Source organism: Homo sapiens, chromosome 9, assembly GCF_000001405.40.
Source record: "Homo sapiens chromosome 9, GRCh38.p14 Primary Assembly".
Lineage (NCBI taxonomy): Eukaryota > Metazoa > Chordata > Mammalia > Primates > Hominidae > Homo > Homo sapiens.
In genome coordinates this window covers 110,872,029-111,160,386 of record NC_000009.12, presented here as the reverse complement: position 1 = coordinate 111,160,386, position 288,358 = coordinate 110,872,029, and the positions used below count along the sequence as shown (strand labels likewise).

The window sequence follows — 288,358 nt, the reverse complement described above, 5'->3', positions numbered from 1 at the left end:
CCTAGTTAGTTGACAACAAACGAGCAAGTAAATGTACAGGTGTCAAATGGTGGTAGTGCAGGAGGTGTGTGGGATAGAGTGTAAGTGGTTGAGATGAACTGAAGATGTTTATGAAAGCTGCTTCAGCAGAGTGGTTGGGAGGAAAGCCTGGTAGGAATGCATCCAAGAGAGGGTGGGAAGAGCAGAATTGGCGCCACCATGGATAGGCAAGCTTTTATAGAAGTTTTGTAGTAAAGAAAGGCAGAGATGTGTTATGGTATCTGGGGTAAATGAGGGTTTTGTTTGACCTTCTAGCATTTTTGTATGCTGGTATGAATGACTGAGCAGAGACAGGGAATTGAAGATGCAGGAGAGAGAGGGAACAATTGTTGAAGCAGTGTTGTTGTTGAGTTGGCAAGATGGATGAGATTGACTGCACAAGTGAAGGGTGTGGCCTCAGCTCAGAGGCTAACAGGTCATTCATAGCCCCAGACTGCTAAGAACAAGGCACACATACCAATATATCAGTAGATGTGGTAGCTGGTGTATGTCAATGCCTATTCTGATTGCTTCTGTTTTCTCAGTGAAAAAGGAAGCGGGATTATCATCTGAAAGAGAACACAGGGCGGATGCATGGGATATTTTTTCTTTATTTTTGTTTTTTAGGAGACAATGTCTTGCTCTGTTGGTCAGGCTGGAGAGCAGTGGCCCAATCATTGCACTGCAGCCTCGAACTCCTCAGCTCAAGTGATCCTCTTGCCCTCAGCCCCCCAAGTAGCTCGGACTACAGGTATGCACCACTATACTTGGCTAATTTTTAATTTTTTTTGTAGAGACAGGGTTTTGCTATGTTGCTCAGGCTGGTCTCAAACTCCTAGCCTCAAGTGATCCTTCCACTTCAGCCTCCCAAAGTGCTGGGATTATAGAGACGAGCTACTGTGCCAGGCCAACATAGGCTAGGTGAGGAGAGAAAAAAGGCACAAACTGGTCATCTTAGACATTGAGTGAATGAACTGAAAAAATACAGTTGAATTGCCAGGAGGCTCTAAGGGCCCATTTGAGATGCGTGATCATCAATGTAAAACTTGATCAGTTTCTTTTTATGGAACATACTTACCCTATTTTTCTGCCTTTTATGAAGGATTATCATATCGTCATTGCCTCTGGGAAGCACTGGATATTTCTGCCTCCATCCCCTCCTCCCATTCATGCTTCTCAGTTTCTTTCCCCTGTTCCTTCATTCCTGGGAAAGAAATTACTGGATTTCCCTTTTGACTTTCTGGAACATCTTACACACATCTTTATCATAACACTCTTAAATAAACTAATTATTTCTTTACATTTCTGCTTTTATACTTACCCTCATTGTGCATGAGTTTCTATTTCAGGTCCCTAGTATAATATCTTCATATTATAGATTTTTAGGTAAATGTTTACCGAATGAAAGAAGGAAGGAAAAATATAAGTTCTACCTGTTATTTCTGTATATACAGTTCTTATAGATGGCCTCTTTCTGGTATTCAAAGATTAAAAATCAAATCACCCTTCACTTTGTATCTCTAGAGACTGGCTAGCAGTGATTTTTCTTTGACTTTATTTTGGAGATTCCATTTATTTGTTATTTGTTATTTTTCTTCTGGTGTCTAAATGATGGAGAATATTTCTTGGCACCACTTTAATAAGACAAAGTTTAAAAAAGATTTATTTTCTAACACATGTTTCCCTTTCACATAAGGGCAAATTACATAAAACATTTCTAGGTCAATCAAGGCAACTGAGAAGTTTCTATTTTGACCACAGATGAGGCAGTTTGCTGTGGGGATGGCTGGAGGCACACAGAGGTTCCTGAAGCCAGTTGGGGCGGCTGTAATTGATTTCAGATGTGCCTGAATAATGCTGAAGATAAATGTCCCAGAGGTAGATTATTGGAGAGCATTTTAGCTGTTTCTAATAAAATTTTCTTTAAAATTCCAAGATTTTTTTTTCTACAGATGCATATAATAATTCTATCCTGATCTAATGGGCCTGAGTGGAAACTACATGTTTGTTTGTGATTTCCCATTTCCCCCTAATTATGAAGAGAATACATAGTCTTAGTAGAAAAATACAGATGACTATAAAGACCCAAACAAAAAGAGTCACTGGATATTTACATACATATATTTATCTAGTTGGAATCATACAGAATGTAATTTTGTATATTAATTTTTATGTGATATCTTGAACTTTTTCTCTCAAGATTACAAATTTTCAGGATATGATTTCAATAGTTTTATAATATTATATAGCTGTGTTTTTTTCAGTTTCCCATGTTGTCTTGAGGATTCATAGAGATGAGAGTCTTGGGGGCTACCAAAGGCTTTGGGGAAGCAGGAACTGGGAGTGCAGTAATTGAGTCAACTGGCTCCAGGATCCCCTTGGACTTTTCAGAGTCCACATTTGACTAATTTTTATACTGGGCTTCTGCGCAAAATTCTCCCTGAAGAAGAATTCCCAAACATGTTAAAATTTGAAATCATTATTGGTAAGTTATAATTTCACATTTGTTGCACATCTAGTGTTTCTATAGTTTAGTGTCATGGAGCACTTTGTACAAACATACACACATACGCACACACGCACACACACACTTATTTCTTCAGGATATATAAATAGATATAGAATTACTGGGTCAAGTAATATATACTGTTAAATTGTGCTAAATATTGTCTGGAGAGTGGTTATGCAACTTCAACTTCTAACAGCAGTGTATAAAAGGACCCATCTCATAACACACAAATCACCTTTTCTTGGTTGTCATTTTCTATTTTGAAAAGTAACATATCACTGCTATTTTAATAAGCAATTGTTTTATGGTGAGGCTAAATTTTATTTACATGTTTATTAGTAATATTTTCTTGCCTGAATTTACTTGCTCATATTTCTTTGCTAACATTTCTATTGGAGCATTAGTGTTTTCCAGTGGATTTTAAGATTTACAGTTGACCTTTGAACAACACAGATTTAAACTTCAAGGGTCTACTTATATGCAAATTTTTTTCAACAAATGTACAGATCAAAAATATAGCATTCACAGATGCAAAACCTGAGTATGGAGTGCTGACTTTTTATACATGCAGGTTCCACAGGCTGACTGTGGGACTTGAGTATGCATGGGCTTGGGTGTGGGGCAGTCCTGGAACCAATCCCCCCCGCATATACCAGGGATGACCATATAACTGTGCTTTGTATATTAAAGGTATTAACCTTTTGTCTTATTTATGGCTATTTTTCTAGTTTGTCACTTAAGTGTTAATGATTTTTTAGTATCATTTAACATATTTTAAGCAATCTGATTTGTCGATCATCTGCTTTATGACTCCTTCTATGGCTTTTACACTTAGAAAATCTCTTTCCATTCACCTATAATTTCTAGTTTCATTAAAAATATTAATAGCACTTTGGGAGGCCAAGGCGGGTGGATCACGAGGTCAGGAGATCGAGACCATCCTGGCTAACATGGTGAAACCCCGTCTCTACTAAAAATACAGAAAAATTAGCCAGGTGTGGTGGCGGGCACCTGTAGTCCCAGCTACTCGGGAGGCTGAGGCAGGAGGATGGCTTGAACCCGGGAGGGAGAGCTTGCAGTGAGTCGAGATCACACCACTGCACTCCAGCCTGGGCGACAGAGCAAAACTCCGTCTCAAAAAAAAAAAAAAATTAATATTAATTCATAAGAATGTATTAGGGACTAAGATGTGTTTTATTTGTAATTCGTAATAGCTAACTTTTATGTTATTTTTTGAATGATCCATACCAATTTCATTGAATTATTAATGTATGGGAATGTAATTAACTTTATATAGTGACCTTTTATCCAACTATCTTCCTAAACTGTATTGTTTTCTCTGATCATTTATTTGAAGAGTTTCTTGGAGTTTCTAGATGGAAAAAAACTATCAGAAAATAATTATTGTTTTGTTTCTTTCTCTACAACCTGCATGCCAGTTATCTTTTCTTCTTTCCTTACCCTTCTGGCTGGGGTCAGTACAGTGTTGAATTGAATTACTGATAGTGGGTATCTTTGTCACGTTCCTGTCTTCAAAGGGAATGATCTAACTTCTTGCCATTTGGGGTGATTGTTGTAAGTTTTCATTAGATTCTGCTTATCAGGTTAAGAAAGTTCATTTTAATTTTTATTTGCTAAGAGTTCTTTAAAATTGTGAATTATTTTTGAATAATAAAAAATAAATTTTCCCCATCCATTGAAATATTCATTTCTTTTCTTTTGCTAAAGTAGTCGGATTATACTAATTAGGTTTTCTGGTGTGAACCCATCTGAAATTGGACTCAATGCATTATTTATTTTATACGTTGCTGGTTCAATTTAATCATAATTGATGTAGGTACTTTTAAATTTATGTTTTAAAATAAATCTGGCTTATTTTTCTCACAGTACTTGAGTATGTTTTTGGAATCAATGTTATATAAGCATCATAAAACAAGTTGGAGGCTGGGCGCTGTGGCTCACACCCGTAATCCCAGCACTTTGGGAGGCTGAGGCAGAAGGACCACTTGAAGGCAAAAGTTTGAGGCTGCAGTGAGCTATGATAGCAACACTACACTCCAGGCTGGGTAACAGAGCAAGACCCTGTCCAAAAAAAAAAAAGCCATCTGGAAACTTCCAGCCACAGTTGCACTGCTGTAGTCAACACAATGTAAGGTAGAAATAAACTGTCTATTCTGAGCCCTACCAAAATTTTGGAATCATGAGAAGCAGTAAATGATTGTTTTGTATTAAATTCTAATGTGTCCTTGGGTCTGTTTCTGTCTCATCATTTAGTATGATTGTATCATCTGCCTTCTCTGTTTATATCTCATATGGTTCTTAATATTGTTTCATTATATTTTAGAATCTGTTAATGCAATTCTCCCTGCTTATTCTTGTTGTTCAAGATATTAGAGCAGGAGTCTCTGAGCCTACTCTGGCTCAAGAGATTACCTGATCAAAAAGAAAAAAAAAATTATCGCTATTACTGTCTGTTTTGCTTTCAGGTGAATTTCAGAATGGTTTTGTCAGTTTCCTAAACCCTTTGGAATTTTTATTAGAATTGCATTAAATGTGTAGATTATTTTGGGAAGAATATTTGCAAGATTTTCTTTACAACATGGATTGGTCTTTTCAATATCTTCAAATATTGTTACATTCCTCAATAATCTTTGTAGTCATTACATATTTCATGCAATCACGCATTTATTCATTCATTACTAATCCAGAGGGCACAATTCTTTTTTTCTTTCTTTTTGTGAGATCAAGTCTTGCTCTGTCGCCCAGGCTAGAGTGCAGTGGCACAATCTCAACTCACTGCAACCTCTGCCTCCCAGGTTCAAGCAATTCTCCTGCCTCTGACTCCTGAGTAGCTGGGACTACAGGCTTGCACCATCACGCCTGGCTAGTTTTTGTATTTTTAGTAGAGATGGGGTTTCATCATGTTGGCGAGGCTGGTCTTGAACTCCTGACGTGAAGTGATTCACTCACCTCAGCCTCCCAAAGTGCTGGGATTGCAGACGTGAGCCACCATGCCTGGCCACAACTCTTATTAAGCTCAAATTTGTAGCCTACTGCTATCTAGTGTACAGGATTTTATAGAATGTGCTTCATGTATTAATTCTGTCACCTGGTAGTAGTTAATCTCTACTTTTATTTCTCAACTTCATACATTTTTCTATGTTTTATTTTATTGTGATACCCGGAATGATACTGTGTACACTAATGGCTGAGCCTTTATACTCCCCTCTTCCTTGGTCATTGAATGGCCAATCTGAGGTTTCCCTGAGAAGGGTAAGACCTTGGGCAAAGCAACTCTAGGCAGCTGAGGCTGACCCTGAAGGAGGTGTCAGCTGGAGGCTCACCAATGACCACATTCCCCATAGCTGGGCAGCAAGTCCTTTCTTGAAAGGTGACCTGGGTCATGCATTGCTGTGTTCACCACAGCCTGGTTCTGAGAAACTTGGGAAAGTCACATCCCTGGCCCTGTCATGTGGGATGGATGAGGTGGTTCTCTGTAATATCTGCCCCTTCTCATTGTTCCAAACACTGCATTTTTCTCAACCACAGCTTTTCCTCTTTCCCCTGATGGGTGTTTATTTAAATTGCTTTAAAGTCACTGGAGTAGCTTGACTTAAAGCTTTGATGTAAAGTGTGCCTGCAAGACCCTCAGCATGTAGCTGTTCACACATAAGCCACAGCAAGACACAGCTGTGACAGGGGAAGAGGCCTCATTGCTGGCCCTGGAAGGAAATCCCAATTAAATTGCACTCATGGTTTTATATTTAATGAAAACCGCTTGGTGTGCTGCTGTCATTGTTTCATTTTTCTGTGGTGTTTTTGGTGGCTTGCAGTTTTGCATGCAGTTCCCAACCTCTGAGCTTTCTGTAGGTAAATAAACCTGAAATTGTATTAATGCATTGTTGGCTGCCATTTCCATTTGTCTACACCCAGAAGCCATCTCTGCTGTTTTCAATGAACTTTTTGTCCTTGAAGCAAATTAATCAAACTCAGCTGGTGTCATCATTTTAAACCCACAAGAAAAACAAAATTATTTTTCTCTTTTTACATTACCTGCTTCTCCAATCATCTCAATTAAGTTCTCCTTGGGACCATCTGTCTAGTGGAAGACAAATGGAGAAATGAATATGAGTAGCAGAACTGCAAACAGGTTTTTATGAAAAGAAATTATATAATTAAACAAAGTGATATGCTTTGAATTTTCAAAGAAATATAAAAACCTATTTACAATCAGATACTCTCAGCAACTAATTTAGAGCAGTAATCTGAGGTCAAAATGTTTTAAACACTCCCAGATCATGGCAACTGTTTATTTTAACAATGCTTACTTAGAGTTGGTGCTACCAAATTTGCTTTTAAAACTCAGTGTGTGATATATCCTTTCCTAGTATTCCATTGGAGTTTTAATGGTATAGAAAACTAGATAAGGACCCTAAAACCAGATAAAACTAAATTAATAAATATCATGCAAACTATGGATAATAGGAGAGCATGTTTCAGAAAATAGAACTAACTTCTACCAGATGCAATGACACAGAGGCTGGATTGAAACTAAAAGATTATAACCTATACAGACTTCCTTACTAATGCCATTGAGTACTGCAAGCTGGAAAATAAAGCAGAGAGATATTTTGATTTTCCACTATCTGGCCTTAACTCTGAAAAACAAAAGATTTACTGGCCAGAAAAAGGTCAGTTTCCCTCCTGACCTCATATATGTGAATTCTTTTGTAAGAGTGTCAAATATGCTTTCCTCCCTCTCAAACTTTTATTCCCCATCAGATACTCAGATTTCTTTCTCTCTTTCCTTTTTCCTTTCCTTTCCTTCTTCCTCCTCCTTCCTCCTCCTCCTCCTTCCTCCTCCTCCTTCCTCCTCCTCCTTCCTCCTCCTCCTCCTTCCTCCTCCTCCTGCTTCCTCCTCCTTCCTCCTCCTCCTCCTTCCTCCTCCTCCTCCCTCCTCCTCCACCTCCACCTCCTTCTTTCTCTTCCTACTTCCTCCTCCTCCTCCTTCCTCTTCCTCCTCCTCCCTCCTCCTCCGCCTCCTTCCTCCTCCTCTGCCTCCTTCTTCCTCCTCTACCTCCTCCTTTCTCCTCCTCCTCTTACTACTACAGTTGCATAGTGTTTGCTTCAGGTAAAGAAGTTACATGTCAGGAAAGAAAAAGAATATTGAGGGTACAGGGAAGGCTTCCATGGTAGTATATCTGAACAAAATAAATCTTTAGACTGCACCGAATTTTCTATTATAGTCTGAGGCCTGGAGTTACACTAAAAGTCTCTGTGCATTAGTCTTTCTGAGATAGAGATTTAATCAGGATGGAAATAAATGGAAGAAGAATGAAAATAAGCTACATATTCTGATTGTAGGCAAAAATAAAGTCTGAATGAACATCTTGTTTAAGCATGAGAAAACAGAATAACATGAGGTCCATGAAATATTCTTAAATGTGCATTTTAATACATTATAACACAAACATTTTTAATGTTATCATTTACTTTAAGTATATTTTAATTATTATATTACACAGAATGGACAGTTTTTTTAGTTATTCCCCTGTTGTCAGATATTTAAATTATTTTTCTCACTAACAGAAGATATAATAACCAATTATTATGAAAATTATAAATTTTTAATTTTTAATAAAAAATTCTATAATTTAAATTTTGTTAGAAAATAGTCATAGAGACTGGGCATGGTGGCTCCCAAAGTGTAATCCCAGCACTTTGGGAGGCCAAGGTAGGTGGATTGCTTGAGCCCAGGAGTTTGAGACCAGCCTGGGCAACATGGTAAAACCCTGTCTCTACAAAGAATACAAAAATTAGCTGGGCATGGTTGCATGCACTTGTGGTCCCAGCTACTCAGGAGGCTGAGGTGGGAGGGTCACTTGAGCCCAGGAGATTGAGGCTGCAGTGAGCTGAGATCGTGCCACTGCACTCTAACCTGGGTAATGGAGTGAGACCCTGTCTCTAGGTAAGTAAATAAGAAAATAGTCTTAACATGGAAATTATTGGTAAATAACTATGAGTTTTTAAGGAATCTTGCTACATACTATCAAGTTTCTTCCTAAAATACTATTGTACTTTTGGCCACCATCCCTTGTGGATGAAGAGTGCTCATTCTGATGGACAGTTGCCAGTAGAGGGCCTCTTGTGTTTGTTTTCCTTTAATAAAACAGCTGAAAATTTACATATTATCACTGTCATGATAATTTATCATAATTCGTTATAATTTATAAATTATGATAATTTGTATATATCTGTTTAATATACTGATGCATTATGTATGGATATAATATATCTATTATACATAATATATAGATATATCCATATATTATATCAATATATAATATAATTATACATATATATTATCGATGTAATATATAATGATATATATAATATATGACATATGATATATAATGATATATATGTGATATATATCATGGATATATATTTATAATTATATAAATTATGTAAATATTTAAATATAAATTTATATATTTGTAAAAATTTATGTTTATAGATTTTTATATAATTATAAATATATTATAAATATATGTAAATATTTAATATAATGCATAATATGATTATATAAAAATATGATATAATACATATTGACATATAGATATATATCACATATATCATATATCAATGTCATATATCATATATTGACATATATATCATATATACTGACTTATATATCAATATATATCATATATATAAAACCTTGAAAACCATAGCATCTTCAGTATTTTTGAAGGCCTATTTTTTATTATTTAAATATTTATGATCTAATATTAATAATGTATTTTTTTTTCTTTTATTTTGAGACAAGGTCTCACTCTGTTGCCCAGGCTGGAGTATAGTGGTGTGATCACAGCTCACTGGAGCCTTGACCTTCTGGACTCAAGTGAACCTCCCATTTCAGCCTCCTGAGTAGCTGGAACTACAGGCATGCATCACCACACCCAGCTAACTTTTGTATTTTTTGCAGAGATGGGGTTTTGCCATGTTGACCAGGCTGGTCTTGAACTCCTAGACTCAAAGGATCTTCTCATCTTGGCCTCCCAAAGTGCTGGGATTACAGGTGTGAGCTACTGTGACTGACTGTATGTAATAATATTTTAAGATAGGTACTACTTATTATTTTTCCCTATGTGTAAGTATTTTAAATGTTAAAAAAATTTTAGGATAAGAACTATATTTTGTTTTGCTAATAAGCAGAAAAACAGAGACTTAGAGAAGCAGAGCTAGGATTCGAATCAAGTATATATGACTCCAAAGCCCAGACTCCTATTCATTAGAGCACAGTACTTTAATAAGTTCACATCTGTGAGTCCTTTTCAGAGTCATTAAACTCTGTTTAGCTCTCAGCATTTTGTATATTTTGGCTTGTTTTCTTTTAAATACCATATGGCTTTTTAAGAATGGAGATATAATCTTACAACTAATCACTATCCTAAGAAAATTAATAAATTTTGCTGAGCTGATAGTAAGAGTAACTGATAGTAAAAGTGACAGTAATTGGAAACATTTGTAAGATATTTCACATTTCGCAAACTGTTTTTCACATGTCCACATTTGCAACATATTGTGAAACAAAAATATAGTTTACGAAACAACATGTATTGCTGATGCTAATAAGTTTTCCAAAATTCATACAATGGTGAGGTTATAGGTAATTTTTAATTTTTATAATTTTTCTTTATTTAAAAACTGTAGACTTACGTATCCTTTTAATAATAATTACATTTAATCTTTTATAAATTTTTACGGCATCCTAAAGAGATTGAAGGTAAACACCAGACTTAACATTTTTAAAAAGTTAAATATATTTTTATGTATAGAACTTCTGTGATTTTATCAGGAACACATTAGATGCCTGTAGTTGAATGGCCAAAATTTATGACATTCATTTCTCATAGCAATCTGAAGTAGATACGATAGTTATTTTTTTTTTTTTTACGAATGAAGAAACTACAATTTAGAGATGTTTGAATGATTTTTCCCAAACTCAGACAATTAATAATTTATGAAGCCAGAACTAGAAGAAACATTTTCTAAATATGAACAAGCAGCTGTAGACTCTTAACCCCATTATTATTCCATATTGAGGGCCAAACATAACCAAATAAAGCAGCTACGGTCCCCTGCAACCAGGAAAATGAGGAGAAAATGCCCTGGAGAAAATGAAGTCAGAACTTGGAAAATCAAGTGGTGATGGGATCCCCGTAGGTTGCTATCTGCTGATGGGTGTGCCCTTTCACAGTGGAGCCAGGGGTGTCAGGACACCCTGAAAATCCAGGGGTGTGGTACTCATGGAAAGAACAACTCTAGCTGGCCTCTGGCCTCCCATGCCGCAGGGCCAATTCTTGCTGGGTGTGCTCCAAATTACCCCAAAAGGTGACAGCAACAACTGTGCTAGTGTGTCAGCCTTGGAGCCAGGCTTTCTCCTGACTCACATAAACATGGCCCAAATGTGCAGCTCTAGAGCCAAGCCTCTGTTCCCTACTCAAAAATTCTGGATAAACTAGTTAGTTCTTTCAAATCCAGTTGCTTAAAATGACTTACCTTGCTTTACATATGTTCATTTCTCTCCTGCGTCTAGGTAACAGCTCTCCTATGAAGCAGTCATTCTAGAGCACTTGTTAAAAACTCCTGTTCTAGAGTGGCACTAGGGGGAGTCAGGCTGGTTCCTGAGCTTGCTCAGGTTCTGCTGTGATGTGTTGGACAACCAGATGGGCCTAGGTCTCATCTTCACTAATATCCAGAGAACTTTGCAATTGGAAAATAAATCCAAATACCCCAAGTGATGTAGGTTGAGATGTACCAGTGTGGGATCCGGGATGTGAACTAGGGAAGTATTAAATTCTAAGTCAGTGCTGGTAGTGGATATGGAGAGGTTAAGCTTCCTTGTGAAATACTAGATTCTGGGGATGAGAAGGGGAGCAGATAGAACCCAGGAAATTTTGGTTGAAATATTAAGATGGTCACAAGACAGAGTTGGAATTACAAAACAAGAGAGGCAGAAGGAAGTGAAAAACTGAGTGGTATTTAGCAAGTAAATGGTATTTAGTGTCTTGTTAAGTGTGCAGAAAAATGTGAGTATGCTTGTAGTGTTTGTTTGTTTAATTTTTTGCTTTGATTTTAGGCCGTTTAGCATCCATTCCAGTTTCTTTTGGTAATAGCATCTGAATTTCCATTTGGAAATGATCTTTCTCCATCGTATACAGTCTAATGGGCAAGGAAGGCCAGTTGGAAATTATCTGTCTGAAATTTAGATTATGAGCAGAATGATGAAAGTCTGTTAATTATTGGCGTTCTTTCATGACCGCATCACTCCCTGGGGCAATGCTACACTTCCTGCCACTACACTCTCTGGAGCAGTCTAGTTTCTGTATGTTCTGTGCCTCGTTTCCTTCAATCCTGTGAGTCCTGTGAGCTCCCCTACATCTTTCCCATAAATTCCCCATTTGCTTAAGTTAGAGTCAGTTTCTGATCACAACCAAAGAATCTTCACGAATACTCTCATACTCCAGATTAGGTAAAGTAATTGAAGGTGAACCTTGTGATGTTCACAGTGTTAGCAGTATACCGAAACAACATAGCCTGTTCTGTTTTTGAGAGAATGAAGCTGTAACGCCAAATATTTAAAACGGTCAGGAGTGGAGGAGGTCACTGGAGGCTAATATAGCAATGTAATATAGTTACTGCCTAATTTATTTAGAGTTCGGCCTGAGGATGTGAGTTGATTTCTTTTTCCCTCCAGCATTTTATTATCCAAAATTTTCAAACATATGACTAAGTTGAACAAATACTATGATGACCACCCCCTATGCCCATTATCTACATTGTATTATTAAAATTTTACTATGCTTGTGTTGTCACATATCTATCCATCTAACAGTCTTTCTATCCACCTAACAGTCTTACTAGCCATCCTCTTTTTGTTTATGCAATTCAAAGAAAATTGCAGACCTTAATATACTAACGTTACTATTTTGTATCATGAGTATCATCAAGAGTTAAATATTCGTTTATAATTTTTTTCTTTTGATGTAAAATGTACATACAAAGAAATGCACGAATCTTCATGTTAATTTCCTCAGTTTTAACAAATGCATCCATTGGTGTAGCCCAAACCCCTATTAAGATATAGAACATGGCTGAGTGCAATGGCTCATGCCTGTAATCCCAGCACTTTGGGAGGCTAAGGTGGGCGGGTCACAGGGTCAGGAGATCAAGACTATCCTGGCTAACATGGTGAAACCCCGCCTCTACTAAAAATACAAAAAATTAGCCGAGTGTGGTGGCCCGTGCCTGTAGTTCCAGCTACCTGGGAGGCTGAGGCAGGAGAATCGCTTGAACCCGGGAGGCGGAGGTTGCAGTGAGCCGAGATTGCACCACTGCACTCCAGCCTGGGCAACAGAGCAAGACTCTGCTTCTAAAGAGATAAATAAATAAATTAATTAAAATAAAATAAAATAAAAATAATAAATAAGATATAGAACATGACTTTTGCCCAGAAAGTTTCTTTTGCTCTTTCCTAGACAATGTTTCTTCCTCCCCCAAGGTTAACCACTGTGATTTTTTTCCAAGGGAGCTTACTTCCTGTAATGGGGAAACAAGTGAGCCGACACGACAGCTGCCTGGGCCTCTAGTCATGGGGGTGCTGAAGCATTATTGGGATTGTAACTGATGGACAAAATCTTAATTAGCACTACTGTCAGGGAGAGTTCTGTAGGTGGCTGGAGGGTGTTTGCTTAGATAAGCACTCTGGATGGATGGAATTGTCTTCTAGGAAGCGTGCTTGAGTCATAGTTGATGGGTCTCTGGTCCAGGGACAGTGCAGAAGAGGCTGAAAATTGTGACCCTGGTCCTCCCGGTACAGCAGCACTTAGCCTCGTTTTTAAGTAAAGGTCACACACAGACCTAATAATCTCTATTTGAAGGGACACAAATGATTAGCCTACCTTTAGTATCAAATTACTGGCCCATAAAGATCCCCAGATGTCTCTGGGCATGAAGTGAAATCAAAACGTGGCAATTTTGTTCATGTCACTTTAATTACTAACAGGGAGACAACACACCAGGTCTTAACTCATCCATTTGCTACAGAAGGCTTAACTGAGAAGACTGGAAATGGGGAGGAAGAAAGGGTGGAGTTATAAATTCACAGATGGTAGACTCTGGACATTGGAAAGGGATGGGCTGGAATCTGAGGAAGACAGAATATTCTCCCCTTTCTCTGTTCCTTTTTTCCCAGGGAAGGTCCAGGAGGGTCTGTGGTTATCATGAATTGGTGAAATTTCAGATTCTGATATTTTCTCTCGCTTTCTTTGCTACTATTTTCTGCCACAGGTCACAGGATGACCAGACCACTTCACATAATTCTATTTTAAGCTTGCCCTGTATGGACAGGCAGGCTCCTTAGTTTTTTCAAAGGGTGATCTTTACCTGGAAATAAAAATGTATGCAGTTGCTCAGTATTAGGGCACTGCCCTTTTTCTTCTGGAGGTTTATCATTCATGTATCCCACAAGACTATTCTCTTTTTGGTATTCCTCCTTAAAAACATTCACATGGCTGAATCAACATGATATGTAGGTCTCGGGATTCTGAGCTCTTTAGAAACACCTGTTGGGAGGGCTGAAAATGGGACTCTGTGGCTACCTGGCTGCCACATATCCCTAATTACCTTGAGGATTTTAGTTTATGGCCCAAAAAACCGTGGGTGCAAATAAGAGACTTCATCTATATTTTCACACATAATTTTTCTTATGAAAGTAAATTCACCCTACCAAAAAAAGTAGAAAAATTCATAACCTGTCACCGTAACAACTGTCATTAGCATTTTATGTTAGCTCTCCATATGTTTTATAAATTTGACATAAGCTTATTACCTCTGTATATTTTACATTGTTTTTACATCTATTCAATCAAGAATTTTCCCAGGTTGCATCTTTAAAATCATGATTTTTCTAAGAGTTCCGAAATATGTCGCTCAGCTAACATGTGATGGGATGTTTAACTGTTTCCTATTCCTGGGCATTTTAGGTTATCTGCATTTTCTGCTGGTATAAATTGCACTGTGATGGACACTTTTTTTTCACATAACATTTCCATGTGTTGGCACTTGTGTACAAGTATGAAAGGCAACTGCTGCTAGGAGCTATTACTGTTTGCTAAGGAAGATGTAAGCCCTACCCTCAACCTACATAAGAATAATAGTGAAGAGTGCATAGTAAAGAACAATTAATGAAGGCTAAGTAATAAATAGATAGTGAAGATAGTAGAATGTCCCACTGGTGCAGTGGTGGGCTCCTCTCCATTCTATCAGGAACCCTGAGCCATGGGAGTGTGTTTTGCAGAGAACATACTATTGTCCTCATGCTTTTTAATATTGTAAATTATTAAATACTTTTAATTGCTTAGAACATTATTGGCTATTTTGCACTCATGTTGCTGCCTGTTTTGCTCATCTCTTCAAGTTTTTATGTGATTCCAAAACTTTTATACTGTGTTAATGGTTTAAATAACATGTTTTTCCTTATCACTATTAATCAGTGTTATTCCTATTAATATATTTTTGTTTATTATTCCAAAGTTTTAAGGCATTTTTGTTAACCCATATTTACTTTTACTTTTTTCATGCTTTCCTCTATATTTTTTATTAATTTAAAATGTTCCCATTAAGTAGAATTAGAAGAGTTACACAAATATTTTGTGGCTCTCTGTATATATTACTATGTAGAAAGTTGCCACATTTGTTGTAGCTTCATCTATATTTAGCATTTTCAAAAAAGAAGTTATTAATATCATGCATTTAGAAATAGAGCTTTAAAACAGTAATCGTAGGCGGTGCAGCAGGAAGACACAAAAGCATCTGGAAAAGTAGATTCTGTCTCCTTGAGTGCCTGTGACAAGAATTTATTGGTTTGTAATCCAAAGGTTCCTGGCCTCTACAGTTGTCAGAAGTAGCACTTCCCTTTAACTCTAAATGAAAGGATCCATGCCCTCATTATGTCTGACCACAGTCCCAAGGTCTCTGAGACTCCCTGGAGAATATACCCATGTCACCAGGTCAGTCCTGGTTTTTACTGTGTGCTTCGGCCAGCAGCCCCACTCTGGCCTGCATCTCTGATCTTTGGATAACAATGTATTATTTCTTCACTGGCTTCCTTAGGCCATGATTACTCTCCCTATACAATTTCATTCCAAATATGCACATGGGCCTATCAATTAATACTCAGAGCTCAGCTAAGATCAGGCTATAACAATTAAACGAACTCTACTAACAATACAAGAGAACAAAAGGAGATTTGCCATATAAAAGAAAATCCTGGATACTAAATATGAACATTTCCAGAGTTCACAAGCCAAAACCGATTCCTCATTCCTAGGATCCTCCAGAGAATCTATCTTTTTACTCTCTGTTTGCAAGTTGCAGGAACTGGTTCACATCTCCTAATAGTGGGTCTTTGACCTTGCACCCTTCAAGGGAGTCCAGGCCCCTCTGTTCTTCCAGGACCCAGCCAAGGGAAAGATCCATTGTCCCCTCACTACCTTTTAGCCCAATATCCTAACTTGAAAACAAATAAACATCCTGCAACGTCTGTTTCTATAAAAATAAAAAAGAAAACAAACAAAAATATGTAGGTAACATCAATTATCTATAACAAAGCCTCCGTAAATTTGAAAGAGTAGACACTAAAATACATAAAAAGATTGATTTTTAAGAATATATTAAGCAAAACACTTATCCTAAGGAAATTCTAAAAAATATGAAATTTCTTGATTCAAAGTACTATATTGAGTCAAGTATTCAAAATTGAAATATAACTACTAAAAGTGAAAATGAGAATAATATGTGATCAAATAGGTATCATAAGTCACACATTGTGGTTGTGTAACCAGAAAACTCTAAAGAATAAATCAAAAAATTATCAGAATTAATAAAATAGTTAAGTAAAAGGCCTGAATTAAGGAAAACCTGTGCAGAATTAAGTGGTTTTTAATTATTTACCATTATAGATAATTAGGAGGCATAAGGAGGAAATGGGAGTTTATAAAAAGAAAATAATAATAATCTGGAAATCCAGTGAACAAAGTTATCAAATATACTAAATTATTTAAAAATTAACATAAAGGTGGAATCCTATTTATGCATTTATCCTTTAATTCCACAATTATCTTTGCCGTGTCTATGTTGCAGAGACATTTACCACTGAGTGTATATCAGTGAACAAGACAGATATAGTCCCTGCCTTTAAAACTCCCACCTACGTGAGGAGGCATGCATTTTTAAAATTGGCATTTTAAATAATTATATGACAAATTAAAACTGTGATCATTGCGATATATAATGTAGGGGGCTACCTACACATATGGAAAACATGAGGTGAGAGACAGTGGCACATTTGAGGAATTCAAAGGCAGCTATGGTGGCTCAGTGTCAAGAAGAAATGGGAAAAAATGAAGTGGAGGGGTAGAGAGAGGGAGGTCTTAAAAGATGTGGGGTCTTGTTGACTGTGTTAAAAATTTTGACCTTATTCTAAGAGTAATAGGAAGGCACAGAAAGTTTTTATGAGGGTTTGGAAAAATGTGAATGGCAGGAAACAATCTATACATCCAACAGAAGGGGGAAAACTGTAGAAATTATAGCCAGAGCTAGAATATTTGTCATTACTAAAAGTGTTTCCTCAGAATTGTTAATGATATGGACAAAATGAAGGTAACTAAGATCTAATATGGAGTGTGGCATCAACTGTGTTAATATATAATTTGTGTATAACATATTTTCTACGTGTGTATATATGTATATATTTTCTATGTATGTGTATATATATGTGTATATGTAAGTATATATACATATATACATACACAAACATGCATAGAAAAAGTTAACAGTGGTAATCTATGATTTGGGGCTTCCAGTGAATCTTATTTCTTTGATATTTTTCTGGGTTTTCCACATTTTCTATAATGAATGTGCATTAATTTGACAAGTCTAGGAGAACATGGTAATTTTATTTGTGATCTCTTCTGAATTGGTAGCTTATCAACCGATTTATTTCTGGGCTACAAAAGGTAAATGGCCGGGTACAGTGGCTCACACCTGTAATCCCAGCTCTTGGGGAAGCAGAGGTGAGAGGATCACTTGAGCCCAGGAATTTAAAGCCAGCCTGGGCAACATAGTGAGACCCTGCCTCTATTTACAAAAGAAAAAAATACAAAAAATAGCCACGTATGGTGATAAGCTCCTGTAGTCCAAGCTACTCTAGAGGCTGCGGTGAGAGGATCACCTGAATCAAGGAGGTCGAAGCTGCGGTGAGCCGTGATTGTGCCACTGCGCTCCAGCCTGGGTGACAGAGCAAGACGCTGTCTCAAAAAAAAAAAAAAAAAAAAAAAAAATTAAAGTTTCAGTTAAACTTTATTCATTTACTTTTTTGTTATTGTTGTTTAACTGAGTATGGATGAATCTAACACATTTGTGTACATGATTCCCACATCTGGTAATTTGGTAACTGTACCTTAAGAGGGAACAGGTATGTACAGAAAGGAACACAACAGTTCTGAGACTGCTATCATTAGAAAGACCTGCTCGCAAGGTAGGGCCTTGACTGGTGTCTGGAAACTTGAATTTTTGGAAGGTTCCCACCATTTGCAGAACTGGTAAGAGTGGCTTGCTGTGTCTAGACGGTTTATACAACCTACGTGGTGTATGCTGAACACATGCTTTTCTTCTGGAAGTCTGGAGTTTTGGAACATGCTAGGCAGAAGGTAACCACTGTGACCAGCCCCCAGTAAAAATCTTGGGTGCTGAGTTTAATGAGCCCCCTTCATAGATAACATTTCACACATATTGTCACTACTCGCTGCTGGAGGAACTAAGTACACCAGGTGTGACTCTAATGGGAGATAATTCTTGAAAGCTTGGGCATGATTTCCTCTGGGTTTAGCCTTGATTTTGCTTTGATATTTTTGCTATAATAAATTGTGCCATGAGTATAGGTTTATGCTGAGTCCTATGAGTCCTCCTAGCAAACCATTAAACCTTGGGGGTAGTCTTGGGGACACCCCCAACACAATAGCCACCTAAATTTTCATGTTGTTGGAGCTTTTATTCCAGAATTACATTTTAGTTGACTATTAATAAACATTTAAATGTGGCTGGGTGTGGTGGTTCACACCTATAATCCCAACATTTTGGAAGGGTGAGGCAAGAGGATTGCTTGTGTCCAGGAATTTGAGATCACCCTGGCAATAAAGCAAGGCTATATCTCTACTAAGTAATAATAACAATAAGTCATTTAAATATAAGAGTTTAAGGAAACATGCTGAATCCATCATTTCAGTAAAAGATGGTATTTATATAGTTTTTATTTTATATTTTAAATATTGATGGATTGAGACAGGGTCTTGCTGTCGCTCAAGCTGGAGTGCAGTGGCATGATCATGGCTCATTGTAGCCTTGACCTCCTGGGCTCAAGTGCTCCTCCTGCCTCAGCCTCCTGAGTAGCTGGGACTGCAGGTATGCACTGCCATGTCTGGCTGAATTCCTAATTTTTGTAGAGTCAGGGTCTTGCTATATTACTCAGGCTGGTCTCAAACTCCTGGCCTCAAGAAATCCTCCTGCTTTGGCCTCTCGAAGTGTTGGGATTACAGGTGTGAGCCATTGTGCCCAGCCATATTTGTATTTGCATATAATACAGAAGTAGTAGTTAAACCTGTGCTTATAAGTAGCTATATTACTCACTTGGCTGGGCATTGATGATTCACGATCATAGTCCTGTTGTGTTTGAAAATGAAAAATGTCTAAATAACTTCCAAATATTATGCAGTTCATCTAAAACCAAGTAATTCCCACTTTATACTTTACCATATTTTTCTATTTTGCTTCAAGTTATTAGAATTCAACATAGTATATAGCTTTAGCTTTTTGTGTGTTTTGTTGCTAAAACATGTTTATTGTCAAAAGTAAGCAACATATGAAAACATGCATTACCCCACTATACAGTAACAAACACTGCTAACATTTCTGCATACATCACAGCCATCCTGTCTCGTATCCTGTTCAGTTTTTTGTCTTTTATGCACATACATACAATATTTTTAACAGAATTGGAATGTGTGTATGTATTTCTGCTTTGTTTCACTTAACATTAAATTGTGAATATCTACATGTCAGAAAATATCCTTTTAGGGCAAAATCTCATTTGCCGCATAGAATTCTATCTTATGGATATTCTGTATAATTTACCAGTCTCATCTCATGATACATATAAGCAATTCCTCAATTGTTAGTATTTCAACAATTAACATACTTGATTCAGATTTTCCAAAAATTATATTTTAAAAGCATTCTAGAGGTATATAAAATTCAAAAAATATAAAGATATCAAAGATATAAAACTACAGAAGGTTGTATTCTAAAGAAAATGTTATTGAATATTTACATAATCCCAGAGAAAGAGTTTTTAGGCATGACTTCAAATAATGACAAATTATAAAAATTGTTAGATTTTTTGCAGAAGAAATAGAAACATACTTGCTATAGAAAAAGACAATATGTAAAAAGGTTAAAATACAAATGACAAACTGAGAACAGAGAAACAAAGAAATTGAGAAAAACATTTGTAATCCTTATAACACATGAAAACTATCAGCCATAGCTTACATATTTACCAGGAAAGAAATAAAAGCAATTGATAAATAGAAAAAAAGAATCAGTAGGGAATTTGCAATGGCCAAGAAAAATATAAGAATGTCTTCAATTTCATTCTAGAAGATAATAAAATGTAAATTAAGATAGCACAAATACATTTATCCTGTCAAACTGTCAGTAAAAAATTATAAGACCCAATATGAATATGAACGTCTACACCTTCAGCAAGGTTTGTGACATGACTTCTCTGTCACGCTTATGACCAATGCAAACAAACAGTCTTACGCAAATCTAAAAGTGGGTGTTAGTTTTAACTGCCGATTGTTGGACACTATTCTAGACTATCGAATTTGAATCTCTAGAGGTGAGTCTAGGGAATTTACAAGCTGCCCAGGAGACCCTTAAATGCATTGAGGTCTGCGCACCTTTGGGCTAGATGCCAGAAACGTGAAGGAAACTAACAATGTAGATGGTGATTTTCATATTATGCTGTAGTCTGTGTTCCCCAAGATATCCCAATAATCATTTTCATCAGTGACTTAAATGATGATCTAAAGATCGTCCCTTTCAAATTTTCAGATATCACAGAGCTGGCAGAGTTAATGAGTATCTTGGACAATTGCACCAAATGCAATGGATTGGGATCACTAAATCAAGACGTAATTTGATAGAAATAAAGGTAAGGCCACTTTATTCCAGATACCAACTGCAAAAGAGACAAGATAATAGAGAAAGTTTGGGCTTTAGCAGCACTAATGATTGAAAAAGTCACAGGGCTTTAGTTAGTATCAGTCAACTTTATGAATCAGCTACCCAGAAAGGCTAATATGATTTTAGGATGCACTACTATAAATGAAGTAACTAGAATGACAAGAAAATTGACCTTTATTTTATGCCAATCATTCCACATCAAATGTGCCTCAGGTTAGGTGCCAAACTCTAGGAGGCTATTCATAAATTAACCTATATTCGGAGAAACCAACAAGTCTGAAAAAGGGACTTGAAATCATGTATACGATGATACATTGAAACAAGAGATTTTCAGCCTGAAAGAGAGTAAAGTAGCATTGGAAAAGAAGAAGCATAGTTGGAGTATTTATTTCTTAATTTGCTTTTTCATGATTTATTGCTTTATAATTATAAAAGTCACATGGTTGTCCCTGGGTATCCGGGGTGGGGGGCGGATTGGTTCTAGGACCCTCATGAATATGAAAATCCATGGATACTCAAGTACCTGATAGAAAATGGTGTAGTATTTGCATAAAACCTTTGCACATCCTCTTGTATACGCCAAGTCATGTTTAGATTACTTATAATACTTAATATATTAGGAGATATACCTAATGTTAAATGATGAGTTAATGGGTGCAGCACACCAACATGGCACATGTATACATATGTAACAAACCTGCACGTTGTGCACATGTATCCTAAAACTTAAAGTATAATTTAAAAAAATAATATAAATGCTATGTAAATAGTTGCTAATATTATATTGTTTAGGGAATAATGACAAGGAAAATAGGCTTGAATATGGTCAGTTCAAATGCAACCATCTTTTTTCCCCCTAATATTTGTTTATCTGTGGCTGGTTGGAATCTATGGATGTGGAACTAATGGATGTAGAGGGCCAACTGTATACTTGAATTATTTTAAAAATTAAAAATTGAAAAAAACCTCACTGAATGTGATTTTAAACATGTTTCAAACATTTCAAAATACACATATAATATCCAGGAGAGCTAAGTCTATAACCTTACCACCCTAAATTTTATATTTTCCAGACTTTAAAACGATTCTTTCACATTTATTTTTCCAGTGAAATTTAGAATCATTTTGTTAAGCCAAAAAAAGTTCTATTAAGATTTTGATTAGATCTACATGGAATTTATGGGCTAATTTGGGGAAGGTTGACATCTTTTCAATACTGAATTTTTCTATCCCAAATAAGAGCCCTTATGTCCTTCCATAGAGTTCTTCAGAAATTTAAAAATTGAGATATAATTCAAATACCATTAAATTCACCCTTTTAAAGTGTAGGATTGGATGGATTTTAATAAGTCTGAAGAGTTGTATGGTCATCATCATTATCAAATTAGTACTTTAATTTCTACAAAGAAACCCCCACCCATTAGCAATCACTCCTCATTCCTGCTTTTCCAAGCCCCTGTCAAATACTAACTGACCTTCTGTCTATATGGATTTGCCTATTCTGGACATTTCATATAAAGGGAAGCACACAATATGTGGCCTTTTGTGTTTGGCTTCTCTCACTTAGCATTATGTTTTTAAACCATGTTAAAGCATGTTATCAGTGCTTCAGTCCTTTCTATTGTGGAATAATATTCCATTGTTTGGGCATATCACATTTTGTTTATCCATTCATCAGTTGATGGACTTTGGATAGTATCCACTTTTGGGCTATATGAAAATTCTGCATGAACATTGTGTACAGGTTTTTTTTTTTCTAACAAAAATGCCATTCAGAATGTGTACAAATTTTTATGTGAACCTATGTTTTCAGTTTTCTTGGTGTATATACCTAGGAGCAGAATTGCTGGATCATATGATTACTCTGTGTTTAGAGAAGAACTGCCAAACTATTTTCTAAAGTAGCTGCACCATTTTACAATCCTACCAGCAATGTACAAGGGTTCCAATTTTTCCACATCCTTATCAACACTTATTGTCTATTTTAAAAACTTTAGCTATTCTGTTGGGTACGAAGTGGTATCTCATTTGTGTTTCCTGATAGCTAATGATTTTCTTTTTCTGGAGTACGGTAGCATGATCTCGACTCACTGCAACTTCCACCTCCCACCTCCCAGGGTCAAGCAATTCTTGTTCATCGGCCACCTGAGTTGCTGGGACTACAGGCATGCACCATCACACCCAGCTAATTTTTTTTGTATTTTTAGTGGACACAGGGTTTCAGCATGTTGGCCAGGCTGGTCTTGAACACCTGACCTCAAGTGACCTGCCTGCCTTAGCCTCCCAAAGTGCTGGGATTACAGGCCTGAGCCCCATTGCACCTGGACAAGTGTTGAACATGTTTTCATGTGCTCATTGCACATGAAAGCACATTAATGTGTTTTCTCTGGAGAAATATCTGTTCAAATCCTTTGCCCATTTTCAGTTGAGTTACTTGTTGACTTTTAAGAATTCTCTATATATTCTGGATGCAAATCCTTTATCAGATAAATGATTTGCCAATATTTTCTCCCATTCTGTGGGTTGTCTTTTCACTTTCTTATAGTATTCTTTAAAGCACATGAGTTAATTGTGAAGAAGTCCAATTTATCTTTTTTTTCTTTTGTTATTTGAGCTTTTGGTGTCATATCTAAGAAACCACTGCTTAATCCAAGCTGTAAAGATTTATACTATGCTTTCTCCTAAGTTTTACAGTGTTAGCTCTTATATTTAGGTCATTATAGTTAATCATTTTGAGTTAATTTTTGACATGGTGTGAGGTAAGGGTCCCATTTCTTTCTTTTCATGTGAATATACAGTTGTCTCAGCACTATTTGTTGAAAAGCCTATTCTTTTATATCAAATTGTCTTGGTGTTTTTGCCAGAAATCAATTGACCATAAGTGTATGCATTTATTTCTAGATTCTCAATTATATTTCATTGATTTGTATGTCTATCTGTATGAAAGTATCATCCTGTCTTGATTACTGTAGTTTTATAGAAAGTGTTAAAATTGATGTGTGTGTCCTTTAACTTTGTACTTTGTTTGTTCATTTTTTTAGGGATGGGTTCTTGCTCTGTTACCCAGGCTGGAGCACAGTTGTGCAATCATAGCTCACTGCAACTTTGAACTCCTGCGGGGGCTCAAATGATCCTCCCACCTCAGCCGCCTGAGTAGCTGGGACTACAGGCATCTGTCATCATGCCCAACTTGTACTTCTTTTGTAAAATTGTTTCAGTTATTCTGGGTTCTTTAAATCACATGAATTTTATGATCAGCATGGTAATTTTGGGGGAAAAAGGCACCTGAGAGTTTGATAGGAATTACATTAAATGTATAGATTAATTTATGGAGAATTTCTCTCTTAAAAATATATATATATTTAATTTTTATTTTTAGTAGAGATGAGGTCTTGCTATGTTGCCCAGGCCTCTTAACAATATTAAGTCTTCCAATCCATGAATACAGAATGTCTTTCCATTTATTCTATTTACTTAGGTCTTTTACTTTTTCAATGATATACTATAGTTTTCAGTTGTTAAATTTTGAACTTTCTTTTTTTTCTTTTTTTTCAGACAGAGTTTCACTCTTGTTGCCCAGGCTGGAGTGCAATGGCATGATCTCGGCTCACTGCAACCACTGCCTCTGCCTCCCAAAGCCATTCTCCTGCCTCAGCCTCCCGAGTAGCTGGGATTACAGGCGCCAGCCACCACGTCCGGCTAATTTTTTGTGTTTTTAGTATAGAAGGTGTTTCACTATGTTGGCCAGGCTGGTCTCGAACTCCTGACCTCAGTCAGTTCACCTGCCTCGGCTTCCCAAAGTGCTGGGATTACAGGCGTGAGCTACCACAACCTGCCTGAACTTTCTTTGTTAAATTTATTCCTGGGCCAGGCGCGGTGGCTCACGCCTGTAATCCCAGCACTTTGGGAGGCTGAGGCAGGTGGATCACGGGGTCAGGAGATCGAGACCATCCTGGCTAACACGGTGAAACCCCGTCTCTACTAAAAATACAAAAAAATAGCAGGGCGTGGTGGTGGGCGCCTATAGTACCAGCTACTTGGGAGGCTGAGGCAGGAGAATGGCATGAACCCAGTAGGTGGAGCTTGCAGTGAGCCCAGATCGCGCCACTGCACTCCAGCCTGGGCGACACAGCGAGATTCCGTCTCAAAAAAAAAAAAAAAAAAAAAAAATTATTCCTGAGTATTGTATTTATTTTTTATACTATTATAAGTGGAGTTGTTTCGTGAAATAATTTCATTTACCTTCATTCTTTGTGTTACTGTCATAAATTCTACATATGATATAAACCCTACAACACATTGCCATGATTTTTGCTTTAAATTGTCAGTTGTCTTTTACGAAAATTAAGAACAAAAAATGCAGCTGGGCGCGGTGACTCACGCTTGTAATCCCAGCACTTTGGGAGGCCGAGGCGGGCGGATCACGAGGTCAGGAGATCGAGACCACGGTGAAACCCTATCTCTACTAAAAATATAAAAAATTAGCTGGGCGTGGTGGCGGGCGCCTGTAATATCACAGCTACTTGGAGAGGCTGAGGCAGGAGAATGGCATGAACCCGGGAGGCGGAGCTTGCAGAGAGCTGAGATCGCGCCACTGCACTCCAGCCTGGGTGACAGTCTCAAAAAAAAAAAAAAAAAAAAAAAAAAAATGCTAGCCTTTTACATTTACTCAAATATTTACCATTTCCAGTGCTTTTTATTCCTTTGTATCAACACAACTTTTCCTCTGATATATCATTTTCTTCAGCCTAAATAACTTCCTTTAGCATTTCTTATATTGCAAGTCGGCTGGATACAAATTCTCCTAGCTATTCTTTATCTGAAAATATCTGTATATCATTCTCATTTTTAGAGAATAGAGTCACTAGCTAAATAATTTTCAGGTAGTTTTTTTTTCTTTTAAAGAAAATGCTGAAATTTTTTTTATCATTTTAAAGATGACATTCCCTTGTCTCTTAATCTCCACTGTTTATGATAGATCAGCCATCTTTTGTATCCTTGTTTTCCTGTTTTTTGGGACAGAGTCTCTGTCGCCCAGGCTGGAGTGCAGTGGAACAATCTCAGCTCACTGCAGCCTCTGCCTCGCCGGTTCAAGTGATTCTCCTGCCTCAGCTTCCCAAGTAGCTGGGATTTCAGGCCACGTTACCACGCCCGGCTAATTTTTGTATTTTTCAGTAGAGACAAGATTTCACCATGTTGGCCAGGCTGATCTTGAACATCTGACCTCAAACGATCCACCCGCCTTGGCCTCCCAAAGTGCTGGGATACAGGCATGAGCTACCACGCCCGGCCTCCTATATTTAATGTCTTTTTTTCCTATAGCTCCTTTAAAAATTTCTCTTTACTTTGACTGCAATATACCTAGGCTTGATTTTGATTTTCTTTTAATTTATGCTATGTGAGTTCTCTAGGCTTTTTGAAGCTGTAGGTTTGGTTTATCACCGATTTTAGGAATTTTCAGCCGTTGTAGCAAACCAAAAAAAATTTTTTTGATGCTTCCTCCCCTTATTCTTAGGGTGTGGCTTTTACTTACAGTAATGGTCCTTATTCCCTAGGGCATTTCTGGAATCTCAATGTCCAGGATTCTCAACAGGGCCTCTCAACACTGTCTCGACTAGAAACCCAACATCTCTTAACCCTATGTGACTCTCTTATCTCCAGTCAGTTCAGTCTTGCATCAGCTATAGTTTGCTGGACCTGTGAAGATGCACCCTGTGTATATACAGCTCAGTCTTTAGCTAATAACCCACTGGATGCCTCCATGCAGACTTCTTGACCCCTCCTTCTTTGTGCAGCTACATCATCTCCCAAGCCATAATCCAGCTGCTTCAGCAGCTCCAATCTCTGACTCCTACCTCATTAGCTCAGTGAGGCTGCTATGTTCTGCTTGGGCTTCACTTTTCTACCCAGTCATCTGGAAATTGCCCCCAGGCAGCAATCCAGGGAAAATGTGAAGTTCATACTATGTATGTTCCCTCTCTTGAGGATTATGATCCTGCATTTCTTGTGGTCCAGTACCTGATAGCAATTGCCTTATATATTTTGTTAAGTTTTAGAGTTGTTTAGGGTGGTTACACTGTCATGGCAGAGATGAAACCTGACTTTTCTCGTTAAATGGTTGATTTAGAATATGCAAAATATGCAACCAGATATATCTAGCTTAAATGAGGCTAGCAAATTTAGATGTTCACAGGAATAATCCGGAGACATTAAAAACTAATAAGATGGTTTAGCTGTAACTCTTCTAACTGCTGAGTTATATGTATGTCCTTTGAAAACATGTTGGTCAAACAAAACTCGTGAGTATTATAGCTCAAAATCCCTGGTGGCAACCTCTGGCTTCGTAAACTTAGTCTCTCTAAGTCTCAGTTTTCTCATTTGTAAAATTAGAATAATTATACTTACAAGGTTATTGTGAGGTTTAAATAAATACTTAGCAGGGAATATTCATTCAATAAATAGCTAAGAGCTAGTTTCATCTACAGATCTTGGATTCTCCATCAGCTCAGTCAAGGAAGCTGATTCTACTAGCTACTAGGACCCATGACTACCTTCCTCAAAAAGATCACTGAGGGCTGGGCGTGGTGGTTCACACCTGTAACTCCAGCATTTTGGGAGGACGAGGCAGTGGATCACTTGAATTCAAAAGTTTGAGACCAGCCTGGCCAACAAGGTGAAACCCCATCTCTACTAAAAAGACAAAAATTAGCCAGGTGTGGTGGAGCATGCCTATGATTTCAGCTACTCGGGAAGCTGAGGCATGAGAATCACTTGAACCTGGGAGGCAGAGGTTGCAGTGAGCCGAGATTGCACCACTGCCTGGGTGACAGAGGGAGACTCTGTCTCAAAACAAACAAACAAACAAACAAACAAAGGGGGGCTTCTCGTTGCCTTTAAACCAGTCAAAGCATAGGTGAAGTCCCCATCACGCTTGCTGCTTCCTTACTCTTGAACTAGCCACTCTATAGTCCTTCACATGTCAAACTACCATTCCCTCTAGAATTACTGTTCTATAGCCAGTGACAACTATCCCTTTATTTTCAACTATTGCCTGCATGTTCTCTCTCTCTCTACTTTCTTGCCTTTAAATCTGGCTTTTCCTAAGAAAACTAGAAGCAGCTGTGGCTGTTTACTTTATTTATTTTTATTTTTTTCTTTTGTTTTTTGAATCAGAGTTTTGCTCTGTTGCTCAGGCTGGAGTGCAGCGGTGTGACCATGGCTCACTGTAGCCTCTGCCTCCTGGGCTTAAGTGATCCCCTCACCCCAGCCTCCCAAAATGCAGGGATTATAGGCGTGACCCACCCTGCCTAGCCCATATACTTTCACTAATCCTATTTGCCATAGGACCAGCAAGTAGAGCCAATATCCTTTTGTAGCTCACCATTTCCACTTCATTTCTCCACCATCTCATAAAAACCTTCTCCACTGAGGCTTATTCCATTAAACTTTATTCTGCCCTATTGCTTGCTATTTCATATCAACATTCCTAATTATTTCCCTAGGATTCATTCTAAAATCTTGGTACCTGTCTAATCTCCACCTCAATTCCTGTCTTCTTTCCACATTAGCTATGGGTGAAGATGACATTGATGACCCATTCTGTGCCATTAGCTCTGAGCTCCTTGATCTCCTAATCAGTCGTGGCCTCCTCCTCTCCACTTCTGCTGTGTACTCGCATGCTAATCACTAGCACTTCTAATCGATCCACTTATAAAATTACTAATTCATATATAGGTATCCGTAACCACAGGCTCCTTTCCTTACGGTAGCTTGTTCAACACTCCCATCAGAGTTTTTAGCAACCTCTTTATAACAGTAACCTAATAACTCTTTTAGCATCTCTTTTCTTCATTTCCTTCTTTGTCTCCAGATTAATGTCTAGAGCTCAGGATTTCAAAAACACTCCTTCCTGTAGTCAGAATTCTCTTTAACCTCTGTTTTGTTCATCACCTTGGTTTGGTCTGTCAAATCCCTGATTCCAAATGAATTCATTCATCTGTTCCTTCCCTATCTGTCCACACCAAGTGCTGCTGGCGGAAGCCACACAATAGGTCACAGGAGTTCAGCTATAAAATAGTCATTGACTCAGCCATTCTCCACAATGGCTATTTCAAACTTCCTACTTCCCTTCTTCCTACTATGAAGTTTTGGTCAACTGGAGTAATGCAATCTGAGCCCCACATTATGTGAGGTATAGATAGAGGCTCTGGTCTAAAGCCAGGGACAAATGCTTAACTTTTATTCATAAACTTGGGCAAATATGTGGAGATTCTCAGTTCATCCACGAATAACACCTTCCCAGTGTTCGCTTTTATAGAGTGAACCCAGTTCTGACTCAGTACAGCATTTGAGTCTCATGGTTTCAGCTTCCTTCAACACAGGGCACTAAAATCCTTGTCCCAAGGACTTGTGTCTCATCTGGGTCCTCTATGGGCTTCGTACCTTAGCTCCCACTAAACACATTCCTTCTATTTCTCATATCTTGAGATGTCTTACTCTGTCTCTTTCTCTCTCTCTCTCAAGTTCTATATTTTAAAATATTTTAATATAATTTTATATAACATTTATATTCATTTGAAATGAGAGGGAATTATTTTCACTGTGTGCATTTTTTTCCATCCCAACCTAGAAATCTAAACCTCTTGTTTGCAGCAGATATAATTTTAGTTGTAGCTGATGTAATTTTATATTTGTGTGATTATTTGATTAACGTAAATATCCTCTACTGGACTCAAAACTTCATTAAGGGCAGAGACCATGTCTACTTTTTGCCCACCATGTGTCTTCGGCACAGAGCATAATTCCCATGTTTTATAGGTATTCAATAGTTGATTAAGTGAACAAATTTTTATTTTAATTATTACATATGTAGCAATGGCTCTTAGTATCCTGGACTATTGCTATTCCTTGATCATTCCTCTTACCTCACCAATCCAAACTTCCTTCTCTTAAGACTCATGCTGTTTGGATCAGGTAATTCTCATCCTCTGCTTGTCATCTTCAGATTTTACTCCATACTGGTTACAGTTATAGGAATATCCTCTCATTATCTGAACCATCCTTGAGTCATTTAGGATGACTTTGGCTGCAGACAAAAGTTTAATTTGCCTTAAAAGATAAGGGAGGCCAGGGGCAGTGGATCATCACCTGTAATCCTTGCACTTTGGAAGGCTGAGGCAGGAGAATTGCTTAAGCCCAGGAGTTTGAGACCAGTCTGGGCAACATGGCAAAACCCTGTCTCTACAAAAAATACAAAAATTAGCCAGGCATGGTTGTGTGCACCTGTAGTCTCAGCTATTCAGGAGGTTTAGGGAGAGGATCACTTGAGCCCAAGAGGTTGAGGCTACAGTGGGCCATGATTGTACCACTGCACAATCTGCTTGGATGACACAGTGAGAGCCTGTCTCAAACAAACAAACAAAAAAACAAGGTTCATTGTGGCACTGTTCACAATGGCAAAGACTTGGAACCAACCCAAATGACCATCAATGATAGACTGGATAAAGAAAATGTGGCACATATACACCGTGGAATATTATTCAGCCATAAAAAAGGATGAGTTCATGTCCTTTGCAGGGACATGGATGAAGCTGGAAACCATCATTCTCAGCAAACTAACACCAGAACAGAAAACCAAACACAGCATGTTCTCACTCATAAGGGGGAGGTGATCAATGAGAACACATGGACACAGGGAGGGGAACATCACACACTGGGGCCTGTCAAGGGGTGGGATAGCATTAGGAAAAATACCTAAAATGTAGATGATGGGTTGATGGGTGCAGCAAACCACCATGGCATGTGTACACCTATGTAACAAACCTCCACATTCTGTACATGTACCCCAGAACTTAAAGTATAACTATAAAAAGGAGTTTATAACTCACATAATAAGAAATTCAGACATAAAGCAGCTTCAGGTATATCCATGAGGGTTCTGATTTTGTTTTTCTAGTACTCCCTTGGGCTCTGTCTTCCTCTCTGCAGTGGCTTTATCTTTCAATTGGTAGTAAGATAGCTGCAATAGTTTCAGGCAAAGCAACAAGACACTATATCATCCAAATGAAGAATTGGAGCTGATTTTTTCCAATGTTTCCTTTCTATAGTTAAGAAAACATTTCCCAGAAGCTCCTCGAAATTTCCCTCATAACACCAAGACTTACAGATTATTGGCCTAGTCCTAAATCAGCCCGTAGTAGTGAGACTGGGATTACCATGCTTAGCTTAGTGTAATCATTTGGGATGAGTTGAAAGTTGTGGGAGTCAACCATTTTAACTTCCTTAACTCTACATTTAAAATCTAATTTGGGGGGCCCATGTTCTCAGGACCTCCTAAGACTGTGTCATGGAATAAAAAAAATTTTAGTCTAATTTGAACAACACAATTACACAACACAAGAATAGCAGTTGTTATTCTTTCATCTTTTTCACTTCCTGACCTCTGTTCAATCTCGCTTTTGTCTTTGTTGAATCCTATAGCCTATCAATCCAGCTCAATTTTTCTAATAAATCAGAACTCAGCTGGTGGCACTATCTCCTCTTCCTAATCTAATATTCATTTTCACAGGACTCTTCAGCACATGCAATTCTTTTGCTACCATGGCACTTTAGCCACAACCACCAGGCCAGCCCAATCGATCTCAGATGAATGCAACAATGAGCTGTCTTCATTCTTTTTTTTGTGTGTGTGTGTTGCTAAGTCTTGCTAGAAAAATTGGTGTAGTTCTGCAGATTTGTGTTACTGTAAATTCATAGATGTTAAACTGAGTATAATTCATAGTGCCATGCAGCAATTCTTTACTGCTTTCTAGTCAACTGCTTTTACAGACACGATTCACTAGGCTTGTGTGACCTTGGCAAACCCTTTAAACTCTCTGAACCTCAGTTTCTTAATCTCTAAAATGAGAACAATAGTACTTACATTAAAAGATTGTTTTATGAATTAAAAAGGCAATTTATGTGGAGCAATTTTTCTACTCCCTGGCACATAGTACTCAATTAATGCTCGCCTTTATTTTAATTGCAAATCCTAAACTTTGTTCTTTTTCTTAAGCCTTTCCTTTAACTTGAGTCTGCTTTTCTTCGCCACTGCCTTCTACTCTGAACACTGTCTTGACTTCATGAAAAAGAGAGGCCAACATTTATGGATCCCCTAGTTTCCTTTCATCTCCAAATATACCATGAACTACATGCATTTTTGCACCCTAAATGACTAGCACAGGGTCTAGCCCATGAAAATATTCAGTGTTTATTCCACTGAATTTAAAATCTCCTTATTTTTAATGTCGATTCTACGATATTAGGGAATGATAAGGGGACAACAATCACAAAGTGATAGTTTGGAAATTAGGTTAAGTATTTGCTCATGGTGGTTAGTGAAAAATAAATTCTCTGGTATTTAAAATCTACCTGAAGGGAACTTGGGACTCAGGAAATGTCTAAAGGAAAAGATTCATTTAGCTCTGATAATTAGCAACATAAACAAAACACAGATGAATAAACTGGCTTTATTTGTAAATAACCATTTACGGTTCAAATAATTTCTGTGACAGAGACGTCCCTACTTAATATTGCAACATCTCTCAACTATAAACAGCAAAACCAAATGGCTACAGACAATGATCAGTGTGTTTTATGATAGCAATATAGAAGAAGAGCAAACATTCTCCCACTAACTAAACACAACCAACCAAGCAAAATCATTTTAACCTTTCTTGGGGCAGGATCAGAATGTAATAAATATGTTTCTTGGCATATATCCAAACTGAATTTATATGGCCAATTATTAAATTAAGTTTATTTTCTTGCACTAAGCTTAGATTTAGGAGAGAACATTAGAATGATGTTATTTTCTTGAGGATATTCATTCTAATAAATAAGTGTCTCTTTTTTCTTTTTCTTTTTTTTTTTGAGATGGAGTCTAACTCTGTCAGCCAGGCTGGAGTATAGTGGCAGGATCTTGGCTCACTGCAACCTCCATCTCTTGGGTTCAAGCGATTCTCCCACCTGCCACCTGCCTGCCACCATGCCCGGCTAATTTTTGCAGTTTTAATAGAGATGGGGGTTTCACCACGTTGGCCAGGCTGGTGTTAAATTCCTGACCTCAAGTGATCCACCCACCTTGTCCTCCCAAAGTGCTGGGATTATAGGCGTGAGCCACTGTGCCTGGCCTCCCCAAGAATATGCATTTTAATTTCAGTTCCACCAGTGGTAAATATATAGATTTTTTTAAGGTCACTGGTCTTTGTGGAGTTTTGAGAAGAAAAGAGGCCTCCATTAATTTCTGGTGTGTGAATACATTGGCAAAGCAAAATCAAACGGGTTGTGAGTCAAACACTCTACCATTTTAAAAATCTACAAGAAATTATCTACCTCCCATAGAGAATTTCATGTATATATTGCAGTTGGTGTATTCCTAGAACTGCCTACGCAGATGTAATGGGTTATTCTGTTATAGTAGAAAACTGTGCCCCCTTGGTTTCTAACTTTTTTTTTTTTTGGCTCTTCTCTTCTTTGGCTCTTCTCTATTCAATATATGTCATGTTTCTTTTAGTTTTCATTAGCTTCTCACATTTTCCAAAAAGAACCACCTAAAATTAAGAAAGGACACATTGGTACAAATTTGAATTGACGAGATATATCAACGAATAAAGTTGTGTTGACCCTAACTATGCATTTATAATGAAGATCTATTAGGATTCTAAAGAACAGATCCTAAACTAATTAAGCTTAAGAAAATGGGATGGATTTGTTTGAAGGATTTTAGGAAATCTCATTCTAGGAATGCGAGAGCAATATGACGCTGTGTTTCTGGGGTAGCCTAAGAAGCAACTGCTCTATCCATGTGCTTCCCCCATTTTTTCCCACATGCTCACTGCACATCTGCTTTTATTCTTTATCTTGCCTTTTACCGACTTAGTTCTTCAGACTGCATAGATGGATGGGTAAAGGAGGATGGAATTCTCAGAAAAGGTATTGGGTTGTGTTGACCAAATAGTAGTTGTCTATTACAAATCATCGTAGAAAATCATTTGCAGTCTAAAATGCCAAAAGCAATGGCAACAAAAGCCAAAATTGACAAATGGGATCTAATTAAAGAGCTTCTGCACAGCAAAAGAAACTACCATCAGAGTGAACAGGCAACCTACAGAATGGGAGAAAATTTTTGCAATCTACTCATCTGACAAAGGGCTGCTATCCGGAATCTACAAAGAACTCAAACAAATTGACTAGAGAAAAACAAACAACCCCATCAAAAAGTAGGCAAAGGATATGAACAGACAGTTCTCAAAAGAAGACATTTATGCAGCCAACAGACACATGAAAAAATGCTCATCATCACTGGCCATCAGAGAAACGCAAATCAAAACCACAGTGAGATACCATCTCACACCAGTAAGAATGGCGATCATTAAAAAGTTAGGAAACAACAGGTGCTGGAGAGGATGTGGAGAAATAGGAACACTTTTACACTGTTGGTGGGACTGTAAACTAGTTCAACCATTGTGGAAGACAGGATCTAGAACTAGAAATACCATTTGACCCAGCCATCCCATTACTGGGTATATACCAAAAGGATTATAAATCATGCCGCTATAAAGACACATGCACACGTATGTTTATTGCAGAATTATTCACAATAGCAAAGACTTGGAACCAACCCAAATGTCCGACAATGATAGACTGGATTAAGAAAGTGTGGCACATATACACCATGGAATACTATGCAGCCATAAAAAAGGATGAGTTCATATCCTTTGTAGGGACATGGATGAAGCTGGAAACCATAATTCTCAGCAAACTATCGCAAGGACAAAAAACCAAACACCGCATGTTCTCACTCATAGGTGGGAATTGAACAATGAGAACACTTGGACACAGGAAGGGGAGCATCACACACTGGGGCCTGTTGTGGGGTGGGGGGAGGGGGGAGGGATAGCATTAGGAGATATACCTAATGTAAATGACGAGTTACTGGGTGCAGCACACCAACATGGCACATGTATACATATGTAACAAACCTGCACGTTGTGCACATGTACCCTAGAAATTAAAGTATAAAAAAAAAAAACAGTACCTAACACATAGCAAAAAAAAAAAAAAAAAAAAAAAAAAATCATTTGCAGGCTGGGCGCAGTGGCTCATGCCTATAACCCCAGCACTTTGGGAGGCCAAGGCGGGTGGGTTACCTGAGGTCAGGAATTTGAGACCAGCCTGGCCAACATGGTGAAACCCTGTGTATACTAAAAATACAAAAATTAGCTGGACGTGCTGGCGGGCGCCTGCAGTCCCAGCTACTCGGGAGGCTGAGGCAAGAGAATTTCTTGAACCCGGGAGGCGGAGGTTGCAGTGAGCCGAGATCGTGCCATTGTACTCCAGCGTGAGTGACAGAGACTCCATCTCAAAAAAAAAAAAAAAAAAAAAGAAAATCATTTGTAGAAATTTCTTCATGAAGACCATATTTGGATAGATCATCTGTTTTAGTTCTTGCTATCTAAAAGCAGGGCCACATAAACCTTATTTCTACATGCATTTTTGTTCTAATTATAATGTGTTTGCTTCCTCACCCTCATATTCATTATTTACCCTTCTCTGCACTGTTACTTACCTTGGAAAAGTGACCTCTTCCTGATGTATCTCCAAGGCTCCCTTGCTACCAACTTCGCACTAGGTTTGGCTGATGGAGATAAGAAGGTGAGATGAGAGAAAGCTCAGAATATTTATTCCTTGATCCTTTCCACTTCAGTGCTACATTTCTAGCAACAGCTGTGACTGTCCATAAATACAGCTCCCCACTGGCAACTCTCTTCTCACTGGGCTCCAGTAACACTATTTCCGCCCTTTGTCTCTCAGACCTAATGGCTCCCTGTTAATGCTAACTCTGGGTACCTCAAAATCTATTAACACTGCCCATATATTTATAAGTAGTGTTTTAATTGAAATTCTTAATTTTAGCTACTGAGATGGATTCTATTTATTATCAGAACTCTGACTGATACCAGGAACCAAAACTGGTCCCATAATCAAACCCTGTGGATAAGAATTCTTGGACAAGATTATTCTCTTATTTGATGAAAATAACCTCCCAGCTTGGGGTTATGGTGGAGGATGAAAATATGGTAACTGCTGCATGCAGTGGCATCATGATTACTGAAGTTATTGCCAGCAGTATTTCTGACTGCAGTTGCTGTCAGAGAGCAAATGTGATAGTTCTACTGGAGCAAATTAACACATTTCCTGGCATTTTTAGATGAAACTATTGACCTGGAAAATGGATTTTGTTCAATTCTAATTCTAATGCGTAATTACAATTATTAGCAAATTTATTTATTTTTTATTTTTTTATTTTTTAGACTGAGTATTGCTCTGTCACCCAGGCTGGAGTGCAATGGCGCCATCTTAGCTCACTGCAACCTGCGTTTCCCGGGTTCAAGTGATTCTCCTTTCTCAGCCTCCTGAGTAACTGGTGGTATCTGCCACCATGCCCGGCTAATTTTTTTTGTGTGTTTTTAGTAGAGGTGGGGTTTCCCCATGTTGGCCAGGCTGGATTTGAACTCCTGACCTCAAGTGATCCACCTGCCTTAGCCTCCCAATGGTAGGGAGAATAGTATCCCTTCACTGCCTTGACTTTGTGCTATGCTGACTCTCCTGATATCTATTATCTTACAGTCTGGCAGAGCTTGGGGATCTTGATATATCACAGAACATCATGCTGGTTTGTTATATACGTGACCTTATGCTAATTTGATTTGGTAAGCAGGATGTAAAAAGTGGCCTACATGCCTTAGTAAGATATATGCATGCCAAATGATGGGAAATAAACTCTGACTGTTCAGCCAGCATATATGAGACATGAAAAGTCCAGAACTGATGACATGAGATATGTGGATGGACCTTACAGAATGGCCAAAATGGGCGAAGATATCTGTGTCTTATCACATGGTACCTACTATAGAGGGAGATCTCAGAATTTAGGTTGACAAGATGATCCATTCTGTGGAAATCAGCTAGCCTCTTTCCTTCAATGACTTGTTTGATGAATTTATGCACAAAGTGACCATGTTGGCAGGGTTGAAAATTATACGTGGGCTTAGAGTGTGGATTTCCCCTTACCAACGCTAATTTTGCTTACTCTGATGATTGTCTACCCTACCAATAAATGAGACCAGTGCTAAGGTCCTGATATGGCACCATTTCCCAAGGTGACCTGCCGTCGTCATTCTAGAAGGGGTAACAATTTATCCTCAAGTACATGCATACAAATTCCTGTGGCTTTATAGACTGCTCTATTTATTGTCATGGTACTCCATACAACATTTCTGACCAAGAAATGGTGAAAGAATTATGTTAAAGGGCATGTGCCTAAGAAATTCACTAGTAGTACCATGTACCATAGAAGCAGTGAGTGACTTGTTAAAGGGAGCTGGGAGAAAAAATCCTGCACAATTAGGATATTTTCCTATAGGATGCAGCATATGCTTTAGATCAGCACAACTATTTATGATATCACATAATTCTTTAGGCTTTTAAAATATCTGGTCACTGTTTATCTCAGAACTCTTAAGAGTTGGCTTGTTCTAGGCCACCCCTTCCACTGATCTGAGCATTCTTCAGGAACTTTCATTCACATATACACGAAAATTATGTCTCTAAAGTACCTCAAACACCATATATTGTCTACAATCAATAGTAATAGCTTGTTAAAAGCTTTTAGTAGTTCAACCAAAACAATGCAAATATTTCTTAATAGGGTTGTGCTATTGTCAGTGTCTATTTCTTTCTATGTTTCATTAAAATGTATATAAATACTCATGAATATTATTCTTTCATTTTGTAATAGATCTTTTGTTAATATGAATTTTCTTCTTAGGCCCAATTCATGTTGTTTGCATTTAGTTCAAATTTATCTGATATTAATATTACTCTTGCTTTATTTTTTCATATTAGCTTGTATCTTTGCTCATAGTCTTATTTTAGCCATTTTAATACATTTCTTGCTTCAAAATTTTTTCATAGAAATGGAGCTTTGTTTTCTGATACATCAGAAGGATTTTTCAATTTCCTAAGGAAGGTGATTCAATTTACATTTCTTATGGTAGATTTATTTATTTGTTTATTTATTTGCTTCTGAGATTTTCTATGTTTTCCTGTTTGGCCATTTTCCTCTCTCTGTTTTCTATCTTTTGCTGTATAGACTATGTTTGTTTGCTTTTACCTTTGTAACATTTTGGAATTTTAGTATGTGCTTTGAAAATTTTCAAAAGTATCCCTTAAACCTATTTCTTTGATTACCAGAGAGTTGGATATGCAACAGGATGTTCCCCTGCCATTATTTTACTTCTTTTCTACCTCTCATTAGCTGTTTGCATAAAAATAAAATGGAGATATTAATCCATTTTTTTTCCAGAAAGAATATATGGATAGTACATCTTCTAAGCATTTGTATCTCTTGAAGTATGAAGTTCTTGCCTCCATTTCTGACAGGCAATTTGGCTGGAATTATTTGAAATAATCCCTGTTTGATTATCTGCTGGCATTTTAGTGGGAGGTGAGTATATATAAATATCAGATAAGGCCAGGCACTTTGGGAGGCCTAGGTATGAGGATCAGTGAGCTCAGGAGTTGTAGCTTGTTGTCCCAGCTACACGGGAGGCTGAGGTGGGAGGATCACTTGAACTCGGCAGTTCAAGATTGCAGTCAGCCATGATTGCACTACTGTACTCCAGCATTGGCAACAGAGTGAGACCCTGATACAGTTTGGCTGTGTCCTCAGCTAAGTCTCATCCTGAATTGTAGCTCCCATAATCCCCATGTGTCATGGGAGGGACTTGGTGGGAGGTAATTGAATCATGGGGGCAGGTTTTTTTTCCTGTGCTGTTCTCTCATGATAGTGAATAAGTCCATGAGGTCTGATGGTTTTATAAAGGGCAGGTCCCCTACACACACAATTTTGCCTGCTGCCATGTAGGATATGTCTTTGCTCCTCCTTCACCTTCTGCCATGATTGTGAAGCTTCCCCAGCCATGTGGAAATGTGAGCCCATTAAACCTCTTTTTCTGTATAAATTACTCAGTCTTGGGTATTTCTTCATAGCAGTATGAAAATGGACTAATACAGAAATTGGTATTAGGAGTGGGCTGCTGCTGTAAAGATACCTGAAAATGTGGAAGCAACTTTGGAACTGGGTAACAGACAGAGGTTAGAACAGTTTGGAGTACTGAGAAGAAGATAGGAAAATCTGGGAAAGTTTGGAACTTCCTAGAGACTCGGAGGGCTCAGAAAGCAGGAAGATGTGGGGAAGTTTGGAACTTCCTAGAGACTTGTTGAATGGCTTTGACCAAAATGCTGATAGTGACATGGACAATAAAGTCCAGGCTGTGGTGGTCTTAGATGGACAAGAGGAACTTTCTGGGAACTGGAATAAAGGTCTCTCTTGCTATGCAAAGAGAGTGGTGGCATTTTGCCCCTACCCTAGAGATCTGTGGAAGTTTGAACTTGAGAGACATGATTTAGGGTATCTGGCAGAAGAAATTTCTAAGTGGCAAAGTGTTCAAGAGGAAGCAGAACATAAAAGTTTGAAAAATTTGTAGCCTGATGATACAGTAGAAAAGAGAAACCCATTTTCTGAGGAGAAATTCAAGCCAGCTGCAGAAATTTGCATAAGTTACAAGGAGCCAAATGTTAAACACCAAGACAATCAGGAAAATATCTCCAGGGCACGTCAGAGACATTTGTGGCAGCTGCTTCCATCACAGGCCTGGAGGCCTAGGGGGAAAAATGGTTTCCTGGGCTCAGTCCAGGGCCCCCCTGCTGTGTGCAGCCTCGGGACTTGGTGCCCAGCATCCCAGCCACTCCAGCTGTGGCTAAAAAGGGCCAAGGTACAGTTCGGGCTGTGGCTTCAGAGGGTGCAAACCCCAAGCCTTGGCAGCTTCCATGTCGTATTGAGCCTGTGGGTGCACAGAAGTCAAGAGTCGAGGTTTGGGAACCTCTGCCTAGATTTCAGAGGATGTATGGAAACACCTGGATGTCCAGGTAGAGGTGTGCTGCAGGAGGGGAGCCCTCATGGAGAACCTCTGCTAGGGAAGCGTAGAAGGGAAATGTGGGGTGGGAGCTCCCACACAGAGTTCCCACTGGGGCACTGCCTAGTGGAGCTGTGAGAAGAGGGCTACTTTCTCCAGATCCCAGAATGGTAAAGCCACTGACAACTTGCACCCAGCACCTGGAAAAGCCACAGACACTCAATGCCAGCCTGTGAAAGCAGCCAGGACTGGGGCTGTACCCTGTAAAGCCACAGGGGTGGAAATGATCAAGACCATGAGAACCCACCTCTTTCATCAGCGTGACATGGATGTGAGACATGGAGTCAAAGAAGATTATTTTGGAGCTTTAAGATTTGACTGCCCTGCTAGATTTCAGACTTGCATGGGGCCTTTAGCCCCTTTGTTTTGGCCAATTTCTCCCATTTGGAATGGGTGTATTTACTCAGTGCCTGTGCCCCCATTATATCTAGGAAGTAACTAACTTGCTTTTGATTTTACAGGCTGATAGGAAAAAGGGACTTTTGAGATAATGCTAAAATGAATTAAGATTTTGGGGGAACTGTTGAGAAGGCATGATTGGTTTTGAAATGTGAGGACATGAGATTCAGGAGGAGGCAGGGGCAGAATTATATGTTTTGGCTGTGTCCCCACCCAAATCTCATCTTGAATTGTAGCTCCCATAATCCTCACATGTTGTGGGAGGTACCCAGTGGGAGGTAATTGAACCATGGGGGGAGGTTTTTCTCATGCTGTTTTCATGATAGTGATTAAGTCTCAGGAGATCTGATGGTTTTATAAAGGGCAGTTCCCCAGCACATGCTCTCTTGCCTGCCACCATGTAAGATGTGCCTTTGCTCCTCCTTCACCTTCTGCCATGATTGTGAGGCCTCCCCAGCCATGTGGAACTGTGAGTCCATTAAACCTCTTTTTCTTTGTAAATTACCCAGTCTCAAGTGTTTTTTCATAGCAGTATGAAAACGGACTAATACAGACCTTGTCTCAAAAAAAAAGTAGCAGATAAAAATGGCTACAAGGAATCTAAAACATGGTAATTAAAATTCACATTTGAGGAGAAAATTCAGACTGTGGGAAATCTCATCAATAAAGTAGAATACAAAATGGATATGTTCTTGTAAAATGCTGAAGAAAAGGTTAATGATTAAAGAGAAAATGATAGCTGTAGAAGAGACTCACAGACTCTTCTGGTTTTATTGTAAACCAGTTATCCTACAGAAGAGACCCAGAACAAGTAGAAAAATCGAAACAATTAAAGCTGCAAGGTAGGAAAATATTCCTGAGCAAAATTAATGAAAAGAAATCCATAATTAAATATATCTTGGAAACATTTTTAATTGTAGGGTTGAAGACAAAAATGCATATTTCTAGGCAAATAAAACAGATCATTTAAATTAGAAGATACTTATTTGATTTAGTTTGTGATTAATTTTTGTCTTTTGTTTTCTTTGTCTTCATAGTCTTTTTAGTAAGAAGTAGACAAGCTAAATGGGAAACTGCTAGCCAGATGTCATTATAATATAAAATCATTTTACAGAAATACTTTAGAAAAGCTAGGATAAAGTTTAGTTATTGTGAACTATGTTAACTGTCCAATATATAGCTATTACTCCTTGCAATTGGAGGTTACTGACCAACAAATGACACTGGTGCCCTTTTGCTGTCTGAGTCTGTCCTGTGGCATGTATTTGTTTTATTACAGAGATTTCAATTCAAATTAGAAGTTTATGGCACTACATTCCAATTGAATGAGATGCAAACTCCATTTACAACATAGAACAATCAGCTATGAACAAGAATGGGTGGGTGGGAAAGCATTTTCTTCCATAATTTTTACATAATTTCTTAAATTCTTATTTGCCCTTGAATACACTGGCCTGAATTGGTGTCATTCATATTGGCCCTCTGAAGTCAAATTGTTGCCACAAGGATTTAATATGCAGCTTGGCATACTAGTCATAGATGATTAGTTTTAAAATCTTGGTCTTTACAGGGTCTAGATACTGAGTGTCTCATGGAATAGTCATGTTCTCCAGGAATTTGAAATGTTTTTCACTGGATAGAGACTGTTGACCAGCAGAGTCTGGTTTGCAGTGATTCAGCTGAAGTAGTTGCTCTCTATCATCAGGGACTCAGAGGAGACAACCTGTGCTATGATTTTACTGTGTTCTCCATGGTTCGTGTGTTGGAAACTTGATTCCTGATGTGGTATTGCTGGGAAATGGGGCCTAATAGGAGGTGTTTGGGTCATGGGAGTACCACCTCATGAATGGATTAGTGTCTTTCTCTTGGGAGTGGGTTCATTATCAAGGGAGTGAGTTCCTTATAAAAGAACAAATTCAGCCATCTCCTTCTTTCACCCTATTTTGCCCTTCCATCTTCCACCATGGGATGATGGAGAGCAAAGGCCCTCATCAGACAACAGCCCCTCAATTTTGGACTTCCTTTCCGCCAGAACTGTGAGCCAAATAAATTTATGTTCATTGTAAATTACCCATCTGTAGTCTTCCGTTACAGCAGCACAAAATGGACTAAGATAAACCCCTTCTAGCAAAAACAAGCAAATAAACAAAAGGCCATCTCGGCCTTCTGGACCACTTAATCTCTGTGTGCATTTTAGCTAACAAGTCATTGAGGGGCATGGAGAGCATAATGTTAGTAGGTGGAGATTCACGTATCATCTCTTCCTACAATGTTTTAATACTAGGAAATGCTTTGAAGTGTCAAACAGTATAATATAACCTAGAGTGACAGGAATCCCTTGCAAACCCTGCTGGGATGCTGCCCTAGGAAAGGAATTATGGCTCAAAGCTACTAAGTTATTGAATGTATTCTGTCCTCAGAGCACTTGGGTATAAATCTTCTCCCAAATAGCTGTATGTACTGATTGACTTCCTTTTTGACTTCTGTTTCCTCATCTCTAAAACAAAATGTCTGAGCTTGGTCGTTATAAGGAGTAATGCTAAGGGGCAAAACATATACAGTCACAGTCATATTGTGAGGGGATTGGTTCCAGGAATGCTGCAGATTCCAAAATCTATGGATGCTCAAGTCCTTGATATAAAATGGCATAGTATTTGCATATAACCTCTGTATATCCTCTTGTGTACTTTATTATTTATTTATTTTTATTTTTTGAGATAGAGGCTTGCTTTATCACCCAGGCTGGAGTGCAGTGGTGTGAACTCGGCTCCCTGCAACCTTTGCCTCCTGGGTTCAAATGATTCTCGTGCCTCAGCCTCCTGAACAGCTGAGACTACAGCTGTGTGCCACCACACCCAGCAAAATTTTTGTATTTTTAGTAGATATGTGGTTTCACCATGTTGGCCAGCCTGGTCTTGAACTCCTCCTGACCTCAGGTGATCCTCCTGCCTCTGCCTCCCAAAGTGCTGGGATTACGGGCCTGAGCCACAGCACCTGGCCCCTCTTGTGTGCCTTAAATGATCCCTAGATTACTTGTAATACCTAATAAAATGTAAACACTATGTTAATAGTTGTTATGCTATGTCGTTTTTTATTTGTATTATTTTTATTGTTGCACTATTATTTATTTTTTTAAAAAATCTTTTCTGTATATGGTCAGTTGAGTCCACAGATTCAAAATCTGTGACCATGGAGAGCCAATTGTGCACTATCTAGTTATAACAGATGCTCAATAAATGTTACTAGAGCTCCCTCGATTCAATCTCAAGAGAAATAGAATGTGGATCCTTCTAGGTATTTCTGGGAGCAGTTAGAAAATTGCTTTCTATGAGGCCGGGTGCGGTGGCTCACGCCTGTAGTCCCAGCACTTTGGGAGGCCAAGGTGGGTGGATCATGAGGTCAGGAGATTGAGACTATCCTGGCTAACATGATGAAACCCCGTCTCTGCTAAAAATACAAAAAATTAGCCGGGTGTGGTAGCACATGCCTGGAGTCCCAGCTACTCGGGAGGCTGAGGAAGAATCACTTGAACCCAGGAGGTGGAGGTTACAGTGAACCAAGGTTGCACCACTACACTCTAGCCTGGGTGACAGAGTAAAACTCTGTTTCCAAAAAAAAAAAAAAAAAAAAAAATTGCTTTCTATGAATTAGATTTGATGATTTTTTTTTTCTAAAAATGAATGTGGCTGTTTTGGTTCAACAGTTAATAGTTGGGCAATCTGAAGAAGAAAGATCTATGCCTGTAACTTACATTGTTGGGGTGACCTTGAATTGGGGAAGAATCCTTTGTATTGATCAGAATTAGGTCCAGAGAGGCAATATTTTTATAGAATAATGAAAAAGTACAGATTTAAGAATGAAATTAAACCTAGCTTTGAGGTTCTCCCGCTTGCTAGCTGTGTAACCTTAAATAACTTCTGTTTGAGCTTTAATAAGAGATATCACTTGGGAAAGCAATGATTAATTTTCCTTTTTTTCCTCCCCTCTGAGTTCCATTGACTACCACAGTTCCATTGATTTCCTGTTGTTTTTCCTTCATAAAATGAATAATAATTAAAGGAAAGTTTTCTCCAATTACCCCCTTTCAATATATAGCTTATTTCATTTTTCATCTTCTATTTGAACTCTTCTCTGTATTCAGACTCATTATTATATAATCTATTTTCACACTAGCACCTCACTGCTTTGATTACTGTTACAGTGTTTTGCTTATGAATATGTTTGTTGGAACTTTAAAAATGTTTATTTCAATAGATCTAGAAGTCAATGTAGAAGTGAATTTTATGTCTTTACCTATCTGTTGATAATCATTGATGATGAATCTGTATATAATGTTGACCCTCATTCTATGTAGATTATGCAAGGGCAAGATAATCATTTTACATTCTACATGTATAATACATAATACTCCCCGTAATCTGCAACATATGTGTTACTGAATTCCTTTTTACAAATGGGAAAATTGAGGGTCAGAGTGATTCAATAGCTTGTTCTAAGTCGTATCTAAAAGGTGACATAGCGGCCGGGCGCGGTGGCTCATGCCTGTAATCCCAGCACTTTGGGAGGCTGAGGCGGGCAGATCACGAGGTCATGAGATCGAGACCATCCTGGCTAACACGGTGAAACCCCGACTCTACTAAAAATACAAAAAAACAAAAAAAAAATTAGCAGGGCGTGGTGGTGGGTGCCTGTAGTCCCTGCTACTCGGGTGGCTGAGGCAAGAGAATGGCGTGAACCTGGGAGGCGGAGGGTGCAGTTAGCCAAGACCGCACCACTGCACTCCAGCCTGGGTGACAGAGCGAGACTCCGTCTTGGAAAAAAAAAAAAGTAACATAGCTAGGAATTTAAAGCTAGGTCTTTTCCCATTGTACCATGATATCTTTTGTTTTTGATCTTCATTTCTCTCATTTTTTATACTTTACAGTTCATACAAATTTAACACTGGCTTTATTCGTAAGGTTTTGGTGGCTGTTCTTGGGGCAGTTGCAAATGACCTCTACATCCTACACTAGATTTAATAGATGTTAATACCATGTCATAAGTGCTTTAGGTTTTTCTTTTTATTAAAGAAATAAAATGTTACTGATACAGCTGAAGTCCATCTTTTCTTTTTCCTCCTTCCCAGGAGCTAGCCAGTATCCTGAAGTTTTACCACAAAAGTATATACCTATAAATATAGTACTCTAAATATGAATAATATAATCATATATCATTTCCTCATATATTTTAATTTTAAAAAGAATCAGACATCATTTTATCTGGAATTCAAGATGAACCAATAAGCAGATGTATTACTTTACAACAATCAGGGAGGAAAATCTACCAAAAGCATTATATTTAAAACAGATGCTCTGGTGTTTGAAGTGATTCAAAGAAAAACAATTTTTTTGATCATAGAATGAAAGAGGAAAAATGGTCACTTTCAAAAAAACATTTTTGTGTTACTTTATATTTTAAGACGGATATATGTTAAAGTATTTTCTTTGTTAAAACTAATCAAGTATGGAAAAATTAATAGTCAAAAAGGAAATAGAATAAAAGGCAACCCAAGAAGGCTTTCATGCATTTTGCATCGTGAGGACTATAAAATGTCCTGGCATAGAGTTAAAGACTCTGTGATTAAAGAAATTGTTCATGAACTAGATTAGTGCAGAGCATTTCTCCTTTGTCTAATTAAGCTTCCTGAATCATGGAATGTAATCTGTCAAAATGGACTCCCCTGTTTCCTAAGCGATTGACAGTAACTGGATATTAGCCGTGGCCCACAGCATCTAGGAAACTTCCAATTTATTTTCAAGTTTAGACACATAAAACCAAATATCTTTAGTCTCCTAGATAGATTCCATATTTGCCCTTATTCAACATTTTGTTGAATTTTACTATGTTTCTAATATTGTGTCATAGACATACCAAAATAAAACTAAGATGGGAAAACATAATTTAAGCTTGTTTACAATTCTTCTCTATTCTTACCTGGGCCATATGTTTACCCTGGCCTCAGCTCTATGCTAAGGCATGGCATTTCACAGTTACTTCACGGGGGTTTAGGATTCTTTTGTGGAATGCAGCCTCCAAATTATAGCCCCTGGAAGTCAGGAAAGATAAGGATGGAACTCAGGAAGTGGAAACATCCCTGGGCTATTAGCCTTCTGAAGCTTCCCAAACCCCTGTGACTGTCTCCCCAAGATGGCGCCCAGCCCTGACTTCCTCTCTTCTTTTTAGTTTGTCAGTTCTTTTGAAGTGAAGTGGCAGCTATAACTACAATTCCAAGCTTTTAGGGATATTAAAATTTACAGGACTGTAAATGTCTTGATTTGTCTTTAAAAATACCTATAGAATTCATGCTAGATATAACCAACTCTCTATACATAAGCCATAAAGCACTAATTTTGTTTTGTTTTATTTTCTTTTGTTTTTAAGAGATGGGGTCTCTCTCTTCCCCAGGCCGGAGTGCTAGAGTGCACTGGCATGATTACAGCTCACTGCAGCCTCGACCTCCTGGGCTCAATTGATCCTCTAGCCTCAGCCTCGTAAGTAGTTGGGACTACAGGCGTGTACCACCACATTTGGCTTTTTTTTTTTTTTTTTGGTATTTTTTGTAGAGACAAGGTTTTGCTATGTTGCCCAGGCTAGTCTCGAACTCCCAGGCTCAAGTGATCCTCCCGCCTTGGCCTCCCAAAGTGCTGGGATTGCAGGTGTGAGCCACTGCACCTGGCCATGAAGCGCTAATTTTCAAATACCTGATTGTGTTTGAAACAGTTTAAAGCAATCTTATAACCATTTCAGAATACCTAAGCATAAAGGAAAGTAAATAGCTAAATTCTTAGTAGTTAAATTGAGATATGTACAACAGATGTTTGAAATTATTGTTGATAAAATATGATTTTAGGAATAGTTTCTAAAATGATTGCTTTTAAAAAAATTGTATTAAACAACAGAAGAATCATTTTTTAAAGCTTCTCCCTGTCCAATAACCCAAGTTTTGAAATCAAACATGAAAACTGAAAATATATTAGAAAAAGAATTACTGATTTTCAAGCTCCATGAAAGACAGAGAAAAACATCAGAAGAAAAAAATTGTCAACACAGTTGTAAAAACTCAAATTTTATATGTAATTTGTCTTTTTATACTGAATATTAATTAATCCCTAAAAGAATATTTGCATATTAGATGGATACAAATAGGTGTCCTCTACACAGATGAAATTTCCAGGGCCTCTCTCCAAAAATCATCTCCTTCATTGGTCTATCATTGCCCAAACCACTGTCCCCAGCGCTATTAAACTTCCTGCCTGAAATTATCATCATTTAAAACCTCCTTGGTGAATTAGTCATTTGATGAGAGTACATTAAATTTAAAATACCTCATATTCTACTGAGCTGTGAGTATTTTTAAAAATTTCACTGTAATCTCATGGTGATCTCTTGCCTCTCATTCTTAAAATCCCAATTTGAGGTTCTATATTTTCCAAAACAAGATTTTAATTGGGTATTACTTCATTTAAAAATAATTATACTAAACCTAGTATATCTTAACATGAATAACATTTTAATTTAAAATAACTATATTTTCCAAGACAAAAGAATTTGGAAAGAAGAAATGCATTGTGTTATGTTTTTGCAAATGTAATATCTGGCTTTATAGACAGCTAGATTCTCACATCTACTTATGTATTCAATCTGCTGTGATACATTGTTTAGGCTGAGATTTATAAAAGTAGTTGGAAAAGTGAGAGTGTTTTATAGCCATTTCAGAAAATTTTAGATATTCTTCTTTGACACTATACCAAATGACATGTGATAGTTTCTTAAAGGTTAGTCGCAAGGTGAAATCTGAAACTGTATCAAGGAGCTTTTATACTCAATTATGTGAACAACCTATTGGTCTATTTTGTACTTTGAATGGACCTTTTATCCATTCATGATGTTAGAGTATTGATTCACTGAGTTATGTAGATCTTTCAAATGTTGACACATTTTATTATGTAACATTGAAACATCAAAAAGATTTATATCAACACCAATCTCAGAAAAACAATTTAAGTAACTTAAAGGTAGAAATGTCTTTAAGTACAATGGTACAGGTACAATTTTTCCAAAGTTGTGATTTTTGCTTGAAAGCTCAAATATTGTAATTAGCAATAAACACTGTCAGTTGTTTTTCTTGAGGTGATAGTCTTGCTTTTTTAATTTTCAAGAAAGATGCCTGTCAAACAACCAAATCTGGATAAGAATATTTGTCTTTCAGTTGTTCTTTCAAGTTAAAAAAAATCATGTTCCATGAGAAAAAAAAAAGCTAGTTCAGCTCGCTACTCAAAATTACACAAGTGTTTTTCTTCAATGAATATGTTACTTTGGTATGCTTTTTAACGCATGCTGCCAAGTTCATTATACAGAATATTAAAAAGTAATAAGATTTAATAAAATTAATACTTTTTGCTGCTTCATCACGGACATCTGAAAGTGAAACTGGCTTTCCCCTTGTGAATGTGTGGCAGTAAAGAATACAATGACTGCTAGTCTCTTAGTACATTTTGGTGTCCTGCCTTGATTTATGCCAGCAGTTTTGCCCAATATTGCTTTTGTACCATTAGTTCAAAAGTCAATGCAGTGAAAAAGGCATGATATCTTAGTATTCTTATGAAAATCATTTTTTACCTATGGACCTTCCGAAAAATCAGGTCTCAGGGATTCTAATTGGTATATAGACCATGCAATGGATTCTCGTCGACTCTGCCTCAACTAAGGTATTGGGGAAAGTAAAGGTCTTCACTTCTCCACTTCACTTCTTGAAAATTTCTCCAGTACTGATACGGAGCTGCAACAAGCTGTTAAGTTCAACGCCATGACAGGGGCTGCCCACAGAACCTGGAGTTACAACCTGCTGTTCTGGATATTCTTTATTCCTAGATAAGCTAAATTATCAGGAATAGGAAAATGAGATCCTTATAAAACCTTTCTTTCAGGTGCTAGGAGGATGGGAGGAGGAACAGCAGGAGGCATGGACTGATGTTTTGCCAAGTTCCTGCAGCCACAGGCTTCCTGGGAAGTATAATGGGCTTGTTGATCCAACACTTCTGAAAACCTGGATACCAAGGGATGCCAGAGGTTACTTTGCCTTGGAACTCTTCCACGCCAAAATTTGTAGCTTCTTCAGCCCCATTTACAGTTTTCAAACCCATATCCTTCTTCTAGTCCTATGAAACCACCCTTACTCCATCCTACCTCTGCCCAAGGTATTAAAGGGAGCTAAATGCGGGACGGGCTCCCTATACCATCATAGTCAGCTCTAACAGCCACAGAAATGGCTAGCAGAGTCCCTTCCAGGCTTCCGTTGGCCTTACTTGGAGAACAATGCAATTATGCTCATAGATGAAGCTTGCTTCCAAATAAAGAACATCCTAGAGAAATGGGACAGGCTGCATCTGAGCATGATATAATTCATGGTATAATTCTGGTGGCATTTTGGCTTTTCCCTGTTGCTGGCTTAAGATTCACCTTTCTTGAGTCTGCTAAGTTGGTTACCATTCATCTTTCTGTGATTTTAGTTTCCCCAAATTTGTTGTTGTTATTTTGCTCTGGGATGGGCTGGCTCTGGGATGATGACAATAGAGCTTTCTTTTTCCCCAGTGTCATGATGCCCTACTGTAGCCACGGTCTATACATGGAAAATTTGTCAGAATCACTACATGAGGACTGAGGGCTGCTTTACATGGTTGTAAAGTTTGTCCATTTGACAAAAGGTGTCTGGCCCAGGGAATGAACGGTGGTTAGCATTCCGCTCTGCTCTGCTCACTAAGCCATGCCCCCACAGTCTGGGTCTGTGCAGAGGGAGCATCTTTTTTATTGTCTCTACAGAGGGAGTACCTTTTACAAAGGGACTACATTTTTCTAGCTCATACAATGATGCTACTGTAGAAGGCAGCAGCTGCCCTATCAGGACTGGGCTTGGCCCATCCTGGGACCTGTGAGTGAGTGATATTTTCCTTCAAGGACTGCCAATGTGTGTCCTACTTAGCAGGATTACCTTTAAGGCCTTCCACTTGTCTGTTTACTTCTTGCCAAACAGACACCTGCACAGGGCCCTGGAAAAGTGGGCCAAGAGCTGTAGTTCCTCCCTGTTGGCTAACTGAACTATTTCCTCCCACCAAGTTCCAGCAACTAAGTTATCTCACCTTCCTGTAACCACATCAAACATTTATCCCATTCTGTACAGCAAACCATCATGGCACATGTATACCTACGTAAGAAAACTGCACGTTCTGCACATGTACCCCAGAACTTAAAGTATAATAAAAGAAGAAGAAAGAAATGGCAAGAATGAGCCAGGCGAGGTGGCTCACACCTGTAATCCCAGCACTTTGGGAGGCTGAGGTGGGTGGATCACCTAGGTCAGGAGTTCGAGATCAGCCTGGCCAACATGGTGAAACCCTGTCTCTACTAAAAATACAAAAATTATCTGGGCATGGTGGCGGGAGCCTATAATCCCAGCTACTCGGGAGGCTGAGGCAGGAGAATTGCTTGAACCTTGGAAGCAGAGGTTGCAGTCAGCTGAGATCATGCCATTGCACTCCAGCCTGGACAACAAGAGTGAAACTCCGTCTCAAAAAAACAAAAACAAAAAACAAAAACGCATACCCTGTCCCTCAGCACAAAAAAAAAAAAAAAAAAAAAAAAAAAAAAAAAAAAAAAAAAATTTATTCTGTGAGAATCTAGGGAAGAGGATCTGATAAGCCAGAGACCAATACACAGCTGGCAAGCACCAAGTTCTCACTGGAGAAGATCACGTAAGTGAGGACATAAATATGATTTTGCTCTCACCACAACCACCACAACCAGATGATGCAGGCTATGACAAAGTTGTGCACAGTCCTGGCAAGGAGAACTGCTGCTGCTCAGTTCCTGTTGGGCAATCCATGATCCAGAGCAGCAGCTCACAACCAGAATCTGATATTTCTTTCCTCCGCACCTTCAGGTCAAAGGGTGCTGCTAGCTTCCTTTGGGTTCCTTTCATCGTGGTCTGTGTACATAGTTCCTTCATTAAAAAGTCTCCAGAAATTCCATCTAAGAGTATGGTTGGTTCCCTGTCAGGCCCTTGGCTGGTACATCATTATGAAATTACAAAACCCTGGAGACAGACAGAAAAATCCTATAAGCTTGGAGGTAGAGGTGGATGGTGGGGAGATGTTAGCAGAGAACGATTTTGGATTTCTCAACAGCAAGAGAGGAGACTAGAAATCTATGGATCTTTTTTTTAAATACTAAAAAAAAAAAAAATGTTCCACCTAGAATTCTATTCCCAGTCAGAATATCGTTAGTATGCAATGGACTGAAGATGTTTTCAGACATTTGGAGTCTCTAGGAATTTACCATCCAAACATCCTTTGTCAGGAAGCTACGAGAGGAGATGTTCCACCACAATGAGAGAGTAAACAAAACAGAAGACATGTGACCCATGAAACAGGAGATCCCCCGGAAGGCAGAGGCAAAGGGAATCCTCAGGGTGAGGCCAAGGAAGATCCCAGGGTGGCAGCCGCTTAGCAGGTGTAGGGAGCCACCGAACAAGTGAAGACAGGTCAGCAAGCTCCAGGAGACAGCTCCAAAAGAAGGAATTATTAGGGTGAAAGAATATATTGAAAGGAGATTTAGGCAATGGAGAAGAACTTGGTGCATTTGTGATGAATGTATAGAAAACAAAGCAAATAAAAATGTAATTAGTAATACCATAGAAAACAAAAGTGCTGGCCCAACTGGGTTCAATGTAAATATTGACTATTGAGCTAAACAAAATTAATATCTAAACATGCCAGGAATATCAGGGGATAGGATGTGTGTGTGCATGTATATGTGTATGTGCATATATGTGTGTGAGTATATATGTGTATGTATATACATGTATATGAATGTGTTTGTATGTGTGAGTGAGCACACATATGCATGTGTGTATGGGTATGTGTGAGTGTACATGGGAATGTGTGTGTGCATACATGCATGTATGTGTTTGGGGATGGTGGAAGTGGGGAAGAGGTAAAGAAGTAGTCTACGCAGAGGAGCAAGCCAGCCAATACATAATGTCTAAAACTGACAAATCAAGAAATATCGCTATAAACATGCTACTGAGATATATGGAAATAAATAAAATAATTCACTGAAATAAGTAGTTGTCTTTGGGTAGCAAGAAATGGGAGCGAGCTATGGTACAAAAGATTGTCGTTTTGTTTTTTGTTTTGTAATTTACTTTTCTTTTTGTCACAAGCCTTATTAACTTTAAGTTATGTGCAGGTATAATTTTGAAAAATGTAAAGACTACATTTAATATGTGTTAAGATAACATATTTAAAGTGAGCATATTAATACAAAGGAAATAATTTTGAGTTTGTAAGAGAGAAGCAGGATACAAATTGTATATCCAGTGTAAGTTCACCCACTAAAACAACAAAAAAACCCAACAAATCTAACCTAAATATGGGAAGAAAGATGTGAGAGTAATGAGATTGATGTGATTATTTATTCTTTTCTATAATTTGCCTTAATAACAAATCTTTCATGGGACAAAAACCAACAAAAAACATTGCTGAGCGAATCTGAAACAAGAAAGCTGGCAGAAAACTTTGCTCCCCATGATACCCTGGGCTGGCTCAACGGCTGTTACCAGGTGTCACGTTCAGCACCCACAAAGCTTTGATCTCTGAACTGTATCAAAGGATAACAGCAAACCCATTTCACAGCCAGGCACAGTGACTCACGCCTGTAATTCCATCACTTTGGGAGGCCGAGGAGGGTAGATCATTTGTGCTCAGGACTTTGAGACCAGCCTGGGCAACATGGCGAAAACCCGACTCTACGAGAAATACAAAAATTAGCCGGGCCTGGTACACACCTGAAGTCCCAACTACTCAGGTGGCTGAGGTGGGAGAATCGCTTGAACCTGGGAGGTTGAAGCTGTAGTGAGCTGTGATCACGCCATTACAGTCCGGCCTGGGTGACAGAGTGATACTCTGTCTCAAAAACAAAAACAAAAAAACAACTATTTCAGGTGTAGCAGGTTGAATTGTGTTCCCCCAGAAGATACATCCGAGTCTTAACCCCAGGTACCTGTGGATATAACTTTATTTGGAAATAGAGACTTTGCAGGTATAATTAAGGATCTTAAGATGAGATCATCTTGGTTTAGGGCAGGTCCTAAGTCCAATGGCTGGTGTCCTTATTATAAGGAAAAAAGAAAGGGAAATTTGAGGTACACGGACACAGAAGAAACACAGGGAATGAGTCCAGGTGAAGCTGGAGGCAGAGATTGGAGCTTTGCAGCCACAAGCCAAGGAACACCAGGAGCCACCAGGGAGCTGGAAGCAGCAAGGAAGGATTCTTCGCTAGAACTTTTGGAAGGAGCAAGGCCAACACTTTGATTTCAGATTTCTGGGCCCAGGTCTCTGAGAGAATTAATTTCTGTTGTTTTCACCATCGAAAATGTGTGGTTCTTTGTTACAGTGGTCCTAGGAAAACTAACACAGCAGGCTTATGCTGATGGAGCAGATGCAAGCCTGTGAGCCAGCACGGATTTCCCAGGAACGTTGCTGTTCGCTAGGCCACGTGCTGGCCTCACAGCTGGTGATGAGAAGGCGAAGACAGAGTCAGCTTAACCAAGGCACTGTGGGCTCTGTGAAAGCCTTTGGCTTCATCTTATGCACCAGAACAGGCCACTGAAGGGCTGTTAAGGTGAGTTCTGTGCTTTAGAAAAAGAACTTGAGAGTGTGGGGGTAGTAGGAAGAATGGGTTGTAATAGGGGAACTGGAGAAATGTCAGTTAGGACAGAGTTTCAACTGGGAAGTGTTTGGCCCCCGTACTGAATACCTTAAAATCTTGGCCAGAACCCTGTGATGTCTGAAGAAGAAAATCCAACATGTCTATTGCTTTCATGATATAAATTATAAGAAAGGGAAGCAAGAGAAAATCTTTGCTGGTAGAATTATGCAAAAGAGAGCATGGTAAAACATGGTAGAGTGATGGATTTTAAAATGTTAATAACAATGCACCTTGGCTGGCACAGTGGCTGATGTCTATAATCCCAGAACTTTGGGAGGCTGACGCTGGTGGATTGCTTGAGCCCAGGAGTTTTAGACCAGCCTGGGTAACATAGGGAAACCCAATCTCTACTAAATAAATAAATAAATAAATAGATAGATAAATAAAATTAGCCGGGTGTCATGGTGCACACCTGTAGTCCCAGCTACTCAGGAGGCTGAAGTGGGAGGATTGCTTGAGCCTAGGAGGTTGAAGCTGCACTGAACCGTGGTGGTGCCACTGTACCGTAGCCTGGGTAATAGAGCAAGACCTTGTCTCAAAACAAAACAAAACAAAATGCACCTAATATTTTCTGAATGTTTTACTATGTATTATGCCAAGTACTGTTTGTTATTTCATTTAATTCTTCAATGGCACTATGAGGGGCTGTTATTAATTTTATTCATGAGGATTTTGAGGCTTAGGCTTGGGTGAGGTCACACAATTAGAAGTGGCAGAGCTGGAACCCTAATTCAAGCAACTGTGTTCCTTAACTATTACATGGTACTGCATTCCCTCTGAGAGGTTTTTTACGTGGATCATAGAATGGGCCAGAAATTATAACGGTTTGAATGGGGGCAGTGACAATCAGTATTGGTGGAGGGAAACAGATGGGGGGCTATTTTAAAAGTCATATCTATGGGACTTGGTGACAAATTGATTGAGATAAGCAGAGTTTAAAATGACACAAGCAGAGATATTACAATTTTTTTCTTTCTGCTTTTGAAATAGATGATATTTAGAATTTTGTGTTTCAAATATTAAAAATTCTACAGAGTCAACTCAATACAATCTGCCTAAAGCAGTCCGCTGTATCTTGAGATACAATGGGAAAGGGCCAAATCTCATCTGAGCCACAGAATGAATATAATTCCATGGAACCCTATTCACCAGTGAATTCTGTAGCAAAGATGATATAAAATCAATTAACCACTCACCAGTTTCTCTCATGGATAGCTGGATACCTAGAGAACTTGTAAATAAGTGAATCCATTTTACATGACACAATTGTGCATCATCCAATACCCTTCATTGCAAAACAAGACTGATTTTTTTTTTTTTTTTTTTTTTGGCCAGGTGTGGTGTCTCACAGTAATCTCAGCACTTTGGGAGGTCAAAGTGGGAGGATTGCTTAAGGCCAGGAGTTTGAGACCACCCTGGGTAACATAGTGAGACCCCCATCCCTACAAAACAATGCACATGAAGACTGATTTTGTTTTCATTTAACTTCATCTTGGGGAATTATTGTTGCATATTTTTATACCACTTTAAGAATTACCTATACAAGGTCGGGTGTGGTAGCTCACGCCTGAAATCCCAGCACTTTGGGAGGCTGAGGTTGGCAGATCACTTGAGGTCAGGAGTTCGAGACCAGCCCGGTCAACATGGTGAAACCCCATCTCTGCTGAAAATACCAAAATTAGCCAAGTGTGGCGGCGCATGCCTCCAATACCAGCTACTCAGGTGGCTGAGGCATAAGAACTGCTTGAACTAGGAGGCAGAGGTTTTAGTGAGCTGAGATTGTGCCACTGTACTCCAGCCTGGGCAACAGAGCGAGACTCTGTCTCTGGGGGGCGGAAAAAAGCCTGGGTAACATAGTAAGACCCCATCTCTACAAAAATTTTAAAAAAATTAGCCAGGCATGGTGGTACATGCCTGTGGTCCTAGCTTTTCAGGAGGCTGAGGTGGGAGGATTGCTTGAGCCTGGGAGCTCGAGGCTACAGTGAGATGTGATAGTGCCACTGCACTCCAGCCTAGGTGATAGTGAAACCCTATCTCAAAAAACAAACAAACAAACAAACAAAAAAAACACAGTGGCTCAGGCAAGTAATCCCAGCACTTTGGGAGGCCAAGGCGGGTGGATCACTTGAGGTCAGGAGTTCAAGACCAGCCTGGCCAATATGGTGAAACCCTATCTCTACTAAAAATACAAAAATCAGCCAGGTGTAGTGGCAGGCATCTTTAATCCCAGCTACTTGGGAGACTGAGGCAGCAGAATTGCTTGAATCTGGGAGCCAGAGGTTGCAGTGAGCCGAGACTGAGCCACTGCATTCCAGCCTGGATGATAGAGCACACTCTGTCTCAAAAAAAAAAAAAAAAAAAAAAAAAAAAAAAAAAAAAAAGAATTGCTTGTATTGGTTTGTTAGGGTTGCCAAAACAAAGTATCATACCCTGGATAGCTAAAACAACAGAAATTTATTTTTTCATGGTTCTGGATGCCGGAGGTCCAAGATCAAGGTGTCATTAGGTTTGATTTCTTCTGAGCCCTCCCTTCTTGGCTTGAACATGGCCACCTTCCAGCTGTGTTCTCCCATGATCTTTCCTCTGGGCATGCATGTCTGTGTCCAAATCTCCTTTTATAAATAAATGGATTAGGGCCCACCCTAAAGAACTCATTTTAACTCAATTACCTCTTTAAAGATGTTATTTCCCATGATAATTACATGCTGAGCTCCTGGGGGTTGGGACTTCAACATAGGAATTTTGGGAGTGAGGGGAACACAATTCAACCCTTAACATTGCCCAGGGTCACAAAGGTCAGAAGAAGGGATGATAAGATCCAGTCACTCAGGCCATTTATATCATCAGAACCAAGCCAAAAGTGACTTCACTGTGGGACACTTAAGAAAGTTACCTCCCTCTTCCTTATTACGTGGCCTGTTTCCCAGGGCTAAATAGAGATTTCAGTCATTCTTTGGCTTTATTGAGAGCCATGGGGACATCTACATCTGATATTGGATGAGAATATGGGTGGGTGGAAGTTGAAACGATCGTTTGTTTAGATACCAGTAATGGAGAGGCTGAATGAAATGGTATGATCTCAGAGGGTGGGTTGGAACTGGCAGGATACTTTGAAGGTCAGTCTTATGGGGCTGCTGGAATTATGCCACCTGTCCCCTAGTGCAGCCCTTCCTATTAAAAGTCTTCACACATTCATCAGCTTCACATCACAGAAGAAAGGCTTCCTCTAACCCTACATATGACTCAGTCTATTTCTTAAGGGAAAAAATGTTGGAGGGATGTGTGTATTTCCCAATAAAACCAAGTGAGGGAAAAGTTTTTTGCTACATTTTATTTGATCAAAATACGTATTTGCAACAAATTTGCTTTCTAATAAAAGAAAAACCACTATAATAACCTTCTATTGTTTGGAATCTTTTTCCTCTCCCTCCCCAGTCTGCTCCCCTGTTTGATGAATGGCCTTCTTTTTCTGCATCACCTGAGGCCTACATATGAATGGTTCCCAAACCTATCTACTGCTAGAATTTTCTCCTAAGCTTCAGGTGCTTATTGCCAGTTCCCTGTAGGTTTTGCCACCTGACTACTCTGCCATGTTGGTCAGGCTGGTTTTGAACTCCTGGCTTCAAGCAATCCTCCCACCTCAGCCTCTCAAACGCTGGGATTATAGGCATGAGGCACCACACCTGGTTGGTTCATGAAACTCTTAATCACCCAGTTACTCAAATGAAAAATTTGGAGTTGTACCTGCTTTCTTCCCACCTCTCATCTCCCCAATCCAGACACCAAATCCTGCTGACTCTGTGTCTTACACATTTTCTAGCTGTGCTTTCGTCTTCGTTCTATTCAGTTTAGATCCCAACCATCTTTCACTGAGCCTTCTCCATTTGCTTCTGCATTTGCTTCTCCAGATGGCTCTGTCTATGCCACCCACTGCTGCTTTCGTTGGCACCCCAAACCTACAGGATAAATTCAACCTCCTTAGCCCAAAAGTCCAGCCTCCCATCCTAGGCCCCACTCCTTATCCTGCATCTTATCCTAAAACACATCCTTTGCTACAACTATTCGGAAGCAACTTGCTGTTGCTTTAATGTAGCCTGATGTTTCCTGACTCAAGGTAATGAGCTCATCTGCAGTTTGTCCTTCTGGCAAACTCCTGTTTCTTTTGCAAGCATCATGTCCTTGGGATGCCTTCTTTGGTCCACACAGCCTGAACTTGATGCTTTTCTGTGGCTTGTGGCATATTGTGTGTGTCCTTCACTTCCATTATCAACTCAACTAGACTGATTTCCTTGTCTGTCTCATACACTAGATTTTGGGTTCCTTATACCTAGGAATAGTTTTATTCACCTTTTTACCACCAGCATCTAGTCTGTGGATGTCATATAGTGGTCTCTGTAGGTGTATTGAATAAGTAAATGTGAAAATGCTTTGAAAAGTTTTAAATTTGATGGAAGTATTGGGGGTTATTTTTACTTTACAAATATTCCTTAAACATCTACAACAAGCTATTGTTTTACTGCAAGAAGAACAACAGAATCAGAGTTAGAAGCTTCAAATGCAGGCCGGGCATGGTGGCTCACGATTGTAATTCCAGCACTGTGGGAGGCCGAGGCGAGCAGATCATCTGAGGTCAGGAGTTCAAGATGAGCCTGGCCAACATGGCGAAACCCCGTCTCTACTAAAAATACAAAAATGAGCGGGGCGTGGTGGTGTGCACCTGTAATCCCACTTTCTCAGGAGCTGAGGCAGGAGAATTGCTTGAACCTGGGAGGTGGAGGTTGCAGTGGCCAAGATCGCACCACTCCACGCCAGCCTGGGCAATAGAGCAAGACTCTGTCTCAACAACAACAACGACAAAAAGAAGCTTCAAGTGCCTGTTTATTGTCTAGCTGGTCTAGCTGCAGTAAGTTTTCTCTACTGTAAAATAAGGATAGTAGAACTACTTAAGCCAGCTGTAAGAATCAATTATGGTAATGTGGGCAGAATTTATTTCTAAACTATAAATACTGTTCTATGAATACATGAGTTAACCAGTATGTTCCATTCTTTCTAAAACTGGGGATACACACACACACACACACACACACACACACACACGACTTTTTTGTACTTCATCTTGCTTGACTATCTTGTGTAATGTTCCCTTGAATGGTAAGAGGATAGTTTTGTCATTTTCAAGGGAGAGCAATTTTTTTTATTAAGATTAGGCCTCGTTATTCTAGTCATCATATATCAATGCAACTGAATATAAAAGTGCTGCTCAAAAATTCAACCTGTTCTCAAAAAAATATGAAGATGAAACTGGATCCTATTTAGAGAGAATTGTTGTAAGCCACAAAAGTCAGTGATTGACCTGAGCACATATCTTTATTTCACCTGAAAGAACCAGTAGGCTCACAAAGCCTTTTGCTCTTTTGAGAGCAGGTGGGAGTTAAACACTGATTTTGGACCTAGAAATGAAGAACAGCTTCTCTTGCCAACCCCACAGGCATTTTCTGTTTTTACACAAGGCAGTATACTTCCTGGTATATAGAAAGTGCTCAATAATAAGGTGGCCATACGTCTCGTTTTGTTCAGAGACGTCCTGTTATGAGTCTGTTGTCTTGGTGGAATGAATACAGCACCCCTTATACTCTTTAAATTGTCTCTGGATAATAAATTGTATGTTCATCTCAACCCCTGTACATATTGAATAAACAAATGAATGAATTCTTAGCCTCATCCAACCTGAATAAAACAAACATCTTAGTGATAGCACTGCGTTTCATGTCTAACAGAAATTTGACTAGCAGTGTTTTACCCACAAGCGTAATTCGACTATAGAAATAAAGATTCAGGTTTCCTAATAGAGAAGTCAAAAGATTCTTCTCTCTCCCCACTTCTCTCTTAACTTTCCGCATTTTCTTCTTTAAAAAAATTAACACAGTGATCAGACCTGCCAGAGCCATCAAGCCATTCATGATGTTAAGTTCAAGGGAGCAAAAGGCTGTTGTGATGGAAACATCGAGATCTTATAATCACCAGATTTCGGTGTTATTTTCTTATGTGGGATTTTAAACTTGAACCTGGTGGTGAGATTTGTAACATTTATCTCCAAATTTAACATTGGCTCCATTCGATCAGGACTTCGAGTTGCCTAAATCCGAGTTTCAACAATGGGATTAATATTGTTGTGGGTTTATTTGGTTTGCCCTTTGACCCCTCCATTTCAGAACACCTAGAGATCATGGGACAACAAGTCCTTTCACATGTGTAAAACAAACTACTGCTGGTCCTCTGGGAGACTTGCTAAGAATAAATGCACATTTATAGAGGTTCTTTGAATACTCTAAAGGCAGGAGCCCCAGGCAGGCAGAGCAGCACTGCTAAAATCCTCTCCTCTAGGCAGAAAGTGTGACACAAGCGCTCCAATTAGGATTAACAGAAGCTGGCAGGCCGGGGGCCCTGTAGTGGACTACAAAAAAAAAAAAAAAAAAAAAAAAAGCCCTGTGAAGCTATGGGTAATTGCTCCCACGTATTTACTTAACACCTGTGAGCTGGGGCAAAGGAAAGTTTATGGGGTAGGATCCTGCTAAGGAAACAAATGCCTAAGGGAATGGAGGAGGCTAATTAAGAAGGAAAATCGGAAGCCTGCGGGGATTTCATTTCCTTAAGTGCTCCAGACAATAGTGGGCTGATTTACCAGGCTCTGCTGATGTCATCTTGCGTTCCTACTTTGCGTACAAATTCCTTGCTAAATGTTAGCCCCCAGGCATTTGAAAACATCTGCTGCCCCTGGGACAGAGTATATAATCGGGCCTCCAATCTGAAGCCAGAAACTGTAGAGAATACAGATAGAGCACTAGGCTAAGCATGAAGGGAAAAAGTCCTATCTCAGATTGGCAGCTAGATCAGATAACCTAAGCAGATGTGAACATAGGATAGCACACAGGGAGGTGTCGCAGGGTGTCAAAGAGCATGCAGTAAAATGTAGAGCCAAGAAGTACTACTAAATAGTATCTGAATGTCTCAGAAGTCATTACCTGGGTGGGGGTGGAACTGGGACAGTCAGGATCAGAGTTAGATGAGGAACAATAGGGCACCTGTCCTGTGTGCCCTTCATAAAGGAAACATGGGGGCAAGGTCTGCAGGGTCCTGGTCAGCAGACAGGTGCACTGGGATAAGAGTGGAGAGAAAGGCAAGGTTCAAGCATGAGTTCAAGTTGGTCGAACAGATTCTTAATGGTTGGTGCAGATTCTTAATGGAGGCCTCCAGTTGGGAAGCAACTTATCTGGCTCTGCCTGACATCCTGAATTATCATTAAAAATGGTACTTCTTAAACGAAGAGATAAATCAGACTCATGTGAACTGAGAAGTCACCTGAGCTCTTGAGTGAATTTCCAATGGCTTCTCAACTTCTTGTTTGTAATTTGTCTCTTAAGAGAAGGAGCTTCACATTCTGTAATCCAAGATTGTTTCAAGAGTTTGAAGCCTTATTCTAACATGCCTGAGTGTCACCTTACAAATGACTTGTCTTTGCTTATTTTGATAAGGAGTTCAAGAGAACATTTGTTGGGGTAACAATTACTGAGGAGGGGGAACATATAAAGTGGTTACAACCTGGGCTTTGGATATAGATGCAAACAGATTTAAGGAACTGCTTGAGACACTTTCTAGACCTTTTCTCATCGATAAAGTGAAGCTAATAATGTCGAGGGGTTAAATGAGATTGAAGCTTGTGTCTTTATATAGTAAGCCCTCATTGAATGAGACCAGATGCTTTGTAAATGGATTTATTAGGAAAAAAAATTACTGCCGCTCCTTGCCAGTACTGGAGACTGAAATCTGGATTTCCCTGCTTTCTTTACTCCAGTCATCTTTAGGGGGTTATCATTTGGTCAATCGTTGTTGATAGTCTCTGGCTTTGCCTGACAATGTTCCCCTCTGCCTGCAAGCTCTTTCATAATAGAGAGAAATCTCATTAAGTGTCCCAGAGCTGGTCTTGACCTCTGAGATGGCTAGGTAGAGATATATAACCCTCCGTATCTTACGTTTAGGCTGCACAAATTCTATTATCATAGTAAAAATAATATTGGAGCACAGGGGATTCAAGGGGCAGTGAAAACACCCTGTATGTTACTGTAAGGGTAGATACATGCCATTACACATTTGTCTGAATGCACAGAATGAACACCACCAACAGTAAACCCTAATGTAAACTATGGACATTGGGTAATTATGATGTGTCAACACAGGTTTATCAATTACAACAAATCTACCACTCTGCTGGGGATTTTAATAATCAGGGAGGCTATGCATGTGTAGGGGGCAGGGAGTATATGGGCAATCTCTGTACCTGCCTCTCAATTTTGCTGTGAACCTAAAGCTACTCTTTAAAAAATGTCTTTTAAAAAATCTAACTTTTTTGAATATTTACTGCATGCCAGGGACTATCTTAATGCTTTAAATTCATTTTCTTGTTTAATCCAATAATGACTCCATGAATGGTCAATATTAAATGTGTATTCTTTGTTAAGAAAAATCAGATATAGAGAGAAATAAAAAATAAAACCTCAAAAAATAAAGAAAGATTTTTTCAGAGGGTTGTCAGAGGATTATTTTAAATTGCAAGCTCCTTTCCTATTCTGTAGTCATTAAAAATATCATTTGATTTACCAAAATTTTATAGACAATTTTTCTGCATACATCTTTTCTATAAGGCAAGGTGCAGTTAAAGATTTTAGGTTTTGGACAGTGTTCTTTCAAGTCAAGTTCTTCTAATTCTTTAATCTGATGGGTGAAGAAGGGAAAGGAGGCTGGTCCGATGGGTTATCAGAACTTATTAACATTAGTGTCACTAAAGTTGGAAGACAATCCCCCACTGCTAAATTTGACTGGCTTAAGAAGAAGGAAGGAAAGAAAAAAAAAAAAAACTTCAGGAGCCTTGAGAAGAAGCAATTAAAAACCCAAAAGTTCTTTCTCTTGGGGCTTCCAAGACAGTGCTCACTGAGGCACATTGCTGTTCCCTGGGCAACTTGGAGTTGATCAAACAAGAAGTAGCCTGGTTTGTACAGAGCTTGAGCTTTACTGCTCATTCCTAAGAATTGTGCCATGCAGTTTCTCCTTTCTCTCTTTCATCAACCTTTGGAGCTCCATGTTGTGTGCCACCTGCATCACTTCTTTCTGCTCCCTAACCCTTACTCTGAGACCTTACCCACTCTCCTTTTTCTCCCTGTGCCCATTAAAGTCTACTCTCCTATTCTTTTGTCATGCTAAGGCAGTGCTTTTTAAAATGTGGTACAAGAATCATGCATGTTGGAATTCCAAATGGGACTTAAAAAAATGCAGATTCTGGGCCCCATTCCAAACTTACCAAAGAAAACTCTCTGAAGGGAAGGCACTCCGTTGTTGGTTTGCAAATTTTGATAACCAATGCAGAAAATTAGAATAGAGGGTTCTCTCCCAGGGAACTTAATGATTTAGCAGATATGGTCACTTTATACCAAAGACTATTAAAGTAAAAGAAGAAAAAACATCTTTTTATAGCAGTGATTCTCAGCCTGGAGTTTATATTAAAACCCCCTGGAAAGATTTAAAAAATTGTTTGAAAAACTGCCCAGGCCATACTCAAGACCAATTATATTAGAATTTCTGGAGAGAGAATCCACGCTCAAGACCAATCATAATTAGAATCTCTGGAGAGAGGATCCAGGCATCAATATTTCTGAAAGCCTTTCTAGGTGATTTTAATGTACAACCACTGTTAAGAGCTACATTCTCTTCTGCAGAGCAGAAGGAGGCTATGGAAAAATAGAGTAATGCTTCTCAAACTTAATGTGCATGTGAGTCACCTGGGGATCTTATTAAAATGGAGATCATGATTCTGTGGGTCCGGATGCTGCCTGAGAATCTGTATTTCTAACAAGCTCCCAGGTCCTCAGACCACACTTTGAGTAACAAAGCACCGAGCCCTTGTTCTCAAACCTTAGATTAGAATCAGCAGGGGGGCTTCACAATAGGTTGGTGCCCCAGCTGCACTCTAGACCAATTAAATCAGAATTTCTAGGAGTGGGATGTCGGCATCAGTAGTTTTTTAAGCTTCTCAGGTGATTCCAATGTACAGCAAGGTCTGGGAACCAGTGCAGAAGAGGGGTGGTCAATTTTTACTAAGTCCCACAGAAAATAGGAGATTTTAAATATACTGAAACCCAAAAGAGCAGAGGAGGTTGATCCTCTGATAATTGCTGATGTCAAAATCTGCCATCATGGAATTTTTAAAATCTTAATTTGTTTCACTCGGTTTATGAAAAAATTATTGTGTTCCCCCTTAGGATTTCCACCTTCCCCACCCCTCCCTTGTTACACCCTCACGGTGGGTGAGTACTCGTGTTTCTTCAATTTTCTGGTCCCAAGCATGCCTGGGATGAACTTCATGCCCAGTTAGCTTGTCATATCACATTACTTTGCTCAGACATGGGCTAAGCTGGCTTTCTAAATAAGACATCAAGTCCAGAAAATTTAAACACATGTGGGGGTCATAGGAAATCTGTTTAAAACAAACACTTTGGTGCACATGGAAACAAGAAGTTTAATGACATTGTCTAACAAAGCCGTCTGGAAGGACTCCTCAGAGCTCTCAAATGGCTCTTGGTTATCAGTTGCTGGGAACGTCCCAACTGGCAGGAAGCACATCAGTTTTATGGCATGTAGGGGCTGTTAGACGGAAGGATTTTAGAATTTCACTCCGTGTTTAACTCCATAGGGATAGATACTTCATGCTTCTCTCTGTGATATAACAGAATCTTGTTTTTCAAAAAAGCAGTCCTAATAATAAATTCATACCAGGGCTATTTGATTTGACCTTTATCTTTTCCCAGTTTGTGCTAACATGGGTCTTGTCTAAGTTCTGTAAGTGAACCCCATTGCTCTTCTCCTAAAGTTGTTCCAGCAAATGATATAACCAGGCAAGCCTTACCTCATGATTTTTATGCCTCCTGTAGGATATGACATGCAAGTTTCCTGACTCCCTTGCCTGTCTAAATCCTCTGGGTTCTTTCTTGTGATAAAGGTCTCAGCACAGTATTCCACACATTTCATGCTCTCCTCTTCACAGAAACAGGTTGAAAAAGACAGCATGCTTTCAGGAGAGTCTCATTGAGAGAAGATGGACAGGGGGTAGTACATAAAATGCTAATTGAAAGAATAATGGTACTATTCTTGAAAGCTATAAGCAATTTTCTTCATGCTGAGAAGTGACAAGGGAAGATTTACAAATTCAAAGAATCTGACTTTGTTGACTTTAGAAAATCTCACTGTATCCCTTTTGCTAAGACGCCAGAGAAAAGGGCCTTTTGCCATGATTCCAATAAGTGTGTCCTGCTCTAGTTATAATAGTCCCACCTCCCGGTCCATGCTGAGTCACTGCTAAAGTTTTTAGTCATGGACAGTCAGAAGCAAGTCTGTGTAAACTCTCCTGGCCCCTCCTGGCTTCACCATCTCTTCCTCTTTCTCTAACTCTACTTCTCAGAAGACAATGCTCTTTGGTTTCTAATTTTCTAGAATCCAGAATACTCCCTCCCCTTTAGGGAAGTGAAATAGGGACTCTGGGGATATTCCACCCCCTGACCATCAAAGACACAGGGAAGGGGTCATCCTGTGGCTAAAAGCCAGGGGAGATCAGAACCAAGGCCAAGGTTGAATTTCTCTCTGAACTAACCCTCAACTCTGACCTAGAAAGTCCCCCTTTTGAGGTTCTTTGTCATAGATACAGCAACAGCAATGCAGAATCCCACAGAGAGGTCACAATGTTCTTGTTCTTCCCATTAATACAGGCCAGGATCAGGGGCTTTAATTTTGAGATGAACCTCTCACACTTATCTTAGTAAATCTTGTTGCTGAAGTAGGTCCCCGATAAATAAACTCTTGAGTTTAATCAAATATTAAAATGAGGCTGGGTACAATGGCTTACACCTATAATCCCAGCACTACGTGAGATGAAGATAGGAGGATTGCTTGAGCCCAGGAGTTCAAAACCAGCCCAGGCAACATAGTGAAATCCTGTCTCTACCAAAAAAACAAAAACAAAAACAAAAACAAAACAAAACATTAAAATGGCAATTATTCCTTTGTATCTTTCAGAACTAATCTCAGAAGCGTCACTGAGTGTGGAGTAACATGCCCTTTAACTCTGTGTGGCTGAATATTAAGACAATGTTCTCTATTTTTCTATGCAACCTACAAGTATTGTTAAATGTTGATTATATGAGAGCTTACAGAGGGAGCTCTAAACAAGAAATGCCTGCCCTTAAGTATAGACAACACCTTTTGGGAAAGAAGGCACACATATTTGAAAAGATGAGAGAGAGCAAAAAGTATAAGCGAGGGAGTCACCCCCGTGGGCTAAAGTGGTCATGGACAGCTTTGGAGAGAGGTTTTGGAGAAACCTCTGGGGACTTGGTGTTCAGGGGCACCCTTATAGGGGTGTGGAAGGGTGATATATGCAATCCTGATACCATCTCTGTAGATGCAGAAGTGGATTATATATGACATGTATGATCATGTATGTGTGTATGTACACACATGTATGTATGTGTCACAGATGTTGGACTCTATAAAGGCTAAACAATGACTTACATCAGATTTTTAATTAGGAATTTAACTTTAATAGTTATTCAGATTTTCATTTTTTTGCATCAGTTTTGGGAATTCATTTATTTCAGCTAAATTGTCAAAGTTATTGACATAAGCGATTTCTAATGATTTCTTCTTCTTCTTCTCCTTCTCCTTCTCCTCCTCCTCCTCTTCCTCCTTTTTCTTCTTCATCATCAATTTTTGAGACAGAGTCTCACTCTGTCATCCAGAGTGCAGTGGCACAATCATGGCTCACTGCAGACTTGACTTGCTGGGCTCAAGTGATCCTCCCACCTCAGTCCCCCAAGTAGCTGGGACTACAAGTGCTTGCCACCATGCCTGGAAAATTTTTTAAATTTTTCATAGAGACGGGGTTCACACTGTGTTGTGCAGGCTGGTCTTGAACTCCTGGGCTCAATTGATCCCCAAATCTCTAGTCTCCTAAAGTGCTGTGATTACAGGCATGAGCCATCATGCCTGGCCCTGAGGATTTCTTACTATTTTTAATGTCAGTAGGATTCATAGTGATATCCTTTTTTTAGTTCCTCTGATACTGGTTATTTGTATTTTCTCTTATTCTTGATCAGCCTGATGAAGCTTCTTAATTTTACTAAACTTTACAAAAAGTCAACTCTTAATTTCACTGATTTTCTCTATTTTTTTTGTTTTCTCTTTCATTGATTTTCATTGTTTTATATATTTTTCTTCTACTTACTTTGGGCTTAATTTTGCTCTTCTTTTTCTGATTTCTTAAGGTGGTCACTCATGATCAATTTTAGTCTTTTTTTTTTTCTAATATAGGCATTTAAAGCTATATATTTTCTTCCAAGTACTGCTTTATCTTATCCCATAAATTTTGGTATCTTGTATTTTCATTATCATTCAATTCAAATTATTTTATAATATAATTCCTTTGTGATTTCTTCTTTCACTGATTGCTTTTTTTTTTTTTTTCCCAGAGACAGGATCTTGCTTGCCCAGGCTTGACTGCAATGTTATGGTCATAGTTCACTATAAGCTCGATCTCCTGGGTTCAAGCCATCCTCCTGCGTTAGCCTCCTGAGTGGCTAGGACTATAGGGATGCTCCACCATGGCCAGCTAATTAAAGAATTTTTTTTTTTTCCCCATAGAGATGGTGATATGGTTTGGCTGTGTCCTCACCCAAATCTCAACTTGAATTGTATCTCCCAGAATTCCCATGTGTTATGGGAGGGACCTAAGGGGAGGTAATTGAATCATGGGGGTCAGTCTTCCCCATGCTAGTCTCATGATAGTGAATAAGTCTTATGAGATCTGATGGGTTTATCAGGGATTTCCACTTTTGCTTCTTCCTCATTTTTCTCTTGCTGCCACCATGTAAGAAGTGCCTTTCACCTCCTGCCATGATTCTGAGGCCTCCCTAGCCATGTGGAACTGTAAGTCCAATTAAACCTCTTTTTCTTCTCATTCTTGTGTAAGTCTTTATCAGCAGCCTGAAAATGGACTAATACAGTAAATTGGTACCAGAAGTGGGAAGTTGGGGGTGGCACCTGAGGAGAATCAATATAATTTTGCCTGGCAACTGCCTCAGGGGAGGCCATCACCATTGCCTCTGGCAGAGCAGGGTTCATCTCCTCAGACAAAGGTGGAAAGGCTGATGGCAGCACGAGTTGGGGAGGGGATGTTGCCACTACTGGAGATGGGGAAGCTGTTTCTTTTGGCAAAAAAGTTTCATCAGAGTTTATAAACTCAGCGTCCCCAGCTTCATCAAGGTCCTCCCACATATCCCCGTCCCAAGTTGCAGGGTCCCATTCTTTTCTAATCAATGCCCTCACTTTAACTGTAGATACCTGGCGAGGCTGGGATGCACCTTTCATTGCAGGTCAGCCACTTGCATGATAAGAGCTGTGTCTGTTTTTCCAATTTCAGCTCTTTCTCTACAGGAGATAAGATTCTCACTCAGGGCAATCTTGGCAGATTTGAGGCTCAGTATCTGCTTCTGAAGCCAGGAGACAGAATCCCTGAGTTCATCATTTTCTTTTATCACTTTGTCCACTGAACTTAGGAGCAACCAACCAGCTTCATTACGTACCTTGGCTCTCCACATATGATCAAAGGTATTAAGCATAGAGTCACTAAACTCCTTGTCTCTCATGAGTGCTGAATCAGGAGAGTCAAATGCATTTATTTTGCATAATTCTAAACAGTTTATGCCAAGGACTATCAGGGTTTTCCATACTATTAGAAGTAGAATCCTTAACATTTTTGGGTCTAATTGTATTAAGCAGCCAACTCCAGAAATCCCAAAACCAACGAAAGAACTCCATCCTTAATATTCTGTTCCTCTAAAACCATTCCTGGTACCAAAGTCTGTATTAGTCAAGGTTCTCTAGAGGGACAGAACTAATAGGAGATGTATATATATATATATGCACATATACATATATACACATATATATACATATATACATACATAGAGAGAATATCTATTTTTTTATATATATATATATGACTTTATTAAGTATTAACCTACACAATCACAAGTTCCCAAAATAGGCTGTCAGCAAGCTTGAGGAGCAAGGAGAGCCAGCCCAAGTCTCAAAACTGAAGAACTTGGAGTCTGATGTTCTGGGGGCAGGAAGCATTCAGCGTGGGAGAAAGATGTAGGTTGGGAGGCTAAGCCAGTGTCACCTTTTCATGTTTTTCTGCCTGCTTATGTTTGCTGGCAGCGCTGATTAGATAGTGCCCAACAGATTAAGGGTGCCTCTGCTTTCCCCCGCCCACTGACTCAGATGTTAATCTCCTTTGGCAACACCCTCACAGACACACCAAGGATCAATACTTTGCATCCTTCAATCCAATCAAATTGACATTCAGTATTAACCATCACAGATGTGTTCTTGCTATGTTGCCCATACTGGTCTTGAACTCCTGAGCTCAAATGATCCTCCCATCTTGGCCTCTCAAAGTGTTGGGATTACAGGCGTGAGCCACCATGCATGGCCAGCTCATTGATTACTTATTGTGTATTTTAAAATTTTCACCTAGTTGGATGTCTTAGATATCTAATTCTTTTTTATTCTTTTATTTAATTTAATGCCATTATGGTCAGAGAAATCCTCCTTGTGCTTTTAATATTGTTAAATGTATCAAAATTCCTTTTTTTTGAGATGGAGTCACCCAGGCTGGAGTGCAGTGGCGGGATCTCGGCTCACTGCAAGCTCCACCTCCCGGGTTCACGCCATTCTCCTGCCTCAGCCTCCTGAGTAGCTGGGACTACAGGTGCCTGCCACCATGCCCGGCTAATTTTTTTGTATTTTTAGTAGAGACGGGGTTTCACCGTGTTAACCAGGATGGTCTCGATCTCCTGACCTTGTGATCCGCCCACCTCCGCCTCCCAAAATTCTGGGATTACAGGCGTGAGCCACCGCGCCTGGCCTAAATGTATCAAAATTCTTTTCATGGCTCTAAGTATAGTCTATTCTAATAATTATGTACACTAAAAAGAATGTATATCCTACTGGTATTGATTGTATTGTTTTAGAAATATCAGTTGGTAATGTTGATCAAATAATCTATGTCTTTGCTGATATTATGTCTAGTTCTATCAATCGCTGAGACAGGTATGTCAGCAATTAAAATCTCTAACAATATCTGTAGCAATTAAAATCCATAATTGTGAAACTGTCTATTCATTCTTTATGTATTTTGAAGCCCTATTACTGGCTGCATACACGTGCATAGCTCTTACGCTTTTCTGATGAATCAACTCTTTTATCATTATGAAATGTTCTTCTATATCCCAGGTAATACATTTAGTCATGAAACCTATTTTATTGGATGTTAATGTAGACACTCCAGCCTTCTAATGTTTACTGTTTGTGTGATACATTCTTTTCTATCTGCTTACTTTCAACCTATATATGTTTTTATGTTTAAAGTGTTTTTTTTTTGTGGACATCAAATAGCTGGGTCTTGTTTTTGGATTAATTCATTCTCACAATTTTTACATTTCAATTGGAATGTTTATGTTTCAATATTTAATGTATTGATATGATTGGCTTGGGTCTACCATTGTATTTTCTGTTTTCTACATGACTTCTCTGGTTTTGTTTCTCTGTTTTTTCTTTTCTGCATTTTTTGTTTGGATCATGCTTATTTTAATTTTTTTTTTTTTAGAATTCCATTTTATTTTCATGGTTAAATAGCTATACTTTGTGTCATTTTTAAGTGGTTACTATAGGGATTCCAATATACCTCTTCACCCTTTTACAATCCACTTATGGTTAATAATGTATTAACTCATGTAAAATATAGAAATATTGCAAGCTTTTAAAGTCTATGTACTTCCTATCATTTATGCTATAACAGTTAAATATATTATATCTGATTATATTATAAAACTGATAAGACAGTTTTATAATCTGTATCTTAAATAGTTTTGTGGTTAATAAAGAAATTGGCTGGCATGGTGGTTCATATCTGTAATCCCAGCAGTTTAGGAGGCTGAGGCAGGAGGATTGCTTGAGCCCAGGAGTTCAAGACCAGCCTGGGCAACATGGTGAGACTCCATCTCTACAAAACATACAAAAACTAGCCAGGTGTGATGGTGCACACCTGTATTCCCAGCTACTTGGGAGGCTGAGGTGGGAGGATCATTTGAGCCTGGGAGGTCAAGGCTGAATGAGCTGCGATTGTGCCACTGTACTCCAACCTTGGCAACAAAATGAGACCTTGTCAAAAAAAAAAAAAAAAAAAAAAGAAAGAAAGAAAGAAAAAAAGGAAGGAGGGAAGGAACGAACTAAGAGGAAATAGTAAAAAAGAAAAAAGGTCTTTTGCATTTGTCCAGATGATATTTACGGTTTCTGATGCTCTCCATTCTTTTCTGAGGATGCAGATTTCAATGTAGTATCATTCTCCTTCAAAAGAAACTGCCCAGTCAATTTCTTTATTAATCACAAAGCTATTTAAGATACAGATTATAACACTAGACAAATGCGAAAGACCTGTTTTTCTTTAGATACATGGAGAATTTCCTTTAGCATTTCTTGTAGCACAGATCTGCTGGGGATGAATTTTCTTAGTTTTCTTTTATCTGAACTTATCTTTATTCTACCATAATTTTTTGAAAGATACTTTTCATAGATATAAAATTCTAGGTTGACAGGCTCCTCTGTTCTCTCCAATATTCTAAAGACATGGTTCCACTCTCTTCTAGTCTCCACAATTTCTAATGAGAAGTCATCTAATGTTTGGATTTTTTATTCCTCTGTGTGTAGTATGACATTTTTCTCTTGTTAATTTAAATATTTACTCCTTATCTTGGGCTTTCAACAGTTTAACTCTGATATGCCTCAGTGCTACTTTATGTTTATCATGCTTGGTGTCTATTGAGTGTGTGGTATCTGCAAATTTTTGTCTTTCTTCAAATTTGGGAAATTTCTGGCCACTGTACCACTTTCTTTCTCTCTCTCTCCCCACTCCCTTTCTTCCCTCCTTTTCTCTCTCTCTTTCTCTCTTTTTCTCACCTCCCTCTCCATATTACGATAACATATACAACCATGTATCATCTAACAGGTCCATGAGTCTGTTCATTTTTAATTAATTTTTTTCTCTTTGTTCCTCACTGTGGATAATTTCTACTGCTCTACCTTCAAATTTGCTTACTTTCTACTGTCATCTCCACTCATCTGTTAAGCCTACCAAGTGAACATTTTATTTTATCCACTGTATTTTTTAGTTCTAAAATTTCCATTTGTTTCTTCTTGCTTCCATTGCTTTACTGATATTTTCTATTTCTCTGCTGAGATTTTTATCCATTGTAAACATATGTATATATATATACATATATGTTTATATATATATGTCTATGTTACCTCATGAAGATAGTTATAATAGCCATTTTAAAATCCATGTATTAGTTACAACATCTAACTCATTTTGGGATCTGATTTGTTTTTTTTTTTCCTCGTATTCTACAGGTTCCACTTTCTTGGTTCTTTGTTTTATGGGTAATTTTGGATTGGATTTTAGATATGATTAATGTTGACTTTTGGAAGCTTGTGGAAGTCTTGGATTCTGTTATTTTTCTCTGATGATTGGCTTTTTTCCTTTGTGTTTGCAAGTCTTTTTTTTTTTTTTTTTTTTTTTTTGCTGGGTGCAAACTGCAGACTGTTTCATGAATAGCAGCTCTAGTCTTTGGTTCAGATCTTTCAAATTTATCTGAGCTATGTTGTTATTGTTGTTGTTTTATAATTTCAACCTTTATTTTTAGATTCGGGGGTGCAAGTTTGTTACCTGTATATATTGTGTGATGCTGAGATTTGGGGTACAATTAATCCCATCACCCAGGTACTGAGCAAAGTACCCAATAGTTTGTTTTTCAGTCCTTGCCATCCTACCTCCCCACCTCTAGTAGTCCCCAAGCTGAGCTACTTTGAATCTGTTCTGCATATGCATAGTTTAGGAGTCAGTAAATGATTTGAGTAGAAAAACATTCTAGAATCCCTTCTCTAGCTCTTTCCCTCCCAAGATTCCTCCACTCTTCTCAGTGAACACAGTTTCCTGGCTTTACTCTTATGGTTCCCAGGCTAGAAAGATAGCAGTTTTTTCATGGTTACCCTCAGTGTCACTTAGCACATTATATAGACTGCACTTAACCTAGGCTAAAAGCCATGGCGATGCAAATATAATATATAGTCGTGTGACACATGATGACGTTTCAGTCAATGACAGACTGCATGTACGACAGTGGTTCCATGAGATTATAATACCATATTTTTACTATACCTTTTCTATGCTTAGATACACAAATACTTACCATTGTGCTAAAATTGCCTATAGTACTCAGTACAATAACATGTGGTATAGGTTTGCAGCCTACTAGCAATAGGCTATATCATATAGGTTAGGTGTGTAATAGGTTATACCATCTGGGTTTATGTAAGTATACTCTATAATGTTCACACATTGATGAAATCACCTAACGATGCATTTCTCAGAAGGTATCTCCATCATTAAATGATGCATGACTGCGCTCATGAGGCTCGTCATCTCCCCTCCTCCAAGTAAATGTGCCCTCATCACCAAAATCTTTCTCTGTACACTTCCCAGTGGTTTACTTTTGTATTTTTACAAGTTTTATAGCTTGTTTTCTTCGGGAAGAAGGGTCATTCAGTGGGAACTATTTGTTACAACTGGAAGAATTCTCCCAATTATTTTAAAAAGAAATGTAAAAACCAAAAAAATCTTTTACAGTTAATACCACATTTGGCGTATTTATCAAGTTTACTTTTATGGCCCTTTATATTTTGCTGTCTTTTAAATTTGCTGCCAAGTTTATCATATTACATTATTAAAATGATTAAGTTCTGAGCCAGAACCACCAGCTAATATATTCTTGGATTCTTGATGCTCAGAAAATATAAAGTAATAAATGCTTACTATTTGCACTGTTAAATTTTGGGCTAATTTGTTACACAGCAACATATTACTAATATGGTCATTTAACATAGTTAGTTATAATTGCTGTTTTTATGTCCTTGTCTGCTCATTCTATAATCTCTTTCATTCCTGGGTCTGTTTTGTCTTTTTTTTTTTCTATCCGGGCTGCTGTAACACTGGGTCTGTTTCTATTTTCTAATTTTTTTAAACTTGTTTTGTAATAAAAGTTCCACATAAGAAGAAGAACAACAAGAATTTCCATACTTCTTGACACATATAATAATACTTTTTAAAAAGTGTGATAATAGAAATCAGTTGCCTGTCTATACATTAACAATGAACTACTGGAAAGAACTTAGGAAGACAATCCCATTTATGATAGCACCGAAAAGAAGAAAATACTTAAGAATAAACTTAACTAAGGAGGTGAAAGATTTATATACTGAAAATTACAAAACAGAGATGAAAGAAATTAAGCAAGACACAAACAAATGGAAAGACTTTCCATGTTCATGGATTAGAAGACTTAATATCGTTAAAATGTCCACGTTACCCAAAGTGATCTGCAGATTCAATGCAGTCCCTATCCAATTCCAAAATACATATTTTACAGAAACAGAAAAAAATTATATAATTCATATGAAACCATAAAAGAAGATGAATGGCCAAATCAATCATAAGGGTGAAGAATAAAGCTGGAGGTATCACACGTTATGATTTCATAATATATTCTGAAATGATAGTCTCTTCAATAAATGATGCTGGGAAAACTGGATATCCGTATGCAGATGAACAAAACTAGACCCCCATCTCTCATTCTATAAAAAAATCAACTCAAAATGGATTGAATACCTAAAGATAAAACCCCAAACTATGAAACTATTAGAAGAAAACAGGGGAAATGCTTCAGGACGCTGGTCTGGGAAAAGATTTTATGAGTAAGATCTCAAAATCACGGGCAACAAAAGCAAAATGAAAGCCATACCCATTAAGCAGTCACTCTTGATTCTCTCCTCTCCATATTCCCTGGCCACCACTAATCTGCTTTCTTTCTCTATGGATTTGCCTATTCTTAATATTTCATATACAGTATATTGAATTCTGTACTATTGTAACTTTTTGTGTCTGTCTTCTTTCCCTTACCATAATGTTTTCAAGTTTTCATGTTGTAGCGCGTATCAGTACTTCATTCCTTTTTATGGCTGAATAATAGTTCATTGTGTTCATATACCATATTCTGTTTATGCATGTATCAATTGATGGACATTTGGGTTGTTTCTACCTTTTGGCTATTGTGAATAATGTTGCTATGAACATTGATGTACAATTTTTGTTTGAACACCTATTTTTAGTTCTTTTGATTATATACCTAGGAGTAGAATTGATAGGTCATGCAGCAATTCTATGCTTAACTTATGAGGAGCAAACAAAATGTTTTTCATATTGGCTGTATCATTTTACATTCTACTGGCAATGATTTCTCCACATCCTTGCCAATACTTGTTATTTTTCATATATTTTTATTAGGGCTATTCCACTGAGTATGAAATACTCTCTCATTGCTGTTTTGATTTGTAATTACCTAATGACTAATGACATTGAGCACATACAGTAATTTTTTATTGGATGCTGGACATTGTGATTATTACCTTGTTGAGTGTCTGGATCTTGCTGCCCTCCTTTAGTCAATGCTGGATTTTATTCTGGAAGGTAACAAATATTTCTAGATCTTCTTGATCTTTTCAAGGCATTGATCTTTTCAAAACCCTGTTGGAGCATGTTTAGGTAGCATTTACTCTAGAAACTAACCCCATTTCTAGCGGGTACTGATTATAAGGTGCAGATTCTGATAAATGTTCTGAGTGTTCAGTGATGTGTCTCCATTTGGGTTGGTCAGAACTGAAATGTCCCTTGATACTGAAAGTTCTGGTGGTTTAACTTACAGCTGCACATTAGTTTTATTTCTCTAGTAGCTGCTCCTGTTTAGTCTCATCCTATACATATACAGCTTATTATTTGGTCAAACATTCTAAGGTTTATGGAGCAATTTCTCTATGAAACTTATTCTTTTCTGCTACTCCATACAAATTTTAGCCATTTTGGCCTCCTTGAAATCTGATATCTGTGTCCTCAACTTACTAAGACTTCTGGCCGGGTACAGTGGCTCACACCTATAATCCCAGCACTTTGAGAAGCTGAGGTGGGTGGATCACTTGTGGCCAGGAGTTTGAGACCAGTCTGGCCAACACGATGAAACCCCATCTCTACAAAAATAAAATACAATAAAATAAAATAAATAAAATAAAATAAAATAAAATAAAAATTAAATTAAATAAAAAAGACTTCTGTGTTGTGCTTAGATTCCCCCTCCTTGAGTCTTCATGAGGAAAGCTGGGGTAATCACTGGACTCCACTCATTTGTTTCTCTTCTTTCAGGTATCATAGTCTTGTGCTGCCTATCATATAATATCTAAAAATAGTTGTTTTATATATTTTGTCCAGTTTTCTAGTTGTTTACAGTGGGAGGGCTAGTCTGGTACCAGTTACCCCATCATGGCCAAGGATGAAAATATAGTTTACTTTTAGGTACCAAATCACAAGAGCTAGAAATCTTCTTTTCTAAAGCTCCCATTCATCTGAAAACCTCCATCGCCTTTCATTGGTCAGAGTGGGGTAATTAATATGCTTATATCCGAACCAATCTCTCTGGTGTTCAGACTACTAATTGTAAACCAATCACTCTGGCAAGGTGAACTATATTCCCTAATTTGTTTAATCCTATCAAGGCCTGCTCTTGAAACTGGAGGTGGAGTCAGGTGACCTAAAGTATTTGAACCCCATGATGGAAGAGTGGATACCTGAACTAAAATTATGAATAATGTTTAGTTGAAAGAAGGATGGATTGTATTTTGAACATAGGTAACAAATATTCACTACACTCATTTTATAAATGAAACCAGAAGGACAGAGAGGTTAAGTGAGCTGCCCAATATCTCAGAGTTGATAATGACTGAATTAGGGCTTAAACTCTCACCTATTTGACTCCAAAGACAATGAGGATGATGGAACAATATTTGAATAGAACTTTGCAAATTGTAAAACCTTTACAGAACCTTCTCTTTATTTTACGGAACCTTCTCTTATTTTAATTCTTTCATGAACCCAGTGGTTTAAACAAGCCAGACATTGGCTCCATTTTATAGTTGAGGAAACTGTGTCTTAGAGAAGTAAAGAGACTGATTCAAAAATACAAGGCTTGTGTAGAACTGGGACTAGAACCCAAACCCTAGTTTTCTTTCCATTGAATATGATCATTCCAACATTCTTTTAGTTGTTTAGCCCAGTTTTTGATCTTTGTCCTTTTTCTTACCTGTTAAAAAGAATAGATTCCAGAACTTCCTTGCAATCCACTTTTTTGGTTGTTTTTTAATTTTACAGCTGAGTTTCTTTCACTGGGAGTTGCAAACCACATAATGAAAGATAAAATAATGTGTTTATTTTATCCCTTTTCTTGGGGAAAGGTCTTGGTTAATGGGATAAGTTAGCTTCTCTTGGCAATTTGAGATAATCAGAAATGGATTACTTGAATCATTTTAATCTCTATCATTTTAATCTTTTCATGCAGAATTAAAGATGGTCATAAGTCATGAACTACAGATAAGAAGAGTTGCAATACATTTTTTTTTTTTTTCTAAAAGAAAAAAAATTACAAGACAGTATCTTAGAAAGAAGGGTTTTGGAGTCTGAGAGATCTCAATTAAACCTCAGCCCAGCTACTCAGTCACTTAACTGTTTTAAGCCTTAATTTTCTCCATTGTAAAATGAAGACAAGAATAAGCTCTTGGCAGGGTTATTGTAAAAATGAAATGAAATAAAGTTCCTGGTGTAGCACCATTAAGTAGTTGATGTTCAATAGTGATAATAATTATTTTCTTAATTCTGTGAAGAATTTTGGTGCCTTGGAGCTAGGGCAGTAACTCTTATCTCTGCCATGTCCTTTTTCCCGGCCTCCTTAACACGCACCAGGAAGAACCTCAGTGTCCTCAAGTCTTAGAAAAGCTGGTTAGGTTCCATATGAACTTTAAAGTAGTTTTTTCCAATTCTGTGAAGAAAGTCGTTGGTAGCTTGATGGGGATGGCATTGAATCTATAAATTACCTTGGGCAGTATGGCCATTTTCGCGATACTGATTCTTCCTACCCATGAGCATGGAATGTTCTTCCATTTGTTTGTATCCTCTTTTATTTCATTGAGGAGTGGTTTGTAGTTCTCCTTGAAGAGGTCCTTCACATCCCTCGTAAGTTGGATTCCTAGGTATTTTATTCTCTTTGAAGCAATTGTGAATGGAAGTTCACTCATGATTTGGCTCTCTGTTTCTCTGTTGTTGGTGTATAGGAATGCTTGTGATTTTTGCACATTGATTTTGTATCCTGAGACTTTGCTGAAGTTGCTTATCAGCTTAAGGAGATTTTGGGCTGAGACAATGGGGTTTTCTAGATATACAGTCATGTCATCTGCAAACAGGGACAATTTGACTTCGTCTTTTCCTAATTGAATACCCTTTATTTCCTTCTCCTGCCTAATTGCCCTGGCCAGAACTTCCAACACTATGTTCAATAGGAGTGGTGAGAGAGGACATCCCTGTCTTGTGCCAGTTTTCAAAGGGAATGCTTTCAGTTTTCGCCCATTCAGTATGATATTGGCTGTGGGTTTATCATAGATAGCTCTTATTATTTTGAGATACATCCCATCAATACCTAATTTATTGAGAGTTTTTAGCATGAAGTGTTGTTGAATTTTGTCAAAGGCCTTTTCTGCATCTATTGAGATAATCATGTGGTTTTTGTCTTTGGTTCTGTTTATATGCTGGATTACATTTATTGATTTGTGTATGTTGAACCAGCCTTGCATCCCAGGGATGAAGCCCACTTGATCATGGTGGATAAGCTTTTTGATGTGCTGCTGGATTCGGTTTGCCAGTATTTTTTTGAGGATTTTTGCATCAATGTTCATCAAGGATATTGGTCTAAAATTTTCTATTTTGGTTGTGTCTCTGCCCGGCTTTGGTATCAGGATGATGCTGGCCTCATAAAATGAGTTAGGGAGGATTCCCTCTTTTTCTATTGATTGGAATAGTTTCAGAAGGAATGGTACCAGTTCCTCCTTGTACCTCTGGTAGAATTCAGCTGTGAATCCATCTGGAACCAAAAAAGAGCCCACATCGCCAAGTCAATCCTAAGCCAAAAGAATAAAGCTGGAGGCATCATGCTACCTGACTTCAAACTATACTACAAGGCTACAGTAACCAAAACAGCATGGTACTGGTACCAAAACAGAGATATAGACCAATGGAACAGAACAGAACCCTCAGAAATAACGCCACATATCTACAACTATCTGATCTTTGACAAACCAGAGAAAAACAAGCAATGGGGAAAGGATTCCCTATTTAATAAGTGGTGCTGGGAAAACTGGCTAGCCATATGTAGAAAGCTGAAACTGGATCCCTTCCTTACACCTTATACAAAAATTAATTCAAGATGGATTAAAGACTTAAACGTTAGACCTAAAACCATAAAGACCCTAGAAGAAAACCTAGGCATTACCATTTAGGACATAGGCATGGGCAAGGACTTCATGTCTAAAACACCAAAAGCAATGACAACAAAAGCCAAAATTGACAAATGGGATCTAATTAAACTCAAGAGCTTCTGCACAGCAAAATAAACTACCATCAGAGTGAACAGGCAACGTACAAAATGGGAGAAAATTTTCGCAACCTACTCATCTGACAAAAGGCTAATATCCAGAATCTACAATGAACTCAAACAAATTTACAAGAAAAAAACAACCCCATCAAAAAGTGGGAGAAGGATATGAACAGATACTTCTCAAAAGAAGACATTTATGCAGCCAAAAGACACATGAAAAAATGCTCATCATCACTGGCCATCAGAGAAATGCAAATCAAAACCACAATGAGATACCATCTCACACCAGTTAGAATGGCGATCATTAAAAAGTCAGGAAACAACAGGTGCTGGAGAGGATGTGGAGAAATAGGAACACTTTTACACTGTTGGTGGGACTGGAAACTAGTTCAACCATTGTGGAAGTCAGTGTGGCGATTCCTCAGGGATCTAGAACTAGAAATACCATTTGACCCAGCCATCCCATTACTGGGTATATACCCAAAGGACTATAAATCATGCTGCTATAAAGACACATGCACACGTATATTTATTGTGGCACTATTCACAATAGCAAAGACTTGGAACCAACCCAAATGTCCAACAATGATAGACTGGATTAAGAGAATGTGGCACATATATACCATGGACTACTATGCAGCCATGAAAAAGGATGAGTTCATGTCCTTTGTAGGGACATGGATGAAAGTGGAAATCATCATTCTCAGTAAACTGTTGCAAGGACAAAGAACCAAACACCGCATATTCTCACTCATAGGTGGGAATTGAATAGTGAGAACACATGGACACAGGAAGGGGAACATCACACTCTGGGGCCTGTTGTGGGGTGGGGGGAGGGGGGAGGGATAGCATTAGGAGATATACCTAATGCTAAATGATGAGTTAATGGGTGCAGTGCACCAGCATGGCACATGTATACATATGTAACTAACCTGCACGTTGTGCACATGTACCCTAAAACTTAAAGTATAATAATAAAATAAAAATTAAAAAAAAAAAAAGAAAAGCTGGTTAGGTAAGGCTGGGCGCGGTGGCTCACGCCTGTAATCCCAGCACTTTGGGAGGCCGAAGCGGGCGGATCCCGAGGTCAGGAGATCCAGACTATCCTGGCTGACACGGTGAAACCCCGTCTCTACTAAAAATACAAAAAATTAGCGGGGCATGGTGGCACGTGCCTGTAGTCCCAGCTACTCGGGAGGCTGAGGCAGGAGAATGGCGTGAATCCGGGAGGCGGAGCTTGCAGTGAGTCGAGATCGCGCCACTGCACTCCAGCCTGGGCGACAGAGCGAGACTCCGCCTCAAAAAAAAAAGAAAAAAGAAAAAAAGAAAAGCTGGTTAGGTAAGATGATTACCTTCTTTTAGCCTGGAAGCTGTAGTTAACCCTGACCTTTGAGAGTAGAGCAGAGGGTAGTTAACAGGTGCTAGAGCCAGATTGTCAGTCCCTGGCTGTGTGACCTTGAGCATCTTTCTAAGCTTCAATTTCAACATCTGTAAAATAAGGATGTGATAATAAATGTTTCTATTTCTAGAATTAGTTAAAAAGGAAATGAGATAATCTGTGTGAAATACTCAGTGGCTCACACATAGTAAGAACTCAAAAAGTCCTGCCATATATTGCTGAAATTGGAGAAGAACTTGGAGTGGAGAATGAAGATGATTTCTTGGTTCTCCATGAACACTGCACTTAACTCCCAATATAGGGTTTCCCAACTAGATTGAGCTACTTGTTAGCTTCCCCTAATTGCCTACATTATCTTTTTTCTTTGTTCTTTTTTGTTTCCCTAAGGGCCACATTTCCCCCACCTCCTCTCTGGAAATTGAACTGCAGAAGTTGTAATAGGTATGTGCAATAGGAAATGCTATGTAGGGCAGATTGACTGTGGCTAAAGCCCGGAATTCCCCCAAAAGAGGATGAGAAAGGTTACTGAGTTAGAAAATGTGGCAAGCAGAAGATGTTGAGGGGCATGGAGTAGTGGCCACAGGGAACTTGTGGAAATGATGTTAACACAGTGGTGACAGCAAAAGTTTGAAGACACTGGGAGGGTAACTATGGGCTTGAGGGGCAGAGTAAAAATACATTTCTAGGTCTGAGAATGAATAAATGAGTCATGAGATTTAAGGAGGTCAGATAATAAATTCAACTAGTGGCAGCCCAGTGGGATGCCCAGTGGGAAACAGAGGAGTCACAAAAGGTTTCACCACCCAAAGATCTTGAAAAGAAACTTTATTTATTTTATTTTATTATTATTATTTTTTTGAGATGGTGTCTCGTTTTGTTGCCCAGGCTGGAGTGCAGTGATGTAATCTCAGCTCACTGTAACCTCCACCTCCCAGGTTCAAGCAATTCTCCCACCTCAGCCTACCGAGTAGCTGGGATTACAGGTGCCCACCACCACGCTTGGCTAATTTTTGTATTTTTAGTAGAGACAGGCTTTCACCATGTTGGCCAGGCTGGTCTCAAACTCCTGAACTCAGGTGATTCACCTGCCTTGGCCTCCCAAAATGCTGAGTAGGAAACTATATTTATTGGGCAGCTGTTATATGCTAGTTAGTGTCACATATATGTCACCTCACATAATCCTCACAGCAACACTGTGGGGTAGGTACTCTTATCCCATCCATTTTGAATGAATAGAAGTGCATTTTGAATAATAACTTTTCAAGGTCACATAACTAGTCAATGTTAGAATTAGCCATGTTATTTCATTCACTTTAAGATAGTTACTTGCCTTCTGAAAAATCTGTAAAAGAATTCATTTTATTTTATTTTATTTTATTTTATTGATACACAATGTACATATTTTCAGGGTGTATGTAATATTTTGATATGTTCATATAATATAAAACAATCAAATCAGGGTAATTGTGATATCCTTCACCTAAAACATTTCTCTTTTCCTAATGTTGGGAACATTTTAATTATTTTCTACTGGCTATTTTGAAATACACAATTAATTATTTTTTACTATAGTCACTCTACTGCTTCATCAAACAGTAGGCTTATTTCTTCTATCTAACTGTATTTTTGTACCCAATAATCAATCTGTCTTTATCTCACCCTCTCCCATCCCCTTCCTAGCTTGTGAAATAATTCTATTAGAGATGACAACAATTTTATATAAACAAGAATTAAGTAGATACATTATTGCTAAAAACCGGTCACTAAGAGAAACAGCAGTAAGTGGAAAGTAAATTTGTCATAGTGAGGACAATGATTGATAAGCTAGGAATTACATGCACTGTAAATGCCAATTTAGAAATAATCTAAACTTATTTGAGTGTTCAAATGAGGACTATGTGCATTAGAATAGTTTTTAATATAAAATTTACTCTCTTCCCACAACACAAGAGTACTCCCTACTAAATCTGGTATCTGAAACTGCAAGTATCCAGAGAATTCGCTGCCCCACCAAAGTTTCCTAGTAGTGAGATTTTGATGTGTCCTGATTTTCTACCCTAGAGCAAAGGAGGACTGTCTTTAATATTTCCCCATGATCTGCCTCTGAGAGAATAAGATTGGGGATGAGAAAGTTAGATTCTTACTCTCTGCAGTAACAGAGCTTTGTAGAAGCAAGTTGAGGATTATTTGTTTGTTTGTTTGCTTGTTTGAGATGGGTCTCACTATGTTGCCCAGGCTGCTCTCAAATTCTTGTACTCAAGTGATCCTCCTGCCCCAGCCCCGACAGTGCTGGGATTACAAGAATGAGCCACCACTGCACTCGGCCTGGGGAAGTATGTAGGACTGGGTTCACTCTCAGGTATGATTTAGCATTTTTTGTTTTCAGGAAATAGAGAGATGCCTTTACACTAAGAAGAGGAACTCACTCTAAAAATCTAATGATTCTTTTTTTTTTTTTGAGACAGTCTCACTCTTGTTGCCCAGGCTGGAGTGCAGTGGTGTGATCTCGGCTCACTGCAACCTCCAGCTCCAGGGTTCAAGCAATTCTCCTGCCTCAGCCTCCTGAGTAGCTGGGATTACAGTTTCCCACCACCACCACGCCTGGCTAATTTTTGTACTTTATGTAGTAGAGACGGGGTTTTGCCATGTTGACAAGGCTGGTCTCAAACTCCTGACCCACCCACCTCGGGTTCCCAAAGTGCTGGAATGACAGCCGCTGTCGTGAGCCCCTATGCCCTGCCACATCTAATGATTCTTTGGTGTTGTAACGATGAATGTGCATAGTGCAGGGCTGTCTCTTGTAGTCAAGGACCAGTCCCCGTGAGCAGGGCTTGGATTATAATCCCCAGTAAGCAAGAAGAGGAAGTGAGTAAGAGAAAAATTTGATGAAGAAAGAAAAATACTAACAGGTTCCAGGTTTCCTTTGTTTTTCTTTCTTTTCCTTTCTTCAGCTTAGGGTGGGAGCTAAATCACAACTTTCAAAAGGTCAATATAAATGTTATTCCCTTAGGGCAACAGAGATGGAATCCTTAAAAATAAGTAAAAATAACCAAAAGTAGACATCTTTTGGAGAATTTTCAGTTCATGGACAGTCCAGAGAGAGTTGTAGGATTTCCTTTCCATCCTACCAGAAGCATACTTTTACTGTCTTCCCCACTAACAAATTCTAATAACTGCTAGGTAAAATGGTGGAAGTACAAAAACAAGAATATCATAGCAGCACAGGTCAAATTTGAGAAAGTTACTTTTCTTACACATTCTATGGCCGTGGGAGGAAATAGGGATATAGACCTGTGGGGAAATAAATGTCTTGGTATAAGAATACACTTAACAGGGGGGAAAGAAGTGACAACCTGTGAGATTTGCTACGTAAGGAGAAAAAAAATCATCTGCTGTCTTCATATCAGGCTTTCGCTCTCCTTTCCAGGCCAAGAGTACGGCTAAAAGTTATTTCTTGCTGAAAGGCTGCTGAGGGAAGGGGAATCCCATAGTTCCAGGGCTTGATTCCTGACTAAAACATTGTCAGTTCAAAACTTCCAGCAGTTCTTTGGTTTTGTGTGTGTGTGTATGGTGGGAATTAGGCAAACATTTTTTTGTTATGGGAAGACCACCACAAATACCCTATTCTGGATTGGAGAGGAGAGAGACCATGTAGTTTCAAGGAACTAAAATACTCTGCTATTCCTTTTTTTTTTTTTTTTTTTTTAAGACAGAGTCTCGTTCTGTTGCCCAGGCTGGAGTGCAGTGTTTCTATCTTGGCTCATTGCAACCTCCACCTCCTGGGTTCAAGTGATTCTCGTGCCTCAGTCTCCCAAGTAGCTGGGATTACAGGTGTGTGCAACCATGCCCAGGTAATTTTTGTTATTTTTAGTAGAGACAGGGTTTTGTCATGTTGGCCAGAATGGTCTGGAACTCCTGGCCTCAAGTGATCCACCTGCCTCGGCCTCCCAAAGTGCTTGGATTACAGGCGTGAGACACCATGCCTGGCCAGTACTCTGCTATTCCTTTTGACATCATTGAGGATAGAGTTGGATCTTTGCAGATTTTGTAACCTTTAAGAAAATGTTGCTTTTCTAAATATGATTTAGACTGTACTGTTTCTTAAATTTATTTATTATTCTTAGGAAGTGTGTGTATGTGTGCTTTCATAGTTATCCACAGGCCACTCACTGGGAGTGGGGTATAGGACTAGGAAAGACCAAAAGCAATGATACGATCAAAGTCTCTCAGAGATCATACTTGGAAACTCATGGTGCTAATTCAGTCAGAATAACCTAGACTTTTGGAAGTATCTTTAAGTCTGACTATTTTATCCTGAAGCTGATAGGCTTTAAATATGTGTTTCCTCTGAATCTCACGTTGAAATGCAATCCCCAGTGTTGGAGATAGGGGCTGGGTGGGAGGTGATTGGAGCATGAGGGTGGATTTCTCATAAATGATTTAGCACCATCCTCTTGGTGCTGCTCTTGCAATAGTGAGTTCTTGTGGGATCTAGTTGTTGTAAAGTGTGTGGCAACTTCCTCTCACTCTCTCTTTTGCTTCTGCTGCCGCCATGTGAGATGCCTGTTCCCTCTTCACCTTCTGCTATGATTAGAAGTTTCCTGAGGCCTCCCCAAAAGCTAAAATTGGCACTATGCTTCCTACACAGCCCGCAGAACCATGAGTCAATTAAACTTCTTATAAATTACCCAGTCTCAGGTATTTCTTTATGGCAATTCAAGAATGACATAATACAGATTCTTTTGTTATAGAAGTGAAGTTTCTATTGAAGAGACTCTCTGCCATCAAACAAGAAAATAATCTAGACAGTTTTAAGTTGATCATATCAGGAGATGTGATTTTTACATGTTAACAATTTCTAGAAAATGTAGGTTACATGAACTAGTTGTTAGATATTGAAATTAGAAAATATTAAATGAATTCATATTATAATGTTACACTCTTTTGAACTTTACTCAAAAAGAATCTGAATTCTAGAAATGCTTCTTTTTTATTAGGTAGAAGAGTAACTCTGAACTTGTTTTTTTCTTTCTTTTCCTTTTGTAATAATTTGTTTTACAATATCATAGCAGATGTTTGTAATTTTTTGGCTGCCCAATTTGAACCCTCAACCTATATTTGGAAACTGCTTTATATCTGAGTCTTGGTAGCAGGTTGAACCTGAGAATGTTTCCCAGCAGAAGAGGAAATTCTTGCCACCTATACTGACGGTGCATGTGTGTTTTAAATGAAAATGGAGCATTTTATTGGTTTGTGGCCATTGAGAAAAGAATTATTAGTCAAAAAGTCCCTTTCCAGATTTTTATATTCATCAAATAAAGTCACTGAATATACATTTTGTGGGTTAGTTAAAATCTAGAACATATGCAATTAGAAGATGATCCTTCAACTTTCCTTTACTAGTGAGCTAAAAAATATTTAGAATAATGATTCTCCCTGCCTACATATTGGAATCACTTGGAGAGTTATAGAAAATGCTGATGTCTAAATACTACCCTAGAACAAATTAAATCAGTATCTCTGTGGTTGGGATCTAGGAGCTGGTATTATTCCAAAGCTTCTCAAGGGATTTTAATGCACAATCAGGTTTGTGAATAATTGATCTAGAGCAGAGGTTAGCAAACTTTTTGTAAAGACCAGACAGTAAATATTTTAGGCTTTGCAGGCCTTATAGTCTATGTTGCAACTACTCAACTCTGCCATTGTAGTGCAAAAACGGCCACAGACAATATATAAATAAGTGAGAGTGGCTGTGTTTTGGTAAAACTGTTTACAAAAACAATCCACAGGCCAGAATTAGCCTACCAGCCATGGCTTGTCAACCCTTGACTTAGACTAGAGAGAAGAACAAGAGGATTTTTTAAAGAAAGAGAAACATTTTAGCAATGCTGCAGTAGTACCTTCTGTCTTTTATACTACCCTAAAGATGTTGTTGGTTCATACCCAGAATGCTTTGAAATAAATATGACCTAAATAACAGCAGAAATTACCCATGTCGGAACTTAAACATATGAAAAAAAGTTCAACATCACTGATAATTAGAGAGATGCATATCAAAACCACAATGAGATACCATCTCATGCTAGTCAGAATGGTGGTTATTAAAAAGTCAAGAAACAACAGATGCTGGCGAGGCTGTGGAGAAATAGGAACACTTTTACACTGTTGGTGGGAATGTAAATTAGTTCAACCATTGTGGAAGACAGTGGGGTGATTCCTCAAGGATCTAGAACCAGAAATACCATTTGACCCAGCAATCCCATTACTGGTTATATACCCAAAGGAATATAAATCATTCTATTATAAGGACACATGCACGCATATGTTTATTGCAGCACTATTCACAATAGCAAAGACATGGAATCAGCCTAATGCCCATCAATAACAGACTAGATAAAGAAAATGTAGTACATATATACCATGGAATACTAAGCAGCTATGAAAAGGAATGAGATCATGTCCTTTGTAGGGACATGGATGGAGCTGGAAGCCATATCCTCAGCAAACTAATGCAGGAACAGAAAACCAAACACCACATGTTCTTATTCATAAGTGGGAGCTGAACAATGAGAACACATGGACACAAGGAGAGGAACAACACACGCTGAGGCCTGCTGGTGGGGGTGGAGGTAGGGAGAGCATCAGGATAAATAGCTAATGCATGTGGGGCTTAACACCTTGGTGCTGTGTTGATCTGTGCAGCAAACCACCATGGCACACGTTTACCTATGTAACAAACCTGCATATCCTGTGCACGTATCCTGGAACTTAAAATAAAAAAAGGAATTACCCCGTCCCCTTGTCCTTGAAAACTTACATAAAATCTAAGAATCTTAACTCATGGCCCATATCCCAAGGACTTGGGAAATACAGATTTTAGCCCATGGTTTCACTTATATTCTCAAGATTACTTCTTGTTCCAAAATTGACTGCATCACTTTTCCTATGAGTGATCTCTTCTCTCTCTTCCATGACAACCTTGCTTTCTCCCCTTAATATGTGCATAGCAGGCTCTCCTGAAGTTGTGAGGCAAAGAAAGATATTTATCTTACAGCAATACAAACAACTTAAGTTTGATTATTAATATGTCTCTTCTAAAAAGCCTATTGGCCACCTAAGGAGTTTCCCCAAATATTGACATTAAATTATTATAATCAAACTATCTCTCATATTAAAATGATAATTTTTATTCTATGGCATGTAGAAGAATATAGTGCTGTATTATGACAACGTATGTCCAAACCAGGATACTATTTCAGTTTTAACAGTAACTGTTTAGATTCATAAACATTCATGAACCATCAGCCTGGGAGAACAGCGTTATCATAGACACCCACAAACACAGAAATCCAAACAAAGTAGCTCACAAGGTATATATATATTTTATATATATCTTAATCAAATTATATAGTGTATACGTCTTATACAAATTATATTTAAATAAAATAGAATATTCCATATTCTATATAGAATAATATACTATGATAGTATATATTATAATATTAATGGTATATATTACACTACATATATGGTATATACACATACATCATAGTATATATAGCATATCACATTATTTCATTTGAATATAATTTTTTTTTTTTTTTGGAGACAGAGTCTCACTGTGTCGCCCAGGCTGGAGTACAGTAGTGCCATCTCAGCTCACTGCAACTTCTGCCTCCCCAGTTCAAGAAATTTTTGTGCCTCAGCCTCCCAGGTAGCTGTGATTACAGGCGTGCATTACCATGCCCAGCTAATTTTTGTATTTTCAGTAGAGATGGGGTTTCGCCATGATGGCCAGGCTGGTCTCGAACACCTCGGCCTCCCAAAGTGCTCGGATTACATGCGTGAGCCACCACTCCCAGCCTGAATATAATTTGCTTAATGAAAATAAGTTGTTAACTAGGTGGTAAGGCATCAAGGAATTACTATCCTTATTTTAACTTTTTCAGAAAATACCTCTAACAAAAGCTGAAATTTCAAGAGCTCTTAGCATACAAAAAATGGGTCAGAACCTTGCAAATGGTATTAAAGGGTAGAGCATAACCTTACTAAAGCCAAAGATGGAAATGTGGGAACAATGGAATATGAGGGTAACAAGAAATTTAGTCTGAGAGAAATGATGATGTTGAAAGAGGGAGTAGCATGGTGAGAATTAAAAGTGGAATTCAGCAGATAGTGCCAAGCTATATGTGCACAGTGAACTTCATGATTTGCATTAATGAATAGGTCTGAAACTTAGAATTTATCATAGAATCTGTATTTCAAAGCTCAAAGGGACTTTGGAAGGAAAAAGCACATTTACCAAGCATGAACTATGCACCGAGCATAACATTTTTGTACAGGTATTTTCAGGGAGGCAACACCTTTGAAGCCAGTTCATATAGATGCAAATCTTGGCCCTGCCACCTTTAGTGGCCCTGGAGAAATTAATTAACCTATTTAGTCATTTGGTTCCTTTCTTCCTTTCTCCCTTCCCTTTTTCTTTTCTTAGAACTTAATGGAGTACACTGGGCTCACTTTCTTGGAGTTTCTTTTCCTCTCTTCTTTCTTATCTCCTTCTCCCTCTCTTCCTCTTCCTCTCTTTGTCCCCCTACTCCAGTTTCCTCATGCATATATGGAGAGAGAAAGTCTTCTTCTTTTCTTTTTTTGAGATAGAGTCTCGCTCTGTTGCCCAGGCTGGAGTGCAGTGGCGTGATCTTGGCTCACTGCAAGCTCTGCCTCCCAGGTTCATGTCATTCTCCCGCCTTAGCTTCCCGAGTAGCTGGGACTACAGGCGCCCGCCACCACGCCCAGCTAATTTTTTTGTATTTTCAGTAGATATGGGGTTTCACCGTGTTAGCCAGGATGGTCTTGATCTCCTGACCTCGTGATCCACCTGCCTCGGCCTCCCAAAGTGTTGTGATTACAGGCGTGAGCCACCACACCCGGCCCAGAAAGTCTTTTGCAAGAATTTTGTGTGAATAAAATTGAAGCAATTCTCTGAAGTGTATGGAACATTGTAGCTACTCAGTGGATGTTAATTTTCTGCTATCCTTTTAATAGTTTAGAACACTGAGGCTTACAGGTTAGGTGTCATCTTCGATGAAGAGATTTGGCCAAATTTAGGGGTTTTATTTATTTCCCTGGTTTGATACTTGCCTCCCCCCACCTCAATTACACTTCGTCACCACTCAAGTTTGAATGATGTCTACTAGGTAACCTGAATAGATCTGGTGATGCCACATCACTAGGCAGTTTCTAAAAAGGCAACTATTCCTTTCTGTTTCCTAGAAATGTGTAAAAAGTAGCCCTATCATGGAGACAGCAAGGCAGATGACCAATCAACTGTCCCTGAAGGTACATAATTTAATCCGGTGGTCGAATTAGATAGAAAAAAACCGTAAGATATTGTATAATAGGAAAGGACAGGCACTTAGATGATCTGAGTAGAACAGTGTAAGTATTTATTAATGAAAAAGTGTTTCTTGATGGGCCACTGGGATGGTGGAGCTAAGCTTTTGGAATCTTGTGGCTATAATAAGAAAGCTATTTTTTCCAACTTTGAGATAATATTTCATCTGTCATTTTCTGGCATAATTGGACATTAACAAGACATTAAACATTGAGCTCACTGATTCAGATTCACACAGAATAGAAGCTTCAAAAAGTCTCTTTTCTTGGGAGAGGTCAAGCTTATCTAAGCACTCTGAGACTCGTGTGGTGTTATTCACGCTGGACAGATGCAAAAGGGCACTGGCTCAAACTCCTTCTCTTTCTCCATTTGTTTTTTATAGGAAAATATACAAGGATGACCATGCCTGTGTATTGTACAAGTCAAGAGCCATGTGACTTGTGGTTTTATGAACTTAACTGGTAGCTCTTTCCAATGGGTAATATCCACCCCGCTCCTAGGAATATACCCTAGGGGCAGATATGTAAATTTGTTGATGGCAGACATGAGACATAGTACCTTTACTGAGGCTGTGGTCCCAGTGGTCAGACAAGAAACAGACATGCTGAGTGGTGTGCTCTCAAACAGTAAATGGAGGGATTGATGTCACTTGATAGTCCATATTTCACAATAAGGCACGAAGTCTAGCTCTCTACCCTTCAGAACTGAATCATGCGCACAAGCCTAAAAAAGGAAAACTAAAAGCAGAACATGAAGAATATGTTCCATTATAAGCTCAGGAGGGAGGTGAAAAGTTTAAGCAAATGAAAAACAGAATCATTGTCAACGGTTGGATATTGTGATTCACATACAAACGCACCAACTCATTAACCAACTGCCAATTGTCTTTTGGGGGCAGAAGAAAATATTACAAGATATAAGACGGATATTTAGCTAGTTTTCCTTAGCATAATAAAACGCAGGCTTTCGATCTTTTCCAACTCTTATGTGCTGTGGAGAAAGGGTTTTAGTAGAGAGTGAGAGAATAGATCCCTGCCACAGGGACACAAGCTGGTATAATCAGAGGAGGGAAAAGACCGTATTATTTAGGATAAACAAGAACGGGAGAGCAATTTAATTGGTTCCTGATGTTCCACATAACACAGGCCAGGGCTTTTAAAACCCAGTGGCTTATTTTTATTTGTGAATATATTTGAGTTTTTAAAAAATGGGTTTTCTGGCCGGGCACGGTGGGTCATGCCTGTAATCCCAGCACTTTGGGAGGCGGAGGCAGGCGGATCATGAGGTCAGGAGTTTGGGACCAGCCCGACCAACATGGTGAAACCCGGTCTCTACTAAAAGTACAAAAATTAGCTGGGCGTGGTGGCATGTGCCTGTAATCCCAGCTACTCAGGAGGCTGAGGCAGGGGAATTGCTCTGACCCAGAAGGCGGAGGTTGCAGTGAGCCGAGATTGCGCCACTGCACTCCAGCCTGGGTGACAGAGTGAGACTTCATCTCAAAAACAAAAAACAAAAAACAAAACACAAAAAGTCCCACAACAACGGGTTTTCCATCTGTGTTGGTGGAATTCCAGTCAAGGAACTTCGATGCTGGCTGCTTTCATCTTGTGATCACCTTTCAAAACCATAAAAAGGTCTTCTCTTTTCCTTTATGTAAAAGTACTTCCAGCCAATATTTAATATGAAAGGGATGTTTATCAGACTTGGGATGGGCATATTGAAGCTATTCAGAAGTTGATGCTTTCTTTCCCTGTCTCTTCTTTTTCTCATATACACACTTTTTTTTCCCTACTAGTCTCAGTGCCTTAACTATATTTCCTGTTGTGGATTTGTACAGCTGAGAGAGGTATAGGCAGAAATAAAATTCTTTTAAAAGCGAGTGAGAAGACTAAGAATTAAAGGGGAATTGCTGCGTAAGAGAGAAATGTGCATTAATTCAATTGCAAAACCTCTGACTGACAGTGAGCTGTGATTATTTCAGAGAGCTGACAATTTCAGTACTGTGTGTTTGCCAGATCTTGATCTGAAGTCCAGACTTAGAGGCGGTATTTGGAAGATAATTCTCAGTGGGTGCTGTTGTTACATTTTTTTCCTTCCTATCTCTAGGAAAGCTATGTCTATAAATTATTTAAATTCAGTAAATCAAATGGGTTTCTTTGTGAACTTTTGCAAATAAAAATGGAATTCGTTATTTTAAAAACCAACTGAGGATGATTAAACAGTTTTTTCACATGAAAGAAGTATCTAGTTTCTGGATCACGAAGCCTCATGACCTGAGACAACTCTAAAGCAAACTAACATTTTTCAATCCACTTTCCCCATAATGTTTTTTATAAGCTGTGATACTCATGAGTTAACTTACATATAATTAACATGTTTCTGATGCAACGTAAACATACTTGCAGCATTTGTGTTTATCTCAACCTTTAAAACAAAACACTCAGTGAAAGACATGCCTCTATTTTAAGAAAAATAAATTTTTGTCAACCTTAATTTACAAAATAAGACACAATAGGATGGATATTTTCATGTCAAAAAGAATTAATTACTTGACCAAAAAATTACTACACAATTTCTTTAAATTACAGACTCTGGCAATACTATTTAAGTATACTTTTACTAACCATAATTTCATCAACATGTAACTTTTCAGTAACAGATTGCAATAAAGGACCACAACCTTCTAATTAGTTGAGTTTTAACTATTTTTAATAAAACAACCACAGTCTTTGCCTGTATTACACTTCTGCAGCTGACAGTTTTTAAAAAGATTTTTTTCCATACTCTTCTAACACAGAACTCTAGTATCACATGGAATATTTAAGCCTTTTTTCATAAGGTCTATAGGATGGAAGCTTTCTTGAAAGATAATGAGCTAGTAAAATTATGGTGAAGGATAAAGGTGCCAGGACAATGTCAGCTTTTAAATATCTATTTATCATACATTCCAGATGATAGAAAAGAAATGCTGGAGCAAGAGGTCAGCTGTTTTAATGTTTCTCTCTGAATCAAAGAGGGGAGGGGACTTTATGGATCCCAGCTGTGCTTACTTTCGGGTTTCCTGGCTCGTTACCATTCTGTATTCTGTAGTCTACATGTCCAAAGCTCAAGGGAGATTTTGATCCAGCAGCTCTTGCACAAGTTAGTTTTCTTTTCTTTTTTAAAATAAAGAATATCAGATACTTGTAATGCTTAGCATACTGCCATGATGCGCTTAAATGCCAGGCCAAGGCAGGGCAGGGGTGGTGGTGCAGGGATTTGGGGGAGACCAGGAAAGGAGGAGATGGGGAGAGGCTGAGAAAAGAGAGATGAAGAAAGGGGAAAAGAGGAAGAAAGACTCCCAGAAAGTGAGCCCAGTGTGTTCCATTAGGTTCCAAGGATAGAAAAAAGGAAGGGAGAAAAGAAGGAAGGAACCAAATAACCAAGAATTGAGAGGACAAAAGGACCTTATGTATTTTTTTTTTAGCCTCTTTTCTGGGTCAGTAGTTCTTTTTGTAAAAATTTTTTTTTGAAACAGTCTTGCTCTGTTGCTCAGGCTGGAGTGCAGAGGAGTGATTTTGGCTCACTGCAGCCTCGACCTCCCAGGCTCAAGCGATCCTCCCACCTTAGCCTCTCTAGTAGCTGGGACTACAGATGTGTACCACCATGTCTGGCTAATTTTTCTTTTTAAAAATTTCCTGTGGAGACAGGGTTTCACCATGATGCCCAGGCTTGTAGGTCAGTTGTTCTTGAGTGTTAGTATTTATCATAATCATCTGGAAAACTTACGAAACACAGACTCCCAGGACCTGCCCAGAGTTTCTGATTTGTTGGGATGGGGCTGGGGTCTGGGAATCTGCATTTGAACAAGGACATATTTAATAGTAATACTAGTGTTGAAAAGCAGTTCATACAGGTATTGGAGCCTTGGAGAGGTTGCTTGAAGACAGGCTATATGCAGTGGATGAAGTCACATACACAGAAAGAATGAACATTTCAGATGGAACTAGAGGACACGGGGAGAGAAGTGTCTAATGAGCAAAACAAAAGTAACAATAATGAGATGTGGGAGAAGGGGGGTTGAAAGAGGAAGTGAGTAGCTACAGAGATCCATTTTAGATTATAACGTGTAGATTTGCCTACCAAAATGAAATAGAAGACGACCATGTTGCTGTTAAGGCATTCATTAAGTTAGAACTTACGGCTAAATTTCTTGATCATGTGGTCACATATTCCAACATTTCTCTTTGAGATACTTACTGCACAACAGAGAAATCATAAGAAAGTACCATCAGAAGTAAATGACTGATTGAAATAAGTGCCCTTATTCCTAGAGAGGAAGATGGTATTTCAAAGTAGCTGAAGCAAACCTGTTGCAGAAGAGATAGGATCAAAAAATTCACCAACAGAAGGATGGAAGCCTGTTATTCTCTGCCTCAAAAAAGAAAACTTCAAAGCTCAAGTGCCTGTTCTAAGGGTTTAGAGATGAAAATGGTACTTGGTTAGCCACTGATGATTACAAAATTTTTATGTATAAAAAACCTGGAGGCAGCAATAGTGTTGGAAGGAAGCCTAAAGTTGGATTCACACAGCACTTTACCTAAGTTTGAGAAAGTCAGCTGTTTCTCTCAAAGAATAAGGGGTGATGGAGATTACTGGTATTGGAGTAAGGGTGGGTAAAGCTATCCTAGTCTCTTTTTTTTTTTGGTGTGCCAACAAGGATACTCTTCCCTGAAGCAGATTCACATGTCTCACTAAAATGTCCATAAAACCACAGAAAAAAAATGAAAACATGAGTCTTCGAAAAGACAACCTATTGTCTGCATTCTGGAGGGAACTCTACTTAGACTATCAAGATCTTGGAATAACCTATACACATCTCATCACTGCAGCCTCTTTGTTTCAACAGCATTCACGTGCACTGGTCTGCCAGTCTCCTCAGTGTCCTTATGTCCTCCACGGGAAGGCATGTGCTAATGTCAGGTGCCCCTGTATGGCTCACACAAATGTGGGAAGCCATCTATCCAGCCACTCTCTCGGCCAGTGCTGTGTTACAGCTCTCATACGTTGTTGGACATCACATTGCTCAAGTGTAGTTGGGGGTTCCCCTAGTCCCAAGAAAGCACTCCATGAGCTCCAGGGTTCTCAGTTTCCCTGACACCTTTTCTTTTCTGGGTGTTTTCCTCTTCTCTAAGAGGAGGAAAGTGAGGACACTGGTGTCTGATTTCATCCTTTCCTTTCTCTCAAAACTCTGCTAGAAAAAGAAAGGATGGACTTTCACTCTTTCCTATGTGGCAGGGGCTTTGTTGAGTGCTGTCTACTTTATACTTGTAATGAAACTCTATGATCAAACTAGTGATTATGTAAGTGAGAACTCCGATAATTTAGGAAATCCCCTTCCTGCCAGTCAAAGCCATTTGACAGTCAGAAGCTGAACATTGACTCCTTTCTTTCTCTTGTGCTCCTGCTGTTAACAGTCCTAATCATCCCTGACTATCGCCCAAATTAGATGGATCCTCAAAAAAGGAAAACCACGTTAAAATAGTTCAAAAAATAATTTTCATATTGCATATTTTCCCCAGTTTATAATTTTTAAAACACATTCCTTGTTTTCATTTATAGGCATTTTAAATTGTTGTTTAATTTAAATCTATCAGTCTTTTTCTTTAGGCTTTCTTCCAGTGGTGTCATGCCAAGCCATCCCCAAATCAAAAGATTTTTTTAAAAAATCAATCATATAGTTTTCTAATGCCTTTGTATGTAATGTAGGTATTTATTTCATGAATGACCACTGCAGTACCCCGTCTTAGTAAATAATACTTCCTTTCTTCCTGTTGTTCAGGGCAAAACTTTGGCATCGTCTTTACTCTGTCTTCCTCTTATGTTAACATATTCAATCCTTCAGCAAACCCTCTTAGCTTTGCCTTTGAAATATATTCAGAATCCAACCATCTCTTGTCTGGTCAATTGCGGTAGCCTCCTAAATGGTCTCCTTTTCCCTGCCCCCTGGTAGTCTCTTCTCAACATGGCAGGCAGATTGTTCTTTTAATACATGTTATTTTTCTGCCTAAAACCTACCAGATTACCATCTCATTTAGAGGAAAATCCAAAGTCCTTCCCACGGGCTGCGAGGCCATCTGTGGTCTCTACCACAACACACACACCAACTCCCACCACATCCAACCTTCTCTGACTTCCTCTCCCAGCCTTCTTTCCCTTACTCCTTTCTCTTCAGCTATGACCTTGACATCATTGCTGTTCATTGAATAAGGGAAGCAAACTGCCATCTCAGGACTATTGCACTTGCCTTCCCTTCTACCTGGAATGTGCACTCCTGTCCCTTCCTGACCTCTTTATCTGCTTTCCTCAGGTCTCTCTTCAAAGGCCATCATTACAAAAGCTTGTTTCTGATCACTTTATCTAAAATAAGCACTCACAACACTTATTGCTACCTGACATATTGCTTATTAGTAAATTTTCTGTCTCCTCCCATTAAAACAGAAGCTTGAGGGAGAGCTGTGTTTTGTATACTGTCATATCCCCAAGGTCTAAAATGGGACTCTACTACCTTTATTAAGATGTCTTTTTAAAAATATACCACATTTTGGTATGATTTATGAATAAAATTACAAGTCACTTTTAAACACCTAAAATTAATTTTATGTACTTATTTTTAAATTTCATAATAATGGAGTCTACTCTATAATGTTGCCTTTAAAACATTTTAATCTATATTTAACGTCAGATTGGTTTGCACTTTGTTTTACTGTATTAAAATCTCCTTGTATTTCTAATAATTTTTGCTTTAGATAATTTAAGGCAATATTGCTTGAAGCTCAAAGGTTCACTCCTATACCTTTTTGATAAATTATGTTGTGTATTCCTATGAACTGTCCAGGTTTACCTCATTTAATTTTTTCCTTGAATATTACTTAATCTGATCTTAATAATGCCACCCATGAGTCTTTAAATTAGCATTGGCTTAATACTTTCCCATCCTGTTTATTCTCAAACTTATGTTTTCTTTTCATTCTAGGCATGCTTCTTAAAAACAGCAGACTTTTAAAATTCACTCAACCTTTAAAAAAATGTTCAAACTTGTTTTTATTGCTACCATCCATGTGTCCTTCAATTATTTAGAAAGAAATCTCAGACATATCATTTTACATTTAAATATTTCAGTTAATATCTCAAAAAGATTTCTTTTAAAACATAACTATAATAGTGTTATCACACCTAAAAATTAATAATAGTTTCTAATATCATGAAGTACTCAATTACAATTCGAATATTCCAATTGTCTGTCTTTTTTCTTTTACTTTTTTTGAGGTAGGGTCTTGCTCTGTTGCCCAGGCTGGAATGCAATGTCATGATCTGAGTTCACTGCAACCTGCGTCTCCTGAGCTCAAGCCAACCTCCCACTTCAGTCTCCTGAGTAGCTGGGACTACAGGTGCATGCCACCATGCCCAGCTAATTTTTGTATTTTTTATAGAGATGGGGTTTCATCATGTTTCCCAGGGTAGTCTCAAATTCCTGAGCTCAAGCAGTCCACCAGCCTCGGCCTCCCAAAGTGCTAAGATTACAGGTGGGAGCCATCATGTCTGGCTCATTTTTCAAAATATAATTTATTTGTATCATAATCCAACTAATGTCTAAGCATTGAAATTGGCCAATATGTCCCTTAAATTCTGTTTAATCTAAAGGTCCACCTCTATCTCTGATTTTGTTTTTCTTACTCCACCCTTTAAATTCCTCACCTAAAACTGTCCCAGAGTGAGTTGTCAAGAGAGAGCCCTTGGACTTAACAATGAATGGTGCATTTCACTGGTAGCCTCTCATTTATTTTACATTTTTCAGGTTTCATCAACATCTTGGACCAGAGTCAGGTGGATTAGATACAAACATCATCTTTCCCTGCTATGTCTGCTATGTCCATGGCTTAGTAGTGATTTCACAAGGTAGTATGTATAATCAGTGAGAAGCATGTGTAGTCATTTACATGAACTTTCTGAAAACTCTTACCTTTCTACTTTCTATTATTATATACTGAGGTTGGGGGAAAAAGTGTTGTTAATAGCTAGGACATATTATGCCATCTCTTATTACAGCTTGTAAGTCTGCCCCCACTTTTTAGCATCTCTCTTTAGAAAGTGCACACTTGGAAGCTCTTTATTTTCAGCTGTCAACCTTAATTACCCACTTTTGAAAAATGAGAAAACTTATACTCAGCACCATATCAGTTGCTGTAAAGCAGTTGATCTCCCATATCTTTGCTTTATATTAATAACAATAGCTAACATTTGTTAAGTATTTTATGTCAGACCTTCAGAATTTTGCATAAATTACCTCATTTAATCCTCATGGCAATTCAGTAACAGGGGCACTACTAGCTCAATATAATAGGTGAGAAAATTGACACCTAGAAAGGTTAACTAAAGCAGTATGAGGCTAAATAGCTAAACAGGAGTGGAGCTATGATTTGAACTCAAGTCTTCTAACTAAATGTTCATGATGCCATCACAATGCTGCCATGGTCATACTCTGTTCTAGAAGACGAACAGTGTATACCCGTGGCTCAAACTCATTAATTTGATTTCCAGACTTCTGCTACTTAATTGGTTTTGCTTTTCTTTGTTGGCAGTCATGTTTTTAAATCTATTAGAATTCATTCTTCTTTTCCAATTACTACTTTCTAATACATTCTAATGGAAGCATGTTTTTTATTGTATTTATGCATTATCCAATAGATTTTATTGGAAATGCCACTTCAAAATTTTTAGAGGCCTTATTTACGGTTCTTCATTACCATTGTTTCCACTGAGGCCATTTTTTTCTGATCTTAAAAAAATTTCCTTTTCTCTTCTAGTGACTGATTGTTTTCTTTCATCTGGTGATTTTTCACTGACCACTTACTTATGAATGAGGATTAGAATGATCAGCACCAGTGGGCTTCCCTAACAATCTGGTTGGATTGTGTTTAATATTCTTTGGTGGGGCCCTTCCCTCCTTTCCCTTCTTCCCTTCTCTGCCTTCTTCTCCCCTCCTTTCTTCCCTTCTCTTGCCTTCCCTTCATGGGCTTCCCTAACAATCTGGTAGGATTGTGTTTAATATTCTTTGGTGGGGCCTTTCCCTCCTTTCTTTCCTTCCCTTCCCTCCCTTCTTCTCCCCTCTTTCTTCCCTCTCTTGCCTTCTCTTCGTGGGCTTCCTTAACAATCTGGTTGGACTGTGTTTAATATTCTTTGGTGGGGCCCTTCCCTCCATTTCTTCCTTCCCTTCCCTTCCTTCCTCTCCCGCCCTTTCTTCCCTTCTCTTCCCTTCCCTTCATGGGCTTCCTTAACAATCTGGTTGGATTATGTTTAATACTCTTTGGTGGGACTCTTCCCTTCTTTCATCCCCTTTTTATGAGAAAGGAGAGAAGGCTGTGGTGAAAGATTCAGAAAATGGGAGTATTAGAATAGGTGTTAAGCTGCTGTAAAAAAAGAACCTCAAAATACCGGGACTTAAATAATATACCGATTTATTTCTCTGTCAAGTAACAGTCTAGTAGTGAGTAGTCCAGGTTGGTGGGGCAGCTCTCCTATCTTCAGTTAGTCATTTGAGGACATTGTTTCTTCCATCTTGTTGCTTCTTCAATCCCTATGGTGCTATTTTAACTGGCTGAAATTAGATCAAGCTAGAAGGAGAAAGTACAGTGATGAAGGGCAAGCAATTTCCTTTCATGAAAATGATACAGAAGCTGCTGCAGACATCTCTTCCACTCACATTCTTTCACATACCTCTTCCATTTCCATTGATGAGAACTAATCACATGACCATAACTGGTTGCAAAGTAGGCTGGGAAGTGGAGGCTAAAACTGAATATCCATATGCCTAGCTAAAATTCCACTACTAGGGAAGAGGAGAAGAAAAGATTTCTGGTGACCACTAGCAGTCTGCCACACCAAGCTGATAGGTAACAGATCTCTTTAAAAGTATGTAAAGCCAGGTCATAATGTTTCTCTAAGAGCCCAAAGTCATCTATGTGGCTCACAAGCCAAAAGGTGAGTCTCTGAAGTCTGGTGCAGGCGCACAAATGGAATCTCTTTTTTACCACCATAAAACTTAATTGGTTTTTAAATTGTTGAAATAATTTTCTTTTCCCTTCATCCCCAAAGATTCTGTGCAAAAGTGCAGAATACTTTTTCTGATGTTCTAAAAGGTAGCAATCTAGGCTATTTATTTAAATACCCTAAATGAAGAAAGTCTATTCAGGGATATCCTCAAATCCCAACTCTTGTTCTCTCCAGAGCCTTCTTCAAGTGCTCCATTGTTTCCCTTAACAAAGGAAGATGGAGAAATTCTCCCCAAAGGGGCCAGGGACTCTTGGTTCTCTTCCTTCTGTTGGAACTCCTTGGATAGCAAGGGAAAATTTTAAACTCTGAAATAAAAATGGGAATGTATTGGCTTATGCAATGTAAAAGTTCACAGAACAGACAAGAGATACACCTTGATCCAGGGTTTCAAAATAGGTCATCAGGATATGTCTCCTAATGTTACTTTTCTGAGTGTTGGCTTACCCCTTTGGCAAGTTCTCATTCATGGCGGTCTCCAACATTTCAAGTTTTTGTTTCACAGTGCCAATTCTATCTTATTTTATCATTATTTTTTGAGACAGGGTCTCACTCTGTTGCCCAGGCTAGAAAACCGTGGCATGATCATGGCTCACTGCAGCTTCAACCTCCCAGGCTCAAGTGATCTTCCCACTTCAGCCTCCTGAGTAGCTGGGACTACAGGCACATGCCACCACACCTGGCTATTTTTTTTTTTTTTTTTTTGCCTCATCCTCCCAAAGTGCTGGGATTACAGGCATGAGCCACTGCACCTGAACTCAACAGCCCTAATTCTAGCAAGAAAAGAGAATATACCACTTTCTCATCAGGTCAAGTGAAAGTACCCAAGATCATTAACATTGGCTCTGACTGGATCACTGGTACATCTTAGAATTTTTCAATTCCATGATCACATTGAATGTTCTGAATGACCCGTACCACATCATCCACATCATAGACACCCATAAAGAGCAAAAGGTTAACATCACACAAAGTAGTAGAAAGGAAAATCAAGGTTCTGTTAGCAGAAGGGAGCTTGGATGGTAGGCAACAAAATAACAACAAATGTCCACCACTCATCCATTTGCCTATGGAGTTAACGAATCTGGCTAATCTTAGGATGACTCTTAAATACTTGCCTTTGAATAAGGATGTTCTCTAGAGCCCTTTAAACTACTGAGTTTCCCTGAGTCGTCTTCTTGCAGTGTCTTATTCCAAGTGTTTGTGGTTATCATGTCCCCATGTTCTTTCACTTTCAGGTCAGGCATATGTCTTTCCCCTAGGACCTACTGATCCTGAGTAATATCACAATAATGACCATGTTGTAAAACTCCTTGTAGTGTTGATTTTATAGGTCACTTCCATTTTCTGTAACTTCATGCCACACTTCGTTTCTCCTGCAGATGGATATTTTTTTAAATTTCATGTTTCACTTTAAGAAAATGGGGGTACACAAAGATTCATAGCAAGGTAGTTTGTAAAGAATTTTAGGGGTAAGAAACCTTTATTTAATGAACAGAATAATGGATCTCTCCAAGAATTTTTTTTTTTTTTGAGACGGAGTCTCACTCTGTCGCCCAGGCTGGAATGCAGTGGCGCGATCTCGGCTCACTGCAAGCTCTGCCTCCTGGGTTCATGCCATTCTCCTGCCTCAGCCTCCCGAGTACCTGGGACTACAGGCACCTGCCACCACGCCTGGCTAATTTTTTGTATTTTTAGTAGAGATGGGGTTTCACCGTGTTAGCCAGGATGGTCTCGATCTCCTGACCTCGTGATCTGCCCTCCTTGGCCTCCCAAAGTGCTGGGATTACAGGCGTGAGTCACCACGCCCAGCTGGCTCTCCAAGATTCTTTAAAGACTGGACCTATTGATAGGTGGTTGTATACCGTGGGGTTTTCTCTAAGGCTTGGAATAGACAAGCCATTTGTTACACTAATGCCAAGGCTCTGTTCATATTGATGAGGAATAAGTGGGGAGCAGAGAATTTTGTTTTACCATTGTTCTTTTGAATAAGATAGATTAGTTGGGACTTCCACAATGTGCTGTGTGGCGAGGTGGCTAAGAACACAGACTGTATCAACATCCTAGTTCTGCCACTTACTGCCTACTTGATCTTAGGTAAGTTACTTGACTTCAGTATTCCTTATTCTTCAATAAAATGGAAATAATAACAGTATTCATGTCACAGAGTTGTGATGCTCATAGGAGTTAATGTGTATAAAATGTTTAGAGTAGTGTAAGAACCTGAAAGTAATATAAGAGCCAGGTAAGGACATACTAAGAACTTTGTTAGTGATTATTATATTATTTTTCATGAGAATTGCTACATAAATATTCCATGAACAAAGTGAAAGAAGTGGCTGGGTGAAGTGTAATCTCAATCTCATGCGTGTAATCTCAACACTTTGGGAGGCTGAGGCAGGAGGCTTGCTTGAAGCCAGGAATTTGCGGCCAGGAGTTCGAGACCACTCTAGACAACATAGAGAGAATCTGTTTCTACAAAACAATAACAATAAAAGAAAAGAAAAGAAATAAAAAGTTTAAAGTGAGAGAAATATGCAGTAGTAAGTTCCTTGAAGAAACAACCAAAGCATAAAACCCAGATTTTCTTTTTATGAATTCTGCCTAAATTATCCACTTCTGAGTAAGAAGGTGGAAGTAGCATACTAACGGAAAAACAGGCTAATGAGCCTACCCTAGTTTCACATTCAAGAGGTGGAATAATTTATGGGAAAGCTTTCAAAGCTTCCAAATACTGCAATCAAATCACTATATGGAGAAAGCTACAAAATCAAATTCCAAACAATGAAGACATCAGTTTCTTAATGGAACAGTTCCAACCATCTGGCATTCGTATGTTGTTTGTAGGGGTGGTTATTGTACAGATATAATGACCCAGTTCCACCTCTAGGCAAGAAGCTTTCATGAAGGAAGTTTACGCTGGCCACTTGTGGCTGGTTAAAATGACCAAAAGAGTTTTCTTTCCTTTTTTTTTTTTTTTTTTAAACTGTGCTATTGTTAATATTTCAAATTTGGACCTTTTCCCAGCAAAACACAAAAAGAAGAAGCTTCAAATACATTCATAGAGTGCAAGAAAGTGAGCAGAAGGAGGTTTCAATGTTTCAGAAAGAAATTTTTTCTTCAAGGCAATTTTTTTTAAAAGAAGTGCCTTATTACATAGGCTGGATCCAGTATTAATGATAATCAGTTATTTTTATTAAACAGGTTTAAATTTTGGATACTTTTTTTAAACTACACCTTAAAAACGGACTTTGGATAAAACTGGAACACAAAAAGCAAAGACATTTTGTTTTCTTTTGGATGCACTGCCAATTTTGTTAGCATAGTATCTTTTCCATTTACTATGGAACTTGACCTACAGTCTAAGGTTCAATTGTTCATTTAAAATTAATTAATTCCACAAATATTTACTGTATAACTAGAAAGTGCTAGATACTGAGGTAGGTATATTTAATGGAGTGCAAAAAAGTGGTTTTAAAGAAATTGGAACAGGCAGGTTGTGAAAAGGGTAGGTTGGTACAAAATGTTAACAGCATGAGAGATTTTTTTAAAAAAGATAACCAGATAAGATGAAAAAGAAAATGGAAGACAAAAGGGAGACATGCAAGAAAAATTAAAATGCATTCTAAATAAAATCTATATTGGAGTAATTGAAGAGAAAAATGTTCTGGATAATAGCAATGTGGATTTTACAGTTTATAAGCTCTCCTAGGATGCAGTGGGGAAAGGCAAAGAGATAAAAATGACAAGTGACTGACTGAATGGAGAACAGAGATCTCAATATATGGATAAGGCTGTTCTTGAAGGAGACTGAAATGAACAAAAGCCACAATTAAATATATGGTAGAGGAAAACTTTCCTGAACCTATTTTATGAAGGTTTATATACTTATTTATAATCCTATTACACAAAGACCTATTTGTGTAGATTTGAAGGGTTTCTTAGTTCCAACATAGCTTTTTAAGAGAAAAAAACATTTAAAGATGTGCTGAGACTAAAATATAGATCATTGCTGGAGTGCATTTGGGCTGCTATAGTAAAATACACTAAAATGGGTAGCTTTTAAACAAAAGAAATTTATTTAAAACAGTTCTGGAGGTTGGGAAGTTCAAGATGAAGGCACCAGCAGATTTGGTGTCTGATGAGGGCCCATTTCCTGGTTCACAGATGGTACCTTCTTGCTGTGTCTTCACATGTGAAAGGGGTCAGGGCATCTCTTTGAGGCCTCTTTTCCAAAGGCACTAATCCCATTCCTAAGCGCAGAGACCTCATGACTTAATTATCTTTCAAAGGCTATACCTTCTGATATCATCACCCTGGTGATTAGAATTCAACATATAAATTTGTGGGTGACACAAATGTTCAGACCATAGCAACCACCCAGCAGGCCGTGTTGAAAAATGTGAAGATTAGTCCAAGCAACTGAGTTGTGTACTAAGTTGAGAGCATTTAAAAAGTAGTATTAAGGGCTGGGTGCGGCAGCTCATGTCTGTAATTCCAGTGCTTTGTGAGGCCCAGGAGGAAGAATCGCTTCAAGGCTGGAGTTTAAGACCAGCTTCAGCAATGTAGTGAGACCCCATCTCTACAAAAAATTAAAAAGTAAATTTAGCCAGGTGTGGTGACACGTGCCTGTAGTCCTAGCTACTCATGAGGCTGAGATGGAAGGATTGCTTGAGTCTAGTTCGAGGTTACAGTAAGCTATGATTGTGCCACTGCACTCCAGCTTGGGTAACAGGGTAAGACTCTGTCCCAGTAAATAAATAATAAAGATAATTATTAAAAAGGAAGAAAAAAATAAACTGAGCGTTCAGCACCAGAAAGGAAAGAGGATAACAACATAAACCCAAGGAAGTCAGTAGTTAAACCCAAGGATTTGACTGTAAGCAAAATAATTAATGAGATACACAACAGTAAAATGAACAGCATTGATAAATACATCCTGGATCTGATTTTGCAAATTATTTTTTTAAAAAGTATCTACAGTACTAGGGTAAACAAATGGGTAAAATACAGTAAGCAAATACCATTAACAATTTCAGTTCAGGCAATTTGAAATCTCAACAAAAAGATTATTACATAAAAATTATTTAAAGATAAATAGAATAGTAGCTATGGAAAAGACTTGTTGTAGGGTGAGTTCTCAGGAAGTAGATGGGGGAGATTTAGGAGTGCAAACGGTTCACTGGGGAGTAACATCTGTGAAAGGAAAAGGTTGAGAAGCAGGATAGGGCAGGGGATGCCAACAGATCATGATGCAGACCCTACAAAGTCTTTGCTATCCCGACGTGGATCTTGGGAAAAAGGTGGCCCATTAGAGAAGCTACTTATTAGGCCCTTGCTCAGTCATTGGGCATGGTACACCATGAGAAGAGCATAATCTCAGCTATCACCTCTTTGCTCATTCATTGGCTGAAAGGATGCCCCGAGAGGAATATGAACCCACTTCCAAAGCTACACAGGACCCTGAAGGCGCTAAATACCATGGGCTATTAGCTAACTACATTCTTTGCAGCTGGTCAGTGTGTTTTCTTGAAAGGGATCTGAATGGCACATTTCCATGTCTTCAATAGTCCACCCCTTGCTCCGTGTGGAGCTATTTCCCCAAACTTGTTGAGGTAGCAGCACCTCCAAGTGTCTGATGGGCCTCTTTGCCTGCAGGAAAACTTAGAAGAGGAAGACTAGCAGGATGAATGTCAGGCTTCATCACAATAGTTGGTCTCAGGACCAAAAATAGTACTCACCCTCTTATTCCCTTATTATACAGGCTAATTCTCTAAACCCTCAGTGAACACCTCTGCCAGTCTTGCTAATGTACCTCATAGTGTGTCCCAAACCCTCATTCCTCACAGATCTGTGTTTTTGTAACCGTACTCTTCTTTAGTTGTGATGTTTGTCCATTCATAGCCATAGTTGGACAAGGAAGTACCAAGAGGCACCAAGTGGGTCCTGTGAGTTTCATAAATCTTCCTTCCTGCCCCCATTTAATTACAGCAGCCCTATCTCCTCCTGTTAATTATCAGGGTGGATTATTCCTGAAAGGATGGTGATTGCACTTCTTGTCTGCTGATTTCTAGGCGTAAGGACCACAGTTTTCCCAGACAACAACCATGGCTTGTAGTTCAATGGAAACTTTGCAAGAGTGCAGAACCTCTAACCCTGAAGAGCTTAAAGTTGTGTGAAGGGGGGCACAAAGTGCCACAGGGAGTCACTGACAGTGATGATAAGTGGGGTCACTTCTGCTTCCATCTTCTTGGTCCATGGACCCATGTATTTTTCGTGTTAGTGGCAAAGCACTGCATAAACATCCCTGATCCAATGCATATACTGCATCCTGAATAACAGTTCCGTATTCTTGCAAGGCACTGTCCCAAGTTGGTGCCTTAGCTGCGTCTTCATTGAAACATTCCATACTTTAGTAGGAAACTTCTGGATGGTGCAGTATGTGATATGCCCATATGCACCTTCTTCACTGTAAACTAAATGCCCTGGTTGAATGTTGCATGGTATTCCATGCCTATGAATCAGGCATTCCATAAGCCCTGGATAGCCATACTGGCTGAGGCCCCAAGGGCAGGAAAGGAAATGACATATACAGACTAGATGTCTATTCCTAAGGAAATGAACTACTCATCCGTCCAGAAAGAAGAGGCCCAACCTAACAATCTTGCTACCAAGTTGCTAGTTGGTCTCATCAAGGAATCCAGGGGCTGAACTGGTCTCTGTTTTAGCAGTTTGAACGCTCAGAAATAACACTAGCTAGATCAGCTTTGGTAAGTGGAAATTCCATGCTCTTGGGTCCGTGCAGCCTCCCTCTTTGCCATGGTGGCCACTTCATTCATTTGTTCATTGTGTTAGCACTGGTAGCGCTGCTAACAAAGGCTGACTCAGTGTTCCTGCTTGAGAAGATAAGCAGCAATTCTACCTCTTTCCTCTCCTTTGCCTGTTGGAAGAATTATGGAAGCGGGGGCCAGGCTCCCGCCTGTAATCCCAGCACTGTAGGAGACTGAGGCAGGTGGATCACTTGAGGCCAGGAGTTCGAGGCTAGCCTGGCCAACATGGTGAAAACCTGTCTCTACTAAAAACACAAAAATTAGCCAGACATGGTGGCACACACCTATAGTCCCAGCTACTCAGGAGGCTGAGGCAGGAGAATCACTTGAAGCTGGGAGGCGGAGGTTGTAGTGAACCTAGATTGTGCTACTGCACTCCAGCCTAGCCAACAAAGCGAGACTTCGTCCTAAAAAAAAAAAAAAAAAAATTACAGACAGGGAGGATCGTGTTCATTCAGGTTCATCTTGGGATTGATTATGGTACTCAATTTAATACACTTGCCAAAACTTGTCCCTAATGGTCAGATCCATGCTCTCTCAATCTAAATTTCTACAAGTCAGTGCAGATCTCTCTCTGGGAAGAAGTCTAGTAATTTCTATTGTTAATCTTTCAGAAACCTAAAGTCTCAGAAAAAGGTTTTAAAGATAACTTTTCATACTCCTTCCTTTCTAGATATTTTCTTAGAAATTGGAAATAAATTATCCTCATCAGCAAATCCTAGTAACGTTCAAGTGCTATCACTTTCTTTCTTCTGATCATATTGCATCTTCCCAAGGGGTTTAAAGTGTGCTCTGTTACTGTTTCAAACTCATTACAGTCAATTTGTATTCTGCAAATTAGCAGTGATTTTGCAAGGTCACCTCTTGTGTGCATAGTAATCCTCTCCAGGTTGTAACTGTCTTATACCAAAGTGGTTCTTACTCTAGGATTTGTAATCTTTCCATGGTGCAGACATGAGGTGCCCAAGGGTTCCTGGCAATCATGGATGAGGACTCCACACTTCGTGGGTATTATAGGCTGAAACATTTCCCTCTCTAAATTCCTATTTTGAAATTCTAAACCCCAGTACCTTAGAATGTGTCTGTGTTTGGAGATAAGTCCTTAAAACAGTAATTAAGGTAAATGAGGTCATACGGATGGGTCCTAATTCAATATGACTCATATCCTTATAAAAAGAGGAGATTAGGACATAGATATACACAGATCAAGGGAAGATGAAGGGAAGATACGAGGAGAAGACAAGCCAAGGAGAATGGTCTGAGAAGAAACAACCCTGCCAACACCAGGAACTTGGACTGCCAGACTCCAGAACTTTGAGCAAATAAATTTCTGTTGCTTAAGCCAGCCAGTCTGCAATATTTCATTATACTAGCCTTATCAAACTAATACAGTGGGTTTATTCCTTTTTTATTTATTTAAATTATTTTAAAAAATAGAGACGAAGCTGGTCTTGAACTCCCGGGCTCAAGCAATCCTCCTGCCTCGGCCTCCCAAAGTGCCAGGATTATAGGTGTGAGCCACTGAACCTGGCCAGTACAGTAGATTTGAATCACCATCAATAAACTTAGATATACAAGAGTATTTTTCTTTATTTCAGATTAAATTCCTGCTCTGGTACCCTTATTCTTCAGAGTTAGTGGGAAAACAGGAGCTCAGCTCTTTTGGAGTTTTCTTTCATTTTTAGGGAACAGTTACACATACCTACCCAGGTCAGTCAGCATTCCAGAGTTTTCTGTAGTTGCAACATGTTGGAGAAGGTCCAGCTAGTTTTGGTCCTTAGAGGTTAACTTTGCTACTTCATTTGCCCAAGTCCATTGCCACTATGCCATTCATGGGACATGAGCATCTGTGACTAAGCTATTCTAGGGCACATCTACCTAAGAGTTCCTATCCCTTGAAGTCTTTTATTCTCCAGGGTCTTTCTGTCTCCCCAGCTTCACTGCTGGGAAGCAGGGCAGATGAGCTGTCTGCTCTCCAGGATACACAGACCTCTGTTTATCACTCTTTCACTTGTAGAATATCTGTTTTTAGTCTGGGGAACTAAGGTCTATTCATGCCACTTTTTAAATCCCTTTCTCCTAATCTTTCTGTAAAGATTTTTGGCTCTTCTGTTCTCTGTCCTGTCATGTACTTTCCTGAGCAATAAGCACAGAGCATATTACTATTCGACAATGAGAGAGGGAAAAGTGGAAATACAGGGAGAAGACAATATGGAATAAGAATCTCAAAATAGAGTCCTGTCAATTAATTTTTCTATCCCACTACAGACAGAAAAACTATACACACTGATTATCAAAGTATATTTTATGGTTACATGGAATTAGGATACTATCTATGAGAAACCAGAAGCTTTATGCATAGGAACAAACTACTAACTTGTTTCTTATAATTTGTCTTAGGACATGTTTATCGTGTGTCTTGGTTTTACCTAGGAGTACAATCACTTTCTGCTGTTAGGTGTTATAGTGATAATATGTGGTTAATCACAACAGTAGCCCCCAAAGGATCTAATGGCTGAACATTATTCCATAATAGTTTGTTTTAGAAATATTATTGTATGGATAGACCCCAATAATTTCATTTACCTTTTTTTTTTTTTTTTTTTGAGACATAGTCTTGCTCTGTCACCCAGGCTGGAGTGCAGTGGCGTGATCTTGGCCCACTGCAACCTCCACCTCCCGGGCTCCAGCGATGCTGCCTCAGCCTCCTGAGTAGCTGGGACTGCAGGTGGTGCCACCACACCCAGCTAATTTTTTGTATTTCTAGTAGAGACATCATTTTGCTATGTTGGCCAGGCTGGTCTCGAGCGTCTGGCCTAAAGTGATCTGCTGCCTTGGCCTCCCGAAGTGCTGGGATTACAGGCATGAGCCATCACAACCTGCCTCATTTGCATTTAAAATATATTATTGAGGTGTAATTTATGAACGTTAAATTCTACCAATCTTAAATGTTCAGTGCAATGTCCTGCATCTTGCTTTGTGTGGTGGTTACATATACCCATGTTAGTGGAATACATATACCCATGCAATCACCACACAAAGCAAGATATACAGGATATTTCCCTGACTGCAGTTTCCTTGTGTGCCTTTTCAGTCAATCCCCACCCCCAAGGCAATCAATGCTCTATTTCTTTCATCATAGATTAGTTTTTTTCTATTCTAGAGCTTTATAAACATGAAATCATGTAGTATGTACTGTTTTGTGTCATTTTTTGCTCAGCGTGTTTTGAGATTCACCCATATTGTGTATATCAGTAGTCCATTCCTGATAGTGCTAACTGGTCTTCCATTTGTGTCTTTAAAAAAAAAAATCACTGGAATGTACTCTGTTTCTGTATCTGGCAGAGTATATGTTGGCCTCTGAGAAATGCAGGGGTTTGGCAGAGCCATTCAGTTAAATATAATCAGTGCCTAATCCAGCAGTTTCTGCAAAGGTGTCACTTCTTTAACTTGTCCACTTATAGTGAGTACTCACTCTAGGGGCAGTACATTTGAGTCTCTCCTTTTCTCTGATCCATCCATGATCTAGGCTACAGGGTGTCATTGAACCCCTGAGATTACGTTCAGAAGGTGGGTGAATATATGCATTAGTTAAGCTAAAATTCTCACAATTTAATGGATCAAGGAAATTTCTTTTTTCATACAAGAATCCATAGTGGGTATCCATGTTAGCAGAGAGGTGCTACTCTACATGGATGCTTAGGTGTCAGGACTATGGCTGCTTATTATCTTGGCTTCCAAAGTTGGTGTGGGCATCACCATCTTAGCCAGAAGGGACTCACAGCACAGAGGAGCACCCATGGGAGAATTTTACAGGTAGTCTCAGAACTGGCAGAAGTCACTTATGCTCACATTCGACTGGAGAGAACTGTTACATGTCCTCAACTATCTCCAAAAGAAGCTGATGTCCAAGAGGGCAAGAATGGATATTGTCACTAGAGGCCTCTCCTACAATATGTATATTCTACATTTATCTACAGCTTTGATTAGGTTCTCAAAGGGCCGGGTCTATACCCAGAAATGTTTCAGAGCCTGCTGTAAGGGCATGTGGGCACTGCTGCTTCCACCTTGCCCTAGAAGGTATACTGGGCCATCAAGGCAAGACACAAAAATGACATAAAATACACATAATGTAGGAAAATCCTGCTGTTGCACAGGATGACATAATACTGTTCATATTCCTTGGAATACTCATTGCAGAACTTGAGGTCGACATCCTATGAGCTACTAGATCTCACAAAAATCCAGCATATTAGAACAAGCCATATTTTATGTGAAAGAAAGGAGCAATTTTTTGTGGTATTTTTGTGTCTTTTGTAAGAGATTCTTCTCTACCCTGAAGTGATGAAGATATTCCAAAAATCTGGAAGTTTCACTTTGCAAATTTAGGTTTTTAATTCATTAAGAACTTTTTGTTTTTAAAAAAACTTATTTAATACTCATATATAACAAAGTAACTTTTTAATTAATTAATTGATTAATTTTTAAAAATTATACTTTAAGTTCTGGGATACATGTACAGAATGTGCAGGTTTGTTACATAGGTATACATGTGCCATGATGCTAAGATAATTGGCACTTTATGTAGAGGAAAAAATATCAGATCCCTACATCACACTATTTTTTAAAAGGTTCTTACAGAGGAAAAAATATCAGATCCCTACATCACACTACTTTTTAAAAGGTTCTTATAGAGGAAAAAATATCAGATCCCTATGTCACACTATTTTTTAAAGGTTCTTAAAGAGGAAGAAATATCGGATCCCTATGTCAAAACCTATGTTTAAAAGGTTAACAACCTTTTAAAAAATAGCGTGATGTAGAGAACTGATTTTTTTCCTGTATATAAAGTGCCAATTATCTCAGCATCATTTATTAAGCAACAACACATGTTTTTTTTTTAGCTTTTATTTTAAGTTCAGGGGTACATGTGCAGGTTTGTTACATAGGTAAAGTTGTGTCATGGGGGTTTGTTGTACAGACTATTTCATCACCCAGGTATTAAGCCCAGTACCTATTAGTTATTTTTCCTGATCCTCTCCCTCCTCCCACCCTCCACACTCCAATAGGCCCCAGTGTGTTTTGTTCCCCTCTATGTGTCCATGTGTTGTCATCATTTAGCTCTCACTTATAAGTGAGAATATGCGGTGTTTGGTTTTCTATTCCTGCATTAATTTGCTAAGGATAATGGCCTCTAGCTCCATCCATGTCCCTGCAAAGGACAAGATCTCATTCCTTGTTATGGCTGCATAGTATTCCATGGCGTATATGTACCACATTTTCTTTATCCACATTTTCTTTAGCCCATCTGTCACTGATGGGCATTTAGGTTGACTGCATGTCTTTGCTATTGTGAATAGTGCTTCAATGAACATATGTGTGCATGTGTCCTTATAATGGAATGATTTCTGTATTCCTTTGGGTATATTCCCAGTAATGGGATTGCTGGGTTGAATGGCATTTCTGTCTTTGGGTCTTTGAGGACTTGCCACCCTGTCTTCCAGAATGGTTGAACTAATTTACACTCCCACCAACAGTGTATACACTGTTTTTTTTTTTCCTCCACAACCTCACCAGCATCTGTTATTCTTTGAATTTTTAATAATAACCATTCTGACCGGTGTAAGATGGTATGGTACCTCATTGTGGTTTTGATTTGCATTTTTCCAATGATCAGAGATGTTGAGCTTTTTTTTCATATGATTGTTGGCTGCATGTATGTCTTCTTTTGAAAAATGTCTGTGTTCTTTGCCCACTTTTCAATGGGGTTGCTTGTTTTTTTCTTGTAAATTTGTTTAAGTTCCTTATAGAGGCTGGATATTACACCTTTGTCAGATGCAAAGTTTGCAAAAATGTTCTCTCATTCGGTAGGTTGTTTACTGTGTTGATAGTTTCTTTTGCTCTGCAGAAGCGCTTTAGTTTGATTAGATCCCATTTGCCAATTTTTGCATTTGGTGTCTTCATCATGAAATCTTTACCTGTGCCTATGTCCTGAGTGATATTGTCTAGGCAGTCTTCAAGGGGTTTTTATAGTTTGGGGTTTTACATTTAAGTCTTTAATCCATATTGAGTTAATTTTGGTATATAGTGTAAGGAAAGGGTCCAGTTTCAATCTTCTGCATATGGCTAGCCGGTTATCCCAGCACCATTTATTGAAAAGGGAATCCTTTCCCCATTGCTTGTTTTTGTCAGGTTAGTCAAAGATCAGATAGTTGTAGGTGTGCAGTCTTATTTCTCAGTTCTTTATTCTGTTCCATTGGTCTATGTGTCTGTTTTTGTACCAGTATCATGCTGTTTTGGTTACCGTAGCCCTGTTGTATAGTTGGAAGTTGGGTAGGGTGGCCTTCAGCTTTGTTGTTTTAAGCAAATCATCTTTGATGTATGAATTTACATGGACTTGGACATTTACATGTAGTTGTTTCTGAATTCTCTTTCGCTACGTTATCAGCCACTGCACCAATACCACATTATTATTATTTTTTTTAATTTGAGAAAGAAGCCTTAGATTATCTTGATAGCTGGATGGAAAATTTTCCCTCCTTAAGCTTCTCCAGAATTCTCTTGATTATTCTTGGCTTATTAGGCTTACCCTTGAATTTTAGAATCAAGTTGTCAGGGGCTGTGAAAAACCCTATTGCAATTTTGAGTAGATTGCATTACATATATTGGAGGTTTTGCATCCACAAACACGGTGCATATTCAGGCCTTTTTATGTATTTTAATAAAGTTTTATAATTTTCCATATAGGCACTGTACTTTCCTGTTAGTTTCCATTAAAGTTATAATAAAGACTTGTTGCTAATATGGGCCAGGCACAGTGGCTCATGCCTGTAATCCCAGCACTCTGTGAGGCCAAGGTGGGCAGATCACTGGAGCCCAGGAGTTCAAAACCAGCCTGGCCAAAATGGTAAAACCCCGTCTCTACTAAACATACAAAATTAGCTGGGCGTGGTGGTGCATGCCTGTAATCCCAGCTACTCAGGAGGCTGAGGCAGGAGAATGACTTGAACCTGGAAGGCAGAAGTTGCAGTGAGCCGAGATAGTGCCACTGCACTCCAGTCTGGGCAACATAGCTAGACTCCATCTCAAAAAAAAATAAAAAAATTAAAAAAATTTGTTGCTAATATTGAGATGGTATTTGTTCCCTTGACCTTGACCCCCTTCATGGACAGGAATGGAGTGGCTCATTTCACTCAGCCTGCAGTCCATGGATGGCTAAGTGTTAACAGCTCAGTGAAGGGTCAGGGTGACAGCCTCCTGCACCTGCCCTTTTTGACCCTGAGTTCTTGTTTGGTGTCCAGGGAGAATCAGGTCAAATGAACTGTTTAAAAGATGAATGCAGAAGACTTTATTGAGCAGTGGAAGTGGCTCTTGGTGAAAGGGGAGCTGGAAAGGGGATGGTGTGGGAAAAAGGTGATCTTTCCCTGAAGCCCAGCTGTCTCTTGCTGGGCACCCTTCTGAAACTGCACCCTCTGAAGTTAGCCACATTTATCCATAGCCTCTGATGCTTAGTTGCCTCTCTGCTTGCTGCTTGGCTGCTTGTATCCCCGCCAGTCAGCTGCTTGTGCTTCTCTTTTCCTTTTTTTTTTCTGCCAGCTGGTCTGGTTTTTATGGGCACAGGATAGGGGGCAGGGTGGGCCAAAAGGCAATTATTTGGGACGAAAAATGGGGTCAGCTGTTTTCACTTAGGGCCAAGGTTCCAGGCTTGAGGGTGAGGTTTAGCCAGAAGCCCAGCCCTTCAGGATCGGCTGTTTTCACTTAGGTTAGGGGTTCTAGGCTTGAGGGTGGGGTTTAGCCAGGAGCTCAGCCATTCTGTATCAATATGTGTGAGAGGCCTTTCAAAAATTATTTTTTCTAAGGGGGTGTGGCTTTTTTGCATATTGATCTCATATTCAACAATGTTGCTAAGCTCTCTTTATTAGATACTTTATTGGATTTGCTTGGATTTCTTAAGCAGACAACTATATAACCTATAAATCATATTTTTCTTGTTTTCTAACTTTCATACCTTCTAATTTGTTTTTCTTGTCTTATTATATTGACAAGTGGCTTCAGTACAATGTTGAATGGAGATGGCAAAAGCTATCTTTGTTTTGTTGTCAATTTTGAAAGAAAAATATTGAATGAATTAACATTAAAAATAATGCTTCTGGAGTTGGGTTATTGGTAGCAACTCTATCATGTTCAGGAAATTCCTCCCTATTCCTACTTTGCTAAGATAAAAAAATGAGTTGTGAATTACTTTACATTTTCATATATATACATACGTATATATGTACATACATATATACGTATATATTACACATATACATATATACATATATGTACACTTACGTATATGTGTACATGTATATACATATATATATATGAAAATGTAAAGTAATTCACAACTCATTTTTTTATCTTAGCAAAGTAGTAATAGGGAGGAATTTCCTGAACATGAAACATGTACGTATATATATATACACCTATATACGTATATATGTACATATATATACGTATATAGGTGTATATATATATATGTGTGTGTATATATATATATATATATATATTTTTTTTTTTTTTTTCCCCTGGAGTCTCACACAGGCTGGAGTGCAGGGGTGCGATCTTGGCTCACTGCAACCTCCACCTCCCAGGTTCAAGTGATTCTTTTGCCTCAGCCTCCTGAGTAGCTGGGACTACAGGCGTGCGCCACCACGCCTGGCTAATTTTTGTATTTTTAGTAGAGATGGGGTTTCACTATGTTGGTCAGGCTGGTCTTGAACTCCTGACCTCGTGATCTGCCCACCTCAGCCTCCCAAAGTGCTGGGATTACAGGCGTGAGCCACTGCATCCCGCCACATTTTCTAATATTAAGCCATCTTTACATTTATGGTATCAACCCAATATGTTTATTATGCATATTGTGAAAACACATTGAAATTGGTTTAATAATACTATATGTAGAATTTATCATTTTTTATTCCTTATTAGATTGGTCTAGTATTTTCTTTTCTATGGCTTTGTCAGGTTTTGGTATCAAAATTTTATTAGCTTATAATGGACTGGGGTGCTTTTTTTCTTTTTCTATGCTTTGCAACCATTTGAATAGAGGTTATTTGTCCATGAAGATTTGGTAAGTCTTACCAACCAAAACTTTGAACTTTTTTGCATATTTATTTAGAAATAAGAATTTAAATTATTTAATGGTTTTAAATACATTTGTATTATTTTTGAATTAATGCAATTTTACAATTTATTAAAAAGTATTTCAGCTCTGTAATTTTGCTGTTTTTCAAGTTTTAAAAATACTGAGCTTTGTATTATTTAAAAATTTTGCACATAAAGTAAAATTTTCTTGATGTGTTTATCATACATTTAAATGTACTTTGGCCAGGTGCCGTGGCTCATGCCTGTAATCCCAGCATTTTGGGAGGCCGAGGTGGGCAGATCACCTGAGATCGGGAGTTCGAGACCAGCCTGACCAACATGGAGAAACCCCGTTTCTACTAAAAATACAAAATTAGCTGGGCATGGTAGCGCACGCCTGTAATGCCAGCTACTCGGGAGGCTGAGGCAGGAGAATCACTTGAACCCAGGAGGTGGAGGTTGTGGTGAGCCAAGATTGTGCCATTGCAGCCTGGACAACAAGAGTGAAACTCCGTCTTAAATAAATGTACTTCAATTAAAATCATACAAAATGTAACTGTACTGTTTTGCTAAATTACATTACAGAGAGTTTGCATGAGTTTACACCTATTTTTCAAGTATCATTATTTAAAAGAAATCTTTGTCAACAAAGGAAAATGTAAAATCATGTATTATTTTAATTTTCATCTTTTATTGAATTAAAAATTAATTTATTGAAGAAAGTATTTCAGCCAAGTTTTTTAATGTTCATAGTATTCTTAGGATTTAAAAAATTCTACTGAAACTGTAATTATAATCTCCATATTCATAGCCTTCTTTTCTCTTTTTTCATTGTCAATTTTACCAGAAATTTATCTATCTTGCTATTGTTCTATAGAACTAGGTTTTTGTTTTGTTGACCCTTTCTATGATTTCTTTGTATCCAGATCCATTTTTAGCTTTATAGTTGTATATATAACACACATATATTTTTTTCCTTTTCCTTGTCTTTCTTCACTCTGTTTTAGATCTAAGCCTTTTTTATTTTGGATGAGGGAGACTACAGAGAAAGGATCTGCTAGCCTTGACCTACTTCTGATGTTACCCAGAGTATTCATGCAGATGTATGTGATAAGAAAAAGGTGAACACAGAGTTACTCTGTTTGGGGCTTTCATTGCAGCCTAGTCCTTGCAGGAGGCTGCTGCATGCAAACCCAAATTCTCTCCATTCTTGGAATCTCCTTATGCCACCTGCACTCTGAAGAGTGTTATTATTATTACTTTTTACTAAATTGGGCTGCCCCACCCACCTTTGCCGCTGGACTTTTAAAATAGAAAGGTTTCCTAAGGAGAATGCTTTTTTTTCCCCCCTAGCCAAGGGGAAAAACACTGGAGAGGCACAAATACCCCATTTCAAGGAGGAAGAAAACTATGCCTGGAGGCATCATCTGCAAAACTTTCCGGAAAAGGCTGAGTTCTCTCAGGGTATTGTTTCACCAAAATACTGTCTTTGAATCAGTCTCTACCTTAATAGACTGGAGGGAAAGTTTCCAACAGATCGTTTTGCTGATAGTTTTGATTACTCTCGAACAGAAAATTTCAAAAGCTTTTTGCCAGAGGGAAGCGAACAGAGGGAGGAAGAGAGAACTCTTCCATGAGTGTGCCATGACTGGGGAACCTTTTGAACAAATAATAGTGCCAAAGGCAGTGACAGCCAATTTTTCCACCCGAAATGCTTCTCAAATTATAGTCCTTGGATCACTAGCTTATATCAATAGTCTGACAAAGTCTATGGTGTCCTTCCAGATATTAATGTAAAACCTGAACTTGAAATATCCATCACAATGTTTCATTTTGCTGAACTTTTTCTGAGACACAGTCTTGTTCTGTTGCCCAGGCTGGAGTGCAGTGGTGCAATCTTGGCTCACTGCAACCTCTCTCTCCCAAGTTCAAGAGATTCTTATGCCTCAGCCTCCCAACAGCTGGGACTACAGGCATGCACCACCATGCCGGCTAATTTTTATATTTTTAGTAGAGACAGGGTTTTAGTAGAGACAGACATGTTGGCCAGGCTGGTCTCAAACTCTTGGCCTCAAGCGATCTGCCCACCTTGGCCTCCCAAGGTGCTGGGATTACAGGTGTGAGCCACCATGCCTGGCTTCATTTTGCTGAACATACATATATATTTAAAAATTTTAAAACTTTTTAAGAGACAGGGCCTGGCTGTTGCCCAGGCTGGAGTGCAGTGGCACAATGGCAGCTCACTGCAGCTTCGAACTCCTGGGCTCAAGCGCTCCTCTCGCCTCAGCCTCCCAAAATGCTGGGATTACAAGCATGAGCCACTGTGGCTAAGAATATTTTTTGTCATGTTTGACAGCGCCAGCTGTCTTTGGGTCTTTACCTCTGCTGAAGTCATTTGAAGAAACAAATCTAAAGAAATACTGCTTGGCAGAGGGGAGGAGAGAAAGGTTAGGACAGAAAGCATCAGGATGACTCTCCAAGAAAGGGAATGTCTGAATGACAAGAGGACTACAGACAGGAGAAAACATTCAAGAAAATTTATCAAGGTATTCTTTGTTCCTGTTGAAACCTCATCATCAATGTTAGTGTCTTCAGAAGCCCACCCAAATATATTATTTTACTTTGATAAAAGACAACTTGGAACCATATAAAAGACTGCACTGGTACCATTATTCCATTTTACAGATGAGAAAAGTAGCTCATTTGGAACATAATGAGCTAGGTTTTATGGATTAATCTAGATGCTGAACTGAATTCTGTATTGTATTTCATTTTCTCTGTCCTTTTCTACTGGATGTACATACCTACATTTAATTTTAGAGTTATCGATCTAAAGCTGGCTGCAGAAGCTGTCTCATTTAGACAGGTCCACGCTTGTCAGGAAGACAGGTCTGTCCAGGCAGACCTTTCAGTTTGTTCTATATTTCATTTCAGGCCACAGCAGACCAAATAAAGAGGAAATGAAGTGTTTTATAGCAAATAACTTACTGTTGAATACACATGTCTTGTACGGACAGGCCTCCCAATTTGATGTTAGAAGGGGCCACAGAGTAGTTAAGATAGTCAAAACAGAAGCAACTGTATTCCTTAAGAAGGTAAGAGACAAAATCAACATATTAAAAATATTCAAGTTGAGTGGTAGGTAAGAAACTCCTTTTACTTTACCTTTGATTTATGGGGAAAGGCTAAACATGGAAATAATTAATTTTAAAATGTCTTTATATTAGATATAGAAGTATTGGTGTTAAGAAATCTGATAGTAAGTACAGTGTATAGGAAGAAAGAGACGGGAAAATTAGCTAATAAGTGATTTTTTGACTTGAGTAGAGCTATGGTTAAAAATATATGGAAACCTCTTTCGAGTATATTTTTTTCTTACCAATATATACTTTTTATGATACTGAGATTTTATAGTGAACATTTGCCTATTCATCCCAATATAATATTTCTTATAGTTTGGTATCAACCCCTATGATTATTTGTGAGATAAGGGAGTGGTTTGTATTCATGGGTATACATATCTATACACATTTCTGCATGCCGTACACAAACATAAGTAGCATTGTGCATGAACATATTAGCACTGTGCATGTACTAAAATTTCAATTTTTTCACATAGTAGGTTATAAAATAAATCATATATTCGTAGGAAAGGTATAGAAAGCAAAGTTATTTAAAGTGGATTTTTAAAAAAGATTTGAATGATTTTTTTTAAAAAAAAGATTAGAACCATTGTTTTTAAAAGGAAACAGCTTTAGATAGTAAATTATTTACAGCCAGGACTCAGCCCTGAGCATCCTGTGAAAACCACACGAGCTTGGTCAAGGTTCTAAGCAGTCACCGGTGGGAGATGGTCATGGTCCCGTCACAGCATAACTCACTTGAGGCTTGAAAAGTTTCCGTCCAGCTACGGTTTGCAGTGACCTTTCTCTTCTGCAAAGCCCACGGTTACCTGGTGGCCACCACCAACATAGCCCCGCCTCGCTGTCCTGCGTTTCTCTCAATCAGATCAGTCCTGCCGAGTCCCCATGCCTTACTGCTGGTGTGCTGTGTCCTCTGTGCCATTTCAAGGCGAGGGCTCATGAAACTTTTACTCACACGCTGCTATTTTTGATATGCGGTGGCCTTAGCTGTGGAGCGAGAGGCCGATAATTGTGATCACTCCGGAAATCCTGGGAAGCCAGAAGTGGGAGATGGGTGTTGTGAGGTGGCGTGGCTAGGGAGACCCCATCGAGTGGGTGTGTTATAAGACCTGGGCGAATCCCTGTGGCTGCCACTCTCCTGAGAATGTTCCCTAGGCCTTAGTCCCGCGCCGCTCCCACCCACACCTCCAGGTGTGCAGTCCCCGCCCTTAATTACTCTCACTAAAATTGATAGTTTACACTTGCAAAGCTACACTGGGAAAGCGGAAGAGAAATTTATAATCGTGGATATGGAGAACTAGGGGAGCAGACACACTTGCTTTCGTTTACAGATCCAGTGAAGTGAAAAATCAGAACTAGAAACGTATGCACCTTCCTAGCAGCAAAGCCGCTTCTGCGTTCTTCGCAGCCTCCAGTGCAGGGCGGCGCTGGGAGAAACTTTGCGCCTTCTGGAAAGTTTAGAAAGTGAGCCACGAAAGAGAGGCCACATTTCCGGGGTTTTGCGGGCCCCGCGATGTTTTCCAGAGCTTTTCGAGTGGGAAGAGGAGAGCGACAACGTGAAAATGCCCCGTGCCGGGGCGTCCACCGGAGTCCTGCCAGCTGTCCGGCGCTGGGGTAAGCGCAGGAGGGGCGGGGGTGGGACCCGAGCTGGCGGCCACGGGTCTCCCGCTGCGGGTGTGTCGACTCGGGGGCGGGGCGGGGGAGGCTGCTGAGATAATGAATGGGAGGCTAAGGCCACCCCCCAGCCCCGGCCCTGCCACCACCGTGGGCTGTCGAGCCAATGAATGGAGGAGGGGGCGCAGAGGTCAGGGGCGCTGGGGGCGCCACACCAGGTAAGGGGTCCAGCTTGGGAGCGGGGAGGGCGGACTCTGGGGGTTCGGGTGTTGCTGACTTGTGCTACGTGGAACAAGCAGAAAAGAAGGAAGGCGGAGGAAGAGAGGAGGCTGGCGTCGGCGCTGCTCCTCTGGCCCTCCCTCTGCGCCCCCTCCTCCTGCCAGCGCGCCAAAGCCGGGCAGTAGGGGCCGACTGGCGGCTGACGCTCCCTGAGTGGCGACTCCGTCTCCAGCCCCGCTGCGGAGCGCGGGCCGGATCTGGGGCGGCCAGGGCCCGGAGCCGCGGAGCCCTCCCCGCCGCCCGGCCGAGCACGGGACCCCGGCGGGGTGGGCGCAGGGGGCGGCCCCGCTCTGGGCGACTGCCGAGGGGCGGGCGGAGGGCCGGGCTCGGCTGGCGGTGGGGCGGGGGCCGCCGGGACTGGGCGCGCGGCCTGAAGCCAGCCCGGGGGCGGCAGGAGAGGGACGCGCGGCGGCAGCGAGCGCAGGTAAGGGGGCCGGCGCGGCGTGTGGGGACGGCGCCCCCTGGGCGCGAAGCCAGAGGCCGCGGCGACTGCTCGGCCCGCCACACGGCGCGCTGGGCTCACACTGTCCCGCCGCGGACGGGCTTTGTGGTTGGGGGCGCGCGTGCGAGTGCCAGTGAGAGTGTGGGTGCGCGCTGTGGGCCGCGGCGCGGGTGGGTGGCCGTGCGTTCTTGCGAGCCGGCCTGCAGGAGGCGAGGCTCCCCTGGCCTCCCGCACCCAGCGGCGGACCGAGCCCCTGGAGGGAAGTTGCCGCAGCCGCCCGGGCCGCCGGCCCTCCTGTCCCGCGCCAGGTCAGTGCGCCCCGGGGCCCGCCCAGTGACACGTAGGTGGCCTCCGGTTACCTGGGTCGGGGTGGGTGCGCGGGAGGGCTTGCGAGGGGCCCTCGAAATTCTCCCAAAACCTCGTCCCGCTGGACTTGCACCTCCGAGGGGTCCCTGCGCCCCTGGGGCTCCGCACCTCTCGCTTCCCACTGACGACTCGGTTGTCCCCCACCACCGGGCTGAGGACTTTTAACTAAGTTTCTGTCCAGCCGCCTAACAAACGTGCTTAACAAGTAACAGGAGGTTGTAAGGCAAGGGAGGGACCTGGCTTTGAAAGTTGATGGTTTTGAAATCGACGGCTCCTTTGACTTGCGTAGGACTCCTTTGTGGTGAATGGATTTAAAGTTTATTCTTGTTTTTCTTTGCTGCCATTTGGTCTTTGCAATGTTAAGAGTGAAGGCATTCAGGACTTGCTGCTGCCTGCTGTCTGGGGCCTGAGGTTGTGGCTCTCCGCTTCTGCTCTCCTCTCTTCATTTTTGTTGAAATCCGTGGATTTTTTCATAAATGTGGGTGCTGGCTTGTTTCACTATGGACGCGTCGTTTCCTATGGGGTTAGATAGATATTGGTAAACATAAATATTGAAAATGTGATGATCACATATTGATGATCACAGCGAAATCCTCTATTCCTTCAGGCTCTAACAGTTTGTTTTTCACGTATTTGCATAAGTGTGTTTGCTCAGCTAAGCATAATTGGTAAGCCAGAGGTCTGTGATTCAGAGTCTGCAGTTCTGGTTAAGGGGAGACTGTACACTTGGAAAATGCGAAGTTTTTTAAGAAGTTATTCCCTTGCCGGATAGAAGAGTGGGTCCCAAGGAAAAAGGGTGTATTTTAGAGGTATGGTTATTTGAACCAAACTAAACATCATTAAAATACACAGGGAGGTAGAATGTCACCTAGTTCTTTCTGCCCTTGATTTCCATATCCCAGTAGGAGCGAGTATAATTGCCCCAAATGCAAAATTATGAATAATAATCAGCATTGTAAGTATATTAAGGTTGCATTTTTTTCTTGATACTTGTCTGATTTGAGGATAAAAACACCAAGTGGCAAGAGAAGGAGGTAGCTTGAGGCAGGAAGGCACGGGCGAGGAGCGAGGAGGGAAGGCTGGGTTGTCATCATCCGAGCCCGCAAGGTACACCACGTCCCCTAGCGGCGCGACCTCAGCCAGTCGGGTCAGCTCAGATCCTGGTCTCCGTCTCCCCATCCGGAAAATGGAAGGGGTTGGTGATCGTTGCTGTTCCTTCCAGCTTCCCAAATAGCGAGAAACCGGTGGGAGGTTATCTTATTGTGTTAGAGCAGTAGGAAAAGGTAGGAGGGGGAAGTGAGAGGTCCAGAGGGCCAGGAAGATGGAAGAAAACAAGCAACAGAGGATGCTTGGAGGAGAAAAATTCTTGAGCTGGGAGCTCATTTCCTCTTTTTTTTTTTTTTTTCCTTTCCTCAAGGGACTCAATAATACTTCCCCCACCTCAGATCAATCTCTTGTTACCTTTATTATTTAAAGCTTGTGAGTTTGCTTAGCTAATGCACTAGGGTGAGGTCAAGGTGATCCTTGCAGTCTGACTTCTACTAGGCATCACTTGACTCATTTGCATCATTGTCTCTCAAGGGAACAGCTCCTGCCCAGGTCTGTGGGCACTCAGCATGGATTTCAGTCTCCCTGTGAGTGATGGGAAAGAACTAACAGAGGTAAGAATGTAAGTGGCAGCCCTTTCGAAACTTCTATTTTTGTTCAAACCTAATATTTTCCAAAAAGTGATTTGATTTTTTTGTTGTTTCAAATTATACCGTAGGCTGCAAGGTTTTACTGAATCTATTCCATTAGTGACCTACTGGAACGTTCAAAGAATAAAAATCTCACTTGCTCAGTGTTTTTGATACACAGTGACATTCAGTCTGAAGTAAGTGATATTTAGGGCCAAGAATCATTTCAAATGCTTAGTATGGAAAGTTGCAATCTGGGCAGAATACACTGTATCATTTTCACTGGGAAGCTCCAAGTATTCAGCAGATAACAGAACTTTCAGAATTTAGTTTGAGGTCAAGATTTTAATGTCTGTGTTTGATGTGTGGCCTGTCTTCCTTTTCTTTGATGTTTTGGTATCAATATGCCTACACCCTTGAGGAACATTATTTATTGTAAAAGCTGAACTGTGATGTAATAAAAACTTAAACATAAGCTCTTGGTTTAAAGTCCAATAGTCTTCTCTGGCCTTAAGTCAGCATCATACTACTGTTTGGTTTCTTATTTTTACATATCATGTTACCCTCTTATTTAAATATCCCGGGCCAGGTGTGGTGGCTTATGCCTGTAATCTCAACACTTTGGGAGGCTGAGGCAGGACGATCGCTTGAAGCCAGGAGTTTGAGACCAACCTGGGCAACATAGTGAGACTCTGTCTCTATAAAAAAAATAGAAACATTAGCTGGGTATGGTGGCATGTGCGTGTAGTCTCAGCTACTTGGGAGGCGGAGGAGGGAGGATGGCTTCAGCCCAGGATTCAAGGCTGCAGTGAGCTGTGATTGTGCCATTGCACTACAGCCTGGGTGACAGAGAGACTCTGTCTCTTAAAAAAAAAAATCTTAGGGAAAACTATTATGGATGTCTTAGAAAGTTGAGAGAAAAGGAGGTAATTCTATTTCAGCAAACAATTATTGAATTCCTTCCATGTGGTAGATGCAAGGATGGTGAAAAGGAAGCTCCAGAAAGAACTGCAACACAGGGGGGAAAGATGCAGTGAGCCTCACGGTTCATACCGAATATGTATATGCAGTGTTGTGTAACTGGGTGGTAGCTGTAGAGTCCAAGAACTTTGGCATGCCAGGGAATGGAGAATTACGTTTTGATTCAGGGGACGAATTTATAAATGTGGCTTGAAGAATAACATATCTTTTAAAAGATGAATGGTGGGGGAATGAAGACAAAGTGAGAGTGTGGGGTGATGAAGGCTGGAAAGTTACGAAGGGACAAATTGTGGGGGACCTCTGATGTTATTTTAAGGAGTTATGCTACATGGGGATAGGGAGGCAAGGAGGAAGTATTACATAACCTCAAGATGTGGAAAGACACTGAGTAACACATATTGGGGCAGAGTGAGGGGTGCGATGATGGATGGAGGACTGGGCTTTTATTCCATTACAATCCGTGTAACTTATGGCTGCTACGTTTTAAGACACTATTGCCTGTTTACTCAAATTATATAAAGGTTGTAGAATAAACTAATAAGTAGTTTCTTCCTCCCTACTCTCCGCAAATTGATAGTGCTTTATACTTTTGAGAAATTTAATTTAGTAAAAATTAATGATGCTATTGTGTTATAGCTGGACCTTGTGGAGCCTTTTGAACATGTGGGGTTGAAGTCATTCTGCAGGCACAGAGCTGTCCAAGAAAACATTTTTTTTCCCCTCTCTTTTTTGTTTAGGGAAGGGCTTGCTGGTTAATGCTAATTTAAACATGACTCTTCTGGCAGCTGGCATTCTTGACCCTGTTTATGTTATACATGGTATTTAACCACAGTGATTGGGTATTTGCAGCACAGAAGAAAAAGAATTATTATTAGTTTGAAACCGGCATTAATGCCTCTGTAAATGATAGGGCAAGGCAGTAGATGGAAGGAGAGAGGGAAGCCAAGTAGCACACTCGGTACTGCAGTGAGAGATGACATAACCATGAGAATTCTTTAAGTTTAACTTCCAGTAGAAGTAACTTGCTTTCTATATATTTTAAATCCCTAGAGCTAAAGCATTTAACTCATTATCTTCACTCTGTGGGATCCATTTGGGAGAGGTATTCAGGAGCTTTATAGGTTCACACTTGCTCCCCAGTACCTCTGTGTCACAGGAGGATATACACTGGTTTTCAGTTGCATGTCAGAGGTGGAACTGACTTGGATGTCTTTGAATTGCTGTTGAATCTGGAGATGCTAGGGTACCCAGGAGACAGACAGGAAAAAGAAGAGGCTGGGCACGGCGGCTCATGCCTGTAATCCCAGCACTTTGGGAGGCTGAGGCGGGTGGATCACCTGAGGTCAAGAGTTTGAGACCAGCCTGGCTAACATGGTGAAACCCTGTCTCTACTAAAAATACAAAAAATTAGCCAGGTGTGATGCTGGGCGCCTGTAATCCCAGCTACTCAGGAGGCTGAGGCAGAAGAATCACTTGAACCCAGGAGGGAGAGGTTGCAGTGAGCCAAGATTGTGCCATTGCACTCCAGCCTGGGCAGACAGAGTGAGACTCCATCTCAAAAAACTTAAGAAAAAGAAAAAGAAAAAGAAGGTGGCTGAATTTCTTTCAATTACCTTGTGAATTCAATTTAATGAATGATCTTCCCAGCAGTTTGTTTTATCTTCTGCAAGGGAACTTATGTTTGGCATGTTTAATAAATTAAGTTAATTAAGTTGGAGAAGCCCAAGGTTAGTATACTTTATTTTAGGATACATTTTTGGTAGGAGAGGAGGAGGGGTGGCATGGTGGTGGTGATGATTTTATTTAAACTCTTTGGCATTTTTTAGCAGGTTAGTATGATTTCAAAGTAGTGTTGTTGTTGTATTATCAACTTGTGGGGCTGGGCCAAAGAATATTGTCTTAATACTTGCATGTCCCTGTCATCTAATCAGTGCTATAGAAACTTTAACCCTGAAGTCCATGTAAAATTGTAATTATTTTTTTCCAGAAATGAAAGAGAACTATTTTACTACATTCATGGATTTAGGTTATAATTTATTTTATTTTTGTGATACTGTTTTAAAAAAGTGATATAATGACAGGGCAGACCCTTAACTTTAGTCCAGTGCTAAAACAAACGTGCAATAAGCCTGCATGAGGCAGGGCAAGCTGTGTTTGTTGTATTATGAAAATAAAGGAAAATGTTTTCAAAACCAGCATTTTTCTCTAAAAGAAAAAATTTTGACTAATAATACCTGGCCATGGGTGGGATTTCCAGCTGTTGGTTGAAGGAAATTTTGTTCATTATGGCCATTATGTGTGCTATGTCTCTTAGAGTTTAGGATTTGCTATGCTGAGATTGCTACTGTGAACCATTCCTGTTATAGCAAGTTTCCCTATATTCATTAACTTATGTGTCTAAACAATGCTCTAGATTAGACTTTATATCGATCTGTTCTACTAAATTTTCTTCCCCTATGCCTAGGTGGTTCTCTTTGACCAACCCTTAACTGCCCTGATTCTGAAATTCTGCTCTAATTGAAGGATATTCCTGGGTCTTTGGAGGGAGAAATGGTTCAGGGGCAGAGGAAACTTTTTTTCCCCCCATCTCAGGAGCACTTAACTGACTGCCTGCTATATACCAGGCTTTGTGCTAGTTTTACTAGGGGTGAGTGTGAATAAGGCAGGATTCCCACCCTCCAGGAGGAGCTTACACACGATTAACAGATAATTACAATTCAGTGTAACAAGTGTTATGAGAGAGAAGACTTTGCGGGAGCACCAAGCGGGGGCACTTGACCCTCAGCGGTGAGGTGGTGGAGGTCAGGGAATGCTCCTGGAAGGTTAGGATCTGGAAGGATCCTGGGAGATAAACCAAGCCTAGAAGAGGTAAAAAAGGGATCAAGAGGCTTTCTATCTCCAGTTTCGCTACTCCTGGGTAGGTCAAAGTGCCTCTCTTTTTACATCTGGAAAATAAGAATAAGAACTGATATCTGGTTGGTAATTCTAGTTTTCATTTACTATGTGTTCCTTAATCCTTTATATTACTCTTTCTTCCATATTCAGTAGGCATTTGTACCCACCCTGTACTGGGAAGATAGCACTGCAGGAAACAAGATGTGGACAGACCCCTTCTCTCATGGAGCTTGCCCTCTATCATATGACATTAGTAAGAGAAGTTCTTTTAGAATGCCTTCAAACTCAGGCATATGTATCTTGTTATTCTTCCATTTTAGGAACATTTTCTCCAAGGTAGTCTCAATACTTTGAGGTGAGTTGGCCTTTCCCTTTTAAGGAAGGAGACCACAGAGCCCGGTAATCTCCTTTTCATTTTATATGCTTGAAATATTTTGCTAGGATTTATCTGTTTTAAAGTCTAGAGATAGACATAGCTGTGTTTTATCTGTAGCCCTGCCTTGCTTCCATCTCATTTTCCCTATTCTTACTTTTAACCCAACTTGTGTTTGAGATTCTTTGCTCAGTATATAGTTTGCTTTCTAGAATAATTCAAACCTAGTGCCTGTAGAAAGTCAGACTTATTTTTTATTTATTTGAGATAGGGTCTTGGAGTGCAGTGGCATAATCCTGGCTCACGGCAGCTTTGACCTCCTGGGCTCAAGCTATTCTCCCACTACAGCCTTCCAAGTAGCTGGGACCGCAGGTGTGTGCCGCTATGCCTGGCTATTTTTTTTCTTTTTCTTTCTTTCTTCTTCTTTCTTTTTCTTTTCTTTTTTTTTTTCTTTTTTTTTTTTTAAAGAAATGGGCTCTCACTACATTACCCAGGCTGTTCTCAAACTCCTGGGCTCAAGGGATCCTCTCACCTTGGCCTCCCAAAGTGTTGGGATGACAGCTGTGAGCCACCGCATCTGGCTAATACTTATTTTGAAGTCACCCTGTCATGGTGCTTTGCTTCACTAATGTATTTCACTTATGATCTTGAAGTCACTCAGGGATACAAACACAATAAAATGCATCCCAACCAGGAGAGGGTAGCTGCATTCATTTACAAAATTTTTTTTTGCAATGATTCAAACACTATAGATGTGTCTAAAGTAAATGTAAAAATCTCTCTCTGCCACTTTAACCTTACCCATCTGATATCAGTTTGTTCCATAGCCTTCCATAGTTGTCCTTTTACTTATACAAACCTACAAAAATTAATATTTATGTATATTTATGTGTGTGTGGGATAAGTGTGGATATGTTTATACATACTCATATGTATGTTTGTGTGTGTATCTGTCTGTGCCTGCCTCCATTTTCTTTTGCTTTAGAGAGGCTATACTTGAGGCTGCCATCAAGAGTGAGAAGTTTGAAGCTGGAAGAGCCTGCATGGGCCCTTCTTGAACTGGTGCAGCATGTGCAGCATGACATCACTCAAGAGTTCTTGTCAGAGTGATAATGAATGTCTGGCTATTGTAAACGGGAATAAGAAAACTATTTCCAGCTGTGTGACAACCAAGACGACAAAAAGCATTGCAGAGAATATTATTGCCACAAGGACCCTGCTTCATCTGGGTCTCAGACGACGGGAGGAGGGGCATTTTGGAGCACGTGTTTGGCATCTGTGAACCTTTTGTTAGGTAGAAAACAAGGCCTGAATGAAAGGCCTTTCAACCACTTCTGGAGCAGAGAAGATAGGTAGAGTTACTCATTATAGGCAGGTTTCATTGTAGGAGTATTCAGTGAGGACCCCCGCCTTGGAAGTCTGTAATCAGCAGATGATAAGGATGGTGTGTTCTTACTAAGAGAATAACACAACTGAAACAGAATTGCCTTTTGTTAAGGGGATGCTTTGCCTTCTTGGACTACGATTGTGGGGAGAAGGATTATTGTCAACTAAGTGAGGCATTCATTCTGTACCCACTATTTATTGTAGTTCCACAGAGAACTGCTTGCTTTACTTTCTGACTAGGCACAGAAAAGTAAAGGTTCAAAGGCTAGGGCAAGATGACTGACTTTTCCAGATTTAGCACAATCTGTTCTCTGGTCACTTTGAGACGCTGTCAGTTTAGTTTCATGCAGCTGATATCTTGGAGAACTTCTGTGTCCTTACGTTTGGCTGAGGACACTAAATTTTTTTTTTTTTTTTTTTTTTTTTGAGGCAGAGCCTCACTTTATTGCCCAGGCTGGAGTGCAATGGCACGATCTTGGCTCACTGCCTCCTGGGTTCAAGCAATTCTCTTGCCTCAGCCTTCCAAGTAGCTGGGACCACAGGCGTGCACCACCATGCCTGGCTAATTTTTTTTGTATTTTTTGGTAGAGATGGGGTTTCACTGTGTTGGCCAGGCTGGTCTTGAACTCCTGGCCTCAAGTGAACCACCCGCCTCGGCCTCTCAAAGTGCTGGGTTTACAGGCCCAAGCCACCGTGCCTGGCCTGAGGACACTAAAATTAAAAAAAAATTAAGAAAGTACGGTCCCCGCTCTTGAGTAGCTCATGAACATGGAGCGATATGGACTCAAATGATTAAGATCAGGTAGGTAGTGATGAATACGGTAAACCAAGTTTCAAACAAAGAGCTGTCTGCATATCTGAGGATGGAGAGGGTAAGTCAGCCTTAGAGGAGGGAAATGACTTGCAGCAGGATGCCAGCCTCAATGGTCTGTGGAGCTCATTCCATGCAGAAGAGTAATGAGGAAGACCCAGTGAGTGACAGGCTTGGGGAGGAGTGCCTGAAATTGACGGTTTGTGGCAGGAAGTGGTGGGACCAATCTCGAAGCTTGTGGAGGTAGAAGGGTACTGGAGACTACTGTGGACAAAAAAGGGCATGTTGATGCCATTACCAGACAGGACACGAGAGCATGATGATTGTTGCAGTGAGGCTTGTTAGTTTTAGACATGTCTAAAACCATGCAGGCAGAGATTTTCAGCTGGTGGCTGGCAATTTGAGTTTGAAGTTTAGCTGAGAAGTCAGTTGGCAGTATTCAGGCATAATTGCTAAATGTAGAAGTAAATGCCAGTAAAATGTGTGTGATAAGCTGGAGAGCACTTTTAGAGTGAAAAGATTGATATATTTTAACAAGGACAAGGCTTATTTCAATTCTTTAGGTTATTTTTCTTTAGCAGATTAAAGTAGTTTTATCGGTTATCAAGCATTTGTTGAGCGTTTACTATGGCTTCTCTTGATAGGTGGTCCTGGGGAGATAGGAAGGAAATGGTGCAAATTTCAACAATACCCACTGGGGTGAACAAAAAATCCCTGAAACACCCCATTCCAGCTATTGTTATCTGGAAAAAAATCCTTACAATAATTAGATGGTGATTTGACGTCTGGGGGAAGTTGCAGATATAGTTTTAATTTACTGTAGGACTAGTGGCAGTGAGTCTCATATTGCTGTCATATAAAAGGTAAACCTTCCAGAAGAACTTTGGAAATTTCAGTAGCCTAAAGACCACGCTTTGAGAAACTCGTAAAGGTTTGTCATAGAGGTTTTAAAAGTCTGATCAAATAATTTTAAGCTTTAGTTGCCTACTAAAAAGTAGGATGCAGTACAAGTTTGTCCTTTACTTGGTAAAAAAAAAAAAAAGTCTTTTTCTAATTAAGAATTTATTTTCACCTTAGATAATTTTATTGGCATGCCTTTTTGCATGCAAGATAGAAAAAAGACAAGTTTATTCTTAGTTTTCTTTTTTCTAAGCCATTATGATTCTTTTAAATTATACTCATTTCAATTTGATAGGAAAAAACAGTATATGCTCATTTTAAAATATGTGGAATGTACAGGGATTCATGTGTAGTTCCATCACTTAAGATTGACTTTCTTGCTAGGCATGGTGGCTCATGCTGGAAATCCCATCACTTTGGGAGGCCAAGGTGGGCAGATCACTTGAGGTCAGGAGTTCAAGACCAGCCTGGCCAACATGATAAAACCCTGTCTCTACTAAAAATACAAAAATTAGCTGGATGTGCTCTCTTGAACCCAGGAGGCTAAGGTTGCAGTGAGCAGAGTTTGTGCCACTGCACTCCAGCCTGGGTGACAGAGTGAGATTCTGCCTCAAAAAAAAAAAAAAAATTCTTATTCCATTTTGGGATAATTTCTTGCAGTTTTAAAAATATTTGCTTTTACGGAATATTTAACAGCATTCTCCTTTGTATCATAAGTATGTACACAGGCCATTAAAATCTTTCATTTTTAATTTCTAATGACTACATATTAGTCACACTATTTAATGTGTGTGTGACTGATTAAACATACCTAATTATGTTTAGTCATTCCCTTTCTCCGCTTGCTTCTTTTTTTTTTTTTTTTTTTTTTTTTTGAGGACTTGTGCTTCTCTGCCCATATTTCAGTGTTGATGTTCCCAGAGTTCTATCCTTACTCTAAATGATCTCCATTTTTGAGCTTATCCACACAGTGGACTGTGGTTTCCTGGTCTTTGTCCTTCTGCCTAGGATGTTCTTTCCTAGGTATCCACATGCCTGCTCTCATTATTTTCATGTCTTAACTCAAAGGTCAACTTTGAGTTAAGGCTTTCTATCACTACATTTAAAATTGTGTGACCTTTCCTGTCTACCCAGCTTGCCTGATATTTTCTTCTCCATTGCACTTTTCTTCTGACTTCTTAGATGAGGACAGGACTTAAAAAAAATTGTATTTTTATTTTCTGCTGTTTCCCCAAAATATTTTTCTTGTTTTGTTTCTTAAAGACCATGTCTTGTTCTGTCACCCAGGCTGGAGTTCAGTTGCTCAGTCATAGCTCACTGTGGCCTCAAACTCCTGGGCTCAAACCATCCTCTTGCTTCAGCTTCCTGAGTAGCTGGGACTGTGAGCACATGCCACCATGTTTGGTTATTTATTTATTTATTTATTTATTTTTTGGGTAGAGACAGGGTCTTGCTTTATTACCCAGGCTAGTCTTGAACTCTCACCTTGACTTCCCAAACTGTTGGGATTGCAGGCATGAACGCCGCACCTGGCCTGTTGATTTGGGGTGGAGCGTTCTGAAATTGAGGCAGTAATTAATAGCCTACCAACCAAAAAAAGCCCAGGACCAGACAGATTCACAACTGCATTCCACCAAAGTTACAAAGAGGAGCTGGTACCATTCCTTCTGAAACTATTCCAAATAATAGAAAAAGAGGGACTCCTCCCTAGTCCATTTTATGAGGCCAGCATCATCCTGATACTAAAACCTGGCAGAGACACAACAAAAAAAGAAAATTTCAGGCCAATATCCCTGATGAACATTGATGCGAAAATCCTCAATAAAATACTGGCAAACTGAATCCAGCAGCACATTAAAAAGCTTATCCACCACAATCAAGTTGGCTTCATCCCTGGGATGCAAAGCAGGTTCGGTGTATACAAATCAATAAACGTAATCCATCGCATAAACAGAACCAATGACAAAAACCACATGATTATCTCAATAGATGCAGAAAAGGCCTTCAATAAAATTCAACACCCTTTCATGCTAAAAACACTCAATAAACTAGGTATTGATGGAACATATCTCAAGATAATAAGAGCTATTTATGACAGACCCACAGCCAATATCATACTGAATGGGTAAAAGCTGGAAGCATTCCCTTTGAAAACTGGCACAAAACAAGGATGCCCTCTTTCACCACTCCTATTCGACATAGTATTGAAAGTTCTGGCCAGGGCAATCAGGCAAGAGATAAAAATAAAGGATATTCATACAGGAAGAGAGGAAGTCAAATTGTCTCTGTTTGCAAATGACATGATTGTATATTTAGAAAACCCTGTCGTCTCAGCCAAAATCTCCTTAAGCTGATAAGCAACTTCAGCAAAGCCTCAGGATACAAAATCAATGTGCAAAAATCACAAGCATTCCTATACATCATTAATAGACGAACAGAGAGCCAAATCATAAATGAACTCCCATTCACAATTGCTACAAAGAGAATAAAATACTTAGGAATACAACTTACAAGGGATGTGAAGGATGTCTTCAAGGAGAACTACAAACCAGTGCTCAAGGAAACAAGAGACGACACAAATGAATGGAAAAATATTCCATGTTATGGATAGGAAGAATCAATATCATGAAAATGGCCCTACTGCCCAAAGTAGTTTATAGATTCAATGCTATTCCCATCAAGCTACCATTGACTTTCTTCACAGAATTAGAAAAAACTACTTCAAATTTCATATGGAACTAAAAAAGAGCCCGTATAGCCAAGACAGTCCTGAGCAAAAAGAACAAAGCTGGAGGCATCACACTACCTGACTTCAAACTATACTACAAGGCTATTACTGGTACCAAAACAGATATAAAGACCAATGGAACATAACAGAGGCCTCAGAAATAATACCACACATATACAACCATCTGATTTTTGACAAACCTGACAAAAACAAGCAATGGGGAAAGGATTTCCTATTTAATAAATGGTGTTGGGAAAACTGGCTAGCCATATGTAGAAAAGTGAAACTGGACCCCTTCCTTACACCTTATACAAAAATTAACTGAAGGTGGATTAAAGATTTAAATGTAAGAACTAAAACCATAAAAACCCTAAAAGAAAACCCAAGCAATACCATTCAGGACACAGGCATGGGCAAAGACTTCATGACTAAAACACCAAAAGTGATTGCAACCAAAGCCAAAATTGACAAGTGGGATCTAATTAAACTAAAGAGCTTCTGCACAGCAAAAGAAACTATCATCAGAGTGAACAGGCAACCTACAGAGTGGGAGAAAATGTTTGCAATCTATTCATCTGACAAAGGGCTAATATCCAGAATCTACAAGGAGCTTAAAACAAATTTACAAGAAAAAAAGAACTCCATCAAAACGTGGGCGAAGGATATGAACAGACACTTTTCAAAAGAAGACATTTATGCAGCCAACAGACTTATGAAAAAAAGCTCATCATCACTGGTCATTAGAGAAATACAAATCAAACCACAATGAGCTACCATCTCACACCAGTTAGAATGGCAATCATTAAAAAGTCAGGAATCAACAGATGCTGGAGAGGATGTGGAGAAATAGGAATGCTTTTATACTGTTGGTGGGAGTGTAAATTAGTTCAACCATTGTGGAAGACAGTGTGGTGATTCTTCAAGGATCTAGAACCAGAAATACCATTTGACCCAGCCATCCCATTACTGGGTATATATCCAAAGGATTATAAATCATTCTACTATAAAGACACATGCACACGTATGTTTATTGCAGCACTATTTACAATAGCAAAGACTTGAAACCAACCCAAATGCCCATCAATGATAGACTGGATAAAGAAAATGTGGCACATATACACTGTGGAATACTATGCAGCCATAAAAAAGGTGAGTTCATGTCCTTTGTGGGGACTTGGATGAAGCTGGAAACCATCATTCTCAGCAAACTAACACAAGAACAGAAAACCTAACACTGCATGTTCTCACTCATAAGTGGGAGTTGAACAATGAGAACATATGGGCACAGGGAGGGGAACATCACCCACTGGGACCTGTTGGGGGGTGGGGGACAAGGGGAGGGATAACATTAGGAGAAATACCTAATGTAGATGGCGAGTTTATGGGTGCAGCAAACCACCATGGCACATTTATACCTGTGTAACAAACCTGCACATGTATCCCAGAACTTAAAGTGTGTGTGTATATATATGTGTGTGTATATATATACACACACACACACTCCCATATATATAAATATATATAATTATGTATATATAAATATATAAAAATATGTATGTATATATAATTATGTATATATAAAAATATATAAAAATTATATATGTATATATAAATATATATATAAATATGTGTGTGTGTATATATATAAAAATATGTATATATATGATGCCCAGCACACTGAATGTATTAGCTGCCATTTTCATTATCTTCATTGGTAAGTTGAATCATATGAGATTGCTGGTATTTGACTGCTCTTGACCTATAAAATGGTAGTTTTGTACGGTTCAGTCTAATATTACGCCCTTCAGATTTATCTGGCCAGTTGCATCTTCTGCATTTCCTGAGTTCAACTCAGGATTTTTTTCTACATTTGTTAGAGAATCTATCTTGTTGAAGTTCAAAAGGTGTGGTATGCATTGTGCATATGGTCCAAGAACATGCTTCTTACCCATTTTTTGTACTATGTAGTTAGTGGAAATAATGCCTTGACTTTGGCTGCTTTTTCCTCGTATATTTTTAGTGCTATTGCCAATTTTTGTCTTTGTGTGCACCTTCTTGAGCATTTTAACTGGAAATTGTGATGAGTTTTATTGGGACATTTAGTTCAGTGGCTTTCAAACTTTTTAGTCATGACCCATAGTTAGAAATGTTTGTCCATACATTTGAATGAGACATTAGTTGTATATAGTTTACTACACATAGTAAACTCTGACATTTTCTTTTCTATTTTTTCCTATGATAATTTGTTCATTTTCATTTTAAAAAGTACTGGTTATAACTCATACATTTTGAAAACACTTATCTAGTCATGAACTGCAGTTTGAAAGACACTGATCTAGTCTGTTGCTGTGCTGTCTAAAATCAGGTTCATTCATTTTTCAACATCCATTTGTTAAATACAGTATCGGTTATTTTGCTAGTAGCTGGGAATAGAGTGATGAGTAAAGCAGTCGTTATCACTGGTGGCATGAAGCATAGAGTCTAGTGGGATGGAGCATATGAACCAAAAAAAAAAACATCCAAATGTATAAATACTCTGCATGATAAATTCTGTGGGGGAAAAGAGCAAAAGCGATTAAATGGGGAACCTCATCTGACTTTGGGGGTGATTCAGGATTTCCCTGGGGAACTGACATTTGGTTAGGTCTGCAGATGAGAATGTGTTAACTCTGTGAAGGACTGAGCAGGGGTGTGTGCGTGGGATTGCAGAGTCATGGAAGAAATAGTAACAGAAGCAAAATAGAAAACCGGAAGGGAAAGACAGGTGGAAGGCAATCTTCTTTGATGAGTTGGCATTTTTTGTGATACTTAGTAGGCCTTCCTGTTTGTGGCTTTTTTTTCTTACTTGACAAAAGTCAAATAGGAATGTCAAGGATTTTTTGGGGGAGATGGGTGTTGGTGTTTGTTGAAGTAGTTTTGTATTAGAGCAATATAGTATATTGCTAAATAGCAGGGTTTTTTTTTTTTTTTTTTTTTTTTGTTGAGACGGAGTCTTGCTGTGTCACCCAGGCTGGAGTGCAGTGGCGCGATCTTGGCTCACTGCAAGCTCTGCTTGCCGGGCACGCCATTCTCCTGCCTCAGCCTCCTGAGTAGCTGGGACTACAGGCACCCGCCACCATGCCCGGCTAATTTTTTTTTGCATTTTTAGTAGAGACAGGGTTTTACCGTGTTAGCCAGGATGGTCTCGATCTCCTGACCTCGTAATCCGCCCGCCTTGGCCTCCCAAAGTGCTGGGATTACAGACTTGAGCCACCGCGCCCGGCAATAGCAGGGTTTTTTGAAGGCTTGCTCTGTATGAGGAGCTGTACAAAGTTGTGTTCGATATGCAGGAGAAATAGATTTGGTTGGATTAAAAAATACTTTTATATAATATAATTACCAATTTAGTAACTATGCATAATTTGTAAGAAATTATAACACTGAAGTTAAGTTTTTTGTAAGTGAAGATCAGATGGTTGGGTGAGTATTTCATTGCTTCTTGTTGATTTGAATATAATGGTAAGAATTATTACTGCACTAGGATTTTTGTTTTTTTTACCTTGGTAGGATTTTAGTGTTCATTCCCCCCACCCTCTTTTAAAACTGAAGAGTTTAAAAGAAAGATTTTAAATTAGAAGTCCATAAAGTAAGTTGGAGACCACGTGAGATGGGAGACCATGATTCAATTGCCAGTTCTTCCATTGCTGTGCATGATACCCTTGACAATACCCAACCTTTGAGGCCCTGGGAGCCTTGTCTTAAAATGGAGGACTTGAAATCAGTTTGCAAGAATCATTCTCCCAGTCCTATTATTAGTATTAAGTGCCTTTATGCTTTCTATTTTCAACTTTGCTCTGGCTGTTTAAAGACTTGGCACCCCACCATTTAACTAACCTAGTCCAACAAGCTCAGGCCAAACTTGGGAGAACTCCAGGTATTTGCATCTTTCTGTGTCTTTGTGGGGTCAGGCTCAGGTGGCACTAATTCCTTCACATTGGGCAACACTACTAATGCTTCTCATTACAACATGGAAGAATGGGTAAAGATTAGAATTCTCTTGAGACTTTTTTTTTTTTTTTTTTTTTTTTTTGTGACGGAGTCTCGCTCTGTCACCCAGGCTGGAGTGCGGTGGCGGGATCTCTGCTCACTGCAACCTCCACCTCCCGGGTGGTTCAAGCGATTCTCCTGCCTAAGCCTCTTGAGTAGCTGGGATTACAGGTGTCTGCCCCCACACTCAGCTAATTTTTGTATTTTTAGTAGAGACAGGGTTTCACCATGTTGGTCAGGCTGGTCTTGAACTCCTGACCTCAGGTGATCCACCCACCTGGGCCTCCCAAAGTGTTGGGATTACAGGCGTGAGCCACGGCAACTGGCCTAAATCTTTTAAGACTTTATATCATAGTTTGCAGTTTGACAACACTTGGAATTAATTTTTTTTATCCTTTCAGATTCAGCAAACATGGAAAAATATGATTATCTTATGTTTATATGCTGGATGCTTGCTTTGGAGAAATATGCAGCATCTAAGTTATATATATTCCACATTTTATAAAAACCCATTGGATGAGGGTGATATTATTTTAAAAAGATTTTAAAGGGCTAAGGAATCATATGGAAGATGAATTCAATTTTAATGACTACACCAAGTTTAAGGAATATTTTATAAGAAATGGGCTTATGTGAAAGAGAATTAAAGGTACTTGGCAATTCAGCTTATCTTTTCTTTTTCCTCCTAGCTTTATTGATGTATAATGACAAGCAAAACTGTATTTAAGTTCTACTTATGATGGTGATATACATATATACTGTGAAATGAGTACTATTAAGTATCGTCACCATGCTGTACGTTAGATCCCCAGAACTTACTCATAACTGGAAGTTTGTACCCTTTGACCAGCATCTTCCCTTTCCCCCATCAACTCAGCTTTTCTTACCAGTATATTAAATCATTTGATTCAAATACATTTCAACATTATTTTTTTGTAATTCAATATATTCAGTCTTTCAAGTTCATTTATTGTAACGTGAATATGTTATTACACTCGTTCTTATTTTTTGTTTAGAAATCGAGGGAAGAAAGATGAGATGCATGCTTTTTCTGTTTGTCTGAACTCTGCTGAATTCCTCATTCATAGTAAAATATTTACTCAGGAAGTCCAGGTAACTCTGGAGATTTTACTTAGTGTGTTTTGGTGCTGATTCATCAGTTGATTTTTTTAATTTGTTGTTAAATATCTTCTTAAGCTGATTATTATATGGAAACCAGCCAGGACTCCAGGCTCCTGATCTGAGACAAGGCAGGGGCAGGTCACACAGGCACAGGCAATGTTTGGCAATGTGTAGGTCCAAGTAGGTACTAGGCACAGGTGCTCAATGCTAGTACTAGAAACAGGTTGGGTGTGAAGGGGCTGGGGTCATGGGGTTAGGGTAGGTTCAAGGTAGACAAAGCCAGGAAGAGGCACAGAGCATGTAGATGCCTGGCCTAGAATTCCATAAAAGGCATTCTGGATAGCCCTAAGAGAGAAGTGGTGTAGACAAAAGTCTAAAGCTCCCAGGAGAAATTTATTTTCAGAGTTGGAAGCATCAGTTGAACTTCGCTGATTGTTCAAGGGAATCTCAACACTCAAGCAGGGGTTTAGTCACCATGACCTTGGGACAAAGTCCCAGCTTCTCTTCAAGTGTTTGGTCATCTTAAAGTAGAGGGCTTTGAAATCACAAATTCTCATCTGATTCAGGGATTAAGAACCTTGTTGAATACTATTTCTCTAGGAGCAGGAATTAGCTGAGGTCTCATGACTAAATGTATTCTTTCTACAAGAGATTTATTATAAAACATATTTAACATTTGCTATGGACTGGATTTTCTCCCTAATATTCATGTTGGAGCCCTAACCCCCAGTGTAGCTGTATTTGGAGATAAGGCTTTTAGGAGATAATTAGGATTAAATGAGATTATAAGTGTGGGGTCCTAATCTGATAGGATTGGTGGCCTTATGGGAAGAGGAAGAGAGAGATCTTTGTTTCTATACACATTCACCAAGGAAAGGCTGTGTGAGCAAACAGTGAAAAGACAGCTGTCTGCAAGCCAAAAGGAGAGCCCTCACCAGAAACCAACCATGCTGGCACCCTGTATTACATTTCTAGCCTCTAGAATTATGAGAAAATAAATTTTTTTCATTTAAGCCACCTAACGTATGGAACTTTTTTTTGAGACGGAGTCTCACTCTGTCGCCCAGGCTGATGTGCTGTGGCGTGATCTTGGCTCACTGCAATCTCCACCTCCCAGGTTCACGCCATTCTCCTGCCTCAGCCTCCTGAGTAGCTGGGACTACAGGTGCCCGCCACCAAGCCCGGCTAATTTTTTGTATGTTTTTTTTTTTAGTAGAGACGGGGTTTCACCATGTTAGCCAGGATGGTCTCGATCTCCTGTCCTTGTGATCTGCCCGCCTCGGCCTCCCAAGGAACTTTTTAATGGCAGCCTAAGCTAATACAACATTCCACTAATTTGGGTAGGGAATAAAAGTAACTCTGTCCAGTAGCCGTTCAGCAGAAAACACACACTATCATTTACCTGCCTAACTCTCTTCCTTTTTCCTTCTTCATCCCGTTTTAGTGGCAGAATGACTCAGTGAGTAAAAATGTTCCAGTGAACACATCTTAAAGTATTTAAAACTGTTCAACTTATTTAAAACCAATTGTTTTTATATGAAATACTGTTTATTATCTTTTAAAATATATCTCTATTATTATTATTTTTAATAGAGAAGGTGTCTTGCGATGTTGACCAGGCTGGTCTCGAACTCCTGGGCTCAAGCAATCTTCCCAAAGTGTTGGGATCAGAGGTGTGAGCCACCATACCTGGCCCTTAGTGTATTCTTAAAAACATTAAAAAAATTATTTTTGAAATCACATTATGGCAATATTTAAATAAACCCACTTGTATTTGCAGTTCCCTAATGAATGTATTTGTTATTTAGTCATGTTAGTTTTATGGCCTATTTCTATTATGTTCTATTTTATGGTCTACTTCTACCTAGAAGTAACAAATGTGTGTTTTTATTTCTACTGATTGTTTTTTAACACACTGTTATATAAGGCGATATAGTCTGAATCATATTTTTAATAGCCTGATAATAATCCATTAAGCTGTTAAACTGTTCATTCAACCATTGCCCTATTTTTACACAGTTTTATTTCCTTTGTACTTGCTGTTTTAAAAAGTATTGTACTCAACAACTTTTATGTAATTTCCGTAGACTGATTAAGAGTGAGATCACTGATTTGAAAGTAATATCATTTGGTTTCCAAGTAGATTTTAAAAGGTAGTTTAAAAACTTAACTTTCAAAAGTAACACCTGTTTGTGCTCATTTTAGAAAACAAAGAAAAATATAAAGAAGAAGAAGGAAAAAGTACCCATACTCCCCACCTAGAGATAGCCATTGTCAAGTTTATGGGATATTCCCTTTTAATATTTTCTCTGTAAATTTTATCTAGTTGGAATCCTACTGGGCATAATCAGTACTTTGTCCTTTCTCTTAATAGTATGCAGTAAATGGAAGTGATGTTAATTCCATTCAGCTACTGTTATAGTGAACTCACTTCAGTAAATATCTTTGCAAGCCTATTTTTGCATTTCAGGTAATTTCTTTAGAGTAGATTCCTGGTAATATAATTTGTTGCCTTAAAAGGCAGGGATGATTTTTATGGCTAGAGATAGAAATGATTAAATTGATTTCCAAAACAATGATAATGCTTCATACTCCTACCAGCAGAGTTTGAGAAAAACTTAAAGATGGAAATTAGTATAAGTGAAATGTGAAATGATTAGAGCAATGGGAAACTTTAATAATAATCTGTCCTGGATGACATTGACTAGACCTCATTGGTGGATGTTCTCTCCACTGTGGTCATGTCTTTCACTCATCCACAGTTTTGTCTTCTAACAGAGAACTTTATGTTTCAAGCTTCCCTTAGTTTTATGTCCTTTAATATGCTGTGAAAAAGTTTTTTTTTGTTTGTTTGTTTTGTTTTTTTTTAGACAGAGTCTTGCTCTGTCGCCAGGTTGGAGTGCAGTGGCGCCATCTCGGCTCACTGCAACCTCCACCTCCTGGGTTCAAGCAATTCTCCTGCCTCAGCCTCCCTAGTAGCTGGGACTACAGGCAGGCACCACCATGCCCAGTTGATTTTTGTATTTTTAGTAGAGATAGGTTTCACCATGTTGGCCAGGATGGTCTCAATCTCTTGATCTCGTGATCCGCCTGCCTCGGCCTCCCAAAGTGCTGAGATTATAGGCGTGAGCCACTGCGCCCAGCCAAGCTTTGTTTTTAACTGTATACACTGCATCAACTGATGGTAGGGTATTCCTGATGAGTATACTTCTGTGAAATAACTGGTTAACTACTAGAAAATGGAGCAAGTGCTCTAAAAATGAATAGCAAAGAATTAAAAACTAAATGGTAATTATACCTGTGCTGGTTTAGTGTGTATTTTGCATATTTACCCGCATAAGCTCAATTTTCTTCTAGATGCCATTGATATTACAGTCAGGGACCACTTTTGTGCCTTGGGGAAATAAAGTGAGCTTCCTTAGGAGGTAATAGATTTGCAATTTCACCCATTACTGGAAGTAGTCACATGTAATCCAATTAAATTTGATATCTCATTAGTGATGGAGGCCCACCTTCAAAAAACTCAGACTCGAGGGATGGGAACTGAATGAAGGTACCATGTGATAAATGCAATGTTATAAGTTAGTTGCATGTCTGTTTTCCTACTAAATATAGTGAAATTTAATAAGCATAGGAAGGAAATGGGGTAAGAGGAAGTGAGTGTGAATTTAAGCAGAGACCGAGACCAAGGGCCCACCTTAGGGTGCTATTCATGTATTAGAAAAGGGCCACGCATTTTGCTGTTCTTCCTCATAGTTGACATGAAGAGGGGACTCAATGAGCTGTGTTACCCAGAAAGCCCATGAAGATAAGGACTAACCAGGGGGGACAACTCTTCATGTGCTGGGAGGAGAACTCTTCATGTGCTGGGAGGAGAGAGGATTTTATCCATGGTTCTCCAAACGTTAGGTACTTTAATGTATTGAGTCGTGTCTCCAAATACAATCTTACAATGAATGTGACAATGGGGTTAAAAAAAACTGTATTGCTCAATATAGGTTAATGGCATAATGCCAATTGCTTATCTCAGAAAAGCCATTCTGTAAGAGCCAAAGCAAGACAGTTCAGACAAGCAGCTCACTGCTGGCTCTGTCCAAGCATAGACATTCCACATTCTTTGTGGAGTGCTGAATTAGATACTTTTCAGGATGTTTCCTATGAATATTACTTCATGCAAAAGGATATTTTTGATAAGAACTGAGTAGCAGTAAGTTCAAGGTTATTAAGCTCAATACTGCATCCTCTCTTTGTGGTCAGTTAAGTGTGGGTTCCTGTGCTTTAAGCATTGACTTGACTGAGAGTAGCATGAACAAAGATCAGCCTATGAGCACGGATTTTGTGGAGTCTTTTTACTTCAGGGAGTAGAAGGAAGAGAAATGAAGGCTCTGACAGTTGATGCCTTTGGCCAGAGTTTGCAAGACTGGAAGTCTATGTGCTAAATGAATTTGGCCCCACATACAGTTTATTTGTTCAGGTCAAGTTTCAAAAGTCAGCATAGACAGGTGGGCATTATGATTGTTCCTCGTGCAAGTGTAGTTTCTGTATCATGGAAGCTAAAGATCTGTTTTCATTGGCACTTCATGTATTTATGATACCTGGTTGGTCCCTGTGGGTATTTGTGCTTGTGACATTTGCTGGTATATGGTCACAGTGTAATGATGTATGTGTAAGTTCAGAAGCAGCATAGAGGAGGTGGTGATTAATCTGGGTGGGGAATAGGACCCATAAAAGGCTTCATTGAAAGGCTGTGACTGGAAAGATGAGTAGATATTTGCCAGGCATAGAATTTGGACAAGGGAGGGTATTCCAGGAAAAGCCAAGTGCATATGCAAAGACAGCTGTGTGGATTAGCATTATATGTTAGGGGATTTCTGAGTAGATCCAAAGTGCTGGGGCTTAACAAGCAAGGTGAATTATAGCCTAAGCCAGAAGTACCTGAAGGACTCAGTTTGCCGTGCATGAGGAGGCTGGCCTTGGGGCAATGGGGAACCATGGGAAGGTTTGAAACAGATCATTGCCATACTAGATTTCTGTTTTAGGAAGGTTATTCTCCAAACACCCAGGAGAAATAGTTGCAGGTAGAAGGGACTAGAATAGCTTTTTAAAAAAAGTTATTTATGAAAACATCTTTATTTTTCCTCCATTTCACTGACCTATATAATTTTTTATGGTGAGACGTTTGAAATTTACTCTTATTTTGAAATATACAATGCATTATTATTGACTCTAGCCACTCTGCTGTGCAGTGGATCTCAGAAAGAAGCTATTCCTCTTGTCTGTCTGAAACTTTGTGCCCTTTGATCAACAACTCCCTATCTCCCACCCCACTGTTCTTCATCCCTTGCCTCCAGCCTCTGGTGACCATCATTCTACCCTCTACTTCTTGGTTCAACTTTTTAAGATTCTACCTATAAGTTGAGATCGTATAGTACTGAGATATCTTAAGAGGGCTTGAGTTAAGGCAGTAACAGTGGGTTTGGAGGGAAGAAGGTAGATACGAAAGACATTTAGGAGGAAGAATTGATGCAACTTGGCTATTGAATAGATATGGTGGGTGAGGGAGGGGGAGGAGTGATAGTGAATGGATGACAATACCGTTGAATGAGACGAAGTAGGAGAGAGTAACAAGGACATGGGAAGTGTATTTATATTAGATTGCCAGGGCTGCCATGAAGTCCCACGGACTGGGTGGCTGAAACAACAAAAATTTATTTTCTCACAATTCTGGAGGCTGGAAGTCATAGAGAATTGTGAGGACTGTTTTCTTCTGAGGCCTCTCTCTTTGCCTTGCATGTGATGGTCTCCTCCCCGTGTCTTCATGTGGTTTTTCGTTTGTACCTGCCTGTGTCCAACTTTCTTCCTCTTATAAGGACCCTAGTCATATTGGATTAGGGCCCACTCTAATGACCTCATTCTAACTTAATTACCTCTTTATAGACCCTGGCTCCAAATGTGGTCACATTCTGAGGTACTGGGAGTTAGGACCTCAACATATGAATTTCTCGGGGGGACACAGTTTAGCCTAGAACAGGAAGGATGAAGAGTTTGGTACATGTTGAATTTGCAAACCCTATGGAGTATGTAGGGTGGTGGTGGTGGTTCTATAATGCATTTGGATGTGTGAGAACACAGCCCAGAAAAGAACTCCAGATTTGGTATTTAAAATCATGGGCATGGATAAAAATTGTCTTCACCAGTAATACCCAACCTTGGCTTATTTTAAGAACACCTGGGGGAGCTTTTGAAACATGCCATGTGCAGGGGGCTCACTTCAGGCCATGACTCAGTCTTTGAAAGAGAGGCCAGGGCAGACACCTGGTCATTCTAATGTGATCCAAGGTTGAGAGGATGGGTCTAGTGTTAAGTGTAGAGAAGAGATCCGAAAGAATGGCTCGGATCATTCAAGTGGTGGTTGGTAAGAGAGAGAGAAGGATGGGAAGGATGGGAGTTTGGGGGGCTTCTTGCCTGATGTTCATCAACTTCTCCATGATGGATGTGCAAACTGGGGAGTTCCTTTAGGGGATTTAAGGCTTGGAAGAGGCGCCGAGAGAAATGGCAGCACTGATGGCTTCTCTTTTTGGGCTCACCTGAGATTAGAATGCATTCATTAATAGTGACAGCTTTACCTTGTCCTTAAGTTTTCCCCACAAGGCCTCTGGAGGTTGTGAATGGGAGCAGAACAGGCAGTTTGGAGTTTAATCATGATTGTGGTGTCAAAGGGCAGATTGGCAGAAAGGAGCATGGGAGGTATCAGGCTGGTGTGAGGGGAGCCCAGAGGGCTGACTATGGTATTTAGGCTGGGCATTGTGAGAATTGACCTTGGATAGGGCTGGTGAACAGGAAAGAATGGAGGGAGCAGGAGGCTGGGTATTTTGGAGGGCTGAAATAATGTGTATGAGCACAAACAGCTGCATAGATGCATAGTTTCAGCTATAAAGGGGGATTTTGAAGTGTCACAGGCAATTCTGAATGATGAGGGGCTAAGTGGTATAGTCAATTCAGAAACTAACTTGAGAGGTCAGACTGTTGGGTGTGATGAAATTGCCCTTGATAATGACTTGCTTGATGATTGAGTTGTTTGCAAGAGGGAATGAAGGTTGGGGAAATTTACTAGATAACCTTTAAGGTTTCTTCCAGCCTCAGGATTTAACAAAATGTCATTGTTTTGTGTCACGGCTCCCTGATCACCCTTTTTTTCTTTTTCTTTTTGGAATCAGAATAGAGCAATCTGAAAAATGCCATCTAACAATCCCATTTTTATTGATCCCATTGTAATTGTAAATGTTTGACAGGTTATAGCCTCTTTAAATGCCCTTGGAATCCATTAACGCATGTTTCATAGAGTTCACACAGGGTAAAGTGGTACTTTGGTCAGAACATGGTTTGCTGAATGTCACTGATTTGTCTCTACCACACAGCTGGCTTCTGAGGCTTATAATGGGCAATTAGGACAGGAAGGAGTTACTTAAGTTCTTTTTAAGGTAACATTAATTAGATTCATCTCTTACCACATGGTGAGGGTCATGGTTATTACATTTACCATTTTGGGTTTGGTGTTTAACCTCTTTATTGTGGATTGGTTGGTCCTGGACATTTTCAGATTTAGTTTTGTGGTAGGATGTTTTGTCTGTAGTTTGCGTGTGTATTTAGAACTGGAATGAAGTGTACTTTTTAAAACTACGACCCCAACAGCAAAAAGGATTTTACAAGCACTTTTGGCCTTCATTGTTAGAGTGTCTTCTTGTTCTATGAGGAAATAAATTTGATCCTTATCCTGGAATTAAAAAAAATCCTTGAATGTATTTTTTGTTGTTCTTGTTGCAGCAAATGCAGATATCAGCGATTTTCATGACGAGTTTGCTTATTTAGGGGAGAACATTTTCTAAATCACGTAAAGCTTAACATTAACAGAAGAAAATTTGAAAATTAAAATTTTAAGAGTGAAATTCTAGACCTTTCACAAAGTTACAGGCTGAATCCAGCTGGTCTGTCCTGTCCAGTCACAGGAATTCCCGCTTACTATTAAACGAAATTTTCCTTCCTTCTTCCTCTCCTTTCTCTTTCCTTGCCTTTTCCTCTCCTCTCTTCTGGCATATTTCTCTCAATTGAACAGTTTCTTAGTTTTTTACCACCAACCTCAAAGGATCAAGTGTGAATGAAGTAATTGCTTTATTTTAGGCTCTTTATTTTGCCCCATCAGCCCCATTTAAAACTCTGTCTCATCCTCCTACCACATCCCAGATATTGTTTTCTTCTTTAGGGGACAAGCTTGGACTGGAACTGAAAGATGTGATTACCAGGGTCTTGTTCTAATCCTAGCTTTACCATCAACTGAGACCAACCCAGATTCAATTCTGCTTTTGTGGACTACCAGGATACTGAGTGTGTATGTGTGTGTGTGTGTGTGTGTGTGTGCGCGCGTGCGTACATGCATGTGTGTGTTTGTGTTTGTTAAAACAATAACAATTCGGCAAGCATAGGATAAGGCATTGGTTTTCACTGTTTACTGTCATCAGAAATGCCAGAGATGTGTATTTAAATGCAGAGTTTTCAGCCTGCTCACAGTGTTCACAATTCAGATAATTTGGGAAGGATCCAGGACTCTGCATTTTTTGTTTGTTTGTTTGTTTGTTTGAGACAGGGTTTTGCTCTATTGTCCAGGCTGGAGTGCAGTGGCATGATAACTGCTCATTGCAGCCTTGAACTCCTAGGCTCAAGCAATTCTCTTACCTCAGCTACCTGAGTAGTTGGGACCACAGATGTGCACCACCATGCCTGGCTAATTTAAAAATTTTTTTGTAGAGACAGGGTCTCGCTATGTTGTCCAGCCTGGTCTTGAACACCTGGGCTCAAGTGATCTTTCTGCCTTGGCCTCTCAAAGTGTTGGAATAACAGGCATGAGCCATTGTGCCTAGCTGAGACTCTGCATTTTTAACAGACAACTGGTGGGCCACATGTTCTTTGAGAAACAGTGGATTTGGGGACTTTAGTTATTATTATTTTCCATCTCACGGTAGCAGCATTTTTCAAAGTTGGGCCAATTTGAAATGACTGTTTTATCAAACTGTAGACATTTTGTTTTCATTATAATGTGCTCTCTAAACACCTCATATCCAAACATTAAGAACAAGTGGGCTTCATCATATTCTGGACTGGTCAGAACTAGCCAGCAAGGGTACTATATTGTGTTTTAGGTGTCATCCTTGAAGGATAGAATAAATCAGCTGTCGTGTTCTCAGTGAAAAGTGGAAAGAAGTTTTAAAGGATCTGCAAAATAGAATTATGAGACAGAGGAAAGAAAGAAACAGACAATCTGATCTCTATCTTCATCGGCCAGGTAAGATTTGAAGTGTTTAAAGAACGGGATTCAGTTTGGTTACAAAAGAGTAGCTGGGTCCCAGGGATGGGTTTTTCAGTTAGGATAATCTGAACTACATTTGAGAGAGAATTTCTAGCAAACTGCCTGTCCAAGGATCTCATGGCTGGCCTTGGAAGGTAGTGAGCTTCCCGTTATTGGAAGTGTTCCAGCAGACATAGAGAATAGATTCTGCAGTGACTAAAGGATTGGATAAGATGTAGAACTAGACCTCAGAAGTTTTCTTCCAATGATGAGATGCTATAAATTTTATGAACAACATACTTAAAATAGCTTTAAGACACTCTACACGAATTCGAGGCTGAAATAAGACTAGTTAAACTATAATCAGTCAATTGATTATTAAAACCAAGCACAGACTTACACCCACTACATACACTTATGCTCACAAATGATAAATGCCAGGATAGTTTGGATTGCCTTTGAAGTTTATTATTTGCAGGTGTAGAAGCTCTTAAGTTTTAGTTTGTAGTGTTTCTAAAAGTGAGGCATTCTCTTGAACTGTCTTTGATGATTTGATGTTCATACATTATGTCTGCTGTGAATTTGGAAAGCACTGCAGAATCACTTTTTCAAAGATCAGAGGAATGTGGGATAGAATAAATTAAGTTTCTGGCTAATATTTGGTATTCTTCTTTAGGGATATGCTTTCAGAGATCTGTTTCTGGAAGGAGAAGGGAAGTCATGACATTTTATGTGAACTCAACTGGGCAATGTGAGGTTTTCCTATCATTAGCTAATAATATACATTTAAAGTCACATGGAAGTGTGTTGCCTGTGATCTGAATTTTTATTCCTAAATAAATTAGAGATTAAAATCTGTGGTTTCCAGTTCAAGGGTAGGGTACCAAAAAAAATTGTCTGATGTGGGTTTTTATGTCATTAAGAAAGGCGGCAACAGCTAAGTATTATTGGCTTTTCCCTTTTCTTGGTTGCACTGGTCCTTTTCCCTTATCTTGAAAGGCGGTAGTAAATGTTGACTTTTTGCCTCTAATTCACCTCAATGATTGTACATTTTAACATGTTTTAAGATAGGTGGTTTTAGCCCCTACCTTATTTTCCTGGTCTCTTGCTTCCACTGCTCTGGTTCCCAAGAATCAAAATTGAGGCCAGATGTATGTTAACATCAAGAAACTCTGACTGGCGCTCTTGTTCTCTCCCTCCCCAGATATTAATGCAAGAAGGGAACTAGGACACCAGGAACAGCCACTGTTAACATTCTCCTATAATTTCTGCCTGTTATTCCTCTGCAAGACCTTTATGAGAGCTGAATGTATTTTTGTTCTGTGTTTTAAAATTTTAACATTTAAAGGCAGTGCTTTCCTGTCACATTGTAAGTCTCTGAAAACATTGTATATAAATATATAGATATATTGCATATTTGTTTTCAATTTTAAAGTGGGATTTTCTTGCACAAAGGTTTGTATACAATTCTATGGCCAACTGACCTATCTATGTATCCATATATATATATATATATATATATATATATATATATATATATATATATTTTCCTAATTATGAAATGAGAAATGAAAATATGTAAAGTGTAAACTATATAAACAACAAAAACAAATGAGAATTTGTAAAATATAAAAATCATAGTAACTTAGCATCCATAATAAAATCTCTATTAGTGTTTGTAAGTACCAAGTCTTTTCCCCTCCATATTTAGACATATAATTTATTCAATTATTGATTAGAAATTATAGGTAAAAATCATCCAAATCATGCAAATTCTGAAAAACTAGAAATAGCAGCTGTTAACAGTATTGGTATATGTCCCTTCATATACTCAAATACATATATATATGCCCAGTATTATTTTCTATTAATTTTTAAATAACTTTTTTTACTATAAAAGTGATTCATATATAATTCAGAACCCCTGGAAAATATAAAAATGTAAACAAAAAATGGACTGAAATATTTCCACTCAAACATAAACCAATCATTTTTACCAATTCTTCCAAATATGTACACTTATGTCTGTAAACCCCACACTTTTCAAAAAATAAAAATGACACAAGTATATATTGCTTTGTGGCTTTTTAAAAAATATTTAGGAATGTATCAAACATTTTTGTGTTAATAAATGCTCAATAAAATTTGTTTTGGTATGAATTTTTTTTTTTAAATCTCATTCCTGACTCTAAACCTCACTTTGAGATTTCCCATCTGTGCCTCTGTGTAATTCGTTTGTAGTGATGGTCCACTTTACTAATTATCTCTTCAGTTGCACTTAATCAGCTGTATTACTCACCTACTGAATATCTAATTTGAAATACTGTGTTTTTATATTTCTAGGAACCCTGTTTCTATTTTTATTTTAGGAACCCTGTTTACATCTTCTTAAAAGTTGTAAGTCATTTTTAATATATTATCCTTTAATATGTCCTCTTTTACTTTTAAACTTATTAAACATTTTTATTTTATAGTCTGTATTGGATAATCCCAGTATCTGTAGACTTTGTAAGTCTGCTTCGACTGTTTGTTCTTTTTGATGACTCTTGTAAATGTTGACTTGTTTCTGTATGTGCTTTGCGATCCCACCCCACTCCCCATTCTCCCAATGTAAGCTCATGTTTCTAGGAACTTTTTCTCTGGGAATTCTTTGAGAGCTTAAGGTGAATCAGTTCAGAAAGAATTTGTGTTTTCTTCTGTTTGATGCATTAAAGGCACTCTCAACCCATGTCCACATCAGGTTGAATTATTAGCTTGAGGTTTTTGGGTGGCTACACCAGCAGTAGGAATTCAGGTCATCCCCAGTTTATTAAGGGCAAGTGTCCGGATATAAATTCTCAGGGGCGACTCTTTCCTACCTAGATCCATGTAGATCCATGTGTGAGACAGTCACATTTTCTGACCCTCTCCCTGTGTGACTTGGGTCAGTATTTTTTCTATTAGTTCAGCTGTTAAGGGTAGGATGTCCCAGCTTTTTGCAGAGGTCTTTGATCTGACTTCCATTTTTCACTTGATTTCTGCTTTTAAAAGCCAAAACTCAAGGTCACCTGGGATTATTGGGATATAATCGGCTGACAGACTCCCTAGTTTATTATTGTTATTTTTTTCTTTTCCGAGTTGATTTCTTGATTACTTTTGCTTCTTGGGAGATTCATGACTTTTGCCAACTTGGGTAAACATTTACAGAGGTGGAGGTGTGTGCTTATGTATGCATACACACACAGCAGTTTTACATGTTTTTGTGCTAGAAGAGTTTTCACTGTATTTTGCTCTTAGTATTCTGGGAAAAGACGTCTATAGTGTGACTTTTAAAATAGCAGGACATATTTTGTCCTTCAAATATATTGTTATTAATAAGATTTTTTTTTTTTGAGATGGAGTCTTGTTCTATTGCCCAGGTTGGAGTGCAGTGGCACAATCTTGGCTCACTGCAACCTCCACCTCCCAGGTTCAAGTGATTCTCCTGTCTTAGCCTACCGAGTAGCTGGGATTACAGGTGCCCACGACCACACCGAGCTAATTTTTGTATTTTTAGTAGAGATGGGGTTTCACCATGTTGGCCATGCTGGTCTTGAACTCCTGACCTCAGGTGATCTGCCTGCCTTGGCCTCCCAAAATGCTGGGATTACAGGTGTGAGCCACCGCGCTCGGCATCTTAAATTAATACCACTTCTCGAAACCTTAGGGTTGCTTTCAATTTCCCGGATATAGTTTTGTAATGATTGTCTTCAATAGGTATGTTAGCACAGATTGCTGTTTCTTTTCCAATGATAAACATCTTGAAGTAGGATTGCTAGGTCAAAGGGTGTGTTTGTCTGGCTTTTGATACATATTGCCAAAATCATCCTTCAGGGACAGGATGAGATTTTTCCATACTGAAACCCCTGATCACAGTGCTCGAAAGTGCAGCAACTTCATTAAACTGAATATTATAAATTTAGAAAGATTATCAATGTGTTGGGGGCAATGGCATTTTATTTTTAAAATTAGATTATTTAATCACTTTAAGTTAGGCACAATTTTTTCTTATGCTCATCGATCATTTGTATTTCATAAATTTCTTGTGGATGTTTATCAACCATTTTTCTATTGGGATGCTCATCTAAAAATTTACTTGTTTAAGCTATATATTTAATACATATAATTTTCGTTTTTAAACTTTAAGAATGTTAACAGTTTATGATGTGATATAAAGCATTTTTTCAAATATGCATTTGTTTAATATAATGAAGCTTTGAATGTTTAGGTAGTGCATTAGGCCATTTTTATACTGCTGTAAAGAAATACCTAAGACTGGGTAATTTATAAAGAAAAGAAATTTAATTGGCTCACAATTCTGCGGGCTCTACAGGAAGCATGGTGCTGGCATCTGCTCGGCTTCTGGGGAGGCCTCACAAAATTTACAGTCATGGCAGTAGGTGAAGGGGGAGGAGGCACCTCATGTGGTGAAAACAGGAGCAAACAAGCACCACTGAAAGAGAGAGAGAAAGGGAGAGAAGGAGTGAGTTAGTTGGGGTGAGGTGACACATACTTTTAAATGACAATATCTTGAGAGAACTCAGATCACTTACCACCAAGAGAATGTTCCAGAACCATTCATGAGGGATCTGTCCCCATGATCCAAACACCTCCCATCAGGCCCCAGGTATAACACTGGGGATTACATTTCAATGTGAGATTTGGTTGGAGACAAATATCCAAACTATTTTAGGTAGTTACCTTTATCAGTCTTTTCTTTGGCCTTATGCTAAAATAGCCTCCTCTCAATCTGTGACTATATAAACATTCTACTGTATTTTCTTCTAGATCTCTTAAGGCTTTATTTTTCATACTCAATTCTAATGCATAAACATTTGTTTATGTGCTATAAAGATTTATACCTTATACCCCTGTGAATTTATTTGAGTTGGCTTGCCTGTGTACCTATTTGGAGGTGTGATTTGGATCAACCCAAATTATTTGGGATTTTTTTTGTGTGTTGAGTCTGTAACTTTTGAATATGTAATTACCATGGCATGGAATTGGTAATATAGATGTTTGCACAGGCAATGGTGAACTCCAAATTCATGATGGAACAAGCAGGTGCGTGTGTTAAGGAAGAAGGAATAAGTTAAAGGATGTGCCAAGACAGAAAGTTAATTATAATGCTTAACCTTTAGGGATCATTTCCCCAACATTTTGTATGTTTCTTTTTCTTCCTAATGGCCATTGGGAATGGAATGTGTGGGATTGACTAGGAAGGCTCTTGCATCATCAGGATTTTCAGTGACTTGAGAAAGCTGGGAAGATTATATTACCAGCACTTTGTGTCTTGTGTACAGCCTTTTGCATGCATGCATGAATGAAGAAAATCATTTGACAGGAAATAGTTGTGTTAGAATACTTGTGCTTTTGGGCAAACCAATTCTTCAGTTCATTTTTCATTTCTAGTGGCTATATGCCTTCATTAATTCCTCCTTTTATTGTTCAATTACCCTTTATTGAGCACTGTCTATATTGCCAGGCACACTGAGCATTAGGATAAAAAAATAATTATAGTGCTGGCTTTATCCTCAGGAAGCTCAAAGTCCAGCAGTTGTCTCATAACTGAATAGGGTTTAGTGTGATGAATGTTATGACTTATGTGCAAGGTACAGAGGTGATGGCATATAGCAGGGCACACCAACACACTGCTGATGATGTGTGTGTGGCAGTGATTAAGGAGACTCCTGAGACATCAGCTGGACATTGGAAGATTGAAAGATAAAGGGAGTTCACCTTGTGGATAGGCAGTGGAAGAAGGCATTTTAATTGTGAAAACAGAATATGGAAGGCATGAAGTAACATGATGTTTTCTAGGAACTCCAGGTAGTTTTGTTGGTAAATAATGTTAAGACTTGCTAGTGGATGAGGCAGAGGCTGGATCAGGGGAGGTCTTGGGGAATGTACAAAGGAATCTGAAGTTTGCTTCCTCCTTCCCAATTCTTCTTTTTTTTTTTTTTTTTTTTTTTTTTTTTTTGAGACAGGGTCTCACTCGTTGCTCAGGCTGGAGTACAGTGGTGCCATCACAGTATACTGCAACCTCCACCTCCTGGGCTCAGGTAATTCTCTCACCTCAGCCTCCCGAGTAGCTGGGACTACACAGTCACACACCACCACACCCAGCTAATTTTTTTCACCATGTTGCCCAGGCTGGTCTCCTGAGCTCAAGTGATCCACCTACCTGGGCCTCCTACAGTGCTGGGATTACAGGCATGAGCCGTCACGCCTGGCCCACCTCCCTCCCAATTCTTAACAATTGAAAGGATTTCCACAATTTTGTTAGATCATTGCAGGAGGTTAAATTGGAGAGAGACAGAGAGAAATGAAATGAGATTAGAGCTAGAGAACTTTTTTTTTTTTTTTTTTTTTTTTGAGACTTTGTCACCCAGGCTAGAGTACAGTGTTGTAATCATGGCTAACTGCAGCTTCGACCTCTTGGGCTCAACCAATGCTTGCGCTTTAGCCTTTTGAGTACCTGGAACCACAGGCACACGCCATCACACCCAGCTATGTTTGTTTGTTTTTTGTAGAGATGGGGTCTCACTTTGTTGCCCAGGCTTGTCTCAAATTCATGGGCTCAAGTGATCCTCCCACTTTAGCCTCCCAAAATGCTGAGATTACAGGCATGAGCCACCGTGCTCAACCAAGAATGGATTTGAATCTATTAAGTTGGAATGTTGGACTACATTCTGGAATGGGATGCATAATTAAGTATCACCAGACTATAAGTGTCTGTGGAATTGATTGGTATGGATAAGATGGCCTAAGGAGAGTAAGCAGAAGTAGAATAGGAAAGGGCCAAGTACAGAGCTTGGGGGTAAGCCAACATTTCCTAGTCATCAGAGGAAGAGGATCCTGCAAAGAAGCTTGAGAAAAGGCTATCACAAAGTTGGATAAGAATCAAGGGAGCATGGTGTTGTGAGTAGGGCAAAATTAAAACGAGTGATTAATGATGCAAAATGCCAACAGAGGGTCAAGTAAGATGAGGACAGAGAAAGAACCTTTTTAGAGGTCAGTGATCTTAAGGTTTTGAGTTGGGGTGGAGGAAGCCATGGTTCATCATATAAAAATGTAAAAGCAATAAGCACAGTTTCTTCAGTATCCTGGGCCTTGAAAAGGGAGGATGGGGTAGGGGAACGAGAGAGAAGGAAGAAGTTGGGGTCAAGGGAGTACTTTTTCTTTCTTGAATAGGAAACCTAGCATGTTTATATTCTGAGGACTGGGAAATGAGGAGAGAACAAAACTGAAGCCACAGAAGAGAGAATAATTGAATGAAGTAAACTGCAGTGCAAAACAAGATGTGGCCAATTGAAGACTAGGATGAATGGGAGAGATATCTTGCAAAGTCATTGTTAGCCAAAATTGGTGACGGTGACTATCACTGGAGGATCAAGACATGCATTTCACAAATGTTTATGAGCACAAAGAACTATGGCAGCTGTGTACTGGGTGAAGGATGGAGCCTTGATTATGCCCTCATGGAATGATTAGTTTTTCTTAAGTCTGAGTTGTTGGGATGAACTTCATTGAAATAGTTAATGTGACTTTGACACTACTAAGAGTATGAATATTACATGTTAGTTGGAATAGTGGTCCAAGACATATGCAAATAAATTCAGTTATTTCTGAGTTATGAATTCTGAGCCCAATTATTTTTACCATTATATTTTTGTTTCTGTGAGCCATATAAATCTGAGATACAGCTGGAGGTTTGGGGGAATAATTCCTAGGATATGTGGCTGCACCATCTCCCCTTAACTCCCACAAAGAATGGTTTGGTTTTCATGGTCCGGCTCCTTGGGATGGTGGAGGAGGAAGCTTCTGACCTGGCCACACTGCATTGGCTCATGGGTGACTGCCCTTTCTGTGATTGCAGCCACCACTTTTTAGTCCCTGATCCCCAAATAATAGTTCACTGTACTTATCTTACCCTCCCCAAAGAGAAGGAGATTTTCCTTCCAAATAAGAAAACTCTTTAGGGCATCCTCAGGGATGCCTATGTGTTTGTAACACTTTTAGCACCCAACATAGCCCTTTCTCTTTTGATTTGTGGTTCACTCTATTAAGCAAATTACATTCATTGTCCCTAGAGAATGGGTTCTAAGTAGATTTGTGTGCCACCCTGCTGGTCTCACTCTTGCGGGCTTTTACTTGAGATGCGAGGGTGCATGTGTTGACTCTGTCTTACCGTGGAGTGTTCTGGCTTGCCTACTAAACTCCAGGGATAGGGACAGCCATAATCCTGCCTTCTCTGTTTGTGACTGAATCTCTGTGGTTTAAATACTTTATATAAAACTTACACATTTCAGCTGATTAATAACAGCTATGCAGGAACATTCAATTCTGAGGCAATTTTAATGTAGTCGTTGATAAAATACAAACTATCATAATAAAACTGTTTAATTTACAGTTGATTCCACAGGATCAGGGGATTTCCATTTCAAATGGGCTCCTGATGATCTGCCTGGATTCCCAGAATTTCTCATCTGGGTATACAAATTAGGTTTCTTGTAACCAACACTTCATATTTTATTTATTTATTTTTTTTGTAGAGATGGGGTCTCACCATGTGGACCAGGCTGGTCTCAAACTCCTGGCCTCAAGCAATTCTCCTGCCTCAGGCCCACAGACTGCCGGGATTACAAGTGTGAGCCACCATGCCTGGCTCCCTTCATATTTTAAAGAGAAGTTACACCTACAGCGCTTTCGACTTTTGATGGACACATCTTTCTAGAGCATAGTTCTTGCATTCCTCTTTTACTGAAAGTTGTTAATTGCTTTGTTCCATTAGCCTTAGCAGGAAAAATCCTATCTCTGGAGTTTTAGGTCCCTTGGTTTATCTTAATTTCGATTAGGAATAAGAGAATACCTACCTATTCAGCTCTCAAACAGCAATGAATATTGCACTGTGTTCATCCTCATTACCTCCCATTATTAGTTTACATTCTGGGACACTTTTTCTATCTTTAATGATAAGTTCATTCAGAAATATGTTCCCACATTGAGCCATACTTCTGGTTTTGTGTGATTAACTTTGGCACCCCATGAGTAGTGTCTGTTAAAATTAAATGCTTGTTTTGCCTCAAGAGAGCTAGAATACATACACATATTACCGTGATTTACTGTTAAGTGTGCAGATTGAGGTGGTTTAGAAGTTTAAAATTGGTTTCCGAAGGGAAATTTACAAGAAAAGTATAACAGATGAATATGTGATTAGAACTGCATTCCTTTTTTAAGTAAATTAAACAGTTTTATTATGATAGCTTGTATTTTATCAATGACTACATTAAAATTGCCTCTGGAATTGAATGTTCCTGCGTAGTTGTTATTAATCAGCTGAAACATGTAAGTGTTATATAAAGTAAAAAGAGCTATAAACCAAGGAGAAAGTCTGAAGATAGAACTTTAAAAAACCACTGTTATTTCCAGGTAAAATATTTAATTTCCAAAGAAGGTTAGCATATGTTAAAAGCTAAATCTTGTTCTGCATTTGTTGGCTACATTTATATGAATTTTTATATGGAAGTTCCTATCCAGGGTATTTATTAGTCATTTTGGAAGTTTTTATCCAGGGTATTGATTAGTTGGCATCTTATATGTTCTTTCAGAAGCTGTATGTATTATTTTTAAAAATAGAATTCTAATTGAGCTTTTAATCTGTCTGCTGAATCAGGAACATTACATGACTTTCTTTGGAGGGGAAGGAAGCCAGTGGTTAGTTTTAGGTATAAAAGAGATCTTCAAGCACGGTCTTTTTAACTTCTTGTTTCTGTATTATTTCAGGAAATAGAGGCAGCTTTCCCTACATTAGATTGTTAGCACAGAATAACAGTAGAAGGGTTCAGAAATGAAGCTAAAAGGAAATAAGAGACCAGCATGATGCTGGAGTTCCCCTAGGCCAGTCAAATTATGTTCAGGCCTTTAGTCCATCTGGATGTTAGTTCTATGTATGATATGAAGTTGGGGTGTCTGATTAGGTATATTTTTCCTTTTGCCTTAGAACCATTTTTTTTTCCAGTCCCTTTATGTCCCCACTGTAATGTCATGTGTATCATTTATGTAAGACTGTTTTGAAACTTTGTGTACCTCTGAATGTCTAGCCTGGAACAATTGTCACATTACCTTCATTACATGGCTTTTAATATGTCTTACTCATTGGTAGGTCAAGTCCTCTACTTCTATTCTCTTAATTTGTCTTGGCTATTTTGGTCCTTAGCATTTCACTGGAAATTTAGGAGCAGGTTTATCTATAGACTTCCTTGGACTTTGAATTTAAATAATCATTTTGATTGCAAATAAGGGCAGTTTTGACTCTTTCACTCCTTACATGTTATTTATTGTTGTCTTGTTTCATTGAATTAACTAGGCTGTCTAGAACTGTGTTGAATAGTAGGAGTAATAGTGAGATTCTTGTTATTCCTGATATTGAAGAAAATGCTTCTAAAGAGAACCCTATTCCTTTTTGAGGAGTATTATTTAAAACAGCTCAGCATTTCCATGTGTTTGATTTTAGCATATTAAAACATAGGAAACATGCAGTGAACAAAAGGGGTTATTATGAGCTTAGTGTACCAGCTGTCTTAAGGTTTTCATTGTTTTAGAGGCATTTAGTTAGATTTAATTCTGACTCCAAAATGACCGACCTCTCTGGAGACTGTATTTTGTAGGAGAGAATAAGAGTATTTCCATTTTAATGGAAAAGTGGCAAAGCTTCCTTCCACTTCGTAATTTTTGTGGACAGTATTCCAGCATTGTCCAACAGATTTTTGTGATAATGGAAAATGTATTTCTGCACTGTGCACGTAGGAGAGCAACTATCATATTGGACAGTGTGGGCCTAGACTTTGGAGTTCTAACCATGCCCCATTTACTAGCTGCACAGGTTCCTGCCTGGTTTCAGAAGGCTTATTCTTTTGGGCTAGCACAGCTCACACTGAGGCACGTGGCTGGGGGAGTAGAGCAGTCCTTGCTGGATTGCAGCCATGGCTCTCCTTTTAGCCTGATGCCTTTGTGCAAGTGAGCAGCTGGCACCATTGACAAGGGTGATCCTGGTGACTACCTCTGGAGGCTCTGGACCCTGACTGCTGAAACAGGAGAAAACCCTGGCCCCATGCCCCTAAGAAGTCACCCGATCAAAGTGGAGCCTGTTGTTTCCCTAGTCACAAGTCAATACTAAGAGATTTGGCTAGTGACAAGGAAATTTTTCATGTTAGAATTCTTGTACCCAGCTCTTTTTAGAACTGGACTACTGTTCTCCCATATTCAGGAGGCCATGAACCAACCAGTAGATTGTTTATTGTGCTTGCTGATTTATGAAAAAACTTCTTTGTACAGAGCTTCTGAAAGGGGTAAGAGAAAGGGAGAATAGCAGTGTTATGGACTGAAGAATGTGTCTCCCTGAAATTCATATGTTGAAATCTCAGTCCCCAAGGCGATGGTATTAGGAGGTGATTAGGTCATAAGGGCTCCGCCCTCATGAATGAGATTAGGGGCCTTATAAAAGAGACCCTACAGTCGGTGTGTTGACTCACACCTGTAATCCCAGCACTCTGGGAGGCTGAGGCAGAAGATTTGCTTGAGCTCAGGAGTTTGAGACCAACCTGGGCAACACAGCAAGACCCTGTGTCTACTATTAATAAATATTTTAAAAAATTAGCCTGGTGTGGTGGCGTGTGCGTGTAGTTTCAGCTTCTTGGGAGGCTTAGGTGGCAGAATCACTTGAGCCTAGGAGTTTAAGTCTATAGTGAGGTAGATCGCGCCACTCCAGCCTGGGTGACAGCAAGACCCTGTCCTAACATGCTCTTAGGAGTTTCATAAATGTGACCCCAGAAGAGCTCTCTAGCCCTGTTTCCACTTATGAGGCTAAATTGAGAAGATCGCAGACCACAACCCCGAAGAGGCCTCATCAGAGCCCAACTTTGTTGTCACCCTGGTCTTCGACTTCCAGCCTTCAGATCTGTAAGAAAGAAATGTTTGTTGTTTAAGCCACCCAGTCTGTGGTAGCTTTCATAGCAGCCTGAACTGACTAAGACAAGTGGATAGCTGTCTGGTTGTTTTAGAAAGCAGGGCTGCATGGTGTGGGGATGCTGCTGCTACTCATTCCTGCTCATTCCAGTGTTCTGGAAAATGAGGTAGGGTGGGGGAGGTCTGAACCTTCTAATTTATTTCTAGCTGTTCTTTTTTAGCAATTAAAGCATTCGTTGGACACCAGTTGCTTTTAATTCAGTTCCATCTGCACTGTACTTAATAGATATTACTCCCAGGTTCTTATAAATGGCTGGTTGTTATTCTTGGTTTCAGAGCTATTTTGAGTTTTTGTCTTCATTTGTATTTTGACTGGAAATTGGGTGTGGACATATTGGGGAGTTGGGGCTGACATCATCTTTATTCAGAAGTCACTTTATGACCATGTGCGGGATATATTAATTTCACTACAGCTTTTGATCTTAATAAAATGTCTCTGGGTTGAGCTGACTGATCACGAAGATTTTAAACTTTAATGTTTCCTAAGAGGATTGATACAGCCATCCAGAGAATAACATAGTATATAGGAGTTATCTTTTGACAGATCAAGTTCCATTTCCAAATGATATAAAACCCACCTGTGTCCACATCCTTATGCCTTCTTTTGAATCTATGATTTGATAACTTAAGAAATCTATCTATGCATTAGATATTGCCTTTCCGGTAGAGCTATGGTGTGATCTTATGCTCATGAACAGAAAATGAATTTAAGAATCCTCAGACCTATTGTCCAGTTCTTTTCTTTAAGAAGAACTTGCTATTGACTTTGTCAAAACTAAATCTGTTGCCTTGGGCGACACCCTCCAAAATTCAGATTCAGATGGATTACACTAATAGCTTTATGCTACAGATCAAGTCATATAATGTGAAGGTACAATTGCAGCTCCCTTATTGTTGTAGACGCTTGCCGGGATGAAGTTCTCAAACTTAACATGCTCTTAGGAGTTTCATTAAACATGTGTGTGTATTTTTAATGTCCAGGATTTATAAATGGTAACACCTGCCCTCAGTTCTTTTTTGCACTGGTCCACGGTGTTTCAGTTACAGTCTTTATTGAATAATTCAAAAGTTCTCTCCTGAAACAATATTTCTGGCAGTCCTTATAATTGACCAGGTGGAATGACCTTCAGTTTGGATGAAAGTCCAATTTATTTATTTATTTAATAAAATTCCAAATTTGCCTTTTCTGCCAGGTATTAAAAGCACTTAAAACTTTTTCTAATCAACAATACTGAACACTTCAGACACTTATCAGAGACTTTAGTCTTGAATTATGTATTATTTTAAATTATTATTTCCAGTTCTATTAAAGGCCATGTGAGGCCACTGATTTTTTAAATGGACAGTTTAGTGAGTGGTTCTTAAAGTGTGGCCCCATGAGCAGCACCAGCATCACTTGGAGATTTGTTAATAAATGCAAATTCTTGGATCCACCCCAGACCTACTGAATCAGACATGCAGTGGGGTGGGGCTCATACATCTGTGTTTGAACAAGCCCTCCAGTGAATTCTGTGTGCCACATATTACAATTTGAGAACCACTGGTGTAATGCAGTAGTTAACACACCTAGCTTTCAACCTAGACCCACTTTGGGTGCTTGTTAAAATACAGATTCTTGGTTCTCTCTCGCACAGCATCTTATGCACCAGCTTTGGAGAAGACACAGGACTCAGTGTTACTATATTCTGCAGTAAAGCTTGCTCTGCTCACCTTATATCATATTAGATCACTTACTAGCAATAAATGTAGAATATAATACGTTTGTTCTAGTCCAAGTATCTGTGAAGAACTCTGATTTAAGATAATGGCATGTAATCAGACATACGCTTCAGAATTAAGGAGACTTAAAAAATACAGATGTCTAGTTTCTACTAAATAAAAAACTCTGTTAAAAGTCTGGTTTTGTTTTGTGTTTAAGTTTCATGGGTGCTATACCATCCAAGAACCATTTATTTTTATCTTCAGCTTTCATTGAGAGTTGATAGGAGAAGAAATAGCCATATTAATATTTTTGTATATTTTATACCATTTGATAACTCTTACTAGGAATTAGTAGAAGAAAATAACATCTCTCTCTCTCAATAGTTAATACGCAACTCTTCATTTTCCCTTTTGCTTTGGTTACCAGAGAGCTCAGAGTAAAATTTTGCACTCAGTTTTGAAATACCTATTTCCCTTGCTTACTTTAATCCATGACTCTTGTTCTTTATAATCTTCTGTAACCTATCTGAAACTTATTTGGAAGTAGATGGGGCCCCAAAACTAAGTAAATGATGGAATATCTGCCCTTTGCTTTGAAATGGGCTTCTTGATTGACTCTTTCCCAGCTTGGGGTCAGTGTCTTCTTTATATCATCCTTCCTTTCATAGACACAATACAATTGTTGGTAGCCTCACTGTGAAAGAGTTAATGTTTCCCAATACCAGGCACTGACATAGGCAGTAGGAAAAATCTGGTTCATTTTGTTTCAAAATACACCATACCACGAATAAGTACAAACAGCTGCAATTTGGGCTTGGGGCCAAAAGAAATCAGTGTGGTGCTATGAATTCCAGCTGAGAGGAGGAGTTCATGTAACTTAGATCAGAGATCAGTCTCTGTAACGAGACCATCAGACCCCAGAAGGGGAAGGGTCCTTGTATGTCACTTCAGTTACCTCCATCGCTACCACCAAAAGAAACTGGGGTAGTTCTTTGGAGAGGTGGCCTTTTAGAAATCTAAAATTATACCCTTGGAGCCGCTTCTCTGCAATTGGCTGAACACATCACATTTTATCCCTTGCCCCCAGCACTGTATTACTGTAAAATGGGGAAATCTGGGAATACAAAAGATTTAGAGACTTGCCACCTGCTCATTTTATCGCTATGACTTGGCTTAAAACAACAGTCGCTGTAACCTCAGCCCTTTGGCACACGCTTCCTTCTCAAGCCCCAGGAAATTCTTGGTCAGGTCGCACCCACAGCCACTGAGTCTGGTTGTTTCTTCTTCTCCCAGATTTTTTAGGGAATATCAGTTTAGTAAAACTTATTTTTTTGTAAGCGGACTCCTTTTGTATCAGAATTCCTTTCCTTTAAAAAATATTTTTATATTTATTATTATTTTTTAAGTAGAGATGGCATCTTGCTATGTTGGCCAGGCTGGTCTCGAACCCCTGGTCTCAAGTGATTGTCCTGCCTTGGCCTCGGAGAGTGTTGGAGTTACAGGCTTGAGCCACCACACCCAGCCCAGAATTCCCTTTCTAATGTCATAATGCCTTATCTCTTTTTTGGAGTGGTCATCAAATCCCTTTTCACACTAGTTAGAAGTTTTCTGTGTGATATTCTCCATTCTCTACATATTTGGACTATCCCACTGTGTTTTTCTGGACATGTAGGACAGCATCTTTCAGGCCCATTAGCAGATAGAAGTCTTTCAAGTGGGGCCTCACAGCTGTTTTTAGGTCTCCGGTTGGTTTTTAGGTCATGTCTCAGACATAGGGGCTTTGTGGCTACTTTGTGGTTTTACTATCTCCTCATAGTTTATTAAAAAAGAGGCTCCTTTTCCCTTCCATTTTCTACTGCTTTCCTGATAAAAGACTTCAGCCATTATTTTTAAAAGTGTCCGCTATTATATTTTAAACCCTTTCATAACAGGAAAACAGGAGTTAACCACTCACATAAGTTAGAGAGGGGACCCCCCTTTTTTGGTGATTTTCATAGTTACTAAATCATTGTGAACAGAGAAAAGTCACTTAATTCCCTTTGCTTCACTTCCTGATTTCTTCAACAGAGTGGTAACATTTGAGATGCTATTCATAGAATTGTATATCAAAGAATGAGGCCAGCTCTTTCTTGGTGCTCCCTCAAGTTGGTAAAATCACGTATGTGACTTCTCAGGAAGCCAGAGTATTTACATATCCTCGACCCAGCTGGGAATAATTCATCCTCTAGTACAATACTAGTTTTCTTTAGATTCCCCTCTATATTTACTGTTTTAGAGAGGTATTGCCAAGAGGGTTTTCAATGAGGAAGAATGGTAATATGCTGGGAGCAGGAAAGGAAATGAAATTAAGCGTCTCATTATTTTTCCCATGCTGAAGTAGATATTAGGATTGTATTCCACAGGTCTTATTTTCTTCCCCCTCCCCACCTCAAAACTTCAGGCAGGATGTATAAGTCTAGACTTAGGTTATATACTGATTTTTTTTAAGCTTTTATCTCCAGTTTAATTAGAGGCTGGTGAAGGAAACTGGGTTTCTTATTTGGCTCTCAAACTTTGAAAATAAACAAAACTTTCATATATTTGAATAGCACATTGTGGGCCAAACAACATCTGGAAGAGATTAGTCTCACTGGTAGGCAGAAGAAATTTCATAATGTACCATCTTCAAAGAACATGGTACCTCGTCACATTTCTCATGTGACATGTATCCTGGAAACAGAAGTACTTAGGGCCACATTGCTGGAGCATCTGCCTTTGTCTTTGTTTTGTGTTTAACATAAATGTGTCTTTCTAATACTATGATATTTCTTTAGCTTTTTTGAAAACACAGCTAAACTTGGTGGTACGATGCTGCCTGCGCTGTTGACTGTGGTCTAGACTTCTCCTTTTTCAGAAGACCTATTTGACTTTTGGCAACGTGCCTCTTAGAGTTTGTGATTTGTTTGAGACATCTTTTCCTGTCTTCTCTAAAATCAGGCACATATGTGTCTGGGGTAGTCATGTACTTTGTAACAGTCACTTTTAGCCAGATCTTGGGGATGTCTATTCTTATGGTTAGTAGTGACACATGAACCCTCTCTTCCACTTAAAATTATTTTATGTAAGATGACTGCTTCTCCTTCTATCCCTGCTCCTTCCTCTCCTCCTCCTCTACTCTGCCTCCCTCAAACTTATAGAAAAGTTGCAAGTACAGTAAAAAAGTGTGAAGAAGCTTTTATCTCCCTAAGTCAATTAAGAGTGAATTGTTTACACTGATGCGCTAACATCTTCAAATACTCTGTTTTTCTCACAAACAAGCACATTCTTCAACATAGTCACAAAGCAACCACTGAAATCAGTAAATTCACCCTATTATCTTACTATCATCTAATTATCAGATCCCATTGAAATTTTCCCATATTGTCACAACAATATCCTTGATAGTGAAGGATCCAGCTCATCATCTTGCACTGTATTTATAATTAGGTCTTTTCTAAGTCTACTTTATTATGGAATAGTTTCTAACTTTTTTCTTGGCTTTTATACCCTTGATCTCTTGATTATAGGCTGTTCATTGTGTAGAATGTTCCTCAGTGGGTTTGTTACATGTTTCCTGTTGATTAAATTCAGATTTCAAACTTTTGGCAGGAACATGACAGAAGTGATATTCTCATTGCATTTTGTCAGGTGGCACACACTGTTGATTTGCTCCATTATTGGTGATGTTATTTTGATCACTTGATTAAAGTGATGTCTTCCAGACTTATTTACTGTACAGTTATTATTTTGCACTTTATGGTAAGTATTTTCTAGGGAAGTGTTTGAGTCTTTGTAAATATCAATTTTTTGGTCAAACTTTTATTTGTATTAAAATGAACTTACGGATTCCTTTTTCATTTTCAAACTTAGAAATAATTAGACCAGTGAGTACCTTTCAAACTAGTTTCCTTGTCCTTTTTACATGTCTGCATAATTCTTTTAAGTGCTGTCTTAACTGTCTGCTCAAGGTAACCAAGGCATCATGTATTTCCCTAATCTGAGGAACAGGCATATCTCCAAGGAGCCTGGCACCTTTCTGTAGAGAATGGTATTAAGAGACGAAGATGTAAGTGTTAGGTGTGCTCATTGTTATTGGGATATCACTATTCCCAGGCTTCTCACTGTGCAACACACACATTGATAACTGTTTTTATTTCTATTTCTATTGAAAACCTCTCTCCTTCTCTCCTGGATTACCTCTTTCTTTCTCTCCTGGTTGACCCCTCACCTTTCAGGCTTTGACACAAACTCTGGGCTACCTTCCCATGGGGACATCCTCTTCACCTCACTTAGACTCTGACACTCTGCGTTGGGCTGCCCTTGGAGCCACTGAGGAACATTCTACACAATAAACAGCCTATAATCAAGAGATCAAGGGTATAAAAGCCAGGAAAAAACTTAAAAACTATTCCATAATAATTTTTAAAAATTAGTTTGTGGTATGAGAACACATGGACACAGGCAGGGGAACATCACACACCAGGGGCCTGTTGGTGGGTGAGGGGCTGGGGAAGGGATAGCATTAGGAGAAATACCTAATGTAAATGACAAGTTGATGGGTGCAGCAAACCAACATAGCACATGTATACCTATGTAACAAACCTGCACGTGGTGCACATGTACCCTAGAACTTAAAGTATATTAAAAAAAAATTAGTTTGTGGTTAGTGGTCATATTTTCTTGTATGCCAGAGTTTTCCATTTAAGGAGAATGTTCTTTAAATATTACATTTTAAAAAGTTGTAAAATAGCGTTTTTCTTTAAGACTTATGCTTTCTTTTAATTTTTTCATTGATAACATAGACTACATATATTTAAAGTATACAATTTGATTTGTTTTGACGTATGCATATACTCTCGAAATTATCACTGCAATGAAGATGGTGAACATATCCAACACTCCTCAGCTTTTCTCCTGTTGTTTGAAATCCTTCCCTCATGTCATTCTGCTCTTATACTCCCAGGCAACCACTTAATTGCTTTTGGTCACTATAAATTAGTTTGCATTTTCTACAGTTTTATATAATGGAATCATACAGTAAGTGTTGTGTTTTGTCTGGTTTATTTTACTCGGCTTATTTTGAGAGTGATAGATAGTATTATACATACCAGTAGTTCATTTGTTTTTATTGCTGGGTAGTCTTCTGTTTTATGGATACATAACAATTTGTCCATTCATTTATGAATGGACATTTGAGCTGTTTCCAGTTTTTGGCTATTTACAGATAAAACTACTAGAAGCATTTGTGCTCAAGTCTTTGTATAGACAACTACTTTATTTTCTCTTGGGTAAATACCTAGGAGTTAAATGGCAGAACTGGATAATTAACTTTTAAAGAAACTGTCAGATTATTTTCCAGACTGATTCTATCTTACATTCCCACATCAGTGTGTGAGAGTTGCAGCTTCTTTAAATCCTCACTGACACTTGGTATGGTTGGTTTTTTCAATTTTATCCATTCTAATAGTCATGTAGTGGTGTTTCATTGTGGTTTTAATTTGCATTTTTCCTAATTGCTCTTCTATGCTTATCTGCCATCCGTATATTATCTTTGGTAAACTGTCCCAATCTTTTGCCCCTTTTTGAATTTTGAAATTTCTTATATGCTTTGGATACAAGTTCCTTATGGACATATACTTTGAAAGTATTTTCTCTCAGTTTGTGGCTTGCCATTTAATTTATTTAACAATGTCTTTTAAAAAGTAAATTTAAATGAAGTTCAGTTTTTCTGTTTGTTCTTTATAGATCCTGCTTTTGATATTTTGACTAAAGAAAAAAAAAAACAAGCTTTTAAAGAATTTAAGTTAGTTTTATCCAGAAGTCTTACTGAGAGCTATAGACTGACTGAGGACTACAGCCTGGGAGGAGTCTTTCAGAAAGGTTCTGTTGGCCAGGAGTGGTGGCTCACGCCTGTAATCCCAGCACTTTGGGAGGCCGAGGTGGGCGGATCACCTGAGGTCAGGAGTTTGAGACCAGCCTGACCAACATGGAGAAACCCCATCTCTACTAAAAATACAAATGGCACATACCTGTAATCCCAGCTACTTGGGAGGCTGAGGCAGGAGAATTGCTCGAACCTGGGAGGCGGAGGTTGCAGTGAGCCAAGATCGTGCCATTGCACTCCAGCCTGGGCAACAAGAGTGAAACTGTCCCAAAAAACAACAACAACAACAACAACAACAACAACAACAACAACAACAAAACAAACCAGAAAGATTCTATCAGACTGCTCCAAAATAGTGTTTCAGCTCACAGTTTATATACAGGTTCAGTGCATATAAAATCACATCAAAGTTTGGGTGCAAGAGTCTATCTAGTTATAGATTACAGAAGTGTAATCACTAACCCTGTCAGGTGTTCTCTTATGTGTAGGAAAAGGCAAGGACTAGGGCCATTTATCTTTTAAGGAATACAGTGACTCAGGCAAGAGCTGGAGGGTGGGAGGCCCTGTTCTCTATTCTGTTTTGTCTTCAATGCACGTTTCTGGAGAGCTACACGTTGTCACAGAGTCAGGGGCTTTGGGAAAGTATGTTGACAAGCAGAAATGAGCAAATATGTCTTCTTACATTTGTTACTTTGGCTCACAGGTATCTTATCTAAGGAAACTTTGCTTACGCAAAGTACACAATGATTTTCTCTTATGTTTTCCTCTAGAAGTTTTATGGTTCTAAGTTTTATATTTAGGTTTATGACCCTTTTCAGTTAATTTTTGTATATGGTATGAGGTATGAATCAGTTGGTTTTTTCAGTTTATATTTTTGCTTATGGATATCTAATAGTTCCACCATGATTTTAAAATTGTGACTTCATATTTAAAAGTGGAGAAAATGCTATACTACACTGTCTTAATCATTTATTATACTTTTAATGTCTCTGACAGGGACAATAGTAATGACCCCTCTTTCAATTTTATTATTAGTCATTTATATCTTCTCACCTTTTTTCTCGACTAATCTGGTTAGAGCGTTAGCAATTGTATTGATGTTCTTAAAGAAACATCTTTTGGATTTGTTTTATAGTTTCTATATAATTATCTACTATTTTATTTTTTCCTGCTTACTTTGATTTTAATTAAATTATCCTTTTCTAGTTTTTGATGGTAAAAGATGAGGTCATTTATTTGAGACTTTTCTTCTTTTCTATTATAGGTGTTTAATGCTATGGTTTTCCTCTTTGGCACTGGTTTAGTGACATCCCACAAATTTTGATATGTTTTGTTTTCCTCTTCATTTAGTTCAAAATATTCAATTCAAAAGATTTTTTAATTACCTCCTTTGACTTCTTTGATTTATAAGGTATATACAGATACATTACTTAGTTTCCAGCATTTGATGATTTTCCAGAGATCATTCTGTTATTGATAATTTAAGTGTGGTCAGAGAACAGACTTTTTATGACTCAAATTCTTTTACATTTATTGAGACTTGTTTTATGGCCCAGAATATGGTCTATATTGGTACAGATTTCTTTTGTTCTTGAGAGGAATGTGTAGTCTGGTGTTGGGTTGAGTCTTTTCAAAATGTCAAATTAGATCAAGTTGACTACTTGTATTGTTCATGTCTCTTATATCCTTACTGATTTTTTCTGTTCTGTCAATTAATGACTGAGGCATATTTATCTCTGGCTATATTTGTGGATTTGTTTATTTATCCAGTTACTCGTTTTTACTTCGTATGTTTCAAAAATCTGTAATTAGATGCATACACTTTTAGGATTGTTATGTCATCTTGATAAAGAGACTCTATCATTATGAAATAACCTTTTTTTTTAAAATCCCTGCTAATATGTTTTGCTCTAAAATCTACTAATCTACTCTGTTAGATTTTAATATTGATACTTCAGCTTTGTTTTGTTTAGTGTTAGCTGGGTATTTCGTTTTTTTATCCTTTTACTTTTAATCTATTTGTGTCTTCATGTTTAAAGTATGGTTCATGTAGGGAGCATATAGTTGTGTCTTGCTTTTTTATCCAGTCTCATAATCTATGCCTTTTAATTGAGTTGTTTAGACCACTTACATTTAATGAGTGTATATATATGTGTTTTCATATGGTTATGTTTAAATCTATCATCTTGCTTTTGTCTATTGTCACATTTGTTCTATTTTTTGGATTTGGTATACTTTATGATTTCATTTTATCTTCTTGTTGGATTGTTAGCCATAATTCTTTATTTTATTTTTAGTGGTTGATTCAGTGTGTGCAGTAGGCTTTAATTTATTGTAGGCAACTTTTAAGTGACATCGTACCCCTTTATGTATAGTACAAGAACCTCACAACAATACAGTATACTTACTTTACTCCCCTGCTTTTTAAAACTTTTGTAATAAACTCTATTGTTATTTTCATTATCTTTTTAGAACAACTTTATTGAGGTATAATTTAATACCATAAAAGCCAGCCATTTAAAATTCAATAGTTTTTGATATATTAAGAGTTCTGCAGCAGTGGCATGTGCCTGTATTCCCAGCTATTCAGGAGGCAGAGACAGGATCACTTGAGCACAGGAGTTTAAGGCCAGCCTGGGCAACAGAGCCAGTCCTTGTCTCCAGATAGATAGATAGATAATGTGCAATCATCACTCCAATCAAGCTCAGAAAATGTTTATCATTCCAAGAGAAACCTCATATTTGTTTTCAATCACTCCCTATTTATCCTCTTCCAAACTCCTGAAAAACACGAATCTACTTTCTTTCTCATAGATTTACCTATCTTGGACATTTCATGTAAACAGGCTTATAGATTTGTGGCCTTTTTTGATTGGCTTTTCACTTAGAAAAAAATGCACAATACTGCATGTTGTAGTATGTATCTTTCTTTCTTTTTTTGTTGCTGCTCAATAATATTCCATTGTTTAAAAATACCATATTTAACTTTATCCTTTCAACAGTTGATAGACATTTGGATTATTTCTACTTTTTGATGATTCTGTAATGCTTCTATGAATATTCTTGGAGAAGTTTTTGTGTGGATATATATTTTCAGTTCTTTTGGGCATATACTTAGGAGTGGAATTGCTGGATCATATGAAAATGCTATTTAATATTTTGAGGAACTACCAGATTTTCACAGTGGCTGCACCTTTTATATTCCCACCAGCAATGTATAAGGGTTCCAATTTCTCCACATTCTTAACCAACACTTGTTATTATGTCTTTTAAATTATAGCCATCCTAGTAGTTATGAAGTGTGAATTTGGCTTTTGTTTCCCTAATGGCTAAAGGATATCCAGTGTCTTTTCATATTCTTGTTAGCCATTTGTCTGTTTTCTTAGAAAAATATCTATTCAGATATTTAATCATTTTAAAATTAGCTTGTCTCTTCATTATTGAATTGCAGGAGTTCTTTATTCTGGATACAAGTCCCTTATGATTTGCAAATATTTTTCTTTCTATGAGTTGTTTTCAATTATATTTTTCAGATACTTATATAATAAAATGGTTTTTATATTTATCCATGTTATTACTATTAATATTTTTGGTATCCTTCATTTCTTTATGAGGATCCATATTTTCATGTGGTATAATTTTCTTTCTGTCTGATGAACTTCTTTTTAACATTTCTTATGGTCCAACGTCTGCTTATGATGAATTCTTTCACCTTTTGTATGTTTGAAAATGTTTTTATTTTACTTTCACCTCTGAACATTTTTTAATGTGTATAAAGTTCTAGATTGATAGTTCCCCCACTTCCCATTATTTTAAAGATGTTGATCACCTGTCTTTTTGCTTGGATTGTTTCTGATGAGAAATCTGCTGTCATTCTTATCCTTGTTCCTCTCTAGGTGTCTTTTTTTTTCTTTAATCCAGTAACTTTAAAGATTTTATTGTTATGGTTTTGTAAATTTGATTGTGCATTTTTCTTTGTTTCCTGTGCTCATGCTTCATTGAGCTTGTTGAGTCTGTGGGTTTATAGTGTTTATTTTTAGCCTTGTTTTTTCACTCTCCCTTTTTGCTTTGGGGACTCCAGTTACGTGTACAGTTGACCCACGAACAATGCAGATCCATTTATATGCATATTTTTTTCCAACCAAATGCAGATCAGAAATATAGTATTCATGGTATGCGAACCCCACAGGTATGGAGGGCCAACTTTATATATATATATATATATACATGTAGGTTCCACAGGGCTGTCTGTGGTGTAACTGCCCAATGGGTTCTCCTTACCTACTCCCCAGGTGGAACTGATTTATCAAGACAGGAGACTTGCAATAGCGAAAGAGTTTAATTCATGTAGAGCCAGCTGAATGGGTGACTGGAGTTTTATTACTCAAATCAGTCTCCCCCCAAATTTGGAGACTGAAGTTTTTAAAGAATAATTTCGTGAGTAGGGGGCCAGGGAGTAGGGAGTGTTATTGGTGGCACTGGAGATGAAATTATTGGGAGTTGAAATATTATATAAACATATATATTATATAAACATATGTATTATACAATTGAATATAATACCTATTATATATGCAATATATTATATAGAATAAACATAATAATTGAATAGATATATAATAGTTGAATTGCATGTAAATGTAGTTTTAATAACAAGGTTGCCAAGTACTGTATTACTGGATGCTTACATTGTTCCTAAAATTATCCTATCATACATGATATTGCATTAAGCATCCTTGTAGCAAATTCTTTGTCCTTTATATTTTTCCCATAGTATAAATTCCTAGTGGTGGAGTTACATGCCTTCTGATTCAGCACACTTTTTAGGATCTTGATGGAAACCATGCATATACACACATTTCCCTAATATTAGCATTCCAGAAAGGTTACAACAGTTTCACCTATACCAGAAATACATTTGAGCGCCTATTTTCCTACTTTGTATACAAACACATCAGAAAACCATCTTTCAAGGATAACTTTCTTATGTTGAGGCAGTTTTAAATCACAATCATTCAAGCACTCAGTATTGATTTTGATTCATTCTCCCAAAGGTGCTTGAATTTTAAGCTACTTGAAACCTTAAATAATGGAAGATGTCTCTGTTAAGAGAACTCTCTGCTGTTGAACACTGTTATTCAGGGCTGAATCACTTTACTTACCACAGCCACAGACTTCTATATTCTGACTAGCTATTTCGACACTTTGTTTCCACCCCCATTGGTCTCTTTTCTTCCCTAATTTTCTTCCCTTCACTTCATATATTCACATTCCTTCTATTTTAGGCCATTTGGGAATTACTTTTTTTTTTTAGAATAGTTAACTTTTTAAATTTTTGTTTTATTTTTAATTTTTGTGGAGACAGAGTTTCACTATATTGCCCTGGCTGGTCTCAAACTCCTGGGCTCAAGCAATCCTCCGGCCTTGGCCTCTCAAAGTGCTGGAATTACAGGCATGAGCCACCATACTTGGCTGAAAATTACTTCTCATGTTAGAAACATGCACTTACTCTTAGAATGAAATATTTTTCAAGACTCATCTGTGGTTGGAAGAGTCTAGCCTGCCCGAAGCTTGGTTATAGAGGTTGTAATTGTCCTTGTTCTGAAAACTACGGACTGAAAACACCCCAGCTTGGCACAGTGGCGCCCTCAGTAGAAATGTATCCACCCTATAGGGTGCTTCTCCTGTAAGTGGAAATCCTAATTCAAATTTATATCTGCATTGCTCTAGGTCCCTATGCAAATGGCTGAGGGTCATGGCATGCACACACAAAGAAGATCAAGAGTTTAGATGACTCTGGAAAGAAACAGGGCAGAATGAAGTCTGTCTCTTACCCAGAGTAGAGTTCTACTTTTCAAGAGGATTTTTTTCAGTCTTCTTTGTGGAATCCTCCTCATTTCCCCTTAAAATGTAGATCTCATTCCTTCTCTTCTTGCTCTCTGTCTTCATGAGTGATCACACTCCCTTGAGCTCAATTTTCTCCAACTCAGAAATCTGTAGTTCCAGGCCTTTCCTGATTTACTACTTCTAAGTAGAGATTTTCTCCCATTTTCTAAGCATTGTAACACAAACTAGCTTGACCTTGAGGCTAAACAGTTTGGCCAATATATCCTTTGCCTTCATAGTGACACTTATTCTAAGATAGTAATCTCCATAATTTGAATTTTACAATTCTTGGTTATTTTGGTAAGTGTCAGGATAGCATTCCTCTCCATCAGGACCACTTCTAAAGTGAAAACTATACAGCTGGGAATACAGTCTTTGAAATTAAGACAGTGTTTACTTATATAAGTTTTGGCCAGTTTCTCCAGCTTCTAGAATACCTGACCTGGCCCATCATGACCTGATAAAATACATGTAAAAAGGCGCAATTGTGTTAATTGTGTTTCTCTCTCTGCAGTCAGTGTGCGCAGGATGGGCTAGTTGTATTTCTTCCTTGGAATGCGTTAGCTCTGTGCCCTGTAGAAAAAATGATAGACTTTTAGACCAATTTGAAAATAAAAGATCTAATTGAAAAGCTGGAGAAGCAAATGAAAAGACTGATCTTATTTGTGGAAAAGGATTTATGAACATGAAATATATTGTATCCTGTGAGTACACTGAAGCAAGATCTTAGGGCTGACACTTTGAGGAAGAGAGGAAAGTAGCCACAGAGAGAGGAAAGCAGCCTGTAGCCACAGGTGGCGATGGTATTTTAAAACAAAACATAAGGTAGTCATTTGGTTTCTCAAATGCATTTCTGATTTCTTTGTTCTGAATCTGCATGTGAAGCAAATGAACCCATAGCCTCCTTCATCCCAGCTGAACCATTTGCTTCACTGTCAGTGAAGGGGGTAGAGTCAGTGGTAGGGATAAGTAACCCAGATAAAAAGTTTAGCATGGCCATGTCTCTGTCATCCTGTTTTCCCCTTTCCTTTTTCTTTTTGATTCTTTAAAACGGAAATTCTGATTTTATCAACTTTAGAAATGAAACAGTATTGATTGGCTCCTTTCTCAAAAGGTGAAGAATGTTCTCCTTTTTCTTGTGATTTTCTGGAGTTTTCATCTTAGCTTATTAGTTACACGTATTTCAACTGTATAGCTTTTTTTTTTTCCTATTAGTTAAAACTGCATTCTTTTTTTTTTGTCACCGTTACTATCACAGGTATTCTGTGCTTATCTGGATTGACAAGCTGCTCTTGCCAAAGGTTTCCTGAGCACATTATTTTGATTTGTCATATGAGTAGTTGTATTATGTGTTTGAACAAATTTTTCAGGGAGAAATATATCTTAATTATACCATATGATCCAGCAATCTCACTGCTAAGTATATACCCAAAAGAAAGAAAATCAGCATATTGAAGAGGTATCTTCACTCTCATGTTTATTGCAGCACTGTTCACAATAGCCAAGATTTGGAAGCAGCCTAAGTGTCCATTAACAGAAAAATGGATAAAGAAAATGTGGTACTTATACACAATGGAGTATTATTCAGCCAGAAAAGGAATAAGATCTTGTCATTTGCAACAACATGGATGGAACTGGAGGTCACTGTGTTAAGTGAAGTAAGCTAGTCACAGATAAACTTTGCATGTTCTTATTTGTAGGAACTAAAAAAATTAATTGAACATATGGAGACAGAGAATAGAAGGATAGTTACGAGGGGCTAGGAAGGTGGGTTGGTTAATGGGTACAGAAATATAGTTAAATAGAATGAATAAGATCTAGTATTTGGTAGCATAACAGGGTAAATTTATTGTACATTTTATAATAGTTAAAAGAGTATAGTTGGATTATTGGATTGTTTGTAACACAAAGAAAGGATAAGTGCTTGAGGTGATGCGTACCCATTTACCATGATGTGACTATTACATATTGCATGCCTGCATCAGAATATCCCATATACCCCACAAATATATACACCTACTATGTACCCACAAAAATTAAAAATAAAAATATTAAAAGTGGCTTGTTTTTGTTATTGCAGGTAAACAAAGGCTTGATTGGCTGTAGAATTTTTGAGTCGTTCCATATTTCTGACAAAATCTTGAAATTTATTCCTTCATCTTATTTGTTGGGGTGAGGTTAATGGCTGTGTCCAGCCCATTTTTTTCCCATTATGATTTGATTTATTTTCCCCATTTGATTTTTTTAATGGGATTTCTTTTAATTTTTAAAGCTTATTAACTTAAACCTGTTTTGCACTTATCATTTACTTCATAGTTTTCCTGGAATTTGTCACACTTTTTTAAATTATGGTAAAATACACATAACATAAAATTTACCCTCTTAACCATTTAAATGTACAGTTCAGTAGTGTTAAGTATATTCAGACTGTTGTGCAACCAATCTCCAGAACTCTTTTCGTCTTGTAAAACTGAAACCCCGTACCCATTACACAGCAATTTCTCATTCATCCCTCTCCCCCAGTCCCTGGCAAGTACTACTGTACTTTGTCTCTATTAATTTGACTATTAGCTACCTTATATATGTGGAGTATTTGTCCTTTTTTGACTGGCTTATTTCACTTAGCATAATGTCTTCAGGGTTCATCCATGTCATAGCATATGCCAGAATATCCTTTTGAAGGCTGGATGATAAGCCATTGTATGTATATACCAATTTAGTTTATGTCTGTTCATCTGTTGTTGAAAACTTGGGTTGCTTCTACCTCTTGGCTCTTGTAGATAGTGCTGCTACAAACATGGGTATACAAATATCTCTTTGAAAGATCATTAACAGTTATTTTGGATATATACCCAGAGGTGGGATTGCTAAATCATATGGTAATCCTATTTTAATTTTTTTGAGGAACCTCTATACTGTTTTCCATAGTGATTGTACCATTTTTGGTCCCACCAGCAGTGCTGGGTTCCAGTTTGTTCACATCCTTGCTAATACTTCTTTTCTTTTTTTGATAATGGCTATCTTAATGGGTGTCAGATGTTATCTTACTATTTTGATTTGCATTTGCATTTTACTGATGATTAGTGATGTTGAGCATCTCTTCATGTTTGGCCGTGTGTGTGTGTGTGTGTGTGTGTGTGTGTGTGTGTATGTGTATATACATTTTTGTAGAAGTGTCTACTCAAGTCTTTTGCCCAATTTTTAAGTTGTTTGTTGGTTTGTTGTTTTTGATTTTGAGTTGTAGGAGTTAGGAAAGTTTACTTTTATTGCTAAGTAACTTCTGTTCCACTTATTTTTGTCAAGTATGCCGATTATGTTGAATCTTTATGTCCTGCGATTTATATCCATAATTTCTTTTTAAATTTTTTTATTTTTATTTTTTATTATTATACTTTAAGTTCTGGGGTACATGTGCACAACATGCAGGTTTGTTACATAAGTATACATGTGCCATGTTGGTTTGCTGCATCCATCAACTCGTCATTTACATTAGGTATTTCTCCTAATGCTATCCCTCCCCTAGTCCATCACCCCCTGACAGGCCCCAGTGTGTGATGTTCCCCTCCCTGTGTCCATGTGTTCTTATTGTTCAACTCCCACTTATGAGTGAGAATATGTGGTGTTTGGTTTTCTCTTCTTGTGTTACTTTGCTGAGAATGATGGTTTCCAGTTTCATCCATGTCCCTGAAAAGGACATAAACTCATCCATTTTTATGGCTGCATAGTATTCCATGGTGTATATGTACCACATTTTCTTTATTCAGTCTATCATTTGATGTGCATTTGGGTTGGTTCCAAGTCTTTGCTATTGTGAACAATGCTGCAGTAAACATATGTGTGTATGTGTCTTTATAGTAGAATGATTTATAATCTTTTAGGTGTATACCCAGTAATGGGATGGCTGAGTCAAATGGTATTTCTAGTTCTAGATCCTTGAGGAGTTGCCACACTGTGTTCCACAATGGTTGAACTAATTTACACTCCTACCAACACTGTAAAAGCATTCCTATTTTCCCCACATCCTCTCCAGCATCTGTTGATTCCTGACTTTTTAATGCTCGCCATTCTAAATGATGTGAGATGGTATCTCATTGTGGTTTTGATTTGCATTTCTGTAACGAGCAGTGATGATGAACATTTTTTCATAAGTTTGTTGGCTGCATAAATGTCTTCTTTTGAGAAGTGTCTGTTCATATCCTTTGCCTACTTTTTGATGAGGTTGTTTTCTTCTTGTAAATTTGTTTATTTGTAGATTCTGTATGTCCATAATTTCTAATTAATCTAGTAAATTCCATTATTGTAAGCACATGTACTTTTTCCCAAGCCAGACTTCCATGGCACCAACTTGGTTTTCTGCAGTGGCACTTCTGTCTTTTGTAGTTTTAAATTTTTAGTTTCTGCAGTGATTTTTTTTTATTTCCTTAAAAAATTTTAAAATCAAACTTGTAAATGTTTATAATTTAAAAATGTATAGGTAGATACTTTATTTGGCAAACAATGTTAGCTATCACTTTTACCATGTTCACTATATTGTTCACAGTATGATAAGTATTACTCCAGGTGTCTTAGGTACATTAATCAATTCAATTCTTATAGTCATATGTGGCAGCCTTACTATTATTATACCCATTTTACAGAGGAGAAATCTGAGGCAAGGAGACATGACATAACCTGCCCAAGGTCATACTGGCAGGACAAGGATTTGAACCTAGGCAGTTGGATTCCCTAGCGTACTGTACTTGTAACTACTATGCAGCACTGCCTCTCTTCCTCCTTTTCTTAAAAAAAGAAATGTATGTGCTTTATTTGAATTCTGACTCAACCAACCAAACTGTTAAAAGTTATAAGAAAATCAGGGGATTGTGAACTTACCGAATATTTGATGATATCAAGTACCTCTGATTAATTTTTTAACTGTGATGATGGTAAGGTAGTTTCCTTATAAAAGAGTTCTTTTAAGGACAAAACAGCTAAATATGTAAACATAAAGTTACTTACAGCATATGTATTATGCTGAGTTATTTACAGAAGAAATTAAATGATGCTTGGGATTTGTTCCTCTATATTATCTTTAAATATATTCATTTTAATTGATATACATTTGTACATATTTATGGGATACAGTGTGATATTTTGATACATGTATATACAATGTGTAATGATCAAATTAAGGCAATTAACATATCCATCACCTCAAACCTTCATCATTTCTTTATACGGGTAACAGTCAAAGTCCTCTCTTCTAGCTATTTGAAAAAATACAATAAATTGTTGTTTGCTATAAGTCACTCTTCAGATCTATAGAACACTAGAACTTATTTTTGCTATCTAGGTATAACTTTGTACATCCATTAACCAAACTCTCCCTATCCCTCCCTGTCCCCTAGGCTTCCTGGTATCTAGTAAGCACTATCCTACTCTCTACTTCTGTGGGATCAACTTTTTTAGCTCCCACATAGGAGCGAGAACATTGCAGTATTTATCTTTCTGTGCCTGACTTACTTCGCTTAACATGCAGTCCTCCAGGCTCACCCGTGTTGCTGCAAATGACAGGATGTATGTAATTTAAAGTGTCAAATAGCTCTGAGGCTTGCCAGGAAAGAGGAGTCCTTGCTTGCTTCCTACAATTTTACCTTCCCCAGAGCTACCACTTTCAGTTGTTTTGGCAGCCTCATTTGATATTTGCATTTAATCTGTAAGATTTTTTTTAACTTCTTTTTGAAAATTTTTAAAATTGTGAATGATATGTTTTGAAATATGTGCTATGTGGAATTCTAAGGTTTTTATTTCTTTTTATCTTACTAGTTTGGAATATTTATAGATGTACCATGTGCAAAGTGTACCATTCACATACTCCCATCCTGAACCTCCTTTTCTTAGTATAGTTAGGTCATGATTTTGACTAGGCCATTATTCAGTGTTAATAGGATGATGACCTTGTTAATGCTGTTCATACCTGAGCCATGTAGAATTCTATGAATCCTTTTCCTCTTCTGCAAATTTTTTGTTCTATTTAAACTAATTGTTCTTTTGATGTTTGCTTAGTTTTCTATGTGCTTTTTACTCATTCAGTCCTAAATGCTCTTGGTTATCCAAATCTCCTCTTGATATACTACTTCTTGAGTCTTTTTGCTTATCACCCAAGGATTTCCCTTCACAATTATGCCAGGAATTCCTTTTTTTCTCCCTCTTGTATTGGACTCCTGTTTCCTGTATCACATGCCTGTCTTTTTCTTAGTTTCCTCCCTGTTTTGCAGAAGAACATCTGCCAATAGAATTCTAGGTTGTCAACTGCCTTCCTCATTGCTTCATTGTCTTCTAGCTTTCAGGGTTGCTGTTGAAAAGTCCAGAGACTTTCTGATTCCTAATCTTTTGCTTATGAGCTTCCCTACCTGCTTTTTGATATTTTATAGGACCTTTTTAATATCCTTACAGTTAAAAAAACACAACTCATGATGACAGATGCTGTGTTTAATGTGGGCATATTGAAATCAAATGAAATGGGCAGGTAGGCACTCAGTGGGCCCTTACAGTCTACACAGTTATGACCTTACGTTTTAGGAAATATTTTGAGTTAGTCATTTGACTTCACTCCACCCCATTTCCTTTACTCTTTTATTCTGGAATTCTATTTGGCTATTAGACCTGCTGGACTCATTTTGTAGCCTTCTCATTTTTACTGTTCTAGTCTTCTTTACTTTTTTTTTTTTAACTCTACATTTTGGGCACATTCCTTAAAGTTATATTCCAATCTGTCTACTGAATTTTTTTTGAATTCTTAAAAATTGACATATAAAATTATAAGTATTTATCATGCACAATATGATGTTTTGAGTATATATATATTGTGGAATGGTTAAGTCTAGCTAATTAACAAATGCATTACCTCACATAGCCACCATTTGTTTGCGGTAAGAACAGTTAACATCCACTCCCTTGGCATTTTCCAAGAATACCATGTATCATCATTATCTATAGTCACTGTCCTACACGATGGATCTGACCTTATTCCTCCTAACTGCAATAGATCTCCTGTCTAACTGTAAATATGTATCCTTTGATCAACATCTTCCCAACTCCCTCTCCCCACAACCACCCCAGCCTTTGGTAACCACCACTTTGCTCTCTACTTCTGTGGGAAAAACTTTTTTAGATTTTGAATTACCACTTTTTAAGCATCCTGTTTTTGTTTGAATAAGTGCAATATATTCTTCTCGATGTTACTATTGTTAAACCTATTCATCTGCTCAGATTCCAGAGAGAAAAATCTTTCCGTCTCAGGCCTTAGATGATGTAAGACTGGCTTCAGATGCTATTTAGCTCTGATAGGCGGAAGAGATAATAAGAAAGAAGACAAGCTTCAGCTCTGAACTGCCTGTATCTCATCTTGTTCCTCCAGGTTTGGGCTTCAGGAATTTCTTCTATTTTGTTTATATCAGACTATAGGGCTCTCTGAAGAATGATACATAGTTTGAAAAATTTCCCCATTTTATCTAAATTGTTGTATATCTGTAATAGTTTTCTAAAGTTTTTAGAATAAATTTGTCCTTTCCAGGTTTCAGCATTGATGGTTTCTTCTTTCCTCCTTTATTGCTTTTCATTCATCTATTCTGTTTTGGAGACGAAGGCTTTAAAATCTTTACCCACGTAGCTTCCCCCAGCTACCTCTGAGAAGTCTGTTTTATCTTTTGCATCACTAATTTTATTTTTTGCTTTTTAAAAATATTCTACTTTCTGCTTCATTGGTTGCTTTTATTCAAGTTCATAATTCAGATTTTCTTTTCTGGTTAGCGCAGACTCTTTTCTGGTCTCATATTTCTTTCTATGGCTACCTGCTCTATGTGCAAAGATTCTACTATGTCCCCTGGAATTTTAAGAACATGAGCTAGAAATTTTCTGTTAATAGAGTTTTCTCTTTTATATAGTATATCTATTTCTTAAGTAAATATTTGCTCTGATTCTAGAATCTTCCCCTTTTCTGAACCACAATGTGTTCTATTTGCCTGGTGGATTTAGATTTTTCTCCTTTGCTTATCCTTAGGGAAGTCAATGCATATTCAGTATTGGGTATTGCCTTGTTTTCTTTCCTTCTTTCCTTCTTTCCTTCCTTCCTTCCTTCCTTCCTTCCTTCCTTCCTTCCTTCCTTCCTTCCTTCCTTCCTTCCCTCCTTCCTTCCCTCCCTCCCTCCCGCCCTCCCTCCCTCCTTCCTTCCTTCCTTCCTTCTTTCCTTCTGTTTTAAAATTTTACTTTAAGTTCCGGGATACATGTGCAGAACATGCAGTTTCTTACATAGGTATACATGTGCCATGGTGGTTTGATGCACCTATCAACTCGTCATCTAGGTTTTAAGCCCCGCGTGCATTAGTAACCCTGTGTTCTTTCAAGAAACTTGTATGAGTCACTATTTGACTCAAGTCCAGACAAAGGAAAAAGGTTACATTTGTAGTAGATTAATTTACCAATTATGAATTCATATTCCTGTGAGGCCTGGGAAAAGAGCCAGCATCAGCTCCAGAAGTAATCAAAGGGAAGTTTGCCTCAAACCAAAGACTTTGTTTTAGGTATTTGGTGTGGCACTCAGTAATTAGCAAGGTCATTGTCACTTGGCATGGCTGCCCTTGCCAGGAGCCAGCTGGGAGTGTCTTTTTCCCATGTGTTTTCTGTGGTAGTCATCATGGCCACCTGTCAACCAGAAGTAAATGCAGCCAGAGGTTACTTGCTTGGCTGGCCTCTGAAGCCAGGAGCCCTTTTAAAGGAGTTAGTGTGTTTTAAATGTACCCCAAGTCTTCCTGGGCTTAGTTCCCTCAGCCCCCATCGCTCTAAACTAGGGGTATCATTATGGGTTTAGTGGATTCTCATTTGCTTATTTTCTGGTTGTGCAGTTGCAGTTTCACATGAAGAGGATATCGTGTTTTAGTCCTTTTGTCAACCTCCCATGTTGATTCTTTCAAGTATATATTTCTGAACGTTTAAGATCTATTTATAGTTTCCAGGGCTGATTCAGGATATTCCTCTGTTATAATCAACTGGTCATTTCTTTGGTAATCTGGCACAAAGAAATAAGCTTATAGCTTTCTTATTTGGAAATTGTATTTTATATATGTGATTTGAATCATAGGGGGGATATTGAGGTAATTTAGACCCAGTGATTGTAAAGGAATGGATGAATGATCCAATAAATAAATAGATGACAAAGCTCATCTTTTGCAGGTGAGAGGCATTAGAAGTAATTTTACGGTTTTGAGAAGAGAAATATAGATGAGAAGAGATGCCTAGGAGAATAGAAAATGGAGACAACTAGGAAAGAAGAGAAGAGGCAGCAGTAATGCTCCAAGGGCAGTTGGAGAGCCTGATGTCAGCTGGGCAAACCCACATTGCTTCATGGTTTTCTGTGGCTAGAACACAGTTTTGAAGCTCAAGCAAAGGAAATGGAGAGTTAGGTTGGTGGCAGGTTGGAAGAGTTGCAGAACAGGTATCCAAGTACTTGGAAGAGTTCAGAGGGGTGTATTTCTTAGTCTCACTCTGTTGCCCAGGCTGGAGTGCAGTGGTGCAATCTCGGCTCACTGCAACTTCTGCCTCCCAGGTTCAAGCAGCTCTCTGCCTCAGCCTCCTGAGTAGCTGGGATTACAGGCGCCTGCCGCCACGCCTGGCTAAATTTTTTTTTTTTTTTTTTTGTATTTTTAGTAGACACGGGGTTTCACCATCTTGGCCAGGCTGGTCTTGAACTCCTGACCTCATGATCCACCCACATCGGCGTCTCAAAATGCTAGGATTACAGACGTGAACCACCACACCCAGCCAGGGATGTATTTCTTTAAAAATTATTGTGCAACTCTCTAGTTGACAGTCTGGGGCTCTGGTAAGGCGGGGGTTCATCTGTCAAAGTGAGCCAGCTTACTCAGCTAGATACTGTATGGCATGATTACTTAGGGTAATGTCTTTTTTGTCTTGTTTAGTTCCCCCATGATTTGTGCAGTTTTGTAAATAAGTTGAGAAGTAAATAGATTTCATGATATAATTTTAAGACTTCACTCCCAAGGGAAAACTGATTTATACCTTTGAAGTTATGTCATTTAGCCCTTGTATTTGGCAAAGTAAGCATACACTATTTTATAAAGCGTTCTTGTAATGTGTGAATAGGTTCAACAAAATTAGACGTGTCGCATGTTTTAGGAGAAGGCAGTTAATTTTCTGTCTTATTTTCTTCTTGAAAATGTGAAACTAACAATCTGTCATGTTTATTAGGCATCTCAAGGAAATGAAACATCCAAATGAGGGTTAAATGGTTAAAATTTTATATAGATGAGAAGAGCACAAGGTTCTCTGTCTCAGGGTTACTCTGCAGGTCATCTGACTTTCATCCTACTTTCTCCATTTTTTATCTGACATTTTTGCTTAAAGATTCCATGTGCTTTCCATCTCTTTTTAATCTTTGATCACATGGAATATTGGCCTATGGAAAGAGTATGAATCTTAGCATAGGCCCTGGTTCAGACCTCAGCTCTTTCATTTCCTGACTGTGTGACTGTGGGTATGTTGCATAACCTCACAATACCTTTCAAAGCCTCAGATGTCTCCTCTGTAAAATAACTGAATAGTATCTGCCTCAAACTGTTGGGGAAATGACTGCTCCAAAGCTCAGCATCCAGTGGCCTTTCATGAAATCCCAGTCTCGCATCTTTCCCTCTGCTGTTGTTAGTAATAACGTCATATGACATATTTGTTTGGTGGATCTCATCCATTTCTATTTCGCTTTCCTTACTCTAAGCTAGGTGCCTCTATTTACCTTTTAGGCAACTCTCTATATTCTGAATATTGAAAATATTTTAAGGTTATATTGCTTAATGACATAGCTTGGTGAAATGATATTGGACCTGAGCATATAGTATGCGTCCTTAAGAATGGAATCTTATGTGCTTGATTTTTTGCTTTTTAGTTGTATTATTGATATATTCATTTATGTCACATAGAGCAAGATAATGTGAATTATAAATACATAAGAGGGAGAAAGGAAAAATGAAAGTAGGAGTGGGCAAAAAATAATGCCAGGAATAATAAATACATGAGAAGGAGAAAGGAAAAATGAAAGTAGGAGTGAGCAAAAAATAGTGCCAGGAATAAGTTCAGTGTAAAACAGTGCACCTTGGGGTTCCTGTAATTTTCTTGGGTAGGTTTGGCACTCTAGCAGTCATCTTGAAAAAAGAAAGGTCCTGTATACATATGCTTTTCTCCTGGGTTGTTTATTTACTTTCACAGTGTGATAAACAAGTCTCATTTGTTCCTAAAACTGGGACTAAGGAGAATATCAGTACTGTCACAGGGCAGCTGTGGAATTCGGTGTTGAATGTCATGACAAGATAACTTGAGAACTTTACTACTTATTTGTGAATGAAAATAATTGCTGTAATGGGAGAAGAAAATAGGAAGGCTCTACAGTTCTAAGCAGCCAGAACCTAAAGTGATTGAAACTGTAGTATCAAGGATGCTGCACAAAAATGTAGCAATTAAAAATTTAAGCTTATAGAAGTTGCTGTCAAACCTAGATTATTTCTTAGAAAAGCAGCACTTCTGAGCTCCTCATTTGCCCAGTATCCCTGAGCTAATATAGGGTAGCACCAAGGGATGTGGGGGACAAAGGACTTGGATTAAATGTCCAACTCCACAGTTCCTGCTGTGCAAGACTTGGATCTTGTGACATCTGGTTCATTACTTTTACTATTATGAAAAGTATCATTTCCCAATAGTTTAAAAAGTGTTCAGGTATCATCTTGCATGTTGGTGAAACTAGGAAGTATATTTACAGACAAAAGCTCCTTAAAGGCAAGGTTGGCTTAGCCTTACTTTTTTTTTTTGAGACGGAGTCTTGCTCTGTTGCCCAGGCTGGAGTGCAGTGGCACGATCTCGGCTCACTGCAACCTCCGCCTCCTGGGTTCTAGTGATTCTCCTGCCTCAGCCTCCTGAGTAGGTGTGTGCCACCACGCCCAGCTAATTTTTATATTTTAAGTAGAGATGGGGTTTCACCATGTTGGTCAGGCTGGTCTCAAATTCCTGACCTCTAATGATCTGCCCCCACTGGCCTCCCAAAGTTTTGAGATTACAGGCCTGAGCTGCTGTGCCCAGCCAATAACGTCTTTTGAATAAAAGAAAAGATATTGTTAGGGAGTATGAACATCACCAGAAAATGAAAATGTTTCTTAAAAATAAACGAATTTTTAAAAATTATTTTCTTAAAATGAAAAATTTTTTTCTTCTGGACTAAATTGCAATGTGGAAAGAGTCACATCAGCCTTTGGACAGAACTAGGGCTGTGATTTACTACAGGGAAGTTAGCATCTTTCTGAGTTTTCTTAATGAACACGTGAATAAGAGATTTGGTTATACTTTGTGCTTATTTAGCATCCTCTCTTTGAGGATGTCAAAAGGATTTTAGAAATGTTCTCTTTCTCACACAGGTGGACGTCTGATTTATGAAGCTCCCCATCCACCTATCTGAGTACCTGACTTCTCAGGACTGACACCTACAGCATCAGGTATCTTGCCTTTCTTTAGTCTTAAAAGCGGTAACTAAGTTCCTTGAGGAGATATAGGCAGGGAACACATTAACTTCGTTACGTTTCATATAGGCCTGGGAACCGGAGTTGCTGCTGTAGTCCTGGTTCTACCATTAAATGTGTGACTCTAGTCCCTTTTCTTCTCTAAGCCTCAATTTTTTCTTCTGCAAATAGGTGGGGTTGGACGGGGTGCTATCTAATCACTTGACGGTATTATGGTAGTCTACTTTTATCCGAAGCTTCACTTTCCACAGTTTCAGTTACCTGCAGTCAAACTTGGTCCAAAAATATTAAATGAAAAATTTCAGAAACAAACAATTCACAAGTTGTAAATTGCACACCGTTCTGAATAGTGTGGGTGAAATCTCATACTGTCCATGTGATTTGTCCCTTTGTCCTGCGATTCCACACTGTGTGTGCTACCTGTACATTAGTCACTCAGTAGCTGTCTCTGTTATATACAGGGTTGGGTACTATTCACAGTTTCTTTTTCTTTTTCTTTTTCTTTTTTTTGAGAAGGAGTCTCTCTGTGTCGCCCAGGCTGGAGTGCAGTGGTGCCATCTTGGATCACTGCAACCTCTACCTCCCAGGTTCAAACAATTCTCCTGCCTCAGCCTCCTGAGTAGCTAGGATTACAGGCATGTTCTACCACGCCTGGCTAATTTTTGTATTTTTAGTAGAGATGGGGTTTTGCCATGTTGGCCAGGCTGGTCTCAAACTCCTGACCTCAGGTAATCCTTCCCCCTCGGCTTCCCAAAGAGCTGAGATTATAGGCGTGAGCCACTGCACCTGACCCACTATCCAGTTTCAAGTATCCACTGGGGGGCTTAGAATCCACTCCTCAGATAAGTGGGGGTGGTTACTGCATTCTCTTTGCCCTCTATGTAAGCCGTCAGCTCTCCACTGTGGATTATTCAATTCCTTTATTATTTAATGGCAGGATGGCTTTTCCCCCGACTCACCCTCCTCAGCTCTGCAACTTGAAACTGTCTTCCCAAAACATCTAGCTGGGATGTTGGATTCAAACCTATGAAAATTCCTCAACTTAAGAGTATTTGGACAGATAGCACAGAAGTCGTGGCTTTTAGACCTTAGCTTTTCCCTACCGGCTTTCTGTTTGCATTAAGCTAGTATTTGACACTTGATGTCTAGGGATTCTTACCTCCTTTGGCCAATGGTACTTCACACCCATATGCTAGTCCTTTTATGCTAAATGTGGGTTTTCCTGTTGTTTTCCAGGTACACAGCTTCTCCTAGCATGACTTCGATCTGATCAGCAAACAAGAAAATTTGTCTCCCGTAGTTCTGGGGCGTGTTCACCACCTACAACCACAGAGCTGTCATGGCTGCCATCTCTACTTCCATCCCTGTAATTTCACAGCCCCAGGTAAGGGCTTCAAACTAGCAGAGGTCTGAGGTAATCGTAAGTTTGTCAAATATTTAAACTGGGTTTCAGGAAGTGTATTTGACTCTAGGGATCATGTATATCTCTCTCGCTATCATTTGGTGTGTATTCGAATAATGGTGCTTTTGTGAGTGAGGTGCCATTTCGTTCAGGAAGCAGCTGGAACAATGAACAAGTGATTTTAGTGAACTGGCCTCTGTTCATAGGAGGCCTTGGTTTTCAGTGCTTAGGATGTCTGACATTATAGGCATCAAACTCTAAATCAAAGTAAGTCAGTAGTAAACCCTGCTGCTTTTCCTCTCTTGGCTTTTTTGTGGGCCGGGGGGTGGGGTGGGGTTTAATGAAATATATCAGAATGGATCTAATTTTATAACAAGTTTTCTGAGGGCTGTCTTGTTGTCCTCCTCCTATACTTACTCTTTTGCCTTGATCTGTTCTAGGAACTTTGAAACAAAATGCAATTCCAGAAACTTCTGAGCAGCAATCGTATGAGTTATTTTTTTCTGTCCAGTGAAGAGCAGTAATACGGCAGGGACATGGTCTTTGTTCAGATGATTTTACAGCCTGATTTAATCAGGCATTGGCTGGACTCTTTCAGATTCACCAGGCAGCAGGGTACAATGTGGAAACAGACTTTGGAGTCATAAGGCCACAGTTCACATCCCTGCTCCTCTGATTGCAGGATAAAGAGCCCTAGTCATGCTAGCTTCTCTCAGCTTCAGTTTCCTCTCATGTAATCATTCCTCACATGATGGTTATATGGATAAAATGATGGTTCATATACATGAGGCATACAGAGGTGCTCAGCAAGTGTAGTTTCCCATTTACTCTTCATTTATCTTCTTTCTATAGTGTGACCTCCTTTCTTATTTGTGACAATCATTTTTTGGCCAACTTTATTTTTATTTATTTATTTTTTTGAGAGAGAGCCTTGCTCTGTTGCCCAGGCTGGAGTGTAGTGGCATGATCTTGGTTCACTGCAATCTCCACCTCCTGGGTTCAAGCGATTCTCCTGTCTCAGCTTCCTGAGTAGCTGAGATTACAGGCGCCCGCCACCACGCCCAGCTAATTTTTGTATTTTAGTAGAGATGGGGTTTCACCATGTTGGTCAGGCTGGTCTTGAACTCTTGACCTCAAATGATCCACCTGCCTTGGCCTCCCAAAGTGCTGGGATTACAAGCCTGAGCCACTGTGCCCGGCCTCGGGCAACTTTGAAGAAAAAAGCATACTTTCAAGAAAGAGCCATACTGATTGAAATTTGAACTTGATACAGAACGTTGTTCCACACTGTTTTTTTCAGTATGATTTTGCAGGCTATTCAATTTTGTATGTATTTTAAGTAGGGGTTTGTGTGTTTGTGAGAGAAGGAGAGAAGGAGGAGAGGGAAAAAGGAGAACAAGGGGCATTTTTCCCTCATATAGTATAGTGTTTTCTCCTCAACACCATTTGGGATGTCATCATTGTTATCAACCTTGGGATTTTATCATATGAATAAAGCCCTTTATTCATATCATATGAATAAAGAATAAAGTACTAAGGCCTTTAGTATTATTTTCCAGAATGTTTAGTGTTACCATCGTCATACGCATTCCTCTTTCTGGTAAGTGGACCATTGTCCTTTCAACACTTCATTTACTTTGGGTGTTTGGTTTCCCTTATCTTCAATAGACTTTTTTGGTGTCTGAGAGACTTGGAGAATGGGCAAAGAGATTTAGTGCCTGTTACCTGAGGTCACCATTTCAAAGTCCACTGCAGCTGTTCCCATGTAATGACTCTTCTTAGTCCTTTCGTGAAGTGAGTTAGGCTAGTGCGGGTTTTCTAGACAGGGCATTTCCACATCCCGGTTTGCTGCTGTCATCTTTCAGCATTTCCAACAGCATCTTCTTATCTATATATCTTCTCTGTTACACAAGCTCCTATCAGCTGGTGAGGAATAGAAATACCTCTAAATGACTCATTTAATTAAAATGTTTAACACTGCCCAAAGGAGAAAGAGGTTCTATTTCATACAATCACTGGGGGAAATGTGTACTCTCGTAAATTCTCTGTGGGAAAGTAAATTGGTACAGTCACTCTGGAGGGTAATTCAACAGTATCTATTAAAATTATACACTTCTGCACATGCCCTGCTCCTGTCTTGGAATCTACATTAGAAAACCACTCACACATGAGCCCAAGGAGTGTATAAGGAATGTATAAAGATATTCATTGAAGCATTGGTTGCAAACCAAGAAGTACAAAATTTTGTGAATATCCAATAGTAGAAAGACTTAATGAATTCAGGAATGTGGACATGATTGAAATACTATTCAGTCATTTTATTTATTTCTTTTTTTTTTTTCTGAGACAGAGTCTCATTCTATTGCCCAGGCTGGAGTGTAGTGGCACGATCTTGTCTCACTGCAACCTCCACCTTCTGGGTTCCAGCAATTCTCCTGCCTCAGCCTCCCAAGTAGCTAGGATTATAGGTGTGTGCCTCCATGCCTGGTTAATTTCTGTATTTTTAGTAGAGACGGGGTTTCACCATGTTGTCCAGGCTGGTCTCAAACTCCTGACCTCAGGTGATCTGCCCATCTTGGCCTCCCAAAGTTCTGGGATTACAGCCATGAGCCACTGCGCCCGACCACTATTCAGTAGTTTTAAAATGAGGATGTCTACACAGCTATATATTACTCCAAGATATCGTATGGAGGAAAAAGAAAGCAAGACGCAAAATAGTACTTATGGGAAGATACCATTAAAATTCTAAAACAAGACTGTGTATTTTTAGGGAGAAGTATATGGTACATTAATGGAAATGGATAATGAAAGTCCTAGAACATACATTCTTAACATAGTTATATTGCCCCAAGAGGACAAAAATTGGGTTTTGGGAGATGAAAAAAATCCCTCCAGAGCTTATACCTCTATCCAACAAAATCTTATTCCTTAGTATTTAGTTTTTTCTCATTAGAAAAAATTTAAATGTAATTAATTTTTCTCCTTAAGGATCACTAATGAGAAAAAAATATGGCCAAGAAACACTGGTTTCTTGAGGGAGGCACATAGGCTCACCAGTCACCCTGCTTCAATTTACTAATTACCTGAGCCTGAGGGGAAGGTATCCACCCTCTTAGTGCCTCTATTTCCTTACCCACGGAATGAGCATAGCATTAATGAAGCCAACCTGATAGGGTTATTTTAAGGCGGAAATGAAATAATTTCTATAAAGCTCAGAATAGTGCCTGGCACATATTCTGGGCACATATTGCCCAGTGCATATTAGCAAGCATTGTTATTATTGCTCAGCAAGCCTTGTGGCAGGGCTGGGGGATACAAGAATAAATAAGAGAAATAAGTTTTGCCCTGCCAGAGTTTACAGATATAGTGGGAGATACACAGATAAAACAAAAAGTTACAACGCTTTGTCACCCATGCAGGAATGCACAAATACAGGAAGTATGGGTGCTCTGGGAGGAAAGTGGAGACCCAAGAAAAGATTTAGAGGATCAGGGAAGGCTTCTTGAAGGAAGACCACTAGGCTGAGGACAAATTAATATGAGTTATTTTGGTAAAGGAGAAGAAAAAGCATAGGTGAATGTCAAGTGTCCCAAGGTATGTGTGTGTGTGAGAGAGAGAGAGAGAGAGGGAGCAAAGCATTTAGAATTTTGTTTTGGATGGTTGCACTACAGTGGGGCATGAGATTGTAAACAGTGATGTCCCTAGAGCCACCTATACCAACTCACAGAAGCAGATTGTTAAATTTTCAGGAATTTCGCGAGCCAATTGACTTCATGCCAGCAGCTTGAAATCAGCCACATGGAATAGTTATACTGCAGAAATCGGCAAGTGCTAGAATTAGCATAAATGGGTTAGGTTATAAAGTTGGAGATTTTACAGGGTCTTTCAAACCGTATTAATGAATTTAACATTGATCTTAAAAGAAGTCTTTGTTAGCTTAATGGTCCCAGCCTTTGAAATAGACCTGGGTTCAAGTTCTGACTTTCGATAATAGTTTTATTGAGCAAGTTTATTAATTAACCTTAACCAGGGTAGTTGCATTATTCTCACCGTATTTTGGGAATAGTGGCAGCCTCTGATGGTTGGGGAACTAAGCCCACGGGGAAGGAGTCAGCTATACACTGGGACATTAGGTCATAGAGATAGATAGCTTCTTCTGGAGAGATGCAGACCATTGGGTCACTTGGTTCCCAGGATCCTTTGGCCAATGATGGGCCTCCTAATTATATGTCAATTCCTCACATGTAATTTGTACAGTGAAATTTAGTCCAAGGCTGACTTGCCCTTGCCCCGAAGCTTCTACTGATGTCTTCTCTCTTATTATCAGTTTTGCCCAAGTTCAAAGAAGGTAAAAATAATTTAGATATAGCATCTTCTTAGGCAAGCATAATAAGCAGCTCACTCAGTCACCTTAGCCTGGTATTGTCTGGCACATCAACTTGCTTTCTTTTCCAGTGAATTCAGGGACCTTGTAAAGATAAATCCACATTCAAGTGTGAAAGGCCTGAAAATCCTTTTCTAAGGCCAAAACAACAATTTTTTAGAAAAACTTTTGGTTTTGTTTGTTACTCTATTCATTGGGTAACAAAGAGCATTTTTCTAATCAAGGCTGCCTAATACTACATATAAACGAATTAATATGAACAAATAGCTTGTGATTGTTTCAAACAATAATAGGGAAGAAAGCTTGCATTGTCACGCCTGCTGGGATTGCTGTTTAGTTAGTTGAAAGATATGCCTTGTTTTTTGAAGTGGGGCAAGTTTGTATTCTCTGCTTTACCCCTGCCTTGACTCTGAGACAGATTTTTGTTTTCTCATGCTGAGAGAGCACCTAGCTCTTACAAAGCTAGGTGATGAATACTAAGACGAAACTGGACTAGCAGCAGCAAGAAGATGCCGTGTTTGTAACCGATTTATAATTCTGCTGGTCCAGACACTGAAAAAGAGTTTTCTTATCCAAAGGAAACTCCTGGGATGTATTTGCAGACAGGAACCTGTTCATCATTAGGTTGAGTTAATGTGTTCGTATCCTGTGGATATTGGGGGCATGGGGATGGGGTAGGAAACCAAACAAACTTGCAGCTCTCCAGAGCCATTTTCTGTTTCTAGCACTGTGTTAAGCATTACCCTGTGCTTGATCAGGTTACTGTGGATAGAAGTTGGATTAAAAGTTTCATTTTCATTGTTCATGAAAGAGTCAATAGTTCAGTACCAGAGTGAGCAGTTTGGCTTCTCTTAAACCTAGGATTATATTAGAGGCCAGAATAGGTATCTGAAAACCTAAAAGATATTCAGGTCTCACACCTGTGATTCCAGTAAGGCAAGAGTCTTCTTTATCAGTATTTTTCATGGTGTATCATTCTGTCTCTCATTTGTTACATGACCATTTTGTTATTTTTTAATTTTCATTTTTATATTTATTTGAATTTAAATTATTTTATTCTAAAATATTTTACTTTAAGTTCTGGGATACATGTGCAGAACATGCAGGTTTGTTACATAGGTATACATGTGCCATGGTAGTTTGCTGTACCTATCAACCCATCATCTAGGTTGGTTTTTTTTTTTTTTTTCTTGAGATGGAGTCTCACTCTGTTGCCCAGGCTGGAGTGCAATGTCGTGATCTTGGCTCGCCACAACCTCTGCCTCCTGAGTTCAAGCGATTCTCCTGCCTCAGCCTCCTGAGTAGCTGGGACTACAGGCGTGTGCCACCATGCCTGGCTAATTTTTATATTTTTAGTAGAGATGGGGTTTCACTATGTTGGCCAGGCTGGTCTTGAACTCCTGACTTAGTGATCCGCCCACCTTGGCCTGCCAAAGTGCTGAGATTACAGGTGTGAGCCAGCATGCCCGGCCCATCATCTAGGTTTTAAGCCCGCATACAATAGGTATTTGTTCTAATGCTCTCCCTCCCCTTTTCCCCCACTCCCAGACAGGCCCTGGTGTGTGATGTTCCCCTCCCTGTGTCCATGTGTTCTCATTGTTCATCTCCCACTTATGAGTGAGAATATGTGGTACTTGGTTTTCTGTTCCTGTGTTAGTTTGCTGAGAATGATGGTTTTCAGCTTCATCCATGTCTCTACAAAAGATGTGAACTTATTCTTTTTTATGGCTGCATAGTATTCCATGGTGTATATGTGCCATATCTTCTTTATCCAGTCTGTCATTGATGGGCATCTGGGTTGGTTCCAAGTCTTTGCTATTGTAAATATAGTGCTACAATAAACATGCGTGTGCATGTGTCTTCATAGTAGAAATGATTTATAATCCTTCGGGTATATACCCAGTAATGGGATTGCTGGGTCAGATGGTATTTCTGGTTCTACATCCTTGAGGAATCACCACACTGTCTTCCACAAAGGTTGAACTAGTTCACATTCCCACCAACAGTGTAAAGGTGTTCCCATTTCTCCACATCCTCTTCAGCATCTGTTGTTTCCTGACTTTTTAATAATCATCATTCTAACTGGTGTGAGATGGTATCTCATTGTGGTTTTGATTTGCATTTCTCTAATGACCAGGAATAATGAGCTTTTTTTCATATGTTTGTTGGACACATAAATGTCTTCTTTTGAGAAGTATCCGTTCATATCCTTCACCCACATTTTGATGGGGTTGTTTTTTCTCTTAAATTTGTTTAAGTTCCTTGTAGATTCTGGATATTAGACCTTTGTCAGATGGATAGATTGCAAAATTTTTCTCCCATTCTGTAGGTTGCCTGTTCACAACCATTTTGGTTTTAAGTCAAGAACATAAAGATATTTTGATCCCTCCAAGTGATTTCCTGTAGCTTTCATTGAAGATGTGAATTTGGGTAGATTTTCAATATCTTAGTTAAGAGATTGTTCCTCCAATTCTCATTCAGTGTTCTGATAAAAAGTGATTGCGGCTGGGTGCTGTGGCTCACACCTATAATCCCAGCACTTTGGGAGGTTGAGACTGGTGGATCACCTGTCAGAAGTTTGAGACCAGCCTGGCCAATATGGTGAAACCCCGTCTCTACTGAAAATACAAAAATCAGCTGGGTGTGGTGGCGTGCACCTGTAATCTCAGCTACTCAGGAGGCTGAGACAGGAGAATTGCTTGAACCCAGGAGGCAAATGTGGCAGGTTGCAGTGAGCCGAGATCGCACTACTGCACTCCAGCCTAGGTGAAACAGTGAGACTCTGTCTCAAAAAAAAAAAAAAAAAAAAAAAAAAAAGTGATTGGTGTCTGTTTGTTGTCTTTTGGAAGACACTTTTTTTTGGACATCCTTACCAATAGGTACTCTCAACAAAATATGTATTTTCAAAATCTGTGTTTTAGGTTTTATTTCTGTTATTAGAAAGTGGATTTTTTTTTTATCAAAGCAACTGAATTTCACATTAAATGGGTTTTTTTTTTGAGGCTGAAAGATTCGTCTTTTTGGATAGAACTTTGTACTATGGCAGTTTTCAGACATTCACAAAAATAAAAATAACAATCTCAATATAGCCAACACCTAGATTCAGTAATAACATTTTGACACAGTTGCTTCACTTGCTCCTTTTTTGGGGGATGAAGTATTTTAGGATCCCTAGCATTGTCATCTTTTAAAAAATCCCCTTATGTTAATATGCATATCTAAAAAATAATTTGCTTAAATAACCACACTGCCATCATCACACTTAGCAAAAGTATAAATAACTCCTTAATATCACTTGATACTCAATTCACATTCAGGTTTCTTCAGTTGCTTTTCTAAAATGTGTTCTTGTAGTTGGTGGGTTATTTATTTTTATTTTTTAAAAACATTGATTAGATCAGTTTACTCTTCTGCATAAAATGATTCAATGACTCTTAAGGTTTAAAAAGGCAATTCCACTTCCTCTCTTTATTTTCTAAGTGAGAAAACAGATTGAAATTATAACTAGAATATTTCACAACTGAAGAATACAAAAATGAGACACACAGAAGGCTTCAGAGTAAGGGAATTCATACAATGTTTGCAATTATTAAATTATGAGTCTCTGAAATAAGGGATTACAGATTATCTTGACAGTGCTTTCTTTCAAACTAAAATGTGAACAATTAATTGCAGTATGAAGTATGTTTCCAGTGCCACACGATAATTTCGTCTAACATAGAATTGAGAAAAGGTAATGCATGGGCGTAGACCCGGGTGGATTTTGGTTCAAATCTAGACTGTTATACACCATAGCTGGGGGATCTTCAGTACATAGGTCTTTTTCAGCTTTATTTTTTAAAATCTCTAGAATTCAAATAACATACAGTGTGGTAACAAGTTTAAATGGCAAAAATAACTGTTAAGTGCTTTGTATAGTATCAGCCTTTTGATAGATACCTGACGTATGTTAGTTCTTTCCCTTTTCCCCATGATTAGTCTGGAAGTTCTTTTTTTTTTAAATTTTATTATTATTACACTTTAAGTTTTAGGGTACATGTGCACAATGTGCAGGTTTGTTACATATGTATACATGTGCCATGTTGGTGTTCTGCACCCATTAACTCGTCATTTAACATTAGGTAAATTCTGGAAGTTCTTTACAGGGAGAAAGAGGTAACCACTACATATGGTCTGTGTATGTGGTATGCCAGAAGACCCATCAAAGGAAGGCCACGTTGGATAAACACTCTATGGAAAACTCCAACGTATTGCCAGGAATAAATGCATGTGGAGATAAACATTGAGACTTCTGACTTCATCTTGAACCATGTTTCTATTAGAAGTTAAATTTGTTCCCATATTGCAATTTAAATTCATCTTGTGCCTCCTTTTGTGTTTATAAACTCAGATAAGGTTTGAGAAGAGATATTATTTTGGAATCTGAAAGCCCATTTTGAATTTTCTATTCATAAGATGAAATTGTACAGGGGTACCTAGGGTAAACCACATAAGACACCTTTCATGTTTGTTTATTTTTCTTTCTAATACATCCTTTTTAATTGGTTTAGTCTTCAATGGTTAATGGAGCTACTCCTTTATCTTTCAAAGTGGGTCTGGCTTTTTCCCACTTCTTGCCCATTAGGGAACTGTTTGCCCAATCTCGTTTTCATACCCCTAGATTCTCCAGCTGTCTTTCTTTGAACTTTTGTTGCAGCTTTGCTGTGAATACACACTAAGGTGGGACAGTGGCCTGCTGTTTTTTTCCACCTGAGAAAATCATAGAGTCCAGGGGATTTCTGTCTTTTAAGATCTGTACCTTGCCTTAATAAGACTGTCATTTAAAAAAAATCAACCTTTCCCTGCTGTGTGAAAATATTAATACTGCCATTTGGTAATTGCATAACATCACTTAAGAGCTGCCCTTAAGTTAAACTTATCCCATTTCATACATGATTGTGTTAGGCAGGCTCAGGCCAGGAGAAAAGCAAAAGTGGGTTGATACTTTCTTCTCAGCATCAGAGAATATGTTTATTAGAGGGCCATGGAGCATATTAGTTTCTGAAAGCATAGATTAGAAATAAAGCAACTTTCAATGATTCAGACAACCTTTAGTAGCAGGAATTCCAATCTTGAAGGAAGAAGAGTAGGGTGTGTGTGTTGGTCAACTAGTTGGCTGATTTCAAAGTCAGAATGTCCAGCAGGTGATATCAAACATTTGCACTTAGATGAGTTTCCACCACCAAGCATAGGAAGGTTTTGGAGTGGAGCAGGTGTAGGCCCCAGCTCTCAGGGCTTTGCCTACTTAGAACTCTGTTTAGTATTACCTTAATTGTGGTTGATCAGGTTACTGCAGTAACCTGGTAAAGACAGTGGAGGAGAAGACCCAGGAAGCATCCCAGCTCAATGGCACAGGTCATAGTGCAGGGCTCACCTCTGACATGCTGGATTGTGTAGAGATGACTGATGGGAACTTAGGAATGAGCTGTCATGGTCAGATGTAGATCCCACTTATGTAAGATAGGTCAAGATGGAGAGACTTAACCATAGATCATTCCACTGTCTCATTCAAAACTAGCTGGAAAACTAGGGCAACACTGAAGTTACAGGGGGGAATTCAATGCTATGGCAGTGGAGGAAGAAAAGGCAGGAGAAACAAGGTGGCAAATGATTGTGAGGATTATAGTCATCAGTTACACCATGGTATTTACTCTTTCAAATGATGTATCACAAATATACATGATATGGTTTGACTGTGTTCCCACCCAAATCTTATCCTGAATCGTAGCTCCCATAATCCTCATGTTGTGGGAGGGACCTGGTGGGAGGTAATTGAATCACGGGGGTGGGTTTTTCCCATGCTGTTCTCATGATAGTAAATAAGTCTCATGAGATCTGATGGTTTTATAAAGGGCAGTTCCCCTGTACACACTCTCTTGCCTGCGGCCATGTACGATGTGCCTTTGCTCCTCCTTCACCTTCTGCCATGATTGTGATGCCTCCCCAGACATGTGGAACTGTGAGTCCATTAAACCTCTTTTTCTTTCTTTCTTTTTTTTTTTTTTTTTTTTTTTGAGATAGTCTCGCTCTGTCACCCAGGCTGAAGTGCAGTGGCATGATCACAGTTCACTGCAACCTCTGCCTCCCGGTTTCAAGCGATTCTCCTGTCTCAGCCTCCCAAGTAGCTGGGACTACAAGTGTGTGCCACTACACCTGGCTAATTTTTATATTTTTAGTAGGATGGGATTTCACCATGTTGGCCAGGCTGGTCTTGAACTCCTGACCTCAGGTGATCCACCCGTCTCGGCCTCCCAAAGTGCTGGGATTACAGGTGTGAGCCACCGTGCCTGGCCCTAAACCTCTTTTTTTTTTAATAAGTTACCCAGTGTTGGGTATTTCTTCATAGCAGTATGAAAATGGACTAATACATTTACTCATAGGAGTCTTAGGACCACATTTGGCTTTTTTTTTTTTTCCCCTTAAAATGGTTATAAATGAATTGCTCTCAGTATCTAAAATATTAAGTGCTGCTTTTTAAAAATTGTATAAGTTTATTGCTGTCTCTTAGCTCATCACAGTAAAAACATAGTTTATAGAGATAAGCTGTTTTGTAATAAAAAAAGGACAATAATGGAAGGTAGTAGAAGATAATAAAAACTAAAATAGATACAAAATTCCATTTTAAAAATTGAAATGGAACAAGTTTATAAGGAAATATATTGTTATTAGCCTTTCAGCAAAATGGCCTAATGGAAAATAATTTTTCATTTTTGTCAGTATGAATTATTACATTGTTTTGACCTGTCAGTTCAAGTAAGGCTGCATTTTAGAGCTGGCATTTGGTTTATGAAGTTTCAAGTCTTCTGGGTTACCTGATTAAAAGTTGCAGGAGAATAGATGTCACAGAAATAGAGTTCTCAGTGTTCAACATATAAAAGGTGATCTTTTTCTCTTTGTTTTGTGGATGAGTAAATTAACATTCCCTCCCATTTCTTCCTCTCTCTCTTAATGGCTCAGACTGAATTCAATTTCTTTCTTTCCTTTTTTAAAAAAAATTAAGCAAAATGAAATGCTTACAGGGAGTTATAATGCAATAACATAGCCATTACCCAGCTTTGTAAAATGTTAACATTTCGATGTAATTTCTTCAAGATCTTTTGGGACTTAATACATAAAACAAGTCAGTAATTACAGATAAAGTTGGAGCCCTTTTACTCCTTCCTAATTCCATTAGCCTCCTCTTTGCCCAGACCATTAATTGATACTTATCGTCTCTCTGCATGTGCTTGTGAATGTATACATATGTGAGAAAAACATAAAAAATATATAGTAGGCTTCTGCAGGTTTATTTATTGATACATAATATTTGTACATGTTTACAGGGTACATGTGATATTTTATTACACACATAGAATGTGTCATGATCAAGTCAGGCTATTCAGGCTATTCATCACCTCATGTACTTATTATTTCTGTTGAGATATGTTGGGAACACATCCATGTGTTCCTATCCATATCAATGTGTTGGGAATGTTTTAAGTTCTCTCTTCTTGCTGTTTGGAAATATACCATACATTTTCGTTAACTATAGCCACCCTACTCTGCTATCGAATGTTAGAACTTACTCCTTCTATCTAACTGTATGTTTGTACCCATTAACTAACCCCTCTTTATCCTCACCTCCCCATTACCCTTCCCAGCCTCTGGTAACCACCATTCTATTCACTATACATGAGATCAATTTTTTTTAATCCTATGTTCATAGATCCCATGCCTGGGATATTTGTCATTCTGTGTCTGGCTTATTTCGCTTAATATAAGGACTGCCCCCCACTCCATTCGTGTTGCTGCAACTGACATGATTTCATTCTTTTTTATGACCAGATAGTATCCCATTGTGTATATATACCACATTTTCTTTATCCATTCATTAATTGGTAGGCATTTAGGTTGAATCTGTGTCTCTGCTATTTTAAATAGTGCTGTGGTAACACATGAATGCAGGTATCCTTTTGATATACTGATATCTTTTTCCTCTTCTACTTTTTTTTGTTTATTTTTTTGTTTGTTTTTTGAGACAGGTTCTCACTCTGTCACCCAGGCTGGAGTGCAGTGTTGTGATCTCAGCTCACTGCAACCTCCACCACCCAGGCTCAAGTGATCCTCCCACCTCAGCCTCCCAAGTAGCTAGGACCACAGGTGTGTACCACCATGCCTGGCTAATTTTTTTTTATTTTTGGTAGAGACGGGGTTTCACCGTGTTGCCCAGGCTGGTCTTGAACTCCTAAGCTCAAGCAATTTGCCTGCCTCAGCCCCCTAAAGTGCTGAAATGATGCCCTCCCTCCCTTCCTCCCTTCTTCCTTTCTTCCTTTCCTCCTTTCCTCCTTTCCTCCCTTCCTCCCTTCCTTCCATCCTTACCTTCTCTGTCTTTCTTTCTTTTTTCTCTTTTCTGATAAATAGCCAGTAGAGGGATACCTAGATCATATGGAATGTCTGGTTTTAGTGGTTTTTTTTTTTTTTTGTAGAGACATCTTCATACTGTTTTTTTTTAATAGTCACTGTACTAATTTACATTCCCACCAACACTGTATAAGAGTTCCCTTTTCTCTGCATCCTTGCCAGCATTTTTTTTTTTTGTCTTTTTAATAATAGCCATTCTGGCTGGGGTAAGATGATATCTTATTGTGGTTTTGATTTGCATTTCCCTGATGATTAGGAAAGTTAAGCGTTTTTTTTCATATACCTACTGGGCATTTGTATGTCTTCTTATGAGAAAGTGTATTCATATCCTTTGCCCACTTTTTAATGAGATTATTTGCTTTTTTTTTTTTTTAACTCTTGACTTGTTTGAGTTCCTTCCTTGTATACTCTGGATATTATACCTTGTCAGATGAATAGTTAGAAAATATTTTATCCCATTCAACCAGTTGCCTCTCATTCTATTGATTGTTTTAAAACATTTAGTTTAAAATAGTCCCTTTTGCCTGTTTTTGTTTTTATTTGTGCTTTTGAGGTCTTAGCCATAAAATATTTGCCTAGATCAGTGCCCCGAAGTGTTTCCCAATGTTTTTAGTAATTTTATAGTTTGCAGTCTTAATAAAGTCTTTATCTTGAGTTGATTTTTATATGTGGTGAGACATAGGGGTCCAGTTCTATTCTTCTGCATAAGGATATCCAGTTTTCCCAGCACCACTTATTGAAGAGGGTTTCTTTCCTCAGTGTAGGTTCTTGATGCTTTTGTCAAAAAGTAGGTTGGCTGTAAATACAGGGATTTATTTCTGTGTTTTCTATTCTGTTCCATTGGTCTATGTGTCTGTTTTTATACCAATACCATGCTGTTTTGGTTACCATAGCTTTGTGATATATTTTGAAGTCAGATAGTGTGATGTTTCCAGCTTTGTTCTTTTTGCTCAGGATTGCTTTAGCTATTTAGGCTTGTTTTTGGTTCTGTATGAATTTTGGGATTGTTTTTTCTATTTCTGTGAAAAATGACATTGGTATTTTGATAGAGATTGCATTGAATCTGTAGATTGCTTTGGGTAGTGTGATCATTTTAACAACGTTAATTCGTTCGATCTATAAGCATAGGATGTCTTTCCATTTGTGTCCTCTTCAGTTTCTTTCATCAGTGTTTTGTAGTTTTCCTTGAAGAGGTCTTTTCCCTCCTTGCATAAATTTGGTCCTAGGTATTTTATTTTATTTTTGTAGCTTTGGAAAGGGGATTGCCTTCTTTATTTCTTTTTTGGATAGTTCATTATTGGTGTGTAAAAACACTATTGATTTTTGTATGTTGATTTTGTATCCTGCAACTTTACTGAATTTATCCAACGTAGGAGATTTTTGGTGGAGTCTTTAGATTTTTCTAGATATAAGATCATGTCATCTGCAAAGGGGGGCAATTTGCCTTCCTCTTTTCCAATTTGGATGCCTTTATTTCTTTCTCTTGCCTGATTGCTTTGGCTGGAACTTCTAGTATTATGTTGACTAGGAGTGGTGAAAGTGGGCATGCTGTGTTGTTCCAGTTCTTAGAAGAAAGGCTTTCAGCTTTTCCCTATTCAATATGATGTTAGCTGTGGATTTGTCATATATAGGCTTTATTAGGTTAAGGTATGTTCCTTTTATGCCTAGTTTGCTGAGAGTTTTTGTCATGAAAGAATGTTGAATTTTATCAATTTTTTTTGCATCTATTGAGATGGTCATATGGTATTTATTCTTCGTTCTGTTAATATGATGTATTGTGTTTATTGATTTGCATATGTTGAACCATCATTGCATCCATGGGATAAATCCTACTTGATCATGGTGCATGGTGCATGGTGCATTATTATTATTATTATTATTTTTTTTTTTTTGAGACAGAGTATCACTCTATCACCTAGGTTGGAGTGCAATGGCATAATCATAGCTCCTGGGCTCAAGGGTTCCTCTTGCCTCAGCCTCCCATGTAGCTGGGACTATAGGTGCGCACTACTATGCCTTTTTTTTTTGTAGAGATGGCATCTCACTTTGTTGCCCAGGCTGGTCTTGAACTCCTGGGCTCAAGTGATCCTCCCACCTTGACCTCCCAAAATTCTGGGATTACGGGCATGAGCCACTGAGCCCAACGTGGTATATTATCTTTTTGATGTGTTATTAGATTCAGTTTGCTGATATTTTGTTGAGGATTTTTTCCATCTATGTTCATCTGGGATATAGCCCTGCAGTTTTCTTTTTGTGTTGCATCCTTTTCTGGTTTCGATATCAGAGTAATGCTGGCCTTGTAGAATGGATTAGGAAAAATCACCTCCCTTTGATATTTTGGAATCCTTTGAGGAGAATTGTGTTAATTCTTTGTAAGTTTGGTAGAATTTGGCAGTGAAGTCATTTAGTCCTGGAATTTATTTTGTTGGGAGACTTTTTATTACTGATTCAGTCTCATTATTCATTGTTGGTCTGTTTAGGTTTTCCACTTTTTGATTCAATCTTGGTAGGTTGTATGTTTCTAGGAATGTATCCATTTCCTCTAGGTTTTCCAGTTTGCTAGCGTATAGTTGTTTATAATAGTCTGATGATCTTTTGTATTTCTATGGTATCAGTTATACTGCTTTTTTTTTCATTTCTAATTATATTTGGGTTGTCTTTTTTCTTGGTTAGTCTAGTTAGTAGTTCAATTTTGTTTATCTTTTCAAAACACTAACTTCTTTGGTTGATCCTTTGTATTGTCTTTTAAAGTCTATTTTATTTAGTTTTGCCCTAATCTTTCTTTCTTTATTTTTTAAATATTAACTTTTATTCCCTACTACACATAGTATTTTTATTATTATTATTATACTTTAAGTTCTGGGGTACATGTGCAGAATGTGCAGTTTTGTTACATAGGTATACACATGCTATGGTGGTTTGCTGCACCCATCAACCCGTCACCTACATTAAGTATTTCTCCTAATGCTATCCCTCCCCTAGCCCCCCAACCCCCCGACAGGCCCCCATGTGTGGTGTTCCCCTCCCGGTGTCCATGTGTTCGCCTTGTTCAACTCCCACTTATGAGTGAGAACATGCAGTGTTTCGTTTTCTGTTCTTGTGATAGTTTGCTGATAATGATGGTTTCCAGCTTCATCCATGTCCCTGCAAAGGACACGAACTCATCCTTTTTTTATGCCCTAATCTTTATTATTTTTTTTCTTCTATTTATTTGGGGCTTGATTTTGTTCTTTTCTAGTTTTTTGAGATACATTTTTGGGTTGTTTATTGGAAATCTTTCTAGTTTTTTGATGTAGGAATTTATTGCTATAAATTTCCTTCTTTGCACTGCTTTGGTTGTATCCCATTGGTTTTGGTATGTTGTGTTTCAATTTTCATTTGTTTCAAGAAATTTTTTGATTTTCTTTTTAATTTCTTCCTTGACCCAATGGTCATTCAGTAGTATTTTTTTTAATTCCATGTATTTGTATAGTTTCCAAAGTTACTCTTGTAATTGATTTGTGTTTTTTTTTTTCTATTGTGGTCTGAGGAGATAATTGGTATGATTTTTATTTAAATTTGTTGAGACTTTTTTATGTGGTCTATTCTGGGAACTGTTCCATGTGCTGATACAAAGAATGTATATTCTATAGCAGTTGGATGAAATGTTCTCTAAATGTCTATTAGGTCCATTTTTGTGTAAAGTGTAGTTTAAATCCAATGTTTATTTGTTAATTTTTTTCCCAATGCTGAGAGTGGGGTGTTGAGGTCACCAACCATTATTGTATTGGAATCTGTCTCTTCCTTTAGGTCTAATAATATTATACATCTAGTTGTTTCTGTGTTTGGTGTATATGTTTAGAATTGTTACATCTTCCTGGATTGATTCCTTTATCGTTATGTAATGACCCTCTTTATCTCTTTTTACTGTTTTAATTTAAAGTCCATTTTATCTGACATGTGTATAGGTACTTGTGTTCATTCTTGGTTTTCATTTGCATGGAATATCTTTTTCTGTCTTTTTACTTTCAGTCTACATGTTTCTTCACAGATGAGATGAGTTTCTTGTGGGTAACAGTATAGTTGGATCACGTTTTTAAATCCATTCAGCCAGGCTGTATCTTTTAAGTGGAAAGTTTAATCTGTTTACATTCTTGGTTGTTATTGATATGTGAGGGATTATTCCTGTCATTTTGTTAATTGATTTTTGGTTGTTTCATGTATCCTTTTTCCTTTCTTTCTTACTGTTTATCATTGTGGTTTTGTGGTTTTCTTTAGTGGTAACATATGAATTCTTTCTCTTCCTCATTTGTGTGTTTGCTCTACCAGTGGGTTTTACACTTTTGTATGTTTTCATGATGGTAGAAATTATCCTGTCACTTCCAAGTGTAGGACTCCCTGAAGCATTTCTTGTAGGTATGGTCTAGTGGTAATTCCCTCAGCTTTTGCTTGTTTGGGAAATACATTATTTATTCTACATTTATGAAGGATAACTTTGCTGGGTATAGTATCTTTACTGGCAGTTTTTTTTGTTTGTTTGTTTGTTTGTTTTTTTCCTCCTTCAGCACTTCGAATGAATGTGTCATCCCATCCCATTCTCTCCTGGCCTGTACAATTTCTCCTGACAAATCTGTTAGTCTGATGAGGGTTCCCTTATAAGTGACTTGATGCTTTTTGTTTTTCTTGAGGTTTTTATAATTCTCTGTTTGTCCTTGACTTTTGATAGTTTGATTATTATGTGCTGGAGAAGACCTTTTTGGGTTGTATCTGTTTGGGGATCCCTGAGCCTCCTATATCTGGATGTCTAATTCTCTTGCTAGACTTGGGAAATTTTCAGCTGTTATTTTGTTAAATAGGTCTTCTTTCCCTTTCATTTTTCTCTTTGCCTTCTGGAACATGTAAAATTCAAATATTTGATCAGTATATTGTGTCCAATATGTCACATAGGCTTTGTTCATTCTTTTTTTATCCTTTTGTTTCTCTTTTGGTCTGCCTGGGTTATGTCAAAAGACCTGTCTTCAAATTCTGAAATTGTTCTCCTTGATCTTGTCTGTTGTCTGTTGTTGAAGCTTTTTGAATGTATTTTGTATTTCTTTCAGTGAATTCTTTAGTACCAAGATTTCTGTTTGGTTCTTTTTAATGATATCTGTCTCTGCTAAATTTCTCATTTATATCCTGAATTGCTTTTCTGATTTCTTTTTATTGTTTAATCTGAATTCTCTTATAATTCACTATTTTTTAAAATATTATTATTTTGAATTCTTTGTCCTGGATTTCATAAGTTTCTTTTTCATTCAAGTCTATTGCTGAAGAATTATTGTGCTCTTTTGAAGGTGTCATAGTTCCTTGCTTTTTTGTGTTTCTTTTGTTCGCATGTTGATAATTTGCACATCTGATATAAAATTTTCTTATTCCAGTTTTGGGAATTTACTTTCATAGGGGAGGATGTTTTCCTGAAGATGTATCTATGGTGTTGGTTGTGTAGGTCACTTTGGCTTTGATTCTGAGTATGTGAAGTAGTGTAGTCTCCATATAATTTCTTTGGCTGTAAATGCATCAGTAGTGTCTGTAATTTTTTTTTTTTTTTTTGAGACCAAGTTTCACTCTTGTTGCCCAGGCTGGAGTGACATGGCACGATCTTGGCTCACCACAACCTCTGCCTCCTGGGTTCAAGCCATTCTTCTGCCTCAGCCTCCCAAGTAGTTGGGATTACAGGCATGTGCCACCATGCCCGGCTAATTTTGTATTTTTAGTAGAGTTGGGGTTTCTCCATGTTGATCAGGCTGGTCTTGAACTTCCGACCTCAGGTGATCTGTCCACCTCGGCCTCCCAAAGTGCTGGGATTACAGGCATGAGCCACTACGCCCGGACTATGTGTCTGTAATTCTTTAAGTGGCTTTGGGTGTGGTTGGTTGTGGAGGCTGTGGCAAAGGTTTGCTGGGGCCGGGGATGTCAGATGGGTCAGTCCTGAGCCTCAGTAGTGGCAGTTGCAGGCTGAGCATGCCTGTTCTTGGTGTATGCTGGTACCAGTGTAAGAGGTCCAGGCAGGCTGATTCTTGAGCCTCCAGGCTTGCCTGAGTGGGCCAGGCATGTGGGTAGGTCCTTAGGTCCCTCTGAGTGTCAGGTGTGGTGTGGGAGATAGCAGTATTAGTGATGGGGCAACCCTGTGGGATCCAGGTGGTCCATACTGTGTTGACAGTGGCTGCAACAGGCTGGGAGGGCCAGTCGCCAGGCCTGCAGTTGGCACATACGTCTGTGTGCCAACTGAGGTGATAGTGGCAGTTTGGGTGAGCCCATCCTGAGATCCCCAGGAAGTGTGCTCAGGTGCCAGTGGTGGTGGTTGGGGCAGGGTGATCCCAAGGCCCCTGGATGGCATGCTTGAGCACTGGAGGTAGACAGTGGAGCTGGGCCAGGTGGACGTGTCCTCAGGCTCCCAAGTGCTGGTGCTAGCTGTGGTAGGCAGGGGCGGGGTGATCCTCAGTTCTGCAGTGGAATGCTTGGTGGGGGTGGCAATGGCTGTGCTGTGGTCCTACTGCTGGGGAGGGCGGGGTTGCTTTCAGTGGCAGCAACCACAGACAGGTGGTTGGAGAGCACATGCTTCAGCCCCAGGTAGCAGCTATAAGCAGAGTAGCCTTTCCTCAGGGCACTTTTAAGTGTGTTGTAGCCCTGCTATCGTGGGCAGCAGAGTTGCTGCCAATGGCAGTCAGCTGTGGTGGTAGATGTAAGCAGAGGGTGTCAGTGTAGCTTCAGATATGTGGAGAGAGGAGGGTCTTGGGCCCCTTGGGTAGATGCAGTTTGGTGGGGGCTGGGTTCTCAAAGTGGTGCTTTGCTGTAGCTGCTTAGGACTAGAGGGTGAGGGGGAAGGTGGGAATTGGCATGAGCTCTGTCTCTGGAGTAACGCTGTTGCATGGTCTCCAGGCAGCTCCCTACATCAGTTTCAGGGCCCTTTTGGGTTGAGGGGCTCTCCTGTGGCTAGGATTGGAGTCTGGTGGGATTGTGGACCACTGGAGGTCACTTCCCCTTTCCCTACATCGAAGAGCTGTTCCAGGCTTCTCGCCAGTCCCAGAACAGCAGGCTGCCTTGCTTCCCTCTTCTTCCTTGCCTTAGGTGTTTCCTGTCACTTCTCTGTTGAATTCTAGTACTCTTTTTTAGGTGGTCTGTTTAAAGTGTGACTATCTACTTGCTATTTCTGTTCTTTGTGGAGGAGGTGAGTACCAGATGCCTCTAGTCAGCCGTCTTGGCTTCTGCAAGTTTTTAATATTCACAAGAATAATGTACTGCATGCATCCTTGTGCAAATTGCTTTAGTCATTAGCATATTTAAAGCTATACTTTGTTTATTTTAACTGCTTTATATCTTTCTGGTAATATTGTGATTTATTCCTTCACCAGTTGATAAATATTTGTGTTGCTTTTGATATTTTAAAAGAGTGGCAATTGGAATTCATGTGTCTCTCGTTAGGCACATGTGTGATTTTTTTTTTAAACTAGGGTTAGAATCTTTTGATCTAGTGTATGAACATGTTCATAGTTAGTAGTTTTTGCCAAACTGTTTTTCAAAGCTATTGTACTAAATTTTACTTTCACTAGCACTGTAGGACTGACCTCACTGACTCTTGACATTTTCCAACTTGGTAATTTTTGCCAACCTGATGGAAATAAATTGGATCTCACTGCAGTTTGTAATTAATTCTCTGATTCCCTGTAAATGTAATTTTCTTTTCTTGTGATTATTGGCTCTTAAGGTTTTCTCTTCTGTGAATTGCCTATCCACATCGGTGCCCCTTTTTCTGTTGGATTGTTTGTCTTTTCCCTTTTTGACTTGTAAGAAGTCTTTACATTTCACTGTAGAGAAAGTCTTTCTTATGTGTGTTTCTAAAGTTTCTACTAATTTAGTTTTTCTTTTCACTCATTAGATTTTGCAGCACAGAAGTCTTAAAATTTTGATTAGTCAAGTTTTATCGATGCTTTTTGGTCATATTTAGAAATATTCCCCTCTTCAGAGCTTATAAATATATTTTTTCATTTTCTTCTTAAAATTATATTTTATTATATGTGTATTTTCATATTGCCTGAAACGGATTTCTGTGTTTAAAATAAATATTCAGTTTTTAAGTATTATTACATGAATGAACAGATACGTCATTTTCTCAATTGATGGGTAAAATCATATCTCTCATATCAAGTTATAATATGTGTGTTTCAGGCTCTTTATTCTGTTCCATTGGGCTATCCATGTATTTCTATGCCAATATCACAATGTCCTAACTACCATCACTTTAAAATGTAGTATTCAATAACGCATCTAGTTATTAGTTTTCTAGTTGTCTTGGGTATTGTTGTTCTTTTGTGCTTTCATATCAATGTTCAGGGAGTCTGTCAAGTTCCATGAGAAACCCTTTTGGGATTTTAATTTTATCATGTTAAATTTATATATTGATACTGGGAAAATTGACATCTTTACATCTCTATTCACAAAAATATTTTATTTCTTCATTTATTTAGGTTTGCTTGTATGCTTTTGTAAAGTCAGACTTATTCCTAGATACGTTAGAGCTCTTGTTACTGTAAATGTGTTCTTTCTTGAAATAATAACTAGAATTTTTTTTTCTGGTATTTTTATAGGAGCAGTTGATTCATATGGCTTGATGATTAATTCAGAAAATTTGTTAAACTCTCTTAATACAGTTTGTTTATAGGTGTCTTGCATTTTCTGTGTAACTGATTATATTATGTGTGGTTAAAAATAAGGTTTTTTAAAAATTTCCAGTTTTTTTTTTTTTTTTTTTTAGACAGAGTCTTACTGTGTCACCCAGGCTGGAATGCAGTGATGCTATCTCCGCTCACTGCAACCTCCGCCTCCCAGGTTCAAGCAATTCTCATGCCTCAGCCTCCCAAATAGCTGGGATTACAGGCATGTACCACTATGCCCAGCTAAATTTCGTATTTTTATTATAGTAGAGATGGGATTTTGCCATGCTGTCCAGACTGGTCTCAAATTCCTGGCCTCAAGTGAGCCACCTGCCTCAGCCCTTCACAGTGCTGGGATTACAGGCATCAACCACCACGCCTGTCCTTGTTTCTGTTTGAAAGTGAATGCTTAAATATGACATTCATGTCATATTTAAATATGATATGAATGTTTTGAAAGTGAATGCTTAAATATGACAATTAGTGTACATGTTTGATAGCTACTTTTCAATAAGTTAGGGAAATTAATTATCTTCTAATTATAGATTGTCAGAATATCATGAAAGTGTATTAAAAATTGCCAAGCACATTTTCCATGTCTTTTGAGATGATCATTGGCTTTTTTTCTCTCTTTCAATTTGTTAGAGTGGTTAATTATGTAACCACATTTTTTAAATGTTAAATCATCTTTGCATTCTGGAGGAAACCCTATTTAGTCGTAAGAAATTGATATACATACAACCCATTTAGTCATATATACACACACCCCATCTTCTGTGTGTTTGTGTGTATCTTGAAGATACATATTTGATTTACTTGCATTTTATTTAGAAACTCTCATTTATGGTCTTAAATTAGATTAACTCATAATTCATGTTGTTCTTACTCTCCTTGTTTGTTCTTGTAAGATGATTCTACTGGCTTCTTATGGGGTAACCAAATAAACTGGGAAAATAAGTAATAGCAAGTAATTTTAGGTAGGCTTCAGAACAAATGGAAGTAGAATGTTGAGCCACAGTAACATGTAAGATGGGAGTGGAGGCACTGGAGAGAAAACATATCAAGGGAAGAGGATTACCTTCAGACTTCTAGTCAAGTGTGCATGTTAAAATATTAAGACTAAGCATTAAAGAATAGAAACAATGTATAACTCTTGAACCAATAGAAGTGGAAAAGGGAGAATGCAGTCAGTTCCGTTTTGTCTTTAATCATTTATTATCTGACATTCTTGGGTCTAATCCTGCTGTGAACTGTTCTGGGGATTCTCACATGTGGCATCCTCCTGTGTTTTTTTCCTTTTGGAAGATGAGTTTATATTCAGTGAGGCTGGTTTGAGAGAATCCCGTGTGGCTGGCTGTGTTGAGGTCTCGTCCTCCAGAGAAGTTTGGTGTTTGCTAGTGTTAGGCGGTGAGTGGGAGGAGCATGGGGATATCACCAACTCAGGACCTTGGTTTGTGTTAATTTCTTCTCCTGAGGGTTCTCAGACTTGACAGGTAGTCTAAGTTCAAATCCCAGCCTTGTGTGATTTATGGGACTAGAGTCATGATTTCTTAAGGGACTCTTTATTTATTTTCCAATCTGGAGCCTGAGCTTGACAAAACTTCCTTGTTCTTCCCAGTGCAAGTAGGGATATCTTTTTTTTTTTTTTTCTTGATCTACACACTTACCAATACGAAGATCTTAGAGACTGCTAGCTTGGTGGGTGGGTCTCAATTCCAACTCACTGCCTCAGTCAAGCCCAAGGGCTCATCTTCTGTTTCCCAATAGTATTAAAGCCCTGTCCTCATGATCTCTGACAATCTGCTGCCTGGACAGCCTTTCACCTTGGTTTAAGTTCCCTCTTAGCTTAGCAGTGCATCTAAGGACTATTTATTATACTTTATCCAGCACATCTTAGTGTTTTTAGTGAATTTTTCCATTCCTTCCTCTTAGGACTGACACAGAATTCTCTTTGGAAATTTGACAAGTATGATGATGTGTACCTTTTCTCAGCATGGTAGACAATGGGCTATAATAGATAAAAAGTACTTTTATTAACTTACAATTTATGTGTTGCACAGTTTCTTTTTGCATATGTGTATATCACATTGATATACATTATTATTTTATAAGAAGTAGCATTTTATGTACTTTTTCAGATAAACCTCCTAAAATTTACTAGTTGCATATTCTTCAGCGATTTTAAGTATTCTAGTTTAAAATCATTTTTAGTGGATATCAGTATTGTTTTGTGGCCCATTTTCTAGTTATTGTGACAAAACATCTCACTTTTTAAAATGTCCAATTTGAAGCTCTAAGAAGGGTGAGGACTTTTTTCTTGTTAATAGAGACTTAATGGAATTTAATTAAATTCTATGCTGTCTCTTTTCTAATCTTTTTTGGAGAAAGAAAATAGGCCTGATTATTTTGAATTTAAGAATAAGAATTTAAAAAGTCTTAGAGGTCATCCTTACCTTAATTTACAAATGAGACAATTGAGATTCAGAACAGTTTTGGAACTTATTGAAAAACAAATTAGCTAGTTGAAAATGAGAATCAGAAAGAGATCTGCTAAACCAAAGCTACAAATCAGGCCCCCGCCCCGGCTCACTCTATTGTATTTTAACAGAAGTGGAGGAAGTAAGTTGGTTTGATTTGATTTATATCTTATTACTAGTTCTTTATCAGCATAGATTACAGTCTCCCTTAGAGTATCTCAGTAGAGTACATATTTACATTCATATCTAAATACTAAATCACATTGGTGTAATTACTAGCATGTGAGTTTATGCCAACTGTTCCTTCTTCCTCTTGGCCAATGAGTATGTAATTGTCTTTCAAGAGATGGAAGAACACATCAGATGTACTGTGAGTGGCTCCATGCCAGGCACTTGGGTGCATCAGTCGTACTCCTAGAAGGCATAATGCAGTGCCATGCCCAACCTGGTATCCTATAAACGTTCAAGAATGTGTGCATGGATGAATGAATTGCATGGTGAAGGTAAACAACATATGTGACTCTTTAGCGTTTAGGCTTGACAGATTTGTTATAACTTATTTTGAGATCACACAATAAGGTGAGGTAAATTTCTGAGATTTGTAACATCTACTCTATAGAGCAGCCAGTGAGATCACTTCCCTCGAACCCTATCATCCTAAGACAAAATAATTGATGGGTGAGAAAAGGGCATGAATATGAACTTCTCTTTTCAGTTTTGAGGACAACTGAATTTGGGAATAATGCTATCTTATTTATGTTTTTGTTTCTTGGGCAGGGTGAAATTCTATAACTTCGTATTACAGAGAAGTTTCTAATTATGGTGATTTGGATTTTATAATGAGCTTTTTGGAAAAGTACTTATTGGACTTTGTATGAGTGTATTTTTGTTCTTCCCAAAATTTCTTGCAATAAATATGAGCTACTTTCTAAAGATGAAAAAATCATCTATAATCTCACCTACATAAATTTTACAAAATTGTCATTCTATGTATTGCTTATGCTTTCCTCCTATTTTGCACTCTGTTTTTCTCCAGTAATACAAAAAGTTGCCATTCTGCTTTAGTGTATTATTCAGTTCAGTGGTTTTTGAATCAGCATATTTAACTTTATTTTTGAAAACTTGTCACATTTAAATCATCTCATTTTTACTTGAGTAATAAGAGAAAATTAATATGTTTACATTCTGCTTCCCCATTTCAAGTTTTTATCTATACAGTAAGTAATTTTAATCCCAGATTATTATTAAATTGCTATTTTATTAATAGGTATAGCTTCTTTCAATAATTATTTTTGATATTTGCTTTAAGTTTTATAACCCTATGAAGAACAATTATTTAGAATCATGTTCTGTGGGTTTTAATGCTTGCTGCCAGGGTCTTGTATTTATTGTGTGTGTGTGTGTGTATTTATTTTTTTCTTTTCTCAAGAGTTAAATACTATATACACTTTCTCTACGAAGGAAGTGTAGATGAAATGTAGATGGCATTCTTTCTGAATACTCACATTTCTGTGACTGTTCTTTATTGTCCTCGTATGAAAACATCAATGTAATTGGCTATGTATCTCAAAAAATTTCTCTGTATAATGGGTCTGTTCTGATTCTCTCTGTCTTTAGATATTTGACTTGTTATTTTTTTTCTCTAAACTCTTACAATTTTTCTTTACCATTGAGATCCCAAAATCTCATCAAGATACACCTACATTTTAGTTGCTTTTAATTAACTTTGTTTTGTAATCTACATAAATTTAAATCACTAATCTGAGACCTTTCTTTTTAGGCAATTACTTGTCTTCTGTTTGGAGCTGTGTTTTTCAGGTTCCTTCTAATCTTTCTTGGACCCCTGGTGCATCTTGAATTTTTTTCCTATATGTGCCTTCTTTTCTTTTGTTCTTGTCATCTCTGACTCTTTTCTGAGTGTTGGGTGAATTTCCTTAGTCTTCTACCTGCCATTTCAGTTTTCTGGAATTTTTATACTTCCTTTCATTACCTGCATTGCCATTTTTAATACAGAAATTGTTTTTCAGTTTGTTCTGATAGGCACAATAATGGCTTCCAAAGATATCCATTACTTAATCCTCAGAGCCTGTGGCTACTACCTTGCATAGAGAAAGGGACTTTTCAGATGTGTTTCAGTTAAAGATGTTGAGATGGGGAGTTTCTCCTAGATTTTTGGGTGGGCTCAGTGTAATCACAGGGGTCATCAAATGTGGTAGAGTGAGAAAGAAGATTGAGTGTCAGTCATGTGAGAAAGACCTGACTAGTCATTACTAGCTTTTGAAGATGACAGGTAGCCATGAGCCAAGAGATGTGGGCAGCCTCTAGAAGTTGGAAAAGACAAGGAAACGGATTCTCCCCTAGAGCTCCTGGAAAGAAACAGAGCTTTGCCTTCCCGGTGATTTTAGTCCTGTGAGACCTATTTTGGACTTCTGACCTCTAGGACTGTAAGAGAATAAATTTGTATATTTATGCTGCTAAATTTATAGCAATTTGTTAAAGTAGCAATAAAAAACTATTTTTGTGATGTTTTTACTGATTTCTTTTGTCTTCATAATGGCTTGTTCTATTTTCAATGTTACTATGTTAACAAAACACATTGAGGACACAAATCAGAGATGTCCCATCATTTAATCTTTTTCTCTTTCTATCTCTTCTTTTTTTCCCCTCCCATACATCTGCTTCAGTGGGAGGTGATTTCTTCTTTGGCGAGAGATAAGTGGCCACCTCCTTTGATTACATTTTTCCCCATTATGTTCCATAATTATTTTTCTGTCATTATAGCCCTGACTATCTTATTGGCCTATAGTCCAATTGCAGTTAAATTGGATTCTCTCTGAACCATGTAGGTTTTCTGCCTAAGTCTGTCGGCTCCTGAAGAAGTAGGAAAGCCCATTCACACTGCCCTTCTTACTGCCATTGGAGGTGCTTTCAGGGTCTCCACTGCTTATTCTTTTGACCTGTTGCTTTCTGCAGACAATAAGAGAGGAGGTTTAATTCCTCTATCAGTTCAGTCCTATTGTCATAAAACTAACTGAAATTCCTCTCACTTCTTCTCAGGCATATTATACCCTCCCAATTTTTAATTCCTGGTGTATTTTCTACTCTTTCAATATTTAGCTGCTAATTTTCATGAAATATAGCGTTCTTATCCAGAATCCTCTTAGTATAGGATTTTAAATCTGAACTAGACCTTATGTATAAGTTAGTCCAATTTCCTCATTTCACAGATGATAAAATTGAGTTTCGAAAATCATTTAAGTTTTATCATTAAATATGTATGGTTTTTATGGTATTACAGTCAATTGTTGAGAGAAAAGAAATGGCATAGGACAGGGCACTTTTCTCTACCTTTAGAGAAAATCTGTCAGTTTTACTCATCTTTGTACATTGTGGCTTAAAGAGATAATTTATACTTCTTAATTTTGCCATCCTTAACTTTATCGTTTTTCTCTGTGGGAAGGGCTAAGAAGCTGCATATATCTCTGCTTAACTTTGTTGCTACTTGGTGTTCAGAAGTTGGAATGCTGGGAAATAATATACGCTTGATATTTGGTTTAAACATTTCTTGATTCAGAGAAGGTAGATGGTTATAGAGACTAATGAAAAGAACAGACTTTTATATTTGTCTTGACAAAGTTTTAAATATCCTTTGCAGAAAGAAAATTTGTAAAGTTTAAACATTTTTGGAAATATCTTTAATTTATTAAGGAAATCAATATGTATTTAGCATGTAGTCCATAGAACAGTTGGATACTATACAACAATGAATAAGCAAGCTAGAATCTCTGCGTTTATAGGGTTTCATAGCCTAGTGTAGAGGGGATCAACAGATAATTAAGCAATTATGATACAGTGATTCCCTGGACCAGCAGCCTTGGCATTACTTGGGACCCTACCTCAGATCTACTGAATCAGAAGTTCTTGCGGGTTATGTCAGCAATCAGTGTTTTACAAACTCTCAGGTAATTCTGATACAAGAAACCACTGTTTTCACTGTTGAGAACCAGAGTTGAGAGAGAGAGCACAGCACATTAAATAGAGCTGAAGCTGAGAGTTTGGAGTCATTAATATCTTGAGTTGAGGCTGGAGAGGCAGGTAAGTAAGGTCTGATAAGATGATTGAAAAGTTTAGACTTTTATCTAACGTGCACTCATAAGCCCTTAAAACATGTCCAGTGGGGAAACAGCTTGATCAACTTTGTCTTTTTTTTTTTTTTTTTTGAGATGGAGTTGGGGTCTTGCTTTGTTACTCAGGCTGGAGTGCAGTGGCATGATCTTGGCTCACTGCAACCTCCACCTCCCGGGTTCAAGCGATTCTCCTGCTTCAGCCTCCTGAGTAGCTGGGATTACAGGTGCCCACCACCATGTCTGACTAATTTCTGTATTTTTAGTAGAGAGGGGGTTTCACCATGTTGGCCAGGCTGGTCTCGAACTTCTGACCTCAAGTGATCCACCCACTTTGGCCTCCCAAAGTGCTGGGATTACAGATGTGAGCCACTGTGCCCTGGACTGTGATCTCTTTAAGAAGCAGACAAGTAAAGAGATAAATAATTATACAATGTATTAAGTATAATATTTGAAGCATAATCTAAAAGCTATTAAAGTCTAGATAAGGAAAGAGACTTTAGATGCCTGGGTAAGTCAGAAGACTAACCACTTAAGTATTTCACGTTGTTCTTGGAAGTTTTAGTGTACAACCTATGGATATTCAGTAGAATATTTGATCAAAAATAGTGGTTAAAAGTGTCATATGTTTTGGGTAATTTATTAGATTCAAAGCAAAATAAAAATGAAAAAGTAGAATGTGAACCGTCTTCAAGATATATTTTTTAATTTTAGGGGTCCCAGGTAAACTTAGAGCTTCAAGAAGAATGACTTACTCTATGTGATGTATACTTTTCTAATTTCTAGTTTGTTACTTATTTTCTAATTTTGTTTAAATATATTATTATATATAATTACATATTATAATTATATATAATTATATATTATATATTATGATAGATAAATAAACATATATTATTCTGTTTTAAACTGTCTCAATCCTTTTTAAAGTGATTATTATAAATATTGTAAATAATAAGCAAATATATTCTTATCAATGATGTTGAAGAATAAGTAAACATGTTATAAAGCATTTTCACTCCACACTTTAAAAAATATGCTGCATCTAATCTAAGTATATTTTACTTGTAGAACATTGTCAAAGGGTCACCTACTCTTTGGAGGTTACGTTGGGTCCTCCAAAAAGAAAAAAAATTCTCAAATGTCATAGATTGGTTGACAAGTCCTATTCTGAACTTAAGGAGTTGTGGGGGTAGGCAGTGCTGACCACAGGAATGTTGAGCAGCAAATGCTGGCTTTGGGCAAAAAACCTTTGATGCACAGTGACTTGTTTGAAATGTTTGGAATGATGGTCCTTGTGGGAACCTGCATTACAAAATGTCTGTCCCACATGGAACATACTGTGTGAGAATAGAAATGCAGAATAATAGGGCAATGATACCCTATCTAGAAACCAACTGTGTTTACAGATTCCCTAAATAACAGGTCAAATAGATTTTACTATGGTAAATATTCCAATTGCAATGTTCTGCAAAATTTTTGTCTGTCTCATGTATTTTAAGCAAGATTTCTTGGCCATGTGGCTTTTGTAGTAGACTTCAATGACATAAAACCACTAAGCAGAGACCTTGTCATTTATTTAACTCCAACTGCCTTTAATCTTAAGGACAGTAATATTGTGAGAAACCTTGGAGTTTCAACATAATCACAAGATGGTATGCAGGATCAAATGTTCAAATTATTTGCTTTTGTTTTTCTGTTGCATGTACTATAAAAGTCTTGTGTTATCTATATAAGCTTTAAATTTGGACCTGTGCCTTCTTTTTCATCATCTTTTCTCCTTTTTCTTTTAGTTCACAGCCATGAATGAACCACAGTGCTTCTACAACGAGTCCATTGCCTTCTTTTATAACCGAAGTGGAAAGCATCTTGCCACAGAATGGAACACAGTCAGCAAGCTGGTGATGGGACTTGGAATCACTGTTTGTATCTTCATCATGTTGGCCAACCTATTGGTCATGGTGGCAATCTATGTCAACCGCCGCTTCCATTTTCCTATTTATTACCTAATGGCTAATCTGGCTGCTGCAGACTTCTTTGCTGGGTTGGCCTACTTCTATCTCATGTTCAACACAGGACCCAATACTCGGAGACTGACTGTTAGCACATGGCTCCTTCGTCAGGGCCTCATTGACACCAGCCTGACGGCATCTGTGGCCAACTTACTGGCTATTGCAATCGAGAGGCACATTACGGTTTTCCGCATGCAGCTCCACACACGGATGAGCAACCGGCGGGTAGTGGTGGTCATTGTGGTCATCTGGACTATGGCCATCGTTATGGGTGCTATACCCAGTGTGGGCTGGAACTGTATCTGTGATATTGAAAATTGTTCCAACATGGCACCCCTCTACAGTGACTCTTACTTAGTCTTCTGGGCCATTTTCAACTTGGTGACCTTTGTGGTAATGGTGGTTCTCTATGCTCACATCTTTGGCTATGTTCGCCAGAGGACTATGAGAATGTCTCGGCATAGTTCTGGACCCCGGCGGAATCGGGATACCATGATGAGTCTTCTGAAGACTGTGGTCATTGTGCTTGGTAAGTTCTGTCTTGACTGTAACTTACTTTATAGATTCTCAGTGACTAACATAAACCACATTATTTTATGTCAGAGGTAACCAACAGTATGAATATTCACCAGGTAATTCACCAGGAATTACAAGGGGATGAGGCACCTTTATATTAAATGTCAGCTTATGAGTCTTCCTAAAATTATAGAATTAGCGTTAGGGAAACATGGGTCCCAGTGGTGCAGTATAAATGATGATGATGTAAAAGATGTCATTGAAGAGTTTGGCTATCTAATATTGAAAATACCAGAATTACCAGTCAAACTCATTCATTTTTCTTACAGCCTAAATTGTGAAACTTTTGCATTGTGGTTTCTGTATTACATATTTTCAGACAGAAAGTGCTTTTGTAGAATATGAATATGCTTCCATATATAGTTATTTTTGTTAGTCTATTCTGTAATTGTTGCTACATTATAGGTAGTATATCAAGGTTTTATATAGATTTACTGAACAAAACAGATTGGAATTAATGATATTCTCTGACAGTCATCTTCATGAAAACTTCCTTATTTTCTATTAATTTTCTATTTGTAGTAGTGGAGGTTAATTCATATTTCAAGGTGAAGAGCAAGATTTGTAGACTCAAATACCTTCTGCTTTTAAATAAGCATTGTTTTTCTTGGATGAAAAATTCATAGTAGTGATCAAGAAGAATATATTCACTTATGTGTGTAGAAGGTAGTTAAAGAGCACCTACTATGTTCTACGCTCTGTGCTGGCTCCATGAAAAGGACAGATACAGACATTTCCTTTGGAGCTGAGAGTAGAGTGAGAGTTTTTTAAAATAATTACCCAATGGAATTATACATTCTCCATAGACTATATTCAGGTTAACGTTTGATCACATTAAAAAATCTTTTTTGAAAACCTTTTATCATTTCATCTTTCCCTATGGAAATTGAAAAAAAACATTTTATCACCTCCTCTTTCCCCACAGAAATTCAATGGAAAGTTCCTATAATTCTCTGTGCTCCAATTTATATAGCATTTTTGGGTGAATGTAACATGGGATTATGTGGCTCCTCTGAAACTCTGGGAATTACCTTAATTTTAGCCACTGGAAGGAGACAGGGTCCTGCTGATCATTATATAAAGTAGTATTCAGATTGATGCATAGGTCTCGTCTGTTTTGGTTAGGATGACTGCATCATGGACATCATTTTCAGCTATACTCATTGTTGACCCTCTTGTAGACCTGTGAGAATAGCAACTAAGCCTTGGGATCACTGACACACCTAAAACCCTGCCTAACTAACTGAAACACTGAGGACCCCATCACCTCAGATATGAGATTGTCTTATTGCATCCAATGAAGATTAGTAGAACTACAAAAATGGTTTCTCTGTATGTTTATTAACAGGACCTTAAGCACACCTGTGCCACAAGGCCACATTTTCCATGATGTGGATAAAACACATCTTTGTTTACCATGGATGCTATTTTTGTATGAAATAAAACATGAGACATTAAATAACATGAGACTTTTTTCCTGTATTGACTCAAATATTTATTTGCTGATGACCTAAATGTTGGTTGACATTTTTTATATGCATGAACTTTTTCTATTACGACAAGTGCTACTCATAGTTTGCAGAATTGCCAGCAGCAAATGACTACTGAACTTGGACTATTAACCTGCCAAGTTCTTGTTTTAATTTTGACCTTTGTATAATATCTTGTGTATTCCAGTGTGCAATGTACTGAATGATTCACATACTTTTGTGCCTCTTTGGGTTGTTTTTCAGGTTGAAATAATCATTTTGAGGCTATAGGAGCTAGTGTTTCAGTGTACATTTGCCCTAAATGCCACTTTCCCATGCCCAACTACTACCACTGCACAACCACTAACTTTAAAATAACAGAAATAATATTTAAACTAGTATACTCCACAAAGATCGAATGCAGTTGACATCTCTGGAATAAAGAGCATGATTTTTAAAGCTGTGAGATGGAAGAACTTTCAGAACATGGAAAACCCCGTCACGGTGATAGGTGAAGGTATTTGGTGAAGAAAGATGGGAATAAGATTGTAATATAGGAAACAGAAATTAAATGGACCGTAGCCTTTTTGAGAAAAGTAGCAAGAATAAGAGAATGGGCAGGATGTGGGCAGGGAGTGGTTGGAAAGTTTAGAATGGGGAAGTCACAATCCTAACAGATGTTTTTCAAGGCGTGGTGCCTAATGCCATTCCTACAGTATGCTCCCCTATTTGAATTGTAAGTGTCCATCCTTAGATAGGCACGGTTACATGGGAGACATGGGTTGGTCTTGTCATAATGTAGGCAAACCCCAAAATTGGGGCTCAGCCTGGGGGAGTTCTTGGCTCTGCCCAGGAAAGAATTCAAGAGTGAACCAACAGTGAAAGAAAGCAAGTTTGTTAGCGTAACAGTGTACAGCCAAGTGACCACTCCAAAGGCAGAGCAGGGCTATCTCATAGGCAGGGTAGCACAGAACAGCACTAATGGATTGCTGGCTAGTTATATTTATACCCATTCTTTTTTCTTTTTCTTTGAGACAGGGTCTTGCTGTATCACCCAGGCTGGAGTGCAGTGGCATGATCTTGGCTCATTGTAGCCTGGACCTCCTAGGCTCCAGCAGTTCTCCCACTTCAGCCTCTCAATTAGCTGAGATTACAGGTGCATACCACCACACCCAGCTACCCAGATTTTTTTTTTTCTTTTTTCTTTTTTTTTTGTAGAGATGGGGTTTTGTCATGTTGCCCAGGCTGGTCTTGAGCTTCTGGGTTCCAGTGATCTTCCTGCCTTGGCCTCCCAAAATGCTGGGATTGCAGGCATAAGCCACCATGCCTGGGCCCCCACTCTTAATGCTAAATATAATTAAACAGGTTATTCATGAACTTCCTGGAAAAGGGGTGGGGAGTTCCTGAAACCATGTAAGGTTAACTTCCAAGTCATTGCCATTGCATTTGTAAACCGTCATGGTGCTGGTAGGAATGTCTAATGCAAATGTATTATGATTCCTGGTCCTTGCTGGTTTGGATTGGTTTCTTTGCTACATCCTGTTTTGATCAGCAGCGTTGTGAAAACAAGTCCTGCTGGTCTCCCACTTCAGTAGGAACAAGAATTCTGGTCTACTCGAAGTTCTTCTCTTTGTAAATTAGTCCATTGATAATCTGGTTATTTTACTTTAGTTTGTGTACATTTGGTTTTTAGTATTTGTCTTCACTGCCAGATTGCCAGGTTTGTGAGGGCAGGCAGGATTGTAATGATTGTTTGTTTTCTCCACGTTGCCACATTGCCTGTCACGGCTATCTGGTACAAAGTAGGTAGTCAATAAATGCTGAGGGAATGCATGTGATGACAAAACCAAGTTTCTCTGCCTTCAAAACTGAAGACCAGAGCCGTAGTGAATTCACTACAGTAAATGCCACTTTATTCAGCTATGTGGGAGCCAAACCTAGCGACACCTTTATGTTCTATGCCTTCTAAAATACAACAGCCTGGAAAACTCCTGGCTACAATGGGTGCTCAGTAAATAATATGTTTGTTTTACTTCCATTTATTCTGGGAATGATTACTCAGTTTCCATTTTCACTTCATCAAAATGATCCCTGGGTTTTAGACCTATTCAGTCTTCATGATCAAAAGAAGAATTTGTTGGTCAGCAACTGACTTGTTATGAGTCAAGTTATATTAAAATAAAGTCATCTTTGAGATTAATAATGGGCAATACCAATGGCTGGTTTTTAAGCATGATCTTGTATTAAGCTGCTTTTGAGTGAGTACTGGATCTTAATAATTATTTTTAGTTGTGAAATACTTATTTGGCATAAATCATGTGCTACCTTAGAAATTAGTATTTGTAAATTACAACCCTATGGCGTATAGGTACTGTTATTGATTTGTTATCCTTATTTTCCAGTTGATAAAAACTGAGGTAAGGAGAGGTTAGGTAACTCTCCCACAGCCACACAGCTAGGAAGTATAGGAACGGGGATTCAAGGTCAGGAGCTGGGATTCAAGGTTGGGCACTTGGGTTTCAGAACCCATGTGTTTGTCCCCTCCATGTTATTCTACTTCCCTTTAATCAAAACAACTAGCAGCACATGCTGTATTTAGTTATAACATTTGAACAGCAAGCAGTGTGTGCTATTAAATTGAAACACTGTGATCTCATTTGTTTCTGTTGAAACTGCCTAGCTGTGCTGACTGGGCTTTGTTTCCCTGGGCAGAGAAAGCTTTTAAGGGAGCAATCTTTTCTTCCTTTTGCTTCTGATGACCCTCATTTCATCCACCCTTTTCCACTGTTTCATGTTGCAGCAGCACTAACTGATGGCTTCTGATTGAGGGAGGATTTTGTTCAAGGTATAGTTAACTTGAAGGTTCATTGCCCTAGCATAAAGTCATGTAATCCCTCCCTAGGCTTGAAGTCTCCCTACTTGACATTTTACCAAGAATTCCTTCTGAGTCGTTTCCACTATTGAGTCAGAGTGGCCGTCAAGATGTTCTTCCTTATTTGACCATGGCATGTCTTGAATTATAAGTCCTTTCCTTTTTGGCTGTATTCTTTGTGATGACACTTCTGTCCAGGATACTTAGAGAGGAGGAGATCCAGAATTTGAAAAGAGAAAATCATGGTTAAGATGTGAAGTTTTTACATCTGAGTCCTGGGGAGAGACATAAAGTAAAATGAATCCAGGTGTGGCTTACCTCTTTGGGGAAGAAGAGGGAGACACTGTTTTTCTAGTTTGTTCTGGTTGGAAACGATCACCATGGAAGCTAAATTACTCCTTATGTCTTACATTCTCTGTACTAGGGTCAGTATGCGGCCCTACTCTTCCTGTGTTGTTTATACTCTTACATCAAGGAGTTACATTTTCCTCATTTTACGTTGAGGGAACTGAATTAGGATAGGTTAAGTAACTTGTCTAAGATCATTCTTTTTGTAAGTGGCAGAACTGGAAATCAGCTGTCAGATTCTTGTAGACCATGCCTTTTGGCCACAGGACACTGACTCTTCACATACCATGGTGACTGTCACCAGTGGTGACGAAAGTGGCAGGAGTCAGATAAGTTTAAGACCATAGTTTTCTTATTCACTCTGATGAAAGATTTAATTTGGCTACTGTCCTATTAGCAAATCTATATGTGCTTCTCTTTTCAGTTTACTTCAACAAGCATGTTGTTGAGTGCCAATTGTGTGCTAAGGGATAAGAGAAAAAATTCTTTACAGAGCTTATGATGTAGTAGAGGAGACTAAAAAAGAGCTGCAAAGCACTCGGGTTCATGTGCTAGTAGAGGTATGGGCAGAGAGTGATGACGAGTGGAGTGATGGGAGGGGCTCCCAGAGGAGGCAATCTTGAGCTGAGTCTTGCTGGATGTAGAGGAGCTTGCCTCACTGTAGCATTGGGTGGAGGAGAAGGTGACCAGTTCATGAGCAATGATGATCACCTTTGAGGAACTGAAAGTAGTCAGGTGTGATTAGCACCTAGTAGGTATGCCAGATGGAGTTTTGACAAGAGGGTCAAAACCTTTATAACATACTGAGAAGTTTGAGCTTCTGTCTGTGGGAGTTGGGAGACGATGAAGGGTTCCCCAAGATCAAATGAACACCAATTCCTTATAGGCAGAGTCCTCACATAATGTATCATCCAAACTGAGATGCTTTTGGGAATGAAAACAGGCACTAACTGTTGGGAATCTGGGATAACAGGAGTAAATCAAGACTGTTTAGGGCAACCTAGGATGAATGGTCACCCTCCTCCAAGGCTCTGCTCTCTGTTTGTTCTTTTTTTTGTTTTAGAGCCAGGGTTTCACCATGTTGCCTAGGCTGGTGTTGAACTCGTGAGCTCAAGTGATCTGCTCACCTCAGCCTCCCAAAGTGTTGAGATTTCAGGTGTGAGCCACCATGCCCAGCCAATATTTTTTTCTAGGTTCTCTTTTAGTTTTTCAAATGCAGCTCTCAACACTGGACTTGTATTGCTGTGTATAATTGGCTTTTTTTTTTTTTAAGGCTGGAGTCGGTCCAGATTTAGAATTCTTAGAACTTGAAAGGATCCCTAAAAATTATATCATCCAACTCCCACATCTTACAAATGAAGAGACCGAGACCCCCAGGTTAATTGAGAACTTCAGGTCTTAGTTAGCTCCTGATCCAAGCCAGGATCCAAGTTTCCTGACTTCCACTAAGGTGCTATTTTTACTGCCCCTGCCTTGTTCAGTCCCATCCACACTTTCCATCTTCATCTTTTTTTGGGAACTTCAGCCATGTATTTATGTGGCTAGCCAGGATTAGGTGTAAACATTGTGGCTGTGAAGGTAACTGGTTCTCAAAGGAAGAGTTTCCTTGAATAGGTCTTCTTATAACCAATTGGTAATCTCCCTCCCTAATTAAACCTTGAAAAAAGTTATCTGAAACTGAATCGCTTGTACATTATTAGCATCACATATAGTAGCTTTTCACATATATTAGCATCCTGTTAGCTTTCTTGACAACAGCATTATGTTACTATTTTTCATTCCACTTGGTTTTTATATTAAGTTTGTGCTCTCTCTCTCCTCTCCTCTCTCTCTCACTCTCTGTGTGTGTGTGTGTGTGTGTGTTTGTGTGTGTGTTCAGTTATATTCACTGAGTCAGGGCACCTCTGGAATCTACTCTTTGACAAGAACTATCTGGATGATTCTGGGCAAGTTACTTTCCCTGTGTTAATTTTTTCCGTATGATAAGGTGACCAATTTGATTTCCAAGATTACTTAGGATTCTATTTATTCTGTAAATAAAATTATAAGGACAGTAACTACTGTGGATCAACCATGTAGAGCTTTCTAGAGGAAAACTTGAAAGGGGACTGGGACAAAAATAAGGGACTATGATTCTTCTTTGTATGAACGGTGCATTCCACCTTCTTTTTTATTTTTTAAGGCTAGTCAAGTAGAACAGTGGGAGTGGAGAAAGAACAAAGAAATCTGTAATTGGTTATAATCAATTAGTTGTACACGTCCCTGCACTCAGACCAGCCATTACCTTCTCTCATAATAAGCTTTTAGATGCACTATCCCCCATTAAAGGGAGTGGCGAGTGTATAAAGGATCCTCTCAAAGAGATGAATCTGGGGGCTTTACTTTCCTGTGGGAGAGCCATGTGGCAGGAAGGGAAGACTTCCCAATTGGTCCTGTTGCTAGGGGCAGGGAATGGACACAGAGTCTCTTATTCCCTGGCCACAGGTGACCGGCTACACATTCTGTTACTCTGAAGGGGAACTAAAGCTACCCCATGTCTCCTCAGGTCCCAGTGGCATCCCTGTAAAGGCCTCTTTGAGGAAGAACCTGAGCGAATATCCATGAGAGCCTCGATTGTTTGGCCAGCCATTAGGCTGCTTGGCACCATGGGTGGTGGCCAGGAGACAGTCCTTGCAAAAGTCCCACAGTGCTTCCCAGACCCCACATCCTGGGCTTGGGTCAAAACAGAAAACAACTTTCAAACACCAGCTCTTTATACCCTTTTGTTGCCCATCTCCATTCAAATATTTTTTCTCAGAAGAAACGTTTAAACAGAAACAGAAACCAAAAATACCACATGAACCTAACAGAGTTCCTTTTGAAGTGTGGACAGAGGAACCAGAACATGAAGCTCTTATTTTAGGTCTGTTGAGAGTGATTCAGGCCTTGTCTGGCCGAGACTCTTGTTCATCCAAATATGAATGTTGGAAAGTCATTTACTTTTCCTTGTCGTTAAAGGTAATAAATGATGCAAAGATTTCTTAAATGAATTGTGGTGACCACTGAGAATCACTGTTTCCTAGGGGTTGAGAGTTTAGATCTGGAGTAAGATAGGCCAGAGTTTGAAGTTCACATCCTGGCTCCTTGCTTACGAGTTCCATAGTCCCAAATAACTGACTTAACCTCTCTGAGTCTTGGTTTCAGAATTAACAAAGTAAGAATCATAGGGCCTTTCTCAAGTGGTTGTGAGCATTAGATGAACTGATTTATGTAAAGCACATACATGTGGCTTACAGAAGACACTTAATGGTAGCAAGTATTATCATTACTCTTAGGTTGTGTCCTCATGAGAATTCCCCTCCTTTTTCTTTCCCTTTCTCTTTTTTGACACACCCACATCCATTCACATCTACCTACACACCAAGTCCACGTATAATTTGATGTGCGAGATGGTGCTTCATTTCTATGACATAGTATGAAATTACTATTGTGTTCCAGCAGCTGTTGGCTCGAATTATACTCTGTAAATTTTTATCCCGAATGAATGGCCTTTGCTTTTACTGCAGCTTTGCCTACACCCTACTTGTTGAGCCTCAGCCCTATGTATGAAAAATCCTGTTAGCATCACAGGAAATGCTAATAGTTCTGATCTGCTGACTCTTCAGAGTTGGTTAAATGGTGTTGACTATTAAAATGAACTTTGGAATGTAACAGGCCACTTTGTCAATGTCTATAAGAAAGTCATGAGCTCCCTCAGATGGATCTGCAGTACTTAAGGCACAGCTGAAAGCCCAGGCATCATCTAGGGCAGTGGTCCCCAACCTTTTTGGCCCCAGGAATCACTTTCATGGAAGACAATTTTTCCACAGATGGGTTGGAGGAGGGGGGATGGTTTAGGGATGAAATGTTCCAACTTAGATCATCAGGCATTAGTTAGATTCTCATAAGAAGCACGCAATCTAGATCCCTCACATCTGCAGATCACAATAGGGTTCACACTCCTATGAGAATCTAATGCCGCCACTGATCTGGCAGGAGGCAGAGCTCAAGCAGTAATGCTTGCGCATCTGCTGCTCACCTCCTGCTGTGCAGCCCGATTCTTAACAGGCTATGGACTGTTACTGGTCCATGGCCTGGGGATTTCGAACCCCTGATCTAAGGCACCATTCTGTTATTCTGTTTCCTTTTGATCAGCAGTGAAGGGCCATGTCTGGCATGTATGGAAGAAATGACGAATGGCTGGGTTCATGAGACCTGATTGCTGTTCTCTAGCCGGTCCTAGCTTCACAGTTTGACCACCTGTGAATCCTTTAGTCTGGGATTCATCGTCATTTACTTACAAAGAAAATGCTATTTATTAATAACTCCTAATCTCTCACTGCTACCTCATGAATCTCTGTGAAGAATCATCATGGCTGTTCTATGATGCCAGGGCTTTATCTTACTTCCCAGCACCTAGAATAGGTCCTGGCACTCTAGATATTTGCTGAATGACTACATGAAATATACCTCTTGTTCTGGATTGGGAGTTTTACAGGTTGCCTAGTTACAATAGTAATATACCCAGGTAGCCAAAAATTCAATGCGATTTGATAGTGGATCTCATTCAAAGGGATATTTGCCATAAGGTCGTTATAATTAAGCAGCTACAACTCCTGCCTCTCAGGACTTTTTTTAAGGCTAAGTTCCAGTGAAAACTTCCCGCATTGCCAAGTCAATCCTAAGCCAAAAGAACAAAGCTGGAGGCATCATGCTACCTGACTTCAAACTATACTACAAGGCTACAGTAACCAAAACAGCATGGTACTGGTACCAAAACAGAGATATAGACCAATGGAACAGAACAGAGCCCTCAGAAATAATGCCACATATCTACAACCATCTGATCTTTGACAAACCTGACAAAAACAAGAAATGGGGAAACAATTCCCTATTTAATAAATGGTGCTGGGAAAACTGGCTAGCCATATGTAGAAAGCTGAAACTGGATCCCTTCCTTACACCTTATACAAAAATTAATTCAAGATGGATTAAAGACTTAAATGTTAGACCTAAAACCATAAAAACCCTAGAAGAAAACCTAGGCAATACCATTCAGGACATAGGCATGGGCAAGGACTTCATGTCTAAAACACCAAAAGCAATGGCAACAAAAGCCAAAATTGACAAATGGGATCTAATTAAGAGCTTCTGCACAGCAAAAGAAACTACCATCAGAATTTTTTTTGCAAACTTGTTAATAATAGTTTATTTTGTCAGCAAACATGCATTGAAGTCTTCTAGACTCTCTGTTAATGAGTATGACTGCAAAGATCAACAAAAATATGTATCCTGCTTTCAAGAAGCTCTCACTGTAGCAGATAATGACAGATAATTTAAATAAGTGCAATATAACATGGTAAATAAACACAATATAATATGACAAAACAGGCAAAGTGCTATGTGAATGCTGTATTTCACCGGGCAATGTCTGGAAAAGACTTCAAGATGAAATTGATGTTGGAATTTCATCTTAGATGATGTATAGAAGTTTGCTAAGTAAGCCTAGGCAAAGGAATTATTTCTATTAGATATTCTTTATACCCTGAATTGAATGAAATATTCAATTACTTTTCTTGTATTGTAATTAGTATTTCACTTAGCTATGACAATAGCCGTTGTTAGGCATGTACATCTTGTATAAATCCTTAGAGTGGAAAGGGAAGCTTCCAGAATTGTCAGACAATATTTACTTAGAACTTTCTGGCTGCATTTTGCACTGGCATAATATTCACCTTTTTTTTTGTTTTTGTGACGGAATTTCGCTCTTGTTGCCCAGGCTGGAGTGCAGTGGCGTGATCTCGGTTCACCGCAACATCTGCCTCCCGGGTTCAAGAAATTCTCCTGCCTCAGCCTCCGGGGTAGCTGGGACTATAGGCACGCGCCACCACGCCCGGCTGATTTTGAAGTTTTAGTAGAGACGGGGTTTCTCCATGTTGGTCAGGCTGGTCTAGAACTCACAACATCAGGTGATCCACCCACCTCAGCCTCCCAAAGTGCTGGGAGCTACCAAGCCCGGCCCAATATTCACTTTCTTAATTGACTAGAGATAGCAATTTGACATCATCAAACTGGTTATGAAGTAAATGGGTTTTGAATGGTTACTGACCTATAAGGAAAGGGATTAATTTATTTTTATTTTTATTTTTATTTTTTGAGATGGAGTTTTGCTCTTGTTGTCTAGGCTGGAGTGCAATGGCGCAATCTCCACCTCACTGCAACCTCTGCCTCCTGGGTTCAAGTGATTCTCTTGCCTCAGCCTCCCGAGCAGCTGGGATTACAGGCCACCACACCCAGCTAATTTTTTGTATTTAGTAGAGATGGAGTTTCTCCATGTTGGTCAGGGTGGTATCGAACTCTCAATCTCAGGTAATCTGCCTGCCTCAGCCTCCCAAAGTGCTGGATTACAGGCGTGAGCCACCACGTCCGGTGGAAAGGGATTCATTTCTATATGTCAGATTAACATCCTATGGAGAAGAAGAAGGGATTGACAGTGACGTGTATGTGTTTCAGGATCTGAAAGATCATTGCCAGGAAAAGTCGACACCTATACCTGAAACATAACGAGAATATAATTTTCTATGGTGTTTTACAGTCTGTAATGGCCTGGTTGAGGTTTCAGAATGTCTTCAGGTGTTTTTTGTTATTGTTACAGCAGTAGAATTCACAGGCAGCTGTTTCATCTGGAAATGTATAGTTCTGTTTTTGAGGGGTTTACGTTCTTTGCAACTCGAAGCATCATTTCTGATTTCCTGATACAGATTGAAAAAATGAGAATGAACATAGGAGGCACACATATGAATTGCCGAATTTAGCCAATAAAAATAATTGCATGGGATATACTTATACTAAAAAACAAATACTTCTTTTTTATTTGAAATTAAAATTTAACTGGGTATCTTGTGTTTTATCTGGCAACTATAACACACACACACACACACACACACACACACACACACACACACACATTATTGGCTGGGAAATACAGCATTTTAGATAGCAATCAATTCTATATTACATGGATTTTCTCCTTTGTCTTATAGGCTTCCATATTATCCTGGAGTTCAATTTAACTATACAAGAAGTTTCACTTATTTACTATTTCTGCATTTTATTTTGAGTTGCCTTGAAATAAAGGATTGTATTCAGTTTATAGAATCTTGTTTTCTCAGAAATTTTGCTTGCTTATGAACAGGTAATGTTGTAAACTTCTGTGTCAAAATTGAATTTTTCCCTTCTGTTACATAGTCTTTGTCATGCTCTTTGAAAAAAGCATTTTAATGAAATTTGTTTTTTTCATATAAACAATTTTTTTCTTCTGTTGGTACCTTTGATATTGTTTTTCTTTGAGGCCTAACTAGAGCCTGTGCCTCTGAGAAGCTACTTTCTGTTCATGTATTTTAGTGAAGATGATAGTGTCTAGACTGAATGTGGTCATGGCTTTACTTAAACCCTGGCAGGGCTCCTGCACCCATAGAGGAGTTATTATAATGATCCAAAGCAAATATGAGGTTCTAATAGGGTGACACAGCAATAACAGGGTCTTTTTGAAGAAATGGGATTTAATCTGGCATTGGGAGACTGGAAATTCATGGCTTCACTTATTTATTCTGCCCAAGTAGACTTTTGTTGACACAAAGAACACTGCATTTTAAGTTGGGTTTTCCATGAGTTCATTCTAAACAGGTATTTCTGTGCTTCAAAAAGCTTCTCATATTTATATTGCAGGCATGAACTCATTCACTCAAGTTATTTTCCTTTCTCTTGGGAGAGAGAAGGTAGCCACTTAGGAGCCTAGCCTTAAAGAACATGCAGAAAAGATGGATGAAGTGAACAGTCCAGAAGGTTTTGCTGTAGCCAGCAAGTGATTCACCATTTTATGCTGAAGGGATTGGGTTTGCTAACCTTGCCAAGCACGTGGTACTCCTTTGTATATTGGTCCAGTCTGAGAGGAAAGGCCAAGCTATAAATTGAGGAGCTGGAATCAGTGAGTTTCTGAACTAAAGCAAAAGAGGCTCTATTTAGACATTCTTTAAAAGGTGTGTGTGTGTATATGTATGTGTGCGTGTGTATAAAACGATCAGACGGTAGAGATTAGAGCACTGGCTTTGTTTAATTTGGCAAATTCTAATGTTCTAGAAGAAAAGTGAAGATGTTTTAATTAAAAACACTATTTCTAAGGCACCATACATATATTCTAGAGTACCAGTAGATGAGAACTACTTATTTAGAGTGGCAGAGCATGCTATAGAAACAAAATATGAGTAATTCTAACTGTAGTTATGTTATATTAGCGTAGTGAGATAGTAACATTAATAGAATTCCTTAGTGGAATTTCTTAATGCTTCAGTTCAATCTAAATTAGTATTAATACTTTAAGGCAGGAAATCTGTCCGAAAGCATTTGTAAATTTAAAAAGCATTGAAATGAGAAGCAGAAACAAAAAATATTCATTTCTATGTATTGCTCTATCTATATTATATAACTGATTTACTACCATTAAATTATAAAATATTACATGTTCAGTGTATTGTCCTTCTGCAGTTACTGATTTATAACTTTAATAGTAACAGATGTAGCTTTATTACTAGGAAGCTTATTGAGATCATGGGACATTTAGACCCATTGTTTTGATTAAACTTTGAGGACATTTTTGTACTATCTTTATAAATATGGATATTTAAATCAGAATTACAGTAACATTGATTTTTATTGAGAAGACATTTCTAGAGTATATATTATTAATTCACTTTAATCCCTTCAACATATAGCACAGTTAAAATATTTCTAGTTTGCTACGAGTTTCAGATATAGCTAAAATTTTCATACGACTAAAATCTTTGTGTATGTCAAAGATTTGTGTATGAAGGCTTAACTTATTGATTAGTTTTTTAACATACCAAATTGCAGTAACTAAACCATCTACTATTGTGAGTTATTTTTCCTCTCACGTTTACTTTTCCTTGGCCTTATTTTACAGCTAAATTTTATAAAAAAGATTTGATTCATTTTTGAATCAAATCAAATTTATTCTAATATGTAATAAACTTTATTGCGTGCAGTTTGGCTGTTTTCAGTTTTGTTTTCAATTTTTCCTACTTTTCTTAACTTTTCCTAGGTCAATATTTTTAGTTCTGAGAGTTTCTAAAAAGAAAATATAATAATAATGGTTAACATTTGAGTGTTTACTAGTTTTCAGAACTCATTAAGTCCTACTTTGTCCCAAATTGAGTATAACTTTGAGCAAGAATCTTAATCTCTCTGAATTTCAGCCCCTTCATCTGCCAAATACAGAAAATATATTTTGGTGAGGATCATATTGGATAATGAATGTGAGAGCTCTTTTTATAGGAAGTGCCACACAAATGTAAGTTATGAATGTTTTCGCAGCTGCTACTTATAGAGCAGTGACCCAAATTAAAAAAAAAAAAGTGTGGAATGCTAAGTAAAAAATGTGATGTAGTGTAGTTGCAAAGGCGTTAGCTGTATTCTAATTCCAGATTTGCCACTTACTCGTTGAATTGACTTTGGGCAATCCACTTAACCTTTACGACAACTTCTTTATCTGTACCACGAAGGACTTCGCTACGTCAGTGTTTCTCCAGGTGTGGTCCAAGGGCCACCTTGCATCTGAGTCACCTGGGACACTTGTTTAAAGGCTGATTTTTGGGCCTCAGCCCAGACTATTGAAACAGAATCTTTGTGTTGGGATTCAGGCATCAGTACTTACGTCACACAAACCTTCAACAATGACCGTGTGAGGAGTTGCCGGCTTTGGTTTAAATTACATGGCATTCAACCTGTCCTTGCTCAATTTTAAAACCCTTTTCACCTTTTCCACTGAAATGGGCACATTTTTGGTACTGTGAGTATCCGTGATTGCCCCAGGCATGTGAGTTTGCACACTTGCTTTACAGGGGAGAGGATCAGAAGGGAAAAGGAAAGGAAAGGAGAGTTAGGGGAAAAAAAACACAAAACCACTCGGACAAAATTCTTGGCTCTTGAAGAGCTATGAAAGAAAATAGATTGTTTCACACTAAATAGACTTTCCTCTCAAAATATTTGAAACATCCACACTAATTAGTTTTATCACCCTAGGAAAATTTGTCACCTGTAAATTAATGTCTGAAAATCACCTGATCTACTAAAAGGTATCTTGAGAAATTATGGGGTATCTAAGAATGTTTCAAGTAGGCATATGATTTTATATTATCCTGAGGAGAAACCATTTGTTTCCCCCAAGAATGAGGATGGAGCAACAATGTATATTTATTTTTGCATTAACCTAATACAATTGTATGTGTCTGCATGGAAACTTTTGTAGAAAAAGGGTAAATCAATCATTTGCTTGTTCATAGGCTTTAATTTCTTCCTGAGTCAGCATGGTATAATCTGAAGAGCTTGGGAGTCGGACTCACATGTCCTTGTGTGCAAAAACCCAGTTCTGGGCTGGGCGTGGTGGCTCACGCCTGTAATCCCAGCACTTTGGGAGGCCTAGGCGGGCGGATCACGAGGTCAGGAGATCGAGACCATCCTGGCTAACATGGTGAAACCCCATCTCTACTAAAAATACAAAAAATTAGCCGGGCGCAGTGGCAGGCGCCTGTAGTCCAAGCTACTCAGGAGACTGAGGCAGGAGAATGGCGCGAACCCGGGAGGCAGAGCTTGCAGTGAGCCGAGATCGCACCACTGCACTCCAGCCTGGGTGACAGAGCGAGAGTCCAACTCAAAAAAACAAAAAACAAAAAAAAACCAGTTCTGATGACATGTTAATTGTGTGACCTAGAGCAGTATATTTGACCCTTCTGAGCTTCTATTCCCATCTATAACTGGGTAGAGTACTGTCTCCCAAATGAGGAGATTGTTGAGAAAATTAGATTTGTTCAAGTGCTTAGCATGCTGCCTGGCACATGCTGCGGTGAATGTAATGTTCTCATACTTTACCTGTGGCTCACATACATGAAAGGGCCACCTGTGGCCTGCTGTGATTAGTGGTTGGAGCTGCCTTCCCAGGATGGGCATTCCTTGAAGTTATCTAGCTTCTTTTATAGGCCTGTATAATGATGAGTGGCATTTTCCCATTCTCTGCCTGTACAAGGTGATCTGAAGGTTCTATATGGGGATTCCACTCGTTAGTTTGTATATTTATCCAGAAATTCATCCTCTAGTCATTCATTCAATCAATGATGTAGAATCCCAGCAGGATTCTATAAACTGTCATCTATCAGGATTATGAGACTATCAGGAATATGATGTTCATACAATCTTCCAAAGCCAGGCTTGAATTGTCTATATGGGAGCAATGATAAGTGGTTTTTCAGCATCTGCTCAAGCATCTTGGATACACGGACCAATGTATCCCCCAAGAGGCCAGACAATCTTTATATATATGGACTATTTTATATATATATAATTAAATATATATTATGTCATATATCTATATCTATATCCAAAATCTCAGGAAAAAACTGTATTTTGGGGTGCCATCCACTAAGCCTATTTGTCTCCTTGGGTGCCATAAAGAGCACTGCAACTATATACAAACCAATTCAGCGTGGGTGGCATATTGCCTGTTGTGTGATGGGAAAACAAATACCAAAATGTATAATCCCTATTCACTTACAAATATGACTAAAATACAGGGAGAATGGGAGTCAGACTCATGGCAGATGTAATTATGAAGCAAATCTGGCCGTGACATGCCAATGCCTATAGTCTGGTAGGAAGGATGGCACATATACATAGATAATTATTGAGAAAGGCAAAAGGTGACAAAAGTACCATAAAAGAAGTACAAATAAAGCTGTATGAGAATTTAGAGGAGAGAGACTATCTTGTTGGAAGTAAAATCAGGAAAGCTTTATGTAAATGAATTTTATGTATGACTTGGCTGTTGACATACAGGTGATGTTTAGGGAATGAAGTATTAGACTGCATTTACCTTGTTAAGTACTGAATCTTATTTTAATCACATCACATTTCCTCTTTTTTTTTTTCTAAGAGATAGTGTATTGCTATGTTGCTCAGGCTGGAATTGAACTCAGTGGGCTTTAGTGATCCTCCTGCCTCAGCCTCCTGAGTAGCTAGAACTGCAGGTGCATGCCACCACACCCAGCTTACTCTTTTTTTGATTAGCAAACTAATGCATATTCATTAAGGAAAAAAAAGAAAATCATTTAGAATTTTACCTTCCATAATTAACCAAAATATTAAGTTGAATATACTGTTTCTTTCTAGTCCTTTGCTAATTAATAGTTTATTCAATTCATATAATGCATACCACTTTATAGATTCTTTAAAAGATTGTCTTGAGCATTTATTATGCCATTAAGTAATCTTTGAAAGTGTGATTTTTCTACCCAAAGTTCAGTACATTCATATGATGAAATATATAATCATTAGACATTTACGTTTTCTTTTTTTTTTTTGCTATTATAATAACATTAAGATAAATATCTCTTATGATTCCTTCCTCACAGAGTAATGAATCATAATGACTTATTGTTAAATGTTCTTCAGAAAGCTTGTGCCAATTTATCACAAGGGGATTGGGAGTCTTTTGTCACATTCATGACAATATTGGATTTTTTTTAGTGGCACTATGTTACAACCATTTGTGTTATCTTTATTCATGATGATAAACATTAGCAAACCTAAAAAAGAGATGGAAACTTTTTAAGGATTTAGAAACCAAGATAAACAAAAATAGGAATGTATGTGGCCACATAAAAATATATGTACTCCTTTGAAGTACTTTGTTCCATGTGAAAGTCTAGTGTATATTTACTTCTTTAGAAATCTAAAGGCCTAACAGCTGAAAAAGACAGCGTGGTGATTAACAGTGTTACTTTTGAAGTCCCAACTTCCTGGATTCTCATCCTGACACTACTGCATACCAGCAGAGTCCGCTTGAGCAATGTATCCAATGGCTGCAAGCTCCAGTTTCCTTGCGTGTTAAATGAGAGACACAGCAGAAACAGTAAAACCTCAAAAGGTTAAGTGAGATTATTACACAAATGTTTCCTGACTTAGCGGTGGGGTTACATCTCCATAAATCCATCGTAAATTGAAAATATTGTAAGTTGAAAATGCATTTAATACACATAACCTTGGAACATCATAGCTTAGCCTATCCTACCTTAAACATGCTCAGAACACTTACATTAGCCTACAGTTGGCCAAAATAATCTAACACAAAGCCTATTGTACAATAAAGTGTTGAATATCTCATCGATTTATTGAATACTGAAATGAAAGTGAAAAACAGAATGGTTGTATGGGTACCCAAAGTACAGTTTCTAAGGAATGGGTGTATCACTTTTACACTGTCATAAAGTCAAAAAATCCTAAATCAAACCATTGTAAGTCAGGGACCGTCTGTATAAGATGCCAAGTTTATAAGTACTTGGTAGGTACTATTATAAAATACATGATACATAACTTGTTTTCATCAGATTATCATATTGCCATGCTGAAATCTAAAGTCCCTGAATTAATCCTCATTGTGGCAGATCTTTATTATGTCTTGAGCAGGACCAGACCACAAGGGTCAGGACCCATGATGCTTCTAGGACTCAGTGGGGCAAGTCTCCTTTGTATTGAGTGGTGTTGCCATGTCAAAGCATGGACACAGAGAGGAGAATATCACACACTGGGGCCTGTTGGGGGTTGGGGGGCTGAGGGAGGGATAGCGTTAGGAGAAATACCCAATGTGGATGATGGGTTGATGGGTGCAGCAAACCACCATGGCACGTGTATACCTATGTAACAAACCTGCACGTTCTGCATATGTACCCCAGAACTTAAAGTATAATAATAATAATAATAATAATAATAATAATATAATAATAAGACCTTGAAAACAGATATGCAACTCACTGCTGAGATCCTTTACTTTTCTATCTTCCCTAGACAACTTTAATCCCTAAGTAATATTCCCATGACGTCTCAGTTCAGTGCTCATACTGTCTCAGTTTTTTTACAGTGCCCCAAAGCTAAAAGAAATACCTAACAGTTTCATTTATTAAATCAACTTAATAAGTATATTCAACTTAATTAGTTAATTCAACTTAATACGTATATAGGTCCTGATAAATTAGTAGCCATTTTGTAAAACAAAACCATATAAATTGAAAGAATTATCATTTTTATCTAATCCTTCATATTTACTAAGGTATGTATGCACCTGTTGGGCACTGCACAACTTTTCAAAACTTGAATTCAGATTGGAAACCACCATCTTCATTTTCTGTTCCACACTGAGTTTTATGTTTACACTTCATTTTTATTATAGCAGATATCATATTGCAAGGACATGATGTCATTGAAAGGAATGTAATGCCATTTAATGTTGAAGCGCTGAACTACTTTATGCTCGTAGTTCAGAGGGTGTCTGAGAGATGTCGAGTGTTAGCTGCCCTCAAATTAAAAATATCTAGTAGCATTCCTCTGAATTCACTGTGGCACCCCAAGGTTCCTGGGGGCACAGTTTGGGAACCAGAGTCTTACAGTATTTCTGGTTTCTGGCTTTACTTCAGTTTTGTTTTCTTTCATCTCATTGACTCTTCTTCCCCAGTTCCTACTTTTATTTCTTGGTTCCAGCTCTCTGGTTACTTTCTCCGCTGCTCAGGTCCGCTCTCTGCATACTCACCATCAAGCAGCAGCAGTCTCTGTAACTTCTGGACCTTTGCAGACCTAGATGCAGCCCCGTAGGCTCTGATGTGGTTTGGTAGCTGGCTGTAGGTCAATTGATGTGTTCTAAATTCTACAGGACTTCTTCAGTTCACAACTCCAGGGAGCATTACGTCCATCATAACCTGCCCTAATGGCATGCCTTTCATGTGGCTGGCCATTAGCTTCTGTCTGTGGCGGTCTCCCTGCAATGTGGGTGGGCTTGTCCTCCACATCAGGTCTCCTAGCTCACTAGGAACACTCTGCTTTATAACAACAAGACCACCTGTATGCTGAGACCACATCTCATCGCTCCTTTTCTTGGAGTATCAACCCGGAAAATGTATTTGAAACAGTTGAGTGGTTAATTGTGGACTCCGGATTAACCTGCTTAATTTTTTTTATCATAGGTTTACTACTTACTCTTTAACTTCCTGAAACTTCAGATTCCTCATCTGTAAAATAGAGATAATTGACTTCCTTCATGTGAGAATCAAATGAAAAGTTATGTGATGCCCTTTAGTCAATGTCTGACATTTATTAAATGTTAACTGTTACTATATTTTTCTGACAGTAATTTCGTAATTTACTTTTAACTATTTTAATGTCTTTAGGAACAGAGTAATAAACTACTGGCTCTTAAAGTTTAGTTTGTCAGTTCATGAGAGGAAACATAAATATTGAAAGGAAAAATACATTCATATAATTTCCTTTAATTAAACTGAGATAAGATCTTGCTCTGTCACCTATACTGGAGTACAGTGGCTAGATCACAGCTCACTGCAGCCTCAACCTCCTGGTCTCAAGCCATCGTCCTACCTCACCCTGTTTTTTGTTTTGTTTTGTTTTTTGTTTTGTTTTTTGAAACAGGGTTTTGCTCTGTCACACAGGCTGGAGTACAGTAGCGATCCTTGCTTACTGCAGCTTCAAACTCCTGGGCTCAAGGGATTCTCCCACTTTAGCCTCGTGTGCAGCTAGGACTATAGTCAAGCGCCGTAACGTCTGGCTAATTAAAAAAAAAAAAATTTGTTGTTGTTGTTGAGATGGGGTCTCATTATGTTTCCCAGGCTGGTCTGGGACTCCTGGCCTCAAGTATTCCTCCCACATCAGTCTCCCAAAGTGCTGAGAATACAGGCATGGGCCACTGTGCCTGGCCACATTTGGTTTATATATACTACAATATCTTTGTAGACATATTATCTGTGATGATTTTTATGAAATTGTAGGTATGATAGTGCAGATAGTGTTTTACCCATTTTAGAGATGGTAAAACAGATTCAGAGAGATGACGTGAATTACTGAAGGAAATTAAGTATTTGCTAGACCCCATACCCTAACCTAGGACTTGTAGTTTCAATGCTGGTGCTCATTACTTGCTATTTTGTTGCCTTTAGTATTTCAAAAGGTAAAAACAAAAGAGGAAGGGAAGAAAAAAAGGAAAAGAAGATTGTTATTCTCTGATGTCTTTTTAAACAATGAAAATTTGCTATTTCTGCTGTGTCTAGTATATATAAGTATTATAATGATTTTAATTAGTGCATAAAAATCACAACAGTTGAAAAAAATTGCCAATGCTCTCTCATTAGAAATAATTTCAAAAGATAAATTGCTTATCGACCTTACTTGAACTATGCATCCAAAGCATTGTATTCATCACTCAGAAAAGTATAATGTAAGCATTGGTAAGTTTGATTTCCAGTTGACAGAAAAATGCTTCAGAAAAAGAGACAAACTTTCCCTTCCCCCCATTCTCTACTTTTCCAAATATTCAGATGCCTAAACCTTCCACCCATGCTAGAGCTGTTGCTGCCTAACCACCTTCTGGGCACAATGGCATGGAAATACATAATCAGGGTATAATTTTGTGCAGGGCAGAGAGAACATGCTATTATGGAATCAAGTCTCAGCTGAATAGCCTGGCCTTTGGCTGTGTTTTGATCTCAGTGCTAAAATGGAAATGAAACGTTGCCTCCTCCTTTGTGGCCTATACAAAGTTTGCTGATTCTGTGCTCATTTGGTGATTTTCATGCCCAAGTAGGTGAAGGGAGAACAACTACGTACATAGATGTGCAGCTTTGGGGTTGAAGGCATTGATGTGTGTGTGCTGAGTCACTATGACAATCTAAAGAGGACTCTCTGGTGGCTGATTAGAAAATTGTGGAAGTTACAGGCTGTCTGGGTTAAACATTTCCTGGTTTATTGGAGGCAGATTTCCTTGGGCCAGCAAGCATTGAAACTCCCACAGTGGTGTCATGTGATGGTTCTCCAGCGAAGCATTTTGGATATGGTGACAGCTGCTTTAGTTTAAGTATCTGGAACATCTAATGTGGGAGAACTTGGCTAAGTGATGTGAGAAGTTAAGAGAGGAGTCTGAAGTTTCCGTTACATTTTTTTCTGTTTAGTGGATTAAAAGGCAATTCCCATGCAAATTGTCTCTGTCTTTAGGTGTTGTATTCATTTTCTATGCTACATCGCAAATTGTCACAGACTTAGTGGTTTAAAACACACCCATGAATTATCTCTCAGTCTCTGTAGGTTAAAAGTCCAGGCATGCTTAGCTGGGTTCTGTGCTTGGGGTCTCACAAGCTGAAGTCTGCGTACCAGTTGGGTTGCATTCTCATGTGGAGGCTCGACTAGGGAAGGATCTGCTTCAAGTTCCTTAGGTTGCTGGTAGAATTCATTTCCTTGTGACTGTAGAATTCATGGCAACTTGCATCTTCAAGGCCAGCAATGGGCGGAGGCAGGGGGTGGGCAGAGGGAGAGAGGGAGGGAGAGATAGAGGGAGAGAGAGAGAAATCTGTACTTCTTCCAGTCTCTGGCCTCTGTGAGAGCTCACTTAAGTCAGTCCAACTGACCCAGGGTAATCTCCCTTTTGAGCAATTTATTGTCAATTTAATTACATATGCAAAACCCCTTCACTTTTGCTATTTGACAGAACCTAATCAAGGGAGTGGCATCCTATAACTGTATTCTATGGCTAGAAGCAAGTTACAGGTTCTGCTCACACACCAGGGGAAGGGGGACTACACAAGAGTGTGACTCATTTTGGAACATCTTAGGGTGTGTCCACCATAGATGTACCATTTTGAGTACAGATGGAAAAAAAAAAACCAGCTTTTCAAAAATGCTGTTTTAAAGGAATTGATGTTGTTAGGTTGAAGGCTAAAGGATGGAATGTTATGTATTTAAATGTATACTTAGTTTTTAAAAAGTTTTTGCCAGGAATATTAGTCATCTGTTAAAGAATGTATCATCTAGTACTTTCTTTTTGAAGTTTTCTTTAATTTTGGCTACAGAGACATTACTCTTCTCTGAGTCTCATATCTCTTTACCTGTTCCTTCACTTCCCCTTCCTTCATCCCTTCTGTTTGTTTTTGAAATGCTGCATCTCTAACCTGACAGTTCCTTCTGTCCACTCACCTCAAGGATGGCTAGAAATCTTATATCCAGACCGCTTACTTCCTGAACACAGTGGCATGGAAACACATAATCATGATGTAATCATGAGCCTGTACATAAGCCAGCTACTCTGTTGGGTTCAGGTTGTAACCTGAGTGTCTGCAGAATGGCCTGTGGGTGAGAGACCTTAGATTGTTTCAATCTCACTGTTAAAATATAAATGAAAATTTATTTTCTTTTTGGTATAGGAAACATGCTGGTTTCATTCATGTTGGGTGGTTCTTATGTCCAATAGCAGTCTTACATAAACAGTCTTACAGAAGTGTACAGAGTATGTGCCTGTTTATTTATACTTAATCTTTTATTTAAAAAAGGATTTGGCTGGTGCAGTGGCTCACACCTATAATTCTAGCACTTTGGGAGGCCAAAGTGGATGGATTGCTTGAGCTTAGGAGTTCGAGACCAGCCTGATGACATGGAAAAACCCCATCTCTACAAAAAAACAAACAAACAAACAAAAAACAAAAGTTAGTTGGGCATGGTGGTGCATGCCTCTTGTCCCAGCTACTTGGAAGGCTGAGTTGGAAGGATAGCATGAGGCCTGTAGGTGGAGGCTACAGTGAGCTGTGATCGTGCCACTGTACTACAGCCTGGGTGGCAGAGCGAGACCCAGTCTCAAAACAAAGTATTTAAGACAGCTTAAAAAGATGCATTCAGTTCAGAGGACAAAGTTGAGTTTAAAATAAGCAAGAAAAAGGAGGGAAAGGGAAAAAGAAATCTAAGAAAATGACATGGAGTCAGGTAAAGACATACTTTCTAGCAGTTAATGAAGATGTAAAACACAATAACGTTCATGATTTGGTGGCCATAAAGTAAAATCAGGAGAAATAACCCTTCTAAGTACTGAGTCCAAAGAGACATTTCTCATTTGGGTATTGCTCTGTGATGGATGCATCAGCTATGATGTGATGTTCTGGAGAGCTCTACATTCTTTATGGCACATTCAGTACCATGTCCCATAAAGTCATGCCATATCATTTCTCAGTGAAGGTTGGTGGTCTGTAACCAAAGTGCAGTTCAATGAAAGCAATTCTGTGGGGCTTAAAGATATAGCCCAGTCATGTGGCTTTCTAATATATTGGTTGGCTCCCTCAAGAATCAGGTTTAGCATAGTGTTTCTTAGTCTTATTAAAAACGTATTGCCCTGCCCCTGAAAAGCTTAAGAACTTTATTATTATTATTATTTTTGAGATGGAATTTCGCTCTTGTCATCTAGGCTAGAGTGCAATGGCACAATCTTGGCTCACTGCAGCCTCCACCTCCCAGGTTCAAGTGATGCTCCTTCCCCAGCCTCCCAAGTAGCTGGGATTACAGGCATGTACCACCATGCCTGGCTAATTTTTTTTTTTTTTTTGTATTTTTAGTAGAGACGAGGTTGCACTTTGTTAGCCAGGCTGGTCTTGAACTCCTGACCTCAGGTGATCCACCCGCCTTGGCTTCCCAAAGTGCTGGGATTACAGCCGTGAGCCGCTGTACCCGGCCAAGAACATTTTAAAGTTTTTTTCATACCTTAGCTTATATTTGAAAAGAAGTTATTTTATCTTCCAACTACAAAGTTATTACAATATTGACAATATACACACTCAGCACTAGTTAATCTGCCCTCAACAACCTTAAAAAAAAAAAAAAGACTTTATTTTGGCCTATCCAAAAGAATGAATTATATAGTTTTCCATGCATATTGTTACAGTTATTTTTTCCAAGTTTAAAAAATATTATCTTTGTTGCTGACATCTGGATATACCTTTTTTATAATTTCTAGTTAAAGTGAGTGGAGTTTTTTTAGGGGGTGGTTTGGGAGTAATTAGCATTCTCTAGAGAAAACTGGAGGACTTTAAAAAGACATCTGCCTCATTAGGAGGCTGTTCCACCTCAGCTACAAGACAGAAGAGGAAAAAAAGTATGGCCAACCCAAGGGTTTCTGCATAATAATAATGGTCTTCCTACGGAGGGTCTGAGTGATCCAGGCCACCTGGGTCTGAGTCACAAAGCCTGCATGCAATACTTATTATTCACTAATTTATTTCTGGTTATAAAAGTAAATCGTATCCTATGTCAATGTTTTATAGTATACAGAATCATTTAAGTAAGGTTACAAAAGTGATTCTGAACTTGACCACCACCATTTTGACATACTTCCATCCAGTGTATTTTTTTCTTGTGCCAATATAGCATAGTGGCTAAGAACAAAGGCCTCTGGAGGCATCCAGATTTAGAGTAAGATCCCAGCTCCGTCATTCCTAGCTGTATTGCCCAGAGAAGTTTCTTGACCTCTTTGAACCTCAGTTTCCTCATTTGTAAAATACAGGCAGTCCCATCTCGTAAGGTTATTGCCAGGGACTACATGAGAAGTATATTCAATGAGGTTATTAGCACAGTGCCAATTATATGACAGACCTCAGTAGATACTGGCTATTGCATGCTACATGTGTGTATACATGCATTTAAATGTATATAGTAGTATTATATAATTGATATCATACTCAAGTTTCCCTTATCCTTTAAATTTAACATCTAACATTTTAACCATAAGGTTATATCACTGTATACTTACCTGTTTGTTTGATTTTAGTCATTCATGTTATTACCATGATTTTCATATTGATAATTTGATAACTTATATTGACAGAAGTGAGAAGTAAGACACTCAGAAGTAAGCAAGAGAGGAAAAGAAGGCACACTCGTTCAATTTTTCTTCTTTCTCAGGGTAGTCAGTGTTTCGTTTTTGATGATAACGTATGGAAAAATAGCTAAAATCTACATCTAAGGAATTTAAACCATTCATATCCATTTACATCTTCATAATTCCAGAAATTTATTCTAAGAAAAATGAGTATGTACAAATATATGATTGTGGTTATATGTGTACATACACATGTGGACATATGTATGTGTGTATATATACATGTACACATTTTGAATAATATGTTCACAGATTAAATTCTAGAGATGGAATTACAGATACTTTTTTGTTGTATATTCTCTTTTTTGAGAGACAGAGTCTCACTCTGTCTCCCAGGCTGGAGTGCAATGGCGTGATCTCTGCTCACTACAACCTCCACCTCCCAGGTTCAAGTGATTCTTCTTCTGCTTCTGCATCAGCCTTCCAAGTAGCTGGGATTACAGGCACATGCCACCACCCCTGGCTAAGTTTTGTATTTTTAGTAGAGATGGGGTTTCACTATGTTGGTCAGGCTGGTCTCCAACTCTTTACCTCCAGTGATCTGCCTGCCTCAGCTTCCCAAAGTGCTGGGATTACAGGCATGAGCCACCATGCCCGACCTGTTGTATATTCATTTTCAAATATTCTACAATATGTACTTCTTATTCTCATCATCATAAAATAGCAATAAATATTACTGTTTTTAAAATGAAAGAAGATAAAGAAAAACTATGAATCATAAGCACACTTTAGAGAGTACAATTATACAGGGAGTTTAAAAACCATCAAAATTATCCTTAAGGACAATGTCTGCATCTTAAATGAGAGACCTCCTAGACTGCAAGTGCATGCAGCTTGCACAAAGGGGCCCTCACTATCATTCTGATCATTAAATTCTTTTTTTTTTTAACTTGCGAAATCTGTTTTATTCAAGTTTCTTTCAAGCCAAGTGGCTAGAACTAAGGTTAGGTTTCATTTTTGAGTATGAGATTAGCAGTTGTCTTAGCTCGAGAGCTAAAACATTAATTTTGAAGCAGGAAAGGTAAAACACAGAAGTATCATCTCAGCAAGCAAAATAAGCTTTTTTTCCCCCCTTGAGTCTTTAATGAAGAAAGGAAGTGAAAAGAGATAAAAAGAGGCCTGTCTCTGCATACTGTACTAGGCATCTTCCATGTCAGTATCAGCATTCTGCCTTCCTCGATAAGACTCTCAGCCTGGGAAAGAAGGAAACCAAGAATTATCCTCACAACCAGAATTGTTCTAGAGATTTTGTGGAAACACATTTATTAAAGACTGATATAGTTTGGCTGGGTCCCCACCCAAATCTCTTCTTGAATTGTAGCTCCTATAATTCCCATGTGTTGTGGGAGGGACCTGGTGGGAGTTAATTGAATCATGGGGGTGGGTCTTTCCCGTGCTGTTCTGGTGGTAGTGAATAAGTCTCATGAGACCTGATGGTTTTACAGGGGGAAACCCCTTTCACTTGGCTCTCATTCTCCCTCTTGCTTGCCGCCATGTAAGATGTACCTTTTGCCTTCCACCATGATTGTGAGGCCTCCCCAGCCATGTGGAACTGTGAGTTCATTAAACCTCTTTTTCTTTATAAATTATCCAGTCTCAGGTATGTCTTTATTAGCAGTATGAAAACAGATTAACACAAAGACATTTGTGTACACAGTGATAAAATGGTTTAAAAGTTAGGGAGACAGCTACATAAGACAAAGGGAAACAGGATTAGAATCAGGCAAAGGAGTTTGTAAGTTCTTGGGTGTGGAGCTTGCTTTCTCCTGGGAAGAGTTGCCTTTTGAGATGCTGTCATCCTTTGAGGACAGGAACCAAAGGAAAAAAGCAATGAGGGAACTTCTTTTTGTCCCAAATCGCCTGCCAAAAATAAGTCAGTGATGCTTGTCAAGCTTGGACGTGTCTTGTTCATACAGTCTGGTAATAGCCAGCTTTCTTGTGGAAAAATATAGCAGGCACCCATTGAACTTCTTAGATGTTCTCTCCTCTTTGAGCATGTAACCTTTCATCTACATTCTACAAAATAGCCACTTTGATCTTCCTACTCAACAATTTAAATGGATCCCCACTGCCTAAGAAGGAAAGCAGAAATCTCTTACCCTAATGTTCTCGTCCTTCCAAAATCACATTGCAGCCTGTCCTTTAGTCTTATTTTCCATAACTCCACTTCACTTGGTTTGTTCCATTCAGAATGTGCTTTTTGTTTGTGGGCATACTTAATTAGGCTTATCTGCTGGTCTACTCTGATTATTACATAGTTTTGTAATATCTAAAGCTAAAAATGGATATATATATATATACTTATTAAAATGAACTTGATACACATGTGTGTGTACATATACATATATATATAAATACCTTTCATCAATACTTTTGCAAAACTTTCATTTAGAGACTTTTAGAAACAAATTGTGTGTATGTATATTATGACAGGTTGGCACTGATTTTAATTTCTTTTAGGATAATGAACCTTTCTGATTTGGCTGACTTGTAGTAGTGGTAAATACTACCTGTTGGAAACCTGTATTTAATCTAACAGATGCTCTAAAAGTCTGTACTTTCTATGCAGCATGGTCTGGCAGAAAAACACTTTTGGAGTCAGACAGCTCAACGCCTCAGTTATGTAAACAAGAGGTATCTACGTAGATACATAGCTAGATTCCTAGATAGATGGTATCTATTATATCCCAGATGGTTTTCTAGGTCAGGGAATATACTGGAAGATCTGGATTTGAATACAGACTTCAGTTTGAATGGAGCTTGACAAGTCAATTACTTTCAAGTTTAAGTTCCTCCTCTGGGAAATAGCACAAATAGCACACATGACACCACTTCATAGGATGTGCTAAAGAGTAACTGGCTTAATGCTGTTAACCTCCCAACCTTGTTCGTATGACAGTGCTTTCTGAGGCTGAAAATCTGATCTTCCCAGGTTTGACCAGTTGCTCTGTTTAGCTAAGGTCAGCCTGTTTATTATTTGGGACAGTCCCAAGAGAGGCAAGATTAGCATCCTTTGAACTGAAAGGAACCCTTCTCATCTGGAGGGTGAAGAAGGAAGAACAGAATGTCCTGGTGGCATTTAGAATGGAATCTCTAGCCCTTCTCCTTGGACACTGTTTGCGTCATGAAAAAAACTGTAATATGGAGACGCTGTCTCCAGCAAGAAATTTATGGCTATATTTCAATAGTTTGTTCAAATTTAGACCATGCCAGCTTCTATAGTTGATGAAAGCCTGAATATCCAAACACTATCTCCATTAATAAAATCTCAATGTTCCCAGAATGACGAATGTCTGAAAACGGGTTTTATTGTGAAAGGAGAAGCTCATTTGGTGTTTCCTCTTCTCTCTTTGCTTTTAGAAGAAAAAAATGAGAAAACTCTGTAGTCAGCCAAAAGGTCTTTGCCCCCTACTAATTCTTTTTTTAAAACTGTCATGAGAAGATAAGAGTTTTAAAGTTTTGTATTCTATCTCTGGGTCAGGGATCAAATATTTGCATTTGTAAAGAAATCAGAATTGTCTTTGAGAGGTGGAGATTCCTGGCAATGTTCAAGCTCACAAGTTGCACAATTCTGTAATGTGAAGTACTTCTAGTCACCTCGATGATGGAGAGGGTCACAGCAAAGAGATCTGGCCACATGGGTGGTCAAAAGTAGGATGTGCTTAGAAAGAAGTTGTTTTTCTTTCCATTTTCTATTATTAAGTATTTAAAAACTGTGATGTAGTCACACTGTTTCTGCATTGATACTGTGCTTTCCTTTCTCCCTCCCACAGCCCTCAGTAACCCAGACGTTTATTCTTCTATCTACCTACCTTCACTTCCTATCACCCAAGGGTTTCTGCCTTTTAGGTTTTCTTTAGACTGAGATACTGTCTCCCTAGCCTTTCTGCTTTCCGGCTGGCCGTTAAAACAATCACCCAGCCCTTTTCTGTATTATAAGTGTTAATTCTGATCTCAGTTGGGAAATAGGCATATGGGAAAGATACAGGCATACCTTGGAGATATTGCAGATTTGGTTCCAGACCACTGCAATAGAGCAAATATTGCAATAAAGTGAGTCACACAAATTTTTTGGTTTCCTGGTTCATATGATAGTTATGTTTGTAATATAGTCTATTAAATGTGCAATAGTAGTATGTCTTAAAAAAGTATGTGCATACCTTAATTTAAAAACAGCTTATTTCTTTAAAAATGCTAACAGTCATCTGAGCCTTAAGTCATAATCTTTTGAAAATATTTTTTCTTAAATTAAAAAAATTAAAGTATCTTAAGTCTGCTTCTTAATTTTTTTTTCAAATCCTCCACTATTTTTTTAGATAGGATCTTCCTCTGTCACCCAGGCTGGAGTGCAGTGGCACAGTCTTGGTGCATTGTAGCCTCTACTTCCCAGGCTGAAGCAATCCTCCCACCTCAGCCTCCCAAGTAGCTGGGCCACAGGTGTGAACCACCATGCCTGGCTTTTGTATTTTGGGTAGAAATGACATCTCGCTATGTTGCCCAGGCTTGTCTCAAACTCCTGGGCTCAAGCAATCCACCTGCCTTGGTCTCTCAAAGTGCTGGGATTATAGGCGTGCACCACCATGCCCTGCACAGGTCATGATCTTTTTGCTGGTGGAAGGTCTGGCCTTGATGTTGATGGTTGCTGGCTGATGACAGTGGTGGTTGCTGAAGATTGGGGTGGCTGTGGCAATTTCTTAAAATGAGACAGTAATGAAGTTTGCCACGTTGATCGATTCTTCCTTTCACAAAAGATTTTTCAGTAGCATGTGATACTGTTTGATAGCATTTTACCTACAGTAAAACTTCTTTCAAAATCTGAGTCAATCCTCTCAAACCCTAATGCTGCTTTATCAACTAAGTTGATGGAATATTTTCAATCCTTTGTTGTCATTTCAACACTGACAACCAGAATATATTCTATCTCCAGAGACCACTTTCTTTGCTCCTCCATAAGAAGCAACTCTTCATCCATTAAAGTTTTATCATGAGATTGTAGCAATTTAGCTACATCTTCAGGTGCCACTTCTGACTCTTTCTCTTGCTCTTTCTCCCAAATCTGCAGCAACTTCCTCCACTGAAGTCTTGAACCCTTCAAAGTCATCCATGAGGGTTGGAATGAACTTCTTATAAACTCCTATTAATGTTGATATTTTGGCCTCCTACTATGAATCATGGATGTTCTTAATGGCATCTAGAATGGTGAATTCTTTCCAGAAAGTTTTCAACTAACTTTGCCAAGATCCATCAGAGAAATCACTATCTATGGCAGCTCTAGCTTTACAAAATATACTTATTAAATAAGACTTGAAAGTCAAAATTACTCCTTGATCCATGGGCTGCAGAATGGATATTGGGTTAGCAGTCATGAACACAACATTAATATCCCTGTACATGTCCATCAGAGCTCTTAGGCGACTAGGTACATTGTCAATGAGCAGTAATATTTTGAAAGGAATCTTTGTTTCTTAGCAGGTCTCAACAATGGGCTTAAAATATTCAGTAAGCCATGATATAAACAGATGTGTTATCCAAGCTTTGTTGTTCCATTTATAGACTACAGGCAGAGTAGATCTAGTATAATTCTTAAGGGCTGTAGGATTTTTGGAATGGTAAATGAGCACTGGCTTCTGCTTAAAGACACACCAGCCGCTTTATCCCCTAACAAGAGAGTCAGCCTACCCTTTGAAGCTTAGAAGCCAGGCATTCACTTTTCCTCTCCAGCTATGAAAGTCTTAGGTGGAATTTTCTCTCTGCACTTATTGGTCAGTTATGTTGTGAAACTAACCTGCTCTAAAAATAACATTTGGGCCAGATGTGGTGGCTCATGCCTATAATCCTAGCACTTTGGGAAGCCGAGGCAGGTGGATAGCTTGAGCTTAGGAGTTTGAGACCAGCCTGGGCAATATGATGAAACCCTGTCTCTCCAAAAAATGCAAAAAATTAGCCGAGCATGGTGGCAGGCACCTGTAGTCCCAGCTACTCGGGAGGCTGAGGTGGGAGGATCACTTTTGAGCCCAGGAAACAGAGGTCATAGTGAGCCGAGATCACACCACTGCACTCTAGTCAGGGCAACAGAGCCAGACCCTCTCTCTAAATAAATAAATAAATAAATAAATAAATAAATACTTTATTTAATAAATGAAGCAAAACAAAAAGAACACTGATCACAGATCACCATAACAGATATAATAATGAAAAGTTTGAAATATTGTGAGGATTACCAAGATGTGACACAGACACCAAGTGAGCACATGCTGCTGGAGAAGAGGTGCCACTATCCTTGTGTGATACAGGGCTGCCACAAACCTTCAATTTCTAAAAAATGTAATGAGCCAGTGAAATGAGCTGTGCCTGTACAGGAAGGTGCTAGGATCACGTAACTTATACTGTTACTGAAACACCAGGGGTTTGGTCTAGGTCCTGCTGCCCACTGCACTGAAAGTCAATCACTGAGATGCCAATGTGATGTCAATCAATGAAATGTGAGCACAGTGAAATGAGCTGCTCCTGTACAAGAAGGTGCTAGGATCATGTAACTTATACTGTTACTGAAACACCCGGGGTTTGGTCTAGGTCCTGCTGCCCACTGCACAGAAAGTCAATCACTGAGATGCCAAGCATTGCCAAGGAAGAAGGCTTTTCTTGGGTGCTGCAGCTGAGGAGATGGGAGCTCAGACTCAAATCCATCTCCCTGACTGACTAAAACCACGGGTTTATATAGAAGGGAAAAAAATAGTCACAATGTGTAAGAAATAGGAACTAGGGAGGGGCAACGAAGCAGTCATGATGAGTGAGGGATATGGCATTTGGTACAGTGATCTGGTGAGTTTCACTTCTTTGATACTTTTTTGAGAGGCCTGAAGGTCCTTTCCCAAGAAAGGAACTCAGATAAAATAAATATAAGTTTCAAGCTTTAAGACAAAAAAGGTCAATTTCTATGTTTATCCAAAAGAACAGTCTATGGAACGATGGGGTTGGTTTCAATACTTCCCTGGCATCTGATTGGTAGTTCTCGTGTCCCTTCTGAAATGGAAACTATAAGACTCCTTGAACATTTTTCTCTATGTGACCAGACCAGTTCTTCTGAAAGGATGCTGGTCACACCTGCCCTTTCCCTTCAATATAGTTCTTTCCAGCAAGGGCAACTCCAAGAGCTGGCCCTTTGCATTTTCAAGGCCTCCTAGGAAGTCGTATTCATTTCAGGGAATTTCTGGTCCACAGAAGAAAAGGTACTTCCTCACAGTGCTTAGGTAACTTCACTAACTAATGAATCTCTCTGAAAGACCAGAATGTTCCATTCAATGCAGTTACTAAAATGTATTTTTCCTTTAAGATTATTCTGCTTTATATTTCCCTTTTGATTTCTCTTGAACATAAGATGTGATAAGAGACTAATTTCAGTATTAATTTTCTGTTTTAATACTTTATGATGAAAATAATTATAATTCAGTACATTTAAATTTTAATAAAATAACATCTAGACAATAACTTAGTATCAATTTAATATATAGTTAATTATAATATATTAATTAATATTAATTTGTTAATAGTTTATTAAGCATTAATGAATTATAAAAGCATTTAAACAAATGTCTTAATATTTTAAAATAATTTAAGTAAAATATTTTAAAATTGCTTACTATTTATAAACATTTAGATATTTAAAATTAATAATACTTTAGTTCCTAGTTTAAATAGAAAAATGTTCCTAAAATATGCATAAGGGAAAAAAAAGAAAAGAAAAACACACTGATTATTTATTTCCAAAGAACAATTAAACAAGAAGCAACTGATGAGAAGCAGAATTATTTGGGATGGATATGAGCCTTAGCCTCCATCTTCTGTAGTGTAATTTTCTTATGAATCTGTTTTAGCTTTTCCCTGAAATCAGAAAAGCTGTGTGTGTGTGTGTGTGTGTGTGTGTGTGTGTGTGTGTGTTTTGTCAAAGGTTAAGTCTTTCTTTTTTGATGTGAAAGTTAGAACAATTAAACCGATGTAAATCAAATTACTGTTCTTTGAATAGTAAGCCATCCTTACCATCCTTATGCTCTCTGTAGTTCCTGCTTTTTCTGTTTTAATCTGTGCATTATTATTAATAAAAATCATTTTCTTCTATAAAGATAACATATGATTAGTACAGATATATTGGGAAATATTAAGAATCAAAGAAAGAAAATAGTAACCTGTAGTCTCCCATGCAAAGACAACACATATCCTTTATCTGAGATTTTCCTGTTGTCCAGACATGTGAATGTCAAGAGAGAATATAGAATTAATGAATCAAAACAGTTCCTGTGAACTCATATAGATGTTGCTTTACTGGACCCTGATGTTTAACATTGTTACAGAAAAGTCGGGGGTCAGTCTGATTATGCTCCCTTTACAGGTAACCTGTTTATTTTGGCTGAGGTGATTGTGTGTCTTTATTCTTATAGTTTATTCTCTGTTCTCTTTCTTTCACCAGAGTCTGTTCCATTAAAGACCAAGAACGATTACCCCTTGCCTTTTTACAGAGCTAAGAATATTAGAACCATCAGTGGCTCAGGGTCTGTCAAGTCTCCAGTGAGTCATTCTAGGTTGTTCGCCATACATTTCTGTTCATCTTAGTTTCTCTCTGTTCCTCTCTTGATTTTTTGCCGGACAGAATATTATAAGGAATATTTATTGTTTGTGACATTAGGGCCATCAAATTCTTAAATAAGACTTAGTCCTTTCTCAGAGGTAGTATTATCCTTTTCTCCCTTTTGTTAAAGTGATAATACGATCAATGTAATTTTTAACATTTTTCAAATATATATCAACTTTTGAAATTAGCTGCATGTAGTAATACCAGAAAATGTACATTCATAGAATTTGTTTTGTTCTTAATTCTAGATTTTTTAAGTTACAGAATTAAAATGTTAATCTGAATCCCTTTTGCATCAATAAAGGATTTTTATATCATAATTTTTAGAAACTTCCTTCATCCTTAAGTTGGCCTTCAAAGCATATATATCCAATGTCACTCCATAGAAACTTTGGTTTTACAAGTAAATATATAGTTCATTTACTTTATGTGATATATTTGTTATGTTTTGTATTTGCTGACTATATGCATTTTATGTGGAAAAGCATTTTAATTTAAAAAGTTTCATTCTAGAAGAAAATCAGCTGTTTTAAAAGTATTTTGATAACTGGTTATGAGCCATAATAGTATTATTGTTGTGAAGCATTTTGTTTCCCTAAGTGTAAGAGTCAAACCCAAGAAAAATATTTTAATATGAAAAAATATTCTACCACACAATGATCAGAATATGTACTTTTATTAGATAATATTTTGAGGTGACCATTTTGGCATGTGTTGGGTTGGTACTAAAAAATGAAAAGATGAGCTTGCATTTCTAGCATAGGCTAAAATTATGGAGATGATACTCTTAATGATTATATGTCTTTAATCAGAAGTTTTCACCCAAAGAACACATGGCTTGAAATAAGTTTTTTAAAAACATCACCAGTGTCAACATTATATTATACAAATTAAGAAGTAGGATTTTTTCCTTTTTTTAATGAAACACATTACACCAAGTTGGGAAGGGTTAACATTGTCCTACATATAATAGAAGACAGAGAATGGACCAGCAATGTAGTCAGAAGGTTGATTCTAGAGTTCCAGGGATCTTAGAAGTCCCAAACATAAGCAGGGAGAATTTTGGCTTTAGAGGTAACATCTATCTTGTCCATAGAACTTGACGTATTTTTGTGCCATAACCTTTACTAATCTGATTTCTTGAAATGTTTTACTTTGTTTCCAAATCCATTGCTACCTATGGTAAAGTTTCTGACAAAGAGCATGCTCCTGGATTATAATAGCTACTGTAGAAAGCTTATTACATGTCACGTGTTTGAAATACAGAAATTCATGTGGTTCTTATAGCACTGCTGTAAATTAGGTATTACCATATCCTTTTCACAAATGAAGAAACTGAACCTCAGGGTATTGAGCCAGGACACGCAGCCAGCAAGTGCACACACTGGCATGTTCTAGCCCAGGTATGTTCACCACTATCTGTCTAGGGAAAATAATTCCATAGAACATAAGAGACTGAGGAAATGTATAGAGCCTTTTAAATCCTTACATATTACTGATAAGAAAATGCAAGCCCTTTAACTTTTGTGGTAAATGGTGCAATTAAGGTGTTTATACTTATTTATAAAACATAGCAGGCTGGGTGCCGTGGCTCACACCTGTAATCCCAGCACTTTGGGAGGCCGAGGTGGGCGGATCATGAGGTCTGGAGTTCGAGACCAGCCTGGCCAACATGGTGAAACCCCATCTCTACTAAAAATAATAATAATAAAAAATTAGCTGAGTGTGGTGGCACACGCCTGTAATCCCAGCTGCTGGGGGAAGGTGAAACAGGAGAATCGCTTCAACCTGGGTGACGGAGGTTGCAGTGAGCCAAGATCATGCCACTGCACTCCAGCCTGCGTAATAGAGCGAGACCCCTTCTGCAAAAAAAAAAAAATAATAAAAAAAAGCAAAGGCATATTTTGTTTTAAATGCATTTCATTGTCCAGTGTACCCAACCATCCATATATGACCTAGCACTTCTCAAGGACAAATTATCTTGCCACCTATGCAGACTTGGAATAGGATAGCATGGTAAACTGAGGAAGAAGTGAGAGCATGTTAAGTTGGTGGACCATGATTGGCATCAGCCAATTTTCATATAGTTCCTTTAGTTCCAAGGATTTGTTATAGTTGATCTAAAAGGATGCCGAATGAACAGCAGTAAATAGGTGACCCTGCTTTGCTTATTGGTGTTCCCTACCAGAGGTGGGAAAGAAATGAATAATTCCTCTAAGTGGAAATGGTCCATGCTCCAGTAGGTTTATGCTACATTTGAAGTGTCTTCCTTCTGTCACTTCCTCTCCTCTCTACTCTGGGGTTTGTGAGAGCTTGGAGTGTGTCATACAATATCCTCTTTGGATTGTGAACTTTCTTACAGTTTTCAGAGCACTTTGAAAGACATCTGAATCATAAGGGATAACACGGGATGGATGAGAAGAATTAAAACCTGTAATAATGTATAGAATTATCACTGGGTGTGGTCCAGGTTGTCTGCCAGACCTACTTCTCCAGCCACTCCTATTTCAAAGATGTGGCAGTTAAGGTCCAGGAATTTCTGGTGATCCTGATTCCTAGTTAAGAGTCAGAAACATGCTCCAGTCTAGTTCTGTCTCAGAATGAGGTAGCTCCTAGTCTAGGACTTTGCCATGAACAACTTAATACTTTTATTTATATTGAGTCATTTGATATGCAGAATCCCAAATAGATATTGAGGACTTTTGGGATTATACCTCTATTTATTTACTATGTCTTTGAGTATACCTCTTTGAATAGTTTTCCTTTTGGTTGCTATCTCATTACAATACACATGTGACTTATCACAGTCTACTGATATCAACATTTTACCACTTTGAGTGACACATGGGGGCCTTATTTCCATTTAAATGCTTTTACCTTTCCCACTTTTAAATATTATTGTCTTGAGTATCAGATGGTGTTATAATGTTTAAGTCATCTAATATATCTTATGAAACTCATGAGGAGGATCATCTATCGTATGTAGCCATATTTCAGCTTGTTTTGTTGTTTTATTTCCTAATGCTCCATGATTCCATCTTCCATCATTTTCTTTCTGTTCAAAAAACTTATTTTAGCCATTTTTAAAAGGTCTGCCAGCAACACAGTCCTTTTGTTTCTTTCATCTGTTTCTATATTCCCTTCATTCTTGAAGTATAGTTTTCCTGGATATAGAATTTGAAGATGACAATTCTTTGTTTTCAGCACTTGGAAAATGCACCTTTTCCTTCTGGCCTATATGGTTTCAGGTAAGAAATTTGCTGTTATTGGAGTTGATGTTCCCTAATAGGTAATGTGTTGTTGCTCTCTCAGTGCTTTCAAGACTTTTTTTTTTTTTTTTTTTTTTGCAATTCACTTATCAAAATTTTAATTATGAAATGTCCTGGTATGGATTTCTTTGGGTTTATCCTGTTTGAGATTTATACAGCTTATGAATCTGTAGATTTATATTTTTTTGCCAAATTTAGAAAATTTTAAGCCATTATTTTAAAAACAATTTTTCAAGCCCACTCTCTTTTTCTCCCTCTATTCTGGACCTTTGATGATGTGAATCTTGAACATTTTGTTATTGTGCTACAAGTCCTTGAGGGTCTGTTTTTTGTCGGTTTTTAGTCTATTTTCTTCTTGTTCATAGTGAGTAAATTTGGTAATTCTGTTGATCTGTTCTCAGGTTCACTGATTCTGTCCTTTGTCACCTTCATTTTACTATTGAACCCACTAAGTTTATATTTGTTGTACTTTTTAGTTTTATAATTTCCATTTGGTTCTTTTTTTAATTTCTCAAAAAATACGGAATGCGTCACGACTTTGCATGTCACCCTTGTGCAGGGGCCATGCTAATCTTATCTATGCTGTTCCAATGTTAGTGTATTTGCTGCTGAACTGTGAGCACCGTGGTTCTTTTTTTAATAACTTCTAGTTCTTGGCTGAGATTTTCTATTTTTTCATTTGTTTCTAAATAATTTACAGTTACTCATTACACCATTTTGAGGATGGCTGCTTTAAAATCTTTGTCAATAAGTTCTTCTTCTGTTTCATCTCTGGGTTAGTGTCAGTTGTCATTTCACAGTCAAGTTGTGATTTTCCTGACTTTTGGTTTGTTGGGTAATTTTTCATTCTATCCTGGAATTTGGCTATGCTGTTAGGAGACTCAGAGTCTGATTTAAATCTTTTGTTTTAGTAGGCAGTCATCCCATTTAGGTTTAGCAAGAAAATCCTGGCCTAATTTTGTGGGCCGTGCATCCAATGACAATTGCATTTTCAGAGACTTTGTGGTGCTATTTTGGTCTTCTTGGTTTATCTGGGGCTGCTAGGGTTCCTCCTGGCGTCTGCTGGTGCTACCTGAAGGGGTGGAGCTCTTCAGTAGAGCCTCATGATGCCTCTGATGGAGGTAGAGGGAATACAAACAGATATCCTGGAGACAGGCACTAGTGCTGAGGACTGCCCCTCTCTCCAAGGAAAACACTTCCCAGGTGGAGCCTTTTTTTGTGGCAGGATCCCCTTTGCTAGTGCTGCAAGCCACCTGCTGTTTCTCATTGGAGGAAGGGAGTCTTAGGCTTGGTGAGTAAGGAGAGTGCTTTCCTGTCTTCTTATGGTCAGCAGGTGTATTAGTCTCATGCTGCTAATAAAGACATACCTGAGACTGGGTAATTTATAAAGGAAAGAGGTTTAATTGACTCCCAGTTCCACATGGCTTGGAAGGCCTCAGGAAACTTAACAATCATAGTGGAAGGGGAAGCAAACACGTCCTTCTTCACAAGGCAGCAGGAGAGAGAAGTGCTGAGCAAAGTGGGAAAAGCCCCTTATAAACCCATCAGATGTCGTGATAACTTACTATCACAAGAACAGCATGAGGGTATCCACCCCCATGATTCAATAACCTCCCACCAGGTCCCTCACAACGCGGGATTATGGGAACTACAATTCAAGATGAGATTTGGGTGGGGACACAGCCAAACAATATCAGCATGGCTCCTGCTCCATTTTCCCTGGCTAGTACCGCTGGCCAGCCTGGTAGTATCATTGGGACTCCCCTTTGGTCTGAGTGGGAATGAGCCTATTTGGGCTGGCTACGAGATTGAGGCTCTAGAAACACTGGGCTTGGGTGACCTTCTGTGAGGTTGTGGGTTGTAAGACACTGTCACTGTGACATTCCTCTGGTTGTAGGGTCTCTAACCATTTCACCTTTTGGAGTTCTCTGGCTTCCTTTTGTGTTTTTTTTCTAGGGTTTATATTTATACTTAGCTGGGAGAAACAGGGAAAAAGTATCTGTACCATCTTGTCCAGTCCAGAATTCTTGTGCAGGGACTATTTTTGGGTAGAGTTGGGGTCGGAGAAGACCCTTAAGACTACTCATTATAGAAAAAATGAATTTAGTTAGTGGCTTTGTTTCAGTAGAAAGTTCTCTATTTTTCTACCTTTCATAGTTCCCTGTAAACAAAACTGAAATGCAGTCTACCTGCCCTCTCTCTTCCCCCTACTTCGTAATCATGCTGTGATATGGTTTGGCTGTGTCCCCACCCAAATCTCATCTTGAATTGTAGCTGCCACAATTCCCACATGTCATGAGAGGTACCTGGTGGGAGGTAATTGAATCATGGAGGTGGGTCTTTCCCATGCTGTTCTCATGATAGTGAATAAGTCTCACGAGATCTGTTGGTTTTATAAAGGGCAATTCCCCTGCACACACTCTCTCTTGCCTGCTGCATGTAAGACATACCTTGCTCTTCCACCATGGTTGTGAGGCCTCCCTAACTATATGGAACTGTGAGTCCATTAAACCTGTTTCCTTTATAAATTACCCAGTCTCAGGTATGTCTTTATTAGCAGCATGAGAACAGACTAATACATGCTGCCTCTATGGGCTTCAATGAGCTGAAGTTCTTACATCTTTAGGAACGTGGAGGAAGAGTTAAAGCCTCACCTTCAGTTTTGCTACTCTTGTCGTAGTGGGAACGTGAGTCAACAAATACTCTATCTTTAGGCCACGACTTCTCCTTCTGCCTTCTTCCTAATCGCCTCTTGTCAACTTCACCAAGCTTAACTTCACAGGCTGGGAAAAATGAGCTTTTAAAGACAGTTAGTCAAATCTTATATGTCAAACTCAAAAAGGGAAAGAAACTGTAAGTGTAAATGCCATCTGGCTTTATTTACTCATCCGCCCCCATCTCAGAATCACTTTGAGCAGATGCATGCTTTCACTCTGAAGAGCAGTTTATAGGAACAGATTGAAGAAAAGATTTGTTTTAAACATTTCAGCACGATAATTAGATTCAATTAAATTTGTCACTAAGTATTCTGTAACTTAAGATGCCCTAGCCCTTGGCACATATGAGCAAAAATCTAAAAAACACAGGGAAGGTGCTGATGAAGGTTTTGGATGAGGGTTCAAGTAGCCAAATACTACCTTCACTTTTGAGATAAATCTAAAAGAAAATTTTTAAGGTAGTAAATATAACTCTGTAAAATACAAATAGAATTCTTAAATTTCAGGAAACACCCAAAGATTCAGAAATGAATCATATTTCCTCATTTGTTGGGCATTTAAAATGTAATTTTATACTAGTGATAGCAACAGGGTCAAGAAAGCTTGGGAATGGTGCCAGAAACTGTAACATTAAAAGTAGAAAAACTTGGTTCTTCCTTAGATGAATTTATGTGTGACTAGAAATGCTATGAAATGTTCTCAGGTAGGAAAGTACTTGCGGCACAGAAGAAAATCCCTGTTCTCTAGGATTTTGGGGGAGAAACTTTATCTTAAATTATTCTAGGTATGAAATCATTTACAAATGTAATTTTTATTTTAACATGGTGGGAGTGAGAAATACGGACCACTAAAGATGCTCACATCCTTATCCCTGGAACAAAAAGATACTTTTCAGATGTGACTAAGTTAAAGGCCTTGAGATAGGGAGGTTTTATGCTGGATCATTGGCTTTGAAGAAAGAGGAAGGGTCCATGAGCAGTGGAAGCTTCTGGAAGCTGGAAAAGTCAAGGAAACTGATTCTTCCCTGGATCCTGAAGAAAGAATTACAGCCCTGCTAACACTTTGATTTTTGCCTAGCAAGGACTCACATCAGATTTCTGACCTCTAGAATTATAAGATAATAAATTTGGATTATTCTGAGTCACAAAGTTTTGTGATAATTTGTTACAGCAGAAATAGAAAACGAATACAAATAAGTGAGTTATTTTTAAGAGGGTTGCTATTTGTCTCATATAACTTTTTATGTAAAAGCATTATCTACACCACTGACTTTGCCCCTAGGAAAACATTTGGCAATGTTTGGAGACATTTTTGATTTTCACCATGGGGGCATGGGGGTGGTGTATTACTGGCACTGAGTGGGCAAAAGCCAGGGGTGCTGCTAAATATCTTACAATGGAATGACCAGTCCCACAAGAAAGAATCATCTAGCCAAAATAGAGAAATTCTGAGCTAGGTTAATTTATGTACTCAAAGCATACTCTTGCTACCCAAAGTGCTGTACATGGATGAGTAACATTAGCATTACCTGACAGCTGTTAGAAATGCTGATTCTCAGGTCCCACTCCAGACCTACTGAATCAGAATCTGTATTTTAATAGATCTCTGGGTGATTCGTGTACACATTGAAGTTGATAAAGCACTGGTCTAGGTGACTTTCTCTTGCTTTCTTCCTCTCCCTATCATTTCCTTTCTCCTCCCTTGCTACTCCCTGCACTTACGGTTCCCATTTAGCTACGTAAATGCCTTTCTTCCCAGCTTCAGTTTCTAGTCTCCTCAAGCCAGGTCTGTGTATTATTTCATCTCTATATTCTCCCAAAGACACTGACTACATTGCATTGCACAAAATAGCTGCTTGATATTATTTATGGATCGAATGAACTTCTGAAAATTCTTGATGTAGATAATTTTCATTTTAACTGAATGGATGGCTGCCATCATTTTTACTTTGTAATTGAATTCAAACATTTCCTAGAGTGTCAACTATGAAAAAAGATAGCCATTTCAAATACCTAGAAATTTCATAGTAAATTGAAGCTTCCTAATGATTTCACAGTGTGAAGAAGAGAACTCATCCTAAATATCCTATATTCTGATTCTTGATGTGTAACAAAATGTAGCCAGTATTTCCATTCTTAACATTCCATTCTTAACATTAATTCTCCAGAGCAATCATTTGTGTAATGGAATAATTTGTGTTGTATTTTTAAAAAAGAATTAGCCGATGTTTGTCCAAGGAACCTAAGGGGATTATCAGGTTTTTGGTATTTATCAAAATCTGTTACTTTATATGATGGTTACAACTACAAGGAATTATCTCATTTTTTTTCTTTGCACGAATGCAGTGAAAACACTCATAGGATGTTTTGGAGTTAAGGTGACACACATTACGTGAAAGGCCTGATTTTATGAATACTGCATCTTACAGCAAAAATAAGAATTCACTGCTACAGAAAAGGAGCAAATTAAAAATTCTAGTTTAGTTAGCCAGAGATTTCTCAGGCTGTAAGTGATCTCCTTCATTTTGTAGATGAGGAATTTGAGGCCTAGAGAAGTTGGTGCTAGTCAAAAGATCAAACCGTTGCATGTTTTGTGGAAAGGACAATATTGGAGGCTTGCTTTTAAACATAGCTGTCTTCATCTCGTGAACGTGTGCTGTAAACCCGATGACCCTTGAGGGCCTTGCAACTTTTGAAACATTTTAAATCCGGTTCTCCCACTCTAAATATAGCGTTCTTATAGTTTCATACTGACTCTCTGTAGACTATTTCTGTCTGGAGAAAAGGATGGGTAGGTGGATGGAAGCTGTCACTACAATACTAGTACAAAAGTTAGATTTAAATTCATGTTTCTTTGCACACGGTAATCTACATAAAAAAGTTTTTACTTCATATGTAGATGAATAAAAGTGCCAAGTTATATTAATTCTCTGATAAAATAGTTTTGTAATTCCAAAGCTACTGGGAAAAGTCCAACAGACACATATTTTTTAAATTTCTAAAAGCAAAACTAGCACTGGAAAAAATAACTTGGTCCAGAAATATTGGTTTGTATTGCTTGGAATTGTAAGCATTGTGTTGTTTTAAGGTCCTTTTTACCCTTCAGGATAGAGCCATGGCTTTCACTGGATTCCCAGAGGCACCAATGTCACAGAAATGAGTCACTAGTTTTCTCAGCTCTTGAAATACGTATCTGAAGACCAGTGAAAATCTGACTTGTCAAGACTATGATTCTAATTACTAGGGTTTCTTGAGCTCACTGTTTTTGCTATTAAATATTTTCTTCCTTCCTCCAGAAATTCTGTGTTTGAGGATTTTATGTATCCCTTGTGAAATAATCCCCAGATAATGAAAATTCAACAATACAAAGTGATGCAGAGACAATGATCCTTGACAACAGTAGTATAGATATCTGCTCATTAAAAAAAAAAATCAAAGGCCTTATTTTAGTCTATATCTAGTTATTTTTTTCTACTTTTCAATGTTTCTCCCTATCTTTCTAGAATTAGTTCTCCAGTTGTCTTTTTCCTTTTACCTTATGTTGTTTTATCTTCAAAGACAGAGTGATGGAGCTTAGTAAGGATGCTATGATTTGAAGAACACAGATGCCTCTAACTTATGGAAGAGGAAGCCAAATGCTGTTCCACATTCAGATAAACAGATGAATGGATGCAAAAGTTTCTCCCTATAAGATGTGTTTGTAGTTCTGATGCATAAGAACTTTTCCAGCATGCTAAGGGGGTTGAAAGGTACTGTATTAGTTTGTTTTCACACTGCTGATAAAGACATACCCGAGACTGAGCAATTTACAAAAGAAAGAGGTTTATTGGACTTATGGTTCAACATGGCTGGGAGGCCACACAATCGTGGAGGAAGGCAAGGAGGAGCAAGTCACATCTTACATGGATGGCGGCAGGCAAAGAGAGAGCTTGTGCAGAGAAACTCCTGTTTTTAAATCAGATCTCATGAGACCCATTTGCTATCATGAGAACAGCACGGGCAAGACCCTCCCCCATGATTCAGTCATCTCCCATGGGGTCCCTTCCGCAACACATGGGAATTATGGGAGCTGCAAGATGAGATTTAGATGGGAACATAGAGCCAAACTATGTCAGGTAGGAAGGCAGGATTCAGGAAAATAAAATTCTCTGTCTGATTAAAGAGTTCACTAAATCACGCCTGTAATCTCAGCACTTTGGGAGGCCGAGGTGGGCAGATCATGAGGTCAGGAGATCGAGACCATCCTGGCTAACACGGTGAAACCCCATCTCTACTAAAAATACAAAAAATTAGCCAGGCGTGGTGGCAGGCGCCTGTAGTCCCAGCTACTCGGGAGGCTGAGGCAGGAGAATGGCATGAACCTGGGAGGCGGAGCTTGCAGTGAGCTGAGATCACGCCACTGCACTCCAGCCTGGGCAACAGAGCAAGACTCCATCTCAAAAAAAAAAAAAAAAAAGATTTCACTAAATAGTTGCATATTCAAATACAAGTCACTTAACTCACCCCCTCCCAAATTTTAAGTCATGCTTCAGTGTATTATGTGTTTATTACAAGTTCATACGGTGCTTAAATCCTAGTCTTCAATCTAGTAACCTCACTATGGGTAATCCTTAGTGTACTATTCTTGTGGATCCTTTCCTTTGTTTTTCTTGCCTACTTAAGTGTAGGGTTACTTTCTAGATCATACCATGGAGTAGTACAATGGGGAATGTCTTAAAAATCAAATACTTAAGTGCAAAACACAAAATAAGGTGTAATTCAGTAACAATCAGACTAAGCAAATAAAAAACATTCTGAGTTGCCTTTTAAATGTTTCAAGTGTGGGTTGCCCCTGATAAATTTAATTAGGCATCATAAAGAGATAACATATAAATGCATTTAAAAGATGTAATTGCACCTCAAAACTTTACATAGTTAAAAATCAAAAGGCCACAAATGACCTGAATAAATAGCAGGAGTCTGAAAAATAACTGTCAAAAAGAAAATTGTCAGCAATGTTTTTGAAAATATAATGAGGGCCCTAGAAAGTACGCAGCATAGTCAAAAATCTGTCGTGGTAACAAGAATAATTATGAGCAGGACTTGAGGTTCTTCATTAGCATCATATACCTGGATTAAATGGAGCAAGTACATTTCTCCCTCTGATCTAAACTGGAAGCGAGCACTTTACTGGTTTACAGCTAAAGGAAGACAAAGGAATTGACCCAGCTTACATCTTCCCTAACTAAGTTTTTCACTCTGTAAGCCTGATCTGATTAAGATTTTTGACTAAGAAATGAATACGAAATGGATGGGTAAATGGCATGAGAAGCAAGAGAAATGCCCAGGTGTCCCAAAGGCTGTCTTTCCATTCTTCACGTGGGGCCAACATGAAGCTCCTCTGGGCTGCATCTGGTTCTCTTTTGTTGCTACTTTATTTCTTAGGAAAATTATTTTTATTGTTTTTTAGCCAGAACTGTTCTGCAATGAAATTCTCTCAGCGCTGGCCTTTGCCCAGCTGCCCAGCTGTTTCTGGAGGGTGGGGTCCAATCTTACCGAGGTGGCCAGAGTGCATCCAGCTCCGAACACCCCCCAGTCAGTGCTGTTGTCTGATAAGTCTCCAACAGACCCTCCTGAACTGTGACCTGTGAAAAATAGAAATATGAGGCCTGTGTGTTCACTCCCTAAAGAGTTCCCTCCCTGGCTTATCTATTTTCCTCAAACATCTCAACTAGGTCAGGCCCTGTCATTAAAAAACAAGTGGGTCTCCCCTAGTTTCCCGGCTAAGAAGATCTGGCCTCTGCCTTAGGCCCTGACTAGGGGGCCCCGTGCTGCAATAACTGGTTGTGCAGCCCACCCAGCCTAGTGGCCAGGCCCCAGTGTCTGCCCCAGAGAGGAGAGGTTGGAGCCAGCCACCCAGAACCTTTGCTGGCTATGCCTGGCTGTAGCAGCTGTTCTGGCTATGCAACTCTGAGCATGCTCAGAGTGGGGCGTCCAGTACACCCTGTCTTCCCAGGCTCTCTAAAGCCAGAAGGATTTCATTCTTTTCCAGAATGTGGTACTTTAGCAGGCTGAGATAGTCCATTCCTCTTAGAAATTGTTCCCCTCTACTTGAAGGATAGTAAAATAAAGGACCATTTAAACTTTTAAACTTGACTCTTACCTCAAATTCTTTTTCAAATGAGATTGGGTCTAAAATTAAGAAATTAAAAGCAAATATTCATTTTATATTCTTTTTTTATTTTTTAAGACTAGGTCTTGCTTTGTCATCCAGGCTGGAGTGCGGTGGTGCAATCATAACTCACTGCAGCCTTTACCTCCTGGGCTCAAGCAATTCCCCCACCTCGGCCTCCCATGTCGTTGGGACATGTGTGCACCACTGCATCTGGCTGATTTTTTTTTTTTACTTTTTCTGGAGGTAGGGTTTCAGCTCGTTGCCCAGGCTGGTGTTGAACTCCTGGGCTCAAGCGATCCTCCTGCCTCAGCCTCCCAAAAGGCTGGGATTATAGGTGTGAGCCACTGCACCTGTCCCTTATTTTTAATTTTAAGCAAAAAGAGGACTGACTCTGAAGTTCAAGAAGTCATCAAGAAATGCTGATGGGTTACTTCAGAATTGTTTCAGATTAAAGGACAGCCTGGTGTCACTCTGTGACTATGGTAATGGCATAGTAGGGAATACAGCTTCCCACTTTGCTATCTCTAGGTTAGGAGAACCAATAACAGTTCACCCAAAATATCCACATTTCTTGGAGGCTTATCCTTTGCGTATTCACTGAAGAAGGAAAGGAAAGAAATGAAGGGAACCCATTAGGTGGCCCTGTGCTTCGTATTCCATTTGCAGTGTCTCATTCAGTCCTCACAATAGTGCTGAAAGTAGATCATATCCTCATTTGACAGATAAGGATATTGAGGCTGGGCAAAAGTGAATAACTTGTCCAATGTCCCATATGCAGTAAGGAAAAGAAACAGTATCTGACCTCAGGTCTGTCTGTCTCTTTCCTCCTATAAAAGATGAATACATACCTTTAAAGTCCTCCAAGTTACCCAGCCTCGGAGATTAAAATAAATTTTATTTCCAAGATATCTCTATTTTTCTTCCTCCCCGCTAACTAGCTTCTTAAGTTCCCATGTGAATATTGTCATTCATTTCCTTAATTATTAAACATGTTTTGTTTTAAACTGGTAAATAATGTTTAATAAAGGTTTTATTATTATTTTAAAAACATTTTTAATGAAGTTCTTTCCATTGAAGCATTTCTAATTTATTCTAATGAAGCATTTCCAAAGAATAAAGAAAAGTAATAATTTAGGGTTGGTTATCTACATCAATATCATTATCAAAGTCTACTGTCTGTCCTTCCTCTTTTTTCCTCCGTCTTAGACCAGGGAGCATAGTAGATGAACATCATGCAGGCCAGCACACTGAGGCTACGTGTAAGCAGGTGGGAAGATTATGTGCATGAAACAGACAGTCGCATACCACTTTTGGTTACAAACACTTGCCCTGGATGAGAGCAGGAATTGAGACCACGTTTGTGTCCCAGTGGGTTCCAGGACTTTTTTTCCATCAGTTTCCACCCTGTCCTGGACAGGCTTAGAAAAACATGTTTCTTACCAAAAAAAGTTACAAAAACAATGTTTACATTAAAATTCAAAGTCCATGCAACTGCCTCTGGTTCCTCAAGGTAACTACTGCCAATGATTTGGTGTGTATCCTTCTAGACATTTTTTGTAATGCACATAGGGTATATATACATATAAGTACCTATAGCAATTTTATAAGTGACCTGTTGTACATGAGGTAACTTTATAGACTTAATGTAATGTGCGTATCTTCCCATGTGGGTAAATATGATAGAGCAGTGCCAATCTGCTTAATGGCTGCTTACTACTCCACTTATGTATACTATCAGTGGATATTGAGATAGTTTCTAATTTTCTACCGTTATAAATATTTCATTGAACATTATGTGGTTGTATTTTTATATGCTTCTTCAAGTATATCTGGATGACACATTTCTAAAATGGAATTGTTAGGTAAAAGAGGACATTGTACATTTAGATAGATATTGCCAAATTGCCCTTCAAAAAGATGGTCAAATGACTCTTCTATCAACAGTATATGAGTGTGTCCATTTATTTATTACCATTATGTCACTAGTAAGAGCATTTTAAATCTTTCCCACTGTGCTACCTATTCTTTTTAAGATCAGAATAACACATTTAATACTGATGAGCTTTAGTTCTGAAGCCAAAGCGCTTGCTAACATTTCATCCCTGGATCAACAGACTCAACCACCCAGCCACAGATATTGCTGGACAATCATGGGTTTCCCCAGTAAGGGTGCAGCCTGCACCACTAAGCTTATTGAGTGTTTTTGAGCCTGCCTGCCTGCATGCCTGCCTGCCTGCCTGCCTGCCTGCCTGCCTGCCTGCCTTCCTTCCTTCCTTCCTTCCTTCCTTCCTTCCTTCCTTCCTTCCTTCCTTCCTTCCTTCCCTTCCTCCCCTTCCTCCCTCCCTCTTCCTTCCCTTTCCCTTTCCCTTCCCCTTTCCCTTCCTTTCCCTTCCCCTCCCCTCCCTTCCCCCTCTCTCTCTCTTTCTTTCTTTCTTTCTCACTCTGTCAACCAGGCTGGAGTGCAGTGGCATGATCTCAGCTGAGTGTAACCTCTGCCTCCCAAAATCAAGCGATTCTCCTGCCTCAGCCTCCTGAGCAGCTGGGATTACAGGCACACGCCACCTCGCCTGGCTAATTTTTGTATTTTTAGTAGAGATGGGGTTTCACCATGTTGGTCAGGCTGGTCTCAAACTCCTGACCTCGTGATCCACCTGCCTCGGCCTCCCAAAGTGCTTGGATTATAGGCATGAGCCACCGTGCCGGCCTGAGCTATGACCTACTTTCTACAGGAAACTAGAAGAAGAAACTAAAGATAGTTGGTGCTGGCCTTTCTAGTGTTGGTCAACCTCTTCCTCATTCTCTCTCTCTGTCATTCTCTCTTTCCTACTTTATTGAACTATAATTGACATATAACATGTTGTTGCATATATTGATAGTTTGTTTCTATTACAGACTAGTATTCCATTGATTGGAAATACTACTGTATATTCACCTGTTGATTTGTGGATGGACTTTTGGGTTGTTTCTAGTTACTGACTATTACAAATATTTTGCTCTGGGCATTTCCTACACATCTTTGTGTGGACATATTCTTTCCTTTCTCTTGGATAAATATTGAGTAGAATGGCTGAGTCATATGATATGTGAATGTTTAACTTTTGAGGAAGCTGCCAAACTGTTTTCCAAATAATTAATACCATGTTACATTTTCACCAGCAGTGATGAAAGTTTCAGTTCCACTATATCCAAGTCAACATTTGCTAGGGTCACTCTTCTAAATTGTAGACATTCAGTGGGTGTGCAGTCGTATCTCATTGTGGATTTAATTTGCATTTCCCTGATGACTAGTGAAGCTGATCGCCTTTTCATGTGCTTAATGCGCCATTTATACATTTTCTTTTGAGAAGCATCTATTAAACTATTTTACATTTTAATTGGATTATTCATTTTATTATTGTACTGATATGTAATGGGAATCTGACTTTTATATCCCTCCCTCACCCCAAAGTCAAATTATTCCAAGACTATTTATTGAGCATTTGATCTTTTCTTCATGTTTTAAAATATGTGTTAGATTTTGTTATGCAGAGATCCGTTTTTAGATTTTAATGTGTGCCACTAATCTCGTTTATCCTCCTGCTAGTACCAAACTAGCTTAAACCTGTGACTTTATAGCATGTTTTAATGAGATAATCCCCTTTCATTAACTTGCCCCCACAAATGCGTTTAATATACAAACTAATTTTGAAAGAATTCCTATTTTAAAAGTATTGAATCTTCCCCTTCAAGAATATGGTACTAGTTCCATTTATTTAGGTATTTTTTCTTAAAAGTTATGTAATGTTCTTTATTGAAGAATAACATACTTTTGCTAGATGATGATTATCTTGCAAATATTTATTATAAGAAATCCATTTAGTTTTGTACTTTAATTTATATATGCCCACTTTTCTGAGTTACAAATTTTTTTCTAATAGTTGATTGAATAGTTATCAGGTATTTTAGTTTTTCTATTAACAAGCAGGCAATCTGAGGACAACTTATTTTCAATTGTTTATCACTTTTTTCTTTTCCAGCTTAATTCATTGACTAGAATGTCAGTACAAATGGATATCCTTTTCTTATCCCTTATATTAGTGGAATACTTCTAGTATATCGTTGTTAAATAAGATTTCTGTTGGTTTCTAATAAGTTTTCTGTAGTTTTCCCCATTCCCAGATTACTAAGTGTTGTACTTGTAATTATATTTTGATTTGTTGGTGGTGGTGTTTTATCTTCCTTTTAAAAAAGTAAATGTTGAATTTTACCAGGCAAGTCATTGGTGCTAATATTTTTTCTTAATAGTGTGGTGAATTGCATTAAGAGATTTCCTAGTGTTAACCCTTTTTGGTTGGATCATAGCATTCTGCTAATATAATGTCAGATTCAATTATATTCATAAAGTTGACTGGTCTATACAGTTATTCTCAAAGAAAGGTGGTACTTCCTGCTGACTATTCTCCAGGGACATTTGGGAATGTGAGGGAGTAGTTTTTGCTGGCCACAATGGGCAGGGTGCTAAGGACCCTGGAATTCATGGAACAGTTAATGCAACAAAGAAGCTTTTCATCCCCAAAGCCAATTCCAATCCCACTGAGAAAAACTAATCTGTAGTTTTGTGGGGGGGAGATTTGTTTTGTCTATTTTTTTATAGTTTATTTTAGTCTCTTAGAATGAATTGGAATTTTTTTTAAATGTTAATACTTGGGGAACAATATAAATTCCATAGGAAGTAATATGTTCCTTAGTGGTTTGATAAATTTCATCCACAAATCCATCTGAATCTGGTGCCTTTTGAGGGGGGTGAAGGAACTTTTTTAACGATTATATTCTCTATGTTTTTTGTTTTGGGTATATTCAGATTATCAAACTATTACATCAATTGTCATAGTTTGTTTCCTTAGAAAAACATCAATTTTAGCCATTTTTTCAAATTTATTGGCAAATAATTTCATGTAACTTCTTCTAGTTGTGTGAACTTCATCATCTATGGTTATCTCTTCTTCGTAATCTGTTTTTATTTTGTTGGTCATATTTATAAGACATTTGTCTCTTTAGTTGTTTCTTTAAATACCAGATTTGTTGTCTTAATCAAGTTTATTCTTTTTTATTTACTATTTCAGTAACATGTTTTAATTTCTTTTTTGCTTTTGGGGACGTTATATATTTTTGCTCAACTTCTTGAGTTAAATGCATGGTTCATTTCTTTCTCATTATTTGTATTCATTTGTAAAAATATTTTGGCCTCTGAATGCAAAACTGTGCTGTTAATGGATTTCTAGTCTGTTAGATATTCCATTTGGATATAACACAATCACTTAATTAGGGTATGTGATTTGTATTACTAGAACCAATAGTGATTATTTTGTAACCACAATATGCTATTTGTACAGCAAACAAGCCTAAAGCTGCTTTGAATTTCCAGCAGCTCAGCTGGTATCCTGTTGTTATTAACAGTTGTAAACTCAATTACAATTTTACAATTAATTTTAAAGTAATGATTTGTGACAAAAATTCTAGTAGTGAAAAATACACAGTGAATCTACCTTCTCACCTCAATCTTTAGCCATGGCAATACTAATTTCTGATTTAGAATTTTTTAAAATTATCTACATATATAAGCATAAGTGAGTGTGGGAGGGCATGTGTGTATCTACATATACACACTGAGTATATGCACCTATTCTTACCTGACTTTTCTTTTCACCAACTTAATGTGGTTTTTTCTTTCTTTATTTATTTTTTTATTTTTTGAGACAGAGTCTTACTCTGTTGCCCAGGCTGGAGTGCAGTGGTACAATCTCGGCTCACTGCAAGCTCCGCCTCCCGGCTTCACACCATTCTCCTGCCTCAGCCTCCCGAGTAGCTGAGACTACAGGCGCCCAACCATGCCTGGCTAATTTTTGTATTTTTAGTAGAGACAGGGTTTCACCTTGTTAGCCAGGATGGTCTCGATCTCCTGACCTCGTGATCTGCCCGCCTCGGCCTCCCAAAGTGCTGGGATTACAGGTGAGAGCCACTGCACCCGGCCAATGTGTTAACAATAGTTTTGTAAAACATACTAATTCATGCCCATAGCCACTTTTCTATTCTCTTCCAGTGAAACTGCTTCAAAGAGTTGTATATCCTTGCAGTATTCAGTTTCTTTCCTGCTCTCTCGATGTTACTCCAAGTCAGGAGTTCTCATGACTCCACTGAACTGTCATCAGTGTCCTCCTTGCCACTAAATTCATTTTTTCAGTTTTCAGGTATTTTTTACTTTTCTCATTCTCTCCAGTATCCAGTCTGTTAGCCATACATATCAGCTGTATGGTCAAAATGTGTCTATGATCTCCACCTTCCCATATTCAAAGCCACCATTATCTCTTGTCTGATTTACTGCGTGAGTTTCTAGCTGCTCTTCTTGTATCCACACTTGCTCTTCCAGAGTCTCCAAATATTATTCCCCTCTAAAATGTATCTTACTTATTTTGTATTTTGTTGATTGTCTTTCTCATTTATCTTAGAACCTAAACTCAATGAAGGCAGATTTTTTTTTTTTTTTTCTGCTGGGTTCATTGCTGCATCCCTAGTCACATAACTAATGAAATAATTACATTGTCTAATAAAATAAGTACAAAAAGAAGACATCGTTTCTATGAAAATTAGGTGAATGCTTTGTTAACATTCAATTAATGTAAATTGGGGGAAAAAAAGAACTGATGAAAACAACTGTCGAAGTTTGGAGAATCCATAAAAACACTCCACAGGGTTTTTCACTGAAATGGCTTTGCAAGAATTTTAAGTTCTGACTCTATTCTGGAGGAGCCAAATTGGAAGTAGTATGGGATGCTTAATTGGGGTTGCTTTTGCTTCGAATATGACACAGAACTCCAGTCAATGCACCTGTGTTCAAATAAAAAGCCTTGACTCTATGTCAAAACATTGGTAAATGAATACAAATTTATATTTTTAAATAAGATGTTTAAAGTATCATTTTTATGATTTGTTGTTCTAAACACTGTTAGAGGCATTGAATTTTATCCTCCATTAAGGCTTACTGTAGGGCATCTGATGACTTGGTATCAGTAAAGCCAGAATACCTAAACTGATGGAATTGAATAGGATTCTACTTTATGGGTGCAGTGTACCTTATTTTACTTCTCTATTTATGCTTATTTAAGTTATTTACAGCTTTTAAAATAAAGAATACTGCAAATCTTTGCACATGCATAATTGTATTGTGTGTAAATATATCTGTAGGATAAGTTTCTATCAGCGATATTGTTGCAGTTTATTTAGACAGCTTTAGAACTGATTGACTTTTGCTTAGGATTTACGGGCTAGTCAGAATTTGCTTTGCAATATTTAGACTTGGTGTTGTCAATTTTATCAGCTAGCTTTTTTACTCTACACTTGTACTTAAAATAATTGAAATTTATGTAGAAAAAAGTATGTTTATGATTGTGAATCTGGAATTCTGTAGCCGAAGCACCCACTTCCCAATTGAATAATTGTTTTTATAACCTTACTTTAAGGATTTTTTTAATTTAGAAAAAGTTTTTGATAAAGAGAGATATCTTAGACACATAGCTATCATATTAGAACAGACCGTACCTCCTTTCTGCTCTGCCAAGAATCTGTGCTTCCTAAAGATCAATCCAGGGCATTTGGCAGCTATAGGAGATGTAACTAATCTCAAAAAGAATGACAGTGACCACATTTACAGTTTATACTGTTCTTCTTTTCATGTCTTTTGGCTATTAAAAATTATATTTATATAAATATAAACATTTTTAGGTTATGTAAATAATTCACAAAGTTTTCTGAATTCGCTTTTAGATTAAATTTTTAATATTTTCCCCATTTTGATAGTAAGAAAATGAATTGTAAATAAAATTTCCATTACGTTTCTCTATCCTTGAAGTTTCTGTCTTGGGTAATACATATCTTGTGATTCATGAACTGCAAAGAAAAAAAATCCACAGGATTTTGTCATCAGCTACATTCTATGAGCATTTTCAGCCAGATTTCAGTACTTGTTTAGATTTATATTATTTTGGGAGAATCTTAATTTGTAGTTAAAAAATTAAATATGTTGCAAAACCAATTATAAACTTCCTGTTAATGTTGAACTTTTGCTAGGGAAAGATTCTAAGGGGAATTTCCTTTATCCTTTTAAAGGGATAAATATTATTCAAATCACCTTAGTAACAGTTGGACCACAGTCATGCAATTAGTTTAGTATCACTTTCTAAGTTAGATGATGTTGGTCTGGAGTTGACAACATTGATTTTCTGTGAAGTTTACAATTTATTATTTTTTAAATAAGGGGGAAATTTTGCTTTTTAAAACTTTTGCAATTTATCACTTAGTTTACGAGGCAAAATAGATTTCACCATTTTGAGAACTGTGAGTTATTTTCTATGTGAAGAATATATGTGGTACCATTGTTTTTGATTGGGTCTCATAGTGCACATTATGTAAAAGAAAACAAATCTTACTGTCTTTTTTATGATACAGCAAAGTGAAGACTGAGGATCCTGAGTGTGCATAGTGCATGCATGTTATGTGTTATATGTGTATGCATACATATGTGTATATATATAGTTTTACAAGTTTAAAATAATATCAGTGACTTGAAAATTGTAAGGGCTTACCAGATAATCTCTTTGTAGGCCTTGGAGTAGCATTGTTTTTTTTTTTTTTTTCCTTTGGTTATTGATGGGTAATAATGCTCTGGTAAATCAGTCTTTTTTTTTTTTTTGAGATGGAGTTTCGCTCTTGTTGCCCAGGCTGGAGTGCAATGGTGCAATCTTTGCTCACTGCAACCTCTGTCTCCCGGGTTCAAGTGATTCTTCTGCCTCAGCCTCCTGAGTGGCTGGGATTACAGGCATGTGTCACCACGCCCAGCTAAATTTTTTTTTTTTTTTGAGATGGATTTTTGCTCTTGTTGCTCCGGCTGGAGTGCAATGGTGCAATCTTGGCTCACTGCAACCTCTACCTCTCAGGTTCAAGCAATTCTCCTGCCGTAGACTCCGGAGTGGCTGAGATTACAGGCACCCGCCATCACACCCGACTAATTTTTGTGGTTTTAGTAGAGACAGGGTAATACCATGTTGGTCAGGCTGGTCTTGAACTCCTGACCTCAGGCAATCCACCCGCCTCAGCCTCCCAAAGTGCTGGAATTACAGGCATGAGCCACCACGCCCAGCCTAATTTTGTATTTTTAGTAGAGATGGGGTTTTATCATATTGGTCAGGCTGGTCTCGAACTCCTCACCTCAGGTGATCCATCCGCCTCAGCCTCCCAAAGTGTTGGGATTATAGGCATGATCCACCACGCCCGGCCTGGTAAGTCAGTCTTAACCTTAGTTACTTCACCCTAAGACAGAGCTGGGTAGAAATCAGAAGACAAGAATTAGGAAAAAAGGAAGAGGCAGTGACCCATCTTAAGGTTTAGACTGTATTGTTTGATTGCGAGTAAATTAAAGCCTTTCCTTTTTTGTATGCTTATAGACCTCAGGGGTCACATTCTGTTCCTGAGAATAGTAGCTACCATTGGCAATGAAGTATGTGTGCATACATCCTGGATCTAATTAGGTGGTTGTGCTGCTTCCATATTTTTGGAACATTATTCTGACTTTATTTGTTCTATTTGTAGATAAGAACATTCAGAGGAACACATCTCTCCCCATGTAATTATCTCATTTAGCATTTTGCCTACTCAGAGGGCATGGCTAAATGTTTTAGGTACAGGGAAAAGCTGACTTTGGTGGCAGTTCTTTATACTGTCTTCTCAAATTAAGAGGGTCCTCTATTCAGGAATGTTTCCTGCATAACGAATAGACATTCCTTGAAGCATGATGACCCCCCACCCACTGCATTTGAATGTAGAGCAACATCTTACATGGAAACAGTGATAGTATAGGAAACACAAAATAACGTCAAATAAACTCTAATTAATAGCTTCACAAATTCAAGAAGACACTGTATTGACTAAATTAGTACATATTACTATGCAAAAGTATCATTCAGAGAACAGTGTTCCTGAAAATAAAAAAATCTGATCGCCTGCCCTCCTTTATCCATTACTAATAAACAGACAAACCAAAAGCCACTACCAAGTAGTGAAATGGATATAGCTAAAAATCAAATATTTGACCTTGAAAATAAGTCCACGATATCACCCAGGATACCAAATAAAAAGTAAAGTGTTAAAAATACAAATGAAAAATTAAGAGACATCAAGGATCCATCAATTTTTAAATGTAGATTCCCAAATATCCAACATTCATTGTAAAAGAAGTCTCAGATGAACAGAAACAATGGAAAGAAAATTACTCAAAGTAATAGGATATTTCCTTAATCTAAAGACGAATGTGAGACTATAGATAAAATTGCCAATCAAGGGCCAAGCAAGAATTATGAGCAAAGCCAAGACATTATATTCTAGTGATATCTGTGATCTCCCAAAGTTAATGAAAGACATTGTGACAGTTTCAGGTAGGAGAGGATGAGAAAAATATTTGGTTAATGGCCTAGGTTGGTAGCTAGCTAGCCAGATCCTTGTTCTTTCTTTCACTTATTTTTTTTATTCATTCAACAAATGTTTATAGAGCACTTACTATGTGCCAAAAATTTTGTTAGGTAATAATAGACACAGTGGAGTAAAAATAGTCTGATGACAGAAGTAAACAATAATCACATTATAAATAAAAATAAATTACACCTGTGATAACTTCTACCATGGAGTGTTTTATAGTGCTGAGAGCATATTACAAAGGGATTTTTGACTTAATCAGGGAAGGCATCCCAGAAGTAGCGGTAAGTAAAGTGTGAGTAGGAATTAGATTGCGAGGAGAGCAGGTAACATCCCAGGAAGAGAGAGCAAACACGTACAAAGGCCCATGGTTAGGGGGATTGTGATAGACTGAAAGGAATGGAAAAACTAATATGTCCAGAAAGCAGACATGCAGTGCAAGACAAAGCTTGGCGAGTAAGTAAGGACTCGTACTATGCAGGTGTTTTACACAAAAAGAATGGGAATCATACATCAGACTTCTCACCTGCAAGACTAAATACTAGAAGACAGTGTTCTGAGAGAAAATGATTTTAAGCTTATGCAAACTTTCTAGAAAGAATGCTCATGGATACACTCTAGAAAATGGGGGTGGGGGAGGGAGAAGAAAAGAGATTCCAAAAAAAAGATGTACGTTAGAAGAAACAATGTGCCACCTAGGTATGTAAAATAAGCAGCCCTCAGTGGAAGCTGAGAAGCAGGCCTAGAAATCAATGGGTTCGATTGGGTTAGTAAGTCAGCGGGCTGCAGGAAATGTCTTTGGGGATAAATTGTATAATTAAAAAGTTGGAAATACATCTGTGGCATGCTTCTGCTGTAATAAACTGTGTGTTTCTTATCTGTAACAAAAGAGAGAATAAAAAGAAAAAGCAGTTAGAAGTTCAAGGGAAAACAAAAATCTGTTCAAAAGTCATGGTGTTGAATCTGTTTTTTAGTAAGAGAATTAAGGGCATCACATTTATGATATCTAGTCACATGTTTGGGCTTATTCTTGACATTCTATTTACGTGTGTGCATTTCCTTGCTTTTGCTTCTGTCTTTTCTTTTCCTTCCTTTTGATAAATTGAGTTTTCTTTTCAAACTGTTTTGTTCTTCCTTCCTTTTTAAAAAATTTTTGTTTGTTTCTTTAGTGGTTTGAGTGGTACATCCAATATCTATTTTTAATAGTGGCTAACTTTAAATTTTAAAAACGTACTTTAAAAAATTCAAGATATAGGCCGGGCACGGTGGCTCATGGCTATATTCTTAGCACTTTGGGAGGCGAAGGTGGGCAGAACAGCTGAGGTCAGCAATTCAAGACCAGCCTGGCCAACATGGTGAAAGCCCAACTCTACTAAAAATACAAAAATTAGGCATGGTGGCGTGCACCTGTAATCCCTGCTATTCAGGAGACTGAGGCAAGGGAATCGCTTGAATCTGGGAGGCAGAGGTTGCAGTGAGCCAAGATCATGCCACTGCACTCCAGCCTGGATGACAGAGTGAGACTCAGTCTCAAGTAAAATAAAATAAAATTCAAGATATAATTCGGTTTCTACAGTAGCCCCCAAACAAGACAAAACTTTTAGCAAACTTTCTACTCTTCTGCCTCCTCTTCTTACCTTTTACTTAAGAAAAATCAAGACTTCTAGTTTCTTGTTGTTAAAATTTCTAAATTTATAAATATCTGAATATGAGTGAGTTGAATATATAAAAAGCACAAAAAGTAATACGGCAATCATCTAATGACCAAACATTAAAATCAAACATGCTAACATTTTACATAATTTGCTTCAGGTCTCTGAAAAGAATTGTAGATATAACCAAAGCACCGTCCCCTACTCCTTCCTCCTGCCTGTCATCTCAGAAGTTGTCCGGAAATTGCTGCTGCTTGTTCTCATTCATGTGCTTGCACTTTTATTATGTATCTGTGCACTCATTTAAAAAACCCTCACACTTAAAAATAATTTGGCCAGGTAATACAGGTTAAAATTATAGGATACAAATTCTGAACCTTCAAAAGTGTGTAGGAATTGTTCCACCATTCTAGAATTTGGTCTTCCAGGGTCTTCCTTATGCCCCTTTGAATGTCCTATAGCATCCATTTAAAGACCTTACACACGGTAGATGTTAATGTTTATTTTCCACCCGTAATTTAATGACATTTCTACTTATTAATTTTTCTTGTTTGGGATATATGTACTAGGCGCTTAGCTATGACTTGCTAATTCATCCAATGGAAGATACTGAGTGTCTGCTGTCGCCAGGCAATATTCTAGATTCCAGAGATACAGACATGAAAGAGGTAGCATTCCTTCCTTCATGAAGTTAATATTCTTGTTGAGGGAAGATAAAACAATAAACATGTAAACCAATAAATACAATAATTTTGGGTATAAATAAAGGATATATCATTTGGGTATATCAGCATGTGATGATAATAAAATGGGAGAATGTGGTGATGGTGGTGGGCTGTTGCTCTGGCTAGGATAACCAAGGATAGCCTTTTTAAGAAAGCGACATTTAATAAGTAAATAGACATAAAAAGCTGCAGAGAGAGTAATCCCAGCAGATGGATCTATAAATGCAAAGATCCTGAGACAGAAATGGGCTTGGTCTGTGTGACTGGAACCTCGTAAATGAGGAGCGAGTGGAAAGAGATGAGATCCAAGAAACTAGCAGGGCCAGTCATGTGTAGGGCATTATGGATAGCAGTAAGGATTTCAAGTAGGAAGACTTTGGAGGGTTTTAAGCAGGAGAGTGACTTAGTGCAAATTGATTTATGCTTGTTTTGTACAAGCTGGACTTTAGGGAAGCAGTGTGGAGGAAGAGGAATTGGTTAAGAGCCTGTTGCAATTGGCAGATAAAAGGTATTGCTCACTTGGCTAGGATGGTAGCAGTGGAGAAGTGGTTTTACCTGGCTTTTCAGCACCTGAATGGTCTGTAAGAATGGCACTAGCATTCAAGTCATTTCAATGTGGACTTTCCAAGGTACAGTTGCAGGATGAGAGTTAGAGTCTGTTGTAGGGTATGGAACTTGTACGTGCGCAATACACACTACTTAATGTTAAGGAGAGTACACCAGAGGGAAGGCAGCTTTGGCATTCTCTTGGGCACAGGAAAGTAGCATTGTGGTGATCAGGAGAGTCTAATGAAGCTAAAACTGTCACCCAGGAATGTTAAAAAGAGAACATAATGAGTATTCTGCTCTGCTTTAGAGCTCTGTATGGTGTTATTATCCTTCTCTAAAAGATAAATGTTGCTCTCAAGAGTGAGTAATGAAAATACTAGAGCACATCATACAATAAATGAAATCATGAAACTTTAAATGTATGCAACATGTGCTGTGACCAGGAAGGAATGGCAGTGTTGAACACCAAACTAGATGGAGTAAAATTGGTATCAGGGTGGAAATAATATAGAACAATAATACTGTGGAGATACCTCAGGTAAATTATATAGTTTCAATAGTCAGGAAAAAAGATTTTTTAATTAATCTGGGTTATTCTTTTAGAAAAAGCGTTAATCTCAAAAAGCCATCCACATACACCCCCATTATAATGAACCCTTAGCTGCAAGACTGGGGAAGAATAAGCTTTGCATCTGTGGCCACTTTTTCTGACATAGGCTCTGTTAAGATACATAGCATTGAAGGATTTCCTAGCTAACTATGTAGTATGTGTGTACCTTAATAGCAGAAATCACAACGTAACTACAGAGATGAACTAAAATTTGATTAGATTCTGGGATACCACGCTGCCTGACCTGAGGGAATAAACAATTTAGGGAAAACAGAAAAAGCAACTTAGGCACTCATTTATTTTCTCCCTTGATTCCCACCGCAGGTCTCTGAGATGGGACTGTTTCTGGGATCCTCATTTGAAAAACAAGAAGAGTGAGGCCACCTTGGGCACAGTGCTGTTGTAGAATTGATTTACCTTGACTTGTTTTGGATCTATGGGATGTCTGGTTCTTTTGTAAAAACACAACTTTGCCAGCCAGACTAGAAACGCTTTCTGTGTTTTTCATCAAAAATCTTGGACACTGTCTCTAGAGGTCTTCTCTGGCAAGGACTGTTTTCCTCTTTAACTTTGGTTCTTGCATTCCATATGTAAGCAAAGTTCAACTAGTTAGGAAAAAGTCATTCTAGAAAAAAAGACTGTAATTGTGAGACCAGATGGTAAGCATTATTCAGCTGATGAGGTTGGATAGATTTGAGGGAAGGTGTGGTAATATGATCTCGATCTGCAGCTGTGACCTGTTGTTCCAAAACAGCCTCATTCCTCCCTGCCTTTTGCGTCTGCATTCCAGCACCTCTCCCTCCATCTTTGTGGGCATTGGGGTTCTCACAGATTGCTTTGACAGATGCATCAGGGAGGAATAAAGCTTGTTCAAGGAAGAACAACCCACGGATCTGTTTTGAATATCCTCCACCCCATGTTACTTGTAATATTGGCAAATCAGGGGACAATATAACCACTTTTGTTCAGCGTGCTGTGAGACAGTTTCCCATGACACAAATTGCCATGAGCCTATTTAGATGTAATTAAGGCATTTCCATTAGATGTCTTGCAGGTACCTCAAACTAAACACATACTGAACCCAGCTCATCAGCTGTCTTCTTCTCCTTACCTCCCTTACAAAACACCAGTAAACATTTTCTCCTGTGTTTCCTCCTTCAACCAAAGTGAAAATTTAGAAGTCATTCTAGACTTCTCTGTCTCATCCATCTCATGGAGTCCGTCTCCTAAATACTTCTCCAGTCCTTCTATATCTCTTCCCAGTGCTGCTGTCCTGATTCTGGCTTTCATTATCTCTCTTCTGGAATTTGGAAATAGTTTTGCCTTTACTTTATTTTCTTCTTCCACTCTGTCACCAATGTTGTGTCTTAAATGAAAATCTGACCAGTAAGGCCAATGAGATTACAATCCCATAGTGGGAGGTGTGGGTGAAGGTCTTTATTTTTTAAAGAAGCTCTGCAGACTATTGTAATGTGTGGCTAGGGTTGAGAATGTATGCTGGACTGGACAAATTTCAAATAGCCAGATATACAAGACCTTTGTGACCTTGGACATCTTATCTTCTGCTACTTCTGTTTCTGATGTTACAATAAATAACCACACTTCTTCATCCTTTTTTTTTTTTTTTTTTTTTTTTGAGATGGAGTCTTGCTCTGTCACTCAGGCTGGAGTGTGGTGGTGTGAGCTTGGCTCACTGCAACCTCTGCCTCCTGGGTTCAAGTGATTCTCCTGCCTCAGCCTCCCAAGTAGCTGGGACCACAGGTGTGCGCCACCACGCCTGGCTAATTTTTGTATTTTTAGTAGAGATGCGGTTTCACCGTTGTTGGCCAGGCTGGTCTCAAACTCCTGACCTCAGGTGATCCACCCACCTCGGCCTCCCAAAGTGCTAGGATTACAGGCGTGAGCTCCCGCACCGGGCCCTTCCTCTTACTTTCATACTGTTGCATACCATTCATCGGTGTTGTGCCTGGGTTTGTGGGATTCTTCTATCAGAAATGTGCTGGAAATATACAAACTACTCAAAGCACTATGACTACTGAGTACTATATTTCATTCCCCATCTTGGTAGGTGATGGCATTGACCCATGAGAACCTCCAAAATGATTTGCTTCCCTATGTTGTCTCTCTATTCCCTCTTGTTATCTTCTTCATACCCAACTGCAAGTCCTAGGAATCTCTTTATAATCAGGATAGTATTGTCTCAGAGCCTTTTGACATGCCAGCTCTTTCTTGTCCAAAACACATTTTCACATTCTGCCCTTGGAGAATCTATCCTAGGGCTCTGCAACGCCAGCGTGCCACTCACGTAAGTCATGGTGGTCAGGTAGATGCACAGTTTATAGAGGGCTTTTACAAGTTGTATCTCAGTTTGATCCTCACTGTGCCATGTGGAGGAGGCAGGGAGCTATTATTTCTCCACTTCAGAGGTGCTGAGATGGAGGTGTTTTAACTCTTATCAACCTTTCAGGTGTACGCTGAACTCTCTGTAGATTACATGTTGATGGGGTCCACAATGCACATCTCAAGTCCTGTAACCTGATTGAATTATGGTTAGCTCCTTACTATTAAAGGGGTTTAGGTGTGGTTTATTATTGTTTTCAGAAGCTCAAGGGGAAATCCTTAATTTGAGCAAAATTTATTTCAGAATATCCATTCATTGTGGGTTAGGAACCTCATCCCTTACAATTTTCCAGCCCCCATTTTCGTCTTCTGTAGTGCATCCTCATCTTTTGGTCAGTTTGATCCTTGAGGCCTCTGTGAAATAGAAAGGAGGGGGAGGGGGGCGCAGAATTTCCATATGATTGGTTTTAGATGTTGATTTCGGAGGCCTGTACTGTGAGTCACTGAAATTATTGGATTGAGTCTTGAAGATCCAAACACAGAGTGTTGGGACTGTGTGGTTGGGCTTAATCCTAGTACAAAAACCAGTTCCTTTCAGTGAAGAAGATAAAGGAGAGGAATCCAGGTTCCTCAATGAAGCATCCATACATAGAAGCTCCTGTGTCAGGCTGTGGTGTTTCCCACTTCCTGCCTTCAGTCTAGCAGGGTTCCTTGCATTTCTTGGTCTAAAAGTAAGGCTTATGGGCTCTTTCTGGAAAGATCTTACACCTTTTAAATTTTAACATGGGAAGAAATTATAAACAACAAATGACAGTGTTTGAATTCTCTCACTTTTGAGCAAAGTCAAGCAGCTTAAGTATGAGAGAATAAAGATATTCCCTTCTGTTGCCCAGAAGGAGAAAAAGATCATTTTATTTAAAATCTAGCTATTGAGATGCATGTTCCTTGTGTCTAATCAAGTTCTGAATTTGAACTCAATTAGAGCTTTGATAAAAGGAAGGGGAAAGGAAACTTGAAAGAATGCTGTTCCATTCATGAAGGGACTGTGTGTTTTTAGTTTCCAAGTAAATGGCATAATGGGACCATGCATTTTCCATCCAAGCATTTTCCATCCTGAGAATAATTCCCTTCCTGGCTTCTCAATGAATAATGCATTATTTCTGAAACCCAAGAGGCATTCCTTTGATTTTCCTTTATGTTTAGCTTTCTGAGTGATTTTCAAGCAAGGAAATTCAAGGACTTGGAATGAATGCTTTATTAACATTTTTATTGAAGTTCAAATTGCTCCTTGGCTATTATCTCCTGATATTTGAAATATTTTTTTCTCTCCAAGGAAAGTCTAAGGTGTTGTATTTATTAGAAAATGAAGTACCTTGGCCAATCTTCAAAGTGAACAGCAGTTTAAAACCAATACACATTTGTGTTGTAGAACAAAGAGCTTTATGGGGGTACTTTTCTCCTTTATTTTCATTTCCCTGCTGAAAAGTTTCACAAAAGAAAGCTCAGATTCAAAAGTGGGCTGTTTGGAGACTAAATCTCATTTGTTTACATTTTGTGAAACTAATTCCTTGAGGCTGGACCAAATCCATGACCCCAGTCCAAGCCTGCATCCACCAAAGCCAGCGCCATTTAAATCTGAAGATGCAAATGCCCTTCTGGGGTTGCTCCTACTTCCGCTCTGCCTGATTACACATATGTAGCCTGCCTGATTACACATATGGGGCCCATTAGGTGAGGTGTAATGGGACACAGTGGTGCCCACCGCTGTTGGCTCATGTTCTTTCAGTAGAAGATCCCCAGCAGAGTCTGGAGTAACACAGTGGTAGGATTTAATGCTATTTTACAACCTCCATTTTCCTGGGATCCAAATGATGAGTGATTTCAGAAACTAAATGAAATAGAATTAAGCATCTCATCTATATTTTCATTCCTCTTACAGTTATAGTAAAATTGTAATGATTCAGAATAATTGGGGGAAGAAAGAGAACAAAGTTGATCTAAATTAGTAGAACATCTGAAATAGTAAATTTGGTTTAAAATATTTAATGTTATCATTTTCAAGATATAGAAATGTAATATTTTCTAGAGCTTGAACTCTGGAGGCAGCCTCTAAGAACAGAAACTCTGGGATTTTTCTGCTTTCCAGTACTGTGGCCTTGAGCCAGTTATATAAACTTTCTGGGTCTCAGTTCCTTCATCTGTACAATGGGGATATTAGTTTCTATGTCATATGGCTACTGTGAAAATTCAATAAATTATTACTGGTAAAGCATATAGGACAGCACTATGTGGGTAGTTGTTGAATAAAAATAAAACATAGATCTTGTCATTGAAAATCACAATTTCCAAACAGGCCCATGCTACTCAGCAGGTAATAATTATTATTGTTATTGTAGATACAGATTGAGTGATTATTTCCTTAACACTTGTTTAATCCATACAACAAACCTTATGAGGTGTAAATATAATCATCTGCATTTTCAGATGGGAAAATTAAGGAAAGAAAGTAGTTTGCCTAAGTTCACCCAGTTTATTACATGTCAAACAAAGATTTGGGCCCAGACAACCTGAATCCAGAAACTATGCCTTAATTAAACATTAAAGGACACTTATCATTCGTGCTTATCTTTTGCCTGAAAATAACACTGCTATTAAAAACCATGTTGTTATGTGAGGTGAAGTGTTTCCTGAATGCAGTTTTTCATATCTCAATTGCTTATCAAACTCTTTGTGTTTTGCTCAAAATAATAATCATCAATGTCTCATAATTGCTTGATTTTAGTAACGTCCAAAATAAAATTTTAAGTTGACTATCGTTAAATTTTTTCTGATTTTCTCAGGAAATGAGTATTTCATTTGCGACAATGGTGGCTTCCAACTTCAGTATTTTTATATTGAACTGAAATCATTTCACTTTATGGTCGCATGTTTTATAATATTTTTTCATTCTCTTTTTAAAAATCCTTCTGATCCCTATCCTTGTCCTTGTAGGGGCCTTTATCATCTGCTGGACTCCTGGATTGGTTTTGTTACTTCTAGACGTGTGCTGTCCACAGTGCGACGTGCTGGCCTATGAGAAATTCTTCCTTCTCCTTGCTGAATTCAACTCTGCCATGAACCCCATCATTTACTCCTACCGCGACAAAGAAATGAGCGCCACCTTTAGGCAGATCCTCTGCTGCCAGCGCAGTGAGAACCCCACCGGCCCCACAGAAGGCTCAGACCGCTCGGCTTCCTCCCTCAACCACACCATCTTGGCTGGAGTTCACAGCAATGACCACTCTGTGGTTTAGAACGGAAACTGAGATGAGGAACCAGCCGTCCTCTCTTGGAGGATAAACAGCCTCCCCCTACCCAATTGCCAGGGCAAGGTGGGGTGTGAGAGAGGAGAAAAGTCAACTCATGTACTTAAACACTAACCAATGACAGTATTTGTTCCTGGACCCCACAAGACTTGATATATATTGAAAATTAGCTTATGTGACAACCCTCATCTTGATCCCCATCCCTTCTGAAAGTAGGAAGTTGGAGCTCTTGCAATGGAATTCAAGAACAGACTCTGGAGTGTCCATTTAGACTACACTAACTAGACTTTTAAAAGATTTTGTGTGGTTTGGTGCAAGTCAGAATAAATTCTGGCTAGTTGAATCCACAACTTCATTTATATACAGGCTTCCCTTTTTTATTTTTAAAGGATACGTTTCACTTAATAAACACGTTTATGCCTATCAGCATGTTTGTGATGGATGAGACTATGGACTGCTTTTAAACTACCATAATTCCATTTTTTCCCTTACATAGGAAAACTGTAAGTTGGAATTATCTTTTGTTTAGAAAGCATGCATGTAATGTATGTATGCAGTATGCCTTACTTAAAAAGATTAAAAGGATACTAATGTTAAATCTTCTAGGAAATAGAACCTAGACTTCAAAGCCAGTATTTGTTTAGGTCATGAAGCAAACAATGCTCTAATCACAATATTAACTGTTTAATTAAAATGTTGTAACAAGTATAAAACAGGGAATGTAAGTTTATTACCAAAGTGATATGTATTCCAAAAAAGTCATAGAAGATGAAGCACTATAATATTGTTCCCATATATTTAAAATACCCAAGTACATTCTAATTACCAGTATATCAGAGGAAAATTTTCGTAGTCTTTGTAAAATAATATACTCATCATAGAAAACTTGAAAAATGCAGAAATGTATAAAAAAGCAAAAATGATTACTGATAATATCACAACCCAGAAGTAACCACCTTTAAAAAGCAACCCCCATGTATGCCTATATGTGTATTGTATACTTTTTTTACATAATTGGAGTCATACTGTAAACAGTTTTATAAGTAGATCTTTTTCATTGCAAAATTGCCACATTTTCTTATGGCATTAAAAATTTTACAAAAACATAATTTTAATGGCTATATTATATTCCATTTAATGGATGCAACTCAGTTTATTTAACCATTCCCATGTTGTTAACTATTTAGGTTGTTTCTAATTTTCATTATTATAAAGTTGCAGAAATTTGGTGTACATAAAACTGTCTCCATATAATTGATTATTAGGATATATTCCCATGAAGGATTCTTTTTTTAAAAAAATGTGAAATGTCATCTTGTACTTACACCTTTCATGAAAAGGGATTTCCTGCTTTTGTACTGCATGGGTGGCAGTTGTGAGGAAAAGCCAGTCAAATGACCTTTTTACAAAAGAAATGCAGTGGTCACTTCAGTTGAGAGTGACTTTTTAATACAACAAGATCAACTAGAAGAATTCAACTGTCTCAAGAATCAAGGTACCCCAATATATCTCGCAATTCCAAACTTTGTTTGAGGGACTCGTTATCCAGCTCTTGGTAGCCACACCTGCAATGTAAAATGGAAGAAAATGCAAAGAAACCAAATGTGCCGAGTGAATAAAGGATTGTCATATCAATTAGTGTGGGTCCATCTGTAGCAAATGGGTTGAGTGTGTCAGTATGTGGTTGGTTACTGTGTATTCGCCAGGAATCACCCCGATAGGCTGCCACCCTATTAGGTGATACCTGTTTAATATGTTGTCCAGGTAGACTAGTAGTTGCATCAGTTTGCTGTAACAAGTAACCAGTGAGGTAACACAGTGGTGAAGCAGGTCAGGGGAGGTCAGGAGGATGTCTGAGAGAAAGAAGTCCGGGAGATGAATGGCTGTCTAGGAAGGAGGATGTCAGTGCACGGTTAGTGTTTGAGCAGAGGGCAGACTTGTAAAGTACCTGTAGTGAAAAGAATGTGGGGACCCGATTAGCAGAAAGGTGTTTGCACGTACTTTATACAAAATACAGAATACTTTATATTGGAAGTGAAAGAAATGAACGTGGACTTTTACACATGTGCATATTTTTCTGGAGGCTATATGGATTATTTGAAATGAAAAGCATACTAATTGGACTTTAATAAATCATTTTCAATCAGCGTTTGGTAATGTGTGGTTCTGGTCAGTGCTATTTCTCTTGTTCGAGAGTCTTCCAGCTTGCATTGCGTGGGTGTTTTTCCCACTATGACCTCCTTTATTTCTCTGTAACAAGGGCTGCTTAACCCTGAGGCGGAGCAACCGTGTGCTCCCCCAGCCCACAACTGCTTTTTTTCAATCTGAGTAATAAATCTTGCCAATGTCTGGGAGGTGGTAGTTTATGTTCCTTGAGAGGAGACAATTTATTAAGATGGTACTTTAGCTCAACAGGATAACCGTTAGAGTGGGTTTCTTTTTGAAAGACTGATTTTACAAAAAATTTTGACAACTTTATGAAACACTCTCACTAGTTTATAAAGTCACGGTGGTATTTCTACTTATAGGTTTAATAACCAACAAGATAAAAGTTATATATATATCTTCCAATGATATAACCATTATAACATTTTCAGTATATCACTAAGGTGTTGGAAAAAGATAAAATATTTATTCAAGTGAATGTCTCAATGAGGATTTGGAAGAGAATTCTGAACCTTTAATTTTAGGTGGATATAAGATTGTTAGAAATCAAATATCTTTGAACTGGTCTTTACAAATTAGCCACCCCTCACATATATTCCTCTTTTTAAATTAGTGAAACCATAATTTTCAAGACCTAAAACCGCAACTAACGTATAATTAATGAATCTTATCAGCCTTCCTTTTCTCCTTCCCAGTTAGCTATTGTTTTAGGTTCCACTGTTCATCTTCCAGTTTATTCCAGAATTCTCTCAGCTTCTGAAATATTATATACTGCTTCTAGCTCCTTCCCTTAAAACCCAGAGTGTGCACTCATGCTAGGTAAAAACTGTAGAAACACCTCTTTTATCACATCCCTTCACTATAACAAAGTAAACAGAACATTTTAATGAAAAGAGCTTTTGAAACAAAGTGCTAATTGTTTCATATCAACTGAGCTTCACCTGATTCCAAACCCCATAAGAATTAGGGATTATTTGTGGGTTTAGAATGGTGGTTTGTGAATGAGGTTGGACACTGCATGATAGAAGAGATGTACGTAACTAGGAGCCAGGATGTATTGTTAATCTTCCTAAGCAAGGGCTGTTCATGTTCTAGCATTCACCTGCATCTTGTGTAGTCTACACAGCAAATTCTCTAATTCTTCCCTTAATGTTATAAAGCTCATATTCATAGACTATTAACAAAATATTAAATTATAAACTTAAATCATAAAT

The 288,358-nt window shown here is 38.5% G+C and overlaps 1 protein-coding gene, 1 long non-coding RNA gene and 2 pseudogenes across 78 annotated transcripts, besides 17 other annotated features; 2 read left to right on the top strand and 2 right to left on the bottom strand.

Moving 5' to 3' along the window:
- Nucleotides 20,426-20,595: an enhancer, noted in NCBI's record as "experimental_105610 CRE fragment used in MPRA reporter constructs". NCBI's record gives its function as "activates a minimal promoter by MPRAs in K562 erythroleukemia cells, with activity observed for both the introgressed and non-introgressed 9:113902157 variant alleles {active_cell/tissue: K562}" and the evidence as "EXISTENCE:reporter gene assay evidence [ECO:0000049][PMID:34662402]".
- Nucleotides 36,509-36,678: an enhancer, noted in NCBI's record as "experimental_105573 CRE fragment used in MPRA reporter constructs". NCBI's record gives its function as "activates a minimal promoter by MPRAs in K562 erythroleukemia cells, with activity observed for the non-introgressed 9:113886074 variant allele {active_cell/tissue: K562}" and the evidence as "EXISTENCE:reporter gene assay evidence [ECO:0000049][PMID:34662402]".
- Nucleotides 42,467-42,636: an enhancer, noted in NCBI's record as "experimental_105563 CRE fragment used in MPRA reporter constructs". NCBI's record gives its function as "activates a minimal promoter by MPRAs in K562 erythroleukemia cells, with activity observed for the introgressed 9:113880116 or rs872068 variant allele {active_cell/tissue: K562}" and the evidence as "EXISTENCE:reporter gene assay evidence [ECO:0000049][PMID:34662402]".
- Nucleotide 42,551: a transcriptional cis regulatory region, noted in NCBI's record as "Neanderthal adaptively introgressed variant 9:113880116 (GRCh37/hg19 assembly coordinates) or rs872068 in the experimental_105563 CRE". NCBI's record gives its function as "modulates activity of the experimental_105563 enhancer by MPRAs in K562 erythroleukemia cells {active_cell/tissue: K562}" and the evidence as "EXISTENCE:reporter gene assay evidence [ECO:0000049][PMID:34662402]".
- Nucleotides 46,332-46,501: an enhancer, noted in NCBI's record as "experimental_105528 CRE fragment used in MPRA reporter constructs". NCBI's record gives its function as "activates a minimal promoter by MPRAs in K562 erythroleukemia cells, with activity observed for both the introgressed and non-introgressed 9:113876251 variant alleles {active_cell/tissue: K562}" and the evidence as "EXISTENCE:reporter gene assay evidence [ECO:0000049][PMID:34662402]".
- Nucleotides 60,419-61,403: an enhancer, noted in NCBI's record as "OCT4-NANOG hESC enhancer chr9:113861264-113862248 (GRCh37/hg19 assembly coordinates)". NCBI's record gives its function as "activates a minimal SCP1, AML or CMV promoter by ChIP-STARR-seq in naive H9 embryonic stem cells {active_cell/tissue: H9 hESC(naive)}" and the evidence as "EXISTENCE:reporter gene assay evidence [ECO:0000049][PMID:30033119]".
- On the top strand, nucleotides 62,974-63,060 carry RNY4P18 (RNY4 pseudogene 18; annotated as a pseudogene).
- Nucleotides 81,912-81,961: an enhancer, noted in NCBI's record as "active region_28792". NCBI's record gives its function as "activates an Ori minimal core promoter by ATAC-STARR-seq in GM12878 lymphoblastoid cells {active_cell/tissue: GM12878}" and the evidence as "EXISTENCE:reporter gene assay evidence [ECO:0000049][PMID:35858748]".
- LOC124902248 (uncharacterized) lies at nucleotides 117,428-123,459 on the bottom strand. The gene is made up of 2 exons (XR_007061732.1): nucleotides 122,598-123,459; nucleotides 117,428-120,932 (listed from the first exon to the last, which is right to left on the bottom strand). It is a non-coding gene; the product is annotated as an uncharacterized LOC124902248 (long non-coding RNA).
- Nucleotides 121,389-287,124, top strand: LPAR1 (lysophosphatidic acid receptor 1). Of its 77 annotated transcripts, none has more exons than NM_001387484.1 (9): nucleotides 121,647-121,735; nucleotides 124,186-124,265; nucleotides 148,697-148,839; nucleotides 151,186-151,239; nucleotides 154,848-154,922; nucleotides 186,829-186,906; nucleotides 188,167-188,314; nucleotides 218,219-218,966; nucleotides 284,665-287,124. In NM_001387484.1, exons 7-9 carry the CDS (start codon nucleotides 188,270-188,272, stop codon nucleotides 284,964-284,966), a joined length of 1,095 nt encoding a protein of 364 aa, NP_001374413.1. In that variant the 5' UTR covers nucleotides 121,647-121,735; nucleotides 124,186-124,265; nucleotides 148,697-148,839; nucleotides 151,186-151,239; nucleotides 154,848-154,922; nucleotides 186,829-186,906; nucleotides 188,167-188,269; the 3' UTR covers nucleotides 284,967-287,124. The 77 variants fall into 77 exon arrangements, with proteins under 77 accessions (NP_001374402.1, NP_001374403.1, NP_001338327.1 ...); NM_001387494.1 differs by lacking the exon at nucleotides 121,647-121,735 and adding an exon at nucleotides 121,917-122,220; NM_001387473.1 differs by lacking the exons at nucleotides 121,647-121,735; nucleotides 124,186-124,265 and adding an exon at nucleotides 121,389-121,517.
- Nucleotides 122,148-122,487: a silencer, noted in NCBI's record as "silent region_20176". NCBI's record gives its function as "represses an Ori minimal core promoter by ATAC-STARR-seq in GM12878 lymphoblastoid cells {active_cell/tissue: GM12878}" and the evidence as "EXISTENCE:reporter gene assay evidence [ECO:0000049][PMID:35858748]".
- Nucleotides 207,087-207,586: an enhancer, noted in NCBI's record as "H3K4me1 hESC enhancer chr9:113715081-113715580 (GRCh37/hg19 assembly coordinates)". NCBI's record gives its function as "activates a minimal SCP1, AML or CMV promoter by ChIP-STARR-seq in naive H9 embryonic stem cells {active_cell/tissue: H9 hESC(naive)}" and the evidence as "EXISTENCE:reporter gene assay evidence [ECO:0000049][PMID:30033119]".
- Nucleotides 207,621-207,670: a silencer, noted in NCBI's record as "silent region_20175". NCBI's record gives its function as "represses an Ori minimal core promoter by ATAC-STARR-seq in GM12878 lymphoblastoid cells {active_cell/tissue: GM12878}" and the evidence as "EXISTENCE:reporter gene assay evidence [ECO:0000049][PMID:35858748]".
- Nucleotides 224,327-224,396: an enhancer, noted in NCBI's record as "active region_28791". NCBI's record gives its function as "activates an Ori minimal core promoter by ATAC-STARR-seq in GM12878 lymphoblastoid cells {active_cell/tissue: GM12878}" and the evidence as "EXISTENCE:reporter gene assay evidence [ECO:0000049][PMID:35858748]".
- Nucleotides 226,228-226,597: an enhancer, noted in NCBI's record as "active region_28790". NCBI's record gives its function as "activates an Ori minimal core promoter by ATAC-STARR-seq in GM12878 lymphoblastoid cells {active_cell/tissue: GM12878}" and the evidence as "EXISTENCE:reporter gene assay evidence [ECO:0000049][PMID:35858748]".
- Nucleotides 226,618-226,827: an enhancer, noted in NCBI's record as "active region_28789". NCBI's record gives its function as "activates an Ori minimal core promoter by ATAC-STARR-seq in GM12878 lymphoblastoid cells {active_cell/tissue: GM12878}" and the evidence as "EXISTENCE:reporter gene assay evidence [ECO:0000049][PMID:35858748]".
- Nucleotides 228,015-228,184: an enhancer, noted in NCBI's record as "experimental_105469 CRE fragment used in MPRA reporter constructs". NCBI's record gives its function as "activates a minimal promoter by MPRAs in K562 erythroleukemia cells, with activity observed for both the introgressed and non-introgressed 9:113694568 variant alleles {active_cell/tissue: K562}" and the evidence as "EXISTENCE:reporter gene assay evidence [ECO:0000049][PMID:34662402]".
- Nucleotides 244,828-244,997: an enhancer, noted in NCBI's record as "experimental_105449 CRE fragment used in MPRA reporter constructs". NCBI's record gives its function as "activates a minimal promoter by MPRAs in K562 erythroleukemia cells, with activity observed for both the introgressed and non-introgressed 9:113677755 variant alleles {active_cell/tissue: K562}" and the evidence as "EXISTENCE:reporter gene assay evidence [ECO:0000049][PMID:34662402]".
- Nucleotides 245,175-245,344: an enhancer, noted in NCBI's record as "experimental_105435 CRE fragment used in MPRA reporter constructs". NCBI's record gives its function as "activates a minimal promoter by MPRAs in K562 erythroleukemia cells, with activity observed for both the introgressed and non-introgressed 9:113677408 variant alleles {active_cell/tissue: K562}" and the evidence as "EXISTENCE:reporter gene assay evidence [ECO:0000049][PMID:34662402]".
- Nucleotides 256,942-257,050, bottom strand: RNU6-432P (RNA, U6 small nuclear 432, pseudogene; annotated as a pseudogene).
- Nucleotides 257,593-257,762: an enhancer, noted in NCBI's record as "experimental_105418 CRE fragment used in MPRA reporter constructs". NCBI's record gives its function as "activates a minimal promoter by MPRAs in K562 erythroleukemia cells, with activity observed for both the introgressed and non-introgressed 9:113664990 variant alleles {active_cell/tissue: K562}" and the evidence as "EXISTENCE:reporter gene assay evidence [ECO:0000049][PMID:34662402]".
- Nucleotides 287,125-288,358: the final 1,234 nt, after the last annotated feature.

What these genes read in the sequence shown, in the direction of transcription:
- LPAR1 (NM_001387471.1), top strand. Translation starts at nt 188,270, where the DNA reads ATGGCTGCCATCTCTACTTCCATCCCTGTAATTTCACAGCCCCAG. An exon ending in CTGTAATTTCACAGCCCCAG is followed by an intron (nt 188,315 to 218,218) that starts GTAAGGGCTTCA and finishes TTTTTCTTTTAG; the next exon opens with TTCACAGCCATGAATGAACC. An exon ending in GACTGTGGTCATTGTGCTTG is followed by an intron (nt 218,967 to 284,664) that starts GTAAGTTCTGTC and finishes TTGTCCTTGTAG; the next exon opens with GGGCCTTTATCATCTGCTGG.